The sequence below is a fragment of the Prionailurus viverrinus genome, chromosome C1, assembly GCF_022837055.1.
Source record: "Prionailurus viverrinus isolate Anna chromosome C1, UM_Priviv_1.0, whole genome shotgun sequence".
Classification (NCBI taxonomy): Eukaryota; Metazoa; Chordata; class Mammalia; order Carnivora; family Felidae; genus Prionailurus; species Prionailurus viverrinus.
This window is the reverse complement of record NC_062568.1, coordinates 37,801,456-38,089,813: the sequence shown is the minus strand read 5'-3', so window position 1 is coordinate 38,089,813 and position 288,358 is coordinate 37,801,456. Positions and strand designations below refer to the sequence as shown.

Below are 288,358 nucleotides of genomic sequence, written 5' to 3'. Positions count from 1 at the left end.
AGTGCCAGTACTTGGATCCTCTCTTCAGCAACTAAGTCACCGTTTTGAGGCAGTTTTTAGTCTCTTAGGATGACTTTGTCTGGGAAGTTCGTCATCCCTTGAAGGAAATAAATTTCTATCAGGTCCTCCTGGCCAGTTGCCCTGAGATGTCCAGACAGAATTTTCTAGAATGCGGTAGCACTGTAGGCTCACGTTGGGATCCCTGACACTGTTCACTCAACAACCACTTTTTGAGCATATTTTATGTGAGAAAGATTTTCTTTCTGCTTTTATTCCTCTCGTTTCTAAAGAAAATTTTTTCTTTGGAAGATTGGCTTGAATTGAAGAATTGACATTTAGGACTCCTCTCAACTGAGACCATGAAGCCATTTTTCAAATAAAACACAATTAGCAGAGAAGGGATGTACTTTGGAACGTGGGTCTTTCCAGCCAGCATCTTTATATAGAAGAGGGCTATTATTGAACAACTTAGACTTAACTGGTTGATCAGGCATCTTTGTAGAGAAACAGAAATAATTAGAAAAGTGCAGGAGTATTTAAACTTTTTAGAACAAGCCAGTGATGGATAATATATAATCTAACCTTCTCCTTAGCGTTTGGGTGGTTCTGTGTCTGTACAGGGAAAGCACATTTTGGTTGTTTTAGAATTAGCCAGCATTTTTATGGATGCTTACCTCAGAATCTGAACATTATTTCAGTGACTTATTTTTCATGTATATTCTGGTGCAAAATTATTTGACTGCATCGCATATATTCATGTTTGCACGAATGGAATGTGAGACAATATTTACTCCTGCCTGTATGTTGCTATTGAAGTGACCTACTTTTAAAAAGACCTTTGTACTCACAGCCTTTCATAAATTGCATATTCATATTAATGGACTACAATGTTGATTTACAAATGGCTAGGCACTGACATGTTTTATATAATTGTTCACATAACATTCTCAATTTCAATAGAGAATGCTTCTTGTCTAATTGTGCTTCCGCAATATATAGTAGTCCCTCATACTGATGGCTAAATATTGCTGTCCTTCATGTTTGGAAACGATAATACTGACAAAGATATGTAGGAATGTACCTACCAGATCAATACGTGATCAATAGTTCACTGTAGGAGGTACTGTAGTCACGAGTGGGGGAGTCCCACATTGTAATTTTATCTTGAAGTTGGGGTTCCACAAATAAGTCAATGTATGGACCCCGAGTTGTCAATCAAGAAATTGCCTAACTGATAAATGGGTACACTCAGCCCCTTGGTCTTTCATTTTAGCAAAACTTTGTTTAAAGGATGTGCTCCCTCCGATTACTTTCTACCTAAAGTGTACTTCTCTCTTGTTTCTTCCTCCCCTGCTATTTCTGTTTGGCTCTAAGCTGCTTGGGTTTATCTGTTGTCTTCTAATGCATCTGATTTTGTCAAGTTGTATGGGAGAGCACCGCCTCTCCACGTCCCCGGTCCGTGCTTTCGGCGGTATCCACTGTGGCAGAGGGTTAACATCCACTAGGCACATGCCATAACCAGGCACTGAGCCATGTTCTGGGGCTAGTGAGAGGAAGGGGCCTCCTGCAGTCCAGTGAGGGAGATGGGACAAGGCCTCTGCTGCTTTGCCTGCCCAGCCTGCACCCTCAAATCTCCTTTTTCGGTCCTGTTTTGCTTTGGGGAAATACTCCTCCTTACAGATACAGCCATACAAGGATGGTCCATCCGGACCAAGGCAGGGGCCCCAGCCCAAACTACAGCACGGAGACTTCTGGGGGAGAAAAAATCTTGAGCCTCAGAGGGATAAAAGCTTGGGGATCGTTCTAGGCCATTCACCCCCGAGGTGGTGCCCTGAGTCAGCATCCATTTGTTCCTGCCACCACGGTATCTGATGTTGCTCAGGTCTCTGCCTTTTGTCGGTGGCTTTTGTTGGCCTCTCCTTATACTGGAAGTTTCCCTGTGTCCTTCAAATCATTTCCTTTCTAGATTAAGTTGGTGACAGCGGGTTCCTGCTGCTGTGCCACCAAAGAACTGTAATCAATGTAGAGATAGGTGAAATGCCATCATTCAGAAAAGTAAATTGTCCAGAAAAGGTAACGCAAGGCATCTATTTGCCTTTGGGGACACGTCTTCACGTTTTCTGAGGAAACAACACCTGTGGTTGATTATAGTAGTTTCGGGTTCCCATCTCACTTAGTTTCTGGAACTTGCAGCCACAGTGCAACAAAGACTTGCTTGTTGTCTCTCTAATTTGAGAATTTATAATATCGATCTATAGTGAAAGATCGATCACAGTATTTTGGGGCAGCAGGAAACAATACAAAAAGTATAAGTAGTTAAGAATTACACTGCATGAGCAATTAACATTTTAAGGTCTCTCTAGTTCTCTCTAGTTGTGATTTTAATTGCAAACATTTTCCAACTTTGTGGATGGAAATTATCTTTTTCAGAACATGAGACCCACAGGGGCGCCTGGGTGGCTCAGTCGGTTGAGCGTCCGACTTCAGGCTCAGGTCATGATCTCACAGCTTGTGAGTTCGAGTCCCGCGTCGGGCTCTGTGCTGACAGCTCAGAGCCTGGAGCCTGCTTCGGGTTCTGTCTCCCTCTCTCTCTGCTCCTAACCCACTCGCATTCTGTCTCTGTCTCTCTCAAAAATAAATAGACATTAAAAAAATTTTTTTTAAATATTAAAAAAAAAACCTGAGACCCACGCCTAAGAAATCTTTCAGAATTTGGGAATGGAAAATAATTTTCATGACTGATCAATAAAAACAGTAAACAGAAAGTTATACATTTTGAGCTCAGTGAATTTAGGAGGCTATCTTTATAAATGTTGTGAAGCCATTACATTAAAATAAAAGTTTTTACTATGGAAACATTTAATGCACCGATAGAAAGATAGTAAACTCTTATGTACTTACGACTTTGCTTCAACAAGTATTAACTCATGGTCACTTTCATTTCTGTTTTCCCCATTGACAGAGATAAGTATTCCCTCTCTATTTATTTTGGAGCAAGTCCCAGATATCTTACTAATTCATCTGTAAGCATTTCAGAATGTATTCATGAGACAAGAATTTTCTTTTGTCTCTTAAACACACCGCCATATAATGATCCGATCTAAAAAAAGTTAATGATCATTCTTCTGCATTGTCAATATGCACAATATGCACTCTGGATCCTTCCTTCCTGCCTGCTCTTCCCATGGGAAAGGCCTTAGGGTCTTCTACCACACTGTCTGAGCCCTCTCTGATTTCAGCCTCAGAGTTTGATGGCAGCTGAAGCTCCGTCTCGCTGGCGGTCTTACTCTAAGTCTGAGTCCCATGTCCTTCTGCACCGAAGGAGTCACCACACCATTGGGTGCACACTGCGGCCCCACAGGGCAGGTCATAAAAACCCAGGGTGACATTACACTACCCGGGAGGACTCTGTGGAGGAGGATTCCACCTCCTGTCCTGCAAGAAGACAATTGTCGGCAGCCTGCCACATGCTTTCCAGAGGCCCTGGCAAAATCAGCCCCTGTGCGTAGCCACCTCCCAATGTACGTTCCTATCGGCTTTTCCTCCTTCCCAGTAATACTTCCCTGTTCCCACGATTCTGTTTCCTGGAGTAGCATCTCCAGCCCTTGCGGAATGCAAACTATGCTACGCTCTCCTTCTCTTTTCTTTCTTTTTTCTTTTTTTGTTTTCACGTGGTTTGAATCCAGATCCAAATAATAATGCAATTTGTTGCGTCCCACAGGTCTTTTTTTAAATGGTGGTAAAAAACATGTAACATAAAGTTTGCTATCTTAACCATTTTTAAGAGTACGGTTCAGTGGTATTAAGTACATTCACCATGTGCACCCATCGGCACCATTCTCCACAACTCATTTCACCTTGCATAACTGAGACTCTGTACTCATTAAACACCAATTCCCCCTTCCGCCTTCCTCTCGGGTCCTGGCAACCCCATTCTACTTCCTGTCCCTATGAATTTGAGTACCCTCGGTGCCTCATATAGGCAGAGCATAGAGTATTTGCTTTTCTTTTTCTTTTCTTTTTTTTTTTTTTTTTGTAATTTGCCTATTTCACTTAGCGCAATGTCCTCAAGTTTCATTCACATTGTGGCATGTGCCAGAACCTCCTTCGTCTTTAATGCTGAATACTATTCCATTGCATGTATATATCACATTTTGTTTATCCATCCATCCATTGATGGACGCTTGAATTGCTGCTTCGATTGGCCATTGTGGATCATGCTGCTATGAATATGGGTGTATGAATATCTCTTAGAGACCTTGCCTTCGGTTCTTTTAGTTATATGCCAAAAAGTGGAATTGCTGGATAATATGGTAATTCCATTTTACAGTCCTGTCAACAATGTACAAGTTTCTTTACATCCTCACCAATAGGTGATTTTTTTTAAGTTTATTTATTTATTTTGAGAGACGGAGATAGAAAGAGAGCACGAGTGGGGGAGAGGCAGAGAGACAGGGAGAAAGAGAATCCCAAGCAGGCTCCACACTGTCAGCACAGAGCCCGATGTGGGCTTGATCTCACAAACCATGAGATCGTGACCTGAGGCAAAATCAAAAGTCTGATGCTTACCCGACTGAGCCACCCAGGCTCCCCTTTTTTTCTGTTTGTTTTTTTTTAAAGATGATTGATAGAATTTTATTTTTAAAATCTGAAATGAAAAATTACATAAGATCAAGTTATCTAAAATACTGGGCTCCAAGGGGTAGGGGGAGAAGAGGGGTCAGGTCTGTTTGTGAATATCCATCTCTATGGATGGTATGTATGTGCATATGTGTGTGTGTGTGTGTGTGTGTGTGTGTGTGTTCTAATAGCCATCCTAATAGGTGTGTTTTCATTGTCTTTTATTCAATAAATCTCTTGTCCATTTCCCTGTCTCTATCTCTGTATTCCTCTTGTTCTTTTTTTTTAAGGGAATAAGATGGCTCTGTTTTTCCATAATCTTCTTTTTTCTGATTGCATGCCTATACTGCTGATTTACAATGCAAGGGTTGTTTTAAAAAGACTCAGGAACCAACTTGAGTGGGTTGTCACTGACTAAAGATGAACTAATTTGTGCATGAATAAAGATAACAGTTGTAATGAATTAAACCAATTTAAATGTATCAAATATATTTAAAGAAATGATTTCATAATGACACTAAAATAAAAAAGAAAGAAAAATTCATCAGTCACCTTCGGAGGATTGTATGGCTCCAATTTTATTATTTTGAAAGCTGGTAAGTAAATTAATAGAATCAAGCTTTTATCCTGCTTTTCCTATACTAATCGTAATGGAGATAACCAGATTATTAATGAGATGGTTTTCCTTTACAAAGCATTCCAGTTAATAAATAAAGACAAAAATAATATTACAGTCACATTTTGTAACTCCCACTGACCTGATGGAGCTGGACATTGGGAATCATTGTCTGCTACTGTGGTAAAATGGACAGTGACCAGACATTACGTGCCTCTCAATGGAAGTTCACAGCACCACCTTTGAAATATTCTTGCCCAAAAAATAAAACCTGACTCTCATTAAACCTGTAGATTTACTGACCAATTAACAAGAAGTACAGGTCAAAGGGAATGAGTGTGTATTTTTTTAACTTAATTTATACAATTAATTTTGGAAAGATGACAGACATTGAACCTGTGAATGAATGTATATTCATTGTGCAAAGTAAGCCCGGATTTTTTTTTTCCAGAAATTCCACACAAAGGCACAAAAGTGTTTGCCTAGTTCAAATTCTTGTCTTAGGAAGGGGTTAATCTTTGTGGCAAAGGAGGCTTTTTAAAAAGAGGTTGGCACTTAACATGATGCCTATTATTTCTCTCGACATCCTATCTTCTTATCTTGCTCTTGGTTTTGTGGAATAAGATGAAAGAAAATTGCTAGCACTCTGTAACACTGTGTGCTTGGTTTTAGTAATCTCAGCTTTGATTCAGATATTTTAAATGTTTGCCTCTCTGAAAAAGTGGAAAAAAAAGAGTGAGACTCAAATAAGGGGCCAGTGGGGTGAGGGGCAGTTAAATTGGATTCTGTACTGTTTAGTTCCCTGACTATAGGAATAATTCTATTAATAATCTTGTCTTCTGACCTTATGTAGTCTGGATCCTTTGTTCTCTAGCTGTTGAATACACATATCTTTCAGCGAACAGTGAAAATCTAAGGATTTTGAAATACCAACTTAAAAGTTATTTGCTTTACTTGGAAACCAAGAATGAATTCTAAGAGTTATCCCCTATGTCAAATCTAGGAATGTTTGGGTATTACTGGCTTTAATGATTGATACGGAATTCTTTTTTATATGGGAGCAAGATGCAAATGGCAAGATGACTTCCAATCCTCATTGGAAGGCGAGTTATTTACTACTTGTTTCAAATCTGTCGTGATTAATACTTATCGCTAAAGATTTATCGTGTGGTGCCATTTCAGTCCTTCAGACATTTAGCAGGTTTTCATTAGATACGTGTTGAGTGCCAGCTAGGTACCAGGTATTATACTGGGTCATGGGACTTTAGCAGTGAAGGAGATGTACACATTCTCTTCTCTCCAGAAGATTATAGTTTGGTGGATTTTCAGGAAAGCATATGCCAAGATGGAATTAGAAAGGAAAGAGACGGGAGAAAAGACCTGTAACGAACGGATCGCGGAGAAGGGAGTAGGGGTAGATGAGAACAGCCTCAAAACATGAGTGAATCTGACAATATCACAAGAAGAGAGGATAAGGTGGGAAGAACCTAAGTCCACAGGGTAGATTTGCGAAAGTCTCAGCTCACCTGATGGGGAGCCCGGAGCAAAACTTACTCATTATAGGAGTCATATTGGTCACGTTGGCCAGGAATGGCCCAGCTGTAATACCTCTATTGTGTTTGGTCATTGGCTCAGAGCAACCTTGGCAAAGTATGGCCTTGGTGTGAATGCCACGGTGGATCCAATAGGTATGGAGGCTGGAGTCTGTCAGCTAAATGGACAAGTTCTTTTCAGAAGGGTGATCTAAAAGGTTCATGGTCATGGCCATTGCCGTGAAGGCAAACACTGAACAAATGATTATAAGGATAAGGTGTGTTACCTTATCCCTTATTAGGGATTTTACGTGGGTATTTGGTGGTATAGAGGGTAAGTTTAACGGCAGTCGCTATTCTTGCCCTGCTCTGCCCTGTGTCACAGGGAGCAACGTTGCCCAGCTTTCCTTATCCTATGCCTTTCAGACAGGTTCAGCCAGTGGGAGGCACTGGGCAGGAGACTGGAAGGGAAAGGAGGAGAATCCAGCGTGTTTCTCCCCTTCTGTATCCGCCTCTTCTTGTCTCTCCAGCAATAGCTGCATCCTCTCTGGGTGTCCAGATCCCATCAGAAAGTCCCTCACCTAGTGGCCCTCGCTTCCTCTGAATAGCCATGGTCTCTGAGACACTGCTTGTTGACATTGCCCTTTTATTCCATGGAGACCATGGTAACTTCCCACTGCTATTCTGTTACTCGTCTCTTGCCTCACTCTTCCCTATTTAGCTTCACAGTTTTTTCACCACCTTTGTAACCAGTTCTTTGTATTAAATCCCTTTTGTTTGAAATACCTAGAGAGCTCTTATTTCCTAGTTATGCCCTGACTGGTAGCCCTGGTCTGAAGAGGTCATAGAGATTTCCCTAACAGACTTACATTTCAGGTAAAACCTAAGATCTGAGTGGGGGCCATCCAAAACGGACTGATTGTAGGACTATGACTGGTACGGTACTTGTATACTATCTTTTCTTTTCAGTGATTTTAGCATAAGGGCTAAATGTACCGATTTTGGAGCTGGAGGGCCTGAGTGCAAATCATAGCATCTGTTACTTTCCAGATAAGTGACCTCAGGCACTTTACCAAGTTCCCTGTGCTTCAGCGTCCTCTATTGTAAAACAATAATAACATCACCCTCATGGAGGCTATGAGAAGTCGGATAATATGTGTAAACAACTTAATGTTTGATCATTTTTCCCACATGCATAGCAGGACTCAGTGGAGCTTTCTCATGCCAATGTGCACTCTGAAACTTCAGGAGAAGAATATCGTATATAATAGGGTATAGACGCTGCTTCATTTTCGACTAGAATCTAATGTTTCAGGGGAGAAGTCTGAGGTCAGCCTGACGTTTTGTTACTCATTCTAGGTCACCTTCTTTTCCTGCCTGAATTCTTGTGAGTTTCTTTCTCATCCTAGAAATTCAATCATTTGGGGAGGGATATGTCAAAGTGTTGGTCATTTTCATTGTTTTGATTGACATAAGGGTATGTCCTATAATTCTGCAGGTTTATTTATTTTATTCTTTTCGGGGATTTTTTTCCTATTTTATATGTATACACACACACACATATATGTATATATACACCCACGGATATATACACATATATATTTTTAAAGTTCGTTTATGTTTGAAAGAGACAGAGAGACAAAGCATGAGTGGGGGAGAGGCAGAGAGAGACACACACACAGAATCTGAAGCAGGCTCCAAGCTCTGAGTTGTCAGCACAGAGCCCGACACGGGTTCAAACTCACGAACTGTGAAATCATGACTTGAGCTGACGTCAGACATTTATCTGACTGTGCCACCGAGACGCAGCCTCCCCTATTATATTATTGATACAATTTTCTACTCTATTCTATTGGTCTGGGAGAAGTCAACATTTTCCTTTCAATTTATAAATTGACTCAGTCAGTTCATGTGGCATTTTACATAAAAAGCAGCAGGCTCTTAGAACCAAGTTAGTGATTATGGGATATACCATCAGTAAGGCCAAATCTGGAGACAATTTTATTGTCCTCTGGTTATTTTTATTGTCCTCTGGATATTGTCCTCTGGATTTATGACCTCTTTGATGCAGATAGTGCTGTCCAAGCTGCTGGAAGTGTCAGATCCTTTGCAACCTGTGTGGTTAATGGGAAAGCTACTTTTACTCTCAGAGTCTATGTCTACCCTCTGTCTCCTCCTACCCCGTGTCTCTTTTGTTATGTCATTTGGAGCAGTCCAGGATTTCACTTACACCCAGTACCACCCTTTATTCAATGATGAATATAGCTCTGGGCTGTGGCCAATTAGGAGCTATAAATGTACATATTATAAAAATAATCACAACTTAACAGGCAAAGACCTTAGGGGGCTGATTTGCTCACACTAGAGGCTCAGTCTGTCCTGATTCTTCATTGGCTGCACCTGGAAATACAGGCTTTAGAGCCAGCAGAAAGGGAACATATTGGGAATGAACATCACAGTCTAGGATAACCTGGACTTTTGGAACCATTGTCACATGGCAATGACACGGTGGTAAAGAGGGTGGATTGCAAAGAAAGATAAACTAGGCTCAAATCTCTGCTCTTCCTTCTGACTGGGTGATCTTTGACCAATCAGTTAATTCCGCTAAGCTTTAGGTTGCTAATCAGTAAGACGGTGACGATTATAACACTTTCCAAATAGGACTGCAGTGATTATTAGATTAAATGATGTTTGCTTTGCCTCTGATAAATAGAAAATATTTAATATATCTAAGCTGTTATTATCATTTTGATTATTACTAGTCAATATCCAAATCAGTATATTTTAGCACTGTGTCTTTCTTATTTTTACCTAATAAATACAGTTATTCTTTTTTAAGATAAAAAATTGGGGTTGTTATCCTCATATTTGGCTCCTAAGGAAAACAACCCACAATCTAGGCAAGGAGGTCAATGCATGGCACATTCGAGCTAGCATTCTGTTTTTAGCAAGAATAACCTGGAGGAGAATGCTGGAAGCTTAAAGCCCTATTTCTTAAATGGCTGTGGACTGGGGTGTTCTATTTTCTCTTCCAGGAAGATCAATTATCTAGATGTCAGATTTCTGCTGCTTGCTCCTCTATTTTATCGTTTTTCTCTGACTTTTCATTTCTTTTTCCTTTACCTTTGTTTTCTGGAAAAACATGTCAAATCTTTCTCCATATCCCAGATATGTTTTCTTTTAGCTTTATTGAAATAGAGTTGACATTACAGCACTGTATAAGTTTAAGGTATACACTGTAATGTCTTGGCTTATGTATATTACATATATTGTGAAATAATTGCCACCCCATAAGTTTAGTTAATACCCATATCTTCATATAGTTATCATGAGATGAGATGAGAACTTTTAGGATCTACTCTGTTAGGAACTGTCAAATATACCATAGAGTAGGGTTAACTGTCGTCATCATGTTGTATATTACATCCCCCCTGCTTATGTATCTTGTAACTTACTTGAAGTTTCTACCTTTTGACCACCTTCCTCCAGTTCCCTCCCTCCCCCTGCCATAACCACAAATCTGATCTCTTTTTCTACGAGTGTTTTTTAGATTCACATATAAATGAGATCATATAGTATTTGTTTTCTTTCTCTGAAGTATTTGCTTTAACTGTCAATATTTGTTTTCTTTCTCGTCTCTTTCTTTTGCCTGACTGATTTCACTGAGCGTAATGCCCTCAAGATCCATCTATGTTGCTACACATGGATACACACATATATACACATATATCCATTATATACACATATACACATATATACATTATATATATAATATATATGTGTATATATATATATATATATATATATATATATATAATCCATTCACCTGTTGATGGATATTTAGGTTGTTTCATGCCCTGGCTGTTGTGAACAATACCATAGTGAACTTGGGAGTCCAGATATCTCTTTGACAGTGACTTTGTTTTCTTTGGATACCTACCCAGAAGATATAATGTTTTGTGAGGCAATTTAGTTCTTCATGGCTGTAAGTGATATTTTAAATACTGCCATGACATGATTAATTACCTTATATTCTTTACATTTTTTTCCCCAAGTGCAGTCACCTTCCCTTCAAATTTATCTTCCTCTATCTTATCTTCTTTTTTAAATATTATGAAAACAATGTTCTAAAATGTTTGTTCCTTGGAACAAATCTTTGTAAAAACACACTCTCCCAGCTTTATCATGTTATCTTTACTTTCTTGCCAAAATTTTTCAAGGGCTAAACACTTTATTTTTTTGTATACTTATCTTTGATAGAAGGCAGCTCTATTTTGACCTGTTACTTGAACAAAATTTAAGAGGCACATTCTCTTTGGGACTGCTCACTGTTTGGCTTGATATTTTTACTCCTACTTTTATATCCTTATATCTTAGGATAAAAAAAAGAGATAATATAGATTCATATTAATAGTTTGGTTATTAGGCAGACAGGAAGACATGGAATGAAGAAAATCATGGCATGGGCAGTCCCAGAAGGAGACAGCAATTTACATACTTGTTGAACCCAGCTTCCAGGGTTCCATATCTGATCTTCCTTTTAACCTAGTGGTAGCTTTTAGGCACATGACATCATATCCTGTTATCTTCCTGCCAATCTGGGCAAATGTCCTTCTGTTTTAGGGAAATGCCTCAGAGTCAGGATGAATTTGTCAGTTGGGGAGAAGCTGCCTGTCTGTGCTCCCTTTGGTGTGGTTTCACGTATTTCTTCAGCTCAGTGCTTCTGCCTTGGAGTGTTTTCATGCAGCCTGAAGCTGACTCTAGGGCGAGGAGTTCCTAATTTTTCTATAATCCCTTCCTTCCTTTTTCCTTCCCTCTCTTCCTTCCTCCTCTTTGCATCCATCTTTCTCTCCCTTTCCTTCTTTCCTTCCTTCCTTCCTCCCCCTCTCTCTCTCTTTTTGGGAAAAATTCTCCTTTAATTTATACAACTATTTCATCACTGGGAAAGGGGAATCCATAACAGGAAATTGGGGCCAGCAAAAATCCTGATTTATCTCTACTTGAGGTGGTCTGCTCCCATGATGCTGGTGTAGTGGTGCAAGAAGTCCAGGTCAAATCCCTTTCTGTTTCTTGCCTCATCTCTTACAATTCTTATTGGTTGGGTGAGGGCACTTGGCTAAGTGGGGGCTGCAGTCTATATTCTTGCTGGCTGAGCTGTGTAACCTTGAGCAGGACTATTTCCACTAAGAGTAAGAAGCATTATCTAAAAATTATCATAAATACCTTGTTACTTGCCCAGGCTGGGGGACCTGAGTCTTCCTGAAAGGTTGGGGGGGGGGTGCTTATTTCTAGTTTGCACAAAAATTTAGCATGGGCTATTAATAGCTCTTACAACATTAGGTGAATTTGTGGGCTGTGTGCTTTCTTGGAAAGAATACCAATTAGCTCTTGGTGATTTGCTTCAATCTCAGTCTATCTAGGCCACCTCTGGGAGAAATTCCTTGACATACTTTGCTTACTTTTCAATTGATATGGAAGGGGAATTTTGGCCTACTTTTCTGTTCTCAACCCCCTGACAATCACTGCTTTGTGTAAAAAAAAAAAAAATTAATTGGTTGTAAAACTTGAATGGATGAATGAATGTATGAATGAATGAATAAGTGAACGAAGAAAGAAAGAGAGAAAGAAAGAGAGAAAGAAAGAAAGAAAGAAAGAATGAATATATAACATGGAATACCTTTCTCCCATCCCTGCCCCCAATTTGTCGAGTTCTTACTCCACTGCCATTGTTCATAGTTTATTGTGCTCCCTTCTACAATTTGTTCACGTATACACAAGCAAATACAAATACAGATTCTTTATTATTTCCTCATTATTCTTTTAAAAAGAAACGGTATACTATAATACCTCCATTAATATTTTTGTTTTCATCTAACACATATCTTCAAAAACTTTCCAGATTTGGACACTGAAGTTCTTCATTCTTTTATCTAGCTGCATATTCCATTGCAGGATAAGCATTCAACCAGTCTGTTCTAGATAAACGTTAGGGATGTTTCCAATCATTTGTTCTCAAGAATGATTGCTCTTAAGAATCATTTGTCCTTATAATGTACTGTAATGAAGAATCTTTTTTAAAATTCCAGTGTACTTAACATACAGCATTATATTCATTTCAAGTGTGTAACATAGTGATTCAAGAGTTCCATATAATACACAGTGTTCATTACTACACATGTACTCTTAACCCTCTTCACCTATTTTCTCCATCCCCTGCCCCACCTCCCCTCTGGGAACCATCGACTTATTCTCTGTAGGTAACAGTCTGATTTTTAGTTTGTCTCTTTTTTTTCCTTTTGTTTGTTTTGTTTCTTAAATTCCACATATGAGTGCAATCATATGTTATTTGTCTTTCTGTGACTGACTAGTTTCATTTAGCAAAATCCTCTCTAGCTCCCTCCATGTTGTTGCAAATGGCAAGATATCATCCTTTCTTATGGCTGAGTAATATTCCATTGTGTGTGTTGTGTGTGTATGTGCACATATATATATACATATACTTTATATAATGAATAATCTTGTACATTATTCATTTTACACATGGGCAAATATGTCAGTAGGATAAATACCCAGAAGCAGAAGGTCCATAAGGTCCACTGAGTCCAGTGGTATTTGGATTTATGATGTTTATATATATTGTCAAATTACCATTCGTAAGATTTCAGCCATTTAGGGGCGCCTGGGTGGCTCAGTCAGTTGAGCCTCCGACTTCGGCTCAGGTCATGATCTTACAGTTCGTGAGTTTGAGCCCGCATGGGGTTCTGTGCTGACAGCTCAGAGCCTGGAGCCTGTTTCGGATTCTGTGTCTTCCTGTCTCTGACCCTCCCCCGTTTGTGCTCTGTCTCTCTCTGTCTCAAAAATAAACATTAAAATAAAATTTTTAAAAAAGATTTCAGCCATTTATATTTCTATGAATAAAGTCTGAAAATATTTTCTCTAGACTTGCTAAAATAGTGTGTTATCAAGCTTTTAGACTGTATTCATGATACATGATAGGTGAGACAGGGTATTAGTGTCATTTAATTTGCATTTCTCTTATTGTGAGATTGGGTCTGAGTATCTTTTCATAAGACTATATAAGACATTTGTATTTCACTTCTGTGAGCTCTGTTTATATCATTTTTTTTCCTCTTCGGTTATTGGTTTTTAATTATTTAAATTATTTTGAGGAGATTTTATACATTAATGTAGTTGTTTCTCTGTTATATGAATTGTAAAGATTTTTTTGTGGCCCATTTATTTTTTATCTTTTGCTTTTGTTTTTATTGTATTTTCCAGGTAGAAATCTTTTTTAATGTAAACAATTATCAGTATTTCCTTTTATGGCTCCTGGATTTTGAAGAATATTTTGAAAAAAAATCTTTGAAATGAGGTTTATGAAGAAATTCTCCCATATTTTATCCCATGATTTAATTGTGCACATGGATATTTTTGATGGATTTCGAGTTGTTCTCGAGTTTATGCATTGTATAATGTATTAAGTACAAGTTATGGATATATATATATATATATATATATATTTTTTTTTTTCTAGTTGGCTACCTCCTCTAAGCAGGAACAAGGTATCAATTCTCATTCTCATCACTTTTATTCACCCTGTCACTGGAGGTATTAATCTATGTAATTATACTATTAAAGAAAGCTAATACAGTCACAGAAATTTTAAGGAAGTTAACAAAAATCACTATTATTTGGTGATATTATTATATACCTGGAAAATACAAGAACTAACTGAAAAGAAAATACTAAAAAATAAGAGATTAAATAACTAGCATGGTAAACATTTTATACATATAAACCAATAGTTTCATTTATAAATAACAATCAGTTTTAAGAGCTAAAATAATTTGTAAAAATTCTATACGTAGTAGCAGCAAAAAAATAAAATACCTAGGAATACATTTAATAAAGTATATACATGATCTGCATAATGTTTAGAATACTGTTAAGAGGCACCAAAAATTTGCTGAACAAATTGAACACTATGTCTTACAGTAATAGTAACAAGATCATTCTTACCAAACTAACTTATAAATTGGCAGGTCAATAAAAGGATTACAAGCATATTTTTAAAATATGCATGTTGGTGCAAATGGATTTGTAGAAAAATAAACAGAAAGAGCTCATGAAATTCTGAGAAACAACACTGAAAAGAGACCAGATACTAAACCTATTACAGAGCCACAGAATGTAATGCAACACTCTTCCCGTGCATAGCTAGACAGACCAGAGGAATAAATAGGAAGTTCAGAAATAGACTCCAACAGATCATGGAGATTTTGTACATGATAAGGGCGCAGTCTTAACCTAGTGGGGAAAGGGGGATGTTGGAACAACTCATTTATTTTAAACTGCAAGTTGTGAATCATCGTATAAACGCAGGAAAAATTCTAAAATGCATCACAACAGCCCCGCATCCTAGAAAAGCTGATGAGATTGAAGATGCACTTTGGGTTCTGACTAAACCCACAACTTCAACAGAGAAATAACTTGTTCCTATGCCAGAGCAAAGCATGTTGCCAAATTCCATCTATTGAGATCGGGACAGGGTTTATATATATTCCTTTCCCATCCCCCGGCGTATAGGTATATGGGAGGGGAGGGGAGTTAGACTTTTATAGAAGCAAAGCAGAATACTTACAATATAACCGTAGGAATCATTTGTAAAAATTGCTTTTAAACGTTCGCCACTTACTGGGGAGACAAGGCGGTATTCTTGAACAATTTTTGAAATACCTGTGTCAGTCAGTGTAGAGGAAACTTTGTAGGACAACAGGATAGCTGCCTTTTGTTGTCTTACAAATAATTTTTGCTTTATTCTAAAGCTAGCATGGAGAAGACCTGCAGGTCACCGAGAGTCCACCAGCAGGCGGGATACGGGGAGACGCAAGCTGTGTGCGGTGTTAATTGCTCTCATTAGTGCTCAGGAATTCTTAGGGAAGTAGAGCGGCTTTAGAGCTGCAGCACTAGGGTTTTCATCTCCAGGTGTTCTTATTTTAGGTTCCTGCTTTATCGCCTTGCTTGCCTAATTTCACTTTCACCCATTTTCTAGGTGAAATTTGAACGAAATTTCTTCAGCTCTTTCTGAGATACTGGGCGAGATAGCAGTGTTGTATAGATGAACCAAGTCAGGGTCTTCAAGTCGTTGGATTCAGGGTGCAGTATAAATGCAAAGCAGGATGCACCATAAAGCAAAATGCTAATTATTGCAGGCAATGCAGATGCTAGTTTTAAAGGTACCAGATGTGAAGCGTCTCTCAATAGCACGGGCTGGCTCCTGGAAAAGAACACGAGGCATGCGAATGGTATACACCGAGTAAAACAAATCACTCGGAAGAATAAAAACCACCGAGTAAGCAGAGCTACAACTATCCTCAGAAAAATTAGGATGGCACTTTCTGGAAGACAGCCAGGTGGAATGGGCACGAAAATATCTGGTAAAACACTGGGTTCCCCCCACCCCCCAATTTTTTTGAATGTGGATGAATCATACTTCTGTTTGTTTTCTTCGTACGTTGCTGTGTGGTTTAATAAGAGGTTCGAATGCCACTTAGAGGATTTGGACACAATTCAATCTAAATTGTGAGAATTTTTCAAGACTGAGTAGTGAGTATATAACAGATTTATTATGTGCCATGAAGACCAGGTGAAACACATGCGTGTTCATGGAGAGGGTGAATTGTTCTCAACTATCCACAAGAATAAGTTGGTCTTTTAAGGAATTTATTTGTATCATGTATCCCAAAAGGTTTGTGTCCAGTGCTATGCATCAGTTCAGGCTAAACAAATGAGAAAAAATTCAAAGGCGGCATATGCTAACCACAAGGGTAAATATAGTTGCTCTGATGAGACGCAAGAATTTCCCTCTAGCCGTGTCAAAGAAAGAGACTTAGTAAGTTGCATAATCTTTGTTATCAGGAAGGAGAGAGGGAGGATATCAATTCTTCAAAAGAGATAGTTGTAGCATTTGATTCTGAATGACATTTAATACATAGGATCTGATAAAGGGATATCTAAGCAACATAATGCACTGTATTTTCGATGACAGTCATAAAAAATGAAGGAATGTGAAATAGAAATTTGACTCAATTCTGAAAATTGTACTATTCTGTTACAGTCTACAGACGATAAAAAGAATTTGCAACCTCACAAATATTTAGTGAAGAATTATTTCATAAATGGGCCATTTATGAAATAATGCTCCATATAGATATTGCAGAGACCCCAATGTCCAATATGAGAGAAATAGACAAAGCCAAGAGACAAAAACGAACATACTGGAAGGTTCTAAAATCCATTCTATGTAAAACATTTTCATCATTTCAACAGAAGAGGTTCTTTATGTTAGGATAATTTCTTTATTTTTTTTTTCCGTGACAGCCTCCATTATCTGCTTCTATAACTCCATCTGTCTAGCATAATTCCATCCATGATATTTAATTGAACTATCTCTTCTAAAATAATAAAGCAAGAGGGACATGAAGGGCTACTGTTCGTGAACTGGCAACTTCAGGCACGGAAATGAGCTACCCACCCAAATGGTCAAGGAAGAGGAATAATCTTCTCTAACCTCCTCTATGTCTTTTTCTCACTCTCGGCAGATAACCTTTACCCTGGCTCGTACGAAGTAGAAGCTGTTACTCAGACATGGCCTCTGCTTCTCGCTCGGCCTCTACCAAGTGAGGGCTGTCCGTCCTTGTTCCTTGCCTCTGTTAAAAGACAAACCGGGGCATATTAAGCATTTCAAGAGTTTATCTGAGCAAAACTCGATTCATATCAGGCAGGGCCAAACCAGAAGGAATTAGGAAAACTCCACAAGTAGGGAAAGACTTTTCTAGAGAAAAGGTGGACACAAAGCAAGGAAATGATTTGACTGGCTACAGCTTAGAGCCTAGGTGGTTGTGATGGGTTGTGCTGAGGGTTCAAGTTCATGACTGCGATGCATTCACAGGCTTAGATCATGTGGGCCTTGGGATGCTTTGGCATAGAAGCCACCTCAGCTTTGCGGCCTCCTTTGCTCATTAATTTAACACCTCCATTCTTGTGGACCCGGGGATTCCTCTCTACCTGGGAGCTCGATCCTGCCTTCTCCAAGGATCTGTCTTGGCAACTCGTGACTCCCTGCTCCTTTCCATCAGTTGTTGTGCTCACATCTTTGTGAAAAGCAACAGTTGTGAGGGTGATGACAAGGACGGTGACCACTGTACTCTTCTGCCCAATTTCTCCTTCCCTTTCCCAGCCAAACCTCTAGACATTGACAGCTCATTTCCATCCTTTCACCTCTTTGCAGCTGTCTGGCCTCTCCCTCCACTCTGCATGAAAACAGCTCTGTCCAAAGTCACTAATAACGTCCTTGTTGTTCCATCCTGTGGAGCCTCCAGAACCTTTTCATCTGGCCTCTCTGCAGCATTAGACCTCTGCTCCCTCTTGCTGCCTTTTTCCCTTTGCTCCAGGATGCATTGCTCTTCTAACTTTCTAGTGCTCTAATGGCTGTTCCGTCTCTACGGTGGACTTCTCTTCTGCCAATGTCTTAAATTTAGGGAATTCTCTCCCCGTCCTTGTTTTAATTTCATACTTGCCGTGGGGTTCCCCTCTACTCCCATACTTTTAATTGCTCTGTCTTTCTCCTGAACTTGAGATTTTCACCCCCACCTGTCTACTGGATATCACCTGCTGGGTAAACATCAGGCCCCCTAGACACAGCACGTCCTGGCCGGTCCTGTGGTTGGCTCCTACCATCCACCCCGAAATGTGGGCGTCTTCCCCAACTTCTCCTTCACCATCAACGCCATCTCCAGTCAATCCCTATGCTCTGTTATTTCCGCCTCCTCCAAACCCTCAAAGGTGCACAGCTGTCTCTGTCTTTCCTACCCTCATCCCCCCTCAAGCAAGTATGGTTTCTCACCTGGGTTACCGCTCCCTCCTCCCATCTCCCCGCCCAGAAGTCTTGTTCTCCCTCATTTGTTCTCTGCAGGCAGAGAGATCATGGTACAAAGCAAATCAGATTATGTCATTTCCATGCTTAAAAACCTTCAAAGACTTCCCAATCTCCTCATGAAGAAGTTAAAACTCTTTGATATGGCTTAGAAAACTCCATGATCTCATTTTCATTTTCCCTTTTAGCCTCATTTTTTTTAAGGCTAAAATTTATTAAGCCAAAGGGAAGTCCCTTTACTTCCAAAAGTAAATCTCCAAATACAGGCACAAAATCCATAGTTAGGAGCAGACTTTGGTACCAGACTGTTGAGGTCCAAATTCCAGTTTTGATACTGATGTTTGACCTCAGGCAAGTTCCTCAACTTCTCTGTGTCAGTTTTCCCAGCAGTCAAATGGGATGATAATTGAATTACTGGGAGGCTTAAGTAAATCGGCCTCGAGTAAAACACTCCGGGCTCTGCTGGGGCATAATTGGCATTCAATAAACACGAGCCTCTATCGTTACCACCGGCCCTAAACACTGCAAAGACTGTGTTGACTTCACATCTGGGATTCAAAGTAAAAACAACTTCAGACTGTAAAGTGCATTTAGACAATAAGCGAACCTCACAAAGCTGTGCTTCCCGCCCCCAATGCCACCACCCAATGGTTGCTACTTTGATTCCTTTTGAAAATAGATTGAAAAAAAAAAAGAGAGGTGTGGTTGTTTCTGCTTTGTTGGCAATTACCCCAGACTTAGTCTGGGTTTTTGATTTTGATCCAGTGCCTGCTTTTCCCTCTTTCTAGAATACTCTTCCCCTTCTCACTGCCTCTTTCTGAGCCAAAGGGGGTTTCCTCATTTAGGTCTCAAGTTACACGGTAGTTCTTCTCAAAGGCTGGGCCCCCGCATACGCCCTCTCGAGGCACACTGTATCCAGCTCGGCACCTGCCATTCTGTGTCACAATCTCCCTTTTCCTTTCTGTGTCTCCTGCTGTAATGCTATCGTCATAAAGGCCGAGACTACTAGCCAAGCCGTGGTATTATCCTCTGTGCCTGGCAGAGTATGTGCTCAGTAAATCAGAGAACGACTCAGTGTCAGGAACCTCAATTTTTCCCCCTGAGGCATCAGCTCACTCGGGCAGGAATAATTCCGTGGAAGAACACATTCACCTCTTTGAAGAACACCCACCATTTGTTTCTTCTCTTTTTTCTTCTGACTTGGTAGTGGCTCGACCTCAAACCCCACTCATGACCCAAAGAATTACTAGCTTGGTCCGTCCGCTTTCCAATTCAGGCAACAGGAATGAAGCAGGACATCTTCTAAGAGTGTGTGTCTGGAGACCTTTTCAGAATGTGATGAGGCTTCCTCTGGGTGGGGTGTGAGAACCAGGCGTGGAGGCATTGCTCTTGAATCTGTTGTCCCCTTTTTTAATTTTTTCATTGAGGCATACTTGGCACACAGCATTATGGAATCTGTTGTCGTAAGTCCATCCCAACATCCGGCGTGGTGGGAATCTCGCACTTGCGCTGACTGGGAAAGAAGACGTTTCCCGAGCAGGAGCCCCTGAAGTCAGGGCTTGGGGTAGTTACTTGTTCCCTTCCGTACAGAGCAGTTCCTGTGTTTCAGATATGAAGGCCCCCGGGGAACCCCTGATTCCCTGTTTGGCAGTTAGGTGTTGAGATTTCATCTCGCTGTTATAAATTATTCAACAAACGTTCACAAGTTCTTCCTGGGAGGTTTGTACTAGAGCCCGTAGAGGCGTGATGTGATACACAGACACAAAGCCATGGCCCTGCCCTGCAGAAGAACAATCCAGATGTCACCTGCTGCTCCTAAGAACCTCCGCCAGACACCCTACAGGAAATACCAATATCTGTCCCAGGGGGTTTGCCAATCCGGGGAGTTCGGCTTCATCTCGTCCTTTTAGGCTCTGGTTTCTTACTGATGCTGCGTTTTCGTTGTTTGTTTGGTGGTTCTCCCTTTATCTCTGCCCTGGCTGCAACCCGGAGGTAGAACACCTTTCTTCTCCATGATGCTTTCCCTCATGCTCCTGAAATATCATTCTGGGAAGCAGCTGGACGTGGCCGCATTTTACTGAAGAGATGGGGAGTGGCGAGAGACGTTCTATGGGATTCCACAGTCAGATTTTCTAAGAACTGAACGGTGAGCTCTTCAAAAACCCCTGGGCCGGTTCTCCGAACCGAAGTTCCAGATGCCCGCCATGCTTTTCGGCCCCCTCTCTCCTCTCTGCGCCTTTCAGCCACTCCCGAAGGAAAACTAATACTGTCTCATACTTGTCTAGGCTGGGCAATTCAGCTCTCTCCATTTCCTACCCGTAACCGGCTTGGGCTTCCTCAGCTTGGATGTAATTCACCACCGGGCTTTGCTAAACGATGCGCCTCCTGCTCCGGGTCCTGCCCATTCCCCTTTCTCCCTGATGACGTGACTTTCTCACTGCCACCATGGCCCCTGCTCCTCTGGAGGCCCACGCGGAGAGAGTCACATCTGGTTTAAGTGACACGTTCTCTTATTTCCCTCACAGAGGTTGGAGACCTGGGAAGAACTTGGAAGAAGAAGAAGAACGTATTTATTGAATGCATTCCTTCAACACTTAAAGGACAAGGGCCACATCTTGTTCGGTATTGTATTCCTATCTCCTGCACGCAGAGTAGGCATTCAACACATATTTATTACCTGCGTGAGTTTACAATTTCTGGGAGAGCTGCATGGGAGATAAATGTGTTCAATTTTTTTTTTTTAATAGCTCAGCACCACCAAGTCATTCTAGTTACCTGAGGTATACTGTATTCTAGCATATTCGGAGCACTATTAATCTGAAGACAGGCAGAGTCATCTGGCTGGCAGTCTTTTCACGGCATTCTCCCTGACATCTCCGGGAAAACAGCAAGGATCTGGCGAAACGTTTTGACTTTGCAGACTGTGGGGTTGTTCTCTTCGGGGGCCCTGGCTGCCAACATCCCCGAGATAGAGTGAACTTTTGACTCTGGGCACAGCACAAAGCCCCCCCGCTGCTCCCTGTAGGAGTGAAGAGCTTGGACGGGGTTAAGGACTTTGGTGGCTTTTGCAAATGCTTTAAGGCAGCTTCACCTGCATTTGCATCAGCAAGCCGGTCTGAGAAGTGCGCAGACCAGCCAAGAGCAGAGCCTGTTTTGAATATGCCATCCAGGATTCCTGGGAATCCAGCTATAGGGACCGATGTCTGACAATTGTGTTTTTCTTTAAATAAACCCCAGCAGCTCTGCCACCAGCAGCTGTCTCCCGTGTGTTCTTGAAGCATCGCGTCCTTGAAAGGAGTTTCATCTCCTGCATATCCTGTTTATTTTCTCAGGTGAAATGATCTCACGAAGCCATTTTCACTTAATGAAATTACCTGCCTGGGCCCAAAAGCTTTATGTTTGAAGAGGACATTTCTTTTACATCCAGAATGGCTTTTCGATGAAGAAACTGACGGTGATGGAGCTCTTGACCTTAAAGATGAAATATTTGCCTTTGCGTGTGGTGCGCTTTCTCCGGAGAAAGTTATGTTATTTTCCTGGTCCTTCGGTGAAATATTGTGGTCCCTCACCCAGGGAAGAGGCTTTGGATCTTAGATCAACAATGTCACAGGCTTCCCTACTTTTATCACCCGCTGCCTGCATTTTGTTTGGAAGCCAGAACAGCAGACCTGGCCGTTGCCGTCGGAGCAGATTTCTTTGTTGGGTTCTCTCCTCGTTTTGAATTGCTACTCCGTAAACAAAAAATAACAGTTGAGTTTCATTTTAGTATTGGTATTGTGGCTCCAGCAGCGAACACGCAGCACGCTCTGGAGGAAGCTTTTAGGAGACTCCGTAATTTCTTCCTGACCCCAGCTGGTGATCAGTTTATGTCCTGAAACTTGCCGAAGAATAGCCCTTCTAATTCCCGTCCTAGTGTGGGTGCAGTCTGGCCTGCCCCTCTCTGAAAAGACAGTCTGAACGGTGACAGCGTTTTGAAATGTTATTCCTCTGTAAGCAGGTAAAGAAACACCTTAGATTAATAGTCTTTTATGTGCTACAAAGAGAAAGGATTTTGCGGGTCGCATTAGAATGCCGTTCAACCACTCCAACCTATTAGGGTGTTCATGGTCCATTTATGGCTTTGTTGTCTCTTCTTTCTTTCTTTTTTTTTTATTTATTAATTTTTTTAAGACAGAAAGAGAGATAGAGCGTGAGCGGGGGAGGGACAGAGAGAGAGAGAGAGAGAGAGAGAGAGAGAGACAGAATCCAAAGCAGGCTCCAGGCTCTGAGCTGTCAGCACAGAGCCCAACGCAGGTCTCTAATCCACAAACCATGAGATCACGACCTGAGCCGAAGTCAGACACTCAACCAACTGAGCCATCCAGGCGCCCCTCCCCTTTCTTTTAACATATTATTCAATAACCTAATCATTCTGTGATTCTTGTATTCTTTATTCATGTGTTCTTTTATTCAACACACATCTATTATGCATCTCTTAACGTACAAGATGCAATGTAGGATCATTGATCCTGCCCTCCTCAAAAAAAACCCATAAAACAACAACAACAACAAAAAATAGGTTGCTGACATCCAGGGGTTTACAAGCTGATGAGGCAGATAATAGTTGAATGTACAAACCACGGTGGTTAAAAATACCTTTATGCTGCATGCTTTTTAACTTTTTTTTTTTTTAACAATTTGTCAATCACTTCCTCCCAGATTATCTGCTGTACTCGCCATTGTGTGTGCATGTACAGCTAGGATTAGAATTCAGATCTTCTGATTCTCTTTTCCTTTTATAATTTTGACTTCACCTTTCTTGGGCCCACTGTATTTTACTTAGCATTAAAGCTATACTTAAAGGATTCATTTGCTTTTCTGACGATTTTGTCAAGGAATGCATGAGGACATTTTCTTGCATCATCAGAATTTCCCCTGTGTCATCGAAGTTGTTCATTATGGCGTTTCTTTACGTGCCTGCTTCTTTCCCTCATCCCAAGACCATTTGGAAAAGGGGGCATATTGTAATTAGAATGTTCATCGAGAAGTTGGATGCCAGACTGCATTTCTGGTGGGGACAGCAGTAAGAGACAAAGAAAACATTCTAAAAGGTACCAGTTAACTGCCACTTAAAATATGCGCGAGGAGGAAAGAATTTCCTTGTTGAGAAGAGACAGTTAATTTACTTTGGAGAAGGGACACAGCAATCTGGAGCAGATTGTACTGGTCATGTAACTCACGAAGGGGACAAATCAAATCATAATTCCCAAATAAACTTTAGTCTCGGTTATGATCTCTGTGGTCTCTTCCAGCTAGAAAATTCTTCTATGATTCTAATTATGTTCTGTGTGATTGTGTATCTCCACTTCTCTCACAAAAATAGACCACCAAGCTTAGGGTGATGTGGAGATATGAAAACAACCAGTTAACATGACAGATACAGAAGCTGGAGCCAGACTTGATCGTCTCCTCCCCGACCCGGCTTACATGGCTCAGTCCAGCGTTGTGTTGGGTAAGTAAAATCTGGAGGAAGAGCCACTTCAATGAATCCACGCTGGCAGAGACAACCTGATGGGTCATCAATAACAAATTATTCCATACTGGGAAGATAGACATATTTAGGTTACCGAAAATGTCACATTTAGAGCTTGTTTTTTCTAGGAAAGCATTCTCATATTTGTTATCATTAACAACCCTGTGACATGGGGAATGTGATAATCAGCATGACCTAAACCAGAGGTTCTAAAACAAATTTTTGTCTTCCTCCAAATGCCTGAATGGTGTGATATAATAAAGTCAGGAACAGTGCTCGTGATGGTAGCATTTCTCACCAAGGGTGATTTTCCACCCTCTCCAGGATACAGATGAGAAATCTAAGGAGGGGCTCACTTCATAGTGAATTTGATTTACACCTCACTATCAATCAAAACAAAAACAAAAACAAAAACAAAAACAAAAACGAAAACAAAAACAAAACGTTCCTCCCAGCCTCTTCCGGTTGTAAATTATTATTTCTTACTGAATGATCGTCTTTGATTACCTGGGAGTCCTGTAAAATGTCAGCTGAGGGAAATCAAGGAAATCACCAGGATTTCTTCACAACCAGGGTAGAGGAGTCAGAAGAGAGGCACATGGGGAAAGCATCAGTTTTCCAACTAATCTCTAACTCAAGAGAGTTTGGATGGACATAAAGACCACGTGGTGGAACCCATGCAGGAGACCCCTTTGGAGAACGCTGGGGTTCATCAGCTGTGCAAGTTATGTCTCTCTAACAGACTAAGCTAATACTGAGCTTAGTATCTAAGCTAATCGTGAGATACTTACTTTTCATTTATCTCATAGGGAAGAATCGTAACTTCATGCCTATCTGCACGGGTTGTGTTTCACAAAATGATCTCAGACACAAACCCTGCAATCTTACTTTCAAAGGAAGGATACTGGCAAAAATTATGAATGTTAAGCTAACTAACATCCATTTACAGGGTAGCTGAGTTAGTAGTCAGTGGGGAAAGATATTGATAACAGCTCCTGAAGGATCTAGGATTTCAACAATCTAGAGGTTGTGTAGGATGTGACAGAAAAATGCGTAACTGGGATGTTAGTGCATTCTACCCCAAAGTAGTTGTTTTGAAAAGCACATACCTTTTGTTCGGCCAGAGAAAACCATATTGAGTGGTAGGGATATTAGAACAAGTATGGAAGGCGACAAGATCACAGTAATAGGCCCCAGCTATAGCACAAGGAGGCTTCAGTGCCAGGTTAACCATTCTTGAGACAGAAACACGACAAAAGTTTTTGAGTAGTGGTACGTCACGATTGGATTACTGTTTTCAAAAGCTAACTTCATAACAGCGTACGTAATGAAGACTGAATGGGAGGCTCTTACAAAGCCCTGGGTGACAAGTTCAAGGGCGGAAATTAGGATGCTAGCAGGACTCTATCCTCAGGTATCAAATATAGGAAAAATGGAGGCAGTGTCACCAGATTTGGAACTGACTGGATAGAAATTTGGAGTCAGGGCTGAGTTGCAGTTGGTCGGTTGGTAAGTCCATAGAATGCACTTTCTGGATGAAATAATATTCCAGTGGTCATGTTCCCAGTTGATGCACAAAGTACAGTATAATTTATAATTTCCTAAATTAGAAAAGCATGGTGGGGTCACCTTCAGAGATCAGTGCAAGAGATGTGACAGAGTTAATGACGTTCGCATCAAATTGGGTGGGGGAAACAGGATTCCCAGGTGTTAAACTGGAGAATAAAGAGATAATGATGTTTGCCGTGGAAACAGGAGCATAAGAGGAAGAGTTTTGGACAAGTGGAATTTGAACTGGTGGTAGAAAGCCAAAGTATACTGCTTTCCAGCGTTGTATACATTAGTATCGTCCAACAGGCCAGTGAAAATGTGGGCCTGGGGTTTATAGATGAGTTTTAGAGAGAGGTTGACAGTTGTTGCTATATACAGGTGATAGTTGAAATTGCAGGCATGGATGGGATGCTGTTCCTAAATAATAAGTATAAAAACAATAGAGAAAGGGCCCGGGGAGCTCTTTGGACAAAACATATAAGAGGAATGCCTGATAAACATACAGGTAGGTTTTGTTATACGCAGGAATCACAGATCAAAGGTGCAGCAATGAACTATGCAGCTTCTCTGGAGTCACAACCTGTCTGTGTGTGTGTGTGTGTGTGTGTGTGTGTGTGGTCAAATATCCTGGGTTCTACTCTTTAAACCAAGCAGGACAAAGGTGACACGATCTGTCCATGTTTCCAGTTGTCAGTCCTGGTGTGGTATTTATCCGCAGCTGGGGTTGTTTGCTCTTGTAAAGATGAAAACATGCTGAAGCTCCCGCTTGGTGCCCACAGAGACATTCTCCTGGTTTGTAACATGCATGCTTCCCAGTTTGTTTAGCCAGCGACCTCCAATTTGATTCAGAAGTAGTAGTCACTGCAGAATGAGAAATGATTCATTTCTGGTTCAACTTTAGCCTTGGGTCTGCTCCTACATAAAGAATTGCCTGGTGAGCCTGATTATATGCAGAGGCTTAGAGGCTTGAACTTCCAGAAAGTGCTCTCTTAATCATTTCACTCAGGTCCTCAACCTGACAGAGCCAAGAGCCCCAAAGGGGAAATGCCAAAGCCTTATCTGTTTTCGACCAACATCTTAAGGGATTTTCCTGCTCTTGGGGCTTCTGTGGCCGGAAGTGTCCTTTGCCTTGTCCCTTCCCTTCTCCCCTGAGTGTGCTGAACGTGAGGACTAATTGAGGAAAGCCACGGAAGTTATCACTGTTGCCGACAGAGATTCTGAACCCTCCCCCACTTAATTCTGGCTCCCTTGCAGGGCTCTGACAATCTCTCTATCTTGCCTCTCTCTTTCTCCAGCTTTTTTTCCTTTCCCGGGCCCTTTCCAGTCTCCCCTCCCTCTTGACAGCCTATTTAGTACCCCACTCTCTCGAGCAGAGAGAGTCGCTCCGCAGAGTGTCATGCGGTAATGGAAACTGGGTCCCACGGGTGCCCACTGCCTGTCCCTGAAAGCCTTTTCGTCGTGTCCCTTGTTACCCCAGAGAATAATTACTTCAAAGACCAGTCCTGGTGCCTGGTACTTCAGTTTATCTCATTACGTCCGTTTGTTGTTGTTGTTGTTGTTGTTGTTTTCCCAGGCCTGCTGGCAGTGCCAGAAATCAAATCAGGTTTGCTGGCCGTACTGCCTGCCTAGCATGTTCGGCCTCTCCGCTGCCCGACACTCTAATGTTCCCTGATTGCAGACCCTGTTATCATCTTCTTTGAATTAGCTGCGCCTCCTGAAACGGCATAATGGGCGTGCGGTGCTGGAGTGCTGATGTGCAGTCCTGCTTTAACTGTCTGTCAAAGCCCAGGCTAATGAATTCTATTAGCATCTGCGCTTGCCAGCTTTGGGAGCCCAGAAGGAGCTGGGCAGCCAAACGCGGTTGGCAGGGCTCAGCCACCGTGCTTCAGAGAGCTCTTTGGCAATCGCGGCACCGGAGCCCCCGACCATGTACACGCGCAGACGTGGGAGCGTAGGCAGAATGAGAAAGGTGATCTGTTCCCGTGTCCTCGAGCAGGAGAAAACGGCAGGAGAGAGGCGGGGCGGCGTTGTTTGACCGTGGGCCTCCCCCAGGCGTTGGAAAGAGTACGGTAGCCTTGAGAGTGCCCCAAGGCGCTGGTCCTCTGATCCTAGATTCTTTGCGGAAATTAGAATGTGTGGAAGCAAGGTGTGCTTTTCACAGGACTTAAGAGAAAATGGCTTGAGGGGTTCATCTGATGTTGATTTCACGTTGACCATGATGACCCAAAGTTGACTGGCGCCACTGCTTTAATAACGGGGGCATCAGTCTTAGGACAGTTTGTTGAGAGTGGATGAGAGCGTAGTGATAAGGACTCCCCTTCTCAACCCTTACGTTGAAATCCAACTCCCCAGGATAGCAAACTACAGAATCGTCAACCACAGAGAGAGTGCATTTTTCTAACAAACAGGTTTGAAGTGGATATATATTCATCGCTGATTTTCCATTAATGTTTGGGATAAACTTACTGTAAGAGCTGGGCCCGGGGTTGCTAGGCAACCAGCGGTGATTGTTATGCCCAATATTCACCTCTTAAAGGTACGCTTAATGGGTGTAATCTTCAATTTAGTTTGAGATTAATTTAAAAATGTATAGCTTGAAATGCTTTATGTTAATAAACTTTTAAATATTGCAACATGGTATTAACACTGAATGTGTGACAGGCACTGAATTCCAGAAAGGTTCCTTAAAACTGTATTGACTTGTGGTTAGAGCTAAATTATTCTACCCACCGAAATAACTTTTGAATACATTAACAAATTAATTAGCCTTATCCTCAAAGACTTGGTGAAAACCTGCACATTTCTGGGTAAAAGATGGCCAACATAGCATTGTAAGAGCTGTATCTGGAAGTTTGGTCTCTGACTGTTCTTAGTTTAGTTTATTGTCTCTTGTATTAAGTAAGATCACTTTCAATCTTTACTGTCAATAGTAGAAATACATGGAGGAACTTTGGCTTACTGTATTAGATGCAGCACTGAAATTTTAATATTTATTTTGGAGAGGCAGTCCACAATAATCGAACATATTTTTCCACTCAGAAGGATTATGGTGCTTAAAATTTTTTATGAACTTCTTATTTTCCTTTCCTTTCCTTTGCTTATTTTTCATTGTTGTTGAAGCATTATTTGTTTGTTTCTTCTGTATCAAAAGTAAATATAGCTGTGCCTCTTTTTGTGCAAAATATGGCTGACCTGTTGTTTATTTGAACATCTGGAAGGTGAATGAATGCAATAAAATGAAGCTGGATTGATCATCGGCTTTGTAGACAATATTGGTTGTTTATCTAACAACAAATCCTTCTTGTGTTTCCCAAGCCTAAGTTCTTGCTTCAGAACCCTGCTTTCTCTCATTGCCTGGAGGAAACTGGGACGCTCTCCCCAGCCTCTCAGCAAAGTGGATCTTGATTAGTCTTGTGGCTGAGCCAATCACAATAAATTCCAGTCCTGTTGACTGCCGTTGGCGTAGGGCATGTTGATGCGATTCTGGGCAAAAAGATAGGAGAAAAATACAAGAAAAAGATATGCTGTAATTTCCCAGTCTGGCCATTGGATAGCATGTGATCATGTGATGTTTGAAGCTACCGTACCAAATTAAAACCATGAAGGAGGCAAACCGGAAGACAGCCGATAAAAAAGATGTCATGTTGAACTACTGGTTGAACTTGGGGATTCTTCTGATGTGAGATAGTACATTTTCCTTATTGTCAGGCATTAAACTTTCCATTTCTCATAGCCAAGGCACCATGAGTGATATTACCTGGCATTATTTTATTTTTACGTAGGATTTAAGCAAAGACAAATGTGTATGATTTCTCATATGTCTTATTTTCTTAGATCATTAAAATCGCAGACGATGTACAATATTTTCCTTTGCTTCACTTGGCTGGCTCTACATGGCACACGCTTCCACACTTGTTGTCAATGCAGCAATCAGACGAACTGATTGATTGATTGTTCTGTTCATCAATCATTTGAAGGCAAGGTCCTCTGCCAGCTACCTAGGAACGGTTATAAATACAACACAATCCCTATAATCAAAGGGTATTCAAAAAGACAAAACTGAATTTTTTGGTGCATGCTAAGAATGCGTCTTTGACTGGAGAGTGGAGGAGGATGATGGATAGGGATAAGGGGAGGAGGAAAGAACTTAATTTGTATTTTCAGCAGTAAAGCCCTGTTAGTAATTATATTTCCATAAAAAGTCATTGGCTCCCTCGGTGTCAGTTTTCTTTTTAAGTGTTTGCAAGCAAGGTGAGCAGAGGTTATCACACAGCCCAACTAGAAGTTCAGTCGTGCAACGTGGCTGTTGATGACCAGGAACAACAAGACCACATGAATATGGAATGATAATCAAAACTTCCATTTGGACTAAAACTGTACAATTGTACAACCCAAACTGACTCATCTCAGTAAACAGACCCCAGGTAGAGGACGGATTGATTGATGGATGATATATACACGTGAAGGACAGAGGCTCTTATTATTGTCACTTTCGGTTGCAACCACCCCAGATGATTCACGGTTCCCCAAATACCGGGCTACTCCACACTCTCTACCTGTGCACACACTCTGACCTTTACACGGATTGCCCTCCATCCCTGGCTTGTTGTAATAGAAATCCCTAAATAAATGAATTTAATTTAATGCCCTCCATCCCTGGCTTGTTGGCCACATTTCATTTATTCCACATCTCAGCCACTAAAGCTCAGATTGTCACCTCCTGTGGGCACCCTCTGGGCCCCTACCCTTGAAAATAGTTAATAACTCTGTTCTGCTGCTTGTATCTGATACAGTATCATGCTTTTTATACTTACATGGCAACGATTGCTTTCTGTATCTTTCTTCCCCATCATCCTGGGGCTTCTTTGGGAAAGGACCCATCATTTGTCCCTGTTTGTGTTTTTAATGCCTAACAAGGTGCCAGGCATGCAGGAGGCAGCCTCCACCGTCCTGGGGGCGAGGCAGGAAACTGTTGCAACAGTATCGTTAAGAAAGAAAGAAAGGAATGAAGCTTTTTTGTTATATCTGTGTATGTGCGCTCTGGTTTCCCCCAGAACTAGACTGCATTCGCCAGTCTAGGCTTTGTACCAACAGACACGCTGAACCAACACACTGCAGGGCATGTTATCAAATTTATAATTATCTGTGCCTTTTGTTTCTCTCCTTTACTAGGTGATACCTGGGACTTTTAGGCATTGATAATGCTTTGTAATGGAACAAAGGAAAATAGGTGACTCAAAAAGTCACTGATATTCTTAGTAGCATGCTGGGAAGAGGGGAGTGAGGGTAAACTTAAGCTAATGTGAATGCGTTTTGTCATGGGGTTTCCTTTCTTCTCCCTTGGGCCCCACTAACTGAGAGAGTAGGCGAGAGGCAAGTGAGATCCGGGCCTACGATGGCAGGTGCAACCGGATGGGACCCAAGAGCCTTCACTTATTTTGTAATTAGGAGCTCACAGAATAGGTAACAACTTGACTGCTGCCTTCATTCCTGTTATTCCTGGGAGAACCCCAGTGGAAGTGTCTTCAGCAATCTCTTTGGGTCTTTGATAAACAGGGCAGTTAGGCCTGAAAGAACTGTGAAATGAATAAGAGAATATTGATGCCCCCCTATTTAATTGCCTTCTAAATCCATGGTAAATTTTTCAGTGATTTTAAACTCTGGAAGAATAGCAGACTCATTGATTTCTATAATTCATTTATTTAGGGATTTCTATTATCAACTGAATTTGATTGATGGCTTTATGACAAATAGCTGTGTGCTCAGCATATACCAGCACTCTGTAAGCTCACTCAGCCATAAACAATGTGTGATATAATTCTTGGGTCATTTTGCTGAGTCTGTACTTTGCTATTTGGGGAACAACTGATTGAGATTCCTTAAGTGAATGAGGTAAAGTGAAATTCCCACTTAGTTCCTTTGGCTAAGGGGGGGGGGGGAGATGTTTTTGTATGTTAGACAGTGAACATTCTCAAAGTCTTATGTTGAGAGTCTTTGGCATTTTACTCCAAAATTTCAAGCCCCCTCTCATGATCCAGAATACCGCAGAGTCCCTTGGATTAAGGAATAGTGGCATCTTCTGTATGCTGTCACAGGTGGGTCCATCTTTCAGGGTGTTTCTCTCAGACACAGGGATGATGGATAAGATGATACGTCTTCATCAAAAATTAAAATGGAGCCCCATAAATCATTTCAGTTTGTTTTCCTTATAAAGGACTTTGATTCACAACTTCTACATGGATGGAGATCAAGTGCCTTTTCTATTTTACAGGAAATGGGGAGTCATTAGGTAAGACTCCAGTTCCAAAAACTTGTTTGCCAGTGAGACATCATTGACACTAAATATTCCTGACAGATTACATAAATGGCAAATTGTGACATTTATTTTAAAATACTCTTAATGCTTTTCCTGATTATAAATCAATTAATTTGTATTAAAAGCAAGTAGAAAATTAAAAACACATAAACAAGGAAATTAAAATTGCCAATAAAACCACTAACCAAAGACCACCATTGTTCAACGTTTTTTATTTATTTTTGGGACAGAGAGAGACAGAGCATGAACGGGGGAGGGGCAGAGAGAGAGGGAGACACAGAATCAGAAACAGGCTCCAGGCTCTGAGCCATCAGCCCAGAGCCCGACGCGGGGCTCGAACTCACAGACCGCGAGATCGTGACCTGGCTGAAGTCGGACGCTTAACCGACTGCGCCACCCAGGCGCCCCAAGACCACCATTGTTAATAACGTAGCTAATCAGCTGTTGTAACTGAATAATTTTCTTCTCAGCACCCCAAGCAGGCAAAGGTTATCAGTCAAGGGTTAATATTGGTCATAATGATGAGGGTTTCACATTTTTTTGCTATTTACCTAACATCTACCAAATAATACAGAGTTGAGTCCGGAAGTTGGATCACGGACACCGTGATAAGTTGGACAAATGTGTTGTGCAATGTGATGATTAGCTGATTTTTTAGTACAGATTAGGACAAGATGGAAAAGTATTGCAATAGCTTTAGAGAAGGATCAAATTAGCAAATATCTTGATGGACAGCATTCCTATTGTCATTTTTGTCTCTATTTTACACTAGCTTCCCTGTCTGTAAAAAACCATTCTTGGGTATTTAATAAAATGAGTTCACCATTTCACAACCAGCTTCTTGGGATTTAAAAGATGCAATATGAGTAACATAGTGACACAATAATGTCTTATTCAGGGTGGGCCTTTTAGGGTGGGCAAAACATTTAACCGACTAGTGTTTATAAAATTAATAGAGCTTTTAAGGAAAAACTAAAGCAAATAATTTATTAATTTTCTAATCAGTGGTGAATTTAACTGTATAAAAATAATATAACAAATCGTAATATAAATATTGGGGACTTTTAGTGGGCCCTTTTTGTTGTGTGAGTTGTAGCAGACTGTGTCTTCGTAATTAGTAAAGGTATGCTTTATAATAACTGAATTATATAACTGAAATGTTTGTATCATTACAGTTGATTTTTTAATTATAATGAAGGCGAAAGTAACGCAAATAAATCAAGGATGAAGTTAGTGCAATAAGACTTGTATTATTGTCCGTGTAGTTTACCACTATTCCAACATCGAGAGGGGCTCCGAAAGATATTGTAGTAATTATTTTGCCCTTTTTAGTTCCTTCTTTTTTTGACAAAATGTAGATTATTTTCCCTAAATATCTGTGACTGCTGCTCAGTACATTGGACATGAATTAACAGTTTCCTTCAATCCCTTTGTGTTTTTTGTTTCCACCCATTCTTGGGCATTGCATATTTTTTCAGTTTGCTCTCAGTGTATACTATGTTCCAAGTTTTATTTGTTTAAGAACTAAAGCTTTCACATTTCAAGGAGTAGCTCTTAATTCTATCCATCAGTGAATGAAGCCCTAATCAGTCTATTTATATGCTTTTTATTCAATGAACATTGATTATACAATACCACTCAAGCCTTGTGATTCTAAGCCAAAAAAGTTCTAAAGTTTAAACCTATTACGATACAGTCTACTACTCAACTCCCCTTACTGATTTTCGAGGTTGTTCTCTAAACTTTAGTTTAGTTAATTGTCATTAACAGGAAAAGGCGGACACTTGGCTGCCTTAGACCTGGCTAGGCTTGAAAATGCTTTATTTCTGAAATTCCCAGGAGTCTCCAGCATTGTGTTTCTCTAGTCACAGAAATAAAATCTCCTGATTTTAGGAGGAATAGTTCCTAGTTCTACCTAAACAATTTTCTAGAATTTTAGTAACTGGTGGGATCTCATATCTTATACATTCACATATATATATATATATATATATATATATATATGTTCTATATTACTACTTTTTTTTTAAGTATCTTTTTAAAGTTTATTTATTATTTGGAGAAAGACAGAGACACTGTGAGTGGGGGAGGAGCAGACAGAGGGAGAGAGAGAATCCCAAGCAGGCTCTGCACTTGGGATTTGGAAATGCAGCTCAGGCTCAGGGTTTGAATTCATGAAACTGTGAGATCATGACCTGAGCCGAAACCAAGAGTCGGATGCTTAACCAACTGGCCCATCCAGGCACCCCGATATTTATACTATTTTCTAAATTTTATCTTTTAATATTGGTACACATTAAAGATCATCTACCATTTTTCTTTCTATTTAGGCAGCCTTGGATCGTGTTTGTTTGTTTGTTTATTTATCCATATAAGTTTAGATATCTCACTGCTGAGATCAGTTTCATATTCCCTACAAACTTGATTTTTTCATTTGATCCATTTTTTTTTTTTTAGATTCTATATAAAACTGGTTTATCAAGGATACCAGTATTATCACTTTATCATCCAGAGAAATTCCCATTAAATTTTCCCTTTTGCCCTTGTCTCTAGGGTGATTCTCTCTCTGTGTAAAACTTCAGTTACAATTGAAAAAAACTTACTTTGCGTGTGTGTGTATGATGTGTGTGTGTGCTCACGTGCACACGTGTGCATATAAAATGTTGGTATGGAAATTTGTCAAAGCGTATTCAAAAGTGCAAATGAATAGTACTCGTTGGTTTCCCTTTAGACTTGTGTTTATACATTTTTATGTTCTCCCCTTAGCTAAGTTTTAGTTTTATTTTGGAGATTTTCAAACTCACAAATGTAAAAAGAAAAGGGTAAGAAACCACTGTGTGCCCATCTATCAGTAGTCTGCTTTCTTTCTTGTGACATCTGTTCTTTTTCCTAATTTTTTTCTTTTGGGGTATTTTAAAGAAAATCCCAAATATTATGTAATTTTAGTCATAAATACTTACCTTGATTTCTACCAGGGAGGCAATCTGTAAGGAAAAACTCAACAAAACTGAGAATTTCTTAGTATCTGGTTCAAGTTTCGTAAATCATCTGAAACATGTCCTTCATAGTTGGCTAGGCAATTCCTCATAAAAACTGCAACTCCTCTAGTTCTTGGATTTTGAAGGTTTATGTAGAAGCTACCACCTTATCAAATATAGAAATCAGACTGAAAGGCTTTTGTTTCCTGGATCTCCCTGGGAGTCCCATCTAAGAGTTCGAACCATGCTGGCAAGCTGCCATTCTTCTCCTGTAGTGGTAGGTAATAACAACAGGTTACACATTTTGGCCAACAGTTGCTTATTTCACCCTTGAGTTCCTTTGAAAGTCTTGGGTGGATGCCGTCTGGTCCCGGTGATTTATTTACATTTAGATTTTAAGTTAAGTCTAGGAAAATCCCATTTCCCAAGGTTTGTTCTGATACCTCGCACTTGTCTGCTACAAAGTGTTAAAAACAAAATTCAGCTGAGTAAATCAGAAGATCTAATTGGGTTATTAAGTGATTCATGAAATGAGCATGTGGCGTCCCATGTGGCTGGTGGAGAGAGACTCTGAGAAGCTGTACAAAATGGAAGGTTTTTGTAGGAAAGCAGGTGGGGCAAGAAGTGATTGGCCAAAGGAAAGAAAGAATGGCTTTAGGGGAGGACACTATCTTTTTTGGGGGGAGGGTCCTGCAGGGGTTTTATCATGCAGATTATTTCACTAGTGCTGATCAGAAAATTTCAGACTATTAGAAGGTCACATCCCTGGGACAGGTTGAAATTGTAATTGAGACTTGTTTTGCTGTTAGGGGGGCAAACCTCCCTTTGAGGTTTGTTCTTTTCTTTTTTACCAAATACAAGAGGGAAGTGAGACGCTTTCTCACGTTTCCTTCATTAAAGACTGAGGCAAATAATTCATTGGTTCTCATTGCCATCACTTATTCACCCCTGCGTGACCTTCACCTCTTATAGCTGCTGTACTTAAAGGGGTTCCTTTGGAACTTCTTGTTTTGTGCTTTGGAATTTCTTGTGAGCTGCTCTACTGATTTCTCTGTGGACCAGTTGTTTTTAGTTTGCCTCTGACCTGCTCTACATTCCTTTTCTTCAAGAGTGGCAAGTTTTACACTTAAACATATTTGTCTGGCCTTTTTAGTTTACCAGCTCGGCTTGAGTGGCTTTTGTCTAAGTGCTATCTATTTTGATCGGTGCTCACATTTTTCCTGGCCTTCTAACAAGGTGTTTTAACACCATCTTGCTCAGTTTGAAAACTTTTCCTATCCAAACATGTGCCTTCTCTCTTTCCCTGTCCTGCAAGAATTGCAAAAACACAAGATGGAATTTGAAGCTTTCTTTGTTCCACTTGAATGTCTGGATCGTAAGTGTGATTGTTGTCAAAGACTGGTTCTCCCACAAGATACTTCTGGCTTCATTTTACAATCCACTCCTGAGATCAGGTGATCTGCATCTGGTTCTGGAAAGTGCTTTCCAACTTTCTTCTGCAGTCACTGACGTGCCTGCTAGCATTTCCCTCACACGGCTATAAAGACTAGCTTCTCCATTCATTCATTTAACTGGACAGTGGGGAAAGGTAATTGGAAATTTGCTCGGCATTTAGGTGGAGACAACTTGACGTCTATCTTTTTATCATTTACATTCATTATTTAACAAAATGGATAATATTCTGCAGATAATTAAGATTTAAACTTACATATTGTTTAGATGATATAGAGCCACAGTGTGCAATAGAAATGTAACACGAGTAACATATAAAGCTTGGAATTCTCTTGTCTTGACTTGTCTTTTTTCTTTGAGAGCAAGAGAGAGTGCGAGTGGGGAAGGGGCAGAGAGAGGGAGACACAGAATCTAAAGCAGCTCCAGGCTCTGAGCTGTCAGCACAGAGCCCAACGTGGGGCTCAAACCTACGAAACGTGGCAACGTGACCTGAGCCAAAGTCAGACGCCTAACTGACTGAGCCACCCAGGTAACTCCTAAAACTTCCAATCCTCTGGTAACCATATTTAAAAAGGTAAAAAGCAACAAATGAGATTAATTTTAACAGTATGGCTTATTTAGCCCAAATAGCCAAAATATAATTATTTCAGCAAGGGATCAGTATATACATTATTGATATATTTTATATACTGTGTGCTACAGTTTTTGAAATCCAATGTGTACTTCATACGTACAGCACATTTCAATCTGAGCTAGCCATTTTTCACGTACTCAATAGCCACTTGTGACAGTGGCCACCATATTGGACAGCACAGCCTTATATAGGGTCCATCTGAAAAAACACTCACATATTGCTCTACAGATCATTCAGAATTATATATATATATTATATATATATAATATATATATGTGTATATATGTATATATATGTGTATATATGTATATATATATATATCTAATATATATATATATATATACACATATATATATGGTTTTGTTTTGTTTTTGTTTTTGTCTTTTTTACTTACACGTGTGGCAGCACACCAGTATAACAAACTCTGAAGGAGCCATTTTACCTGACAAGAAGAAAGTTGATGAATGCATTTAACTGTATTACTCTAATATACTTGGTATATCTCTTCTAATTAAAATAAGATTATCTTACAACTTATGAAATGACGATCTGGCATAATAGACTCAGAATGTGATGAAAATGTTTTCATTAAGTGCTAAGATACCCTGCAAGGCATGGCATTTTATCTCAAGTCTCCAATAACGTTAATATACCCTTTTAATCTCTGAAGCATTTAAGACTTAATAGGAACTCCTTAAAGAATGGCAGAATTGGAAGACTTGCAAGGTTACTTTAACTTGAAGGGACTCACGGTCCTCCGTGAATCTGAGGAATTATAAAATTCTTCATTGGCAGCATGTACAAGTACAGTTTTGTTTACTGTGAGACAAGACTCAAAAGCCACACATGGGGTGGGGGTGCAAAAGGGAGGAAAGCAGGAGTTAATAGTGTGTTCCAGTAATTGTCCTTGGCTTCAGCGATAACGTGACTTGGCTGCCACTCCTACCAGGGGGTGATGGCTGTGCGTGCACAAGTTGGGAACTCAGCACAAGTGGTTTGGCAATTTTATTATCATTTTACGAAGCAGTGTGTGGGAAAACTACAGTCATTCATTCTTTCTCTTTTTCAGGTCATTGATTGCACGTGTGTATATTTATTCGTTGCTTTTCTCTAGTAGACGAGCTATGTATAGCCAGTAAGTATTATTTTGTTATCTGTATTGCTACTGTTCTCATTTTCCTTTCATATGACAGAAAGCGATCCTGGGGGAGGGGGACTCCACTGTTCTATCTAATTTTCCACCCTTGATATTAAATAGATATAGCAATAATTTGCTAAGGGTTAGGAGAACTGGATTCTATTCCTCCCTTTACTAATGGTTAATACCCACTTTGGAGGACTCTATTTGCTTTCTCTTGCCTTATTTTTACATACATCCTAATGGAACAGTTTAGAGCTCATTAGGGAAAAGTTGCTACATTAATCCAAGAGGCTAATGTGGTAAGGCCCTGATACTCTGTTAAGAAAACAATATCCTCTGGAAATGTGCATAAATGTTTTCTTTGTAGGCATTATGACATCACTGGCTTGTAATATTTTGTCTTGTAACTTTTGGTCTATGAGGATATTCAATAAACAATCTATATTCCCTTGAGAACCTCAACTCAGCTAGATTTAATTTTCAAAGGAAAGAGACGAGAGTCCTGTGATAAAGACACGGACATCTAATGGTATTAAATGAGATAGAAGTGGATGGGAGGGGAGAATGAAGCCCATTGCAGGAGCCACGTACACAGTGGGTCTCCAGCTATAGTAGGTATGCACAGAGCCAGCTGTGGGAGTTTAACCCCGCTCTTGGAGAGTCTCATTTAGTACCCCCTTGTAGAAGCAAAACGATTCTGTGGTTGTAGTCAATGCTCTGGATGAAGTCAGTAACACAGAGACCTCACTTTGGGAAACAATGCTAACTTTAGCAGAAAGACCACCAAGACTCTCAAGTCTTGACTCCTTGGCTTTTGCAGTGACTAGTGTGGAAGGTTTTATTTTTTGTCTCGCTACCTTTTCAACTACTCTGGTAATTGACCTTGACTCTCTTGACTATGATTACTTGTTCATTTTTTGTGTAAGTGGGACAAGAGTTCACACTTCTTCCAATGTGGAGCCCTTGGCCTCTGACCTTGCTCCGGACCATATCTCTGTCTTATCTTTCCATCTCCCCCTGCCCCCCGCCCTCACCCTTCCCTTAATCCTTGAGTTTCCTTGTCTGCTTGGCCAAGAACCCACCATCTGTCATTCAGTGCAGTCAACTCCCTTTTAGCATTTTTTGCCACTCGGTCATTCTCAAAACCTACACAGCCATCGCAAGCCATCACCCACAGGGTGGGCTTGGGTAAAACAGATAGGTTAGTTGTACTAACCACTGGCTTTTTAAAAAAAGCACCTGGTATTTGCTGCTGTGGAAGAACAAAAAGAGGAAGCAATGCATGGAGATCACAGTGTCTCATATATACACCTCTGCTGAGAACATAATGAAGGTTAAATTGTGCCTGACACACAGCAAAGGCGACAGGGCTGCGGGTTTTAAGGGAAGCTGTTTGATAACACCATTCTAAAAGCAACCAAATCTCCAGAGTTGATACCAATAAAAGGATGCTATTACGAGTGGCTTTTCTAAACGTTCTAAACAGAAAGTGTGTCTTAAAACTGTTTTCTCATTTCACGAGAATTTAGAACACTTTTCCTCAGCTCCCACTGAGCTTCACTGGCCTTATTATCAAGATGCTCAGAAACCTGGGCTAAAAGGAGCTCCTGCTCATTCTGACCTTTTCTCCTTCCTGGAGTTTTCTTTGCTAGTTTGACTCTATGGCTGACTCACCTTTTCACTCAGTGCAAGCCTGCAGGTCAGGTCAGAAGAAATTCCTTTGGGCTCTGGGATGGCCTGGTGACATCTTGTGAGAGATTCACAAGAATTCGGAGGGTGTTTTGGTGTTCATTCGGTGAAGAAGTGACTGGTTTAAATTCTGGGTTTACTTCAGTGTTTATTTCCAGGCGTGGACAGGCAGATGTCCTGTGCCAGAATTACCTGGGGGTGCTTATTAAATATTTAAATTCTCAGGTCCATTCTGGGTCAGCTGAATCCGAACTGATAGTCGTGGAGCTCAACAGCATTTCTTCAGGGCATTCTCATGAGCACAAAATATCGAGATCCAGTTCTAGTTTCCAGATATCATTTTTAGAATCTAAAATACCTATGAGGTATTTAGAAAATGTAAACACAATGCCACTTAATGAACATCCTTCTAGAACAACCCCACGAATGTGTCCTACATAGTCAAGCAAATGTACAGGGTTCCCCTTTGTGTCCCTAATGACTTGTGTTAACGAAGGCCATTCAGTGCCTGCAGATGTATGTTTAAGTCTTTGTCATCACTGTTGTGCTTGCCCTTATTTGGCAAAGGATATTATTAGGGTATGACAGCTCCTTCCTTATCATGCAGTCATTCGCTGAGGCAACAAACATTACCGATAGTGAAAGGGTAAGAATCTAATTTCAAAAAACCTCGTTAAATGTACGTAGAAATGTAAATGTAATGTCAGAAAGCATCCCCAGGTAGCCTTTCTACTTATGGTGCTGTGACCAAAGTGTGGTGACAGTGAGTATTACTGAATAAAAGTGAGACGGCCATGCAGCGCATTTAAAAGCTGAACTCAAATTTGAAGCCCACAAGTAATGATAACAAAAGACAAGGTGAGAACTGTCATGAATTTTGCACGAATATAGCTTTATAGGGTTTTAGAGTGGCTTGTGCACGTTAGGTGTAGATTACGGACCATACTGGTGAGTCAGCTGAACTTCAAACGGTAGTTTTAGACCATGTTGAGACAAGCCCTGAGTACTTGGTGGGAACGTGTGACCCCAGAGGGTAGGATAAATCAGAGGAGGCAGGGAGGCCTTTTGGGAAGATGTAGTGGACTATTGGGCTATTGGTCTTGCTCTCCTCTCTTGGAAAGTGTGTCTGTCTATATTTTTCACCATATTATACTACCAACTTCCAGCATATTGGTCATGGGGAGCATAGCTGATCCCAGCTGGATCAACTAGAATACCTCTCAAGAATATGGAATTTTTGAGCTGGAAGACCTGAGAAGAGCTGGTGGGCCACAGCTGGCTTCAGGGCAGAGCTGGAGAAGAAAGTTCAATAAACTCCAGGTGTTGAATACTCTGGCTCCTGACTTTCCTAGGCTTTTCGTTAAACCCTTTCTTAAATTTATGATGTTCAAGGCTTTTGACCCTCACAAACGAAGTGTCTGAGTAAGCAGTCTCTATAAGGCTACGGACTAAGCACACGCACTGGCCCAAGATTCAGGGAAGAACCAGGGGCAGGCACAGCAGCTGCAGGCTGGCTGGTGAGATAGCAGATCAGCAGTGACACGTGAGTGCTACAAAATGGCAGCTGCTTCCTTTCTGCCTCCAGCTTCCCTGCGTGATTCACAGTACCCAGAACCAATTCAGAGAACTCATCCTTAAGATTCTGTTCCACTAGAACCACTCCCAGAATCAAAATCTAAGTCATCTATCGTTACATAATGCATTACCCCAAAACTTGATAGCTGAGAATAAACAAATGTTGGTTGAGCTTGGTGGCTAAAAACAACAGACATTTATTAATTCATAATTTCTGTGGCTCCAAAACCTCAGAGCTGCTTAACTGGGAGATTCTGGTTCAGAATCTCTCACAAGGCTGCAAATATTGACTGGGGCTATAGTCATCTGAAGGGTCAACTAGGGAGGGATCCATTTCTGAGCTTGCTCTTATAGCTATTGGGAGGCCTTAGTTCCTTGCTACATGGGCCTTTCCACGGCGTATCTGGCTTTTCCCAGACAGAGTGATCCAAGTATCCAAGAGAGAAGCCATTTTTTTTTAAGACCCAATATTGGAAGTGACATCCTATCACATCTGCCACAGTCTGTTTATTAGAAGTTAATAAATTTGGTCAACACTCAAGGGGAAAGGATTCGACAAAAGCATAAATACCAGGAGGTAAGGATCATGGGGGCTATTTGAAGCTTCCCACCATAACCTTAGATTAACTTTCTTTTTTTTTTTTCTGTATGTTAATTTTAATTGTTTTCTGTTATATAAATAAGTAAATTTTGTTATATAAATAAGTATTCTGTTATATAAATAAGCAAGTAGGTTTTCCCTAATATTATAGGATTGCAATAATCTAAGCAAGAGTTTGGGGTTTTGCAATAATAAGGGCAAGAGACAGACTAATTCAAATAAGTACCATTTTTTCCACTAACAAAATATTATGAATTTAGAATTCATCATCTTGGCAACACTGGGCACTGGTTCAGAGTTAGAAAAATGGGTGTGCATTTTGGTCATTGTGTTTACTAGATACATGGACTGGGAAGGTTCTAAACGAATTGAAGTCATAGTTTCCTCACCTATAGAAGGGTACTTACCTCATGGGGCTGTTGAGGGGATTCTATGCATATGTATCATTCAGGGTCCCAGTAGGGAAAACATGGTCCACCCAAGTCAAGTGGCTGAGAAGAGTTTAATAAAGGGAATGGTTTTTTGTTTGTTAGGTTTTTTTGATGTTTATTTATTTTTGAGAGAGAATGAGAGAGAGAAAGAGAGTGCGAGCAAGGGAGGGACAGAGAGAGAGGGAATCACAGAATTCGAAGCAGGCTCCAGGCTCTGAGCTGTCAGCACAGAGCCCGATGCAGGGCTCGAACTCACAAACTGTGAGACCGTGACCTGAGCCGAAGTCAGACGCTTAACCGACTGAGCCATCCAGGCGCCCCAATAAAGGGAATGTATACAAAGATGTGGGCAGGGTTAGGGAAAGAACAGAGGATGGTGAAACAGAATAGTTACCACTTCTAGGCTTTAAGGGGCAACGGGAGGAATCTGTAGGCATCGGGGATGGCTGCTGGTTGGGGATCTTCAGAAAAGGACACAGATGACCTGCTGTGACAGTGCAGAAAAGAAATAATACCCTGACCTCATTTTTCTCCCTTCCACCCAGCTGCTGCCAGTTACTTGTACATGTAAGCAGAACGCATCCAGAAGCCAAAGGCAAGGGAGCCTAAAAAATGTGGTCCAGAAGGATCGGCCTTCCAGGGCACAGAAAGGGGCACGGAGCAGGGTGGGGACAGGTACAGAGTAGCTCTGAAGGGCACATGGAAATGATGCAGCATAGCATGGAAAGTGCTTAATTAACACCAGTTACTTCCGAGAGGAAGTGCCCAATTAATGCGAACTATTATTATTATAATTGTTGCCTGCTAATGGGAGATATAAATGGAGATACGCTGGATAGAATGTGTGTGCGGGAGAGGGCAGAGTGATTGCAAAGAAACCTAAGTTTTCTCCCCACGAAGAGGAGGTCTAGCTATCCCAGCATTAGGAAATGCAAGCACAGTGGAGTTTACTGAATTGCCCAGCATCATTTAGCTAGGTCAAGTTAGGAGACAGATCTCATTCGGTATGATAGTCTACCCACTGGGCCATGAAGAGGAGTTCTCCTCTTCGTTTTGGAATCATCTTGGAATATCAAGGAAGCTTCTTCCCACACGACATCTAACAGCAACTCCCGAGCTAAGCCTTCGGCTCCACCTCTGAGAGTCGGTCTTGCTCAGCAGGACATGTTGCTTCAGCAAAGCTCTTCCATCCAACTTTCCTCCCACCCAGCTGCCTGCTTCTCTCTCGGTTCAAATAGCTGTGAAAGGTGCCACTCCCACGTAATTCGGCGCAGAGTATTCTGGGGTTTCCTGAGCAGCAGGTTGGCAACCAGCAACAGATGGAGAAGCTGTGTAATACTGAGTAGAGGCTGCAAGGAGAGGTAGGCAGTGAGGCACGGAGCCAAGTGGGCAGTCTGGGAGACGGAGGGCCAAAAAGCAGAGAGAGCTCTTGTTGCCAAAATGGAAAGATTCCTGTGAACTTGCAGATTTCACACTCGCACGTTCCCCTTCTGCCCCTTCTTCTCCACAGCCCGTCTCCAAATCCAGCAAACCTCATTTACCCATTTTTCTTGGCTAGTGATGTGCCGTCTCTGCCCCTGAATCTGATTTTCCCTCTAAGGCTCCACTACGGCAACTCCATTGTGCCTTTAAGGACGAAATCAACACGGTGCAGATGGTATTTCAAACATATTTGTTTCTGTGTCATCTGCTCTGAACATAAATATCAATTCAGTAACTTCACTGTTGTAAGTGATAAGTTGAAACATCATCAGTTGTTTTTTAGTTAAATGACAGTAACAAAATGAAAATCACCATTAAAAAGGCTATATTTGCATATTTTTTTATGCTGTCAAAGAACCTGGCACTAATGTGGCATAAGGAGAATTCTTAAACAGAAACATTACAGTTTTCAAAATCTAAGGACGATCAAAAAATAAATTCTGAAATTTCGTTTATAAAAAGAAACCGGGAACAGTTACTCTACTGGCAGAATAATAAAAGCACTTTCTAGTGACATTTTTAATAGCATATTAAGTCAAAATCGTGATTTTGAGACGGACTGATTCCATCTCCATAAACACTAAATGCATTCTAAATGCTTGGTATTATCATAATGACTAGAAATTAAATTAATAATGCCAAGAGAGTTAAAATCTGAGGCAACCTTCTTGAGTCGTTTGTACCTACATGAATTATTTCTCATTCCTATTGAACTCTCATCCTGAACTTCACTTGTTGTTTTAATTTTTCAAAGATCTGAGCCATTCTTCAATCTTAAGAGTGTGTCACTTTCAGAAGTTACCTTCAAAAGGCCCTTACAGTCATTTTGAGCCCACCAGTCATTTTTACAGCTGGGGGGCCTAATTGGTCACATACACATGCACACACACACACACACACCCTCATAATGTTGCCAGTGACTGTCCTCCTACACTGCTGCCTTTTACCATAGCTTGTAACAAAGATGGTCCAACCAAATTGGTACTGTTTTAATCCTAAATGAGTGGAGGATGCCTTTTAATCTAAGTTATATCATCCGAGCAACAGTGCACAAAATTAAGAACCCCATATCAAGGGAAACATTTTCTAATCCCCTCCTGAAAACTTTAAAAACACTGCAAAGGTCTGGGGAAAGAGATTCCTGAGGGAGAGTTTCTTGGTTTCTTTTCTTCCCTTTCAAGTGTTCATCAGGATGGTCAGCAAGTCTAATCCCGCTGTTCGTCGTGCCTTTAATGAGACACAGGGCAGCAGGCAGCCTCGGTTTCAACAGGTTTGTACTATTTAGGGCTTCATAGACTCAGTCACGCTCCGAACTTGATTGTCTGATGTATGAGCATCTCGGGTAATTCACAAAGTGGACATTTCTCCTAGGAAATGTAAACACTATCCAGAACATTAGGCATCATGCTTTGGCCTCTTCTCACCACTTGGCAAGCTTCTATTATTATTTACTACGTCCTCAGTTCTCTTTGTTTCCTAACCCACAGCACCCCTGAAAAAGTGATTATGACATGCAACTGATTATGAAAAACCACATAAAGCCAGGCAGATTGTGCTTCACTAAGGATTTTCCTTCACTGCCAAGGCACCCTACTGCCAAAATGCCAGTGTGGCATAGTCCTTGGCTGCAATGGCTGCGGCCATCACAGAGCCCAGGCAAGGCTTTTCAAAGGACGTGCAAAACATCCACCTTTCCGAAGCCCGTATTTATGCTCTCAGACTTGGCCCTCCTGACCCCTTCCCCCCCCGGAACGCCCCACTTCTCAAAAATGATACCAAGAATGGAAAACACAAGAAAATGCTAAACTGTAAACGTATACAATCAGAGATTATTCGCTCCGAGAGTTTCATTGTTTTTCAACTGGAAAATTGTCGTGATGTTTGTTTTTGATTTTGTTTTTCTTTTTAAAAGGACCCAATGTGCATTATTCATAGGCCGTTTGGACTCACAGATCTCCTTGCGATTGGTTTTTAGGGAAAGTCTCTACACAGAGAGTGAAAGTGCATTGCTAACATTTTGCCTTGGTTCCCACATATTCCATATGGAGGTCCTTGCAGTAAATCCCTTTATAGTTATCTAAGGCTGTCCTTGGACTGAATTTGTTGCTCCTAATATAGTTCTGTCCCTATAGCCTCTTCTTGGAATAGTTCATTGGCCCCAGGACAGATTCGAGTAGACCCAATTCAGATAACAAATATAACACCATTAAATCTCACTGGACGTCCAGTTTACTTTTCTTATCCCAAGGAGGGAAGGAGTAATCAAATTTTAATAATAAATGTGCAAACACATAATAGCAATGTATGCAATTAAAAAAGTTTAATCTCCTATCGTATCTTATAGATTTTTCTCTCCAGTACATTTTGGGTCTGACAGATTCAGTGTCTTCTACCTACGTATCATTTCTATTAACCATTAACCAAGCAGGTTCTTTTTACTTCAATTTCTAAAACAGGCAGGGAGAGCAGGGTAGATCCTTGGGATTAGGTCACAAACAATAGCTTTCCCCCTCCTCACTCTCAGATCTTCCAGATGACAAGGTTTGGTGGGTAAGTTCCAAAGGTGCCCGCTCACCTCGCCAGAGAGTCTCTGTTTGCCTTTGCTGGTGGTAATTTATTCTGAATACATCTCTTTCATTTACAGCTGACCTCGTGGAAAGCAGGGTTCATTTTACAGTTTCTACCTCAGTAGCTTTGGAAGTACTGTTCTCCAGTGGCTCACATTTTTCTTTTTTACTTGGCATCCCTTCACTTGAACGGCTAATGAAAGAATCGAGACCCATGTCTTGAACAAATGAAATCAGACTCGGTGCCCCTTGCTCCTTTATTCCTGCCTAGATTTGTGTTTGAGTTTTATCCTACATATCGGTTCGCTTTTTGGCCATGCTGAACTCTGCCATGCGGAGCCATTAAAAACGTTCCCCTTCTTTGAAAACAGGTCAGAAATGACTGATGTTAATCAGAAATAAAAAAAAAAAAAAGCACGTTTCCATTTTGACTAGTTAAAGGGTGCGTGTATGCCATCTGCAGATTCCAATAATGACTCAGCGTTCACTCGTTTTCTTAGTGATCTTTTTTAATGCATCTCTATTTAGCGGTCACGGTGGCCACAGGGCATTATGCTGCTTTGTACCAGGTGCTGAAAGGACAGGATGAGAGACGAGGCAGAAAACAACCTTACAAGTGGCTCTGAGAGTTCCAATGCCCCTCAGAAGAATAGCTCATTTCTACTTTTTGGGTTTTTTTAAGTGTTTATTTATTTATTTTGAGAGAGAAAGAGCGTGCATGTGCGTGCACATGGATGAGCGGGAGACGGCAGAGAGAGAGAGGGAGAGAATCCCAAACAGGCTCCGTGCTATCATCGCACAGCCCAATACGGAGCTCGATCTCACAAACCGTGAGATCATGACCTGAACTGAAATCAAGAATCAGATGCTTAACTGACTGAGCCACAGCTCATTTTTAAACTGACAGCTTCTAATTAAATTGATTGTGAGATAAAATGCACCCAATACGTGTCAGATTCACATGAGTTAAAACAACCCCGGTGGGTTGCAAAAGGCATTTAATACTCCTAAACCTTCTTGAAAGTGTATGCCCTTGAAAGCTCTCCTAGCAACGCGTTAAGGGTCTCAGCTTGGGGGCTGCTGACATGTTGTAATGACTGTAATTTATAGCATACCAGCTCCATACTACCCTCTGCCCCACCAGGAGGCTGCCTGAAAGCTACTAGGCTTTTGGAGGGTTGGAAGGAAGAAAGGGGAAAACACCCCAAGACCCTTTTAGCAGCCCCTGTGTGGTTAGCTGAGACTTCGAGGCCTCTTTCAGGGACGAGTAACTTTTAAATCAAATGTATCTTATTCGACTTCTGCCGATTTATGCCATAAATAACACAGTTATGCTCGTGATTTACATAGTCAGTCATTCCAGGTAGCTTGGCAGAAGCTCAGAGATGACTTTAATTCCATTTGTTCCTTCCTTCGTTCATTCATTCATTCAACAAGTATTAATTGAGTAGCTACGTTGTTCCAAGAAGTGTTCTAAGCACTGAGATCATATAAACAAGACAGGCTTCCTGATCTCATTTAGCTTAACATGCTTTGGGGTAGAGAGGCCAGAGATGGAAAAAAGACAGGAAAACAAGTAAACATGTACATGAACCAGATGATGTCTGATATGATATCACTTATAGAAAGCTGAAATAACCTTGTTCAACTGTTTCCCCTGGCACTCGTGCTTTAAGTAGAAAGCTATGTGGACAGTGGAGTTCATCAAAATGGAGATAACGAGGAGGAAGGGGTGAAAGGAGAGAGCTCCAAAGACAGCATCCTTTTAATATGTTGAAACAGGTGTTCTGGTGTGGCTCATACGTCGTGTCTGAGGATAATTTCCATAGCAAAATTTCAGAATAATCAGAGCAATGGCACCATTATTGGAACAAGCATCTGGCCGGCCAATAGGTAACCCTGAAAGCTATACAATCTCTGACCTGCTCGTGTAAAATGAAAAGTAATAGAAACCACATGATATAGCGGAACAGACTGAATCCTGCTTTGATCTGGATTCAAATTTTGATGGTGGTTTATCCTGGCTCTGTGACCTTGGCCAAATTATCTACAACTCTACGAGTTACTTTACAGCTACTTCATTGTGAAACGGCTATAATCGTGAATTGTCTCAGAGGCCCATGATAAGAAATAAGTGAAATGCTACTCATAAAGTGCCCCAAACAATACCTCTCCTATAAAAGATGAGTAGGAATTTAATACATGAGGCTCCTGCTTTTATCCTTAGTCAGAAAAGATAATTTTATAGACATCATACATTATCACAATCAATAAGCCATAGTATCAATTCTTAAAATCCCCAACATAGAAAGAAAAAGTTAGTTCTTTAAGGAGTTTCCTTCCTTCCGATCAGGTCAAACACGGGGTTATGTCTGAAATGGAAAAAGTTTGGTTCTGTGTCTTCAGGATCAATTCCGGCATAGTGTTCCTTTGAGTACGGCCACTATTCAAGTTAGCTTTTGAGGTGTTTTTGATATTGCGAAACAACAACTCAATGAAGGATCAAAGGATGGAAAATTCAAGGTTGATTCATGAATTTTAAAGTAAGGATGTCTTAGAACACGGGGCGTAATGTGAAGCAGTGAGTGCCAGGGCGATGGAAACTCAAGAGAACAGAAAGACCTTAATTTCAAAGAAAGAAAGAAAAGAAAAGAATCAACAACTTAATCTCTCTAATGCCTCGGATCCTGACAGAAAAATTTGCAATGATGAAAAGAAGGGAGCAAAATACAGATGACTAGACCAATTTTCCCCACACAGACCGGAGACTGCTCACTATTTCCAGCCTTTCCAGAGACGTCTTTGAAAATCTCCCACACAGGAGCCCTCCTGATACGAGGACCTGGGGAAGGCCTCTTCACTTAAGTGTTGCTGCCAGAGAAATAGGCAGGGATTATGAAGTAAAATAATTTTGTATAGTATACCAGGTGCTTCTACGTATTAAATGCAGGGTTAATGGCCTTTTTATCGAAGTCCTTGGTACGATGCAGGTAGCTGGTTTATTAGGCAAAGCGTTCACAAGGATTGCTCAAGAAACGAACTCAGGAGTGTGTTTCTCTATTTTTCAATTTTCCGAAAATGAAATCCAATCTGCCTAATTTCAATGTACAGTCTTTTTCTTGCAAATGCAATCTGTTCTGAGCATAAGATCTTGCTCTCCCATGAATTTTTCTAGGAGCTCACGGGTTATCTGGTGTCTCTTTTGCCCCTTCGAAACCTTTTCTTAGGCTATCCGGCTTTTCTGTGTACCGGGCGAAAAGAGGGTTGACGATGTGGCAAAATGAAATTGCCGTCTTTTGTGGTGAGCCGGTGCGGTGAGCGTTCGGTCTCCTTGAGGGGTTTTTGTGCGGCTTTTCAGAGAAGCATTTCCACGTCCCCACTGAACTGATAGCGGTGACACTCCGTCCCTGTTACCTTCATTCATCTTCTTACTGTGCCAGCTCGGTGATCTGCCTTCAACCCCACTGTTCTGGCACCAGGTCTGGCACCGGCTAGGAAAAAAAAAAAAAAAATTCTTTCGGTGTGAGTGGCAGTGAACTTCACTTCCAATTCCCCGTTAATGTGCAATCTGAAGTCTTATTCAGAGAAAAACCGTGTTCGCGTTTGTGGCCAAAAGGAAGGCAGAAAAGCGACAGATGTACGACGAGGGCAGAGGCAGCCTTTAATCATGTTGTTGTCAAAGCAGCTTTGGATGGCCCTTTGAAGACAGCATTTTCCTTGCTGCTTCTGGAAAACTAGAGACCCATTCTCCTGCCCTTTGCGGATTCCTCGCCCAGAATGTTAAGCTCCTCACTGCATGCAACACTTCCGGAACTCGAGATCCTTGCTACAAAGTACTCCGGTTCATACATTCGCATTTCGGAAAAATTAGATTCCTTTGCTCTGGTTAGATAAGGACTCCGGTGACTCCACTGATACATCATCCTGAGAGAAGAGCACGGAGGGTGAAACCCAGTGACTGCAGAACTCATTTTCCTTTGCGCCTGGGCCAGAAATATGTCGTACAGAGGCTAAGTGTTGAAGCGTATAATGTTTACAAAGTAAAAGCCCTTTCTCCCTTAATCCCTGCGTGGCTGCAATTAAGCAGGAAGAGTTAATTGTATGTAAATCATGCATTACTGTAATTGGGCGCAAGTGAACATTCATGTACATCTTGTTGAAAAGGGAAATGTAATGTCACTACGTGGATGCTGGTGCGAAGTCTCAACCCTCTGGGGGGACGTTGGCGACGTCACCGGCTGTTAACAAGGCTCCGGTGTGTGAGCTTAATCGCGGATCCCTGCAACTAACTCCTCTGCCCTTCGAAGAACAGAGCTCCGTGCCTTTGGAAGGGCTGAGAGGTAGAACGCTGGGGCCCGCCTCGTCCCCAGTCTTTTCTTGGCCTCCGCTTAGAGAGATGTCGTTTTTCTCGGGCTCCTCGTCTTTTCAAACCTGAACAATACTTCCCCATGGTTTGCTCTGCGCGGCAGTTCTGACCCGTGTTTCCCCAGGCGGGCCACAGATGGATTTGTCTTCGCTCAGCCGGGGCGAGTGGGCTTCCTTTTGTTTTAGCAGGTCTTTTCTGAACGCTGCTCGGGGCTGCTTTCAGGCCCCAGGATTTTGTTTTCCAAGCGTAGCCAGATCCGACTGCTACCCCGCCGGCCGCGGTTGTGACCGCCGCGCGGCCTCCCCAGCCCGAGAGGGAGGGCTAGCCTCTGGGTGGAGGATGAGCTGTTCCTTACTCTCCATCTAGAAAGATCCAGGGCTTTGGGACCAGGTGGTTCTGCAGAATATAAAGGATCTAATCTTCATATCTTGAGGTCAAGAGTGGTGAGGAAGAAAATGGGCACGTGACAAAACTTTGTATTTTAGACACATTCGCTTCCTCACCCAGAGGCCTGAAAAGTCATTTTTAGAGCTGGGCCCTGGCCTCGTTCTGCCCAGCTTGCAGGCTAGCTCCTCGCCCACCAACCCGTGCATGCAGCACATTGGCCTTCCGAGACTTCAGGGCCAGAGGCCGGCTGGGGTGTCCCCTGCCTGCTTCCTGTTTTCTCGAGGCCCTTCTGTACTCTTGCAATCCCGCTTATAGGCTTCGGCCACACTTCTTCTCGAAGGGCCATTTGAAGGAACCATCTTTAAATTCCTCTTCCGGGGCGCCTGGGTGGCGCAGTCGGTTAAGCGTCCAACTTCAGCCAGGTCACGATCTCGCAGCCCGGGAGTTCGAGTCCCGCGTCAGGCTCTAGGCTGATGGCTCAGAGCCTGGAGCCTGTTTCTGATTCTGTGTCTCCCTCTCTCTCTGCCCCTCCCCCGTTCATGCTCTGTCTCTCTCTGTCCCAAAAATAAATAAATGTTGAAAAAAAAAATTAAAAAAAAAAATTCCTCTTCCCATACCCATCCCCTTCTCCCCCAGTCCAATTATTTGTTGTCTCAGTTCCTCTCACCCTCCGGGGCCCTGGATTCAGCTCTCTCTCACTCGCTTTTTTCTCCCCCATCCCTCATTTTGTCAGTTGGCCTTCTGAGGGTACTTTCTGGAAACGCCATTGGTCCAGAGGTTATGGATATGAACAGGTGAAATCACTTCTAGTTATCATTGTTTCTTTCAAGTAAGTAGTAAAGAGGTAAGTGTGTCCCTTGGAGACCACAGTGTTTTCCTCTTTGTTTTGTAAAGAGACTCCTTGAAGCAACGTGTAACAAAGCCCGTTAGAAGAATAGACTGTCTTTACTGGACGAGTTCAATGAGGAAAATTCTCTGTCCTTTTATAGCAGCTAACTTCAGCTCAGGTGATGGGGTGATGGGTGGCAGCTGTTTGTGCATTACTCTAAGTAAGATACATTCTTTTTGTTTTTTAATGTTTATTTATTTATTTTTGAGAGAGAGAGAGCAGGAGAGGGGTAGAGAGAGAGGGAGACAGGGAATCCCAAGCTGGCCCCTTGCTGTCAGCACAGAGCCAGACACGAGGCTTGATCTCACAAACTGTGAGTGAGATCATGACGTGAGCCAAAATCAAGAGTTGGACGCTCAACTGACTGAGCCACCCGGGCGCCCCTAAGTAATATAACATTCTTATGGTACTTTTAATTATTCAACTTTATATTGTGTTCAAGTTTGAAATTGGCTCAAGTATTTTTGAAAAGAGTCACATAAGGGCACCTGGGTGGCTCAGTCAGTTGAGCGTCCGACTTTGGCTCAGGTCATGATCGCTCAGCTCGTGAGTTCGAGCCCCACGTCGGGCTCTGGGATGACAGCTTGGAGCCTGGAGCCTGCTTCGGATTCTGTGTCTCCCTCTCTCTCTGCCCCTCCCCTGCTCACACTCTGTCTCTTTCTGTCTCTCAAAAATAAATAAACATTAAAAAAAAAGAAGGAATCACATAATACATTTTTGGGTAAATAAAAGTAAAAATACGCACATTTCTTAACATCATCATTATTGTTATTTAACGTTACACTACTTATACTAACTCCTGGTTCTGAATCAAATCAAATGCCTCAATTAATGCCAACATATGGCCTTTTACTCACAGCAATCAAGGCAGGGAAGGGAAACACCTCAAGTCAGAGGTAGGCCCCATGATGGGCTAAGTTTGACTTCAGCACAAACCCTTGGCGGAATGACGGCATTGGTACAGGCACATCGTGGGCGCGAGATGGTTACGTGGCCCGGGGCTCAGAGAGAGGCCTCTCCAGAGTGAAAAGAGACACAGAACGGCCTCATGGTGAGTGGAGGGTACAGCTGGCGAGGCAGCCCTGGATCTAGGCAGATGCAAGTTAGGCACACGGACAATTAAGGAGAACTTGTCGATCTGGCCCCCATCCTCTGTGGGCAAAGTCTGGGCAGCTGGAGACCACGAGACTGGGAACTCCTGGCCAGTGCTGTAAGTGGGCTGACAGCAGAAGGCCCCTTGCAAGGAGTATGGGAGACGGTGGAAATTAGTGCTAAGGGGAGACAAAGAGAAAGATACAAGGGGGCGCTTGGAGACCCTAGCCTGAACTCTGAGGGCCTCACTGAGTCATGACAGAGGGGTTAAACAAGAACCGCACCGTGTACACGGATAGGTTAATACTGGCTGTGATTCTCTGTAGCTTACCCTTTGGTGAGGATTCGGTTTAATAAAAATTGTTTTATTGTCTTCTAAAATCCTCAGCATGCATTCACAGACATTATCTGAAAGGATATACACAAACACCACGGTGTTTATCTCTTGGTGGATTGTTTTATGTTTCTGGCTTATCGGCGTTTTCTAATTTTGGTTACATGTGATTTAGGTAACACGTTTACTTGTCATTTGGGGCACTGTGGCGACAACTTGGGACATTATTCTGTGCTTCGTTTTCAGAGCTGGACTCCTAAAGAGGCCTGCGTCTTCAACACTTAACTCCCCGGAGGAGAATTAGGCTGGATTGCGGCAAAGAGGGGCTGTCGCGGAGGATGAAGTCTTCATGAGGAGAAGGAAAAAGGTGGTGAGGACATTAAGATGGGGAGAAAGCCCCGCAAGAGGAGACCCTCACAGAGAGGGAGGGCAAACAGCCCTCTCAAAATGCCCGGCGGAATGGGTTGACTGCGTGGGTCTGGAGAATGGCTGCCTCAGGAGATCACTCTGACTAAACGCCTTGTGGATCCAAGCTTACCAGTGGCAATGGAATCACTAGGAACAGAGGACTGGTTCTTGTTCCTGTCCTCTCTCCCCCGTAACACCTGCTTTGGGGCTTCTCATTAACTCTGAGTTGAGGTTCTTGGGCTGAATTGAATTTGGTTTGGGAAATAATGGAAAGCATTATTTCCTTCTTTTCTGATCTGATGCAAGGTAAATAACGAAAAATAATTGGAAAGTTAAGAGCAAATGCAAAACCTAAGTTAAAACAGCTCATTTAGTGTTACCGGAGATAGGTATCGATGAAGGTCACCTTCCTAGAGTAGGTGGACCAATAAAGCAGATTTTTGTCCAGGACGAGGGTGGACGGAGGTGTGAATGTGATCAGGTGGGCTGCACATCAGCCATACCTTCCTGACGCTGATTTCAAAGGGTCATATTCATTTGTATATTTACGCATCAGTTATAAAGCCGATGCCATTACTCTGTGTAATCCTTCATCCTTCATATAATGGGAATGCTCGTATAAAGATAGCAGTTAATTAAGGGAAAAGGTTTTTGTTATTGATATCCAGATGATTAATTATATAACCGAGGTGGCTACTGTAATTGAGGAACGGTAACAGCTGGCACAGGTGTGCATGACTTTGGAGACGGGAGGCAGTATCTGAGGATAAACATTAGCTGAGAGACTAATATGACTCTGAGATAATCTCCGTCATATTTTGATAGTCTGCACTGACTTCTCCTCAAGGATTCATGAAAGTAAAGAATTCAGCCCTGCAAAGTCCCTGCAATATTGACTCACTCATCCTGTGCCTGGGAACGCACACAAGAGGTTTAACAGTATGGGCTTTATCAGGATAGACCTCTTTTAACATGAAAGAATGATCCCTCCTTTTGTTCAGACATGATGCCTGTGAACCCATTTGGAAAAAAAAAAAATAGAGGAGCTGTATTGTTTCTTAACTCTATATTGCCTCATTTTTCCAGAACCAGCTCTCTTGTCTCCACAGAGACAATCCTTTGAGTTAAGTGTGATAGCTTGATGCTTCCCAGCTTTAACCATCTGATTCCTTTCACGTTTCACTTAACTGATGAACTATGTTTTTTTCGTCTTGAGGACTCTTACAGCAAATATGTATTATATCCCTGAAAAAAAGTTCCATGTGTCCGAAGTTTATTCTGTACACGTCATTGTTCCAAGCATAGCATGGATTGTCTTAGTTACTTGTCATAGCAGTATTATTGAGGATGGGAAGACATTTTTCTCTCCGTTTTAAATACAAGGCATATGGAACTGAGGCAACTTGCTCAAGGTTGAGTAGTTAGTAAAGTGGAACTTCGCCTAGGACCCATTTCTGTCTTGAGTCAGAGGCCAAGTTTTAAAGACCATACTCTCCTTGGAGGGACCCAATCCCCACTCACCATCCAGTCACCCCGAGTCACCTCATTCTAACTTTCATTCTTTGAATAGAACTTAAACTTTATGGTTGTGTTGTTGTTTTTGTTTACTGTTTAATTAATCCTCGCCTCTATCTCCTTTGCTAGAAGGTCAGCCTGGGTGCAGAGACCTGTTATCTACTTCATCACTACGTAATAGCACCTAGAATAGTCTCTGGCATGGTAAAGGCGCCCAATAAATGTTCGTTGAAGAAATGGGAACAATTGGCAAGGTGCTAATTTTCTGCTTTCTGATTGCTCCCAGGCTAAGGGAAAGACAGATTTGCAGGGACGAGTAAGGAATAACGTGGAAAATGCTACAACAGAATTAGGAACACTGCCAAAGGAAACATGGAAGCTTCACTGATGAGCTGCTCTTTGCTCTGGGTACTGTGGATAGAAGAAGGGTATAAAGAGAGCAGTGAGAAGTGGATAAAATCTCAGAAGCAAGAAGTGAGAGTTTGTATGGAGAATGAGGAAGTCATCCTGTGTATCTCACTGCAAAGAGGCACATCTACCTGGCCTTGAGAGTCTTCCTGCAGGGGCCCCAAGCTCTCTGAACTGACCATTATCATAGCCTTTGTTGCATGCTTTATAAATTTTTATTTAGCTCTCAGTCTCCCAGCAGGGCTGTGGGATCTTTGATGCAAGGAACCAGGACAATCGGACAGTGAGCTCCTTTCAGGCAGGGATTCTGCCTTACTTATCTTTGTAGTCTCAGTGCTTCGTGTGGTGCTGGTAATTGGTGGCCCTCAGTACCTGTATAATGTAAAATAAATGTATAATGAATGAATGGGAGAATGACATGGCTTAATAGCAGTTTATTTAAAGAGTTTTAGATTTAAGTTGAGAACAAACAGCAAAAATAGTGTGGTCTTGGGTAGCAATAACAAAAGTATAGTATCGGATTTCTGGATATCTAGAAGCTTAGAGCTACAGAGATCGAAATAATGAGGAAAATAAGGCCGGTGATTTGAAATGACTTGCTTAAGATTCTACAACAAACTTGTGATCAAAGTAGGAACTTGAATTTAGAGATCGTGGCTCTCAGTTAAATTTGCTTTTTACAAGTTCAACTGTATTCTCTTCTGGCCAGACCACAACCGTGTAATTCTGAACTCTACGCTTAAAGAAACGAATAAAGTAGAATTTGTCCAAGGACGGATGATGCAGATGTCAGGGGGTAGGGGAAACTATATCACATGAAGATCAGATGAGAACATGAAGGATATTTCGCCAGGAGAAGAAAGCACTTGCAAAGGGGCCATGCAGTGAGTGGAGAAAACATGGTATCTGTTTTTAAAATCTTAAATTCATAAGTCATTATTCTTTTGCTCCAGTAAGGAAAAATAAGAGCCATGGGCAGAAACCACAGAGAAGTAAAATTCAGCTCAATATGAGGAAAAACAGGTCTCAAAATTAGAATTGTCTAAGAATGAAATTCCAAGTTATAAGAAATGTACAAGCAGAGGCTGGATGATTTTCTGTCAGGACTAGATTGTGAGTTGCTTTAGAGTAAAGATCGTGTTTTACTTGTATTTTCCTAAGATTTTGCATAGCGCTTGGCACATGGTATATGGTCACTTATGATTCACTATGTTTCTTTTAAAAGGATTTCCTTCATCGGATAGGTGATCATGGAGGTGAAGAGGAATGCATTGTGTTATTAACTCCAAGGACTTTTCCAACACTCAGGTTTATGATTCTTTGATAAACATTCCTGCAAAGTAGCATACTGATACTTAGCAAAGCAAGTCATTTCATACTCTTAACAGGGAAAGGTCAGTGGAACTGTTTCGTTTAAACTCTAAGTTCTGTAGTATTGTATCGTTGCTCTTCCCTTGGGAGGAAGGGTTTGTCTGCCATTACCTACTGTCTTACAAAGGAGATCACTGCTAGTACATCTCTGTGCTTTTTAATCAAACTAAAGCTCTGTGTACAAGTTTAAATGGAGTTTGTTTTGTACAAGCAGCACAAGACCAATTTTTGCAAACACTTGTGTGATGGTTATGCCAAGTTTCACACTTTTCAGAGGGCCGATTAACCTAGAAAACCAGGTTTTTCACAGAGACCTAAATCCTATTTAGATTGTCCCCCCTTTAAATGTTTTAACAAATATCTTAAGTATCACTTCAAGAAACTTATTTTTCACCGAATATTTTATATCCAGAATGTATTAATTTGATATTTATCTTTTTTTTTGGGACACAGAAGTGGCGTTCCTCTTACTCCGTGCAGAGGTCATTTAAAGGAGACAGAGAAAGCTCTATTTAGATGTACTACATTAGCCACAGAAAGCTGAGGAGAATGGAGTCATAATAAGGCAATTATTTGATTCCTTATTTACTTCTTACTCTCAGAGAATACTCACATCTTATTTCTTTCCAGTCATACCTATTTACATACGGAAAAATCCCTATCAACTTCCCACTAAATTCTTTCAGATGCTATGGGATTGATTTTTTTTAAGTTTATTTACTTATTTTGAGAGAGTCAGAGACAGCACGAGTGGGGGAGGGGCAGAGAGAGAGGGAGACAGAGGATCCTAAGCAGGCTCCACACTGTCAGCATGGAGCCCTGTGTAAGTTTCGAACTCACTAAGCACGAGATCATGACCTGACCCAAAAATCAAGAGTCGGACACTCGCCTGACGGAGCCACCCAGGCGCCCCAGGATTAATTTGCTTTCTTATATCAGCATATAAATATACTTAAAACATGTTTCTGTGTTTTCATGAAATAATCATCATCAATCTGGTTTCACTTCAAATAATGGCGTTGCATTAGCCATAAGGCCATTCGTAAGAAATTTGGTGGGGATTCTAACTTCTTTTTAAAGAACTCTATAATATAAATGCAACAAGGTGCTTCTGAGAATCCATGACTCTGGTGTTTCCCTTTTAACGGTGTTATCAAATTTTTCTCCAAGTTGTTAATTCCGCTCGCCTAAATGGAATAGATTTTGTGCTGTGTGTATTCCTGATATGTATCTTGTTCCAGATCCTTCAGGTATATGCACTTAACAGGGGGAGTCTAAGATGTCTTCCAAATAAAAACCAATATCTTCTTTCCCCCTTTTTTATGAGTTATAAAACACTTTCCCTCCCTTTTTTCTTTGATTTAGTTTATATGCCAGAGATTTTTCAGCTCTGGGGATGAAAATGGAAGACCGGGGAAGTTGATGAAATAGAGATGATTCGGAGATCTGAAATATTTTATCCTCACTCGATACAAAGAAAATTATTTTTTCTCTTTTCCAATAACCATCATTTCCCTTGATCTTGGAATCACTCAAAACCTAGCCACTGAGTCCTGTATAAACTAATGCTCTGTCTCAAGATGTGGGGAAAGATGAACTACTGTACCTGTACAGATTGTACTAGCTTGATTATATTTACAGTTATGAGATACCGCACATTTAAGAATGCCAATTTTTTCTCATCACTGAGTATTTATTATATATAACAAATACATGGGAAAGAAAAAACTATATTGTGTGATATAAATAGTTTATTTACATTACAGAAAAAACATCAAGACAATGTATACTATTTCAAATATATCCATACATAATCAAATATAGCTGTAGTACATGTTTTCATTGGTGTAGATTACCACAAATGCAAGGCAACATGTGTAGATCTCTTGTCTTATTCTTTTGTCTATAATACTGTATTGTGTAGTCCCAGCTCTCGGTAGTCCGGCCACTGTGCAACATGCTCCCTTTAGATTAACCTCGTGGATGCTCTTGTTGTGTTGTCTGAACTGTAGTGCCCTGTATTTTGCTTCTGTCTGTGAATTCTGTTGCTTCTGGGGCATTTCCTAGAAGGTTGGAAAGTTCACAGATCTTAGTCCAGTGCTATACCTAAAATTTGGTCCTACAATTACAGAGTGAAGTCACGGATTAAGCAAACTGTCGAAATATTTCAGACCAAAGAATTTATTAGCAGCAGAAGCTGGGATTATGTTGGAAGATTTTTCCTGTTTGCTTCTCCTTGCCACTGCGTTTAAGCATTTGTTGAGGAGAACTGAGGAACAGAGGCAGAAGTCGGGGAGGAACGCGGTTACCTAGTCTTGCGCTGCTCACTCAGTAAGGCAGAAGAATGACTCAGCACAATGCGATCAAGCAAGTTGTGAGCTCATCTCCTCTCACTTTAAAGGTCTTCAACAATTTTGTATTTTAAATGTCCTAAGGATGAATGTTATATTGACATTTCAGTGCTACAAGTTTAAATTCTATCCCACCAGAGAATGAGCCAACTGTTAATATCTGATATGTACTGAAAAGAGATATTGTTCCGGTCCAGCCTAATATCACTTTTACATATTAATACTCTCAACTAGAGACATAAATTGGGACCCGTTATTTAGCTTCTATAAAAAGCTAAATTTAGTCAAATTATCTGAAAAAGCTCTGATCTGTCTGGTGTCTTTTCTCTTGTAACAAAAGAATGCTTTGACGATGCAAATAAGAACAACGATGTAAAGTTCATATCAAATCCTATTATAGTAAGATGGGCATCGGGGATTAGATATTCATATGTATGTTCATACGTGAATAAGTATTTCAGAATATAGATTTATATTTTTTCCAGGGGTGTGGCAGATCTGTCAAAATGAACGTGGAGCCGAAAGTCGCATTCCCAGCAAGTCGGAGCTAGAGATAAAAAGATTAAAAATCCATCTTCCTAACAGGGCAACTCTTTTCATTCCAGAACATGTCTCTGGATGTCTGTAATTTTAAGACACATGTTGTATTTAGAAGGAGGACAGATGTTTGACTAACATAATAAAAACAAGGGGAAGCAATTAGAAAAAAAGAAAGCGGGAGGAGGAGAAGAGAGAAAAAACAGGAGAGACCAGGTGATGGAGAAATTAAAAAAAAAAATTGAAGAGAATGAGCAGACCTCTGCTTGGTGCAATTTTATAAATATTTTAGCAACTGGGTATGTTGGAATGGGTCTTGACAGGCAAGCATGGTCAAGGTGGCCAGAAAAAGGGAGGGTTTGGGTGACGGGCAGATGGCCTCGTTGGAAAATCTGGTTTTGGAGCAGAATGTTCCCATGAGAATGAAATGAATCCACACTGGGAAAAGTGCGGCTTGTTGACTAGTATGACTCCTGGAAAGACTCTGGAAGACTAGGACATCCCAGGACAGATTTATAAAACGTGTTACAATAACGGTAACTTAGCTCACGTACTCCTCAGAAGTAAACAGAGAATAGGTTTTGTTTTGTTTTAACGTGGAAAATGAAAACGGTCATTTGCCTGGAAAAAATGGCTTCCTCTAATTTGGAGCTCAGTTTAGGCTGTCGTGAGCATCAGAACACACAACGTCATGACCAGCCGAGGGGCAGGATGAGCAGTGGTTAAGGGCGCAGGCTCTTGCGCCAGGCAGCCTGGACTCCAGAGCTGTCTTTATTGCTCATGTGTAAACTTAGCAATTTGTTAGCTTCTCACACCTCAGAGCCTCTGTTTTGAAAACGGGGATACCTGTTCCTTTCTCACGTTATTAAATATGTGTGTGTGTGTGTGTGTGTGTGTGTGTGCATATGTGCACACCCTGGGCATTCCAGCTGTTCTTATTAGGTATGGGAACAGGACTGTGGCTAATAACAAACTTGAGGACATATGCTAAAATATTGAAAGCTTTGCATTTTTGTCAGTACAGGAAGTAGCAAATCCAACAGTTATGAGATCAGACCTATTAATATGAATTTGGTTGCTCGTGTACATTGTGTAGATATCAGAAGGCTCAAGCCCCTTTGAGTAACATGGCACCATTTCTTGTGTTTTAGATTCTTTTCTATCTTTCCTTTATACTCAGTATTTTTGGTTTCCTGAGTTATCTTTATGTTCCCTAGAATCTATTTTAACATAATCCATTGACTCACTTGGCATCTAAACGTGAGAGTCTAGTTGATGAGCTCAACTTGGCTTCGAGCAGCACAAAGCTCCAGTCGATGATCTTCCCTTAAGCTTTTAGGCCCAGAAAGGATTTATGAACCATATTTTGTCTTTTTCAAGAGCAAATGCCACACTTGTCCTCAAAGAAGATAGTGCAATACAGCTACAGAGATGTATTATGGCCTTTATTTTCTAAAGATATGATGCTTTATTTTATTTTCCTGTCTGTAGAAAAATAATTTTGGAGGAAACTTTCTGATTTACTATAGAGCTGTATAAATGAATGAAAGTTTAAATGTCTTGTGAATTTGGCAAAAACCTTGAAAAACTTTCTTGGAACTTTTATCTCAAGGAGGATGAAATCGGGTCAGAAGGAAGTATCTTCAATCATATGGCTGGTTAGACAGGGTGTAAATAATACGAGTTTGGTTGCCATGAATTGACACACTGATAAAATTAAGCAAGTAAATACCTGGCCTTACTTCCTTTACCTCAAGCACAATGTCAAACATCACTAATTAACCATGATTTTTCTCTCCTGTTGAAACTGGATCCAGAGGGATCTCTCTCAGTCTAACTCTCCAGGAAACAATTACCATTTGATTGTCCTGGAGTTTGATATAAATGCTTATCGTCATATTTGCTGCCTGTTCCCTATACCAAAGGTTTTCATGTACTGCAACATAATCTTTTTAAATTATAGCAGCTGTCTTTGAATTTTGTGATTAAAAGCTATTTCATTAACTTAAGACAAAAATGTACTTGTTTACATCAAATATGTTAAAAATGATTATATCTGTGAGTTACACTTGGAAATATAAGTACCACAAATGAGAGCTATACATTACCACGTTTCTAGGCCTTGTAACCAATCTATTCTGACCTCTTTTGGCATACTGATCTGAGTAAAGAAGGAAACACTGGTCATTTCATTAGTCTGTTTGTAGTTTGAATGAGGACTGACTTTTTATAGCTAAAAGAGAAGAGCAGGTTTAAACAAAGATTGGCATTATGCTTTAAAGAAAAAAGTATCTTTGCTTCAGAAATAAATAATCCTCATCAACATGAAAAAATGAGGAAAATAATTTGTACTACTCCAGCATGAAAATCGATGCTATTCATATGCTGTTATGATGAGGAAGTTGGACTCCAGAGAATGGATGACCACAGAGGCCACGAAGGGATTCACATCTAGAGTGAACTGTTTCAGGCAAGGAGAAACAACATATTCCTTTATCTGGGTGGCCATTGAGCGCAGGTACTGACCTGGTGATGCAGAGGACCACCACGCAGATGACAGCAATCTGAATGGTTCCAATCACAGCGGCGATTAAGACATACTGAAATCGTACAGGGCCGGGGACAACATACAGTACACTGTAGTCCTTTTTTTCACAGTGTTGACCAGTATAACCAGCATCGCACCTGGAAGAAATGAAGTGTCCGGTTACCTGTAGCTGGGAGACTCATTTTTATAGTTGGCCCATACCCATTTATCTTCTTGTTTCCCTAAAAAAAAAATGCTACTTTGTAGATATGGTTTTCTACTACTTATTTTCCACAAGATCTCCGTGTGTTTTCGGTTTCAAAAACATGAGGTTTTTCTTTTATACTCATAATAAGATTTTGAAGATACGAGGGTTGGTAGGTAGTTTGTGATGATCATGCGAGAAATAAGAGATGTCCAGAGGTAATTGTTCTTCCTATATATTTTTGTTCAAGTGAGCCTCACATTTTCTGTAACTTGCTCTTCAGTCAACCTAAGCCAACATGATTATCTTGAGAAAAGGTTTGTTTTGGAGGATGGGGGTAACAAACAAGGGCTATTTATTTATTTATTTATTTTTGGATAAAGCATTCTCTATGCTACTGTGAGACTGATTGTTGAAAAATGTTTAGACCAGAAGTACAACAAGCAATGTCTTTAATCTGTTGATCATAAAGTTGTCTACTTATGTTAAATTTCAGTAGGAAGAAAAGTATGGTGTAGGCAATATAGTTCTGTAAGATAAACCCATGTGCTATTCATCTGAGAATGAATGCTGCTTCTCACTCACTCAGCCCTCATCAGAAAGCTCCAGTAGACCATCTTTGGGTTGCAACTAGCAGTTGACAATGGAATGAAGAAACAGTTCACATAACAATACCAACTTGTCATTGGCTTTGTGCAATTATTTTAGTACGTCACGTGGAATTTCTACATCCTGAGGTCTTTCCTTCTGCCTCAGAAGGGTTCAGTAATGGGGACCCTGGTAAGGATAAGAGAGCAGCAGGAACAAATCTCAGTTTTGTTCACTCTACCTGGCTTCACTGGAAGGTAGGTGTTAGTGTGTTCAGTCAAGGAAAACGTAAAAGGAAGACAGTTCTTGGAAGGGGGCGGGGAGAAAGAGACACAGAAAAAGAGGAGGAGGAGAAGAAGGAGGAGAGGGAAGAGGAAGAGAGAAGAGAGAGAAAGTCCTCTCACTGTATAGCCATACACAACCTATTTCATCATATGCCACTTGTATCTTCCTTTATAAAAATGCATTTGTTTTTTAAGTTTGGCTTTACCATCTCTGAAATAATTATGTTCTATTCATGAATATTCAGCAGAAATTTATATTTATTAAGTAAATTCAGACAAGGAATTTCTTTGGGTATCAACCTACTTAGAATCTGGGGAGGTACAGCTAATAATCTCACTATACAAGGCTTCTGGACAGCAGACCCGCAGAAAAGAGTATGTGTCTAGCAAAACCAAGATTGATAATATTTATTAAAACACCTGAAGGACTCTGGAAAAGACCTCCCAGAAGCGATCATGTTCTCTTAATGCATAGTCAGTCCTCATCCATTCATTTCAGAAATACTTACTGAGCACCTATTATGTGTCAAGAGCTATTCTATGTCCATGGGAAAGAGTGGTGAATAAACCAGAGGAGGAGGTTGAGTTTTTAAGAAGCTTGTAATGTCAAAAGTACAATTTAAAATTCTACTAGAAGAGTGTACATAATAATATGTTACATCGTACTCCCGTGTGTAAGGCACACCCATTTCAGGGTTTTCTAGTGGGTCTGTGTGGGGGGTGAGGGGGAGAGGCAGCGAAAAGTTTTGCTGAGCATCACTCAGTCAGACAGAATGCCATCCAATTCTCTGCAAACATCCAGAATTTAGTTTTATATTTTTACTTTCCACATTTTAATAGCTAAAGAGTGAAAACATTACCTGCAAGATGGCTCCTGCATATTGATAGAATGTTCACACTTTCCATGCATGCAGAAACCATTGTAATGTTCTGGGCAAGGTATGTGGTGCTCTCTTGCACTTTCTTCTAACTTGTTAGCATTCTCTGTGAATACAGATAAAAGCAGGCACCCCTTGTAAATACTTTCTTAGCCCAGTAAGACCAACCAGGACATTAAGAAGCAAAGCTATAGTAGGCAAAAATATTTAAAAGGGCAAGAACTAAAAGGCTAAGCTTCAGAAGAACGAGGGAGAAAGAACTGAAAGACAGACATCTTTACAATTGTGTTTAGAGATGAAACTGCAAAATTACCCAATGCTTTTCATGCTTTTATGCAATTTCTTCCATCTTTAATAGCCAGTGATGTTTCTATGAGTCGTCAGACAGCTTTAATTTTCCTTGTGTAGAGACTGTACATTGATCATAAAATAATTCAAGAAAAACTATGCTATTTTTTGAATTTCAAAGCCCAGCATAATGTCCCTAAGAGTAAATTGCTGCCGTACCTGGATACTTTCTCAGTGTGGGAGCTTAAAAGTCAAAATATGGCTGTGTTCAGTTGTTAAACAGACCTTTCCCAAAACCAATGCAAATTGCAACAAATGTATTCTTTCCGGCTTTTTCCATTTACCGTGAATGTGCATTTTACTAGCATCCATACATTTTCTTATTGCCAAAATAAGGCTATCGAAAGAACAAACGTTATTTCAGAATCACTTATGTAGATACTAACACAGTACATATTGAATGCTGTGAGTGTATTCCAATGCATGGTAGCTGGCCTGTGTTAACACCGTTATGTGAAAGTTAAAATTACAACAAAGAAAAAGTTTGTGTTCTAAAATGAACCCTTTCCTCTATCATTAACGAGTTTTGTTTTCTTACATTTCTACGAAGACATTAAAATACTTTGTCTGACCGTTAGCCCCAATACATTTGCTTGCTATTTGTAATACCATCTCTAAATAGTCTTTGGAATATGTTCATTTTCTAATACAAAGTTTTGTCTTTTTTGAGTCTCTTCTGTAATCTGTGGCCTGACCTGACAGACTTTAAAATTGTTGCCTAAGCACATGAAAACCAGAACTTTTTGACTCAGTCTAAGACGCTCTTCCATCCCACTGGCATAGAAGTAATGGAAGCAGCGGTAATGGAAGATTAAGAATGAATTACTATTTTCATGAAATAGATTATTTCCTATTATTTCACGTAGAGGTATAGCTTTTATTACAGTGCATCCTTATAGTTTTGTATTGACGATCACAGATGATGCGTATATTCATCAGGAGAAAAAATACCTTCAATATTGGTGAATCAGACAAATGCATTATTTATGTTTAAGCAGAGCTGTAAAATATCTACTATACCTTTTAAGGTCTAGGTGTCCTCTGCATAACTTTAAAGTTTGAATTATATCGTCAAATATGTTAAGTGTTTTCTTGCGTGGGAATATTTGTGTACATTTGAATGATGGGTAGTATTTCAAATCACATACTCAAATTAATAAAGGATTTGTCATAAGCTGCTAGAGAGACTGGAGATTACATTTAAATCATTCATTTGTTCTATATTTGTGTCTCTTTACCTACTTAGGTGATATTTTGTTTGCACTGTATCTCTAATATTTCTACTTTGGTGAATATAGTTAAAATTAATGAACCGCTTCCATGGAAAAGACGAAGAATATACAAAACTTTCTCTTTTGTCTTCTCCCATTTTTCCAAGCTACTTTGGAATTGTGTCATGGTGTTTTGGGCACACAAATTAGAGCCTCAGTGAGCAAACACACAAAAAAGTGAAATAAGTAATGTTGGGTGCAATTTCCAACATGGGAATATGTGATTAAACTGGAAGCAGGCCAATCATGGTATTTCGATGTACCTTGGGAATGGCTTGTGGTCATTCATAAATCCATAGAGAAGATTAGGCTCATTTGCTGATGCTGCCAGGAGGCTACAAGCTGCAGTGGTCAAACCATGCACCTGCTGTTTAAAGGCGACTTTCACAGTGGGCTTTGCCAGCCAGCCCCACTGCTTATGTAACGAACCAGCACTGATTCTCATTCTTAGTTCTGGATCTTCTCCCCATGACAAACTATTCAACACTTGTATTCAGTGTTTGTTAGTAACTCTTCAGTGCTTCTGCACACCTGCACGGAGGGGAATTTTCTGTAACGTCCCTAAATTTCAGTTATACATCGTGATTTCCAGCCTATTTTTTGAACACATCTTATTAGGACTATTTTTCTTTTTGTCAGTTGCTGAAGAAGATCAAGAATTTTCTTAACTCCAAATCCGTTTTTAGGCTATTTTATTTTCAACTCCGTCCCTCACCCCATTCTGCTTTTGTTTCTGGATTGATACCATATCCACCGTTATGAACCAAAGTCCAAGGGCAAAGTAAGAGCTTGTTTGAGTTAGACTGTTGCCTTCGTGTAGTAAGAACCAGATACTTTCACAAAGTTTATTACCCAGATAGGATGATCACGTGTGAGGGGAATAGTTTCTACCATAAAATCTGCTAATTAGTTCACACCATTCCTTATGAGCTTGGAGTGCTCTGTTATGCTACTCATAGGATACTGTCAAATGAGAAAGTTAGAGAGATTGAAAATAAATGAGTAGAAGAAATGATCCCTGAGCAAGAAAATGAGGAATCATCAATATATGTCAACAAATTTATAGTCAATCCAACCAAGTAAACCAGTTGATTGAAAACCTGAATGTATAACCACTTCTAGTAATGCAATAGACATATTTTAGAAATGAGATTTAAGTATATTAAGAAGAATAGAGACACAGAAATCTAATATTCCGAACAAATATGTGTATGGATGATAATATTGGTGATCCTGATGTTTAAGCACACAGAAGCATTTCAAGATTCAAAAAATATAAAAATTACGCTTTGGCAGTCCATATGTTTCCTACAGTGGCTGACAATTTAGACATCAATTTCTCTGTCCTCCACTGAAAAAGAGGTTTAATATAAGGGTTGTGTTCTTTCTGCTAAAAGAGATAGTGACAACGGTAGAAACTCTTCGTGTTTTTGTTTAAAATCCTTAATTGATTTCCCACCCAATTGTTTACAAATGATTTATGCTGAAAGAGATCCGGACCCTTTTAAGAAACAATTTCTGGTATAATCTGAGTTACCTGTAGCAGTTAACAGGGCTTCATATCTATTGCTAGTCAACGCTCCAGTCAAGAGCTATAGAGGTGGGTTGCTCTAAAGCACAGCTACATGTATCATTTCTGTCCTTGTGCTTTCAGAGAAAGAGATGGGTGAGGGGGGGAAAGAGACAGGGAAAGTTTCTACCTTACCACAAGGCAAGTAAGAGAAGCAGTTAGAAAAGGCGCAGAGCCAGGCCAAGCAGTTCCGAGACTTAAATCTATATAACCTGGAGTGTGTGTATGTGTGTGTGTGTTCAGCGTTATTCCTGCCTTCCTCTTCCCCAAAAGCTGGGAATAATTTGTTTAGAGAATTCATCTGGCAAAGAAACACATTATGGACTGAGGCAGAAATATGAGAGCGCAAAACTGGACTAAAACTATCCACATCTCCGAAGAAACCATGTTTCCTTGGACAAAGGTTAGAGCGTGGCAAAAGGAGCTTCATGGTCTCTATTCAAGTACTCTCCAGGGTGGGGTGCCCTGAGAAGCCAACCTGAACTTGCAAACCTATAGTCCCAGTTGCAGAAATGGATGCACAAAACTATTAGTGTCTGATGCTATTAAGTATTCACTCAGTCAACCCATTTCTCTTGTTCTGATGCTCTGTTCTCTGAACAGTCTCAAAACAATTTGACTTCCGTGCAGCCTACAAATTGGGAATGGCTTTAACTGTACCACCTTGGGTTTCTCATCCATTTGACAATTATATTTCATATGAATTGAACTGACTGGTTCTGACTTTTCTGTGTATTTTGGGGGGAGCTGGGGGGGGGAGGGTGAGTCAGCTTTCTCCAGCCCACTCACTTTGGGTATTTTGTAAGATCAAAGTTCTGTAGCTACAAGCCCTACCCATAGTGCACTGCAATCAGGGAGGCCTTTTGGGGGCTGATCAGATGATATTTCTCTGGAGATAGCCCTGTTTTGCTTTAATCAGGCCTTTTTTTTTTTTTTTTTTTTTTGGAATCTATACAAATCCCTTATGTCACTGATTCTCTAGGAGTGGTCTGCTTCTGTGTAAGCATTTCCGAGTAAGTTGGAAAGATCCTAAACCAGAGGTAACATCGAGGATTCAGTGGATGTTTTCGGGAACCAGATTTCCACTGCACATTTTTAAGCAACTAGAACTTGTTCAGTAAGTGAATGAGGAGTAGTGGGTTTCTGGTGGTGTTAAAAAAAAAGTCTTCTTACTATTGTGCAGCTTTTGTAGTGTTATTGTTTTGTAGTAACAAAAGTGTAGTGTTACTTGATTGTTTCAGACTTCTAGGTTCTTTGAATTCTAAGAGAAATATTTGTTTCTATTGCTAATAGTTACTTAAAATAAATTACCAATAAATATTTACTAATATTTAATGTGAAATATTATTACTTTTGATACGCTGGGAAAAAGAATTAGACAAATAGGGACATTATTTAGGTATAGTAAATAAAGGAAATCACTTTGCCTGAATTATGGGAACATTTTACTTTATCAAAGGGTATAAAATATCTTAAATATTTACAATGCCCATAATTCAGACGTTCTAGCCTAAAGTGAACTCCCCTATGCATTATCTTCCTTTTGGAAAAAAGTATGCTTGTGGATTTAAATTTAATTAATTTTTTTAGATGTTTATTTATTTTTGGCAGGGAGGGCAAGAGCACAAGCAGGGGAGGAGCAGAGAGAGAGAGAGAGAGAGAGAGAGAGACAGCCAGTAGGAAGCAGGCTCTGCACTGACAGCTGAGAGCTTGATGTGGGGCTCAAACTCATGAACCGTGAGATCATAACCTGAGCCGAAGTTGGACGCTTAACCGACTGAGCCACCCAGGCGCTCCTTAAATTCAGTATTTAACAGCATGCTTTCACATCATAAATTATCTTTGACAAGTGCAGACACACGTGTAACATCATTTCATTTACTACCTTTTTAACATGCTTTTCCTATGGGCACACACAATGTGCCACACCTTTCCAACAAACGAAGTCTTCCATTGTGAAGATATTTATATAATATTTTTGTTTTTTACATTTCATAATGGCACAAGGAAAGCCCAGCACCGAAGTAGTCATATACTTGCACACCTGTTGTGATTACTAGATTTTACCTGTCCCCTACTTCCTGCCAGAGCTCTAAAGCAGTTTGAAAATAGTTTTACTTAACGAACATGAAAAAGAAAAATTGTCTTTATTTCTATTATATTTATATCGTGTCTGGGACAGAACCAAATTATGAATTTAGAAGTAAAGTCATGATTGTCCCTGTTGTTGATTAGAGTTGGTTTCAGAGAAAATATGTAATTCTTAGGATTTCGTGTCCTTATCTTTATCACGTATAAACATATGAGGTGGCAGTAAAGCCTCATATCTTGAATATGAGCTTGAATTATAGTCGAGGGTTTTTAAAGACCAGAAAAGTGTTCCTATTGAACAGGTTCTGAACGTAATGCAATAGGAGGTCTTGCAACTTGTATTTGTTCTTCTTAACAAATTCTATAATAGCTTCACCTGCTGTCATGGTTTCTTCAAGGCGTAGATGAATAGATGAGAAGAGTCTCTCCTTTTTTAAAGCCTCTAAGACAGAGCCTCAAATGAGAATCCTAGCTAAAAGCGACAGCTAGGGCAAGGGACATGAAGGCATTTAAAGACACAATCGATTCTCAAGTTTTGTAAAGAGCAGTCCCAATCTTCCTAGTTATTTAATGTCTGTTAAAGATTTGGAAAAATAACTTCAAAACAGAAACCAAGTCCTTTGCTACCAATTCAACATTTCTTCTACCAGTGGAACCTATTTTTTTCAGAAGAATAATGGAAACTATTTGGATCCACAATTTTGCCAGTTAGGCAGTGGTCTGCGTTGGGAATAGGATGGGTAGAGACAGAGAGAAATTCTTTTCTTTTTTTATTTTAGAGAAGGAGAGGGATAGAGAGGGCCAGAGTGGGGGAGAGAGAGAGAGGGAGAGAGAGAGAGAGAGAGAGAGAGAGAGAGAGAGAATATCTTAGGCAGGCTCCACGCTTAGTGGGGAGCCCCACCTGGGGCTCAATCCCATGATCCTGGGATCATGACCTGAGCTGAAATCAAAAGTTAGATGCTCAACTGACTGAGCCACCCAGGCACCCCAGAGAAATTCTTTCTTACCCTACCATTGATCAGGCACTAATATAAAATGTGAAATGTGGTTATCCATATTACCACTTGCATATATAAATATTCTTATTGGACATTAAAAAACTAAAATAAAGTGGAAGAAAACAAATTTTCATGTTATTACATTCTCAGGCATGGCCTTAATGACGTTATTCAAGAATTGCTTGAATTTAAATTGGAAAAAGTACCAGCATCTGAAATAGACATAGTAATTTGGGGACTGGAGTGATTGAAATGCAACAATGTCGCATGATTATTTGCATGGGGTTTATTATCTCAGTGTCTACTGGTAATATATTTCCATAGGTAAAAGTGGGGAAATCTGTGAAATCTCTGGAAAGAAACTTGTACGTAAACATTTTAACTTATGACATCCAAATACAGTTATTACAATTCCAGGATTTGGCATCCCAAGGCTAAATCACAGATTTAGCTATAAATTCAGGACCTCCAGCACACACACACACACACACACACACACACACACGCACGTTTATTATTAAAAGAAAAGTAAGCAGATTTTGAGCCATTTGCTCTGTCTTCTGCCTCAGAAATGCCTTGCCTGGCTTCGGTGGCACAGCCCTCCAAAGCATGAAGGGAGCAGGCTACTGGGAGAAAGCGTACCCTGCCTCTAATGGTCCTTTTTCAAACTTCACCATTCAGTCAAGAGCCTATTAACTCTCAGCAAGTGGGTAACTCCTATAGGTTTAGAGGATTTAGCTTGAAGACCTTTTCAAAATACAGTATTTCATGGAACTTTAGATGTCTTTGACAACACTTCATAAATATCAGGCCTTGAGAAGAGGTAGGGATCATTAACCTCTCAGGAGTCCAGAGTTGCCTTAAGCTTATCTGGGGCAATTTGCTATACAGCTCTCCCCACTGAGCTTTTGCTGCAGCAACCCTTCTTGCTTCCAAGCTGCTCTTGGAAGACAAAGTTTACTACAAACTTCAGAGAAAGAAAAAAAAAGTACGGGAAGCCATTTTATGCCAAGAATACCCCCCTCCCCTTCTTTCTTTTGTCTTAAACTAAACCTATGCACATCTGGCCGAATTTATTTGCTCAGTGGCCAACTGGACATCCTTTCTTAGCGAGCCTGTTTGGCGACAATGCTGAAAATGACGGTGTAAGTGACAGAGGGCTCAGGTCCTGTCTACTTCTGCCTTCTGGGCTATGCGAGTCAAGCTGTTTTTCCCTGCAGATACAGAAATGGTTAAGGGGTTCTGATAGACCTTCCCAGGTGACACGTTTGTTTTCCTCTGTGACACTGAAGTTGCTAACCAATAGAGAGCGAGGAGGATTTAGGTTGGAGCGTGCACTGAAATGCAGCAGAAAAAAGGGTTTTAATAATGTAAACAGGACAAAAAAAATGGCTTGTGTTAATCTGTTACATGAATATTTCTCGAGCACTTGCTATGTGTCTGTGCTATGTACCGTAGGTAACATACTGTATCCATTGGTCGTCTCCCCATGATTTTGTTTGTCGTCTTCTAAACACAGCTAAGAAAACCGATCCGCAGACAAGGTGATGATAGTACATCTACATTTACTGGAGAATCTACCACATGCCCAACATTGTGTTAACACTTAATGTGATAAAAATGTATTCTCTATCACCGCTCTTTAACGTAGATTTATAAAAATCCCATTTTGCATAAATGAGGAAATGCAAGCTCAAATAGGTTTAATTGCTTATCTTAGAAATTTGCACAATTGATGGGCAGACCTGGGGTCAAAGCCAGGGCTCTCACCAGTGTAACATGCAGAGCAGGTAGTCAAGAACTATGAAGACAGAAGACAGTATCTGGCCTCCATATCTTACTTATTGTTTGCCCTTTATGATTCCAGACTATTTATCCCACGTGGATCCTGCTGCTGCTCTGAAAACTGGTTCTTTTCTTTTCTTCTTCCTTCTATCCTGGGAAAGATATCTTGTCCAAGGCCAAACCATCATGAGTCCCAACCTCTCCATCCTTGTCAAGGGCTCTCTCCATCACTGATATTTCTCTCCTCCGTTCTTCAACCCTCCTCCGTTCTTTGCTCCTTGCCACTAGCATTTAAACATTTTTGAATGTCTTCCTTCTTACAAATTTACAAAATGCTGGGTGCCTGGGTGGCTCAGTTGGTTAAGGATCTGACTCTTGATTTTGGTTCAGGTCATGATCCTATGGTTGTGAGATCGAGACCTGAGTGGGGCTCTGCACTGCTCTCTCCCTCAAAATAAATAAACATTTAAAAATTTTTTTACAGACTTCTCTTAATGCATGTCCCCTCATAGGTCTCTTGTCTCCTTTCTCCTCTTCTTAAGAAGCTAAACTTCATGAAAGTGTTGTCTCCACTCCTATTCTTTACTTCCTGCACTAAACCCCATTCACTACCCACTGCTCTCTGGTCACCCCTGCAGAGAAACTGCTGGCACCACAGTCGACCCACAATATCCTTTTTTTCATTTTAAGACAAAAATTTAAGTCTATTTATTTTGAGAGAGAGCAAGTACAAGTGGGGGAGAGCAAAGAGAGAGAGAATCAGAAGCAGGCTCTGTGCACTGTCAGTGTGGAGCCCAATGTGGGGCTTGACCTCACGAACTGCAAGATCATGACCTGAGCTGAAATCAAGAGTCTGCCACTTAACCAACTGAGCCACGCAAGCACCCGGAACCACAACGCCTTTCTTGATAAAACTAATAGTCTCTTCTCAGATGTCAGCTGTCCCGATCTGTCAGTAATTTGATACAGCTGACCACTTCTTCCACTTCCTCCTTTGTTTTCTCTTCCCAAGGCTAATACACTATGTACCTCTTGGGTTTTTTGTTTTTGTTTTGTTTTGGTTATTCTTTCTATATTTAGGTATTCTTTTTTTCTGTACCTATTTTGTAGGTGTCTCTTTTCCAACTGATTCCTTAAGTATTGATGCTTTCCTAAAGTTCTTCTCTTTTTATACTTTAACCAATCTCCCCCGGGAGCCCATCCTAACTCAGGGCTTCTGTTGTCACCTAAATGCCTCTGACCTCCAAATTCTGATCACTCAGCCCAGATCACCTTTTCTGAGTCCTTACAAGGCTAACCTGTATTGTGAGGTGACAAGAAAGGACACGCATTATTCATCTTAAAATTTATTTGCGTCGGGACCCTCTCTCTTCTTTATAGTAACATTTTGTGGGACTCTTTCACCATCCTCCGTTCTGGGAAACATTGCATTGGACCGTGGCACCTGTAGATTTTTCACATAGCCGCAAACATAGAAAATGGGAAACGTTTTAGGTTTTAGCTAAAAGAAGGAGACCACTCGCCGGGGGGCTTTAGCCACCCAAGGCTCCTGAAGGCTAAGGTGGATTGATGAGTTAATACACCTGTTACTCATTCAGGGCACATAAGAAAACTTTGCACTGGACTATACTTTCTCTTAGGTCAAAGGCTGTGTACTGTTTCCTGTAACATCTCCAGGGTGTAGTGTAAGGACTGGCACAAAATGGGTGTGCAGTAAGTAGTATGAATGAATGAATAAATAGTATAGGAATAGGCAACGTAAGTGGAAGCCACAGATACCTCGGTGTGGCAACTTTCAGAAGACTAGTGCCTCTTAGCTGTTTGCATCAAAGAGTCGGCCACATTTGGATAACGTGTCCTCAAAGCCACACATAATCCCTACTTTAAGCGGCAAGATAAGGTGCAGTGTGGTGGAGAACTGTAATACACTCAATAGAATGTATATATTCAGTGTGACAGGAGTAGACACACAGGTAAAAGCATATCTGCTATCCCCCTCCGTCTTTGTCAGTGAAAGGCCAAAGGCTGGAGAGCAAAAATGTGTTGCTAACCATAAAGAACAAAAAAGACACCTATAAACGACTTGAAAGTGCAAGTATAGGCAATTGATGGGTTGATGAGTTTGCACTTTTCTCCCGTATGATGTCATGGCCCAAAAAGGGCAATTAGAGAAATTACAGTGTAGATTTGGATTCATTTGCAAAGTTGGAGTACTGCCATTTGTTAGTACCTGACCAAATTAATGTAAGTGATTCTCATCGAAAGGGTTAGAAGGCACACCATCTTTTCCAATGTTCGGTGATGAGACATAATTTTAAGAAACAAATGGAGCTGATTGTGCTGTGGGTGTTTCTGAAAGTTGGTTTAACATTTCAAATTAGCTTTCTAAATAAAACTGATAATAAAAAAGTCATGGAGTCAATTCTAAGCAGAATTTTATAGTTTTTCTACGAAGTAATTTCGGAACATAGCATAGCCCCTGAACAGTTTAATGGCATTGAAAAGTTATTCTGTTTTGATGGTATTTGTCAATGATATCTTCGTCTATGTCTACAAATCAAGTATTTTTGTGTTTAAGCAGAATAAGACAGCTAGCAAAGGTGGTATTGTTTCCTAAAATAAAACTGTTAGTGATGTGATAATTCATCACAGATTTATTTCCATGTAGTTTCTCCATTTATCCTGTTCCGGAGACATGATAATACAAATGCACAGCCTTTTATCATGGCTCATATACACTGTGTTGTTTTTTTTTTTTTTACCCTCACTAAAACTTAATGTCTAATGATTATTTGGTAATATAATAGCCATATATGTTATCATTAGGTACTGTATTGGGCTGAATAATGTGTTCCCCCCAAACTCATGCCCACCTGGAGCTTCAGAATGTGACATTATTTGGTAATAAGTTATCAGTTCAGATGAGTTCATACTGAGTTAGGCTGAACTCTAAATCCAATGACCACTCTTAGAAGAAGGTTATATGAAGACACACATGTAGAGGGCCATGTGGAGATGGACGCAGATTGGAGCTATTTTGCTATAAGCCAAGAAATGCGGGAGCCACCAGAAGCTGGAAGAGGCAAGGAAGGATTCCCTCTTTGAGACTTCGGAGGGAGTGTAGCACTGCCACCACCTTGATTTCACACTTTTGGTCTCCAGAGCCAGGAGACTATAAACTTCTGTTGTTTTAAGTCACCCAGTTTGTGGTAATTTATTATGAAAGCCCTAGCAATCTAATACAGTCACAGTTTACCAACCAAACGGTTACACTAATAATTTCTTTTTATTTTGCATCTTTTATTTCTTAAAAAATATTTTTTTTAATGTTTGTTTATTTTTGAGAGAGACAGAGACAGAGTGTGAGTGGGGGAGGGGCAGAGAGAGAGAAGGAGACACAGAATCCGAAGGAGGCTCTGGGCTCTGAGCGGTCAGCACAGAGCCTGACGTGGGGCTCGAACTCACCAACCACAAGAACATGACCTGAGCTGATGTTGAACTCAGCTGAAGTCAGCTTAACCAACTGAGCCACCCAGGTACGCTTTTTATTTATTTTATGAAATATATTTTTTAATAATCCACATGGAATCAGTGAAAATAAAGATTGGTTTAAGCTAGTATGTGACCTGGATGGTTTTGGTTTATGTTTATTTTGCCAGCATGCTTTTACTCTCAAAAGTCTCCTACTTTGGGTGGTAAATTATATGATTACCTTAGTTTAAATTTAGGTTGAAATATCTGTGGTTCATTACATTCCCAACACACACACACACACACAAACTATGTTTTAAGGTGCTGAAATGTCAAAAGATGCTAATAATCCCAGTTACGAAGAATTTTTGAGATGATAGAAAACTTCATGGAAAAGGCTACATTTGTTTTTGATTTATTAATTCATTTTGTAAGAAAGACAGTTATCTTACATGATCATTTTGTCATACAACAAATGATGCTGCATTTTACCTTTATTTTTTTTTTGCTTTCACTTCTTTTATTTTTTTTTTATTTTTTTAAATTTTTTCAATATATGAAGTTTATTGTCAAATTGGTTTCCATACAACACCCAGTGCTCATCCCAAAAGGTGCCCTCCTCAATACCCATCACCCACCCTCCCCTGCATTTCACCTTTAGTAGAAAGAAGCAAATGACCAAGAATCAAACTAACACCAATGACCTTTCAACAATAAGATTCATAGGTCATATGTGGCATGTGATCTCCCACATGATCTCTATCTGCATTTTCAGAATGCCTGAATAGCTAATGCTTTATGGGATTCTGACTCATTAAGAAAATGATAGTTTATTTAGCATTTTTTGTTTAAGAAGGATAGGAGTTTATAGTACTCTATTAAGAAAATTTGAACATTAAATTTTCTTTCAAGTGGTATCCTTCAGTTAAATGCAAATATTTTTAATCTAGGACAATTCATTCCCCAAATATTCTAAATAGCTATGGGTTCTCTCTCTCTCTCTCTCTCTCTCTCTGTCTCTCTTCCCAATTTTGAACAACTGATTTGCTTCTCATACTACCTTAATTTCTACTTAGCGATAACTCTGAGTACAAAAATCTGCTCTAGAAATAGTTAAGGCTGAGGTGTGGATCTTAGTTTCTTTCCAGTTGGACAGCATTTAGGGCTTGATATTGGTTATTAACTAAATGGTACTTATGGTCTCAAGTATTAGTTTACCTTTTAACAGGTCTAACACACTCCCAGTGTATAATTTACAGTCTCCAAGTACATGGTTAACTACTCAAGAAATCAATAGGGATTATAAAACATGTACAAATTTGAATTTGAAGAAAGTCAAACACCTATTTTATCCATTAGAAATAAAGCAGCTGACATTTAGAATTAGAGCTTCTAAGGAAATAGAATGTATTTTGAAATAGAACGAGCACAAAATGTCTATTCCAGAGACAGTAGTGGACATAGTCAATTCAAACAAAGCACCTCACTGTTTCTGTAATGAATGCTATCCATATCAACCCACAACTTTGGGGGATTCTTGGTATGTGGCTGTGTAGACCTTTGGATCCACAGAAGATAAGAAGCATGTTTTATCTTATGAGGTTTTGAAATTTACTAGATCTTGGTCCTACTTTTGCTTAATTAATTCATCAACCTATTTATTCACTTAAAAATATTGACTGATTCCCTCCTATGTGCCAAGTACTACAAGTACAGGCTATACAGTGGTGAAGCAAACAGGCCAACTTTCTCTCCTGAAGGGCACACATATTAGAGTGAGACGAGCAGTCTACAAAATAAAAACAAACAAAAATCTAACATCTCAATTAGAAATGTTCCAGGGGAAAAATAGAGTATTCAGATATAGCAGAATAGGGTGGGAGGCCTCTTTAGAGAGTAAGGGAAGGCATATAGAGGAAGGAAGGATGAGAAAGAGCTGGTCAGGAGAAGAGTCTTGGGAAGACCCTTAGCTTTAGTAAATGGCACAAATGGAAAAAGACTGAAATATAGGAAAGAGACGTTCCAGGAACCAGCAAAATGGCTACAGCAGAGGATGCCAAGTAGAGTAGAGAGAGGCCCAAGATGAGTTAGAGAATCAGTGAGTTCCTTTTTATGTAGAACTTCGTAAGCCGTGTTAAGGAGTACCAGTTTAAAGGGCAATGGGAAACCTACCATTTGGATAGTGTCAAGTAGATCTGACTAATATGAAAAACGAATCATTGAGGCAAAAGAGAAAAGAGAGAGAACAGATAGGAGACCATTGTAGTAGTGTGACTGCAAGACAATGTCCAAGTCTTGGACCTGGGTAGCGGCAATGGAGGGAGAAAACAAAACAAAGCAAAAAAAGTAAACTGAATATGACTTGTTTATGTGTTGTAACATGGGAGGAACAAATCAGATGACTTGGTTTTTGCCTTGAACATCTGGGTAGTGTCTTTTTGTATAATGGAGAAGACTTGAGGAGAATCCATTAAGCTCTGAGGTATACACATGACAGATGTCTGGTTATGATTTTTGAGACTGCATCGAAACTTCTATGTTTATGTTTGGGTATGCAACAACATAATTGATGTTAAAGGTAGTAAATCCATAGTTTAGTAAGAAAATTATTAAGGGGTGAGATGTCTGTTAATAACATTAAGCAAATTTATGATTATTAAGTGGAAATCTTTAGTAGGAGGAAGGACATTTAAAGTAGGAGGAAGGACATTTATAATGGTCTACAAGGGATTTGAAGATGCAAATTTAAAAGCAAGATAAAAAATATCATGAAATGAAAGGGAAAAATTAGACTGTGCAAAAACATCACTGAGGAATGTTTTTAAGCAAAGCACTTTTCTCTCTTTTTGAAAAAAATATTACAAGAAAATATAAATTATTTAAGGATAAGTTTGTAGATTCGCTGTCCTCAGTTGCCATTTTATAAAATAGGTTCTATTTTGGCCAAAAGATTATTAAATTATGTTATTTCACTTTGTTTAGTTATTTACATAAAATTTTTTTGTAGCTATTATTTTATATGAGACTGCAATACCCCTAAATATTGGGTAAATATAAGGACATGAATGTGTGTGTGTGTGTGTGTGTGTGTGTGCATTTTTATCCTTGATATACTAGGAGGTAGAGGCCAGAAATATTCAATTATTCTCTAATGTGATACAGCAGCTCAAAGGCGGAAAGCTAGCTCCAGAGGTCATGTGTTCTCATTTATTTTAATGAACTTTTTTTTTTAAAGAATAGTTCACATTTATAGAAAACTTTCAAAGATGCTACAAAGAATTCTCATATACCCACAACCCAATTTTTCTGTATCTTTTCCTTTTTAATATGGTGTTTTCCTCACACTTTTTCAATGGTAAAGGATTGTCTTAGAGTTGTACATGTAGAGATAGGGGAAAAAATGAAAGAGGCAGTCACCTGGATAATTCCAAGCCAGAAAACAATTTTGTCTGAAAGATATAGATAATTGAGACAGAAATGTTTTTTTGCCTGGAGAGATCCCTATGATTGCCTTCCTTCTCCACTTGAATTTGCAGGTATATCTATGACTATAGGTGTTTCACTTACTAATAGGAAACTGTGTATCATTCAATGTGAAGAATGTGGGGTTTTAAAAAGGCTAAATTGCTTAGTTTCTATATTTCTTTTCTTAAAAATAAAGCATATTGGGTATTTTTCATTCTAAAGGCAATTCACATTGATTTAAGGATAGTAGGAAATATAGAAAGTAAAAGGATAGAAAGTCTTCATTGTTTACAACCTACAGAACACCATTATCCACATTTAATTTATTTACTTCTAGTCTTTTTACTACATGTATTGTTTGTGTCTGTTTACTTAGATTAGATAATACACGGGATATTCTGTTTTGGTTTTTTTTTTTGTTTGTTTTTTTTTAAGCTTTGTATCAGGTTGTGTCTAAAAGCTGATAGCAAATAGCAGGACAGTTCAATTGTTGAGCATGGTGTCTGATAAGTAGGGCAGTTAGTCTATCTGGACAAGAACCGTTCTAATTGGAAATCCACAGCTTATGTTAGCTGGGCAGTAGTAGATAGTGCAGAGACTAGAATTTAAGAGATCATTGGTGGAAAAGAAAATGGTACCAACTTTAAAAACTAATACAGTATTATATACCAAGAGACTCAAAAGCCAAGACTCATGCTGTAAATAAGTCAATTACAGCATCTTTTATAAAAAAGGAAACTGAGAAACTACCCACATTTTCAGCAAGAGTATAATATAGTTAAGTAAGTTGTAGTGTAACTACATGGTAAAATATAATTCAACAAGAAACATTATGCCATAGAAAAAAATTATGAAGAATTTTGATGGCATAGAAAAATGAGTAGGATACTAAAATATGTAATGCGTAGAAAAAATAAAAATTTGGGAAAGAAATTACCAACATTTTGAGTTATTTTATCAGTGATTATCTCTGGGTAGTAGAGATAATTTCCTATAATAAATGTATTTTATTTTGATAAAAATACACCAATTAAAAAATAAAAGTATCAAGTGATTCTTCCTTTTTCTTTTTTGTGGGGAGACTAAAAAGGAATGATTTGGTCTTTGAACTTAAGAATTTTCTCTTACTTGATTAGTTTAGATTTAAATGAACAATATTAACAATCTCTCACAGTAGAAATGTGAAATCATAGTTCCCTTAGCTTATGAAAGCTTTAATATTCCTTGTCTTCATGTCCTCATACTGTTTGCAGAAAACAGATTCTCTAGTTCCCAAACCTGACTGAGTGTATTCCCACACCCTTGGAGCTCCACAATCTTTTCTTTCATAGTCAGGACTGCCAGGGATGAAATAACTATTTTCAAGTGTCCGAACTTCCTTCATATCTCTATTTTTTTTTTTTATTGGTCTCAGGTCACTGGAAGAACTGCTACCGTGTCCTGACTGTGGTTAGACATGACAAGACTGTCCTTTCAGAGCCCTGCCAGACTTAAACACATACAGTGTGGGAATCCTGGTCTGAGAGTCAGAACAATGAATCTTTCACACCAATTAAGGAAGATCAGTTTATACAGAGAAGAGGAAGTATGCCCAGCGGAGGAACAGCTTTGCAGAGTCTCAGGATCCCATCTGTCTTTGTGCTAAACAAAGTTGGACGCACACAGACCCTTTATCATCTTTTCAAGCTAGGTCATTCCAAAGAAATTAGGCGCAAAATATGAGCAGGAAGGGCTTTAGGTACACTCATTTCATTCTTATTCTCTAAGTATTTCTCAGTATTCTCTGAGGGGTATTGAACATAAGGCACATTTGCTGTTAGTCTCCTAATATACAATTGATATGTTATAGGAGTCAAATAGTTTTGGTAATTGACAGTGGATTTTTGTTAACACTGAAAATAATCTCATTTCTCCTACAAATGAGAAGTTGTGTCAAGTTAAGTTCAAGATCTAATTTCTGTACCTACAAGTTGTGGATTCAAAGCGAGTCACATACCCCTCTACGGATCAGTTTTCTCATCTGTAAAAATAGGGATGATAACAGTGTTTGCATCACAGGGTTATTGTGAAGAATAAATGAGAATATCCACATGAAACTCTCCGAACGAAAGCCAACAAATAGTGAGCACTTAATAATGCTTTAGTTATTATTATTGTCATCACATGTCCTCACAGTCATGTTTTAAAACATATCTAAAGGAACCAGTCAGAAAGGAAGCAATAGACCTAGAAATATTCTCTGTATCCCTTTAAGTTACTCTGCTTTGTTTTTACGGGAATGCACATCTGTGGAGAGATTCCCTGGCTCACATTTACAGGAGATTGTTTGTTGTATCCGCCACAAAAGACTCCGAATAGCCAAAGCAATCTTGAAAAAGAAAAGTACAGCTGGAAGCATCATAATTCTGAACCTCAAGCTACGTTACAAAGTTGTAGTCATCAAGACAGTATGGTACTGGCATAAAAACAGACACACAGATCAATGGAACAGAATAGAAAACTCAGAAATGGATCCACAACTGTATGGTCAATTAATCTTCAACAAAGCAGGAAATAATATCCAATAGAGAAAATACAGTCTCTTCAACAAACAGTGTTGAGAAAACTGGATAGCAACATGAAGAAGAATGAAACTGGACCACTTCCTTACACCATACACAAAAACAAATTTTAAATGGATGAAAGACTTAAATGTGAGACAGGAAAGCATCAAAATCCTAGAGAACACAGGCAGCAACCTCTTTGACCTCAGTCAGAGCAACTTCTTACTAGACGCATCACTGGAGGCAAGGAAAACAAGCAAACATGAACTATTGAGATTTTATCAAGGTAAAAAGCTTCTGCACAGTGAAGGAAACAACGCAACTAAAAGGCAGCCTATAGAATAGGAGAAGATATTTGCAAATGCCATATCTGATAAAGGGTTAGTATCCAAAATCTATAAAGAACTCATCAAACTCAATAACAAAAAAACAAAGAACCCAGTTAAGAAATGGGCAGAAGGCATGAATAGATATTTTTCCAAAGAAGACATCCAGGTGGCCAACAGACACATGAAAAGACGCTCAACATCACCTATCGTCAAAGACCTAAAAATCAAAATCATGATGAGATACCACCTCACATCTATCAGAATGACTAAAATTAACACAGCAAATGACAAACGTTGATGAAGATGCAGAAAAGAGGAACCCTCTTACCTTATTGGTGGGAATGCAAACGGGTGCAGCCACTCTGGAAAACAGTATGAAGCTTCCTCAAAAAGGTTAAAACAGAACCACCTGATGATCTAGCAATTGCTCTACTAGGTATTTACCCAAAGGATACAAAAATACAGATTCGAAGGGGTACATACACCAAGATGTTTACAGCAGCACTATCAACACTAGCCAAATTACGGAAAGAGCCTAAATGTCCATCAACTGATGAATGGATAAAGAATGGATATATATAGAAATTGATATATATATATATATATATGTATATATATACATATACATACACACACACACACACATAATGATCAAAAAGAATGAACTCTTGCCATTTGCAAGGACTTGTATGGAGCTAGAGTGTATTAGGCTAAGCGAAATAAGTCAGTCAGAGAAGACAACATATGATTTCACTCATAGTGGAATTTAAGAAACAAAACAGATGAACATAGGGAAAGGTGGGAAAAAAAAGGGAGAGGCAAACCATAAGAGACTCTTAAATACAGAGAACAAAGTGAAGGTTGCTGGAGGGGAGGTAGGTGGGGGATGAGTTAAAGGGGCGATGAGTATTAAGAAGGGCATTTGTTGGGATGAGCGCTGGGTGTTATGTGTAAGTGATGATTCACTAAATTCTACTCAAACCAATACTACACTATATGTTAACTAACTAGAATTTAAATAAAAACTTAAAAACAAAACAAAACAAACAAAAACCCCTAAGAGCTTGTTCAGCAGAGGAAAAAATGCGGACTTTGGATCGGAGAGTGCAAAATCTCAGCATGGACATTTGATTTGGTTAATGGTCTTTTGGCAAGTTGCTTCACTTTCCTCATCGAGAAAGAAGGGAACAGGAAAGCAAATTGGCAAATACAACGTGACGTGATGCCTGGGTGAGGATAGAGGCCAAAGAGCATGTGGAAGAACCTTTGTCCAGACTTGAGGGTAAGGGCGGGGAGCAATCGGCCTCTGCTTCTTCATTTTTAAAATGGTTGAAATAATGGTCCTACCTGTTAACACTTGTGAGGCAAGAAGATCGCAGGCTTGGGAGCCTAACTGTCGAGGTCCAGTTTGGGCCCGCCCCACACCACCCTCCCCAACTGCGACCGCAGCCAACTTATTTAACCTGTATGCATGTGTTTAAAACATTTATAACAATATCTGGCACACGGTAAGCGCTCACTAAATTATAGTTATTTTTCCCTAATATGTGCATGCATAAATGAGCTTTTAAAAGTAAAGAAGTGTTTATTAAACAGAGTGCCTGGCCCATAGTAAGTGCTCAATAAATGAAAGCGGCTGCGGGGCGCCTGGGTGGCACAGTCGGTTAAGCGTCCGACTTCAGCCAGGTCACGATCTCGCGGTCCGTGAGTTCGAGCCCCACATCAGGCTCTGGGCTGATGGCTCAGAGCCTGGAGCCTATTTCCGATTCTGTGTCTCCCTCTCTCTCTGCCCCTCCCCCGTTCATGCTCTGTCTCTCTCTGTCTCAATAAACGCTGAAAAAAAAAATTAAAAAAAAAAAAAAGAAAAGAAAGCGGCTGCTATAATCGTCATCATTCCCAGAGGAAGGTTATCTAAGCGGAAACATGAAGAATAAATAAGAGTTAAACAAATGAAAGAGACATGCGAGTATTCCAAGTTGGAACAATATATACAAAAACCCAGATGGGAGACACAGCATGGTTTGTAGGGACACTGGCAGTTTCTAGAGCATAAAGGTAAGGAGATGAGAGTAGAGGGAATGGATTAAGGAGTGCAATACGTGCCATAAAAGCTATTCTATATACCACCCTGCTGTACAGTAGGCACCCATGAACTGGCACAAGCAAGTATGTGCAGGACTCCGCTCCTGGGGAGACAGTCTCTCCATCAGGAACTGCAGTTCCCACTGCGATGCTGGTCTTAGCCAGCCCTTGAGGATACGGTGTTGCTGGTGTTCCACGGAAGAGATTCAGTTATACTCAGTAGTTGAGTCTTGAGAGAGCCCCGAGGAGATGAAGGAGCCCTTGATAAAAGCCAGGGGGTAGGATTCTAGAGTCAGTAAAGGCAGACTTCATTTTGACAACCTACAAAGGAGACAAAGCCATGGTGTCTCTATCTCCAATAAAGTAATCTCTCTTTCCATGAGGTCTTATAAAAGACGTGGAGTTATCTCGTGGCAAAACCAGACCAAAAAATATAACGCTTTTAGGTCATTTTTCAAACTAAAGGCAATATTAATAGTGTAATTTGAATCACTTAAAATGACAAATCTTAAGACTTGCAATGTATTCTTATCTCTCAGATACAAGAGTTGCTGACTCAATATGATCTATTCTGATGGGAACAAGTTTGTTACAAAAGATAACATCCATATTCCTCATTTTAAAAATAACTTCATGTTTTTATATTTGATGGAGTGAGATTCTGTAATACATTGGAAAAAACATGCATAATGTTCATTCATTGTGGCAGTATATCATAATTACTCAGCTTCCTTTTATCATTAATAATGGAAGATTGTGAATAAAAACATACTAATATCCACCAGATGTTCGGAAAAACATAAATATCTCCAAATGTCAGCACATTTTAGCAAAAAGTCAACAAAATTTTGTCTACTTCTTTTTCCTTTTTTAGTTTTCTGAACATGTTCTTTGATAACGATATTTTTAATCCTCATAAAGGATTTGCTTTTGGTTTCCTTAATGTCTGCCACAAGAGACTGACTGCCTAGTTCAAATGCAGCGAACATGCATCTAGCTACCCTTTTCACTATTACTCTATATACCAACAGGCCGGCTGATGTAATGGAAAGAGATCAGCCAGCTTTGTGGTCAAAGAGGTATCAGTTTATACATTTTCTCGGCCTCTCAGCTAGGTGACCTTGGGAAAATTGCTTAAACTTTCTGGGCCTAAATTTCTTTATCTTTACAAGGGTGATAGTAATTCTTTCATTGCAGGATCATTTCAAAGAGAAGCACTAATAAAATGCCAAGCGTCCAGCCATATTCAATAAAAGGTAGCAATTATATTATTCATCTGAAGACCATTCTGATTTCTTAGGTTCCTTTGACTATCACATTTTCCCTTTTCTTCCCCATTGATACCTTAAGCCTGTTAATTTACTTTTTCTAGAATTCAAGTGTTTCCCTTCAGCAATCATTTTAGAAGCTTATTCTGTTAGCCCCAGCGCCCTCATAAATATGCTGTGCAAGGATGAGGGCAGGCTTTGTCATGCTTTTTAACACCCAAGATGAAATTGTGGTGCAGACACTACCTGACAGATTGCACGTAGCTCTTCCTGGTAAGGAAACAGTTCCCCCAATGGACTCCCTAAAATGGCTAGTCAAAGTTGCATAAAATAATTTATTAATTTTTTTTTTCCTGTGATGAATTCTATCATCTTAACCTGGAGAGGAAAAATGACCTACTGTAAAAATAATACCTGGGTACCGGGTCCCCACGAATGGGGCACATCATTGGATGATGTACTTTTCCAGAAGCAAAGAGCATCCTAAGAGTGCAGAAAAAAAAAATGTGCTTTATAGAGTGGTACCCTGGTGTCCTGGAAGGATAATTCATTTAACATAATGGAGTTATTTGTCCCCATCTGGTAGTTTACATACTGTGGTTTACCAGAGGGATTTTTTTCCAAAGTGACCATTTTGTACCGAGTCAGGGGAACAAATACCGAAATAGGAAAGAGGTAATAATTGAAGTCTTGGTGGGTTTTTTTTAGTACAGCCTTTAAAATTTCACGTGGAAAACAATCCCTGGCATAGAGGTTAAGTGTAGAAGACATCATGAGGCCCTTGACTTCTGTGTCAACGTTTAGAAGAAAGCAAATACTTGATGGGAAGTTGTCTTCTTTTTATGTCTTTTTTTTTTTTTTTTTTTTTTTTTTTTTAATCTGTGAGTCCCTTTTCTTCTAGCTGGTTCATTTCTGTTACTAGTCAAGTACTGTGGGTTTTAATTTCCTTTTGGTCTCAATTTGGCCAGGTGGTCTGTGACCTGAAGTACCACAAATGTATTCAGAGGTAGTAAAAATGTGTTCTTCCATATCTTGACTCATTGCTACTCTATCAGTTTATTTTATTTTGATATGGAAACTGGCGGATACTATACAAAGTCTCCCTTCCCGGAATGCAGAGAGCAGCTTATTTATATGTAGATGTAGCTATATGACATTTTCAAATGCCATACATTTGCATATGAAGGTCTCTTTCTTCCCCTTTTAGTAAACAGTCATTGCTATTACTTCCAAAGCAATGTTGAGAATTATATTTTCTATACAGGTCCTTCCTTAAAATGTTTTTTAAATGCCCAGTAGAGATAAAAAATTGAACCCTCAAACTGGAATACGCTTTTTGGGGGTGACAATTTATAGACATCTTTTGGCAGCTTCTGTTTCTGTCGTTTTGCACTAAAAGTCCTCGAAAATGAAACAATACGAATACGGTCAAAACGTCTTAAGAACAAAGCAAACGTGACATTAGTTTGATATGGAGCTTCCTTTAAAAATTCACGTGGTTTTGTTTCTAGAAAGATGACTGTCAGTCTGATTTATTTATTCAACAAGTAATTATTTAATGTCTACTATACGCCAGGCATTTTTTGCCAGACAAGGCATTTACAGCGGGGGGGGGGGGGGGGGGGGGGGGGGGGGAACTAGAGAAACTCCCTGCCCTCAGGAAGTTTATATTGTACCAAACGAAGACAGAAAGCTTAAAGGTAAAAGCGTAGATACAAGTCTGTTCTCACTTAACACCGTGAAGAAAATGAAACATAATACTGCCACAGAGAATGCACAGGGTGCAGATGGGCCTCAAATAGGGTGGGCAAGGAGGCTTTCTTCTGAATGGTGCCAAGGGTCCTGCTGGGGGAAGAGGAGGGGCAAGGGCATCCCCGAGAGCACAGAAAAGCCTGGGGTAGACATGACAGTCCAGAAACACAAGTTCTGCAACAAGAAGGACATTTTTAAATGCATCTCTCAAAGTGAAATGGTTCTGTGACTTTAAAGTTTGAAGAAACCTGAAGGAGGAAGGCAGAAAGAAAAAAAAGGAGAAGCTATTGAGCGTTTCCACATTGCCATTTGCTTCCAGAGCTCCCTGTTACGGGAGCAGGTCCCACTGCTCGGCAGGGTTTCATTCTTGGTCAGCTTTGCTTTTCCTTCTACCTGAGATCCCGGCACCCCCCAGACGCAGCTTCTACTTGAGGATTACGACACGATTCTTTTTATTTCTACTTCCCTCCAGATTTTTCAGCCTCATCTGCTCATTTCGATGTCGATGCCCTCATGCAAAGCGGAGGAAAAACGGACTGAAGATTCTCCTCTTCCCCATACTGAGCCAACTTCACATTGACTCTCCCCTTCCCTTGGCATTCATATCTGGTCACTTAGCAAAGCGGCTGATTTTATCTTCTGAATCCACAGAGTCTGTTTCTTCTTCTCTGCTGCCATCACTACCTACAACATTCAAACTTCATTGTCGTCTGTTTGATTAGTACCGTATCCTGCTACCTCATCTTGCCTAGGGTCCTTCCTGTCTAACCTATTCGCTTCATTGCCAGTGTTCGTTTGTTTGTCCTGTTTTGTTTTATTATTTTTAAATTTTTTTAATTTTTTAAAATTTTTTTTTTGAGACAGAGAGAGAGAGAGCAAGTGGGATAGGGGCAGAGAGAGAAGGAGACACAGAATCTGAAGCAGGTTCCAGGCTCTGAGCTGTGAAGCACAGAGCCCGATGGGGGGCTCCTACTCATGGACCGTGAGATCATGGCCTGAGCCCATGTCAGACACTGAACCAACTGAGCCACTCAGGCGCCCCTGTTTTGTTTTATTTTTTAAATAAAATATGACATCATTTAAGATACCTCAGTGTATCCCTATTGAGCAGAGGGTAAATTTCTACTTTCCTTGAAAATGAGAAAAGAGCCTCGTTTGATGCTCCAAACCATATTTCTATTTTAATCTGTATGTTCCCCTTCCTCAGTCCATGCTTCAGCCACTCCAAACTATTCGCATTCTCTAAAAATGCCTGCTCATCAAAGCCTCTTTGCCTTTACCAATGCTGTTCCCTATGTTTATAAAGATCCTTTCTCTTCTCTGCCAGGTAAATCCAATGGAAGTCCCAGCTTCTCTGTGACACCCTGACCTCTTGTATTTCTAGTCATAGTTACTCCATCAGCTTGAAGCTCTGTTCTATTACACAGGCATCTCTGAGCTATACTTAGTTCTAGAAAGGACTCATTATACCTCCTCCCCAGGCAGGTTGTAAGGAGACAACTAGTGTGTTCTATATACAATAGATGACACAAAGTAAATAAAAATAAACATGGTTTTTTTATTATTTTGTTTCTACTTCAACACTCTGAACACCTTATCTCCTATTTGCTGTGAAAAAGCTATTTGAGGGGCACCTGTGTGGCTCAGTTGGTTGAGCGGCTGACTTCAGCTCAGGTCATGATCTCGCGGTCTGTGAGTTCGAGCCCCATGTTGGGCTCTGTGCTGACAGCTCAGAGCCTGGAGCCTGTTTTGGATTCTGTGTCTCCCTCTCTCTGACCCTCCCCCATTCATGCTGTGTCTCTCTCTGTCTCAAAAATAAATAAATGTTAAAAAAAATTAAAAAAAAAGCTATTTGAATAATTATCATTTAGGATAAGAGTGCTTGTTAGAGTAACATGCCTCTCTGAACTTAAAGTTAGGGAGAGGCTTGGGTGTAGTTTGCCTCTGAATTCCTTATTTCCTAAACAAACAAACAAACAAATAAATAAAAAGAAAAAAATACATTATCAGCATTAGTGAGGAACTGATCAACCCTCATAAGATGTTCACTAATTAAAATTCTGCATCCAATTCACTAATCACAGTCTCTCTAAGGCATTGCATCTTCCACATGAGCAAACTTTGTGGGTCTCAGGTTGTTTTGTTGAAGTCTTGGGTACCACCAACCTGAGGACCAGGACACTTTGCTTCAAGGGTGTCACAGTTGAACTTATGCCACTTGATAGTGTCTGAAAATGGCACTCTTCTAGGCTTAGGATTTATTTTGATGAACTTGGGGCAGCGGTGTTAACTATAGCAAGAATAATCGTGAAGAGACAATGGGCGAATTTGCTAATCATTTTCGGGATTTCAACAGATTTATGCAAATTCAGGGGAAAGTCACTGTTTAGCAAGGGCTGACCACTTCAGTCTGTGGCTTTGTATGTCATCATTTTTAGGTTAACAGATGACACTGCTACCTGAGGACATCGAGATCACGTATTCAAGGCCTGTGATTTACACATAAGGACACCAAGGCTCAGAAGGTTATGACCACATGCAGGAGCTAACACAGGTCTCCCTGGGGACCACTGTGCAGCAATGATGAGATCCAAGGGCATTACATCTCAATCCTGAGATTTCCCCACCTGGGGGGAAATGCCTCTGTTATTCAAAGATACTGTAACCCATTTCACAGGAGATAATGGAAACAGGTAAAAGGGGGGGAAAGGGTGAAGAGGGTGGAGACAGAGTTAACACTAGTTTTAAAAGTATGTTACATATAAAACAAGAAGGCTAAAATGATTTAAGATCAGTGAAAAACTGGACTCACCCATTTTAGGGATTATGACTTTTATATTAAGAATAACAGATGCGGTATACCATTATATTGTTTAAGTTTCTGATGCTGAATCATATTTTCCCACTAAAATTTTAATGTGATTTTGAATTTTTCATAGAACATGATATTTTGAGGCACGTGAATGTGGACGGTTTTCTCAGAAGAACTTTTCTTCAGCCATTTAATTTTAAAAGGTTTGTTTCATTTGTAAGGGGTGTTTTTAAGCCATTGGAATCATTTTCCAAGACAGAAATATAAACGAGAGCCATTAGAAACCAGAATTCATTTACCAGAAACTAGATGCTAGTAGAACTTGAAGTAGTCACAGCAATCCCAAATATCTGCATTTACCACTGAGCGTGGGGAGGGGGGACACTGAGCACAGTAATTTCTTGTTAAGAACTCTGGCCTGCAGCAAGATATCACTGCCTCTTATATATTTGACCGTTTCGAAAACATCCTATCCCTTAATGCTCTAAAAACACAATGCACATGGCCAGTAATAGACATCGGCAGATCAGGATAATATGACAAATTGGATGAACTGACAGGTAGGTGATGAATAATTTTAACATGACCCTAAAAATAGTGAAGGGATGTTTGCACATTGACACTTCTTTAAAGGCAGATGGATATGCATGACCCGTGTTTTTAGACAGGTGTCAGGAATATTGATGGTTGGTATGGGAATGATCATTTTCTTGGCACTGTTGCAGTAGACAGTTTGCATGATTAATGACGCGTCTTAGTCTTTTTTTTTTTTTTTCCTCCTAGGGGCAGAAAGGGATACACACTTTTGTCACCCCAAGGAATGTAAGAATTCTGCCTGAAGGGGAAGGCAGGAGAGTTTTGTTCACCTAAAAGCACCAATTTCTTTTTTGGGGGGGTGAAGGAACAGTAGTAAAATACACAAGCGGGTCTTGGCGTGTGAGATGATAGTCCCTGGTAGGATAATTATAACGAGCTTCTTATTAACAGGGTTCCATCCCAGGGCAGAGAAGGCTCGCGCAGATGTGAAGCATGGAGCCCAGTAAGCCTAGGCTCAGACAAAAACGAAAGCGAACTGTGGCTCTGGGATGGATCTGATCACATACGTGTTTGAACGAATATTAAGAACCACTCAAAAGAAACGGCGCAGGGCCAAGGCAGGAAGTAAGAGGTGAGATCATCTTCCTAACGTTTGTATTCACTTCAGGTTTCCAGAGACAATTTTCTGATTCAAATCAATTCAATATTGTTTCTAAATCCTGAACCTAGTGAGAAAGAGCTTTTCTTTCCCAAGAATAATACTGTTTGCTCAGGTTTTTAAAATGTCACATAGAGCAGTGAATGAACTATGCTATTTCAAGGCTCAAAATTAAATACAAAGTCTAATAATAGTTTGTAGGTATATACGGCTAAACCTTGGGTAGCCCATCTACTAAAAATATCATGGTAAGGTAACGGCAAATATAAATTAAAGAGGTAAACTACAGATTTTTTTTTCTTTTTCTTTTCAAGGAATAAAGGGCAACCATGGAACTCGAGTCCCAATGAAGGGGAAAACTTGTTTATTCAAAGAAAGAATTTTCTTTTTTATACTGAGACTTATTAGCTAATACATTTAGGTGATTATGAAAGCAGACCATCTATATCTTCAAAGAAATTTAAATACAGAATACAGACTTATTTATATGAGGGGAAGGGGTGAAAATTTAATCTTCATGAACACAAGGACTAGATTGTTTATTTTCTGTTTACCCAGGAAGAGAGAGGACAAGAGTTACAACTTAAAATCCCTCCTTTGCCTTACTGGAAATATTTATGGATTTACTGATGAAATTCTCAGTAGGTAAACTCATAATAAAATGTGGGAATGATGGAGTGTGTCTTATCTGGAATAGGCTCTTCACATTTCTAACTCATAATTTTAATTGGTATACTGCTACAGTCAAGTTCTGTAATAGAGTTCTCTTAACAGGGCTAAATAACATTACCTTAGAATAATACAATTTTTACTCGAGTTCTGAAGCATTCTACACATGTTGCGGAAATGAACTCTTCCATTCCTTGGGAACACATTGAGGGGAAAAAACATTGTGACAATATGAATGGCTGCTCCAAATGGCTTTGGAGCTTTTGGAAAAGGGAGTCTGAACAAGGCATAAGCCAACCAGCAGGGAACAGAACTACCTGGGGCATACATTCAAAGCTTTAGATATAGGCAAAAGAAGACTGAGTCAAACAGCCTTGTCGTTTATTTTTTGATATCACCCAATTAATATATTCATATGCAGGAATAGAAAAAATGGAAACTTAGAACCTAAAACTCTTCAGTTTGATTTTTTTAAAAATTAGATCAAATTATGCTATCCACATTAAATAATTATTTCAACCTGAAAAATAATCACAACTTTGATGACAATATGGAAATCATGTTAGAATAGGTTTTCCTATCCTAAATTTGTGCCAACAATAATTCCCAGTAACTGCATAGTGAGTCACATCTCACAAAGGGCTTTCATTTCTAAAACATGTGAAAAATGTAGAAAACATATCATTTTCATTTTAAAGATTCTCAGAGAAGACAGGAGACTTCCCCAGATTATGTAACATTTGTAAATTGAGCAGCCGGGTTTAGAATTTCGGTCTTTTGATAACCTGTCCAGTGTGTTTTCCACAAAATCAAAACATCTCAGTAGGGAATTAACAAGCTATATAGAGAATAACTTTCAATAAATGGATTTCAATAAATGGCTACTTGTATGTTATTTCATTTATCTATGCCAGAAAGATTTACTTCATTTTTTTCTTTCAATGATTCACTTTTGTCATGAAGCGAGTGTAGATGGAAAAAAAAAAATTGTCCCACCTTTCAGAGATAGTCTGTTTCCAAAAAGAATATCATAAATTTTTCAAAACATTAACACAGATCTCTCAGACAATTTATTTACCAACACCTCTTTCTTAGGTACTTTTTTGTTCCAGTATAAAGGTCAACGGTACACATACTATACGAATTGGTAGTAGTATAATCTGAGACAGAAAATAGCATTGCTGCGAAAGTTATTCATTTGTTTCAATACTAAAGTAATTACTGTAGCAAAGACTTGCTCATTTATCATTTCCCGTTGTCTCTGCTATTTTTTAAGTTGTCTTTTTAAACAAATATCCTCATTGTCCTTGTTACAAAACCAATAACTTTATTTTACGACAGCAAACCGAGGCAGCAAGGTTTATTCCCTGTTCCAAGGAGGGTCTACGCCTGGGAGCTTCTGAACAGTATTGTCCGTTAGCATCCTTCCCTGAGGAGTGTGGCACAGTCTAGTTGACGGCTAAGTTGCATTTAAGAGACATCTTCAGCTTCCCCTTCTGTTTCACTTATGAAGGTTTTTCATGAATCCCTGAGATCTAATGTTATACATATCAAGCATTTTGTTCCATGAACAACACAATTTTAGTCTTAAGCATTGCTGTTGGACGCTTCAAATGAATTTAGCCAGTTGATTTTAAATAGATTCTTACGAAGCAAGGTTTACAAAGATTTATACTGTAAAAGTGCCTGATAATATAAAGAAATGGTTGCTTTTGACTTCTCAAAGAATATCATTAAAGATCTTTCAAACAGGTCTGCAATTTGGTCAAAATTTGTAAGGAGCAGCTAATGTGAACTAAAAGATGACAGCTTTGAACAGAAGCAAGGCAGGGACCCAGGTTATTAAAATACTACTTCAGGATAGTGAGTAAGATAAGGAGTCCAATTATGACTGGGACTTTCTTCAATTACTTACAATAGCTAAGAATATAACTTCTTTTTTAGACAGATGAATTTTTATTATTCTGATAAGCCTTTTCAGAAACAGATCTTCTCTCTTATTTGTGAAACCTTAAAACACATTTCCGTTAATGGGACAACCATCATTTTAGAAAAAGAACACGTGTGTGTGAAGCAGTGAGATAAAAAGTTTGGACCAAGCCAATGATCCTCGTTTCTGGGATTGTATCTCCTTTTGTGGCACAGGAGAATTGAAAATGCTCAGGAAACCCAGCTCTGGATTTCATAGGTCACTTAATTTGTAGAACCAATGCCATACATACATGCTTTACCATAATTTCTAACACCATAAAGCAGGATTTACAAACCTTGGCATTATCGGCATTTTGGTTAGATAATTCTTTGTTGTGGAGCCCTGTCCTGTACATCACAGGATGTTTAACAGCATCCCTGACCTCCAACCATTAGATGCAAGTAGTATCCACTCTCCTCCAGACAATCAAAAATGTCCCTAGACATTGTCATATGTCACCCTATTTGTAAACCTCGGTCATAAGGTCATGGTCAACAACTTTCCCTCAAATTCATGATTTCTGCACTAAAGCTATGTACTTGGTTACATCATAAATCTCGGAAAAAAATATAATCTAATATTATTACCAAATTTTACTCATGGGAAAACTTAGGTTCTGAGAAGTTAAATACCTATTTAAGTTTCAAGTTAGCTTAGACTAGAGACAAAACGAAGTAAAAGTTTCTGCAGTCTTATTCCCGCCTCTTTCTTCTACAAAATGCTATTTGTAAGTCATGGGCTCTGAAATTCAAATGGAATTAAGAAATAAATATGACTACACATATCATTGGAGAATAGTTTTGCAGAAAATTCAAAACAATAGATAACATAACATACTTTCTAACTGATTTTGGAATAAACTAAGTTATCTTATTACAGTGGTATTATTTTCCTGATGATGATGATAATGATAACGATGACAATGAAGATGGCAACAGTTTTCTTAGGGTAACATTATAATTAGCTCTATTTCCTAAGCATATACGGATTCATGGCCAAAGTAAACAGCTAAGAAACATGCTAAGCTGCAGAATGCAGCCAGCTTGAAAGCTAGAATACAGGCCTGATAATCTACTGAGAAGACTGAGAGTTAATGGTTGCTTATCGTTGCTGATGGGATATTATGCTTCCTATTGATTGTTCGAATTGTAGAAGACAATGTGAATACTCTACTAAAACTACCACAGAGATAAGCTTCCCTGGCCTACCTGTTAAGTTCTTCCTCACGCTCCCACAGCTACATTTCATTAAAAACCAGAATCTGAGAACAGAGATATATGTGCCAACTGTGAGGAGGGGTGAGTAGCCAGGGATGTGGGGACAGGAGGGGGATTCGCTCAGAGATTATTTCAAGCAACTGGAAACCCCCAACTTCCTTGGGGTTCTTTAAATAAGAGAAAAATAAAGAGGAAAAAAGCCAGTGGTGCAAGATTTGTAAAATAATTGTGACTGTACATGAACAGTCAATCTGCAGAAGTGAATTTGGATGTGTACTGCCTGACAAAGCACTAATTGCTTGTTGGTTTAAACTCTGTAGACTAATAACATGCCCTTTCTGGAATACTTAATTTCTGGAGGACAAATGGCGCTTGTTTTTAAGCTTCATTTTCTGAGTGATTTTAAAAAATTTATTAACGTTTTTTTTGTTAGACCTTTATTTCCAGTATTAAATGAAATTTTTTAATGAAATACTCTCGAGTGGGAGTTTTCTGGATAGCACACACAGCTTTGAACCTCAGAAAATGTAAGAGAAAGTGGAAACATAGTGGGTTTTTTAATGGCCTGGTATATATTTTTTAGGCATTATTATGTAACACTATCAAACATTGGTAATGCGTTCACAACTCTTTGGAGAACTCTCCATCTCATTCTGTGTGGGATAATTAATAAATTCATTGTTTTATGAAACTAAACATTAACATTATCACCATAAAGGGTATTTGTTAGCATACATGCTAAGAATAAAAATCTTAGTGAATACCAAAAAAATTAAACTTGCTTTCTAAGATTTATTCATTCTCCTTTGTTATTGGTCGGATGTCTTTGGATTACGTGTTAAAGAATGGCCATGGAAATTAATGTTGTGTAAAAACTCTTACAGGTTTCACAGTGAAGGAGGACCTACCAATCCAATATGGCTAATACTGACATTCTGTACTAATATTGTCATTTCTAGGGTTATTGAGTGAGATCCCAGAGGGATTCAAAAGTAAGGATAACAAGATTGCTCTGTACTTTACCAGAGCACCAGAATGCCTTAAAGTCATGAAATGCTTCAGGGAGAACAGGCCTCAATGTCACCCTGACTAAATGTATTATATCTAGGAAAAGAGGTAGATTGGACAAGAATTAGTCAGAAATGGCAACTCAGACAAAGGAGAATAACACAGGTCAACAGTGTTAGGTAACCTCTGACCATGGGAGAGGATGTCCTGGCCAAAGGCACTTCCCTATCTCGATCTGAGGGTAGTGGTAGGTATCTTTAGAGTGTAGGCATTTGTATCTTAGCTTGTTACCTTAAATATCTGAAGAATATATCCTCTATTCAAGCTCACTAAGTGACCTCATCCTGCTGGGCTTCTCAGAGAATTCAAGTCTAAGAAGAGAACGCATTGGTCAGGGGACCCGAGTCCTCCAGGTAATGCTTTCTCATTGCAAATCAACACACAGACATTGAATCTGATTAACTTGAGTTCCCTGCTGAACAACAGCTTACTCCTGGTGTGTTGAAAATTTAGATTTCTAAGTCTACAGGTCCAAGAGCTTTTATACCGAATTTAGTCAATATCCGATTCCTGCCCTGTCCTTTCCCAGTTGCCCACCTCCACTGAATCACCATGTCCACCATGTGCTGCTGGTTTTGGTTCTCCATCTTTGACTAAGCCTATCTTTTTGTCCCCAGTTTCCATCCACTTCCCAAAGCTCACCAGAAACTGTGCTCCATAATCAGCAAATTCCTCACCCCACATCTTCAGAAGTTTCACTGAAATTCTCATCTCCCTTCTTGCATCCTGAAGTACTAGGTTTCTCCTAGAATACCATACGCCTTTAGTCTTCTCACAAGGTAGCCATTTTCTCTACCCTCTTTTCCTGTGTTTCAGGACTCAGAGGTGGGTGTGGGTGCTAACCTCCCTGGTCCTCATTAGTATTTTCATGTTATTGGACCACCCCACTTCCCTCAAGCCTTATCACTGATTTTCATACATTGTTATGCCTGGAGTTTGGCTCACAAGTTAGATTTCTCTTAATTACATTTGAGTTCAAACCAAAAGTCTGAGCAATTTCCAAATGAACAGCTTAAAGGGAGCAAGCTATGACCCATGAAACAAGGAACAGTGTTTAGAAACACAATATTTCCGAGGGATTTTAGCTTCAAAGATATTTAAAAACATTTTTAGTTGATTATATGTGTACACAATCTCAAATCATCAAGATGTGAGAACTGAATTTTCAATGTGCTTGATAATGTGGGTTCATATATGTGAAGCATATCAGACTCATTAACAAAAGCAGCAATCAAAGTGGTCTGGATATTTTGGGGTTTTTTTTGAAACTGCTTGAATTCTATTTATTAGTTTTATGGAAAACAGCGTGTCTTGAAATTATGCAGAGCGTTTGGGCATATCCTGGTCTTCTTTCAGTTTCTCACATTCTACCCCTATTTATGCCACTTTTCCTAGGAATGGAAATAACAGGCTTGAGGTAAAAGGGTAAATTCAGGTGGAGAACTGCGTCACTTTCACTCGTGGTATCTAGATGTTCATGTTCAACCAGCCTTTCCTCTTTGCCTCCTGTGTTAAACAAAGCAACAAAAGCTAATCAGCAAGGAAAGGCAACTCTTTTCCTTGATGCTTAGCTTTTGTTGCATGCCATTTGTTCTGACCTTGATGCTCTGACTCTTTAAGGTGTGTGTGTATCTGTGTGTCTGCTGGTTGATGATGTACAAACACTAACTTTTCTCAGTAGAAAGAATGTTTTGCATAACGGGCATAACTTCTTATATATGACATTCCTGTTATTTCTGCTTGATACTTTCCCATCACTATGGTCACCCATTACACAGGCTTCTTTTAAAGAATGAATGTGCAGTTCTTTCATACAAACACCCTGGGATACAAACGACTAACTTTAAAGGTCAGGAAGAAAAGAAATGTAAGCGCTATCACGATCTTGCAATTCTGTCAAGCCTTACGTCCTTTTACTGAATTTTTATTTGAACCTCATGTTTTAATAATCGGGTGATCATATTATTTTTTTTTTTTTTTTTTTTTTTTTTTTGGGTGATCATATTATTTTAAAGCGATCAAACTATATTGTACATAGAATTGTGCCTGGAGGCAAACTGAAAAGTTAGCCATAACTGATGTCTATTGGCCTAGACATATCAATGTGCTGGAGACTTACAAATGGTAGGTGCTCAATAAATACTTCTTTACAGATGAATTAAAAAGTCTGCCAAAATCTCTTGCGACAAATTATTGTACGACTTGAGTAGGAAAAAAAGAAACCCCTTGTAATTGTATGAGTCCAGAAATGAAAGTATTTGTACAAAAACTCTGAATATATATCATATGGCTGGACCACAGCCCATACAATATGTTATACTGTCCATTAATAAATTTTCAACTGTCAGACAAAAAGGAAAATAATAACAAATAGCTGGCTTGCTAGTTTCTTGCTAATATGTTACATAATGTCTTTTTAATTTCAAACTTTAATTTTCTTTTAGTTTATTTTTTGAGAGAGAGAGCAAGTAGGGGAGAGGTAAAGAGAGAGAGAGAGAGAGAGAGAGAGAGAGAGAGAGAGAGAGAGAGAGAGAATCCCAAGCAGGCCCCACACTGTTTGCACAAAGCCCACTGTGGGGCTTGAACTCACACACTGAGCCAACATCAAGAGTCCCAGTGGGATGCTTAACTGACTGAGCCACTCAGGTGCCCCTTATATTCAAACTTTAACCCTAAGGAAGGGGGCTTATTATCTCCATTGAACAAATGAGGAAACTGAGGCTCAGAAAGGTCAATTAATTGGCTCCAGGTTAAATAATCAAAAGCATGGCCAATGTTTAAACTCGGCCCTGATTTTTAGTGGCCTTAACCACTAATCTCCCTGCCACACCTTTATGGAAGAGAAAGGTACATGAGTAACACCTCAAAGTGAACAATTTGTTTCAGAAAGGAGCATTTCAAATCGGAAAAAGAGCACATAAATGATGCAGGATGCATTTATGAACTGGGGCATAAACACAAAGTTTTCCAGAGTCTACCAGGGCCCAAGGCAACTCTTCAGTAGGAAACGTTCATCTGTATTGCAAATACCATTTCTGTGTTTATCTATAACCATGAACATAACATAATATTACAGATGACTGGCTACATGATTTTATGGAGAAAACAATGAAAGCACAGAAGTTCAAGAGAGCAGGAAAAATTGTGAGCTAGAGTTCATAGAAAGCTTTATGAATTTTGCAGCAGTCTAATGTAAATCCCAGAGGGGAAAATACTTGAATTGAGATACTTTCCCTCAGAAATCTTGAGAAAATCTTGACATCTTAATTCATTTCCTGAGCTTAAATATTCTAGGCTAGTCTGGTGGCACTGTAATAGCCTGGGCAAACGTTTTTATTTATTTCACTGTTGATACCAATATTTGTGCTACAAGCTGCTGCCTGCATTTGCTGCTATTTATTTATTTCCTACAGATCAAATTATTGGCCTAGACATAACATGCTTTCCGGTGAAGTGCTCTTTGTGTTCATGAGCAAACGGAAAAAGCTTCCATTTTAAATGCAGATTTTTTTCCACATGACTGAATTAATTCATGTTATAAATATGATATGTAACCACTTGATATTCATGTCGATATACATATAGTGGAAGAGGAATCGAGGCAAATAGTAGATTAATCAAGCAAGTGCTGTATTCGCATGGGTGGCTGGTCAATGTGTCAAAATACTGTGTCCAGTTCTGGGTCAACCACTTAGGTTTTCTGAGCCACAGTTTTATTCCCCCTAGTATTTGTAACTGTGTTTTATTGAATTGACATGAGAGCGAATAAGGTAATGGGAATGGATCTCTGTAAACCTAGAAAGTATCACACACACTTTTTCTATTAATGTAGGATTACTGGGTAGCAAAAACTGTTCTCTTTGGTTTCTCTTGTCTATGTGAGGAAATAGAAAACAGAAGAGTAAAATTTAAAAATCAAAGAAGACAGAGCTTATAGAATGTTTATGAGATAGAGACAGATTCAAAGAGAGGAGGAACTCTTTGGAGCATTTCACAGCAATGTAGGTATCATGGCGAAACATTTTTGAGTCTGGAACTCTCAAGGAGTTAACCTCTAAGGTGCAGAGGGGGATCCCAAAGTCTCTAAGTATGTTAGGTAGTGACACGTCTCCTCTGGTCCCATACCATTCACGCTTTGCTGGATTCTGGAATTAGTGATGATGGTTTGAACCTTAGCTCTATCGCATACCCTTTTTAGTTAATCTCCCTGAACCTCCATTTCTCACCTGTCAAATGCATATCATATCTCCCTCACATTTCTGTCATCGAGACTGAAGGAGACAATATACGTGAAAAGCCTTTGTAAATTGCCAAGGCTTCTACAGAGAACAAGTTATTATGACAATTCACTTAGACTAGATACCCTTTCAAGATGTCAGTTTCCTCTCAGGGTGAACAAATGAGTCAATGGAATAATAGTAGGATGTATGGAATTTGGTTTAAATGTATACTTCTGGCTTCTTCCTTTCATCTTTTAGACCCGAGCTTAGTATCTAAATTAGACCCAAACTTCATATCTAAAGCATTGCTTAAAGATAAAGGAGAGGTTTCTAAAGAGAAACTTGCCTAAAAAGAATTAATCTTCTCTAAATGTTACAAGAAACGGTGAAAGGCCACAGTGTAATGCACGATAAGAAGACGAATAGACTCCATGCATACCTGTACCTAAACTCAGAGCTGGGAAGACCCTGGCTTCCTCCCAAGACTGGAGATGACTCAGGGTTAACTTTTTTCATTAACTGCTAATACAAGCAGGGGAAATTTCTTTTCCCCATATACACATTATAATTTACCATATTCTTTATCTTTACTTGGGCCTTCTGACTCTTCTGTTAATCCAGTTCCCGTCAAATCTGTAGACACACAAGGAAGATAAGCCGAACACATTCTCTCAACAGCCATTTCCCTTAGTATACTGGGATTTATTTTTTTTCCAATTTGGAAATATACATAAACATAACTGATTTTTTAATCTGCCCCAGAGAGACTATCATTGAGTTACACGTATTCTAATTCTGTGGTCTAGAATTTATAGGACATTATTACAAAAAAAAAAAAAAATCTCCCCAGCCATATGAAAAGCCTACAGGCAAATTTCATAAAAATCATTGTTAAAGATATCATCCATTCTATGTTTTCCAGTGATGCCTCGTAAGATCTATGCCAAATATTCTTTTAGAACTTAGCATTAGAGAAATTAGTTGTTTGGTTCCTGACCTGATTATTTATTTATTTTTTATCAGACACTGAAAGCCTAGGCTGCATTTTAGCAGAGACTTAGAATGATGTGTTCACCCTTGTAAAGCCCCGTGGAGTGCAGAGAGCAGGGCCTCTAAATATTTGCTGAATGAACGAATTCATCACATTTCCTCTTTATACACTGGTTGCAAGGAAGCTTAGGGCTAAATGCAGTAACTGTAATAGTCCATGTTGCTGATATATTTATTTTCCTCTACAGTTATGCTTTGTGTTTTCACTTTCTCTTTTAACGATCTCATTGAATATGCTTTAATTGTAAGCCACCACAGATTATTTTGGAAACTGGTAAAAAATGTCATGAAACAAAATTCATTTTATTTTCTAGATGGTAAAAGACAAAACAGTTTAAATTCATGGTTTGTTTTGCTTTTTGCGCATCTTTATGTACATGTGTATATTTTACAAACATAAAACCGAGTAAATTTTCCCTGGAAGATCATGTAGCTAGTTCTTCTGAGGCATGATCAGACTTTCAGACAGAAAAGCAATATAATCAGAAAATATATATGCCAGATGAAGAAAAACACAATAGTTGGGCTTCCTTTTTTTCGTCAAGACATGAGGGAAGTTTTTTTAAAAAGAAAATGTTGCAGATTTCAAGAGGCGTAAAACATTAGCTATTTATAAAATATGCTATTTATAAAAACTCCCAGAAGGAAAGTTTAATATTAACATTTTCAAACAATGGAAACCCTCAAAAGCTCCAGCTCTGTGGAGCTTTTTGTTCTCGGAGACTTTCTGCAAGTAAATAGAAAGACCCAAATCGAAGCCCGAGTCTTAGACTGGTGAAGAAGAATAACACTAAGTGGCCCATTTAGTTTATCAGACGGGGTCTTGTCACTCTGCCTTGAAACACAGAGCCAAAGCTCTTGATTCAGGACTCACTAACGTCTTGAGTCTCATTAAAAGAGAGAGGGCAGAAGAGAGACCCAAGTCAAGCACAACCAGAAAGCAGTGGTGGCTGGGATGATCTGGCAAATTCTTTGTTTTCCTCATCTCTATTTCAGGTATACGCCTGTGAGGATCTCAGAATTCACAGCTCTGCACAAGTCCAGTCACACTGTAGTCTACCTCTGCTTAGTGTTGTTGGAGGCATGGCTCTCTTAGTTTGCATTTATTTGTTTGCAAATCGGCTCTTGCTGGTCCTTACTGCAGTCTCTTTCTTTTAAATGATATTACATATGAGACACAAGATATTTATTTTTAGGTTTAGGCTCTCTTTAAATTATATGTTCATTTTTTTAATCAGAAATGTGTGTTCTTGTATTTAAGGTAGGCTCAAAGGGGAAACTACGGTGTGTTGTTAAAGGTTTTTCACATATAGTATTGAGGACATGTAAGAAGAAAATGAGAGTGTGTTAAGACTGGTATTTCCCTTCAGTGGGAGCATCCATGGATGTTTGTCTAACAGGGGAAGTGACTGTGACATTGAATGAGCTTGTGAACACACAGCAAACTTCTAGGAATGTGAGTCACACAGTGCCCATCTTCCCTCCTTGGGGAGTTTTGAAAATATGAAACAGAAATTAAGAGGACAATGACATACTGAGTCTCTGTTTGGTTCCTTTTATTTTCCCAATGTTTTATCCCCAAATTTATAAAAATGCAAACACTGTTGGGAACCTGGAAATGTTGAGGGACATGGCTATTATTTAAATAATGTCTAACGAGGGGTATACATTGTATTTTAATAAGATTGCCAATGAAAATAAAGACATCTAAATTAAATTCCATGGGAGTTTTAAAGTATGCAATCAATGGTTAATTAGAAACTGCAAGCTTCAATTGACATTATCTTTGTTCCTGTCTTAAATGTGGATTTCAACAAACATGTATTTTTAAACATTACTTTTATCTTAAAAATTTTTCGTCGGAAATTATTAAATAAATCTCATGTCAAACTAGAAGACCTTGGACAACATGGAGGGTCTGAATAGTTTCCATTTGCATGGATTTAAAAACACATTCTCTTTCCTTCTCATGTTCAATAAAGTGATAAGATAGGAAATAATGCCAACTGAAAGCATTGACATTGAAGGTCAGAAATTATTTGTTTGAAGCCAAATTCAAATATGAATTTTTTTGGAACAATATTTCAACTCCCAAACTCTTTGAAAATGGGCAAACTGTAAATACGTAATATGAATGACAATGAGAGAGCGGTAAACTCCATTGTGATATTTAATGTACAATTTCGGAAACTCACATATATATATGCATATTGATGCTAATCAACTTGAAAAGTTCTTTGTTTCAGGGAGAGGCTTGATTTTCCTATGAGTTCAATGATGGATGGTTCAATAGAGAACATTTTCATATAATATTAAATTTTTGAAGATTTTTTTTCCCAAGCGAATTAGTTTGCAAAACAGGTATAAAGGTATTTTAAGCACAGTTAGTTACTCTTTATGTGAAAGTGAAATCTTTATGAAATCTTCAAATACTTTAGGCTACAGTAAAATTAAATATGCCAGGTAGCAGCTTATAATACCTTCAAGATATAGCAATTGTTTAGAACAAAATATAGAATTTAAATTTGATTTCATTTAATATTTAAAATGTATATTATTAGCTTCAGACCTCGATTTTTCATTATCTTCTATTACTTTTAATATTTTCCTGTGGATCAGCATATTTCAAAGTGCATTCTTGGGAACATTAGTGCTGTAAAAGTGCCCCCAAAACATGTGTTATTTATCAAATAAGTTTGATAAAAGCTATATATTATAAGGGATTATTCATAATCATTTTAGGTGTGATAATGATGAAATTTTATTTAAAAAGTGTTGATCTTTTAGGGTTGCAGGCTAAAGTATTTATGAATAAAATGATGTAATTTCTGGGATTTCTTTCCACATATTTTGAAAATGCTGAAACGGGATGGAGTTTGGGATGGGACCAGGTTACTACATTTGAGTGATGAATACATATCGGTTCATTATACTATCCAGCCTACATTTGTGTGCATTGTGTATGTATTGGAACAAAAATTAAATAAATTAAACTAATTAATAAAAGATTCATATCTCTTAAAAATTTTACAGTGTACATAAAGAGCTCTGAAGTGCTCTGGGTAAGAAAGTCATTTGTTTACCTAGGCTCTTCCCAAACTTATTGACCACAGACAACTTTTTTTAAGGAATACCTGCTAATATCTTAGTTGGACATTTGGGAACACCTATACAATAGTAGAACTAATGTTTTCCATGTATTATTGTTCATGATGATTCTGGGCTTCTAGCACATAAAAGGTTTTACATGTTGAAAATCATTAAAATAAAAATTAAAAATTAAAAAAAAATATTTTGTTACTTCCAAATCCGGAGAGGTATGAGGTATCCATAGTACAATATCTGATTACCTTTCTTCAGTTTCATTGAGATTAATTTTGTATATGAATATAACTTCATAAGTACTGTTAAAGAAAATGCAATAACTGAAAAAAATGAATGATAATACAGATAGAAGCACTTTCGATTGACTAAATTTAGTCACTACTGTTTGATAGTTAAATGAAAAACTCTTTAAAAAATTTAAAAAAAACCTCTACATATCGTCATCATCAATAATTTATTTTTATATTTCAATCCAAAATTTTATAAAATTTTATGATCTGCTATTTGTGTGCCCGTCAACTATCTCTCACTCTAGAAACATTACATTAGATAGAAATAGTTCTCAAAATAGCATTCTATAATTGCTAATAAAATGTATGTTTTTATATAAATGCTTGATAATTCTGCAGACGTCAGAAGCTACATTGTAGTTTTAAAGAACTTTATTATTTTGAAAATAGTTTACACCTACCTTTTTAACTTTGCATGAAAGAGAGATCAGCTGTATTATTATCTATAGCTGTCCTTTCTAGTGTTTTTAGAGACTAGCAAAGCTTTTTCTTGTTGACTTTAATGAAAATTCAAGCAAGAACGTTTGCATTCATCACGATATGCTGCCAAAAACTGCATTAATTTCCATCAACGCCCATTAATTTGATAAATGTTTTGTCATTTGTACCGTTTGCACTGTCAAAACAAGTTAGTTATATCTTGCTGACATTTTGACAATTGCTTTAACTCTGGCAAAAAAAAAGTATTTTATTTGCTTCAACAAAAATTCACTATTGCCTATTGAAGGTTTGAACTGAGCGAGAGAAGATCAGCACATGTCAGAGTCTTGGAAGATTCAACTAAGGTTCAAGAGTAAAAATTATTCTTTCAGAACTCTCTTAAAGAAGCGCTCATATCTGTAGTAGAAAACATTATAAGTACCTGCATAATCTGTTCTTGCATAATGCCCATCTTCAGATTTAGTAGTTGTAGTTGTGTTATCTGCGTTAAAAAAAAATTAACAATTAAAAGATTGATCAAATGCGTCCTAAACATCTAATGTCAAATTTACATTACTCCTCCGATAGTACCTTCATGACAATTAAGGAAATTTTACCACTATAGTTCTAAGCAACCTGTACACAAAGACAGATTTATGTCAATTTGCTTGAGAGTGAATAGTAGAATGATATCAGTTTTCTGAAGTTTGGGGCAGAGTAGGTTCACAATTACAATTGAGATAAGGTGGATAAAAGAATAACAAGTCAAAAATCCAGGAAACGTTTGTTTCTGAATAAGAAACAAAATGGAACTTTCTAGTACATTGTGCTTTAAAAAAATGTACTTGAAACACTTCTATTGAAATCAACACATAAAAATGGTGCCATTTGTTTTTAATTTCAAGGCTTGCTAATAAATCCTCAGCCTCTTTGCTAAAAATGACTTTGGCTCTTTTTTCCCTCTGCAACGAGAATGTCTGCTGAATACAGGCTTCTGTGTTTACGGCATTATGAAGACACAGTCCCATTATATAGAAAAAAGATACGGGCTGTTGCTGACAGACCCTGAGACTCCTATAATCACCAAAATGCTACAGTAGACTCTGCTATCCATTATAAATCAGAACTGTTTTCCGGAAATGAAATAGCTTGCCTAATAAGGAGTTATCTTCACTCTTCACTTCTACACGAAGACTAAAAACATGCTTTGAAATGAATTTTGGTACGAACATTACCTTGACATCGACCCAACGACATGACTTCAATTTTCTCCTGTTTCTGACATGATGCTTCTTTGATTTGACATGCATTATCATAAGATTTCCCATCAGAAGCACAGAGGGGATTGAAGTTGGTTTGAGAGCAGTCGATGTTGCACACACACCTGTAGGAGAAGAGAAATAAAAATGGGTGAAGGGGCTTAACTGTATGCTGATGGATAGTAACTAGGCTTAGGATGGTGATTGCTTTGAAGTGCATACAAATATCAAATTATAATGTTGCACACCGGAACCTTATATAATGTTATACACCAATTTACCTCAATCAAAAACCTGTAACATCAATAATGTTAAGTGCTGGGTTGGCAACATACAAGTTGGCAAAAGTGAATTGTATCCTTCCAGGGAAGTTCCTTCACTTTTCTATCTGAGATGAAAAGAAGCACAGGACTAATTGAAAATAATTCAAAAGATTGAGAAATGGATAAAAAATAATAATAAAAAGGGAATATAATCATCAGTAATCTTGGCCGCTGGAACTTTTAAAACAGGTACATAAACTTCCATGCTGATGCCTGTAGGATTTGAATAGGTTGAGGTAGCCATGAAAGTCTGCTTTACAATTTCCTCAAATGAGATCTTACCGTGTGACTTCTATTCTCAGGATATTTGAATGGTGAGAGCGTGAAGAAAATGATTCAAAGGACATGTACACGAAAGTAAGCAAGGAGATTATTTGGAATGCAGTCAGGAGTTATATTTTTTCAGCACACATAAGGATGCACATGATGAGAACTAAAACAGGACTCTTTGATGGTCCTTAACGTTTCGGGAGGGAGCAGAAAACCCTTTGAGAATCAAATGAAAGGTACTGCTCTCTCCTCAGAAATATTCATACTCACATAAAACAACGTTTTGCATGAAATTTCAGAGTTTTCGTGGGCTCCTTGATGCCTACTCCATGGACTCCTTTCCCAGATATATACGTTTTCTAATTCTCGTTTTAAGTAATAAGTAGAAGTTGATTAGCACTCATGATTTTAATATTTTTCTACAATATGCATTAAAAATGGTGAATTGGTGAGAATTAGGTTGCCTGAATTAGCAGAATTATACATTTTGTTATTTTTTTAAAAGATTATTTATTTACTTTTGAGAGACAGAGAGAAAGCACGTGTGTGTGAGCTAGGGAAGGACAGAGAGGGAGGGAGAGAGACAGTCCCAAGCAGGTTCCATGCTATCAATGCAGTGTCCCAATAGCAGCTTGATCCCAAGAATCATGAGATCATGACCTGAGCCGAAATCAAGAGTTGGACGCTCAACCAGCTGAGCCACCCAGGCACCCCAGTATTGGACATTTTATTTATTTATTTATTTATTTATTTATTTATTTATTTAAGCAAACTTCATATGACTTTTCCTATGTTCTTATATTATAATCCTCTGTATTTTACAATCTACTTTGTTACTCAGACTACGTTTTACATGTGTGTAAATATGTCATTGCTTTAGAATATAAACTCGCATTTTAAATTCCTATTAATATTTACATCATTTTTCTAAATAAGTTATATGCTTCTTGAAGTGGTGAAGCACACATTTTACTTCTGTATATCTTACTTAGAGCTGGGCATATAATGATAACAATACTAATCAGCTTACTACATGCTGGCTTCTTAACATGCATTGCTTTATTTAATCTTTGCAACAGCTATTTTATAGATCAATGATGGAGGAATTATAAGGTCAGAGAGCTAGTAAATTGTGGAACAAGGACCACCCACGGATGTGTTGAAGTAAAATATAGCCCCTTTCCTCTCACCATTGGCTGTATGTTAGACTTTCCCAGAAAACTTGTAAATATACGAATTATCAGCAGGTTTCTGGGCCCCAGTAACTCTGGGGGTGGAGACTACGATTCTGCCTTTTCAGGCAGTCCGCCTGGCACTGGATCCACTTCCTGGGAATCACTGCTTGATCCATGTGTTGATTAAGTGAGAGAGGGTTTGTCTACACACCAGGGCTGCTCAGAGTGTAGTCCTTAGACCATCTGTATCAGAACTACCTAGATCTCTGTTAAAAGTGCCGGCAGAAATTGTGCTAATGCACTTAACTTTTTTTTTTCTTTTTCTTTTTTCTTTCTTTCTTCTTCTTCTTCTTCTTCTTTTTTTTTTTTTTTATAAGAGAATTGGTTTAGGAACACTTGGTTATTTTTACTTTCACCTGTTTAGGAACAAATAGCTAGGACAGATGGTAACCATCTCCAAATGCTTAAGTCACTGAGGAGTGGAGTCCCTACCTCGGCCGTGATGTTGCTGCTGAGATCACAACATGGGGACCTGGGCTGATTCTTGGCATCTGAAAAATCTGAGATTGGGAGCTGCCTACATGTTCAAAGAACTTTTGATCCTTTTCACAGTGGATTTGGGAAAGTGATTTTGTAGATCACCCTTGGTCTCCTTAACCGTTTGTGGTAAACAAAGAGGGGAGGATACTGACATTTATTTTTTAAAAGTTGGTTCCATTTACCTTCAAACCGGTTTACTGTTGTTGTGTTAGATTCTGGGGATTATCTCCTTGAAAGACACCAAAATAATTATCTGTTACTGGCAACATAACAGAGAGAAATCATGTTTTGTCATCTATCGAAAGAGCAAATTATATAACAAGGGCTTTGCAGGTATCTTCAAGTTATTTTTTGTGTCTGAGTTTATTAAACTTAGTTAAAATAATGCAGGATTCCAGGACGATAGTCTGAAACTCTATTGGTAGTAGTTAAATTACCCTTGTGTTCCCTACCCCACCCAATACACTCATCATTCAATAACTGCAAGTTTATAGATAAATAAATGAAATGAATAAATACAGTGACATGACTCTATAGTCTTATAGAATTAATACAAATTGTCATTACTATATTGCCATAAACACAAACATAGGGTAGCAAAATAATTTCTTGACAGATATTAAATGTTCTGAGATCAAATAATGACAAAAATAATACTATCTTACTTAATGATAGTCCCTGTCCCATGGGGCGCCTGGGTGGCTCAGTCTGTTAAGGGTCCGACTTCCGCTCAGGTCATGATCTTGTGGTCAGTGAGTTCGAGCCCTGCATCGGGCTCTGTGCTGACCGCTCAGAGCCTGGAGCCTGCTTCAGATTCTGTGTCTCCCTCTCTCTCTGCCCCTCCCCTGCTCATGCTCTGTCTCTCTCTCTCTCTATCTCAAAAAATAAACAAACATTAAAAAAAATGATAGGGCTTGTCCCAGTGCTATATGCTTTATTTTTATTTTATTTATTTATTTTTATTTGTGAGAGAGAGCAAGCATGAGCGGGGAGAGAAGCAGAGGGACAGAGAGAGAGAGAGAGAGAGAGATTCTTAAGCAGGTTATCCATGTTCAGCATGAGCCCATGACCCTGGGATCATGCCCTGAGCCAAAATCAAGAGTTAGATGCTCGGGGCGCCTGGGTGGCGCAGTCGGTTAAGCGTCCGACTTCAGCCAGGTCACGATCTCGCGGTCCGTGAGTTCGAGCCCCGCGTCAGGCTCTGGGCTGATGGCTCAGAGCCTGGAGCCTGTTTCAGATTCTGTGTCTCCCTCTCTCTCTGCCCCTCCCCCATTCATGCTCTGTCTCTCTCTGTCCCAAAAATAAATAAACGTTAAAAAAAAAAAAAAAAAAAAAAAAAAAAAAGAGTTAGATGCTCAAACGACTGAGCCCCCCAGGCGTCCCAGTGCTATGTGCTTTATATGCAGCTACCTCTTTCATCTGTCTGTCTCTATGAGGTAGCTACTATTATCTCCATCTTACGGATGAGACAATTGAAGCTTGGAGACGTTGCATGGCTTGTACAGGGAAGAACCTAGTTTCCAGTATCGACAGTTTGATATCAGAACCTGCACTGTTCTACGTATTGTTCAGTACAATGAAAAACAAAGCAGATCCAAATTCCTACTATTTACTCATTAACAGAATGCCTTGGATGTACAGGATGTGAAAAAAATAAGATTAGGTCTGCTCTTAGAATATTTATCATGATTTTATGAATTTAAATCACAGTGACTTTTAGTATCTGACTTCCCAAACAAGTGATCCAGACTTTTTAGTATCGTAAGGATGTATCAGTAAACATTCATTTGAAGATACTCTGAACTATTATCTGGTTATTACAACAAGTAACAAGTTGATATACACTGAATCAGTCTGGCTACAGAAGGCATCAATTGTTTAGACTATTGTACCCTTGGCAAAATTCTACCTAAAGGTGTTTCTACTTTTTATAAAAATACACACGTAGACAGACACACACACACATCTACACAAACATACACTCTAAATGACACTACCGAAATTGTACATTTTAGAACCACATCTTCTCCAAGGCACTGCTTCAAAACTTTTAAGAGCTTGGAGTTTTTGGAAGTTCAGATTCACAGGGTAGAAAGATTTTGTGTGTTGATATGAATAAATGAATTTGTGTATGTGTACGGAGAGTGGACTCTGTGGTGGCATTTACTGCATTGTTGATGTCCCAATTTATTAGTTTATGCCTTCACTTTCTACAACTTTCTTAAGGGCAATGTGTATTTTTTACCTTCAGATTTCTGGAACCTGGTGGAGGGCATCATAGCAAGGTCATCGGTAACGATTGTTGAATGACTTACTGAAAGAATGGCAGGATGGACTTGGATGAAGTTAAAGAGAACAGTCATGGGGCGCCTGGGTGGCTCAGTCGGTTAAGCGTCTGACTTCAGCTCAGGTCGTGATCTCGCGGTCTGTGGGTTCGAGCCCCGCGTCGGGCTCTGTGCGGACAGCCCAGAGCCTGAAGCCTGTTTCAGATTCTGTGTCTCCCTCTCTCTGACCCTCCCCCGTTCATGTTCTGTCTCTCTCTGTCTCAAAAATAAAGGTTAAAAAAAAATTAAAAAAAAGAAAGAGAACAGTCATTGTGGAGACATTAACATGTAGGAGAAAGAACCAGTGATAGGTTCATATAAACTCTCACCCAACTCTGGGCTATCTGGCTTTTGAAACAGGTTACCTACCTCCTTCCTTTACTTTGTGCCCCACAAAGGAGACAGAGCACTAGCCCTTAGGGGCCTCAAAAGGCATCAAAGTGCAGTTGAGAAAAGGACGCGTTTCACCAGGCAGGTTACTACTTATATTTTACGGCATTTGGGTGCAAGTTTTTCAGAACCAGGATAATTTAACCATGGTGGTGACTTGTCAGTTTATTGCTGTTTCAAACCATTGAAAAATACAAGGCTCCAATAAACGGGTGACAGAGTTATCATACAGTGTAATGGTGAGATTGTAGGCCACTCTGTGCAGTGGCAGCTTATGTAAATTAATCCAGGGTTTTTCTTTCTACGGAAATGTAAGGCAGATATTTTTAAAAACAGAAACTCTCCTTTCTTCACTGCTTTTGGCAAATAATTGCATTATTATTCATTCTGAGAGGAGTAACTAGTTAATTACAGCGTGTCACAAGTACTTTATGTGAGCCAAGGATTTATAAGGCTGAGGACTGTATGGATGCCTTTAAGTTTTGTGGGTTTTTTTTTTTTGTATTTTCTTTCCTTTTTTTCTTTTTTCCAACCTATCTCAGTCTTTTGACATTTTGACACTGCGATTACATAGATCTCTTTTCCTCTAGGTTGCAAAGAAAAAGCATCAGCCCTACTTGAAAATAATAATTTTAAGGGTCTCTATGTGGAAATACCACCCTCTGAAATCCTTCAAAGAAAATTAACATTGACTGAAAACCCTAGCTCTCCGAATGGTAAGAAAGAAGAGAAACATCCAATAATTTAAAAAGGCCACTGGAAGGAGTGAAGAACCGAAACTATAGGAAGTAAAAAGTGGCGTCTATGGTGACTCACATGCATTTATAATTATCTCATGAATATTTGGGGGGGGGGGCTCAAGCCCCCAACATTAATTTAGTTCCTTGTCTCTCTCGAAATGGCTCTTCCAGGGTGTTCTGCAATGAGTTAAATAAACCCTTCCCTTATGTTTCGAAATGCCTCACTGTTGGCCAGAGCATGAGGCTGCAAAACCTGTCAGGTAGTAGATCCCTTATTCATGTGTCTGCTTGGGGACTGCCCTCTAATATCACTAGATTTGGGTTCATCTATTAAACATGCCCGTCACTTGTTCCTCTCCCCAGGTCCTTGACTCGTCCATTCCAAATTTGGTCCATACAACATCCCTAATCAGTTTTAAAGTACCCAATTGTACTGCAGTGAGGATGGCTTTCTGGGTTGTTCTGAACCTTGACTGGTTTGTTTCCCTTGTGCCTGTCTGGCTCTGGGGCTATTATGCAGACCCTTCCTGGCCTGGCCAGAAAATGAGGTCAGAGCCACTGTCCATGCTCTCCGTCAGAACTGTAATGGATGAGTTGCATTATATTAATGATAGTGAAAACAGTGTGTACTTTTCATTCAAGACTCTTGTGATACTTTAAGCCCATTTACTCATTAACTCTCCTGTCACTCCTCGATTATAATTATTTTATCTGTAAAGAAACTACAATTCAGGAAGGACTGGGTTGTGAGGGAAAAAATGAAATAAGAGATATGAAAATGCGCTGAAAACAAAAACCCTCTATACAGAGCGTGGAAAAGCAGTGACTGCAAGGTAGTGTTGTAAGTCTACTATATTGTTACTCAGGCGATACACGTGAGCTTGGGCCGATAATTTTTGTTTCGTTGCTGTTGTCTGTTTCGTTTGTTTTTATTTTTAAATTTGAGAAGGGCAGTCTTTCTAGTTTGGAAATCTAGGAGGAAGGAATAAGGCCCTTCTCCAGACAAATTACCAAGGACTACAGTCAGGTTTTCCAAGGGGGACCAGGGTTATCTTGTTTATGGAAAAGCTTAGTTACCATTGATATATACCTCTTTATAAGGAGGTAAACTATAGGAGTTGGTCTATTAGATGGAAGGTCTTGGGAATACTGAGAAAAAGCCTAGGGCAACAAATAGTCAACGGGTATCTGAATGAAGAAAACCTGAGCTGAGAGCCCCTTCCTTGGGATGGTGTCAGAACTTTCAAAAACAGAATCACATATTGAACAGATGGCACAATTTCTGTATAAAAGACTGATGGCCATGTATTTAAATAATATCAAATACAATAAAGGTAGATGGGGAACGTGACTAGAACCTGGAGTTTCGTATCAGACAGACTTGTGTTTCACTGAGGCTTGATCATGTGCTAGCTGTATGGCATTGAACTAGTTACTTCACCTCCCCGAGCTTGTGACAATGGAGAGACTGATTCAGGATCCTGGGGATTAAATGGAATATGCATGTGCATTGCTTAATAAAGTTTCTGAGAAGTTGTACTTACCCAGTAAATATTGGTCCTCATTAACTTTTGGCTTAGTGGTTTCTTTCTACTCTTGGATGCAAAGAAAAATCTTCTGTGGAATATTTCAACCTTGGGCTCCCACCCAGAGACTTACACTTAGGAGACCTGATGTGAGGCTGCAGTAACCGAGGGGAGTTGTCAAAAACTCTGCAGGCGATTCCGATGTGCAGATGTGGTGAGCTGCACTTACAGAAAATACTCTTTCTCACCCTCTAAGACTACGAGATTTTCTAATTTGGCATCTGTATGATTCACGTGAGAAATTCTGATGCACTGGGTCTGGGGAAGGACTCAGAAAATCCCTTCGCTCTTTCTAGAGCAGATAGCTGGCGTCGCCTATTGAGCAACCTCAACTATTTTGGCTTCGGTCCCACCCTTGTCTCTCTTCCCTTCATTCCATTAGAAGGAATTTAATATTCTTGTTTCATGTAAATGATTCAAGGACAGGCACTAAAAGGCTTTTCTCCACGCCGTACAGGGAAAACGTTTGTGGTGTCAGGTGACAGGGACAGGTGATTAAATGCACTGACACAAAAACATCATTGGTGGCGCAATCAACAGAAGTGATTCGCCGAGCAAAACCACGAGAGAGCAATGGGAGAGGATGTGAACCCATGGAGGGCCTCCGTGTGCCAGGCACTTAACTCCAACTTCCACCATGCTCCCAGCTTTAATGTTCCCAAGACTGGGAGGAAAACGTGGAAACCGAACTATCTCCAAAGGTGAGTCAGATTCAACAGAGCTGTGATAGAGCAAATGTGATAGGGAAACGTGCAGGGGCAGACCCTACCAGAGAGCTGGGCAGCTGTAAACAGATCAATCTGATTGGAATGAACTCTTCTCATCCCAAGTAGCAGGATTCAAGACTCTAGACAGATTGTGAAGGGGCCCAATTCCATCTAAGGGGTGGCCTTTATCTTCTACTGATAGCTTTCTGAGCACAGGGTGATGAGAAGGTCACCATGATGGAAGGGGTGTTTTAGGAAGATTACACTTGCAGGGGAGTACAGGCAGGGGGACTAATCACCAGGCTATTGCTGTAAACTGGGGGGCTAGCAAGGAAAACCTAGGGCAGGGGTGTTGGCTCCAATGAAGAAAAGGAAGAACCAATGGGGCTTAGTGGCTCCATACTTGAAGCATATTACAGTGAGGTTCTAAGGCACAAATGTCACCAATATGCCCTTCCTGCTCTACCCTTTCCTGCCTTTTTCCTGACCTGCGTTGTGTTCCAAAGAGGAAACTGACCAGAGGAGCAGCCTGGCAGCTGTGTGTGGGACTCAGGAAGGCATGCTTTCCTGGTAGGGAGAGTTTTCTTTCTTTGCTGTCGGGGCAGGGCAAACAGTTCCATCACGATAGCGACATCAGGTAAGCATCCTTACCAGCAGTTGAAGGAGAATGATTCTTTGTAGTCATGTGTACCCTGCCTGGTTCCAGGACTGACTGAAGATGACTGCAACAAAACAGGCAGCAGGTATCTATTAATGCTTGCTGCCTTAGAGAGCAGACAAGGCGCCCTCCAAGCAGCGGGTGGCCGCACGCCCCTCTTCCATATAGACGATATAGGCGAAACGGGGTTTAACTTGAGATCCGTGTTCACGTATCATGTTTGCGTTTTTCCCATGATTATTTTTTCCCTTTTGAAGCAGCTGCATTTACATCTTAAAATAATCAAAGTAAACAATTCTTCTTACTCATATACATTTTTAAAAGTATCTTGAAGCAAAAATCCTTCATTAGCATTATGTGTACGCTCTTGCTCATAAAGCTGGAAAACATATTCCATAACCGAGAGTGACTCTGTGATTGCTAAGAAGTGTGGCTGCTTTGACTAGATGGGCCTTACTACAGAACAGAATCAAAAGGCGTGAAAACCCCAGAATGAGAAGTTGGAAGTTAAAACAATACAATGCAATCGGCATTTGAATCCCGAGATGTACTAAAAATTCCCTCTTGCTCCTTCCTGTCAGGATCATGTTGCACGTTTTGACACTTCCCTTCCTCGATTCCTACACTCACTTCAGCCAGCTCCACGTTTATATTTTGCAAGCTGGCCCTCTGGTATGCCTTCATCTGACCAAGGACTTTCAGGAGTAAATATGTATGAACATCATTACAGTCTAGATTTTCCACGAAACTGCAATTGAAGATCATATCTTTGGATTTCATCCATAAGATATAAAAAAGCAGTAGATGAATAATAGCTCTGCATTGTGATAAAGCTGCTAGTTGGAAAATATTGTCCATTACATTGTTCAGGTGGTTTTCATGATGGTGGTTTCGGGTCCTGGCGGGAATTAATTCCATTCATGATTAAAATTTGTATCAAATGATCTCTCTTATTGCTGTATGTCATCCTGTATTTTTTCCTTTATTACTCGTAGGGTCAACGTAATTTAAATTTGCTTTTAGAATGACATTAAATATGATAACATGATCAAAAACTTCATTATTTGAAGTTATAATGAAAAAAAATATAATAAAAATATTCATAGGGAATAGGACCCTAAGAAGGGAAAGTGGGAAATAGGAACGAGGATGTTCTAACTTTATCTATAATGTTATGGTTCTTAAGAAATGATCAAAGGCAAATATGGTTAAATGTTTGTTTTGTTAAAAGTAGGTGGTGGATGTCCATATGTTACATTATTTTTTATAGTCAAAATATAACTAAAAATAAGAATATTAGATCAGACATTTTGCTGAAAATGATGAAATTACCAAACTTGGTACGTACTTTTTGCATTGGTTCGATCCAGTTAATTTATTTCTAAATTGTTTAAACAAAATTAAATATATATTCATATGTGTGTGTGTATGTGTCTGTGTGTGTGTGTATGTGTGTGTGGAGACATCCCAGTGGAATGAAATAACATTTCTTTGTGAATAACTAAGATTGATCTTATGTGTGTATAAAAATGAGTCTCAAGCAGAGTTTATTATACGAAGGGACTCATCTCTGTGTTTCTTCCTCCCTCCTCATCTTACTTGTTCGCCCACTGAAATGTTAAACTCGTGAACACATGGTGGCATTTTAGTTAACAGGCCCAAGCCAGCATTCTTCATTGACTTCCTGCCGGTGAGTTTTGATTGCTCTGAAACAGGGCTGTATGGCAGTGCTGTCGGCCAGGAATAGTCACGAGCTATTCTGAAACCCTTGGGATGAAGGACTTTAAGTAGAAATGTTTTAGCATTTTGCCTTGAAATAAGAATACTTTAGGGCGCCTGGGTGGCTCAGTTAGTTAAGCATCTGACTCTTTATTTCAGCTCAGGTTCCCATCTCGTGGTTTGTGAGATCGAGCCTTGCATCGGGCTCGGTGTTGACATCGCGGAGCTTGCTTGGGATTCTCTGTCTCCCTCTCTCTCTGCCCCTCCCCTGCTCAAAAATAGATAAATAAGCATTTTAAAGAAGGAATACTTTAATTTATCAAAAATATTAAGCTTAAAAGGTAAGAAGGGAAAGGTTGTGTGACTGCCACCCTGCTGCAAACTCTCGAGGAAGGTCCTGTTGTTGAAGGTGTAGGGAAGGTTGCCACTATTACTGCTGTCCTTTTATTTTTTCTATTTTGTCCTCTCTTAGGCACATTCATTTTCATTTATCACAGATCTCATTTAGTTCATTCTAATCCCATCAGTGTAGTTGAGCACGTACTTGGTGCTAGGTACTGGGCTAAACATCAGAGACATCAAGATGGCTCGTGGGATGCCGACTGGAGGCAGAGATCACAACTAAATGAGAAAAACAAGTATCTGTAAAATGGTGTCCTCAGAGTTGGACTTTGTCGGAGTGAACAACATGTTTGAGAGCACTGAGGAGGAAAAATGACTTCTACTTAGAGAGTCTAGGAAGGTTTCGTAGAGAATGTGACTCTTAACTAGAAGCTTAAGTGGGAGTAGAATTTCCACAGGTGGTTTCCATGGTGACTTGTAGCAAGAGGACTCAGAAATCCGATTCCGCCCTAACAGTTCATTTCTCATTTTCTTTCCTCTGTTTGATGCTTCTCCTGTGTGTTCGTTTATACAGTAAGTGATACATCAAAACATTTTTCTCCTTCCCTAAAACTCTTATCTCACATTCTATATTACAAATGATAGCACATGTGTCCTGTGTGGGGCCCAGGGCCATAGAGACTTCTGGAAGTCAGACCAGGCCATTGAAAGAAGTCAAGCCTCTGCTGTCTGGTATGGGCATTCTCATTCTCAAGATGCTGGATCTCTGGCTGCAGGATACAGAAGGATAAGCTGGCCCGGGACGATGATGTCTGGGGCGACCAGTTCTAAAATTCTGACACTTTGTTTCCTTATACTCATATTACCGATTATTTCTATTTATCCAGCACATCCTTGCCTGTCAATCTTCCTCACAGTCTTTGCTGCTTCATCTCTGCTAAAGCCTCTACTAAATGAGTTTGACACTCATCAGAATGTTTCCTTCCTAGAGTTGATGCTCCTGCTACTGAGTCTTTCTGAGTCTACTGCGCTTTCATCATCGACAGCCTTACTCACTTGCTCTCCAACCTGTCCTGCGTTACACGTCTCTGCAGTTGAGTGGGAAGAACATGGACTCGTGAATCTTGTAATAAGGGCCTGAGCCCATTGTTTATAGCTAAGAAATGCCTGATGAGTAAATGATAGACTTGAATTAATATCTTAATTCTGCAAATGGCTTGACACATCTGTAAAGAGTAGAAAATAACTCCTGGCTCGTAATAACACCTGCCTCCAAAGGTTTTTCTGAGGGTATACATGGAGAACAAATGGAAACGTCTTCACGGGATATTTGGTGCATCGCAGGTTTTGCTGTTTTGCTGCTTCCCTTGCTCATGGATAGTTCATTCTTCATCTTGTACTAAACTGGTCTAGTCCATTCCAGACGGGCACCAAATACAATATTTTTCCACATACACTTAATTGATTAACTGCAGATAAGCTTTGACCCAATGTGCATGAAAGAATTACTTGTGCACATTTCTCTAAAATCTATAAATTGAGGGTTTTTTTTTCTCTCATATTTGGAAGTACAAAAAGATTAATGTCTTTTTTTTGGTTCAAAAAGAATTCTTATAACATTTTAGACTACCACTATATTGAGTAATGCTAAAAATAAGTTTGTTTCACTCCTATTTTTTTCTAGCCCTTGTTATCTCTGTCCTCTTCTTCCTTACCTTTCTGTCTTTATTACTTGTGCTCTCTCCAAAGTACACAGTCTAAGTACTTCGAAAAAAATTTCCTGCCATTGATGGAGCTTACCATCTAGCAGAGAAGCTTACTGTTAACAACGTGGAAAGGTTTAAAGTTCTTGCTAATAATATAGGAAAACATTTTCTTAATATGTTGTCTATAAAGATGATATAAATGTATTTATTTGCAGAGACGATATAAATGAAATGAGAGACGAATCTACTTGTTTTCAAACGTGGTAGAAACAAACTCAATTTGTAGATTTTAGATAACATACAGAGCAACATGAAAAAAGTCACATTGAATTCTTTTGCTTTCATTCATTTTTTTCATGCTAGAGTTATTTGCTAATAGTGCTATTCTTTTTATTCTAATTAAAATGTCTGCATTCCTATTCTTAAGTGTGGCTGTGCAAAATGGTCCTGTTCTTGGTTTCATCTCAGAAGGCTTTTTAAGCTGAATAATCAAATGGGACCTTCTTTTAGTAATAGCAAATGGCCACTGCAGGAACACAACATGTTTTTTTTAAGACAGTGTTTTGAATTACTTATAAGAGGAGAAATCCTTTTAATGAAACCAATAATCTATTGACTATACAAATGCTAGAGTTATTACCTGAAACCAGAAAATTGATTATTTTAACTTTGTTGTACTATAAGGGATTTGATTTATTTTTACCCATGCTATATATTCATTTCACGAATTGTCAATCTTCTATCTCAAGCAAACTATATTATAAACTTTTTCAATTCAAAACAATACTTCTTTTTTACCACATATTATCTTTTATATTTTTGAAACTAAGTACCTCTAAGTGCCACACCGTAAATGGACATAGGATAAAACATAGATAAATTCTACTTAAGTAAATCAGCCTATAGTTGATTCTAATTTAAAATCATTGAGCAATAACTTTTGTTTGTATTGTGAATAGCATGTATTCTATACTTTTTTCACTTACAAATAATCTACCGAGATTTGACAGTTGTCAGGCAGTCAGACTTGGGGCTTGCTGAGATCATTATCAGATACGTATCAAGGCACGAATAGGACCAATGCCAACAATGCATGCAGGATGCTCTCGTTACTCATCCGGATGTTGTATCGGTCAGTGGCTCCTTTGACATGAGCTGGAGTTTAAGCTTAATGTTAGCCCTAAATAAATGACCTGTTCTGTTCTCTAGTTTGGGATTTTTCTAAAGTGAAAAAAGTACTTTTTAAATGTGAAGTTCTAATCAAGGTAATATAATTAAAAATACATAAAACATCTAGGGGCATGTGGGTGGCTCAGTTGGTTAAGCATCCGACTCTTGATTTCGGCTCAGGTCATGATCTCATGCTTGTGAGATGGAGCCCCGTATATGGCTCCATGCTGAGAGTGGAGTGTGCTTAAGTCTCTTAAGTCTCTCTCTCTCTCTCTCTCTCTCTCTCTCTCTCTGCCACTGCATCTTCCCCACTAGCACACTCTTTAAAAAAATGCATAAAACATCTAGAAAGAAATGGGGATGATGTTAGCTTTATATTCATACCCACATAGATCAGAGAGTAACTTGGATCACAAGAGATTCAAAATATTGTGCTGGGAAAATTGCCAGTATATAAATTGGAATACCAAAGTACAGAGAAATTAGTAAAAGTGTATACAAATTAAAAATTCTCCTTTCTGAACATAGATAAAAAATCAGAGGCTAATCCAGAATTGAGACAGTAAAATGTTCAGAATCAAAAAACAGCTAAAGGTATGTATACACATACTGTAAGCTATAAGTCATCAGGGGAATGAAAGGGCCTCTGAATTGCTGTCTCTCCTCTGCCTCTGTTGAGTCAGTTCAAGGCACAGCCCAGGTGACGCTTTTAAAATGTAAATGAGATCAAATCATTTCCTTGCTTAAAACCCAGCAAAGCCATCCCATCAACCTTAGAATAAAATCTATGGTTCTTACCATGGTTGATGAGGCCCTGCATAATCTGGCCCTTGACTAGCTCTCCAATTTCATTTCTCCACCCTTTTCATGCTCCAACCACACTTGAGTGTTACTGCTTTCTGGACACACCATATATGCTTCTGTCACCAGGATATTTCATTTTCTGTCCCCTCTGCCTGGCACGTTCCTACATCAGATATTTGCATGGCTCAAATCTGACCTTTTCCGAGAAGCCTTCCCTGACTACCCTATCAAAGTCAGAACACTTCCATCTCTGACTCCTAACATTATTGCATATATGATTTTTAAAATTGTCTGTTTTCTTTAAAAAAAAAAAAAAGTTAAAAAAAAAAAAAAGGGCGGGCGGGGGCGCTGTGTGGCTCAGTGGGTTGAGTGTCCGACTTCAGCTCAGGTCAGGATCTCGCAGTTTGTGAGTTCAAGCCCCGCGTTGGGCTCTGTGCTCACAGATAGGAGCCTGGAGCCTGCTTCCGATTCTGTGTCTCCCTCTCTCTGCCCCTCCCCCGCTCATGCTGTCTCTCTCTCTCTCTCTCTCTCTCTCTCTCTCTCTCTGTCAAAAATAAATAAACATTAAAAAAAAAAAAGGAAAACTGTCTGTTTTCTTCATTTCAGTGTATGCTTTGTGTAAAAAGTGACTTTGTCTGCCTTGTTTTCTTCTGCAGACTTCAGCAGCAGAAAACTGCTGTTTTCTTTAGGCCTAGAACAATATCTGGCACATAATAGGCACTCAATAAATATTTGTTGAATAAATGAATAAATAAATATACTTCTGACTTTAAAATAAAATATACTGGGGCACCTGGGTGGCGTAGTCGGTTAAGCGTCCGACTTCAGCCAGGTCACGATCTCACGGTCCGTGGGTTCAAGCCCCGCATCGGGTTCTGGGCTGATGGCCCAGAGCCTGGAGCCTGTTTCCGATTCTGTGTCTCCCTCTCTCTCTGCCCCTCCCCCGTTCATGCTCTGTCTCGCTCTGTCCCAAAAATAAATAAAAAACGTTGAAAAAAAAATTTTTTTAAAAATAAATAAAAATAAAATAAAATATACTTATATTTTAGTGATCTGGGCAAAGTTTTGATTTGAAGTCTATGGTTAATTAGGTTGATGCATATTATTTTGCTTGAATCATCAAGAACAGTATTCATCATTCTTATATACAATAAACATTAATATTTGTTAAAGATTTAGCTCATAGTGGGTGTGCAATAAATATTTGCTAAATAAATGGAGTGCCACCATGTATAAGTTATTAGACATTGGTATTTAATTATATAAAAAAAAAGGACAAATGTCCCTCTTAGGTGGATTAAGTTATTTTAAACATGTTGATGGATTTCACGTCCCAAGGGTAAGTCTTCAGTAATCAGTGGGGGTAAAAGTCCACACAGTTTGACAGCCTTAGGCTTCATGCAGTGCATACAATTAGCCTTTTCATTATCTATGTACATTTTTGGCAATCCTTATTATATAACTTCAACCTTTTCTATTCAGTATTTAAAACGGTTTGGACTCCCCATCTGTCAGAATCTTCTTATTCTAAACAAAAACTCAAATCAACCTTTTTCCTTTTAATGATAATTTAGTTTGTGCCAACCTTTGTTATTACTATCCTTAACATCACCTATCCTTTAAAGTATGAGTCAGTGTTTACTGCAGCAGGAGAGGATGATTAAAGGCTACTGTCTGCTATAAGCCTTTGCCAATCAAGCAGTTTCTTCATCTTTAGGCGATTCAATTTATTTGTCTAATGTAAGTAATTTGATCATTCTGATCTGAATTCCAATTATACTCCTATCAACAGATCTATTTCATTTCAAAGACTTCAGCAGCAACTACTGAAAACTAAGTAAACTTAGGTTTGTACTGGTTGAAAGTGCTTTCCGTAGGTTCAAAAATTTGATGGAACAAGGAGAAAAATGCATATCAATGTATTGCCGGTATTATATGCAGCTATTACTAAATCACAAATTGGAATCAGGAAGCGTGTTCCATACTGCATAAATATTTTGGAGTGGAAGACTTTGCCTTTTCACAGACATTGTGACATTATTTTGACCATGGCTTCTGGAGACTGCTAGTCAGAGGGCACACTCTGCAGCAAATGTGGGTAATAAGCAAGCAAACGCAAAGCAAACAATACTCCCTTTGCTTTGCAAGATTTCTTAGGCAACAGCGATGTTCTACTTTCCTGATACATATGCTGTGCCTCAGCAGACAGTATGTTGTCAGGGCGGTCTTTAGTGAGTATTAGGGACTGGACTATATGTTGCTATATAAAGTTTTATCTACAGAAATGATTTACAAAAGTTAAATCTAAAAATTATAACTCTGACTTGTCACTGGAATTTTTTTGTTGACGGATATTAAAATGTTTGAATGGCATTCTAGAGGCTATCATCAATTTTTTTTTTTTTTTTTTTTTTTGCCACGCTGGTAAGGACTAAAATGGGTTACAGAGTTTTAGGTGTTTTTTTTTTTTTAATTTTTTTTTCTTAATGTTTTTATTTATTCTTGAGACAGAAAGAGACAGCATGAACAGGGGAGGCGCAGAGAGAGAGGGAGACAGAATCGGAAGCAGGCTCTAGGCTCTGAGCCATCAGCCCAGAGCCCGACACAGGGCTCAAACCCACAGACCGCGAGATCGTGACCTGAGCTGAAGTCAGGACACTCAACCGACTGAGCCACCCAGGCGCCCCCAGAGTTTTAGATGTTAATTCTGAATGTGGTCCATTTGGCTATGTATTCTGCAACATACGTGCCCTTTGGAAACACTATGATTAAAGGCTGAAACTGAGGCAAAACTGTACAATTTATAGTCTATTTCTTTAAAGACTAAAGAATGATCATCTTTTTGGTAATGTTTCGAAATAGTAGGAAACACGGGTCCTGTTAAATACACTTTATAGGAATCTTCTTTAAACAATCTATACAAAGTAAAATATTTATTAGGTTTTTAAAAGAATAATCTATATGCAGGAAACAATGGTGATCGTTTAATAAGCAGAACAAAACATATGAATAATAAGTGTGACATTTAGGAGACAGCTCCTTTCGATGAACGGTACACAGCATTTTTCTTGGTATCATTTTCAGGAAAGTTGTACGAGAGCTGTCAGGTAGCTTGAGAGACTAGGGTTCGTCCTCTTTTACTTGAAGCATAATGCCGGTGTCACAAAATGTTGGTGTTGTCTCACTAGATCATAGCACGGTGTCATAGTTCAGGCAATCACTGTGTCAGCCTAACCTAACTGCATTGTACGCTTGCAGTCATAGATAATGAAAAGTTTCACAGGATGAGACATTTACAATGAATGTTGGCTAAATATAAGGTCTATACAGAGATGAGTCAATATACCATGCCTTGAGTCACAAAGGAGAATACTTACTAAATTCTACTAAATACTTACTAAATTCTAAAAGACTGCTTTCAATGGACAATGATAATGGTACCAATTTTTGGAGTGGTGCCACATCATAAAAAAGAATATGCATATGGACCAAAGATGATAGAATCCCATGAATTGAGAGGTATGATTACCTTAATTCTGTTAAAAAAATTATTGGAAATATGCAAAGAGGTATTAGGTTACAGGGAACTAAATAGGATGATTCTCATTTCCATTCAACATAAACTAATTAGTGAATATACATCTACCTTTGTTTATTAACAATTCATAATTAGATTAGATTAGTCAAGGGCCATTTACTCTTTCAATCTTTTATACCACTGTTCGACCACAGTAACCCAAAACTCTTTGACAACTATCTGCATAAAGCACTCAATCAAATAACTAATATAATTTTAATCCCATGCCTCATCAGCTAAAACATGAACTGTGAAACACTAATACTCCCGGTCTGAGACCCTGCTCTCAATTGACGAGATGTACCTAGGACCCTGTGAGTTCACCTCATGGCCTTTCACACTTTCACACATGCTCTTTTAGGAGCTGGTCATTACAGGTTCAGTGAAATTGGACATTTCTCTATTTCAGCCAGTGAATGAGATGCAGAACCCAAAAGGTGTTTTCCTTAACTGGAGGAAGGAAAAGAAAACTAGGTTACATTTTCTTTAACATTACCAAACATTACATCTTCACTAGGTAATAATAAGGCAGTACGGCAGAAAGCTGTAGAAGGAAAATTACAAAAGGCAGAATCTTGCTGTACTCATTCGTGCAGGTATTTACTCAACAGATTTGTGCTGAACATCTAACTGGTAGAAGCACTCGCTTTTGTTTTGTTTTGTTTTCATTTTGAAATTTCAGGGGTTTTTTTGGGGGGGGGAGGATACAAAGGCAAACAAGTAAGCACCTACAGTTACAAGCAAGGGACAAAAAATTAGAGAGTGCTTCTCTAGAGGCACAGGCAAGGCTGAGAGGTTAACTGAGTCTAGATGTGGAAGAGGATCGAGGCTTCTTTGAGGAGGAACAGAAGTTGAGTAGCATTTGGTTGGGCACAGAAGTGGAGATGAACGTGCAAGCCGGAGGGAAGAGATTGCCCCCAAGTACAGAGGCACGAAGCTTCTGCTCAAGGAGCTGTAAGGTGGTGTGGTAGACCTGACAGTCTTGTGTGCCAAGGAAGGAGTAGACTGAGGCTGAGGAGGTAGGCGGGACCAGATCATGGGTAGATCTACGACAGGTGAGGGACTTCAAACGTCACTGGGAAGTTCCCAGATCTTTGAAGAATGGAAGCAGAAGAGTGACGAGGGTAATGGGAATGGGTTGGAGAGGCAGAGACTGGAAGAGGAGGAATGATGAGGCCCGAATGATTGGATTACCCCTGTTAGCTACTGACCCTTCTTTTCCTCTTCTCACTTTCTATGTTAGTACTCTTTCCTGGTTTGCTTATACTTCTCTGGCTCCCTCTTCTCAGCCTGTTTAACTTCTTTTTTTCTCCCTCACACTCTACAGGTTGATCGTTCATCAAAACTCAGTCCTAGTTTCCCCTTTCTTCTCTTTTTATAATCTTTCTCTAGGAAATCTCTTCTATTCACAGTCTACAGGTTCAAATTTATTTTTCCAGCCCAGAATCCGCTAGAATCCACCCCTGGCATCCAGCTGCCTACTTGACATTCCTACTTGGGTGTCTCACAGGCACCATAAACTAATACTAAAAGGTAAACTCTTGTTCTTTTTCCAGAAATTTACTTCTTCCGTTTTCCCACCGACATCAGCCGCACGGGCGAGCCAGAGCCTAGAGGCAGAGTTGGTGCTTCCTCCCTGTCTTACCTCTCCCCAGATCTACTCCTCACTGTCCCCACTACCACCTAAGATGGCATGAGTTGACGAAACCTCTGCTTGCTGGCAGAGTGAGAGCAAGGGACTCAGGGGGCCGTGGGGTTGGGGGAATTCACTATTTGATTCTATGAGGATGAGAAGTACCTTCGAAGTCTGAAGAAATGCAAACCCTATTAGGGGCAATTTTAGTTCCTCTGAGCCTCAGATCACTACTCTGTCAATAAATAGATATTCTTTCTGATTGGTAAAGTCATTAAAGATAGCCAGAAAAAAATTCTACATAAATATTTTAGAGTTTTTACTCAGAAAAAAAATGAAAGTGGGTCAGTATTTTCCTTTTGCTTATAAGCCTTTAGCTTATCCTCATTACAGTTTTTTTTTTTTTTAACCCTTACACATTCAGATACCAAAAATAACCACTTCCTGATCCTCATTACTTCTCAGTGTTGCAAACATTTTTTGCTTATTCACACTCTGGGCATTTAATCTAGTGTATTTGTCTTTCTCTCATTTTATTTTATTCAACCATTATTTAAAAGGGGATTTGATTGGGGCACCTGGGTGGCTCAGTCAGTTAAGCGTCTGACTTCGGCTCAGGTCATGATCTCACAGTTGGTGGGTTCGAGCCCCACATCAGGCTCTGTGCTGACAGCTCAGAGCCTGGAGCCTGTTTCGGATTCTGTGTCTTCCTCTCTCTCTGCACCTCCCCTGCTCACACTCTGTCTCTCTCTCTCTCTCTCAAAAATAAATAAACATTAAAAGGGGACTTGATTGGCTTTGTCCAAGTGAACTGGCATCCTGTAATTGACAGTATCAGATGGGGACTGGCTGGGAATGACATTAGGTCTTCTTGTTCCTTTTTCCCTCTCTTGCCCTTACCCACTCAAGTCCTGTCATGATTTCTTTGTGAAACTGATCCACTTAGTAGTATAGTCCTTCCATGAAATTTGACAAATTATGTTTTTGGTTTATTTGCAGTATTTTTTCAAGGTAGCAAAATTAACTTTGCTGCATTTATGAAGTAGCCAGGATATGCTAAAATCCTAATCTTAATTCACTATACTTGTGGAATCAAATTCCTTCTAACCACAACAACATTATTACATAATATTGTTACTCTATTACACACCACAACACAATATCTGTTGTAATTCTTAGTATTTATTTTAAGGCAAAATATTCTTGGAAATAACTCTCCTGGAAGGAAAAATTCTGCTGAAATTGTTATGCTATTATTTGCTTTGTTTATTTATAACAAAGTTTATTGGTATAAATTTAAAAAGTAAATAGATATCTAGAAGTTTGACATTTTACTACTTGTCACTATTTGGATGGTTACTAATACTATCCCAAAATATTATGTTGAACGAGGTTTTTTATGTGAGTGATTACCTGCCAATTATTTGATTTCTTTTTTTTTTTAAATTTTTTAATGTTTATTTTTGAGATGGAGACAGAGTGCAAGTGGGGGAGGGGCAGAAAGAGAGGGAGACACAGAATCTGAAACAGGCTCCAGGCTCTGAGCTGTCAGCACAGAGCCCGACGCGGGGCTCGAACTCACAAACTGCGAGATCACGACCTGAGCCAAAGTCGGTCGCCTAACCAACTGAGCCCCGTGGGGGCCCCATTTAAAAAAACTTTTAAATGTTTATTTACTTCTTTTTTTTTTTTTATGTTTATTTATTATTGAGACACAGAGAGACACAGAGCATGAGCAGGGGAGGGGTAGAGAGAGAGGGGAGACACAGAATCAAAAGCAGGCTCCAGGCTCTGAGCTGTCAGCACAGAGCCCGATGCGGGGCTCGAACCCACCAACTGTGAGATCCTGACCTGAGCCGAAGTTGGACGCTTAACTGACTGAGCCACCCGGGTGCCCCTGATTTCAATAAAAGAGAGTCATCAAAGTAAATGACACCATATATAGTTTTTTACTCTTATTATTGCAACTCTTTTTATTTTATTTTATTTTTTTACATTTATTTATTTTTGAGAGAGAGAGACAGAGCACAAGTGGGGGAGGGGCAGAGAGAGAGACACACACAGAATTCGAAACAGGATCCAGACTTCAAGCTGTCAGCACAGAGCCCGACGTGGGGCTTGATCTCACAAACTGGGAGATCATGACCTGAGCGGAAGTCGGATGCTTGACCGACTGAGCCACCCAGGCTCCATTATTGGAACTCTTTTATGTTTAAAAAGGTGTTAATCGATTACTGAACACAGAATCATTGAGAAGTATTAGGAATATCTTCATCTAGATATGCTATGTAGAATTTGTCTTTTCAGTTCACAGTGCCCTCAAATGTTTAAATAATGGGCACTCTGATCTAACTTTGGCTAAACAACTTAAATAACAAAAAATAAATGCACACTGCATACCAGGAAATTAACTGACAATTCTGAGCTGAAGGAAGGAAAAGATAACTTTACCATAATGGGTGCACATTTAGAAAAAAAATAATGGTAGTATAAAAATAGCTTTGAAAATTTGTTTTCAGAATTGCTTCCTTCCTCTGAAATGATGATTATAACATGCACAAGATATTGCATTTATAAATATTGTCTGTTTTTTATCTTTAGGGTCCTTGTATTTTATATTGATTTTTCCTGATGGTTTATCTATATTAAAGTTTGCACATTCCTCTTTACTGAGAATAAAAGGCATTTAGAAGTTGCTAGATGGCAATTCAAGAGGACAGAAAAGGTTAGTCAAATAATTAGAATAATACATATATAAACTATATCAAAATGATCAGAGCATTACATGGAGAATTGGTTTTGCATGATGAGAATTATTTTAAAGGCTTTCAGGTTTCATAATATGAAGAAACTACCATAATACTATTTTTGTTTGCTCATATAGAGAAAGTTTTCCGTTTTGGAAATGTGTCTAAGCAGATACACACTAAAATAGTAGGTTTCATACTATGCTTCTAGGAAACGATTCTGTTGGGAGCTCAACCAAGATTCAAGATGTTCTGCCGCTAAAATAAAATAATAACAGTTTTTTTTCCAATTCTCTCAGAGAAACAGCATTTTTTTCTGATTTGTAAGCTTTTCTCACCCACGTTTTTTTTTCAGTTTCATTGGTTCTTTAATCTGTAATTGGCATGTGCAGCTATATGATGAGGAAACGAATGAACCAAGGGTACAGAAGAAAAGAAACACATCTTTTATGTATTAATTCTCAAATATATGTCATGAATCATTATTCTTTATGTGTAGAGATTTGCATTCATATGAAAACAGTCATGTTTCTGCAGGTGACTTTCCTCCTGGTTCTCTCAATCAATTAAAATACCATTATTTCATGGAAATCTGCAGAGAATGTCATAATGTTCAGGTGCTCAAGTGCTTAAGCACAACTGAGAACCTAGAGCCACTGAATTAAAAAGCTAAATTTATTTATTAGTTGTTTTTTTTTTTTTACTTTTTGAGTATAAATTATAATCCAGAGGTGTCCAGCTATATTTAAGAATCAGGCTAAGTGAAATAAGCCATACAGAGAAAGACAGATACCATATGTTTTCACTCTTATGTGGATCCTGAGGAACTTACCAGAAGACCATGGGGGAGGGGAAGGAAAAAAAAAAGTTAGAGAGGGAGGGAGCCAAACCATAAGAGACTCTTCAAAACTGAGAATAAACTGAGGGTTGATGGGGGGGGGGGGGTGGTGGGAGGGAGGGTGGGTGGGTGATGGGTACTGAGGAGGGCACCTGTTGGGATGAGCACTGGGTGTTGTATGGAAACCAATTTGACAATACATTTCATAATAAGAAAAAAGAATCATGCTTAAGTATGATGATAGTACTTCATATTGTTTGAGCTGAACATCTTCTCTGAAGTAGCAAAGAAAATACAAACAAGTTAGAAAACACATTAACTCATGTCTGTGTTGGGAAGTTATTTTCAAAAAGATTTATGTTAAGTGACACTATTACTGGCTGCATATCTAATCTAACTCAAGACCTTGAAGATGGTCTCTGGTTTGCATTCCATTAAAAGTTTTTAATAAGATTTCAACAAAAATAATAATAAAAAGCATTCCATTTCACCTTTGCTTCCCCTTAACAATTCAGAGTATCAATTATAACATAACCTTCATTTGACTTGCAACATCCCTGTGCTCTCAACAGCATATTAAATTGTGTGTGAACACTTTAAGGGCAAAGTAAATGTCTTGTTTTACTTTTTAACTTTTGTTCCATTTTAAAGTAACCTCTCCGATGTGTAACACCCAACTGTATCTATTAAATAGTACTTAGAAGCATTTGTCTTCTTACTTTACAAGTATTTTGAATAGTTGGAAAGGCATTAAGGTGAAAAATTTAAGAGTACATATTCCTTATTCACATCTTAGACACTGTATCTCTCCAAATACAGGTGTTGTCTTTCATTATAATTATCGCACTAATACCATTCTGGAATTGGAACAGTTGCTTAGTGAACTTCCTTTTATTTTACCACTCACTTGCCTAGGACGGCTGGCTGATCACAGGATTCTTAGAAGAAATAGGCTGAAGCAGGATGTCAAAGAAAGAAAAAGGAATTTTGATTATTAAAAGTTCTAGAGTTCTCCACCCCTTTAAAGGAGTGTAGAAATTAACAAAGGAAACAGAATAAAATTTGAAAAGAAAGGAAAATGAAAATTTATAGGAAAGGTTGAAAGATAAAAGAGAAGAAACACTTTTGGCACCCAGAGAACTATCATTTTTAAAAGCAAACTCAGCAGTTCCTACCGTGTGTTGATCAGTGAGCAAATATGCTATTAATCTGCTTTCCCAGTAGTGTTTTTCAAAGTCTGGTCTGCAAAGAGGATGACACGAGGGCCTCTGAGAGCCTGCCGCAAGTGGACAGGGGTCAGCCCCAGTGGAAGCAACGGTATAAGGCATGGGAATTCCAGACTTAATAGCCAGAATCGTTTGCCAGGAGGATACCACCATTTCAGGAATATTTTTGTTAGGTGAACTTACGCTGTAGAAAATGAGGCTGGATTTCTCATTTATCATCAGTGGACAGTCTGAACCATCTGAATCTTGGAGAAAAAGAGCTTCAACATAGCTCGCAAGTGACACCCAAGGAAAGAGCTAAGCCTTCATATTATACAAACAAAAGTTCACGTTACAAACAAGGACGGTACCAAATTGATGTATGCGCTACAGTCCTTTTGTTGTTGTTTAGAAAGGGAAGATTTCTAATTTTTTTTAAATGTTTATTTATTTTTGGCAGAGATAATTTAGATAATAATCTTAGGAGATAGGCATCTCCCAATGAGCATGTTAAGTATTATGTTTGATTTCCCCATATTATGAGTATGAAAAAGAGACATGATGTTGGGATTTTTTTTTTTTTTGGTTGGTATTTGGCTTGCTTATTCATTTATGAATAGGTCCTGATTTACCTAAATATAGTTTGTCAATATATAAGGTGTGTGGATCATGATTTGTCCTATTTTTCCCTTCTTCATCTGAGTGGAAACTTAATGATCTTTTTCCCTTCTTTATCTGAGTGGTAAATTAATGACCACATTTCCTAGTCCAATGGCCAATGCTTTGGCTTTTCTCTAAAATGGCCAGCCTTCCACTTTTCCTCTCAGACACATTGAATAGATTGAATACACAAAAATCAACAATCATGGATATGCCCAGCATCTCTCTATACCCCCTACCCCCACCTATAGCATTTGTGTGTATGAAGGGGTGGGGGACTACACCAACACCAGGGATGCCCTCCTTCTTGTCTAACTACATTCTAGGAACTTTCTGCCTGCCATTCTAGACAGTTTCTGCCTGCACTTTGAGAGAGAGAGGGGTGATAATGGGAAAGAGGAGGGGGACAGAAGCATTTTTGACTTTCTCCAAAAGTAGCATTATCTATATAGAAAAGTCTGCCCAATCTTCTGACTCGTTTTATTTTATGTTTTTCAAAATAGGCTGGTGATAGAGATGGGCAGTCTTTGTTTCTGCAGGAAAATAATTAGTGGGTATTTACTGCATTTTTAAATACAGGTTTTGTGGGGCGCCTGGGTGGCGCAGTCGGTTAAGCGTCCGACTTCAGCCAGGTCACGATCTCGCAGTCCGTGGGTTCAAGCCCCGCGTCGGGCTCTGGGCTGATGGCTCAGAGCTTGGAGGCTGTTTCTGATTCTGTGTCTCCCTCTCTCTCTGCCCCTCCCCCACTCATGCTCTGTCTCTCTCTGTCCCAAAAATAAATAAAAAACATTGAAAAAAAAAATTAAAAATAAATAAATAAATACAGGTTTTGTTTGTTTGTTTTGTTTTTGTTTTTGTTTTTTGCCTTTTACTTTGTGAAATACCTGCAGGTTTGGGTAGTTTTTTTCTTTGTTTAATTATCTATCTATCTATTTATCTATCTATCAATCATTTCTATCTCTTACATTTTTAGTTGTTTTATTACTAGGAAAAAGTTTCATTAGGTTTGTTAGCCAGACCCAAGATTAAACTGGGAGATTTTTCTCCTCACCACACCTATAATACCCCTTTCTAGGGATGTTTCCATTCCATTATCCTTACTTGATTCCTTACTTCAATATTACTTGAATTTGGGACAGACTATACTTGTTGAAGGAAGGCTTAGCAATTCACATTGATTAAAGATAATCATATGTTTCAAAGTGATTAAAAGTCATGTTAAAGCAAGATTAACACCAAACAGGTCTTCCCTCTGAAATTCTTTGAAAAAACACTGTAGAGGGAAGGGCTTTGGGAGCAAAGCAGGACCAGCTCAAGGGTGTATATGCAACAAATCTCCCTTATGCACATATTTATTATTGCTTAAGCACAATAGTCCCATATTTCTTCATTCATGAAATATTTTTGAATATATTCCCCATACATGAGGTGTTTCATAGTTGATTTATCATAAATACTGAAATGGAATTATATTTAATGGCTACTTGCTGTTCTTCATTTAGTTACATGTTGCATTAAGTCAACACAAGCTGCAATAAGCCAACACATTATTTCAATTTAAATATAGCATAAGATTGTAGTCTGTAAAAAATTCATGAGTGCCCTGCAGTATATTGTTATTTTTGTTTTGTTTTTTAAATTCGGTGGGTTCTTGTCTTTTCATGAGTAAAATAAAAAAGAAGCTGTGAAATTTATCAAATTAAGTGGAATGCTTCCTTATGTTAGTGTCAAACACCACAGAGCTGTGTCAGACATTGATAGTTCGTTAACGGAATTCTAGAAGTTATTCTGCAATACACTTTTAAAATTTAAGTTAGAATTTACCTGTTGTAAATCGTGTACAGCAGACATATCTTCTAATATGAAAGACACACGTTTTAAAACATACACTCTGAGTATAGGATCAGTGTTTCCTCTGAGGAGACTTCGGTTTTTTTGCTTTTACCTTAAGGATAAGGGAGATGGATGCCAGAGTTTTATTTTTCCAAGCCCTTAATTTACAGTCTATCCTCAGCTTTATTTACCAGTTGCCCAGTGGTTTCTCCAAACGCATTTTAAATTCAGTATCTATTTCTATGTCAGTGACCACTGAAAGGCTGTAGCATGAAAAATAAACATATATTGGACTCTGAGAAGAATAATGTTGCCAGCTTTTTATGCACAGTTTTCTAAATTAAGCTCATTGCATGGATAATTTCCTGTAACCACAGGGGGCCAGAGCTGGCTGGCCGACTGGGAGAAAAGAAATGAGGAACAGAGAGGCCTGCACAAAGCGAGAAGGAATGAGGTATACTATTGCCTAATGTAAAGGAGAAAGACTAATATCCCCAAGCAGGGAGGTGCTAGGAAGTTTACTCAGTCAGCACTAAATAGCAGATCTGGAGAAAATGCATTGGCAGTCAGTGAGAAATCCAGACTTCATGTTATGTGTGTTGTGTTGGTGACTGAGAGTGTCTATGGTTGTTTTGTTTGAATGATGCCCACTTTTCTAGGACTGTTAATGGTGGCTCAATTTCAATTTAAAGCTTTTCTATTGAGCTTTTGAATTATTGAGCAGGGGATAATGATGGGCCTGCGATCAAGTTGTAAAGTTACTGGTTAAGTTGGTGCTGGGAAAGGTCTTATCTGAGGAAGAAATTCAACACACAAAAAAGCCTTTCACTGTGATATAGCACTTTTGTTGGGGAGGGGGGGAAGCATGCTGGATGAGGAAGACATAGAAAACAGCACAGTTCAATTCCAAGAAGTTGGTGAAACTCTCAGCCATCAAGTTATAAAGGGTAGAAATGTTTTTCTGTGTAATGAAAAGCAAAATTTCTGCTTCAGCATGTTATCATGGTATAAAATTCGGTACCTGCACTTTCTATAGGAAGAGATCTGAAAATGTACCACAGTAATAGAAAATCTGTCTGGAAGCAATACTTTGATTTCTGGCATATGTCTTTTTAAATTGGGAGATTTAGAAATGCATAAACAGATTTCCCAGTGCTTCCTTCCTCTCTAGGTGTGGTACTAGTCTAAAATGAAGCAGGATACGGGATGGGTGCTGGCTTGAGGGGGCGTGATAAACAGTGTGCGTGTGTGTGTGTGTGTGTGTGTGTGTGTGTGTGTGCAGTGGCTGAGTGCAGCGCACCGAGGCAGCTCAAATGCGTCTGTAGCTTTGTACAAAGAGAAAAATACATACTCGACTGAACTATTTAACCAACACATTTATTTCTAAACTGCAGACTTGAATTGTTGCTCGGTTATTCATATATTCTTATATGAAACATGATAAAAATACAATGCATTTATCGCTAAGATGCTGGTAAGAAACTAGTAAAGAAATAAACACACATTGTTTGTAACCTTCTGCCTTCCATCCCATCTCTTCCCTGCAATCCCTACCCCCCTCCCCCCCACACACACACACACAAGCCCCTGCCTGGCTCTCACTTTGGCTCATTTCACATTATCATAAATCTGAAACAATATATATCATTCCTTTCTTGGTCACATATTTGCCACTAGGTATTCTATTGCAAGGACACAGACCACAGTGAGGATACCAGTCACTCTGCTGCCAGAATTTGCCTGGAATTGTTGGTTAGGGTACCGTGTGCCTTGTTTTGTTTGGGCACGGGAGGAGGAGGGAAAGCCGAAGTGTGAAGACAAAGGTAAAGAAAGGCATAACCCTATTGCGGGTCAGTGTGGGTACTTTGCTGCTGTAACAGATGACAGTGTGTCGATGGGCATTAATATTTGATGTGCATCATCATATTATACTTTATGTGCACCTTCACAATATTGTGAGGGAGTAAGGTTGCTCTAGACAAGGATTTATATGGCCAAGTGCAGTGGCTTCTACTTGGTGAAATTAGCACACATCCTGTCCTTACAACGTCAAAAGGGATGCTTCTGTTTATACTGAATAAACAGGCAGAGGCTGGGTCCAGCCTTTTTTTAAAAACACTGTATTATCTTGAGTGCATAAACAAGACGGACAAAATAGTTTTTCCTAAATGGCACACTGATGCATTTTGTATTCTGCTCTGTGGAAACAAAGACTTAGCTTCTGTCATACAAAAGACCCTTGAAACGGATCTGGAAGTGAAAGCTTATGCTTTATGGGATAGACCAATGAAGAAAACTGAAGAAAATGCTTAGATCTACAAAGGCTTCTGCTCATTTTTATTTTCTTTTTCTGAAAATTGAATACAAGTTCTTGGAAGCATTATTTGCTCACACAATGCCTGACCACATGTGCAAACCATTAAAAGGGCGTAGTTTCCCTGCCATTTTGATGTCCAAAATAAAAATGTAAATGCTAATGGAATGGTTTCTCCAGTTATGCTCCAGCTGTCCTTTATATCATTAACTCTTTTCTCAAGTACAATGATTCATTCATGACAATAACCTAAATAAGACTTTTTAGAGGTCAGAAAGAACCCATGCGTGAAGGGAAGACAGTCCAATGATAAGGGGGTCAAAAAAGAAACCAGTATATGCAGTTTGTGGAAAGAAAAGAATCTGAAATCACAAAGGCAGTCAGTCATGAGATCTTGCAACATTTGAGGAATATATTAAGGTCAATTTATCTTATTGATTGTTTTTCACAAAGACCACTCACCAGAATATAAATGAAGCTTCCACATCATTTATTCATTCACCCATTCACCACTCATTCCATTGAGCATGTTATCAGCGCTTCCTCAGTGTTGCATTTTACATATGACAAAGGGGTGCTGGAATATATATCAGAGAGGAACCCTGTCCTTGAGGAGGTTACCATCGAGTACAGTACTGAAGACAACAGGCATATAACCAACTAGAGAGTAAAAGGGAAAAAGGAGCAAATCAAAAGAGAAGAATGATAGGAATGTGGCAGGCAGCATCTCACATGGCCCTTAATGACCCAGCCTCCTGGTATTCTTGTCCTTATGTAATTCCCACCCCTGCCTTGAAGGTGGGGCTGGTCCCGGTAGCTCTTCTCAGTAATGGATGTCATGGCTGATGTCATGGATATATGACCTATCCACACGGCCCTGTACTCAGTTTAGTGTTCTATTGTCATCGACTGGAAATTTTATCTTTGAATTTCATAAGTGAAATTCAGTGACACAATGGAGCTTGCACATGAGCAGAAGAGTGAGATTCAGTATGTGTGTCTGCCTCCTTTCTTGGCTACCCTATTCCCGTATAAGTGTTCGCAATGCCCCATGAGCACAGAATTCCAGTGGAGCCTTGATTTATGGGCGTTCGGTGAGACTCAAAGCAAGGGCAAAGTAAGCTGTCTACCTCTACAATTGAGTAAATGGGGCACTGGCAGCCTCATAAGATGTCCCTTCTGTCCAAATAACTTGCTCAGAGACAGGAAGAAGGAAATAGCATCTTAAGAAACACAAATGACCAAGGAACTCCATCACATATGTATTTTTATTCATGCTACTTCCCTTGATTAACTGACTACTTGTACTAAAAATTATGACTTAGAAGGAAAGAGAAAGGACAAGCCATAGTTCGTTGTGTTTTGTTTGTTTGTTTGTTTGTTTGTTTGTTTGTTTGTTTGTTTTTTGGTCCTTCCTTCCTTATCAGTAGACCCAAGGTGGAGAGTGTTGCTAGAATGTGTGAGCATCAAGAAATAAAATAAAATAAAAACAGGTGAGTTAGTTTTGTGCAGCAGTTTCCACTGTTCTAGTAAGAATGAAATATATATGCATGTATACGCTACAAAGTATGATTGTGCCATTTTAATGACTGTATATAAATTAAATGGTCTTATATTTGCACTTAAACTTGGCTTTGTACAATACAAAAATTAACAGTAAAAAACATACTAATAATTTTAAATTTTAATCTTTTTCTAGTCAGAATGACATAGCAAATAAAAATCACCATGACAACTCAAGAAAGAGAGACTAACAAAAGGAAGAAAACCTTTAATAGAACTTTTCTCTGCTTTTTGAACCAGGGGCATCACTTTTCCTTTTGTGTTGGGCCCCGCAAAGGTCAGGCCATGATGACGGGATGTCACTTCCAAAATTAGGTTATGGAAATATTCTGGCTTCAGTGATGGAGGAAATGGCATTGCAGGTAGAGGAGACTATGTAATCTAGGCTCGGGCAACACTTCTTAAATCTTTTGATCACAAGGCCCCTTTATAGTCTTAAAAAATGTTGAGGGTCTTAAAGAACTTTTATTATGTAAATTATACCTATTGATATTTACCATAATAGAAACTAAAGCTGAGGTATTTAAAAATTTTTATTTATTAATTCATTTAAAAACAATAATGTACTTATTACATGTTGATATAAATAACATTTTAATAAAATGCTATATTTTCTAAGAATAGCTTCAGCGAGAAGAATGGCGATGTGTACATTGTGCCATTAATGTTTCACTTAATAGAAGAAAGCTGGATTCTAATTGAACCTGTTGACTAACACATTATTAAGTAGCCCAGAGAAAGCTCACTGTGCATTTGTGTGAGGATGAGAATGAAAAAGGCTGATAGTACCTTAGTCCCTGGACCAGACACTGGGAACTACTGATCTCAGGTGTGAAGATGGGAGAGTTCAGAGAACATATGGATGCTACAGAAGGGGAAAAAAAAGTCTCAGGAAGATAGATCTCAGAAGGCTTGAGTATCATGCCCAATATTTTATTCAGTAGAGGGTTTCGCAGAAATTCTTTGTTGTTAATCCAAAAGCCACTCTTGCTCTCCTTCCTTGTTAAAGAATTCTTGGTTCTATTCAGGTATTGAAAGCTCATGTTTTTTTTTTTTTTTTGGGGGGGGGGTGTATTGATTGGCCTTCTCCCTTTTCCATGATTGTTATAAGCCCAAATATGCAACACAAAGTAGCATTGAAAAGAAGTCTGCCATTGCCGGTGGTGATGGCAACGTGTAAGTTTTCTTCAAGACAGAGGTTTGCTCCTTTCTGCCCTTGGATGCTGTGCTGTAAGAATATGATGCGTGAGCTTGCTGTAGCCATCCTACGTAATGATGAGAAGGCCAAGGGAACCTTAGAGAGCTGACCCAGAGCCTGGATATTGTTAAGCCATTGGATTGTTGGAGATTTTGAAACTATGAACTGACAGCCCATTGATGTCTATGAAGACTGAACTGATCCCATAGACTGAGAGGTACCAAGCAGGTAGCTATTAACACAGTCCAGGTGAGGGTCATATGGGTCTGAAATATACTGGCATCAACAGGAACAAACAAGAATATAATAGAGGTGGAAGAATTGTGGCAGTAAAATCTGTAGGACCTGGCAGCTGTGCAGATGGGCATTGTATGTATGGACGGGGGGATGGAAAGGAAGGATCCACAATGACACAGTTAGTTGCTTACCTAAGTGATTGGAACAGTGGTTCCAGAAACACTGCAGATATAACAGGTTTGGGGGGAAGATGATGGATTAAATTTGGACATATGGAGTGAAGGAGAGAACCTAAAATACACAGGACATGGTTGGTGCTCAAAGAATGTTCGTTGTGCTATGGGAGAGAATAGATCTGATCATCTATAAAGTTTGTTTCCTCATATCCTCCATACTTTTACTAAAATGTTGCCTTCTTAGGAGAGCCTTCCTGAACACTCTGTCTAAAATTTTAATATTCACTCCCCACTTCTTTAACACGTGTCCAACATGTCCTATCAAGTGCCATGTTACTTTCATGCTCTTTTTTAAACCTGTGCACTTATCACTAGTAAAATTCACCTATTTTTACTTATTTATCATATTTTCCTAATATAAAGTAAGCTTAGTAATGAAACTTTTTATTTGTTTTGTTCACTTCTGTAACTCCAGCACCCAGACCAATGCCTGACACAGAGCAGATAACCAATAGGTGTTAAACAGATAAATGAATGCTCAGACCATGAGAGTCAGAGCTGCAGAATATCTGTCTATCATACGCCTAAAGTTGGCAATTGAAGCCTCAGGACTAGATAAATGTAACATAATTGGATACTGAGCCCACAAAGGTAATAACAGATACTTGCTGAGGTCTAAGGATTGTCCTAAACATTTTATCTACATCTCAGCACTTAACCCTTACAAAAATCCTGTGGGTGGACAGGTATCTCTCCCACTTTAAAGATAGAGAAGCTGAGGTTAGACAGGTTTAGGTAACTCAACTAACATCACAAAACTAGTGAGGTTGCTGGGCCTTTATGTAAGAGACCAGAATAAGCTCTTGTGTAGATCTTTAATAGAAATTTCACCTCTAATGGATGCAGTTTTAAATTGTGTTCAGCCATGGTATACAGTTTAAAAAAAAATGATCTGGAGTTGCTCCTGCTTCCTGGTTTTATAAAAAGTAGAAGTAACCCCTTTGTAAACTTTCAGGAAAAAAAATTCCTAACTGAAATCAGAAGATCATTCAGATAACTAGACACATTCGTACACCTCTCTTCTAAAATCTGAATAAGGCAACGGTAAAGATTGATCAAATAAAAACATTAACATTTAGAGTTAAAATTAATTGGTCTAAAGAGGCAGAGCACTTGTGACCCCATTGGTTTTCTACCCAGAACTGTAGTGAAGTGACCTGGAGGACCTTAGAAAATGTGTGACAACTAGCATTACAGGGAAGATTACACTTCTCTTAAAGTCACATGTCAGTTGCAAGTTAAAGTTATGTGACTTAGAAGGTCAGTCATGACATCCTTTCCCTTAATGCCTCAGAGATGGGCTTCACAAAGAAAATGACTACATGCTTATTTCATCCCAAACAGACTCAGCTTAAGGATGGTTCTCCCCCTTCCATGAAAAAAAGCAGGCTATTAGTGGAGATAAAGCCTCTTGGCTTTGCAACATGTTTTTACATTTTGTTCATGGACATGAGATGGAAAAACAAGATGAAAATGATTCTTTTATTGAGTATTCAATTAAAAAACGTCACGGCTTTGCCATTAGTTTGTATAAATCCTAGAGATGAGTTTTAAACGAGTGTGTGTTATTATGTTGAGGAAAGCTGGAAGTGTATAACCTTGGGCAGATCATTTAACATCTCTCTGCTTTACATTTACAGGCAGTAATACAAAGAGACAGGATTATATGATCTCCAAGGTCCCATCCAGCCGATTGAACGCACTCTGATTATTTGAAAGGCCATTTGGTGTAGTAGTGAGGATCCTGGGCTCTAGAACCAGACAGCCTACATTTAAATCCTGCTTCACTCCACTTAGTAGCCACAATATATGACATAGGGTTTATTGTAACCCTACAAGCCTCAGTTTCCTCACTGGTGAAATGAACATAAAACACTCATAGGATCCTTTTGTGTATTAAACATACTCAGCTTTGTAAACTGTTAGCGTTGGATTTAATACAAAATCAATAAACAGTAGTGCGAACAATTGCCATTTATTTTATATTGTAAATTAAATTTCTTTTCCTTTAACAACAAAAAATAACTTTCCTAAGAATTTGGGATGGTATGATTTTTCATGGTTTAAACTCTTTAATCTACTTAACACCTACGCTATGTTTTGAAGCATAAAAAAATAATTCAAAGCATTAATTTCATTTATTTAATCCCAAATAATTGGTTTGATTGTTTTCACTCTCTCTCATCCCCCACCTTAGTAGGATAAGTGCTAGATTCAAGACCTATCTAAAAAGCTGCTTTGGAGACTTAGAAATTTCTGATATGCTAGGGTGCCATCACACGGGTAACCAATAATGAGAGAATGAATAATATTTCTCCAAATCACAGTCTGAACAATAACTTATTATAATATAGGCAAACAGAAATATTTTTGAGATCTATGTTTTTGAATAAAAAGTTTGAAGAAAACTCGTTAATGAAATATGCTCTGATGCATCTTTCTAATACCCTTATAAGTGTTCAAATTCTCTTTACATGTATGAAGGCACTGAGACTCAGGAAGGTTAAGGAGTTTGCCTAAGGCCACACAGAAGTAAGTGACAACACCAAAATTTAAGCTCAGTCTGACTTTAGCATCTGAGCTCTTAATTAGACTGATTTTAGCACAAAGGTCCTCTGTTCGTTCAGCCTTTTGCCTTCTGTTTTACACAAAGTCTATGGTCTCTCCAGATACTGAGCTGCCTCATTATATCTATCTATCTATCTATCTACCCATACAATCACCTGTCTATCCACCCACCCATCCATCCACCAAAGCATGTTTTTGTCTATTAAAATAAGACCGCTAGGATTTGAACTCTTGATTCATGGCCAATGAATAAAGTTTCTCAGATATAGTTTTAAGTATAATACACCAAATTTACGCCACTACAAGTAGTCAAAGATTAAGCTAAAAAAGATATTCATTTCCTTCCCCTTCCACCTTCCTCCTCATCCCTCCATGGGAAAAAAAAAAATCACTAATATGTTGCACATTGTAGGAAGAAAAATGACTTTACCTATTTTTTTTTGTTCTCTTTTCTTTTTACTAGTCCCTATATTTGTAGGCCTCACATGGAAAATTAATTTCTGCCTTATTCTTGTAAGCTTAGTTTTATCTTCTAAATATATCCTTCTTATCAGAAGCCAATCAAACATTTTGCTCTCCCCTGTTTATAAGTTGTCCTACTTTATGTTTCTGATTCTGTTTATCTTTGATGCTTTTTTCTTCGTTTTCATAGGCATTGTGGTGCTGGAGATTTGGAGGCACCCCTAGGCAGCCTCTTAACTTTCTGAACCTCAGGCCAGTCAACCTAATTCATGTGAGCCCTGAAGAGGAGACAGGGAAGGTGGCACAGCCAGCCAGCCGCAGGACTTCACTAGTCCATTTCTCACTGGGTAGAGCATGGATGGCCAGGTAGACACATCTGCAGTTAAGTTTTCAGGGCCACCCCACTTCAAGGCCTTTGGGGATAAGCACATTGGAAGCTTGGCCAATGTTTTGATCCATTTGTGCTGCTATGCCAAAAATACCATAAACTGGGTGGCTTATAAAACAGTTAATTTATTTCTCACCGTTCTGGAGAACTCCAAGATCATGGCACAGGTGTCTGGAGGTGCCCACTTCCTCACAGATAGCGGTCTCTGACATCACAAGGAGAAGGGGTGAGCTGGCATTCTGGGTTCTTTTTTACATGGACACTGATCATGCAGTCTCCACTCTCATGACCTAGCCACCTCCCAAAGGCCCTACGTCCTACTACCATCACCTTGGAGGTTAGGTTTCAACATATGATTTAGGGAGGAAACAAATATTCAGACCATGGCGGTATCATTTGCCAACTTTGAGTCTCTGTCTTCTCTAATGACCCCTAATTTCTCCATTGTTTTCTATTTCAAGAGTCAATCTCACTCCACATCTACGTTTTCTCACCAGTGTCAAGTTTATGAGTTTGGACAAGATATTATGCTGTAGTAATAAACAACTTCAACATTTCAGTGGCTTAAAATGACAAAGATCTATTTATTACTCATGTTTCGTTTCACCCAAAGACCCAGGAAGCAGTCACCTACTTGAACGTTGCCGGTTACTATTCCAGAAAAAGGAAAGAACTTGGCAGAATTTTGTATCGGCAATCAAATACTCAGCCACTGGTCAAGGCACTGAACTAGACATGAGTTTCCCCAACCTCAAGTACAGTCCAATAACACAGCAGGATTTGTGTTCCCTACCTACTTTGGAGGCAGGAAGTCAGAAATATTTAGTGACTACCTGGGCAGTAATTTTATATTCTAATTAAACAAATGGAGGACAGCAGCTCCTCCATATTTTTCTTATTTGGTCTACTTCTAACTTCTGTCAGTAATATATACTGATGTCTTTCTATTTTCATTACTTAGTTTATCCTTTCCTTCCAATATCATATTATTTTCTGTAACTATTTTGGGTCCTTTTTACCCAACAGTCTAACTTTTTGCTATTCCCAGTGTCTATTTTCATTGCTCAGCCCCAAATTCACTTTCTTTATTAGATTTCTCTGAACTCCTGCAGCTCTTCCTGTCTGCACCACACAACTTAACCTTTAATTATTTGCCTACTGGGCATTCCTTGCATTTCTGCCTTTTGTCAGCTGAATCAGAAAGTAACTTTTTCTCATCACCTCCCTCTCATGCTCCAAATTGACTCTACCTCCTGATCCCTATTCCCACTATTCTTCCCTGGTGTTCATCCTCAAAATTTTACCTTCTCTTTGACTCTTGCTCTAAACTCTTGTTTCTTATAATTGTGCCATTTACGCATTCTTCCGCGTGTACCCATTGTGCTCATGTGGGTCATATGACAGTGAAGGTGAAAAAGCACATTACAGACTCCAAATACAAAAGGATACTGCTCTTTATCCCTTTAACTATTGTTCTTTCCTTCATTTATTTATTTATCATTCATGCATTCATGTACTTACTCAGGCCCTAAGTGCTTTCTTGGAGCTGTGCTTGGTACTGGCGAAGGCACAAATTATATACCAGTCTCTGCTTTCCAGGAGGTTACATTTCAGTTGGGGAAATCACATACATACACTTCCAGGTCACTAGGTACTGACAAAATTGAAATGGGAGAAAGTGCCATGGGATAAGGGAGAAGGGGGCAATGGCTATGTTCTGGAATGGTCTAGTAAAGCTCAGGAGGACGGACATTGCAGATGACTAAATCAAATCACTTCCAGATGAACACATCTGAAGGCTTCTCAGTATACCCAGAATGCAATCAACACTTGTCACTGAGGCCTTCTAGAAACTTCATGATTAGGCCCCTTTTCAACTTCATCTAAGACCTTAGCCACACTAAGCTTCAATCAGTTCCTTCAGCACACCAAGCTCCCCTGCACTCTTGTGCCTTTAGACTACAGGTTCTCTCTGCTCAGATTTCTAGGTCTACAGATTTTTATGAGGCTGGCTCTTGCCTTGCCTCCTATTTGGATCCACGACAATCTTCAGAGAGACATTCCCTACATAGCCAGTCTTGAGTGGTGTCTCCTTCCCCCAGGACCCTGTTTTCAGAACTTGTATTATCTGAAAGTATCTTGCTTGCTTACTATTTTATTTCTTTATCACTTAACCCCCTCCTCCTCTAGCATCTATGTCACCTCCTCAGATGAGAACTTCCCCAAAATGTAAGCTCGTTACAGGCTCGAACTTGTTCTATGTCAAATACTGTATCGCCGGGGCTCATAGAGAAGATGACCCATCAGACATACTAAGTAAACATCTACTGCTCCTGTACAGCTTTCCCGATTCTAGTATCTCTCTTTCAGGGCCATTATCAAACTTTCACTCCTGGGCTCTTTCTCCTTAATGCTACTTTTACTATGTAGCACATGTTCTGGCGGGAGGGATATACGTGGAAGTGAGAAATGCCACTTCCGAGACTGGCTGACAATAAAAATTCCCATGTATGATCTTTTCTTCTTTTTTTGCTTTTTATTAAATGAGTGAATAGAATCTCAATGATTTGGGGAAGCACAGGCCCATGGTATGGAAAGAGATATAGTTCCTAAAAGACGTTGTGAAGACTGATTAGGAACACTTGCCTTGAAATGTGATAAGAGCAAGAAATAAGTGTGTGTGTGTGTGTGTGTGTGTGTGTGTGTGTGTGTGTGTGTGATATCTCTGAGAATTTGACACTTATCTGTTATTACATTTAGTGTTGTTAGGTAGAAGCTAGACATGAGCAGTGGAAGGAACGCCCCTAGGCAGAGCCCTTAGTCCTTGAAGGGGAATGGTGGAGGCATGAGATGGAGCCAAGGACGGTGATAAATAAGCTACATATTAAAGCCCAGGGACACAACATCCTGACCTTGTGGCTTCCAAGACCTTGGGGCTGACAGATAGAGAGCCATAGGTGCAAAGCACGTGCTTTCCTCTTTCACCTCCGTCTGGAGGTAACCTCAGCCTCATTATCATGCATTTGCATTGTGGGAACAGCCCCCTCCCCCCATCCCCCCAAAGAGAAAGGCTGCCAGGACCACTCCAGTACAAACCTTGTATGGTCAAAAACTCCCCCTCGCAACCTGTGGGAGGAGTTACCCAAATGACTGGAAGCAGCCTCCATTAGAGACCACCCCACTGTAGTCACTGCTCCTCCCAGCTCAGAGACACTCAACAAATACCCAATGTCAAAACTACTTAAGGGCTGATTCCGCTTCATGGAATGCGCTGGCTCTCACACCTTGAGAGTGTACTTCTGCTTTAATAAACTGCTTTGTGCTTGCTACTTTCCTTCTGGCTGTCTTTATTTGAGCATGGATCCCCACATAAATCTTCTTGTGGGCATTCCAAGGACTGAGACCTCCATTTACACGATGCAGGCTCTCCCACCAGTAATGGTGTTGTGGGAAGTAATATATTTGACAACTGAGTCTTCCATCATTTGGCTATGGGTACTTTTCCAGCCCTTCAGTACTACACACAATCTCATAAGCTATTCTTCCTTCTGAAAAGACAGTTTCTATAACTACCTTAATTCTACCCTGACATCTGTTCTTTAGCATTATGCACTAAAATGGGAGGGCATGCACCTTGGACTTAGAAAAATCTGAGGTTGAACTCAAGAACTGCTCCTATATAGCAACATATATTTGGCATGTTATTGATCTCTCAACACTTGGTTTCCTTCTTTCTCTAAGTGGAGGAAAATAAGACCTAACTTACTGCAACTTTGTAAAGGATTAGATGAGATGGCTCACTTGACTTCTATGGAGGGTACACTTGACTTCCATGCTAATTAAATATACATTCCTCTCTCTGTTTTCCCAGGGAAATGTCACCCCCTTCTCTACACCTGTAAAACTCCTCTGAGTCTTGCAAGTTCTCCATTGTGTCCCCAATTTTCTGGAGCACAATGTTTACAAAATAGGTCACAGGGTGGACTCTGACTTTGAATCTTGACTTTGAACTTTAATAGCTAAGTAAATTTAGACATGTTATTTAACACCTTTGTGCTTCAGTTTCATCATATTTAAAACTGCAATAGTAATAACACCCTTTAGTCAATGAGGATTACATGAATTAATAAATACAAAGCCCGTAGAGGAGTGCAGGGCACAAAGTAAGTGCTTCCTCATGTCTGGTTGGTTTTTTTTTTTTCTTTCAGCAAAAATAAATTCAATTAAAATTAAACTGCATACTTCAATCAAATATATTCTTTCATTTCTTTGTCATAATTAATAATTTGATGTTATATTTGAATGTTTTAAAGTGCTGCGTTCATGTCGATATCTATGTTTATTACAGAAATACATCACTAATGTTTGCTAATGTGAAGACAGTATTTTATTCCACTTATTATTTTTGCATTTGTGCCACTTGTTGTGTATATCTTTTAATATCTGCTCATTATAGTCACTATGGCTACTTGTAGTCTAGCATTACTTTTATTACCCTGGATAGTACAATTTTGATTGTAGAAAGCTCATTTTAGAATGAGCTCAGAGAATAAAGAAAACTACTATGTCAAAGACTTTAAAAAGACTGTAATGAATAAAAAAGAGCTGTGGTAAACAATCTTTAGAAGATCATCCGTCCCAAGTGCATCATCCTGATTTCTTATGTTTCATTCATAGCTTAGTGGTGAGGGGAAGAATGGATCCACTCCTGAATGATTCTACTTGGCACTGGGTGGGGGATTAGAAAAATCAGACCTCCCTTTCCTTCATTTATTTTTGTCTTTACTACAATAAGCATTTAGAGCTTCAGGAATATTGATTGTCCGATGGGGTGTTGCATGTAATTTTACAATTTGTTCAATCACTTAGTAGAAAATACACATCCTGCTTGTAGGGGGATGTGTCTGGAACGGACTGACGTTGGCTGTGGAGGATGGCTTGCTGATTTGTTGTTTAGATGAACTAACACACACGATATATTACTGTTTGGAAGTAAACCACTGAAGACTAGCAATAGTTTCTACCCAATTTAAAACACCTTTGGGAGGACAGTTTCTCTGTAAATAATGCTTATACCTCAGAAAGCTATTTATTATGAATGCTCTGGAAACAGACAACGAAATGTTTACAGTTCACGAACCATCCAGTCTCTTGGAGTTAACCAAGAAAAATGTCTAGGGTGGACTCAGAAGGGAATTAGGTTTTGGTAAGTTTTTTAGATCTCAAAAGTTGGGACAGTGCTCTCAATCCATTCGTCTTGAGAAGTTCACAAATTTTGAAAGGAAAATGATATAATAGAACACAGAAATTATGTTCAAATCTGAATATGGTCTTCATAAGTTTAGTTAACATTCCTAACAATCTCCAAGCTCATCCTTAACCTTAAGTAAAAATTTTGGGGAGGGGGTCTATGGATGTGTAAACAATGACTTCATTTTCATTAAAAATATATACAGGCACGTGTATGCACACATACATAAACACTGATGTGGGGGAGTATATTCCTCCAAATTTTGCAGGAATGGAGGGATGATGGAGATGCCATTTTAATAGAGTTTTTATGCTTCTAGTTTTTTCAAATTCTTTGCGATAAACATGTGCCACTTTTATAATCAGAAAAAAACCTATTTTAATGTAACCTTCAAGAAGATCTACGAGATTGGGAAATAAAAGGCTTGACATGATATGTTGAAGAGCCAAACGGCAAGACACAGCAGCACACTGCCACTACCACAGGGATTAAAACCCACTGGCATAGGGGCCATATTTAGCTGCCATTGAATGTAGCGATTTTCCCCTTTTTCTCTGACATGCCATAACTTCTATTCTTATGGTCAGAATACGCATTTGTAATCAATTCTCTTTTGCTACTTGGAAAGGGGCACACAGCCCATCAGCTACTCCTAGAGACAGTAAGGACAACGTTACTTAGCAAATGGCTTACTGAACAGCGCCCTTGTTCGTCTGGGTTCCTCAGTGTTCTCTGCTTCTTGCACACCCTGTGACACGTGGCTGATAGTGGCACACCAGCATTAAAGGAAGGAGGAATGTTGAATGGCTCATCTCTCACATGCCTCCTTTCTGGATAAAAAGATCTAAAACCTACCTAGTTAATATATAAATTATGTCCCCCCCCCCCCCCCCGGTCCATTAAGAAGGTTGCTACTGTCACTTCAAAAGCAGCAAACTGAAGTTGAAACAGCTCAAAATAATCAGGTTTTGGTGAAGATACGTCTGTTCTTTGCAACGTTATACCTAATAACCTCCTCTAATTGGGCATATATAGTCATGACATCCTCCACAGATAATTCAATGCTTCCATGAAGAACAAACAAAACAAAACGAAGGAAAGCCATCCAGTCTCTAAGGAAATGTATGTACATAGTGAGAAAGAAAATACTTCAAGGTCATCATAGACAATGTGTACCTGCTCATGGTGGATTTCCTCACTTAAGTCTTTGTTTTCATATTCTATTTCAAGACAAAAGATATGAAATTCAGTATATGTGTGTGTATATACATAATGTATACTACACATGCACCCACTCAATTTATCCCATTAAATATATGAGAAGACAGTGAGTGGTGGCCTCTTGAGTCAGTCTGTTGGGGTTCAAATCCTAGCTCTTCCGCTTACTGTCTGGCTTTGGGCAGTTTGTGTTGCCACTCTGTGCCTCAGTTTCCTTTCTTGAAAATGGAAAATATTAATGCATCTAACTTCATGAGATTATGAGAAGGATTAAATAGCTCCATAATATTTTGGAAATATTAATACTGGATTAATAATTTTGGAAATATTAATAATTAATAATGGAAAAATGTTAATGCATCTAACTTCATGAGATTATGAGGATTAAATAGCTCCATAAGCGTAAACGTTATGATGGCGGCTGCCATATGGGAAACAAACTTTTGGAAGTTCTGTCATATTTTGATAACTATGCGAGTCATACTTTCATGTCTGAGACTGGGGCGTTACAGTGGGACGTGAGAAGATGGAATAGGTGTTCTCTAATTCTAGCGGGGAGCAATCTTTGACTCAGTGTATACTAGAAACTGAGACTCAGACAAGTCTAGAGGAAATTGAGTATGAGAGCTTGATGAACGAACACCAAAAGTAAGGCAAACCCCATTAGCAGGGTAGAGTCCAAAAACAAGATTCAAACAGCAAGTAAAAAGAGACACAAGTAACAAAAACAGTTAAATTAGTGGTAGAAATACACGTACTTAGGAATTTTGTTCCTTTGTTCTGCTTTCGTGCAGTATTTCATTATTTTTATATAAAACGTAAGTTACATGATTTATATTGCACAAACTAAATAAAAATGATTAAAAGCATATAAAACATATGTGAAAGTTTAGAATACTTTATTCCTATTTTTTCTGGTAGTCCACACCAGATTTATGTTTGTATCTGTTACACCATAATTAAGTTTCATCAATCATTATGTGATAGCATAGTTGTGGCATAGTTACTGAGAAAAATTCAAAAGAACTTAGGTGAAAAATTTCAAAAGAACTTAGGTGAAAATCTAATTCCTTTTGAAGGAGCCCAGTATCACAGAAGACCTGAGGTAAGCCATTGTTTTAAAGACCATGGCTTATTTGCAAATTTCAATTTTATTTATTTAAAAAAAAATTTTTTTTAACGTTTATTCATTTTTGAGAGAGAGAGAGACAGAGCATGAATGGGGGAAGGTCAGACAGAGAGGGAGACACAGAATCTGAAACAAGCTCCAGGCTCTGAGCTGTCAGCACAGAGCCCGACGCGGGGCTCGAACCGCGAGATCATGACCTGAGCCGAAGTCGGACGCCCAACCGACTGAGCCACCCAGGCGCCCCTCAATTTTATTTTTTAAGTTTCACTTTTCACAAAGTATAATGTTCCATTTTTGTTGGGTGGGTTAGGTGTTCATTTGTTGTTTGTTTTCTGAGATTGCCTGTTGTTCATTTGAAGTGGCATTGTTATTCATTTATCTCTCAAAGTGACAAAATGTTAGACTCAGTTTGCAGATTTATTACTGGCAGCTACTACAGAAGGAAGTTTGGGTCACAGATCAGGTGTTTGTTGGCACAGATCATTGTATAGACCATGTAACAAATAACAGTCCCTTTTAACTCCAATTGCATTCTAAATTTTATTTCTTTGTGTGGAATTAAAAAAACACAAGTTATTTTTTTCTTGATTAAGATAACTGGAGGAATGCATAATAAGAAAGAAATAAAATCAAACGAACTTTTACATTTGTCTATGGATTTGCTAAAAATGTCTGCATTTCCCCTTGAAATTGTGGGAATGGAAATAGGTGTGTTACCCCAAATCAAGAGCTGCATATTTCAGTCTCTGGAAAAATTTTCTGGGCAAATGGAGGCATTGAAGGAAAGAGATTTGTCTTTACTCTTCAGTCTCCACCCATCTACACAAACAGAAAATACGATGGCAGTTTTCAGAGGTGACCGCACTGCCTTCATGGTGGAGGAGAAGAGACCATTTGAGGGAGGCAATATCCCAAGTCCACGAATCTTGAGATTGGAAAGGTTTTCTCATAAAGTCATATTTATATCCAACAAAAACCTTGGATTTTTCAAGAGCAGACCTATTTTTATTTTTTTTATGTGTGTTTTTATTCTCTCCATGAGTAAATTCATTAGAAGTCAGTCCTAATTATGGTAAGCACATTTACAGTTCTGAGGCAAGAGAGCAAAGGAAATCAATAAAAGGGAAACACCCTGAGAGGAGCCTGAATGAACTCTTGAATCACTAAGATTTTGTGACTAATCAGCATCCTCTTCTTGAAATATCCTGTATGCAATCCTAACTGATCTTTTTACTTCGTAGAAAACAACTGGAAACTTTCCAAATGTAACACAATCTTTTTGTTCATTTGTTGACCGGTAGTAGTTTTAAAAGAAATCATTTTCTGTATTCTCCTCAGAGGTGTCTTAATTTTCCCTTTCAAACTCGTAATCCAAAAGCACTAACGTCAGCAGGACCTAATACCTAATTTGCTACTATGTATGGTGAAATCTAGTGCCAACGATCATCCACGGCCATTGTCCTGCTTCAAATATTCATGATTCTCCACAGTCCAAAATGCATTAAAGGTGGGAATGATGCCAACAACACACAGTCATCCTAGTGACAAGGAGCCTTCTCAGATCAAAGAAGCAAGATGTTAAGGGCTTCAAACTAAACTGTCTTTGTGAGAGACACTCACAAAAGCAACGTCAAAGCCCACACCCTGTCTCAGTTATGGAACGCCAATGACATAAGAAAAACAGAGGTGCTCATTCAGTTTCTCTGAGCTCATTTTACTGCAACTACTTTGCTTTTTCCCTTTCTTCCCATTGCAGCCAAACTCAAGGATGTTATACAGTAAAACTGGAACACATTATCAATGCTTTCAAAGACAAAATGAATGACTACTGAGGAATTAATAGCATTTTAGTCAATAAGATTTTGCCAGTGGAGCCTGAGTAGCATGTAGAGTGGGATACAAAAGCAAAGTTAAAATGGAAATAGGAGCTAGAAAGCATACACACGAAGCAAATACACATAATTTAAGTTGCCCCTTTATATCATTTGTCACGAGCCACATCTGCTTTTACACCTGTGCTCCCTTCCTTGATCTATGCTGACACCCTGAAAATGTTAGGCAGGCAGCCAATTTCTTACCCAGTCATTCCTATGATCAGACTCAGCTATCAACTTGCTTTTTTCTTATATTAAATCAAGTATCAACCCCGGGGCTCTGAACTACTTCTGACTGACAGGACCAACAGAAAGTTCTAGGCTAATTACTTCTTAGGAATAGTTCCCAGTGCAAAGAGAGTTACCATTGACCTACTTTGGACTTACAGAAATAATTTATCAGGTAAGATAATTAAGGGAATATAAACCTGTTTCTAAAACGAACCAAGTATCAGAAGTATTTGTTGAAATTATAAGTTGGTATTCCCAGTGCTATCAGATTGGCTTTATTACTCTGCAATGAGTCAATTTTCTTATGTTTGACTTATTTATAAGCTATTCTTTTTCTTTATAAATTATATTTGGCAGGAGGCATTTGAGAGTCTCTTTGATGTATAAACATATTAGTTTTGACTTTTTTCAGTCTGGATATTAAGAGAAACAATCTTTTAAGCCCTTCTTTCCTTCCCCTCTTAACCCCTTCCCTATAAGCAAATTTACACATCCCTTTGCACAGGTGTTCCATTTGTTTGAAGTCCATCCTAAATAAAGGGATGCCCCGATATGAGAGTGGGTAGATCTGTGGTGTGGACCACTTCCCATGTGGACTTTTAATTCTCTCTTTTGGAAGCTTAATTGTTTCCTACACTATAGGAAAATTACTGTAACTGAAGAATCTTCTGTAGCAATGGTGGTTCTCTGCTATTGAGAAAATCTTCGGGTCTCTAGAGTCTTGATGTTGTCCATAAGAAGAAGGAAAAGGCAAGAGAAAAACCTTGAAATGAAATCATAGAATGTACGTGAGGGGTTTATATGAGCTTATAAACCATCTGTTTTTCTCAAAGGCATTAAAATGTAATGTCTTTAGTATCATGGTTTATCAGTGCCATTCTCTAATTATTATTAGTTCTCTTCCTCTATTTTCCTTACCCCTCTACCATTCATTCATTCGTTCGTTTATTTATCTTCTCCATGTCCAGCGTGACTTGTTTTAGTTTTTTTTAATTTTTTAACGTTTATTTATTTTTGGAAGACAGAGAGACAGAGTGTAAGCAGGGGAGGGGCAGAGAGAGAGAGAGAGAAAGAGACACAGAATCTGAAGCAGGCTCCAGGCTCTGAGCTGTTAGCACAGAGCCCGATGCGGGGCTTGAACCCACAAAGTGGGGGATCACGAGCTGGGCTGAAGTTGGACACTTAACAGACTGAGCCACCCAGGCGCCCCCAGCGTGACTTGTTTAACTCCAAAACTCATCTGTGAAAAGATCAAGTGATTGTGATTGATTGTAACTGACCAACCGGCTTTTTAATTCTAACAAAGATATGTCCTCATTTGGCAAGTACCTAAGCATTTTTGGATAACTAGACTTAGTTTCTGTGATGAAATATAAAATATTAATTTCTTAGGCCAGGGTTAAAGAAAGACCAGGAATTAATTTCTCATCTTTGTTCCCATATCACAAATACAGTAATAATTATTCACATCTTGTTAATTACTTCATAATGCAGGATTGAGGGAATTTGCATGTATAAAACGGTGGGTTTAGTTAGTATCAAAGGCAAAAATAAAATTGAACACTGAGTTGTACTCCTTGTTGCCACACAGCATATGCAATACGTTATGTTTGCGAGAGGACCTGGCCGTGGTTTCATCTAAAATCAACAGCACATCAAAACTCCCCTGCTTCAGTTGACCAGTACGAGTCAGATCACTCCCCAACTGCCTTCTGTTGTACTTTATAGCCTCTTTCCTTCCATGCCTATTTAACTTCATTTATCGCTTTATTCTTGCGTCCTTCAGCTGTTCCCAATCTGCCCTTCATGGTCATAACTAAATACAAAATGTTAACATACAAAGGTATTTATGTAAATGAAAATCAATACGCTTATCACTTTCAGCACCATTCCTTCTTGCTTACATTGGACATTTTAAGTACATTTTATTTAAATGCTAACAACTTTTCATTCTTGCCTGGGAAGTATAATGATCTTCTTGGCTCCCTGCCCCCTGCATCCCTCTAATCTTCACAGCTATAGCCACTTAGCCCCATCTGGAGGTTCAGCTTTATTCCGCATTTTGGAACTAATCTTGTCTCTAGGCTGGGGGCGTACAAGATGTCCTAGCCAAAAGCTAACTGATTCAGCATCCAGTCAGCCTTGCTGCTGATTTCATTCTGACCTTGTAATTTATTTCTGAGATCTAGACGCTCGTCTCAGCCCCTTGTAACCAAGGCTTGGCTTTCGACACCAGTTCCGGCAAGTGGGTATCTATCCAGTCTTGCCCGGATCTGTCTCTCTTTTCCTGATTGATAACCAATTCCTTGATCACGGAAGTTCTGCTTTGTCCTTCTTGTTCCCTTTGTATAACTGGGTTTCTTTTTCTTAGCTCCAGTTGCATGGCTGGGACCTATGACCTCCTGTTGAATTTTTCGGATGCCACCAGCCCTGTGTGTATCTGCTCATTCCACCTGCCCTCATACCATAGATTGGAACTTTTGCTAGAATACCAGGAATGACACTGCTTGCCTGGACATTTTCCCACTGCCTGCTGCAGGCATCTCCCTTGTCACCAGCTTGAATCCTGCAGGTCTTGAGTCACTACATCTAAGCTGCCTGCAATCTGGCTATTTTATTATTGCAGACGTGGCAGGAAAGAAATATTATTTTAATTGCATCTTTGGCTGAATTGTTAGGCTAACACCCTCTAGTTACTTTCACCTCACCTCTTCATTGTGGACGGCCACTGAAACGCTTCAAAACTCAGTTTCCTCTTTGTAAAGTGAAAGGATGGTGGAATTTACCCCTAGGGTTAAAGATAAGCGACAAGAAAAAGTATACAGATGGATCAAACCCATAGTGAGCAACCAGTAGCTTTTAGCTGCTATTCATATCGTTTCTTAAATCTTTGCATCTGCAAAGGAAACTATGTTACTTAAAGATGACCACTGAAGAGACGAGAAACCAGGGGAATGGAAATTCTAAGAAAAAATTAGGAACCCGTGTGAATTTATTTTAAGTAAAATAATTGACAACAAGATAATTAACAGCTTTAAAAATGATGTTGAACTACAGATGCAGTCACCAGGAAACATTAAAAATGTAATGTTTAAAGGATGTCTTTCCTATCAGTGTGTCTCAATATATATAATGGCTATGACTATATAGAGTCCAAAAGCATTGAGAGAGAAAAATGATTCTTTGAGTCAGTCATTTATTTTAAAGCAGTGTTTCATAGTTATTTGGGGGAGTTTTAGATAAGTAAAAATTTAAGCCCTACTTCTCTGAAATTCTGATTTATTAGTTTTGGGGTGGAACAAAAGAATTAGTGTGTCTAAAAAGTTTCCAGAGTAATTGTGATGATCAGCCAGGTTTGGGAACGATAAATTCATTAGCCATTAAGATGCCCAAAATGCTCTTAAGAAATTACACATTTATTTCCCTCAAGGCGGTCAAACCGGTACATAAGCTCTCACCTGGCTGCTAGCTGCCCATTGGTGAGAAATATTTGGCAGATGTGGAAAACTCTACTGCTGTCTGCATTTATTAGTGGGTGGCTAATTCACCTGGCTACAGTGTCTACCTGTAAGTACCTGATTAGTTTACCCTAAGAACTCCAGTTTGCTCTGTTGCAATCCACCACTTAATCCTCATTCAAAAAAACTGCAAATATTTTAAGTGCAGGCTGTTTCACTCTTGCCAAAATTATCTTGCCTTCAGTTTTTTTCTTCTTGTTCTTTGGATGAGTGGCTCCTTCCACCCACAAAAGTTTGATCCAAAGTATTGTTGTTTGCCTCCAGCTCTACTGAGATATAATTGCCATATAACATTGTATAAATTTAAGATGCGCATGTGTTTGATATGCTTATATATTGCAATATGATTACCACCATACTGTTAGCTAACGCCTCCATCACGTGACACAACCACCATTTCTTTTTTTTGCGATAAGAACATTTAAGATTTACTCTCTTTGCCACCTTGATCGAAATGATTAACTCCTCTAGACAAACACAGTCTGCACAATGAAGACAACAAAGGGCACTTGGCTGTTTTCCTGAAAGGTATGTGCATAAGTGAGGGGGGAACCCTGTCTCTTTCCACTATCACACCACAAAGACCTCATGCTGAACTTTGGGTTGCTCCCTTTGGGGATGATTTAGGCAGGACTAATACATGTGATGCCCCGGAGGACTAACATTTTGGGACTCATTCAAAATAATGAATATTATTCATTATTTGTTCAACATGTTTCCAGAAGGAGTCGAGTATTGTTTGGATGAAGGGAGAAGTTGATCCTAGAGAGAAGCCCAGAAATCATTCTTTGCTTTACTGCCTTCTTAATTTGGCTATGGGTGCGCATATGCAGAACACTTCACTTCTCTGCAATTACTCAGATCCACCATCTTAGAAAGCAGATTAGCAACCATCCATTGTTTATTGACCATGGTTCCTAAGAAACGTCCTGATAAGTATGATTTTCCTATCCATCTTTTACCATTGACAGTATCTGGGGGTCTAAAAGGTATCTTAGCGTATCGTATCAAGTAACGAACGTTCTTAACAGCTGCCTGGCTAGTCCAGCTCTTAATTCAGCCTCAGAAATTCCTTGCTGTTATTATAGCCCTTAATTTCCCCCTTAGGAACTGGATTGGAAAACGTGCTGAAAATGTCTTTTAGGAAATGGCCGAGGGAACACAAAGAAATTATTGTCATGATTTGTTTAAAGAATAGAAAGAATGCGTTACCAGACATCCTCAGCGTCTTCATCGCATTCTGCACCAAACTGGCAGATATCACAGGTGGAAGTCTCCTTTTGACTGGTTTCTCCTGAGCCTTCATGAACTGGAGAGCAGAAAAAAGGAAACAAAAAGAATTCCCATAAGTATGCTTACTACCCACACTCGAAGACTATTTTATCAAGGCTACTTTTCCAAAAGACCAGTTTGCTTTTTGGGCCTTCAAAGAATGTCTTATTCACCTCTTTTCTTCCCTAAATTTAGGGGAAACTCTAGCAATAATATGCAGCCATTGCTATGTAATAAACACTTGAGGTTCTTACAAACAAAATGAAACAACAAACAAGAGGTTTACTGGATTTGTCAAAAAGACTTGGTTAATAAGTAGACCATATGAGTTATTAATTAAAAGGGATTTAGATTGTTACTTGCCTAGAGGAAATATCTCGTGTTTACTTTACAAACAATACTTTGCATTTTCTCTTTCCTAAATTATAAATCTTTTTCATTCAAAGACTTTTATACATAATTAAAAACATTTAAAAGGGCAGTTTTGACTTATTAGATATGTCTTCTCTCTTTTTTTTTTTTTTGCAAAATGTTTAGTACTTATAAGGAAAATATGTTGATTATAAGTTTGTAGAAAAAAGCTTTGCGCTGGCTTATACAGTAATTTCTTGAATCTTATATAAATATTGCACAGAGCCCATCATAGTGATTTCCTCCAGGAGGATCATGAACATATATTTCATTTAAAAAATACATATTCTCATTGATGAAAATTATTCATATTGGTCTTTTTTTCTCCCATAAATTACAAGTATAAAATATGCAATATATAACTTAATTACAAAGTTAACTTTTCAAAATCAGGACACAGTCGTGTAAGTTGGACTCAAATATTTTGACTCCAAAGAATGAAAATCTGAGCAACACTTCTGAGATGATGGATTACTATTTATCCAATTAAAAAAATATACAGTTTAAAGTAAAAATAGTTTTGGTTATAGATGACAAATTGCAATAACCTAACTACTTTATTCTGTGGACAGATCATATACTTAAAAAAAAAAAAAACAGACGTAAATCAAGAGGATCTTTCTGTTTTAAACATTTTTGTTTTTATTTTATTTTTGAGAGAGATGGAGACAATGCAAGTGGGCAGAGGCAGAGAGAGGAGAGAGAGAATCCCAAGCAGGCCCCGCACTGGCAGCACAGAGCCAGACGTGGGACTCCAACCCACGAAGGTGTGAGATCATGACCTGAGCTGAAACCAAGAGTTGGGCGCTTAACTGACCGAACCACCCAGGCGCCCCATAAATCAAGAGGATCTTTAAAAGTGCACTTCTGGGGCGCCTGGGTGGCTCAGTCGGTTAAGCGGCTGACTTCAGCTCAGGTCACGATCTCGCGGTCCCTGAGTTCGAGCCCCGCCTCAGGCTCTGGGCTGATGGCTCAGAGCCTGGAGCCTGCTTCCGATTCTGTGTCTCCCTCTCTCTCTGCCCCTCCCCCGTTCATGCTCTGTCTCTCTCTGTCTCAAAAATAAATAAACGTTAAAAAAAATAAATAAAATAAATAAAAGTGCACTTCTGCAAAACGTTAACTATTTTCAATAGAAAAAGAAACTAAGCAATTAAGTATGGAAATTTCTCCAATCTTTATGGACTCTAATAAGATCACATTGTCTTTAACAAAGACAGAATGTATTAAGAAGCACACGGAAACTAACAAATCCAATCCTACTTATTTTGTTTTAATATGATATTTTCCTCATTTATTCTCTAATAGCAAGAGAGTTTTTAACATTTACAAAAGCAGAGGACTTTATTCCTTGCTTTTCTTTAATTTACTGCTGTGCACGTAAGTGATTTGATTTACCAAAAAAAAAAAAAAAAAGACAGGAAGATATCTGAAAAAGTTCACTGTTTTATAGTTTTTTTCAGGAAAGGTAGAAATATTTAGTTTTTCCAAAGCAACTTTTCTTCCCCCTCTGTTTTTGATGGTTTGCACTCACATTTCAAAAGAATTATGAATTAAAGAGACAAGTTCAATTACAAAAGTATGGAGGGTATAGTTTTAAATTTGGAAGACGTGAGAAAAGGTATTCCTCCCCAGAAAGAAGAAGGAATTTTAGACTTTGATAGAATAGACAGCAGTTATTATCCACTCTATTACTTTAATACAGTGGACCATGGGGATAAGAAGGAAGCTGTGGTCTCTCCTCAGGAGAGAACGAACAGCTGCGGCCTCTTTATTACTTTCTTATTATTAATGCAACACAGAAGCTGCTAATGGGAGAGAGCCTTTTAGTGTTAGCAAGATTAGCAGCTTCCAGACTAAAACTTCCCACCACTCAGGAAACATACGAACGCAACGGGAAGGTCCTTAATGAGCAGTTACGGCCACTTAGGGGCAGCTCCGTTTTCTTTGGCAGTAGAGATCCGAGGTTACGGATCTACTGGAAGTAATCTAGGGGATGAGTTGTGCTAACTCAGCAGAACCACTACTAATATTTCTACTCGAAGTCATGTTTCATTTCTATAAACGGACGGTTATTGGTAGAATGAAGATGTCTGCAAATTCTCCCACACGGATGAAGCGGCCAATTCAGAAGTAGCAGTGGCAATACCTCCATCAATAAATATTCAGGGAATAAAGTGATTGTATATGAAGTCATCCACAATGAAAACTAAAGTAACATCGCTCCATATTACCTGAAGCATAGGCTTGCACCTTTGTAATAAATTGGTACGTGGTTTTCATTGAAGCAAGCAGACCAGTGGTTCTTAACTAGGGTGGGGCTCAGAAGCTCTGGTAGATTTTGTTCATTTATTTTTAGTTTTTGGCATAACTGCCTAGGATATCCTTGTAGACACTGGAGTTGTAGCCTTGATGCCTGGATACGTATATTCTAAAAAACGGACCATCCCTGCTTAAGAATCTCTGCCCTAAGCAAGAAGACTTTGTCCCGAGCATTCTCTCTTTGCGTTGTTGAGCACAGGACTTGTGACGCATTAAAGTCCACAGGGAGCATCCGGAGGTTTGATTAAAATGCAGGTTCTGATTCAGTAGGTGCGAGGTTATGCTTTTCTTACAAGCCCCCACAGGCCGATGCTCTGGGTCCACAGACCACATTCTGGGTAGCAAGGGTAGCAGTGTGTTTTTCAACCCACAATCCATAATTTATTAGCGGGTAGTGAAAAGGTAGTGGGTCTCTTACCAGAGTTTTTGTAAACATGAGAGAGAATATACCAGAATAGAAAACACTGAGTGCATCTCGTTTAGCAAGTATAGGTTTTATTTTACAACACTGTTTTAGTTATCCGTATGTACTATCTACACAGAGCTGCAATATAAATTTCATTTCTTACTAAAGGTCACAGTCATAAAAGCCTGAAAACCACTGATTTAGCACACGGTAGATGCTCAGTAAATGTGTATCGAATTGGGCTATTTCTTCTTCCCGTTCTTTCTACGTTGTCAGAAATGAGACGGGTCAGTGCTTCATCATTTGCATTCGTCCACTGATTACATGGGAGTAAAAGTCATTTATTCTAAAGTATTAGTTCAACTATGCATTTGCATTTTAATCCTTTTATTTTGTGAGGTAAAATCATTATTTCCCTGTATTCTGTAGAAACTTAGATTTCAGCAACTGACTGAGGGAAATGTGAGGGGTGAAGGAGGCAGTGCTCCTACAAGCATATTTTATCAATTGTGGAGCCCTGTAGTTAGCCCTGTTTTCATCCCTGGAGATTCTGAATTGGGGGATTATAAGAGATAATCAAATCACTTCTCTCTCAACTCTCCTTGCCCCTGGTGGTTTCATCTGGAGGTTACCAAAGTTCGTTTATCACCACCTTGTTCTGGCCCAACACAGGTCTTCACATTGGATGCGCCTGCTGGGCCATATTCTCTTCCTGATTCACTGTAGTGTCTCCTGGGTCTCTTGCTAGCCTAACCTGTGTTATGCCATGTCTGAAAACATCACGAAATAATAATGTTCAAACAGTTATTCAATGTCACTTATTTTGTCAAAAATTGCACTAACATTTATATTCATTGAAATGCTCAGATCTTAAGTGTATCTTTCAATCAGTTTTGGGGAATGCCCATCAAGACAAGGAACAACTCTATCATCCCAGAAGGTTCCTTTGTGCCCCCTTCCCAGCCATCATCCTACCTCCACTCTGTCTCTATATAAGGCAGATCAGTGATCTGATTTCTGTCACCGCAGAAATCTGTTTTAACTATTCTAGAAAATCACATCCAGGGAATCACACAGTACTTAATTATTGTGCTCACCTTTGTCACTCAGCATCATAGTTTTTGCGGTTAATTCAGGTAGCGATGTGTATCAGCAGTTTATTTCTCTTTAATGCTTGGTATTCAGTTAAATGAATATATCACAATGTACCATTTTCTTGTTGCAAAACATGGTTGTTTTCAGTCACTAGCTGGAAACAATAACTGAGTATTTATTAATCAAGTTGGTAAAAGACTTTTTGCGCATGTTAGTTTTTACATCTCTTGGACAACTGGGTGTCAAGTACAAATTATTCTTGTTTCTCCTTTTTATTCTCAAGTTGCAGGAATCTTGAATATATTTAGGTTTCAATTTTTGTCAGATGTGAACGCTGTCAGAAGTCGTGAGGTAGAGGCTGAGGTTCTTTGTTTTTCCCCTATGGACAGGGTTTTTTCCTCTTGACCTGTGGATGTAGTGAAATATGCTGATTGATCTTCATGTTAAGCCAACCTCCCATTGTTGGGATAAGTCCAGCTTAATCCTTTTATATAATGCTGGATTTCATTTAACGATATTTTGTTCAATTTTTAAAAATCTGTGTTCATAGGATATACTGGCAGTGATTTTCTTCCCTTATATTGTTCTTGTTTGGTCTTAGTATCAGGAATAAAACTGTCTCATGATATGAATTGAAAGTGTTCCCACTGTCTCTATTTTAAGAAAGTTTGTGTATGACGATACTATCATTTGACTTCGCTATACAAGGCTATTTACATTTTCTATTTATTGATTTCTGCCCTTATGCTTATTATTTCCTTTCTGCCATATAGTCAGGGTTTACTTTATTATTTTTCTTTTCTTTTTAAAAATATTTATTTATTTTGAGGGGGGGGGGGAGAGAGAGAGAGAGAGAGAGAGAGAGAGAGAGAGAGAATCCCAAGCAAGCTCTACACTGTCAGTGCAGAGCCCAATGCAGGGCTCAATCCCATGAATCCTGAGATCATGACCTGGGCAGAAACCAAGAGCCAAACATTCAACTGACTGAGCCACTCAGACGCCCCTATTGTATTTCTAGTTTCTCAAAATGGAAGCTTGATTTTCTACCTTTCATATTTCCTAAGATAGTCATTGAAATCTATAAATTTCCTTCTAAAGACTGTTTTAGCTGCATCCCATGAATATGGATATATTGTGTTTTCATGTATTTATGTTCAAAATATATATTGTAATATCCTTTGGGTTTTTTCCCCTCTGGTCCATGGATTATTTTAGTAAGTGTGTTTTTAACCTCAAACTATTTGAGGCTTTTCCAGGCTATCTTATTTTTATTCATCTTTAATAATTCTATCATGGATGAAGAACATATTCTGTTTAATTTAAATTCTCTGAAATTACTGAAACTTGTTTTATGGCTCAGAACATGATCTATCTTTTTGAATATTCCATATGCATCTTAGAAGGTGTAACTTCTTTTGAGGAGTAGTTTTCTATAAATGTTAATGAGCTTAAGTTGATGGTTCATATTATTCGAAGCATCCATAACTATACTAAGCTTTTGTTTAATTGTTCTATCTTTTCCTGAGAAAGGTATTTAAAATCTCTATCAGTGACAGTAAAATTATTTTTAGCACTCTTTGGCTGTGTTATTTTCTTTTGTCCTGTATTTGGAAGCTTTGATATTGGGTGTGTAAACATTTAACAGTCTTATGTCTTTTTAAATAAGTGACCCTTCTACTGTTTTGAAGTGCCCCCTTTTAATCTCTGGTAACACTATTCATCTTGAAATCAACTTTGTTCTGAAATGTATATATTCATAGCAGCTTTTGTTTGCTTACTGTTTCTATTTACTTACACCCAACATGTCTGTTACATGTTTAAAGGGTGTTTCTTGAAAACAACATACAGTTGGATCTTTCTTTTTTACCCAGGCCGAATATGTCTGCATTTAATCAGGGCATTTCATGAATTTACTTTAATGCAATAATCGAGATGTTTGGTTTTAAGTCCATCAACTTGGCACTTGATTCATAGTTGGCCTATCTTTTTGGGTTCCTCTGTTGTCTTTTCTATCTTATTGTTTTCTTTCATTTAGGTGAATCAAATATTCCATCTTGTTCATTTTATCTTATCTCTTCTAATTTTTTTGGTTATACTTTTTATGTTATTATTTTGGCGGTTGCTTTAAGAATTATAAAGTGCGTTAAATAAAAAAAACAAGCAAACTCGATTTCTGTATCATCAAGTATACTAGAGTTTGGGAAGAGTACTTAAAGATCTACAGGAATAGTATATTTCTAATAAAATTGGATCTGCCTTCCCCAAAAAAACAACAAAAGAATTACAGTATGCCTCTTTATTACTTCACGAACAATTTAAGAACTTTATGGCAATATATTTTTAATTACCGTAGTTTACATTTTGCATATTTATTGTCATGTATCACACTTCTGCCTTTTTAAAATTAGTTTTACTTTACACAGCTGCCCTACTTGTTTTTGTTAATTTCAAAGACAAAGGCCAGAGATTTCTGTACTAACAAAGACTCCTGCCTGTGACTCCGACTTGTGACACATTTGCTCTAACTTTTCAAACTTATCTATAGTCTCACATTCACCATGAAAAACATTATTGACATATGACATTTATAGTAGATTGTTTTGTTTTTCCCATTATGTTTCTACACTTTCCAATAAAAGGACTGTATAATTCCTTTCCACATCCATATTTCCATTGAGTTCCATGGTGCCACTATTGTTCTTGTGACTTGCTTTTGCCACTGAAATGTGGATGGAAATGAGAAGCTATATAAAAGCCATTATGTGGCTTTCTACTTTCCTGCTCTTTCCCTTTGCATAAAAAAGGCATATTCCAGAATAGGAGTGCTTACTTTATTTTTAAATTTTTTTTAATGTTTGCTTATTTTTGTGAGAGAGAGGGAGACACAGAGTGTGAGCAGAGGAGGAGCAGAGAGGGAGGGAGACCCAGAATCCAAAGCAGGCTCTAGGCTCTGAGCTGTCAGCACAGATCCCGACGTGGGGCTCGAACTCACGAACCGTGAGATCATGACCTGAGCCGATGTCAGATGCCCAACCGACTGAGCCACCCAGGCGCCCCAGGAGTGGTTCCTTTAACCAATCCCAGAATGAGATGATATTCAGAGCACAGCCACAGTTAGCTGCAGCCATGAGAGCAAGAATTATACCACTGATGTTATAAGCCTGTGAGATTTTTTTTTTAATTTACTTTGAGAGAAAGAGAGAGGGAGCACATGCATGTGAGTGGGGAGGGACAGAGAGAGAGAGAGAGAGAGAGAGAGAGGGAGGGAGAGAATCCCAAGTAGGCTCCACACTGTCAGCACAGAGCCCCACACAGGGCCCAAACTCACAAACCACGATGTCATGACCTGAGCCGAAATCAAGAGTCAGACGCTTAACCAACTGAGCCGCCCAGGTGCCCCAAGCCTCAGATTTTGAAGTCATTTGCAACTCGACATTTACCCAGTGACAGATGACTAATAAGATATCAATGAATGTTACCAGTTAATGCTAAGGAAATGTATTTTCACACTTGTTTTCCACACCTCAGATTTCGGTCACATTACTTACCTACACAACCCTAGATCTACTTTTCATTTTCTGCAACTCTGCCTTCTAACTTTTTGCTATCTATTTTCTACAGCAACACATATTCTCCAATAGTTAAGGTGTGTTTCTTTTTAACATTTTTATTTTTTCACAGCCTAGCAGAACCTATCCCAGTCTGTGGATGGTTCCCATCGCCTTCATCATGTAGCTCACTAGTAGATCTCCTTGACATATATACGGTGTCCCATTTAAATCAAGCATAGCATAAACGTTAAACGTCGTACAAGCATGTATGAATAGAAGCCTCCACATGCGCCAAGCCTGAAATGAAACAGGCAGTCCCTAGCACATCACTGTGTCCACAAAAAGAATGAGACTTCTGAGCTTAAACGTGACCCACATGTATTGGTTCTAAACTCGTTTACATTACTCTACAGTTGAAAAAAAATTCCATACATTTTATGTAGGCCTTAATCTGAATGTTTGCTAAATCTAGAATGCCTTCTTCTTTTTCCGTTTTATGGTTGCTATCAATCAGGTATTCAATGTTGCTGCTGTTGTGTCTTTCCTAGGTAGGTCGACTGACAAAGTAATTCTTGGCAGACTTAACTTCTTCCGCTTTGTTTACATAGAAAAAAGATTGAAATCAGTGACAACATTCAATATAACTGTTGTTACTAAAATTACTTTGATTACTAAATTATGAACAGCAATGTTTCATTTTGAATTACTTCCAGAAGTTATTATTTCATTATCACTGAAAAGCTGACCTTTGAGTTTACCTTCCAATGAAGGTAAATTCCACTTAAACAATGGGAAGTTTTTATTTTATTTTTTATTTAAAAAAAATTTTTTTTAATGTTTATTTATTTTTGAGACAGAGAGAGACAGAGCATGAACAGGGGAGGGTCAGAGAGAGAGGGAGACACAGAATCCAAAACAGGCTCCAGGCTCTGAGCTGTCAGCACAGAGTCCGACGTGGGGCTCGAACTCACGGACCATGAGATCATGACCTGAGCCAAAGTCAGACGCTTAACCGACTGAGCCACCCAGGCACCCCCCGACAATGGGAAGTTTTTAAATCAGAACTCTTCTTTAATCGGAACGACTTGTCTATTTTGCCTTTTGTATGCCAGTTTTACCTCTCACATGCCTTTCCCCTGTAAGTGGAATTTAAACGATGGCAGCTGCTGACAGTTCTTAGAGGCTCAGATAATTCTAAGCCTTGGTCATGTTCTGTTGCATTTCCCAACATTTCCCTAGAAACCCCAATATGACTTTAAAGAAAAATAAGAATAAGAAATATTTTCCTTTTATTCATATTATAATGCAAGGATATTTGTTATATGAAAAATAATTATACCATGACATCATATTACTGAAATTCTGAAGCAAGAGAAGTAGCATTTTGCCGTGCTGTTTACAAAACTAACCCAGATTCATCGTGTGTATGTATTGGCTCCACCAGGCAATAAGATGTTTCAGATTTTAGGGAGGAAATCCATTATCTTTGCTTCAGTTTAATTAAAAGAGGTACAGTTCCACCGACAATTTTTAATTTTTAAGTGATTTAAGTGCCAAAAACTAGAGGAAGGCTACAATTACACTTACGCATAATGATCTAAAATTCTAAAAACCACTTGAAAGTCTAAGACCTAAGTTCACGACTGAGCAAATGTAATTTTGTATTAAACGCTCAAAAGAAGAGATCATTACAGAAAATTTAATTTTTCATAATTAAACTAGTTTGCTAGAGCTTGACAAAGTTCCTTTAGAAATCACACGTAATTTATCTTCTGCACAACTAAAAATAATTTAAGAGATGAATACGATGCTACTATGTTGATGCACAATTCAACTGCCATCACTGAAGTCTGACTGATTTCATTCAGTCCTATCGAGCTAGAACCAAAGGTACTCAGTCGATTAAAAAAAAAGAAGCGACAGAGAAATGAAATGAGGAAAGAAGAAATGAGAGAAGGAAGGAAGGATGGAAAAAATAAAATAAGAAAGGAAAAATGCTTACTTTGTTTGACATCATGCATACCAGAATTCATGAAAGCGAGTTACTATGTCAGACTTCAGGCAACTCTATCATATCAATCATGTGATAATTACAAACAAAAATACTCTTCTTATCCTCAGTATCATGAATTTGAATCATTTTACACAAATTCATATAAATAATTTAAATGTTTTTCTTATTAAATGCCTGAACGATGAGACATTTATTTTTTTATTGGTGAATTCTGAACATTGGCTTGGGTTAAATGAGTTGCTGTAGAGCACGGTGAATACCAAATCCTCACGAGAGGAGACAGAAAAGATTAGGAGGTGGAAACAGTAAATGTGAGGGACAGCTGAGTATAGAGTTGCTGATGAGGATGACACGGAATGAGGCATTCGTTGGATAAGGATGTATAGTCAGGAAAAGGGTTTTTATGGAAGGATGGCATTGAAGCATCACCGTATTCTGACAAGCATAAAGGGAGTGGAGAGGAACAAGTGTATGCAGAGAGAAAGAGGACGATCAGGGAAGCAGTGTCCTTGAGAAGGGATGGGTTTAGATGCAGGTGTAGTGGTTGGTCTCAGAGGTAGGGACACGTCTTCCACTCCAGGAGGGATGGCAGATTGTGCGGGTGCAGACGTATGGAGGCGGTGACACTGGAAAGGGAAAGATGAAACAGGTCTCCTCTGGGTGTCTTTATTACTTCTATCGTATCTCTACTTAAGAGAAAGGCCATCGGTTGGCAGGACGTGGTAAGAAAGGAAAAGAGGTGAAATACTGTAGGAGAGTGAATGTGAATGAAGACAGAAGGCTTTCTAAGTCTTTCTGCTACTAATTTGTTGCTTCCCAACTTGGTGCTTAATTATCCTAATTAGCAAATCTCTGATGAATAAAGATATATCTTTATTAGCTTGCACTTCTGTATGTATTTAGTACATGACATTTGGTGTTGAGAACTTAAAGGCATTTTGTGATGTTGAAAGTTTCCTTTGAATCATCAGATAACGACTAAATTGGCAACGGAGTTAACTCGAACCTACTTAATGTTTGTTTTGCTAAAGGGGCTTCACAATCTGGTAACAATTTACATACCATGTTTATCTCCTAAATATTTTCCCATTCCGTCTTGTCACCACTGAACTAGTTCCGATCTGCATCATGCTTTGCCTAAACTTCTAGCTACTTGACCTCTGTACTTGCAAACTTGCCTCTCTTAAATATATCTCCCATGTATCTCATTGAAATGCAAATCTGATCACGCCATTTAAAATAGAAAATGACATGAAGTAATCTAAAGGCAACTGGATGACATACAAAATTCAGGCCTTGGGCCGGGAGGGTTGGATTTGGGTTGCCTAGATTCTCTCTTGATCCCCCCGATTTCTCATGTGAAAAATGAGAAGCCTGCCTCGCTTAGTTTCCAGGCGGTGGTGAAGATTAAACGGAAGGATGTGTGAAAGTGTTTTGCACCCTCTTATGTGCTCTGCCACCCTAAGGTGTGAGCATTAAGAAAGTATTAAAGGTGAAATAAAGTCATTATCTTATTCCAGGCGACAAGGTTCTTTGAAGGATGTCTAAGGCTGAGTGTCACAAACGTGAATTTTTGGCCCTTGTAAGTGGCCTTGGACTGATACTGAAGTAGGAGTCTTTGTGGGAGCAGGGAAATAAGAATCCCAAACAACATAACAAAATGGAGAAAGAAAAATACTGAGCAGCTTACAGAGGACGTCTTGCACCACAATATCCCATTTAGTGTCTTATGTGAAGGAGGGAAACGGACTGAGGAAGGTGCAGGTGAGAAGTGGATGGGAAGTCCCTGATAGATACTCTCAGAAATTGTCCAAAGCTCCAAGCCTTTTTGTTCTAGTGTACGGGATCTCAGAACAAAGAAAGCACCAAAGTGACATTTTCTTTCTCTTTTTTATTGATGGAGGTAAGAATTCATTCAATAAGGCTTTATCTCCACCCCCCACCCCCACTTGCCTGCTATGGGCTTTGGCTTTCACGAAAAGCCCAAAAACCATATTCTGTCTGGTTTTGACTCCCAGCTCCAAGTGAGACTTAAAACTGAAATTTATAAAGATCAAGGCTTGTTTGAATATATAACATATTGATATAAATAGGCCAATGAAATAAAAGAGCAGCAGTAATAATGAAGCCAATTTTAAGAGGTCACAGCATTTCATAAAACTGGTAGTTAAAGCAATAATTTTTCTGAAGTGCCTGTGATATTTTCCAGCCTAGTTTTGCTATCTCAAGTCCAGTCTTTAATTCTGGGAATCACAAACACTAAAATAATAGGAAAATGTCAGGGCTGGAATTCGGTGTTTGTGGTAAGTTTGTGATCAGATCGGTCTGGTGCTCGAGCTAGGAACGTATCTTCCTCCACCCCAACTTGTTCCATACTGAGAGTACCTGTTTCATTTCTATAATTTCCCTACTGCCTACTGGCTCTAGTTGGTGGAGTTCGGTTACTATTGTGTTTTCCTTTTCTAGTTTACAGCTGTCTCTCAAGCTCGGGGTTCAAATCGGTAACATATTGCCTACTCCCTAGTACTCTTGAAGACCTCTCTTGTGAAATACATTTTGGAATCAGCCCTACTTGCAACCAAGTAAGGCAGGCCCTGCTGTCTTCTGTTTCACTCCCTCCCAGAAGAAGTGCTTGCACATATACTATTTCAAGTCAACATAAACAAAAGAAGACAAGAAAAAAATGTACTCTCAAAAGTGTAAGGATAGAAAGGGCAGGATTACCCAATTTGAGGTGTGAAAGAAGACAGGAACGTCTTCCACAAAATGGAAACAAAGAAAACACAAAACAAAACAAAACCCACAAAATTGTCTAAGAAAGCTAGAATGCTGGAGTAGCTTGGAAATTGACTTCTGGCTAATCAATATGTCTACTTACAGAACCATTAGCTCAGTCTGAATCTGCCAAGTGGAAAGAATGAATAATTGTGGGAAAGACGTCTAGATTTTTTAAAAATTGCATGGATTTTAGAGAAAATTTTATTGCCATTAGATTGCCAAAGATATCCAGAGAGGAATGGAAAGTGGTAAAAAAATTTTAATATTAACAATGATCTATTGGGAATTCATAATGACACCAATTTTCTAAACTTTAGATTTTTAAACTCAGACCACTTTCATTTATAGTTTCATCAAAATAAATGGTCCTTTTATTTTGAACACCTTATACCTGCATTGTAAGATAATTGGAAATAAATTAATTTCTGTTTTTATAGATTTAGGGAAAAAAATCTTCAGGTTTTAGGGAAAGTTGTCCTTTGTCTAAACCATGAAGATTTAGGTTTAATAGGGACTGTAGCTTATTGCTTCTGTTTAATGTTTGTCTTAATAATTACAGTATTGAAATACATCTATGCTAAAATTATCAGGCATAAAAATATGATTTAACTTTTTGAATAAATAAAAACACATTGATAAATACAATAGATGCAAGAAGAAAACATTTTAAAAGGTCAACACATTTGTATTATAACATTGAGTGTTATACTGATGGAATTAGTAGCATTTTTTTTTTTTTTACTCTTCTATTTTTGTAGAGCTTTACTGTTGTTCATCTAATTTAAGATTGTAGTTCAGTTTAGGGGTGCCTGGGTGGCTCAGTCGGTTAAATGTCCTACTCTTGATTTCGGCTCAGGCATGATCTCATGTGGTTCATGGGGTCAAGCCCTACCTTACTGGCTCTGCACTGACAGTGAGGAGTCTGCTTGGGATTCCTTCTTTCCCTCTCTCTGTGCTCCTCCCCCACTCATAATCTCTCTCTCTCTCTCTCTCTCTCTCTCTCAAAATAAATAAATAAACTTCAAAAAAGATTGTAATTTCAGTTTAGAAGTTAATGAGTTTTTTTTTAAAGTCAGTTTAGAAATCAAGGAAGTATTTCTAATGAGTATGAAATATTGGTCAATAAGCAAACTTGAATGATACATATTATATTTAAAAATATAAATATTAAGTATAAATACAACTCTTTTTAAAGTTTCCCTATTTATTACCATTAGGATAAAAACCCACAGTCCTTACCATTGTATACCAAGGGATACAGGAGTGCTGATGCATACGGGCACATGTACCCCAATGTCTACAGCAGCACTTTCAACAATAGCCAAATTATGGAAAGAGCCTAAATGTCCATCAACTGATGAATGGATAAAGAAGATGTAGTTTATATATACAATGGAATACTACTTGGCAATGAGAAAGAATGAAATCTGGTCGTTTGCAGCACCGTGGATGGAACTGGCGGGTATTATGCTAAGTGAAAGAAGTCAGGCAGAGAAAGACAAATACCATATGTTTTCACTCATAGGTGGATCTTGGGAAACTTAACAGAAGACCATGGGGAGAGGAAGGGGGAAAAAGAATTACAGAGAGGGAGGGAGGCAAACTATAAGAGACTCTTAAATACTGAGAACTGTGGGCTGATGGGGGGTGAGGGAGAGGGGAAGTGGGTGATGGGCACTGGAGGAGGGCTCCTGTTGGGATGAGCACTGGGTGTTGCATGGAAACCAATTTGACAATAAATTATAGTTAAGAAAATAAAAAAAAAAGTCATTTATGAATTACCACCAACCTATCACTCTGTCTTCATCTCTAGGCACCCAGCATGCTCCTAATGGTATAGCTCCTCATGGTTGCCTGGGTGGGATTCACATGTGCAGTTTCTACTGTTTAATGGCCAATTCTGACTCTAACTTGAAGACTCTGGTGTAGCCCCACACTGTTCAGGAAAGATGCCCTCACTTTCCGCCCTTGTCCTTTATTCCCAGGATGTGTAGAGCTCTTGGTGTGTGTCCCCAACACATTCTTTGTATGTAGCACTTTGAAGAAGTAGGGTTGATTCGCCGATTCTCCCAATGTCTTGTGAGTTCTTCAAGGTCAAGTCATATGCTTTATTTGCTCTTATATCTATTCTCAGCTCAGGGCTTGGGAGGTGATGGGAAGTAGTAGTCAGAGAGGGGAATTCCAGAATTTGAGGTCTTTTGTGTTGTAGCAGTTAGCAGGTAATGAGAAGATAGGACCACATTTCCAGGCAGCTGAAATGAGGTCGAGGAGTCTGAGGAATTATGGGGGCCAGTATTGAGAAGAAATAGAAGAGAGACTCTGTGGTAGTTACATGTTGTGCATAAAATGTCTGGGCACAGGGCGAGATTACCTTTCCCTGGATATTAAATAGGCCCTGGAACTAGTTCTGGCCAGTGAGTTGTTGAATGGAAGTGATAGCTGGTTGAAGATCTTCCCTTTTATTGAAGAATGCCCGAGAGGGGCAGGAATGGAGGCCAAATTAGAAGGCTATGGCACGGTGATAGTAAACAATAGAAGATGGACACATAATTTGGAGAGAGAATGGACCAGATCTGCTGATTGATTAGGTGAAGGTATAAAGTCAACATTCAAGAGACCTATTGCATCTGCCCAGGTCCCTGAGTGATTGCAATGCTGCCCTCACCTAGCATCTTACCCAGTCACTCTGTAGTAAATGTGTGGTGAGAATAAAAAATAAATAAATAAATAAATAAACAAACAAACAAACAAAAAACAAACAAACCTGGGTTCTTTTAAGAGATGTTTGTTTCTACTGAATACCCTTGCATAACCTAGCATAACTTGATTATGTCGGAACATGCGGCTGAGAAGCATGAATGCAATCTGTTCCATTGCGCTGATTTCACCAACTCCCAGGTACCTAACTGATGGTTACCCTGGAACAGAGCATACAAAAGTGAGCATGCACTGATTCATTGAGGAAAAAGACAGTGATGTGGGGTTCAGCAGCTTATACCTAAAGTATGGGAAAGAGTAGTATCAGCAAATAGCATGGGTTTTGAATAAGACGCAGTTTAATGAGTGACGATATCAGCTTTCCTTGATGACGGTTTGAAGATGATGATACGAAGCCAGAAATATATGGCTTCTTCCTAGCCTTACATGGAAAGGTAGAGAAGGAAATAAGATTTGGAGGAAGATTATGCTATCACTGGGGAGAATATACAAGGGAATCATCAAAACATTTAGGATAATTTAACCTTACTTTTTTCACTAGAGCTAATATTGATAATAGCTACCAAGAAACCAAAAAACAAAAAACCACACACCCAGAACATACTAAGTTCTTGTATCCTTAAATAGGCCCAATTTTACTTTCACAGAGCATAAAGGAAAGATTTCCTAACAATTATTGGTGTTTTGAAAGCTATGTTCACATGCATGCTTTTAATGCCTTAACTCCCTTTGACACGAAGGTCAGATTGTGGCTGATCTGGGGTATCCCCCAATGGAAAACATTTTTTTCCTATCTCAAAACACTTTCTGCTTCCTGCTCAAATTCGTACCCACAAAACATTCTGTACTGTTGCTTTCATTTTCCCCCAATGCTGCTTAGATTTCTTCATGCATATTCGTATTTTTAGATCAGATAAAATGAATAGAAGTTTCTTTCCCTGAAAAAATATGTAGTGTGATTCAAAGAAAATGTTAATTAAATGAAATGCTTACAGTCTTGTGAAATATTGATATGTAGCAACTAATTTTGTCTCTGTACTCAATTGCTTTTTCTTTGTATATCTGAAGCACCGTTCTTCTGGAGTTTTATAGCTGTACAAGCACGGTTATTGACAGCATTTTTAAATGGAGGAGAAGGGGGATGGAGAAGGGATTTCAATGCACTAAACACCATCTCTTTCAAGATATGCCTAAATATGAGGCAGTACTCGGGGACTAATCAGGTCTTTACTGCGTTATATTCATTTTCTAAGAAAAACCACTTCCATATATAAATACTTTCCACCAACACAAATCAAATGCAAATATCAAAATGAAGGGGACAATTCCTGTGTTGTAAAATCCATGTCAGAAACATGGGCTGTCTTTCATGACAACAGTTTCATACCTCCTCTGCTCCCACGCTGCCTGACAAGCAGGTCACAGAGAAAGGTGACAAAACACACAAAGGATTGCCTAAAAAGGGATTTCAGAAAAACATGTACTTGAGCTTTACGCCTAAGAGGGTCAGATGGCTGAGGCAGTGATTTGTTTATGTACAGATGAGCTAGTGCATAGGGATGGAAAAATATTCAGGTGAAGAATTTCTAAATAGGGAAGGTATCTTTTAAAGACAGACTCTATTACATAGCAGCGATACCTGGCAGAGTCACAGGGCAAGGTGACTGCACTATAAACAATGAAGTCTTCTTAGTGAAAACTGATGCACATTGAGAGAGATCTGTGTGTGGGATACAACAGCCAAGAGTGTCACTTTTACAGTATACGTTTTTAAAAGCAGGTTTCACATCAGCTTCAATGCAACTGGGAAGGATTTCAACTTTTTTTTTTTTTTTAAGACAAATTACTTAGATTTGACTACTATTAAAAAGCCCAAGAGGGGCGCCTGGGTGGCGCAGTCGGTTAAGCGTCCAACTTCAGCCAGGTCACGATCTCGCGGTCCGTGAGTTCGAGCCCCGCGTCGGGCTCTGGGCTGATGGCTCAGAGCCTGGAGCCTGTTTCCGATTCTGTGTCTCCCTCTCTCTCTGCCCCTCCCCCGTTCATGCTCTGTCTTTCTCTGTCCCAAAAATAAAAAATAAATAAATAAATTTAAAAAAAGCACAAGACTCTATACGACAAACAGCCATGTTAGATTAGAAACACAATTTCAGTAAAATTAAGAAGCCAGTTGTTGCATTCTTGGTGCATAGAAATGTACATTAAAAAAAATGACTAGTTTGTTTAGTGCATCTGTTAAATGATACAATATCCATATCTATGATTACTCCAGAGATCAAATTAAGAACATTCCTCATTTCTTGGTTTGTCTCTAAGGAAAACACAGGAAAACAAATGCTGATCAAAAGATTAATGGACTTCTCAATGTATAATACATTAACCACTCCATCAACCTTTGGAAAACAAAAAAATAAAATAAAATAAAAACGAAGTGTTGTCTAGCAGATTCTTGGTAATTATTGTACTGTTTTAAGGTCCTTGTCAGGATGGATTTGATTAAGTCTGTGAATCTTTTCTGAATATTCCTATAGCAATCTAGACAGAAACACCATACATAAAAATGTTCTTTATTCCAGAACAGATGAAACTCCCAGGGTAAAAGATTTAGGTATCTCTGAAGGTTTCTTATCACCCGGCAGCATAACTCTCTGATGGTTCAGTGCCTGAAAGGGTTGTCTGAGATCACTCATCAAATAAATCAAATAGTTGGCTGGCTAAAAGAGTGGGCGCCCATAGTACTCTCATGTCTTTGCTTTCAGACATCAAATCTTTCTTCTATGGAGCCAGCAGAGAAGTTAACATGTAACTTGGCACATCCAACCCTAAATATCAACCTGCTTTAAGTTGCAGCTAGTAGTTCTAAGAAGGTGTGACTGACCTAGGCAACGACTAGATTTTACTGTTAACATTTTAAACCACGAATTCCAAAACCTTGATATGTTGCAGAAAAGGTGGTGGTGAGAAGGCTGGAAACGTACTGAGTTTTGTCTCCAACTATCTTGAAGGAATCTTACTGAAACATAGAAAATCCACTTCAGTGGGGTGATCTTAAAATATTCTATAAACATTTATTGAATGATGATAAAATTATATTTGGCGTAACCTTTTGGATAACAGTTGACTAAAAGCAGCATCTTGAATTACTACTGTAAAAATGAGTCTTTTAAAAACTAGAAATCAGATGCTATAGGATCATATTGTTCAGTATGGTAGCCAGTGGCCCCTTGTAGCTGTTTAAATGGATGTTAATTGAAACTAAATAAACATCCAGTTTTCTCAGTTGCACTAGCAACATTTCAAGAAATTAACAGCAATATGTAACTAGTGATTACCTCCATTGGCCAAGACAGATGCAGAACATTTCCCTCAACACAAAACGTTCTATTGGACAACACTGCTCTAGAAAGATGTAACTCTGAAACATCATAAAACTGTATTCGTGAATCAGTTTTCCCAATTCAGTGATTTTGTTTTAGAGCCTTTCAACCTATATAAGATAGGAGACAGTGTGACTGACATTTTTATCTTCCTATGAGGTGGAGATAATATCTTACCATGATGCATACATGTATGGTATGACTGTGTATGCCACGTTAGATATATATCCGTTTGATTAATAAACATAATAGAAATTCTTAATTCATAAACCCTTGTTTTCTGGGGATCCTGGGCGGCTTGGTCAGTTAAGGATCTGACTCCTAATTTTTGCTCGAGTCCTGATGTCACAGTTTGTGAGATCGAGCCCTGCATCGGGCTCTGTGCTGCCAGAGCAGAGCTCTGCTTGGGATTTTCTCCTTTTCTCTCTCTCTCTGCCCTTCCCCTGCTCGCATGCTCGCTCTCTCTCAAAATAAATAAGCTTAGAAAAACAAACAAACTTTGTTCTCTTACTCTTCCTCAAGTGCTTAAAACATGGCTATCGTCTAATTCAGTCTCTAAACATCGTGGTGATGAGTATGACCATGACTGTGACATCAAGCTCAGAAGATTAGAACTGGCATGACAGAGTGAATGTGGTCTTAATAAATACATTTTGTTCTTCTGTCCAAGGCTTTGGCTACCACACTTGCAATTATATTTATAGATTGGGTTAGCATGCCTACCTCTTACACCAAGATTAATTATTGTGCCTGGACTACAGTGTCTATATATACACATTGCTTAGCACAGATCCTTGAAAAAACGTTTCCTTCTCATGGGGGCCGAATTCTTCCATATATAAACTTAGCCGTGTGAGTTTAAGCCAAGACAACATGGGAGCCTTGAGCAGTATATTACTTGTAATAGGGCAGGCTTGATTTTTGGTGGCTAAAAACTTCCTACAGAAGAATTATCTTCCCAACTGGCATCAACAGGCTTTTCATTACTAGCAGTTTGAAGAGGGAGATTAAAGCAGAATGAAGGCATATAGAGATTTAATTCTGTGTGCACATCTAGAAGCAGTGATAAGCTGGGGATCTGGCATTACCTTGATATCTTAGAGATAAATGGGTAGCTGAATAAATAGAAGTCTTTGGTTTCTGCAGCTGTCACTAACATATTTCACCCTAATTGCAAAATACTTATTTTAAACACTAGAAAACACACCGAGGAAGCTAACCTCAGCCGGGGAAAGGGAGATTTTCAATTGCTAACTTTTCTAAATTAATTCAGTGTGAGAGATGCTAAGGATGTCATTTTATTCTTTATACTTTTAACTTTGTACTCTGTACCTGGGGGAGGAAAGAACTACCTCTCTGATTTCTTTGTGGGTAAGAAACACTTTATTTTGCTCTGTGCCCTACTATTCACACATTACTTGGCCCATGATAAGGCACTTAGGAAATACTTGCTGAATAAAAGAAAGAATAGGTTTTGGCTGAGACAAGAAAAAGAGTCATTTTTAAACTGAATAATTACAGGTATATATTTATAGCTATAATGTTTCCTTACTCAAATATGTGTGTGTGTATATGTGTGTGTGTGTGTGTATGTGTGTGTGTGTGTGTGTGTGTATATATATATAAATACATATATTGCTTTCTTACAGTTGAAAAACTAGTGTGTACCACTCTTCCTCCCACCCTCCCTTCTTTCTACTTTTCCTCAATCCTTTTCCTCCTTCTTCGATTATCAATGAGAGTTTTAGATAATGAATCACGTCCTGGATCTTGGAAGTCTGCACCACAAAAATACCTTCTTCAAACGTTCATTTATTTACAAATATGATGACACTAAGATATTAAGATAAAACTGGATAGTGAATTCTTAATTCACTGATATCACCCATATTATTTCATTCTGCCAACTCTCACTGAACACCTTCTATCTGGTAGCACTGGGGACAAAGTAGCGAGCTAACTAACGTTCCTGTCATCACGGCAATTAGAGGGTTGTGAGGAAATATTTTTAAACAGCTCTGAAGAATTCAGGACCGTACACAGTTTGTTTTCAAAAGTCATCGAGTTCGGGGCGCCTGGGTGGCGCAGTCAGTTAAGCGTCCGACTTCAGCCAGGTCACCATCTCGCGGTCCGTGAGTTCGAGCCCCGCGTCGGGCTCTGGGCTGATGGCTCAGAGCCTGGAGCCTGTTTCCGATTCTGTGTCTCCCTCTCTCTCTGCCCCTCTCCCGTTCATGCTCTGTCTCTCTCTGTCCCAAAAATAAATAAACGTTGAAAAAAAAATTAAAAAAAAAAAGTCACCGAGTTCACGTACTTCTTGAGTCCAGTTCGCTCCCCCTACCTCACCACTACCATCTCATTAGGAAGCAATGGGAGAGTGAAACTGAAGGAGCCAGTTTTGAAGAACTATACTTTGATATTGTGGACTCTGGGCTCTGGAGGGGCCCGCCACAGACGGTGAAGTGTCATGTGGGTGAGCAGGGAGCAGCCGGTGGGCCAAAAAACCTGCACAGAAAGGGCCTCAGCGTGTAGTCAGGGTAGGAGTAAGGATCAAACTCAAGGCTCAGGCTTCCGACCACATACCACCCCTTACAGTCCTCCAAAAAGGGCAATACAAGCTTCGGTTTGCCCATTTCCCTACCCTTTTGTTCTCAGAGAAATCTGGGTTCAGAAAACGGTATCTAAATGATAATGTGTCATTGTACTGACGAGTAGGGTTACAGTGCTTGAGACTATCTGTCATAAGCAAGAAAGGCAGCTAGATGGCACATCAAAGACATTTCTTGACCAGAAAGTGGAAAATAGCAGTTGGGAGTTGTAGCAAATGTACTTAAGAATCTAGAGGAGCTTCTCGGGCATTTATTAGAAGCTAATTCAAACCCTTAGGGTTATGGAAGACTTTGTGAAAAGCACCTCTTCACTGACCAACTGTCAATTAGCAAAGGAGAGAATGCCTCAAGTACTCCATTATGATGATGATCAAATAGACGAGCTTTGATTACTATAATAATGGTAGAATAATTTATAAAAAATCTTTGGTTTTCTATATGAAAAGAATTCATAACTGGTGATCATCTGTAAAACCTACTGTGGAAAACTATAAGTATAATTGCCCAGTGATGCCGATTTGTTTTTTCTCTTTCAAACTTTTCAGGTGATCTAATATAATGAGAAATAATAATCATTAAGGTTTGATCATGCTAATCTAATTTTCTGGATGGCTTATTAACCTTCCAAGGATGTCTTTATTCTACTTCTTGATCATTAGATCAGGCAATAATTAGGGCAAGAATGAGGAATGCCAATTATATAATGATATGTGAGAAGACAGAGAATGGTATCCTGGATATTTAGGCTTATCTTTCAAGTCTGGCTACATTCACGCACACACACACACACCCACACATGCACACAAGCACAACTTGCTGATTTCTTATAAGAAAGAGATTTAACAAAACATATATTTTAAAATATAATTCAAATATTTTTTCCTAAACTGAATCAGAAAAATTCGCAATTTATCCTTGCTGGTTCTCTATACGTATATTACAAATTATGTGTGGTGACTTCAGGCATACGGCCCTCATTAGCTCTTTCTCAGTGTTTCAGCTGAATCTCACTTCATGCAAACTGACAATTATATTTTATGTAGTGTCAGCTTATAAATAAAAAATTAATCGCAAACTTGACAACAAAGTTGCACCCTATAATCTCCTATATAAATTCTGGTCTAAAAGAGGAACAATATAAACACTGCTCAGAGTAGGTATGGTGCTACACTGCTCTCTCCTTGGTAGGTTTAACAGGGTTCATCCAGTGATTGAATCCATACTTCTTCATATTCTATTTCTACTAAGTGTGTGTGTGTGTGTGTGTGTTCGTGTGTGTACTGTGTCAACTAGTGGTGTTCCTTAAATACATTCTCCTTTTATTTTATAATATAGCAGCTATGGAGGTCCTCATCTCAGATCTCATTTTAAGAAAGAATTTGCCATTTAGCTGGAAGATACGTCGTCAGCTGGGAATCTCAGGTTGCTAGCAATTTTATGATTCAGCTTTAAATTTTTTTTTCTTAACGTTTATTTATTTTTGAGAGACAGAAAGAGACAGAGAATAAACAGGGGAGGAACAGAGGAGAGGGAGACACAGAATCTGAAGCAGGCTCCAGGCTCTGAGCTGTTAGTACAGAGCCTGACAGTGGGCTCGAACATACGAACCGTGAGATCATGACCTAAGCCCAAGTCAGTTGCTTAACCAACTGAGCCACCCAGATGCCCCAATGACTCAGCTTTTAAAAAGCCCAGGCCACTTTATTCTTGTGCAGCCACAGCCAATGACCAAGAACAATGGGGGAATTAGGCTATGGCAATTGCGGCCCAACGTAAGACTCCCCCTAATAGGCAGTATTTGCTCTGAATACTAACATAGGGTTGAGCTAATTTTTGCTAGATTTGCATCTTGGTCTGAGGTTTACTTAGCCCAATCTTGCTTCCCTTCTTCTTCCCTTTTACAGGTATTAGACCAAAATCAGTCTGAGGAATTTCCCAACCCAATTTTGCTTCCTCTACATTTTCTCATTCACTCCTCCAGTAAACTTTTTACACTCCTAAATTTGTCTTGGTGTCTACTTCCCAGAGGACCAAATGGACACATATGGTACTAGAGTTTTAGAAGGGTATGTGGAAATCTACATAGAGACTTCATTTGCCAGCCCGTCTTATGCCTAGATATGGCCATATGGCTAAGTTCTTGGCAATGGAATATGGCTGAAAGTGATGTGTGTAAGTACTGCTTCAATTCCTTAAGAGGAAATTCCTCGCCTTCCACTTCTGTTGTTTTCCTCTTCCTGAAAGTTGGCACATTGATGTGGCACTGATCAAGCTTCTAATATGTAGGGAATTTCTTTAAAGAAGGGGTCAACAAATCGCTGCCCACAGGCAACAGCTAACCTGTGGACTGTTTCATACAATCTGTTAGCTAAAAATGGTTTTCACATTTTTTAAGCATTGTTAAAAGAATAAAAAGAAGCAAAACATGTAACAGAAACCATATATGGTCCACCGACCCTAAAACACTATTTGACCTTTTATGGAAAAGACTGCTGACCTCTGGCTTAGTACAGATCAGTAAGTTAGATGAAGCCTGGGTCTCTGAATGATCATGGGGAGCAACACTGTTCACCTGTCCTGCAGGCCTGGTCTGTAATGTGAGAGAGACACTTCTTTCTCTTCTGAGCCACAGTATTATTGTGCCTAGCTGTTACGGCTATTAACACATGTGTAAATAAATAAAAGATTAAACATTAAAACAAGTTTACCTTCTTCCCCAAATTTTATATAACACAGTCATTTCTTCATCTAACCTGTGAACAGGTTTCTGTTCTTTTTTTTGGGTAAATTCTTATTTTGTTTATTAGTTTTTAAAAACCTAAAGCATTTTTCATGCTTGTTACTTGTATATCATGTCTAGGAAGATAGAAAAATATGTAAACTTGAGATATCATAAGAAGTATAAAGTCTATTAACTTCCCTTAATCCAAAATACCTTACCATTATTTCTAGAACTGGCCTCTACCTTACACAAAAACATGATGATGGTAGTGATGTAATTGAGGTTGGGGGAGCAAAGATAATTTTACAAATGGCTAAACAATGACTGCATATGCTAGAGGGTAATTTATTATAAACATAGGGTCTACTAACTCTTATCAATTACACTATATTATGACAAAATAATTTACTATCATATGGGCTTTGTACAGTCAGCCATTTAGGAACTTACACAGCATGCATTTTTTATACACTTTTGTGAGCCTTGTATTGAGGTAGAGAAAGCAAGTCATTTTGGTATTTCCAGATACACAGCAACTGAACATATTTTACATGTATCAATTCAAATGGCCAGTTTTACTGCTCCCAGATTTTCTTTTTTTGACAGCAATTAAGAATTGAATTATATAAATAATCCCTTTGCCAAATCCTAAACATGTGCTCATTCAGGCTACTGTTTTATATACCCCAAATCTCACTTGCTTGCCAAATTCTTATCTGCTTCTCATTCCACAAAATTCTCTGAAGAATATTTGATCAAGTAAGTGTGATATTTAAAAGCAAATCTTTAAAACAAACAAACAAACAAGAAAACCCTGTCTTTTTTCCAAATGTTTATTTATCTATTTTGAGAAGGAGAGATAGCGCATGCATACATGTCTGCACATGTGAGCAGGGAAGGAGCAGAGAAGGAAAGAGAGAATCCCAAGCAAGTTCCACACCGACAGCTCAGAGCCGGACACGGGGCTCAATCTCACCATCTCATGAACGGTGAGATCATGACCTGAGCTGAAATCAAGAGTCGGACATGGACTGAGCCACCCAGGTGCCCCCAAGTCCCCCTATCTTTTATAATTTTATTTGTGCCACCAAAATAAAATAGGTTTTAAAAAACCAGCATTCGTTGCAATGATATTTAGAAAGATGGTATAGGAATGTGTAAGAGTAAGCAAATTTTGTTATGACAGACGGTGAAGAATGCAAAAAAGAGCTTCTTGTAATAGGTATTTTCAGACACAATACTAGGACCTATTTCAAAACATTTAAATTACTGGAAAAGTAAAGTGGAACTCTGTTCTTCTAACAGCTTCTTGGTGCATAGCTTATTGGTTTACCACAAATCTGCAGAAAATGCAGTATACTTCCTAATTTAGCCTTGCAGCTTTCTCTGAAAAATGTCTTTGCAAAGAACCTGGTCTACTCTAATACTAAGCCTATAAACGCAGGGCATAAAAATGTGTTTTTCTCCTAAGTAGTCTGAGGTTTTGTTTAATTTAGCAAATTTCACCATAAAGAGGTACAAGATGGAAGTCATTTCTTTCAAGTGTTATTAATTTTAACTTAATAAAGATAGAGCAATCAGCTTGATGATGTGCCAATTTATTAAATTCATATACCTGAAATTTAATTTCTACAGAATTAACTGTGATAAAATATCAAGCTTTCTTTTCTAAAGAATCAGGGAATCATAACTATTACCAAAAAATACCAAGGGGGAGGGCGATGATATAAAACTGCTATCAGAGGCAAAAAAAAGTCTCAGTGCTTTTGAATTAACTCAGTGATTATTTTGTTTGCTTACCATGGGCATGTTATATAGAGAAAATATCATGGAGAAAGTATTAGAGTGTTCTTTGTGGTCTGTAAAACTATATTCTTTAATGCATGAAACTCAATAATGAGAATCACAGTTTATTAACCTATTTACTTGTTTTTGAAGTTGACCCCCGGACCTGTTTTTGGTCCTTATAGTTAGTTCTGTGATGAACACCTTCATAAATACATCATTGTTTTGTCTTGTGTTAAAACATATGTGTAGGAGTGGAGTTTTTTTAATCAAAAAATTTGAAAATCTTCTGTCTTTATTTCCTGTTATGTCCTTACCCACAGCAGACACTTCTATTCAAGTCTAGTGTTCTTTCTAAGACCCTGTGTGGCTCGGAATTCTTAGAGCATTGTGATCCAAACAGCCGGTATAATTATATAGAAAGTCAGAGTTAGCATGCCAAATATGATCTATCTATCTTCTTTCTCCTATGATTTTCTGAAACAGTCATCCAAATTTCAATGCTTCTAAAAATAAATGAATTTAGCAACATCACTGAAACTTTGCTAACATTTTATCACTTTTTAATCATTAAATTTTTTTAATGTTTTATTTATTTTTGAAAAACAGAGAGAGACAGAGTGTGAACAGGGGAGGAGCAGAGAGGGAGGGAGACACAGAATCCGAAGCAGGCTCCAGGCTCTGAGCTGTCAGCACAGAGCCCCACGCGGGGCTCGAACTCAAAGACTGTGAGATCATGACCTGAGCTGAAGTCGATGCTTAACGGACTAAGCCACCCAGGTGCCCCACTTTTTATCATTTTTAAACTTTCTCTCACTTTTATCATAGCTATTGCATTTGTATTCCTTGTCTCACATGTGATGATGAACTTTCTCACATATGTATGTTTGCTAGTTACCTTTACTCTGAATTTTTTTTTGAGAGAGAGAGAAAGAGAGGGGGGGCAAGCTGGGGAGAGGGGGGAATGGGAGGGAAAGAGATAATATCTTAAGCTTAAGCAGGCTCCACACTAAGTTCAGAGCCCAAGGCAGGGCTCGATCCCACAACCCTGGGATCATGACCTAAGCCAAAATCAAGAGTTGATGTTCAACCAACTGAGCCACCCAAGTGTCCCCTGAAATGAATTTTCATTAAAATTGTTTCACCTATTTACTGGGATTCTATAGATAAATGACCTTCCTTGATAGTTAAGATTTGTATAACCTTTTCTCCATCTGGTATTTATTTTGGTGCCTTTCCCCAAACTATTATCCCTAAAAACTAATTTTTATCACTTTGAATAACATGGTTTATTTTTAGCCATAAAATATATTTTCAAGCAAATAAAAATGGAAGGCAGTAAAAGATGTCAAAATGCTAAACAGAACATTGTGTTGTATCAGTTATGTTTCTTGCATTTTGGAACATGTCTACACTAGCAAGATTTGTAGAGTTATAGGAGAAGAGTTGTTTTGAAGTCAAAAAGTAAGAGGAAAAAACTCTTTACACAGCAGTTACTACCTGTAGTATTTAGACAACTCATCGTCTCTCAAAATGGATATTATAGTGCTTCTCTACATAATCAATACTTACCACCTCCTTCCCCTGCAATAAAAAAAAAATCCAATATTGTTTCTTGAATGCCCTAATTATATTTTCACCTTGCAGACTATGTTCACTCTTTCTTCACATCTGAGATGTCTATCTCCATTTCTAAACTTCTAAGATTTATTTTGCCTTTAGGTTCAACTCAAGCAATTAGAGAGCTAAGTTGTATTGTAGGTAAAAGGAGGGCTTAGGGAAGGTAATTACATTTTATTTGGGGCCTTTTCTATGCCAGATCCCGGTCCCAAGCATTTTAAAAACACTCTTCATATCACCCTCACTAGAATCATTGTATCACTGAATTGCACCTACCTAGAGATAAATGCTGGGGTAGGTAATTATGAATTCCTAATTTAGTACTCAAAACAGCTCTATGGGGTGGGCATAATCAAGCCTACTTATACATGCATGTAGAATCAGAGACGTTAAAAGTCCTGCGTAAAGGCACACAGCTAGCAGTGGTAGAGAAGGGATTAGCAGATAGCTCCACTGAAATCCTGAAGTCAGGCTCTTACTGCCATTCATTTGCTTTGACGCCTCTGATCTGAAAGGTTCAAGTTTTGCTCTGACATTATTTATTTCTCGTCTAAACACCTGTATTATTTACTGTGGGAGCCACTGATTTGGCATTCCTTTCCTTGCATCATAGCTGTATGCTTGCACCATTAAGTGAATGCTCTGTTCCACAACCAGATCCTAACTGCCTTGAGCGGGGAGGTGATATCTATTATCCGAATAGTGCCAATTCTGATGCCTTGCACATAGTGGGTGCTTATTAAGTGAATCTTACTTAAAATCCTCTTACTGAGGATAACCATTAATCTAAGTATTGGTGTGAAAGACAATGAAATTTCCTTATACTTACAAAATACAATGCAAGAAGAACGGATCCAGGGGAGAAGAATTCTTTTATTGAAAGAGAAAAAAAGACAAAAGTCCCATTTTATAATTTCTCCACTTTTATTTTCACCTTTCTACCCCTTCACTGTAATCTTAAACACACTTAGTGAGTTTTTATTTCTTATGATATTATTTTATATAGAGCTCTATACACGTGGTTACTCTATCATCATTTTGATTCTTTATTTAGCCAGAAAATGAGATTCCACCAAAAAAGGGAATTGATGCTGTGTACTTTTTGATAGCAGCAAGCATTTAAAAATGTGTGAGTGGGTGTCTAGCACAGGTTGATTTTTTTTTTTTTTTTTAGTTTTACATTAATGTTTAATCTGGAGGCGATTCATTAGATCTTTGTCACTGAATTACAGGCACTTTTTAGTTTCCTTGCCTCACCTACTGCTAAAAAATGCAGTTGTAGCTATTCTAAGCCTAATAGTGCTTGGTTTTCCTTTAAATATTTTAAACTGAAAACTGGAATAAAAGTCCTTCTCAGATGAACCAGCCTCCAATACCAGTAAAGGTTTAACTTCTTTTCTTGTCTCCTTCTCAGAAATGAAATCTGTATTCAGGATGTAACGCTTCTTCTGAAGTGCTTGGAGAATCAGAGAAAATGGCCCATTTTCATTTTAATGAATCATGCTGGAGAATAAATTTACATGATGTTAATACTGAGACCTGGAAGATGGTATGGTATAATGCTCATAATAAAGGATTTAGGAACCATGACAGTTCTGGGGTATGAATTCTGGTAAGCCACTCATGTGTGACTTTGGATAAGTTACTGGAGCTCACAGTTGCTCAGTAAATTGAGATGGAGTGCTAGAGAGAGGCAGCACATCGCTGAGAACCAATTCTGCGAGGCCAAAATGAGATAAACAAGGCATCAGGGCCATACCTTCCTTATGCACCCCAGGATTTTGTGCACGTAACACAGCACTATGCAGTCGGGCATCACTCATTGTGGGTTCTTTCGCTGAAACTGACAGCAGCTGAAAGGCTTTTCTCCTACAGGTTGAGGGACTAATCCCATCTCAGGCAGTCTATGGAGAGGGAGATTGGGAGGATGCAGACCTCGACACAGTATGTTTGGCTCCAGCTCTCTCTCTCTCTCTCTGCTATGGAATCCTCAGTAGTTTATATCTAATCATTATTTTTAAAAGCATTATGAAGGGGAAATCCGTATCTACGGAGATAGGGAAGTGAATTCATAGAAGCAGGAAAAATAAAAAAACAAAGACCCACCAAGGAAGTACTTTCAGAATTCAGTAAACTAGCTGGATTGGGAAAGTCAAATGTGCAAACGTGCAAATCTGGCACAAAGCTATTAAGAGAGACTTTGACCATTATCTCCCAGCATTGCCTCATCATGCAATTAGCACTCCAGACAGCCCTGCATTTCAAAGGACTTGCTCATACGGGCAGGATCCATTTCCCAAGTGTGAAGAGAGCCACTTTAAAATGGCTACTGTGGGCTTTGGTAGATTGTTTTTCTCTCTTTTGTGTGTCAGTTCCCTCACCAGGAAAAGGGACCCTACCAAATTCCACAAAAAAGATTGGGAAGGTTAAAGGCCTTCACACAGAACAAATGAAATGTTTGCATCTTTGGCCAGTATAAATCCTCAGCACTACCAGAAAAGGAAATACTTAATAAGTAATCGGTTGTTGAATTCATTGACATCTCTCCACAAGTAAGAAAGAGCCTTTAAGTTTTGTGCATTCAGTTATTTGTTCGTTTGTCTTGCCTTCATAATCATTATGCAATATCAGTGAGCTGCCATGAAAACTAAAGTACATTTAGAGTGCTTTTTTTTTTTTTGGTCCTTCAAAGATCATACATGACTAAAGGCAATTTCAATTATCTTGTAATTTATCTTTTTTTTTCTTTTGGTAAAAACCATCTTCTGACAAGCGTTTGCTTGAGTAAAAGTTTATGCAGACTATTTCAAATCACTGATTATGGAAACTGCTTGCAATCTGGTTGCCCATGAAATATTCCTACTACAATTCTTTTTTTAGTAGTGCATGCTCTATAGTATGTACCACCCTGGTAACACTCCAGAAAAGGAAAAGGGCTGTTCGCTGAGGAGATAAAATGTTCATAGTAACGATCAAAATTTATGATCCATCTCTATCATGGTAGGTGCCAAACTAATAGAGAATTAGACACATTTCCTACCAAGGGACAAGCAACCTTAAGATCACACATCTCATTCCTTGTGGAATACACTTCCCATTGTGTTTGGCCCATATGCAATCTCTGAAGACACATGCCTTGAAATATTTGTATTTTGTTAACACACAGTGCTGCAATTTATTACCTAGCTGCTATACACGGCAGAAAAAATATATTAGAAGCCAGTTTTCTCTTTTAATATGACATGTGTAATAAAAATTAGGCCTCATTTGCTAGATTGGACTTGAGAAGGAAAGAATTGGTATATATATATATATCTTTTTGACATTAAAAAAAAATCACACTATACATAAAACTCAATCTGGAAGCTCATAGGTAGATATTTTTACCCCACTCTGGGCAAGAAATCTAGGGGAAAAATCCAGCTATTTAATCAATGAGGAGGACTTTGCCTGTTCATTGGGAAAAACCAAAAAGTAATTCATTCATTTATTTCCTAACCACAACGTATTTAATCCCCAGGGTGCCTGGGTGGCTTGGTCAGTTGAGCATCTGACTCTTGATTTTGGCTCAGGTCATGATCCCAGGGTCTAGGATCTGGAATTGAGCCCTGTGTCAGGCTCCATGCTGGGTGTGAAGCCTGCTTTGGATTTTGTCTCTCTCTCTCTCTCCCTCTGCCCTTGCCCCTACTCTGTTTCTGTCTCTGTCTCTCTCTCCCTTTGTCTCTCTAAAGAAAAAAAAATTAAAAATTTAATCTTCAACCATGACGACTCTAAGGACATATATGAAATACCTTGAGAGAAAACAACCTATAATTCTATTCAGCAAAGTGTCAGGGTTGTGGGAGTTGTTAGGTAGATAGAAGACAATACCCAGGTAAGAAAAAGGAGAAAAATCTAAAATATAAACATTGACCCCAAAGTGTGTGGGTTCCACTTTCACAGTGTCCGGAGTCCCACCCAGCACCAGCAGAGTGAAAAGTCACTTGAGGGGTAATATTACAGCTGCAGGAATGACCTGAGGGGCTAGGGTTGAGAGACAGCCCATCAAATCTTTGTTTGTTTAATAAACCTAAGGCATAGTGCCAAATTGGTTAAATGTACCATGTCTGCGTTCACTCAAGCATGTTACCACAGTGAAATTAAAAAAGAAATGAAAAGGGAACTGATCCATTATAACTAGATGCAATGGAAGAGACTAAAGACGATATTACAAACTTTTCTGTTTAATGTACAGGAGTGAGTTGCTGACAAATAATATTTCCGCGGAAGTTCTTTATATCATCCCTGACAGACTCAAATCTCTGTATGGTATCTGTTGAATCCCTCGGTGAACATCTTTCTTAATAAAACTATATTTTCAAACACTCATGATCTTTCGACATTACATATTTTAGTTGTACGTTTGAACACAAAAGAAGAAACAGCTTCCATATACACCAAAAATAAATTTATTTATGAAGAAGCAAATGCTGGGGTGCCTGGGTGGCTCAGTCGGTTGAGCGTCGGACTTCGGCTCAGGTCGTGATCTCACAGCTCATGAGTTCAAGCCCCACGTCGGGCTCTGTGCTGACAGCTCAGAGCCTGGAGCCTCCTTCGGATTCTGTGCCTCCCTCTCTCTCTGCCCTCCCCTGCTCATGCTCTCTCTCTCTCTCTCAAAACTAAATAAACATTAAAAATTTTTTTTAAAAATAAAGAAGCAAATGCTGGGAGGCAACATTTAGTACAATCCATTCCCATTCTTCACCTTGAGCCAAACATTGATTTAGAAAGGACAAACTCCTTCCAGCATGGTTCCAATCCCTATAGCTACCTGATTCACTAGGGAACTGTAGTGCTTCAGTGCTGGATTTTTCTGTCTGTAGCTCAACAATGAGAAACAGGTTCTTTAGAGAGGCTCTGCAAAACAATATAGGTGTCGGGACTTCAATCCCTTCCACCGTATCCAGAAACTTTCTATTAGTTCAAAGCAAATAAGATTTTTTTTCCCCTACCACATCCAAAGGGGCTAAATTGTGCCCATACTGAAGGAGGGACTGAGTCCATGAAGAACCATGGAAGATTGAAGAGGTAGTGGAAAAGGAGAGGCTCATAAGTATTTACAGGGTCTATTTGCCCACCAGTCAGAGGAATATAAAGTTAATGTATTTTTAGCTAATGGAGTCCTTGCGTTTTTCCCAGACCACCACTGGCTGCAGAATTTATAAAAAGAGTGGGATCTCGTCCCACCTGATGGCAGAAGCAGTGAGCGACATTTGGGTCAGGGCAGGTTGACCCTGATAACGTTACTCATGGTATCAGCATCAGCTGCTTTGAATGAAACAACAGATATGCAGAATGTAGCACAGAATTGAATCAATTACCCTGATAGTTTCTGAAATATTCATGCACCCTTTGCTGTCCAGGCGAACTCAAGTACTCAGTTTGTATCTTATTCATATTTCATGCTTCCTATCTTGCAATCTTTTGACTTATGCTATTCCTTTTGCCAAAAACTGTTTTTCTCTCTTCTCCCATCTCTGAATGCCCCAAATCTATTACACGCATCTCAAATACTACCGTCAAAATAGCTTTTGTGCTTAACCTTCCACCCACCCTTGCCCTCTTTTTCCTGAAGTAGGTCTTTCTCTTCAGAAATCTGGAGACTTAGGCCCTAACGTGGGCTGTCAATCATGCTCACCTGGGCTGTAGGGTTAATTCTGGGTATGTGGTCTCATAATTCTCAGTGAGGGTAGGATCTGTGTCAAAATTATATTTGTATCCCTTTAATCCACTTACCACACTAGGCGCTCAGTAGATCTTTGTTTAACAAACACATTGAGACAAAAATGGCATTTGGGGATTGAATCAACCAATTGCTGCAATTTGCCACTGAGTTTAGGGTATCTGGACAAAACCTCAGCTCCCTGGACTCCAGCACGGTCTTTCCTAACCTCCTTTCCTTTTCTTTTTAAAATCTTTAGGCCCAGGTAAGGCCTTTCTCCCCACCCCCACTCATCCCTTCTTTTTCCTGCTTGACCTAGTTACTCTGATAGGAGAACTAGGTCAGCAGTCTAGGGACAAATCACCTCAGCCTTTTTTTCTCCCAGAGGTGAAGGCGACTGAATATTGGTCTCCAAGTGGCAAAGAATCCTGCCTTGAAGTTCTTCGACAACTCGGAAGAGCATAGGCTCTAAGAGACTCTCGCCTCTCTTTCTGAGTGAGTCTCAAGGTCCACATTCAACTTGTAGGTTCCAATCCGTACAGTCCTCATTGACAATCCCTTTGCCTTTTCCCATATCCAGATAGCCCTGAACACTTGCCGGAGAAAGCCTCTGTGATCCAGTTCCCCTTCTGTGTTCTCATAGCCACCACCCTAGACTGAGCCTGCAGGCACAACTATGTGCCCTGTGCTCCTCTCAGGCTGTCTGCATAGACTGGGTTTGAGCTCACCTTATTCTGCTTCCCAGCGGTGTGACTTTATAGAACACTCCTAATTTTTTGTTTCCTTAGCTAGACAATGGGGATGATAATGTCTACTTTACTGAGAGGATTAAACAAGAAAAAGGCATGTAAATCGGGTGACACAATGCCTAGAACAAGGTAAACTTTAAGCTTAAGAAAGGGTTTTACCTGTTCTCCGCAAAACTACATTCTTTTCTTCTTCCATGCAGAGATCTCCTTAAGTTGCCTTTTCTCCTTTTGCGTAACAAAATTCAACCATCCACCACTTAACTGTCAGACTGTCCTATATAAGTCTATCCTTACCGATCTGTTTCTCTTTTTCCCTAAGCATCGCTCATTTTCTTCAGCATGTAAATTAGAAATAGTATGTATTATCTTGTATCCTTTTATGTTGCCTTCTATAAACTTGACTACCAGATTTTTAAAGGACAGGGCCATGTTTATGGTCAAGTGTTCTACATGGGCTAAGCCCAGCGCTAGCACGTAGAGAGTAATAAACGTATTTATCAACAATTGAAAGAAAATGCCAAAAGACAAAAATTGTGAATTCTTCAGTGGAATGACTCTGAAGTTTCCCAGAACTGTTTATTACTGTTCTGGCTTGCTAATTTTAAGCGTGACAAAAATGCACTAGCCCATTCATAAAATTCTCTGGCATCATGACATGTCTTTAATCTTCTGTAGTTAAATATCATCACAGCCAAATGTAGTGATATAATAAAAAGCAATCTATTATCATAATAAGTTGCCAGGAGTACAATCAGTCACAATGGCAGTTCTCTGACACCTTGCCATCCCCAGGCTCTCCCTCCACAGTGTGTGACATAAAACAATTTACATGTTTTCTATATAAAGGAGGATCAAGGAAATCCGATAATTGACGTAGAAACAGCAGGGATAGCTGAAAAATGGTAACATCAAATTCGCCCATTACATCCAGGAGGCAACGTAAGTATGGGTGTTTGTCTACTCACTTATTATAGTGTTACTCAACTCTGAAAATGTCTACCTCTGTAGGCCAGGTGCCACAGGTAGTTGAACAGCCAAAGTAGTGTAAGAAATTGAATCGAACAGGTATGATGGCCCGGGAGTCTCATTAGTTATACATGGATTTTTTATAGGATAAGAAAGACTTCATTGCTCTGACAAGAAGTTATTCATCTACATTTTTAAAACTGGCAAGACATTACCAATTTCATGGTTCTATTCCTGTCACTAAGCATGCCACGAACTCTAATGCTCCGTTAATGTGTTGGAATATCACACGTGGGAGATGGTGATCGCAGCAAGGAAGCAGCATCTGTCTTCTACACTCAAGCTGCATGCTCTCCCGTCTCCAGTCTTTTGGACGTGTTGTCAACACCCAGCTCCCCAGACTCCTACTCTAAGTAGTATCACACCTGCTGCAAGGCTTAGGGAGTCTCTGCAGCCAGTTCACGGCAGTGCTTGTGGTAGGTTCCCGTGTGGGTAGCTGTTTGAGGCTTTGAGAGTTGTTTAATGGCTCCTTTCAAACACCTATTCCTGAATGACGGAATTACAAATCCCAGCCAAAGCAAAAGTCACACAGTAGCGGCAACTTCCGGAAAACCACAGAGACTGTTAGGACAGTGGAGTAGTTACTGAGCAGTTACACTCAACACCCTTGTCCTCTGCCCTACCCGCACCTCCACACCCCTAGCGCACCCACTAAGTTTATAAATCCATAAAAGAAAGAAAAGATAGAGTATTAGCTCCCTAAAAGAGAGAGGAAAACAACTTCCTTTGCTTATTTGCACTTGAGTAAGTTTATGTATGCATTTTAGATTAAACTCTTAACAGCTCAACACAAAGAGCAGACATTTGGAAAGTGGACTATCTCTGTAACATTTGCTGGCAGAATCTTCCATTGCTAAACCTGGCATTCTGGTTTTATTATGTGACTTTATGGGCAATAAGATTAGATTCTTTTTTCAAATGCAATTTTTCTGAAAGAAAATATTAATTTGGAGGTTATTATCACAGTACTGAATTTCAATGTAAAACTCCAACTCATTAAAAACCATGAAATGAAATGTGTATTTCATGTTCAAATATTCAAAAACTGGGATAAAAAGAAGAAGATGGGGATAAATTTCTAAAGTCCAGTGATATCTATGTCCTACAACTCTGCTCTCTTTGCAATAGGCATGTGTTACTCCTTCAGAATGATTTCTTGTTTAAGATATTGTGACTACTTACTCTTAAAAGTTTGTTTTAAAAACAGGTGGATTGCTTTCTTTACCAGAAACTTAAACATCTGAAGTCCAGATACTTACCGAGGCTTTGAGCCTACAATTCCATTTCTTCTGGTCTTATTAAAGCTCAGTTATAAGAAATAATATTCCCAGATTGTGGTCTAGTTATTTACTGGTAATGACAATTCCTGTTGTATTCTGCGTGATGCTATCTTTTATTTCTTGAGTCAGTATAAACAAATGGAATCATGATAAAGTTTGACTTTACTAAGTACTAGTGAAGAAATTCTCTTCAGTGTTCTTCATTTTATTTTCAAATATGTGGGGTTCTGTGTATTTATTTTCAAATATATAATATTCTTTTATATTACCATATGGTAATTGACATTTATCAAATGTGTGGTATTTAAAGATAATTGATATTCATCTGGTTAAAAAGAATTTGGGGATTTGAGCACCTGGGTGGCTCAGCTGGTGAAGCATCAGACTCTTGATTTCAGCTCAGGTCATGATCTCACGGTTTGTGGGTTTGATTCCTGCATCGGGCTTTGCGCAGACAGTGTGGAGACTGCTTGAAATTCTCTTTCCCTCCCCCTCTCTACCTCTCCTCCTTCTCAAAATGAATAAAAACTTACAAAAAAGAATTGGGGGACTTTATAAATGGCCAAGAAGAGAATGTTCCATGTTTTAGAAAAGTCTTCAGTGTTCCCAAGGACATTTTTGTCAGCGACTGGGGATTCACTGGGAAAGAAGTTTGTATAGAATCCTGTGACAGAATAGACAAAATAAACAAAGCAAAATAAAATAAAATAAAATAAAATAAAATAAAATAAAATAAAATAAAATAAAAGCCTCCCTCCCCCAAGATGTTCATATCCTATTCTCCTGAACTGGTGAATGTGTTATCTTACACAGTAAAAGGGTCTTTGCAGATGTGATTAAGGAGATGGCAAGATCCTCGATCATCCAGGTGGGGCCAATGTAATCACAAAGATGCTTATAAGAGAGAGGCAGCAGACCAAATGAGCAGAAGGCAATGTGACAATGGGAACTGTGAAAGGCCAATGTGATGCAGGGCCATGAATCAGAAAAGGTGGATGGCCTCTGAAGCTGGAAAAGGCAAGAAAACAGATTCTCTTCTAGAGCATCAATAAGGCACATAACCCTTCTCAGACAATGCACCCAATGTTTATAGCAGCGCTATCAAGAATAGCCAAAACAGGGGTGCCTGGGTGGCGCAGTCGGTTAAGCGTCCGACTTCAGCCAGGTCACGATCTCGCGGTCTGTGAGTTCGAGCCCCGCGTCAGGCTCTGGGCTGATGGCTCAGAGCCTGGAGCCTGTTTCCGATTCTGTGTCTCCCTCTCTCTCTGCCCCTCCCCCGTTCATGCTCTGTCTCTCTCTGTCCCCAAAATAAATAAACGTTGCAGAATAGCCAAAACATGGAAAAAACCCAAATGTCCAACAACTGATGAATGGATAAAGAAGATCATATATATATATATATATATATATATATATATATATATATAAAATGGAATATTACTCAGAGATGAAAAAGAATGAAATCTTGCCATCTGCAACAATGTGGATGGAACTGGAAAGTATTATGCTAAGCAAAATAAGTCAGTCAGAGAAAGACAAATATCATATGATTTCATTCATACATGGAATTTATTCCGTCCCTGCTTTGTTCATGGACTAGGGATCATTTGATAGCAGGTGCCTTTCCTGTGTGTCCCTGTTCTAATGGAGCTCACATTTTACTGGGAAGAAATAGATGCTACATAAATGGATGAATAGGTACAGTATACAGTAGGTGGTAAAAAAAAAAATCAAAACAAGGACACGGAGGGCAAAGTTTAAGTCCTAGCTATTTATTTTGGAGGGAGTATTATTTGATCTGGTTTAGCAACTTCTTTTCTAGAATACATGTCAAATTCTGCTCCTTTGTTATTACCAATTATCTGTCCATAGAGAAGTATTCATTTGATCCTTCCCAACAGACGTTTGCTTTTTTTAAAATAACATCTCCCCACTCTTCAGGTAGTGGAAGGCTAAGTGTACCTCACATGTAAGAGCTAGTCATAACTGGACATGTAGAAAATAGTACAAGAAATCATTTGGATGCAAGTCCCACATCTGAATTCCAAGGTCTCAATCGCAACAGCATGTAAACATTTGATTCTCTTACTTAGCAGTGGCCCGATGGGAACCAGACAAGAGCCTGTGCCAGAAATTTCCAGGTAAAATCTGACATTTCATGACATGTAGACATAGGCCCAATCAGATCTTATTGGTCATTTACTGATCCACTGCAGTGATTTTAGAGTTGAAACCCAAGGTGAAAGCTTTGAGATTGTATTTAAGCCCCAATAACTCTAAAGTTAGAAGGAATAGACAAAACAAACAAACAGTCAAAAAAGTAAAGAAGAAAAGAAAAAGATAAGGAAGGGAAGGGAAGTCCTGGGTTTTCATATACGTAGGGGCTGGTCTTATAGACACAAGGATTATGCCCACAACCAGGTTTTTGTTTTGTTTTGTTTTCTTGGGCTCTGGATTGTCATTTAACTCGTGGTATTAGCAGTAGGTCATGGTAATTCTCTACACAGAACATTCTCTACATAGAACATTCATATGTCTTGAACTTTGATATTCCAGGCAGTTGCTTTTGAATGTACTTACTAGAATTAGGCTTGAATCAAGATTGTCTGCAGTATTTATTTATTTTTTATTTGTATTTTAAAGACAGAGAGAGAGCATGTGAGCAGGGGAGAGGGACAGAGGGAAAGAGAGACAGAATCTCAAGCAAGCTCCACGCTCAGCGTGGAGCCCAACATGAAGCTCCATCCCACAACTCTGGGATCATGACCTGAGCCGAAATCAAGAGTTGGATGCTCAGTAAATTGAGCTATCCAGCAGGCCCTCTTTATCTTCATTATTTAAATTACTGTTGAAAAGGAGGAATGTTGATAGACTATATTCAAGTTGATGTTTATGAGGTCTGCTGAGACTGAGAGGGTCAAGTAAATTTGGGTTTCAGGACACAGATAAAAGTTGCATATCATATGAATACTATTATATTGCTTTCCATGTCACTTTGTTTTCATTCTCATTTAAAAAAAATTTTTTTTCAACGTTTATTTATTTTTGGGACAGAGAGAGACAGAGCATGAACGGGGGAGGGGCAGAGAGAGAGGGAGACACAGAATCGGAAACAGGCTCCAGGCTCTGAGCCGTCAGCCCAGAGCCCGACGCGGGGCTCGAACTCCCGGACTGCAAGATGGTGACCTGGCTGAAGTCGGACGCTTAACCGACTGCGCCACCCAGGCGCCCCAGTTTTCATTCTCATTTTAATGTGCAATGAAGCCTCTCAGTCCACCTGTATTCCATTTAATGTAACAAAAGGCTAAGTTCCATAGACACTCACCAAACATATTTCAAATGGTATTTGAACATAACCATTTGAAATAAAATTCTACCACATACCCATCCAGGGGGAAAACATTCTTAGTAATTGTGGGGGGAGGGATTGATATGTCCACCTCAATTTTTTATGTTGCCTTTAAGCTCTTTGTGGCTAAAAAGGATGTTACTCTGATACAAAGAAAAAACAGTGTTCAGACTTAAAAAGAAAAGTCTATTCTCAATATATATTTGATTAGACACCATGTTCTAACATTTAGTCTGATATTACTTATAGTCAGCTGAAGCCCTTTAAATGTATCCTATAATTTTAATATGTAATTAAGAATATATTTTGAAACATCCTTCCTCCCCTCTACTAACTGTTAAATTTATCCTTAAGAATTATTACACTTTCTATTTCTGTCTTGAGTTGCAAAGGGCATGGTAATCAATAATAACTGTAAAATAATGTGGAACAATTAGTTTTTCTTGCACGCTCATAATCTGTGTTGACATCAGTTGGCATTAGTTAATGCATCTATTGGAGAGGGGGAAATTAAGTTGCCAATAATAAAGTTTCATATTCACTATTATTAATAACATTTTTTTGTTTCAAATAATTTTTGAAAACGTGTGTTCTAGCATCCCACTAGCAGCAAGAATGGATATACAGTCTTTTCCATTAGAACCCAATGACTTTCCAAGCACGATTCTTAAAAAATGAGTCACCACATTCCTTTGAGTTTTACCAACACATTCGTTTGAGTTTTAATTGGGTATACCTGTTTCAAAACTGAATCTATACTGCCTTTCATATCTTGAAAGCTCATGATAAATTTACTCGAGTAAGGCAGTTTGCACATTTATAATAAGCATAACATTTGATCACAAAAGTTGAATTTAAACATTGGAGTTGAATTTGCCTCCAATACACATTGTTCCCTATAATGCCTAATGGGTCTACCAACTTAAATTAACATCCTCATCATTTCTTTCTTGCCTTTGTCATGTCCTGGGTAGGTCTGCTATTGTTTTCTTAGTCTTCCTTCACTGTGTGTATGTATTTACACACACACACACACACACACACACACACACGCACACACATATATTTTTTTCTTTTTTCTTTTTTTTTTTTTTTTTGCCATATGATTCTGATTCTTCCATAGCCAGCTTTCATTTCTCTGTAGATGGGAAAGTCCTCAAGCCTCTCTCTTCAGATTTTACAAAGATGGGAGCTTGGAAGGTAACTTGAATGAGGGGACACAGCTGAAGCCATAAAGAGGTCTATGTTTTTAGCCTGACAATATTTTACAAATAAAACCCTAAGAGCAGAATTGATTATGCACAGTTTACTATCTATTCTCAGAACTTTCTGCTTATATTGCTGATGAGCCAAAACCCTAAATGATCAACAGTAACTTTTAAATAACAAACAGCTTAGAGGAATGTAACTCAATTCCTTTCAGCTCCATATTTATTGGAGATAGTGAAAAATTGTATAAATATAAATAGATGAAGTAAAAATTGATCCCAATGAAGGACAGAAATGAATAGAAATATACCTTTCCAACTAGATAGATGTTTTTTCCAGGGTGCTCCCATGTATTATCTTATATATATATGGCATGGTGGTGAATCCTTAAGGAAGTCTTTGAGGAAGTTTTGAAATAACAGCATCATAGAATTCAATAAGGAAAAAATTCAGTTATCCTTCTTGCCTTGAAAATAAATTCTAACACTCAATAAACCTAACACTTTTTTTTGGAGAAAAAGAAATATAGAAAACAATTTTTCAAGATAAAAATAAGGACAAGAACCAATAATAACAACACAAATCCTTACAACATAGAAAATAGCATCGATATAGAGACTCTTGTCACTAATTCACTTTAGAGGCAAAGAACAAAAGACTTTCCATAATGATCCTGGGAGAAGCTAATGGCAAAGCCAGATACTATCAGAGTATTCAATTTAGGACTTCTAATTCAAGCCGAGTGCTTCCTGCACGCTGGTAATAAAAGTCTTCTGTAACTTACTTTAAACACAAAATAAATAAATAAATTGTCAAAACATTTAGAAGCCACAACCAACAAATGAAATGTATATAAGATAAATACGTTTCATCGTCTTTGACATAATCCATACTTTGAGGTTAACTTATATCCACAGGTCATATGACTAACTTAAATGCTGCTTTGGACACTTGGTCATGGCTTAGTCTTCAGTTCTCACCCTGTAAACTATGAAGAGATTTTCATAATGAGGAGAAGAGTTATTACAGTATGTGGAGACATTGTTCCGCAGAACACAGAAAACAGAATTTGAATGGATGTTCTACTGCTTTGAAAGAGGAAGCAGTTGATATTCCTTAACTTTCTCTTCTGTTTGGGATGTGACCTGGCTGTTCATCTATTAACAATGAAATCAATGGAATATTAATTGGGCCTAATTCATTCCAATGGACAGCTGACATTTCTTACATGAAGATATTTTTAACTAGAGTTGAAAAGTTTATATACATTAATAAGCATTAATTATACATTATATATTATATACATTATATTATATATATTATATATAATATATATTATATACATTATATTATATATAATATATATTATATACATTATATTATATATATTATATATAATATATATTATATGTATATATTATATACATTAATAAGCATTAATATAAAACAACAGAAATGTGACTGTATTTATTAGACAGGTGAATTTTTTAACGGTTTAAGGAGTATTATTCCAAGAGCTTATTCTTTGCCATTTAAAAATTCTGCATATAAGAAAATGTTTCTTGCATGACTGATTCCTTTCAAATTAGTCTTCTATGTTTAATTTCAGGCTACAAATGTCCTCATTATTTTCAAAATTGTCAAAAGAAAAATATGTTTTAAGACTTGGATGTATCTTTGAGTATTCTAAAAACACAAATATGTTTTTTGCATCATTTTTACTCTTATTTTTTATTATTTGCATACACAAATATAATATTTAATAAGGAATTGAATAATAAGATTTGTGTGTACACTAAATTTTGCAGACAGAATAGTTATAAGCCCACACAGTTTTAAACAACTTAAGAAAATCATGTTGACTTCACCCTAGGTATTTATTGAGATGATTTTTTTAAAAATTGCTTGTACATTTCTTCATGTAAGAAGCTGCCTTAATTGTTTATTACAAGCACACCTAACACAGTGTGCACAGCATGCTTTGCAAAGAATTGCAAGTTAAGGACATTTCACAATAGAATTATGTGGATTTAGCTGTAATTCCAGCTTATTCGTTTCCTAATTCATATATCATAACATCTTCTCTCCGGCCAAAGCTTATAAAGAATATATGTATTTTTAACATAGTCCCTTTTCATTTTCATTGCAATTCTAAGTACTGCCTTTTGTTCTTGTGGTGTAACAGAAGAAGACGATTATAGGTCATCATGTCTCAATGGTACTTCACTGTGCTCTTTGACCTCCATTATTAGTATTTCTTATGATCTATATTTAATTAGCTTATGGAAATGTATCATTGACAAAATGTATTCCCATTCAGAGCTCCTGTTAGCCCAAAAATCTTTTAAATGCAATGAAGAAGGTGCCAGGCTACGATTCCATGTATGTTACACGTTACCACATGTAGACTTTGCCAAAGTGGTAATAACACTCTCTGTTTAAACAACAGCTTAGAGGAAGAGAAAAATGAAGAAAAGGAAGGTCACAAGCATCTGGTCAATGACAATTACATTTTCCTCAATTAACCAAAATACGCCCTTGTATTTTGTATATTATACACCCTTGCACACCCTTGTATATAATTCTGCGCTTGCCATTTAATAGCCCATACTATCATTTAACAATGCTTTAGGGTAGGAAGTAACCCCCCCAAATAATAATACCTAACTTGAATTTAACCATAATAGTGGAATAAAATAAAACACTAACATATATCCTTTAAAAACAAAGTGTCATTTTACCCAATGAATAGTATGAAATGTAATGTCATATTCTGCTGAGCAAAACACTCTGAATCCAAATCTTATTTGAATGGAACCTGACCCTTGGTGAAACAAGTTATTTTTTAAAATTTATTTATTTGTAATATTAAAACTTTTTGGTCAATATAATATCAATGTTTTCAAATTACTTCTTGCCATTCAGAATTAAAATAATTTGCTCCAGAAGTGCTGAAGTCACAGTAGGCAAAGTGCTAAGAAATGAAGTCTTAAAGAAACACTAAGTTTCCTTATAGATGCTTCCTGATGAGACTGGAGATTTTTAGAAACAAGGGTGAACCAAAGTTCCACCATGTTTTCCAATTTCATGTACAGCAGGGCAGCCGAGCTAGAGGCAGAAATAGTCTGCTGCTTCTCTCAACTGGATGAGAAAAGTACAGTTTGAAATATAAGGACAAATTAGCTATATTGACAGCTCAGTAAAACTGTAATTCCTGAAGATTTTTTCTTTGGGTAAATGGCAATCCTATGAAGGGCAGCAGAATACGATCTCTAAAAGCATATTTTCTGCCAGCTGATCATCATAATTCATTATGTGTATCTGAGTAAGTATTGCAAAAACAATTTTTTTAGAATAAGCAGTGAACAAGACTGGTAAAATAGTAGTCCATTTAGTTATTCAATAAGAATTGATTTGAATTTTTCAGAGTATTTCAGTGATAGAAACCCTGCATGAAATTGTGTTTAGAGTTGGTTTTTAAAGCCAAGGGTATTATATTTTTGAAATTCTCAACAATGTCAACATTCCAAAACTACATTAGCACTTGGTTAACATTCTCAAAAGTCAGCCAGGTAGTAGCCACAGGGCACATACATTGTGAATTGAGGAAAAATCAATATAGACTTCCTTCCTTCTTTTCCCTTGCCTTATTCCATCTTTTCCAGTTGTTTGTATTTCAATCTTTAGAGCAAACAAATGGTATTTTTTTTCTTCACACTAGAAATAGGAACCAAAAGAACTTGAGTAATATTCATAGTTAAATTATGTACTTGAGTAGTCAACGTGCCTGTTGATTTTGATTATTGGTTTGTTTGGTATTTGAGTAATATCTGATTAGATTTTACTCCTTGAACAGAGGTCCATGAACTAATTCTTTGGGAAGCTTGGAACATTAGGGGTTCTGAGGGCTTTCAGATCTATGGTTTTTTTCAAACCAAGCATTTTTGCATATACATCTCTTGTTACTATTGTGTTTCACTTGGATGGCTAATGCCCTGTGTTCTGAAACCTTTCAACTAAGACCAGGATGAGTGTCCTCATTCACAGTTTTGTAAGCATGACTCCAATTGTCCCCATTATCTGATAGTTCCAGATGGCTCATGTACAGATCCCTACAACTTAAGAGAGATTGGCTTCAGTTTTTTAACAACTATGTCAAATTAATTACTGGCAGCTTCAAAGGCTGTTTAAAGGAAAAAAGGTTTTCTACTCAATTTTCTCATTTTGGCACGCAGAATTGCATCATATGCCTCAGACTATGCTGCTACCCAACAGATTCAGGCACTAAAAGCACATAGACATGTATGTTCATTTCAAGATTTATTTTTCCAAATTCTTAGGTAGACCTAATTCCATTGGCCCCTTTTACATCTAAGGAATCTATGTCCTAAAACATTAGTGAATTGTTCAAAATCGTATCAGCAAGTACAAATCAAGCTTGGATAAGAGGTCAGAGTCTTGTTACCATGCCTCGGTCTTCCCATACCACATGGTAACAACTGAATCACTTTCTTTCTTTCTTTTTCTTTTTTTTTTTTTTACAGCTTAGGAGTAACAGTATATTTAGTTCCGCAATGCTTCTGAATAAAAATAGATTAATTAATGGAAAAAATGTAGACAACTTTTAGTTTTTCAAACTGTTTTAATAAACATTACTCCTATTCAAGTGTATTATAAATTTATATACCACTCTAACTCATAGACAGAAGTTTCTGAAAAACGTTCAAAGAACAAATGTTAATGGGTTATGGTTCTGCTCACATTTTTATTTTCGAAGTTAGTAAATTCTTTAAAATGGAAAAAAAAGTTTTAAATTCAATAAGCCTTTTCATAGTATACCAAGGAACCTGCCTTACCCAATTTAATTCAAGTTTAATTCAATGAAACCAACATATAGAGAATGCCTATGGCAGACTGGTTTTACTTAAAATGTATGCCATGCAGACTTTAGGGTAATTTCTTGATTGGCTTCGAGACTGAGAAACTGACTTTGTTCTTGATGTTTTGTTGGACTAGTGGCCTACTGGAAACCTTTGTCCAGAAAGACCCGCCTCATCCCTGGGCTTCTAGGAGAGTCTGACTCCAGCTATTTTCCAACAATTTATAGTTGTCATTTTGACTATTAAGGCATAAAACAAAACTACTGCTATTTTTTTCTGGTTTATTATATTTGTGGTATTTTAAATTTGCATTCTGTTATGTTTTCTTTTTTCCATCTAAATAAACATTCACTTTTATACCTAATTTTTCTTTCTCTTAAAATGTGAACTCAACATCTTACAGGCTTGAAAGGGATTACATTGAATCTGTAAATTACTTTGAATTGTATGGAAATTTTAGCAATATTAATTCTTCCAACCCATAAGCACAGTATATCTTTCCATTTCAATTTCTTTTATCAATGTCTTATAGTTTTCAGAATACAAGTCTTTCACCTTCTTAGTTAAATTTATTTCTAGGTATTTTATTCTTTTTGATGTTATTGCAAATAGGATTGTTTTCTTAATCTCTTTTTTTGATAGTTCCTTACTAGTTTATAGAAGTACAACAGAAATCTGTATACGAATTTTATATCCTGCAACTTTATTGAATATATTTATTAGTTTTAATATTTTTTGTAGAGATTTTAGAGTTTCTATGTATAGTATCATGTCATCTGCAAATAGTGACCATTTTGCTTCTTCCTTTCCGATGTGGATACCTTTTATTTTATTCTTCTAACTAATTGCTCTGGCTAGAACTTCCAATACTATGTTGAATAAAAGTGGCAAGAGTGGGTGTCCTTGTCTTGTTCTTGATCTTAGAGAGAAGATTTCAGCTTTTCACTGTTGAATAGGAGGTTAGCTGTGGGCTTGTCATATATAGCCCTTATTATGTTGAGGTATGTTCCCTCTATATCCATTTTTTTCAGTTTAATCATAAATGCATATTGAATTTTGTTAAATGCTTTTTCTGCATCTATCAAGATGGTCATAAGATCTTCATCCTTCATTTTGTTACCGTGGTTTATCACATTGATTGATTTGCAAATATTAAACTATCCTTGCATCCCTGGAATGAACCCCACTTGGTCATGGTGCATGATCCTTTTATTTGTCTATCTATGAATTAATTAATTAACTTATATTTTATTTAATATTTTTAATTTTAAAATTTATTTTATTTTTATTTTATTATTTTTAATTTTTTATTTTGGTGTATGAGCCTTTTAATGTTTTAAGTTGAATTTGAATTTGGTTTGCTAATATTTCGCCAAGGGCAATTTCATAATGTATAAAAATATTGAATCGCTATCACATACACCTGTAACTAATACAATATTGCATGTAAATTATAATTCAATAAAAGAATTATAGGCTTGGGTTGTTTTTTAGCTACTATTAATTTACAGAAGAAGAAAAAGACACACTGGGGAAGTCATGAAGAGCTGGTAAATGAACAATCTGGAGTAGGAACTCCCGTGTTCTGATTCAAATACACATGTGCCATATCACTAGACTATACTGTATGCCAGGCAATACCTCAGGCTGTAACAAGCAACAAGCAGACTCTGTCTTCTTGCTTAGCGATCTAATACAACATGGCAAATATACTTTCTCCTAACTAAATATTGGTGAATCTAAATAACACATCTGAAGAGGAACTCAGATCCCCAAAAGCAAGTTATGCTAACCTTAGGCAAAACACATACTGTGAAATTCCAAAGTTCTCCACATTACAGTTTCCTTATCAACATAATGAAGAAATGATTATTCTAAAGTTGTTAGAGGAATAAATGAGATTCTGCATGTCAATCATATAGCACAGTATCTGGTACATACAAAGACTCAATGGATGTAATTTAATTTAGCATTAGAGCAACTGATATAAAAAAAATAGAAGGAATTGAAATGTTAAGCAATAAGAGCATGTCAGGGAGATGTGTATAAAACAGAACACACAAATTACTGAAGCTTATATAGTAAGACACTATTATCACATAAAAGAGAAGAACAAACAAAATTAAAGTCATTTGCTTCTCTTTTAGCTTTTAGTTCGCCATTTTGCAATGGCTAGCCCAGGAATGAAGGTCATGCTTATGAGCCTATCACCACTACACAGACCATGTATTCTCTGTTAAAAGTCACTTAATGGAATTCTATTTCCCTCACAATAAGTGGCAAAGCCCACACTATGGTGGTATATAAGGCCCCCAGGATGTGCCCCAACCGCAACCTCATTTTCCATGTTTCTCTCCTTCTTCACTCTGCTCCAGCTACACTAGCCTTATATTTCTTCAAACAGGACCTAGAACGCTCTGTCCCCCGGATATCTCCATGGCTCATTCTCCTTCACCTCTTTAAGTTTTTATTTTATTTTTTAGGTTTATTTACTTATTTTGACAGAGAGGGAGAGAGAGTGTGTGTGTATGTGTGAGCAGGGAAGGGACAGAGACAGAGGGAGAGAGAGAATCCCAACCAGGCTCTGTGTTATCAGCACAGAACCCAGTACGAGGGACTCAGTCTCAAGAATCGTGACATCATAACCTGAGCCAAAATCAAGAGTCAGCTGCATAAGCGACTGAGCCACCCAGGCGTCCCAAGTTTTTATTTTAATGTCACTTTTTTTTTTTTTCAACGTTTATTTATTTTTGGGACAGAGAGAGACAGAGCATGAACGGGGGAGGGGCAGAGAGAGAGGGAGACACAGAATCGGAAACAGGCTCCAGGCTCTGAGCCATCAGCCCAGAGCCTGACGCGGGGCTCGAACTCACGGACCGCGAGATCGTGACCTGGCTGAATTCGGACGCTTAACCGACTGCGCCACCCAGGCGCCCCTAATGTCGCTTTTTCAGTAAGTCTTTTCTTAACTATACTATGGGAAACTGCAACCTTTAGTGTGTTCCTAAAATGAAACTCATTTTTTTTTCTCTATGAGCATTCTGTGGTGTGAAAATTAAAGCTGAGTCTCCTTTGAGTTTTCTCCTAAACCCTAGGATCACTTCAGAACCTATGTAATGGGAATAGTGTTATCCAATTCATTTAGAATTAGTTGCCCAGAAACTCAGAAATGCAATTTTATTATTCTATTAACTATGTTTATTGCCCTATAACTCAATTTCTTATTGAATATGGTCTTTCTGGATATTAGTTTTTCCTTAAACTCTGTTTTCTGATGGTTATTCCTGATTCCAAGGGATATCCCTTTCCTGAACATCAGTATGCCAAAATGAATACAGTTGCCATCTGTATTTCCTTTCCTTATACCCATTTGCCTGCATCAACCGACCAATAAGTACCTTCACCAACCTATGCTTGGATCTTGGATGATATATGGACCCACTGGTTTTGGGTTCACCTTCACACATGTGTCCTCATGTGTTTGTCTTTAGAACAACTGGTCTCTATCTTGCTTCCATTTCAGAACTGTAGCAATCTTGTAGTTCCATGAGGGGTCAGCTCTAACCTTTCTTTCTTGTCTAATTCCTTTGCCAATTATATATTCTCAAAACCCTAATTGTGACTCAGTATGCAATTCTTAATAGAAGCTTTTAAGAACGTAGCCTTGCTTTCAATTCTGCAAGTAAAACACCTGGTAGAGTGCTATAGAAATCATGAATTATTATGTATATTGAATCAGGCAGTCAGTCTGTGAGCATTTAGAGTTGGATTCCAGGATTCTCTTGGTGCAAATCAAATCAATGGTGAGGTCATCAGTAGAAGGGGAATAAAAATAGATTGTATGCCTTTGTTGTATATGCAGAGCTGCTGTAACTTTGAGATCAGAGCATGCTTGGTATGCTTAAATAAGAGCTGAGGAAAAAGGAAAGAGAGTGGTAGGAGATAAAATCAGAGATGTAGCAGGGGTTAGATCATTATATTGTTGTGAAGTTCATTATATGACTTGGATTTCACCCTGAATGAGATGGAAAGCCATTTGGACGTTTTGAGTTGAGGAGTGACACATTCTGACTTCTATTTCTAAAAGTCTGGCTGCTCTATTGGAAAGAGGCTGTAAGAAAGCAACGTCAAAGAAGGGAGAAACATCAAGAAGCTACTTTAAGAGACAAAGACAGAATCAGAGAAGAGAGTGAGAGACACACAGAGGCCGAGGGAGGGAGGGAATTATGGTGGCTTAGGAAAGGGGGGGTAGCTGTAGGTATTTGGGAGAATACTATGTATATTTCGTATGTAGCTTCTGGCAGGATTTACTAATAGGTAAGATACAGAGTTTGAGAGAAAGAAAGAAGTGAAAGGTTTCGGGCAAGACTCCAAAATTTTTGGCATGGACAACTGGAGAATGCCCTTAGACGTAGAAATTTGGAGAATAAGGTGGGTCAAATTTGGAGGTTGATTATCAGAATAATTTCCAGCTAGGTTAGTTTTCTTTGAGAGAACATAAACCTACTTATATGAGATTTTATTTTAATGTCTGAAGATATAGGTCAAATATTTATAACCCTGCAAACTCATTATATTCTGTACTTTACCTTAGTCTTCTAATTCATATTGCAATATATAAAACCACTAAAATAGTGACAAAAAAACAGACAGTGGTTATTGGCAAACATTTTAATGCAAAATTCTGACAATTTTAAACCTCTTCTATTCATATTGTATTCATCTTGGATAATTTAACTGGATGAATTAAAGATAACATAAATTATTCAACTGTAACTGATTTAAAAGCAAACAGCACATTCATTTTATCATTTTTCTCTTAGAGCCTTTCATTAAAATTCAGCCATTCTGCAATTGATTGTCACAATTTTCTGGCCAATACATTCATTTCCTATCATGTTCAAAGAAAATTATTTGAATTTTAAAAATCTTATTCTACATGTAGTTTATTGAACATTCAAGTCTTGACAGTTTAATTCTATATTTGTGGTATGAAAGGCAGTTCTTTTCTTTATACCTGTCTTATTTCTTTAAGTTAGTTATATGTGAAATTGTAACCCTGACTGTTACCTCATGTTAACTCAAGACAAGAAAATATGTGTGAATATCGTGAAGAGATTTGACCTGGAAAGTTTCATTTATTGAAAAGGCTGTTGTTGGATTTTACCACATGAATTATTACCAGAATATTTTAAATATTCATAAGAAGTCTAATTGATGTTGTAACGTCGAGCAACACACTTTTTTCATTTGACCTATTCCAAAATGACACATTTTTTTAACCAAAATACTTCAGTGTTCGCAAGATAGAAGTTGACCATTTATGTATTCCATGAATTGTTACAGAAGTGAACCTAAAGTGTAATATTGCTTTTTGCATGGCCCTCTCTCCCTTAAGTAGCATAATCCATTTTACAATAAATATAACCATTTACTGAAAGTATCTATCAAGTAATGAACCTGTGTTTTAGGCAGCTATTTTCCAAATATTGTAGGTAAAAATAATAGCAGCTACTATTTTGCAGAGATCTTCTAGATAGCAGGCACTGGGCAATACACTTTCTATCACTATCCCACCCAGCTTTCACAATACCCTTCAAAGAAGGTGCCCTTGTTGTTTCTATTTTGTGAATACAGAAATGAGAGCAAAGAGCTATTAGCAGACAATGGTATGCTTCTTTAATTCAGTTGTCATTTCTGAAATTGCAATACTGAGTCACCATATACTATCTGCCATTACCGTGTCATGATGCAACTACAAAACATGTATTTTCAGATATGTAGAAACTATAAGATTAAAGAGAATCTGAGTTATTACATCCTTAACCCCATTGCTTTTTCTTCAGGAAGGACTTCATCTAATGTCTTCCAAGCAGATAAGAATTATACCCCAATATTGAGGAATACTTTAGAAAATGCAGCTTGAGTTAGAAAAGGGATGCTTAAGAAAGTCATACTGGGCACTCTAAAATACTCTTGCTACCGACAGAAATTGGCAAATGAATAAAAAAAGCTTGAAGGGCAAGTTATTAATGCATATGAACAGATTTTATATATATATGCATATATATGTATATATATACATGTACAGATATATACATATCTCATGTATATGTACATGTACATATATACACATGTACAGGTATATATATATATATATATATACATATATATATACACATATACATATACAGATATATATATATATCTCCTGAGTGGGACAATTCTGTTTCTAGGAATTTATCCCAAGTACCTAAAATGAGCATAAAGATTAAATCCCCTAGATGAAGGTTAAAGTGATTTAGACATAGTGAAAAACCAGGATCTGAAATCTCTAAGAACAGGGGTTGTATAAACAATAAAGGAATGCTAGGCATTTATTAAACTCAATGTTTGAGAAGCCTATTCATTGATATAGAAATAAGGTCATGACAAACCATTATTAGGAAAACACAAACTATGGAAAAATATATAAATTGTGCTCCTCTTTGGAGGTTTAAAAATGTATCTTGGTATATTTAAGGGTTGTCTTTCGTAATGCAGGTAAAAGTAATTTTGTTTTGGGAGATTTTTTTCTTATTATTTTATACAATAAACAAGTAATGACAATATAACCAAAAGAATATTATAAGAAAGCTACCATTTCATGTGTTTTCCTTTCCAGAAACACTGCCTCTGGTTAGAGTACATCATTTTCAAAAGAGGTCCATCATTTACTAATTTCTTTAATTATCTTAATGAAGAATAGACTATACTCTTTTTATGAAGACTTTTTAAAAACAATCAACAATTGAGAATGTTAAATCTATTCATTCAAAATAATAAACCTTATTTTAGGCACTCCCTGTCTGCACGACAAATTTTTTAGTGTTTGGGAGAGTCTAAGATGAAGCATATATGGTCCGAGTCCCTATGAAACTTACAAGTAGAAGAACTAAAACACATAAAACCTAACTATAATTCCAGACAAAATGTAAGAAGTATGTCAATAGTGATAAAAAGTCTTACAGTAGCAAGGAGATGAAAAATATTTCCAAATCATTGAATCAAGAGAAGTTTAATGGAGATGATGGCATTTGATCTCGATGTTTGACTTGAATGGGTTGGACTTTTACAGAAGAAGTCAAGAAGTTTAGCATTTCCAGTAAGTAAGAGTTATGTGAGAAATACTTTGGAGGGAATCAAACAGAGTAAATAGTATGGTTTGTATTATAGAGCTAGTATTTGATAAGTAATAGTGAAATATAAGAGTGTAAAGGGAGTTAAAACAAGGTCTAAGCATTCTGGAAAAAAAAGGCTAAGGTGTTTAAGGCTAAGGTTATTATGTATTGATTGGAGAGCTATTAAAAGCTTTTGAATAAAGAAACATTACCTATGTTAAGTACAAATAATATTAAGGCTACATATACTTAGGATCAAGGGACTAGTAGGTTATATACAGATCAACTGAGTCATAGATTCTGAGTGCTTCAGCATTACATGAAATAAAAATCTTGGTATCTTGATGGACCAGTACAAAAGTAAAAGGAAAATCTTCAGAATTTCTTTCTTTATTTCAATTGAGTTACGGAGGAAATTATTCTCTTACTAGAGTTTTTTTTTTTTTTTAAGATTCTTAAACTGACTTAACACAATATTCTAAATCTTACCATGAATATCAATGCAAATACTTACACTAGCTACAATAATTTGTGAAAAATTAAGAACCATAATTGGAAAAAAATAGCTTTTTAAAAGCAGAACTGCCCAAAGGATACAGTATTACGTGCTGATAAAATAGTCTATGAAAACAAGGGTCAAAGTTTTTTGTAAACCTGGAAAATGTGCATGTATCCACAAGACAATTATTCTATGTTTGTAAGACACTGAGATCTCCGTTAATTTCCCAAATATAATAATTCAAATGACTTCTGCACATGTGTCAGCCTGAGTGCATATGCTGCAGTAAAACACCATTTCTGTATCTCAAGGGGAACTGCCTCAATATATGAGTAGTGTTGGATAGTCAAAGAATCACAAGGCAGCAAGAATCACAAATTAACAAACATCTTGTTTATCTTCTGTTTGCCTTATAAAACCCTGTCTCTGATTCTCTACCAAAAAAACCATCTTTTTTTTAGAAAATAATTAAAAGACATAATTTCTGTTTAATAATGTCATAATGACCATGTGTTATAACGTAAGCTCACTTGTGTTGTTGTTGTTGTTCTGGAATTAAATGGGAAAAAAAAGGCAAATAGTTAGCCAGTCCTCTATTGACAGTGATCAATTATCTGTTAGTTCAAGCAGGTCAACATTTTAAATTGATTGTCTTGGCAGGTGATTAACTGCTCATTTCAACAAACAGGTTACTAACCTAGCCAACAAGCTCAAAATGGGCACATTTGGTTAAAAAGGTCTTGGATACAACAAATAAAATAAGTGGCTAAAAACAAAAATTGATAACCTTAGCAACAATTTGAGTTGCATATAGTACTCATAAAGATTGTTAATAGAATCTATTTCTAGGAAGGACAGGACTTTATTTAAATATAAACCTTTTTGTAATAAAAATGAATGCTAGATAATTCCACAGCCTTCTCTAGACAAAAAGATTTCTCCAGGTCATTGTGCTATGCCTCATAACTTTCATTTTTAAATTCTTTAATAATCTTTGCTAATCCATGGCAACAAATTCTCTATGGTAATCCTAAATTGTTAAGCATTAAACTAACACTATTCTTGAAAAAGCATCAGTGAGAAGGACACTGTACATTACAGATGCAAATGTAAAATGGTGCGGCTGCTGTAGAAAATAGTTTGTAGAAATTCCTCAAAAAGTTAAACCTAATTATCATACACCCCAGTATTTTGACTCTTTGGTATACAACTGGAATAATGGAAAGTAAAAACTCAAAAAAAACACTAGTATACCATGTTCATTGCAACATTATTCTCAAAGGTCAAAAGGTGTAAACAATCCAATTGCTCATCAACTGATGAGTAAATAAACACAATGTGACATATAGGTACAGACAGAATGTTATTTAGCTATACAAAAGCGGTGAGGCTCTGATAAATGTTACAACATGGATGGACCTTTGAAAACATGCCAAGTGAAATGAGCCAGGCACAAAAGGCCAAATATTACCATTCCACTTACATGAAATATCCAGAATATCTAGGTAAATTCACAGAACACAAAGAAGATTAGAATTCACCTGTGGGGGGGGGGGGGTTATTGTTAATGGATAGATGTCCTGTTTAGGATGATGGGAATGTTTTGGAAATAGAAAGTGGTAATGGCTGCATGATTTTGTAAATGTAATTAATGCCACTGATTGTATACTTAAAAATGATTAAAATGGCAAATTTTATGTTATACATAGTTTACATTTATATACGAATGCATCAATGAAAGCCATGTGTAGTAAATAATTAGTATGAGTCCATGTACTATATTTTTATTTATGGATCCTAGAGTGTGCTTTTAAAAAAATCAATAGAGCCATATAGTTGGTTCATATGCAATCTACTGCGGGCTAAATCTCTGCAAATCCCTTTCTGTTATATTGACGCATTGCTGGTTGCCACTTCTTACCAATTTTCCACCTCCTCAAGGTATTTTTTTTCTGTAGTGCATTGATCCTCATTGCATTTACTTCTAACCACTTCTACTTGAACAGGACATATTAAATTGTTAACCAATAATAAATGCTTAATTATTGAAGATGCCTGTAGACTTAATGAACACTCTTCTTATATTATTATCTCTATTATATACAACGAAGAAGGGAAGAAGTAGACAGCTTCAAGATAGACTTTGAGTGCTAGGTCCATATTATGCAATGTTACAATATACATGGTAGGGAAGTATGAGGGAAGGACAGATATCATAATGCCTTCTAGGTTTCTGGCTTACAGAATTCGATAGAAATAGGAAATTCTGGAAAACCAGATTCTGATATACGCAATACATTTGCACGTACGTGTGGGGGAAGAGGATTAATTTGGATTTGGAAATCTTAAGTTGTAGGTGTTTTTAAAGAAATTTTGAGATTTAATGTAATGGCCTTACTGTGTAGGCACTTACATTTCCAAGTTTGAAACTCAAAGAAGTCTGTGCTAGAGACATAAATTAAGAAGCCATTAATGACAATTATAGATCATAATAAAAGTCATAGGTATAGGTGATATGGCTTGGGGAAATTCTAGAATAAGTCATGGAGATGAAACAAAAAAGAGAGTAAGAACAGTAGACAATCTTCAACCTTCCACTGAGGAACTTTAATATTTAATGCCTGGGTGATGAGGATGAGCCAGCAAAAGAGGCAGAGAAGTTACTATTGGAGCTGTATGAGGAAACCTGGCCAGGCAAGTCATGGAAACTGAAGAAACAAGGTTTCTGAAGACTAAGAAGTCAATGGAGTCACCTCCTTCTAAGCACTCAAGTTTGAGGACTAGAAAATGTCCTTTGCATTTCATAACCCGTAAGTCACTGGTAACTTTATAGAAAGCTGTTTATGTGGCAAGTTCAGGTAGAAAACCAAACTGAAGTGGGCTGAATGGTGAGTAGGAAGTGAAGTAATTGAGTTTGAGAGTATAGACAATTCTAAACAAGGAGAGAAAAGGGAGTTGTTACCTAGAGGTGGAAGGCGATTTTGGTGGTTGTTTTTAGCTGGTATCTTACATCTTTAGAATAAAAATCTAACTGTACTTTTTCTTCTTTTCTGTCTAAACAGCATCTCTCCTCCCGTCCAAGACTAAACCCTTGCCCAACCTGTCTACTTCCTTCAGGATATATCCTTCAGGATATACAGCATTTATTAAGTATTTACTATATACTGATTTATTATAAACATACAATTTTATGATTTGTTGGGATTCTTGCACGTCCCTTTGTATTAATTTCTCGATTATTGAAAACCCACTTGTTTTCTTTCTAGCATAGCTGAATCAGTTTTTTTAAAGATGCTTTGGCTATTATTCTGCATACATATGGCTTTTCTTGGATAATAACTGTAAATACATATTCCACAATTTCACGTGCTTTAACTTGCTTTCACTAATGCCGAAAGTTGTATAAAAGCACTTAAAATTAATATTGGCATTTATTAAAGGTATTTGTTGATTTCAAAATGCTTAGGCTTATGTACTATTGAAAAAATATCAGCACTGTAGCAAATGTTAGAAAGATTATTTCAGTTGTATTCTTATTTCTACCAGTGATTGTTAATAATGAAAAGATTAACAATTGGGTAGTGTGAATAGACAAGAAATACTCCTCTTGATATTTTTCAGGTAAATTACAGTGTTCTATAGGAAAGACAAATCTTTTTCACATAGTTTTGAATGTCTTAGTTATCATAGATCATATGTTACCATGAAACAAGAAAACCAATTTACATGAATTAATACTAGTCTTACAATTACGCAAAGTAAATGGATGTACAGGTTATACAACATATTTTTGTTTTAGATATTTCTTCATTAAGAAATTTCTTTTCTCTTAATAGAAATGATATAAATGATATGAAATAAATGTCATTTAACCACATGAAATTAATTCTAATAAGTTGTTTAGATTGTTTTGAATACATATGATAGCAAATATAATTAGCATCTCTAAGAATAGTAGAATAAAATGAGAGATTTTTCAATAATGAACTTATACAGTGAACATAATACAAGTTCTGAAATAGTGATTTTAATATGAGCAGTTACTCAAAAGTAAGTGACATTAATAGTAGCTAACAGTTGCTAAGTACTTAGTATTCACTAGGCACTTTATCTCATTGTTTATCTACAACTTCCTGATGAGGTAAGTCGTATTATTATCCCTATACACTGACAGCAACTGAAGCTCGGAGAGGGTACATCACTGATAAGCAGTAGAGCAGGCATTTGGATTTACATCTGACTTCAAAGCTTGGCTCTTAACCTCCATGGTTTAGTAACATTCACAACCAAAACTGATATGAGGCTTCTTAGCATTACTTTTTTCCTTAAGAACAATATTGAATCAAGGTTTGAAAGTGTGTGTGTGTGTGTGTGTGTGTGTGTGTGTGTGTATTATAGCCCTTAACCAATGCTAAGTTTGGGGGTATTTTTCATTAAAAAAACAAAAAACACAAAAGCAAATATCAAATTAACAATTCAGATTATGGAAAACATGAATATAGTCCTAAGTCCAAAAGAGTTATATTAAGTTACATGAAAATAAAATTTACATGTAATGATCTATTTTTGTAGGAGACAATTTTACATCATCAGTGTAATGTTTAGTCTTGAATTCTGAAAGTATACTTGGAGTAAATAAAATGAAAATTAAAAATATAAGAAAATGTATAAGTTCAATTTAATAAATATGTTTAATAAGGCAAATCATAAGACTTGCCTGATAGAAGTCTGAGTGTTATTCAGTAAGCAAAATGAAGATATACAAATGAATCAATTCAATGAATATACAGATAAGTTACTGTACGTTACCAAAAGAATATTATGTGTTGATGTTATTAGTCATTGGGTATTACCATAAAGGACATAATTTTGTAATTTCTGCTGATGTTGATAACAATCTGAACAGACTGGCAAAAGAGCATGATTCTATTCCAAATGTAACAACTTATATCTAAGAAAGTATTACCTGAGAACTGATCTGAATCTGTGGGAGACTTATCTTTTAGAAATATTTTGATATAAGTTAAAATTACTGCCAGTACTCTGACGTAAGAAATAAAGGAATCGATTCTCACCTGAAGATGAGAATTCTTAAAAATGTTAAATCTCAGTGCTTCATGTTATTTATGATTACTTACACAAATTGGTAAACCTTTTAAACAAGAGATCAAATATTTCTAGCTCAATAACAATTCAAAACAAAGACATTTTATATCTGTAGTTATGTTTATTGAAAGAATAAGTATTTTTCTCACTTCATTCACTAACAGTTCCATTTTAATAAGTGCTACTATGTACATACCCAATGGATGGTTTGTGGTTTAAAAAAATCATTATTTTTCTTAGCTTTTATATTTGTGATCTTAGAAAAAATTTTTTTTTAATGTTTACTTATTTCTGAGAGAGACAGAGACAGAATGAGAGTGGGTTAGGGGCAGAGACAGAGGGAGACGCAGAATCCAAAGCAGGCTCCAGGTTCTGAGCTGTCAGCACAGAGCCTGATGCGGGGCTCCAACCCACGAGCTGTGAGATCATGGCCTGAGCCAAAGTCAGACGCTCAACTGACTGAGCTACCCAGGTGCCAATATTTGTGATTTTTTTTTAATTAACTATTTTTTATAACGAGACCTTAAGATATAATTACCAATAGATGGGGGCTATCAGAAAATAGCTGCAATCCAAGGTGATAAAAATATTATTTGTTTGAGAAAACTTATATAAATACAGTGCTTTCTCAAGGTTATGAAAACTACATTTAAGAGATTTTTCATAAACTCTAGATGATATAGAATTTATTTCTGAGAACTATAATCAACTCAATGTAAGCAGACTTAAAATTACCTAACATCAAATTGTTACATACTCAAATAAACTTGTCATAAGAAAAATGAAAACATTGATAATAGGTTAACTACTAAGTAGAAGTGATAGATTCTTAAAGTGGGGAGGAATGACATTTTTTTGAAAAGGAAGCCAAGGATCCAACGAGAATATTAGGAAAGGAAGACTGAGTTAACGGTATTTAAGTGGAAAGCTCTTGGTTTCGATTGATAAAATTAACAGAATTGGAATAAATCTAATCTACTAGAGAATAGTTTGCTTTTATTCCTTTATGATTTCCATCCAAAAGACTCTGAACATTTTCAGACTCCACTCTCCAAACTCAACGATGCTCTAATCAAAATGGAGGGTTTGTACCACGAATTTTAGATTAGAGCTCATTTCATAATGGAAGTCTGTGCCATCAGATGCCTTGGTGGCTCTTCAGTTGACTACCTAGAATGATGGTTAGTTTCTGAACAACTTCTCTGGGAATCCTATTTCTAGCAGGCATCCACTCTGTGGTAAAGATTTCGGGAATGACATAACTCCTCCACTATGATAGCTCTAAGAGAATCAAAGTTTCAGCACAGAAAATTGCTTTGTGTTTAAGGGATATATGCAAGTTACAGTGGAACAAAATGCCTTTCCTCTCTCTCCAGCTCGAAGAGCCCTCAGCGTGTGTTCCGTAATGCCTCTGTATGATGAGATGCACAGTAAACAGTGCAGAGATAACTTGCTGGGTTTAATTATATAAGTTGTACAGGAACTGAGAGCTTCTTCAGGACACCTAAATATGAAGGCTGTTTTCTAGTTTTAAAAATTACAACAATTTATGCCTGAAAAAGATAAATTCTCTGAAGACCAGGTTTCTTTATGTAATAGATTTAAAGTGTTTATAAAGTAAGTCTGATCTAGACCTGAGTTGTTCAGATATGGAAATTCTTTATGTTTATTTCCATGTTTGCTTTCCATACAGTTTTTACAACCCTTTATCATGATGACTCTTCTCAGAAAAGAATTCAAATACATTCTGAAAAACATACCATTTTTATTATTATATATTTTACCAGGATTACTTAGGGAATATGTTATAATATAACTTCTAACTTGGCAAGAATGTCTGCATACTAGTCCCAGACTTATTAACTATGTTACCCTCTTTTAAATGTTTAATTTCTCTGTCTTTGGTTCTAGAGCAGAGGTCAGAAATTTTTTTCTGTAAGATGCCAGACAGTAAATATATTAGAAACATGGACCATGGGGCAAAATCAAGGACATTATGTAGGTACTTATATGACAAGACAGAAACTAAGCTTCCATATTTTTTTTATTGATGAAATATAATAAGAATTGAGTACAGTTTTGTGTAATACAGATCTACTAGTGAGAAAATGTAATTACTCTTTGGAAGGAAGATAACATTTTGCTTAATTGTGGTCTACAGTTAGTGTTCCCCATCATCATAAATAACTGTAAATGGGTTTTTTTTTTGTACTGTGATTTCATATATTAATTCTTTGAATATATTTTTTCACCAACGCAGGTAGTGCCACATGCTGACAGAAACACAGGCACACGTGGTTTTAATGAAGTATATTTATCTCTTGGAAGGAATTTACAGAATTCTATTGGATCATCTTGATATTTGCCTTTTAGCTGGTTCTTAAAATTGTAGATTAATGACTTCCAATTGAACATGACGTGGAAGCTCCTCAATTGCACAGCAAAACGCATTTTGAAAAATGCAAATTTCCCTTGCACTTGCATCTAGGCTTGCAAAGTGCCTGGGTGGTTCAGTCGGTTGAGATTCTGACTTGGGCTCAGGTCATGATCTCATGGTTCGCAGGTTCGAAACCTACATCAGGCTCTGGGCTGACAGTTCAGAGCCTGGAGCCTGCTTTGGATCTTCTGTCTCCCTCTCTGTCTCTGCCCCTCCCCTGATTGTGCTCATTCGCTCTCTCCCTCTCAAAAATAAATAAACTTCAAAAAGATAGAGAGAGAGAGAGAGAGAGAGAGAGAGAGAGAGAGAGAGAAGTGCTTTGGGACTCTAGTTGGGGCCCAGAAAATAAATTTGCTATGATTTGTGTGAGAATGGAGATCTCATTTCTTGATTTAATTTTGACTGTAGCCAAGAGTGTCTAAAACAGCTTGACATTACTTGTGATTCATACATCAGTTTTCTCAAAATTACTTTACAGCAGTGTAAGTGTCATATATAGATGCTGTTTGCTTTGGAATTTTAACTTGAATTTATTAAGAAACATTATCAAATTTGCAGCAAACATTAATTTCTAAACTTGCCATAAATCACAGTGGCTGAGGGCTGGACTTGGCCTTGGGTTGTAGGCTTCAGACCCCAGTTCTAAAGGGTACCAAAGGCAATGGTTTACATTATTCCACAGTATCTATTGTTTTTTTATGTGCCTTGAGCAAGATGTAAAAAACCTTATAGTGGCTATTCTCTCATGAATTTCTTAAATAATCATTTGTTAAGATCTACAATGTTATTTTGAAGTCTACTAGATGTCAGAGAACTAGAAGTTGGAAAGAGACATGTCAGCAGACATTCCAACGTAATATAGTAAGTGTTAAAGAGAAATATGTAAATGTACTATAGGAGCAAAGAAGAGAAAGCCAATTATTTATGATTTATCAGATTTATCAGGCTGTACTTCGAATCAGATGCCAGATGAGAAGGTATTTGATCTTAGTCATAAAGCATTTGTAGTAATTTCTTAAGTAGAGAAGTCAGGAAAGGGAACTCTTGAACAAAGAGACTACTTTGTATCCAGAGGGCTGGGGGCAAGAAAAGATTATTCTGTGTCCCCAGAGAAATGACAGCCAGTGGGAGCAAAGTGGAAGGAGAGGAAGGGGTTGGGGGAAAGATGTGGCTGGAGAGGCAAGGCAGGTCACTGAGGTGGCCTGTGGAACCAGGGATTCACAAGCTTTGACAGTCCAAACAAATCATCTGGACAATGTGGATAAAATGTAACTGCCGATTCAGTTGGTGGGGCCTCCACTCTGTATTTCTAACAAGATCCCAGGGGTGGTGATGCTGCTGGCTGGAGGACCCCCCCAAACGTGAATAGCAAAACTACCTGACACTAAGGTTTGAGCTCTCTTCCCTCTTCTGCTAGTGAATCCAGTGCTGTGGAGATTTTAAGCAGGGAAGTAACACAGTCAAACTCTGGAATTTCAGAAAGGCACTGTAAGCTATAAGGAGTATGGAACACATATAGAAGAGAATGAGGATATGGGGAGAGTGGCTGAGAGAAACTTGTGTTCAGGAGAGGAACGCTGAAAGCCCGTGGTAAAATGTGATAATGATGATACAAATTGTAAAAACATTCAACAGGTAAATATGGAAATTAGGTGGAATGACTTGATAAAAATAGCGAAGTAGCAATAGCCGAGTTTCCCTGAAAAATATTCATCAGGCAGCCATAATAAAATCTGGCCTCACTCCATCCCAACCCCTCTATTCTCCAGCGAAAAAGCAAAAACAGGATTTGATTTCCTTAGCGCTAAAAAAAAGTACTTAGTAACAGGACTCATTCCAACAGGATATATACAAGAAAAATATTTTGGCATATAATAGCTAACCTCCACTCTGCTAAAACTGATGTCAGAGGAACTTAGACTCTGCCAAAATAGGAGCTTTATTTTAAGGCTTCAGAAAAAAATCAGATGGTAAATTATGCGGATTTTCTTAAGAATGGGACAAGCATTTCTCCTTTTGAAGTGGCTTAGTTCTGCCAAAGAACCGTGTGATTTTTACTGTCCTTTAAAACCCAGTGCATGGTACTTCCTTATATGGCTTCTGCGGTGATCAACAGGCAATGAAATCAAGCAAGTGTATGAAATTAACTGTATACATCTACTTGGTCCAAGACTAATTTAGTGCAGAATAATGAGATCAGAGTACCCTTAGAAAATGAACATACATACAAACATTACCTATAAATAAAATATCCTTTATTTTTATACCTTTTAAGAGAATACTATCAGGTATTAATAAATTGATGGAATTATATGCTTGCCTTATTCAATGTGGTTGCATCTTTACAAATACAGAAAACCATAACAGAATGGAAAAAATTTAAAGTGAAGGTGTAAGAATCAGCCTGGAATCCAGAAACGAAATTAAGGCACACATATTAAGATGTATACGTACAACAAGGCACACAAATTGGGCTCTGAGCCTTATAGCATCCGTGCAATAGGTAAAGCTATTTCTCTCTTTTTCCATGTGAACTTTAAAACAACTTCTCCTTTATACCAAATGGTAGAAAAACGAATAAGCTACCATATAGCTGCACTGTAAAATTATATTAAAGGAGAAAATTACTTCTCAACCTTTGGCAAGTTACTTGTAGCTCATTCTTGATGGGCTAATGGCTGCTGTTTTGTAGTTCTTCTGAACTAAAGATTTGTTCTTTAGTGTATTTACTGAGGCAATATTCGTGATGTTTTGCAGTATCTTTATTTCACATTTAGTTTTTCTGTGCTGAACTTCTGTTATGATGTGCTAATTTGATTTTCCCTTGCTTGGTTTGATAAATGAACTTACATATTTGTTTTTTCTAGAGTCAAAAACTGAGATAATTTCTCTGGGTTACAAACACCTTCAAAATCAAGTGAATCGTGGGAAGTCAACAACACTTATTAAATCTTTGAAGTTTAAAAATATGACCTACAACATGCATACAGAATTGGCTTTCCTAGTGCCGTCTGTAGTGACAGGCAAATATTTAGTAAATTCACATGATCATTATTAGGATGCCAACGAGGGGGCATATTATATTGCTGCTAGAAAGTAATAGTTTAAAATTGACCTTTCTCCCGTGGCACTGATTTTCTACTACACCACTACAAGGGAATCATTATTGTAAGACTTCAAAATCTGTATCAATTGCTATTCCCAAGTAAATCTTATTCTCTTAAAATCAATATGCTTGTTGATAAACTAGTTCTCAGAGTTATTACAAATCATGATGATGTTTTGAACAAGCTAATGGTCACAAGAACGTTAATCGATTTTCCTACTTGGGAAAAAAAAACTGTGCAGATAGCTGCCTTTTATTCAATATTGAGCTGGTTCATTTGTAGACTGATTTAATTTTGATTCAGTAGGATTATGAGAAATAAGAAAATGTTTGAATTTTCAAGTCACTCCTTTTTGTTGTGACATTTTGTTCTTTCATTCCGTCATCTCCATTAGTTTGCCAACTGGCACTGACAGGAGTGTAAAACTACTTCAAATTGTTACTTCAGCAGTACCCTGCCTGCCAAGATCTGATCAGCTGCTCCTCTAAATGCACCTTTCACTCTTTCCTAACTGAAGCCGACTGAGCCTGCCGTGCTGCTGGGTAATAAATCTCATCCCGCAGCTTTTAATGGGATCACCTGACTTCCACCACTTTAAGATAAACATGCATGAATGCAATCATTATGAAAATGAATGTCTAGTCTGCAAATTGGAGGGGTTGTGGGGTACAGTACCACAGGGGCAAGCGCTCACGCTCTTTTCTATTTATGGCTTCATTTGAGCTGATTTATCCATCTCTTTCTCATCTCCCCTGTCTCAGCAGTTATAAACTGCATCACCTTTCCTTAACCTGAGAATGCAGTCAAGCTTTTCCCTACTGAAGACATTCTAACGGGGCTTTGTGGGTCACCTGACAAACACCGGCAGAAGTGATGGATGCTGCCTTCTTCCTTCTGTGGATCCCGATGCTTTGTGCCTTCTCTGGGTCAAATTAGGACTCCTGAGAATAATATCAGGATCCCCTACATAGTTGTGAAATGTCACGATCTTCTGAATGGATAAGATCAGCAAGTATTTCAAATTTATGCAGTCAACCTCAGAGAACCAGACTGAACACATAAAACTTTTCAGATGACAGAAAACATGAATAAGCAAGTAGAAAATGGGCTTCTTGGCTGACATCTTGCAAATGAAGTTTAAACATGCAAGGACAGAAGAGTAATTCATATTGATTGTAAAACTAAGAGGAAACAAATATATTCTTCCAGTATTTCAAACTTTGTCACACGTCACGGATGCCCCCTTATTTCCCATAATCCATCCGCATTGCCCAACAAGCACATCCCTTCTGAGGACCAGATCTTAGTCACTCTACAACTGTTTTGCTTCTTGCATAGTAGTGCCTTTTAAATTTTTTATCCATAATATTCACAGAATTAAATCCTTCCCATTAGCTAGTAGGGTCTTATATTCTCTCAAAAGCTATTATGACGAAACTTCTCACAGAAGAGGCATTAATTAATTGGGAGAGCGTACCATGAAAGAGCCATTCCCATTACTGTCCCAAACAACAGCACTTGTATGAGAGTATATACTATAGAAACATTTTCTTAAAGTTTTCTCATTGGGAAGCGAATACATTTGGAAACCACTATGTCTTTAAGGTTTGAGAAATTACCTTCTTTGTCTTAGCTCTAACTGAATTTTTTTTTTTTTTAAGACAGAGAGAGACAGGGCATGAGTGGGGATGGGGCAGAGAGAGAGGGAAACACAGAACTGAAGCAGACTCCAGGCTCTGAGCTGTCAGCACAGAGCCTGATGTGGGGCTCGAACTCATGGACTGCGAGATCATGACCTGAGCCGAAGTCGGACGCTCAACCGACTGAACCACCAGGATGCCCTAGCTCTAGCTGAATATTATCTTAAACTAGAAGTCAGGTCTTAAAAGATATGCAGCAGGGCGAGATAAGCAAATAAGTAAAACATGAAATTATTCTTCAGTTATTACATAAGGAAAGCCCATTTATGCAGTAAAAAGAAAAGTCATTCACCACACCTTCAATTTAAAAAGTATACTTTGTAATTTTTTAAAATAAATGCTACAGAAATATAAATGTTCTTGTATTCAAATCAATGTTGCATTGTATTGAGTGCTGCATTTAGTCATCCCTTCAAAGGATTAACTTTTAAATTCACCAAGAATATCCTTAAAGTATGCTAACTATTAATTTCACTTAAATTTAGACAAAAGTAAAATATTTTAGAGAATGTTTAATGAAGTTTTCTTTTAAAAAATACCAATAAACATCGACATATCTACCAAAAATCCAGGTGGAAATGGAAAAATTCAGTCTATCATTCAGATATTTGAGAAAGAAACAACCAAAAAAGGTGAGGCATTTGTAAAGCACTTTCTGAAACATTTTTTATCTTCATTCATTACATCCAGTTGGATACTGCTTTATGCATAAAATAAGTTCTTAATAAGCTGTGCTAATTAATTAGGTGATGGGGGAAAAGTACAATCTGAATAATTTACCATTTCTTTTCTATGGAAATGTTGTCAATTGTGAATACAATTTGCCAAGTCTATATGACAGGTTGGGTAACAGAAAGTCCTATAAATTATTCAAGTATCTCAAATACATTCAATTATTTGTATAATGATACTCCACGATATATCTCAGAAAAAAAAAAATCACCAGGATTTGTATGAGAACAGAAGGCGAAAACTAAAACTGCCAGTCCCTAACTGAAGATACTGACTGCATTTTTCAGGTCTCATGTCACAGCTTGGTGCACCCTGGATACAGTTCTCAGATACAGAGATGTGGGCCACTTGGTAGTATTTCTTTGTGCATTTCAGTGTATTTTGCTGTGCCAAATACATTTGAGAGAGACAAGACACCCTTGCAACTAGAAGGAAGGGAAAACGACTCACACTTCTTACATCATTTGGTGTTTTATACTTAGCACCGTGGTGTCTTCTCCTCACAGTCACATTAGGGAAACCGAGGCTCAGACAGGCTGGGTACACCCCACCCTGGTTACACCTAATACCTGTCCTCTTACACTGTGTGGGGCTATCTCTCAACCACAAAGAAACACTTTGTGTGTGTAACGCAGCTTTGGCTGCTTTAAAAGAATGCCTCCTATTTTTAAACTCAGGCAACTCATTCATTCATTTTTCCTGTTGTAGTTATCAATTTCTTTGTACGAGGACAGAAGTAATTCTTGGTTTGGGTTTCTAAATTTTGTTGTTTTGCCAAACATTTTCGGACTACTGTATTTAGTTAGACGTTATGTCAGCGAGGCATTCTTGCTCTGACAGCTATAACGCTAAGTACAGGAATGAGATTATTATCGCCAAGCAACTCTAGCCTCCACCAAGCTTTCTGACAGATGACAGTGTGAGCTTCTTCCTCAGTCTGGGGAGAATCTCCTGTACTAATGGCATCTCGATTGCCTCGGACCATTTCCAAATGACCCTCCATCAGCAAGGAGAAAGAAAAATTTACCGGACCCTTATTGTTCATCAAGGTATAATCTTGTAAATGCTTACAGAAAGCCACGTATTGACTAACAATAGAGCAAATTATACAGGGTTCATTAAATACCACAAGCCACCTAATTCGCAGCTGTTATCTCTGTGAATTCTTAATGGTGTTAGAAGAGTTTCCCTTCTGCCTTTAAGCGCTGCCCCTCCTGCCTTCTCTCCTCCCTCCTTCCTTCCTCAAATCCAAAACGTAAGAAGTATTCATTCGGGGAGCATCTGAGAGATCAATAAGGCCGTTTCGTTCATTTAAGCTGCATTAGAAGTCCTCCTGTTTATTTTGGAGAAGTCTGTGACTTGCTGGCACGGGACCGTTATCTAGGGGAAACGGTGAAGCATGTGCTAAGTCATGACAAGAACAGAACTGACTAGGTTTAAAGGAAAACAAAAAATGGGCAGCTGTCCAAATTTATAATTTCAACTTTGTGTTACATTAACTGAAATGCCCAATCCTTTTAAGTCCAAATACGCTAGTTTGAGGAGTCTGGGGCATTTTCAGTAATACTTCCTTTACATTTTTATGTTATTCTTTCCCCTCAAGGTAAGTCTGAACTTCGTAAAAACCCTTAAAACTAGAAGAACAGTTACCCAGCACAACTTAAACTTCCACCTCCGTTGAAACTTAATTTTAATGATGATGTATGTACATACTCTTTGACAACCCGTTAAAGTTCTCAGATACAGAGATGTGGGCCACTTGGTAGTATTTCTCAGTGCAAAGCTGCAAACAAAATTCTACCGTGCAGAATAGCGATCTGATTCATATTTCCAACACTGATTTGCGACCTCAACCTTAGATTTTGATCCCTGCAACTTTCAGTCTTTTACATAAGGTTAGCCTTTCGCTGATTAAACTTAAGTCCAAATAAATTGCATCTGTCACATTATTTTTTCAGTTTCCATTTCAGATAAAAACCAATTTTGAAAAAGCTAAAAAAAATGTTATTTTACACCGTGCCTATATATATATTTTTCATTTTTCTCCAAATCTCTCTTTTTTAATTTTTTTAATGTTTACTTATTTTTCAGAGAGAGAGAGAGAGAGAGAGAGAGAGAGCATGCATGGAGGAGGGGCAGAGAGAGAGGGAGACAGAACCCGAAGCAGGCTCCTGGCTCTGAGCTGTCAGCACAGAGCCCGACGTGGGGCTCAAACTCAGACTGCTAGATCATGACCTGACCCGAAGTCGGACACTCAACCGACTGAGCCACCCAGGAGCCCCGCAAATCTCTCAATTTTAAAAATATTTCAGAACTGACATATCAAGAAGCAATCCAGCATTAGCATAGCATAATAGTATTCTTAGTTTTTACCGAGACTACTGACAGATATTCTAATAAATCACCTTAACCTTCAAATTTACTTTTAATATCACCTACTATGAATATGCCACATTAGTTTTCCTTCTTAAATTCTTGCACAATCAGATATAATATTTTGACAAAAGAAAGGATATGCTAAAAATGCATACTTGAATTTACAAGTAGAAAATTAACTTCAGAACAAGTTAACTGTTGCTGCCTTATCTCAAGAAAAATATAGACAAACAGCATATATTTTCATTCTTGTACAATTCACTTTTAATAAGAATGAAAGTGCTGGGGTAGTCAGCATTAGTAAGGCTACAATATTTTGAATATGCCAGGAGCTTATCAGGTACAATATGTTAATTTTTTTCTAATAGTGTAATGAAGTCTGAAGCTTTCAGGGAGATGTAGCTCTGATAATGGGCCTGTTTAAAACAACATTAAGAAAACCCTGATTATGGATTTCTCAGCAGCTTCCAAATGCTAAAGGAGAAAGCAATTTCTTCATAGGAGGTTGTTGCTCTCAGAAAATGTGTTTCCATTCTAAGTGCTGCAGCAGAACATTCTGGCATCCCTCAAGAGGTAGTGGGACTCTCGAGTGTGTGCATTCCGGGTAATTTGTGTATCTGATATATATTGCCATTGTATATCTTTCAATAGCCACATATTTCCTCTGGGACATTCCTGGGTGCCCCTTGTGCGTGAGTGTTGTGCACAGAGCAATCTTAACCTGTTCTGGCCTGGGGCTCTTAAATTAGGTATTTTAGCTCTGGTGCCAGTTTATATTTCTGTGTACCTAGGTGGGCAAGGCTGAATAAACTACTAGGACTCCTGCAATAATCCTGCAGGCCTGAGAATCTGCTTCTTGAGTTCCCCAATTGTATATTCTGGATCTTTTGTTGTTGTTGTTGTTTAGTCTACCAATTCTCCCATTTGTGCATCTCTAGTCATCTTGAAAATATAACCCAGTGGTAGATTTATAAGGGGAAAACGTGAAACATCCTGACACTTTTTACCAGCCAGCTATTTTATGTAAATAGTATCATCTTCAGAGCAATGCTTTCTGGCCATGAAGTAGGGAGTCCTTGTGCGATCGAAGGAAAAAGAACACTTTCAGAGGGAAACATTTTAATAGTTTAGCTCATGTCACTCTGAAAAATCCCCCATGTGGTGGGATAAAAGTTTGAAGACCTCATATTTGTTCTTACATTTCAATTTTAAGATGTATCCTGATTTTTAAAATGTTAAAATATATAAATACTGCAGCATAGAATTAAGGAAATATGATTTTGTGATTTGGGATTTGTCTGTTTTGCTCCAGAACCACCTAGTCTAAGGATCGGACCCTAATGTGTACATCTGTGAGAGAGTAGTCCTTTTCAATATGCATGTAGAAGTAGCTGGAAAGACGGAGGCACACCACACTGTATAATCTACGTTATGTACATAATAGAATAGTTATTTCATTTTATTTGTGTAATTATTTGCCATACCAAGAGTCACCAATTTTCTTAAAAAATCTTTTATTCATGTTTCCATAGCTCTAAAAAAATGCACATCTGATACTAATATAGGTCACTTGTCCTAATTTAACTGAAACTGCATGATTTTTGGTAAGTATGCAACAAACAGATACAGAATGTCTACACTTGATTTAAATTGTGTTGCACTGCGATTTGTAATCTTAAAAGTAAAATTGTCATTCAATAGTGATATTATTACTATTTTCAATTATTTTTTTATTATATAGTAATAATCTTAATTTGTCCAGAGAAACAAGAAATTAAAAATATTTACTATTTTTTTCTTTCATGATTGAGGGTACAGAATAATAATTAAATTCACTAAATATAAAATTAGGAACTTAGATTTTTTTTCCCAAATTTCATGCTATGCCATTATTTCATGGGCTTCTTCCTTTTTTTTTTTTTAATAATACAAGCTCCACAATTTTAAGTTTATAGTAAAATTTTAAAGTTTTCACATATTTCAAAGAGTAGTTTTTCATTCTTCCAAAATACATAGGAATCTACTAATTAAACTCAGTATTTCATGACCTATTAATTCAGCAGTTATTATAATCCATCTTTAATTGGATTAGCTATAATTACAATTAAATGGCTCTCTGAATCATAAAAGGTTAAATACAAGTCATTTTCCATTTAAAGACTTAAATGTGAGTTGATCATGGTAAGAAAGGAAAGATACTTCATTCTAAGGTTAATTGCTAAGCCTTTTCCTCTATTTTCATGAAGTCAACTTCCTTATCTTGTGCTTTTTTTTTTTATGGTTCATAAAACCTTTCAACTCCACAACATACTGTCCAAATACATGGTATCTTCAATAAATAGTTTTTTATAATCTGTAATCCTTACAATATAGCCACCACTTACCTGTATACAAATGTGGATAAAATAATTCTTTTCCTACATCCAATAGGTTATGTTTCTACTTAAGTTCAGTTTGTGACAATGATATCACTGACAGGAGGAGAAAGAAAGACTGAAGACCTTTGTAATCAATTCAGTGTTGGTGAATTGTTCCTTTTTTCTTCTCTCTCTCCTTCTCTCTCTCCCTGTTTTCTTCCTTTACTTATTCCCTGCTCCCCCCACACACATATACGTTTATTGTGTTTTTTTTAACACCAAGTTTTTAAAATTAATATTTTAAACCTATTTCCATTCAAAACAAGTCATTCAATGGTGAACTGTTAATTTTACACTTATCAAAAGAACATTATGCTCATTATACTTTCTTCATAAAGATAATATATTAGTATTTTGAATCACTAGGTTTATATAATTTGGAAGCAAAGCCCTGGATTTCCTATTAGGCACTTTGAAATTAACTATATCATTTGAGAAAATTTTAGGAGAAGAATAAAAAGGGAAGAAAAAGATGCATAGAAGAAATGATAGCATGTTTGCTACAGCATATTTACTTCAATTCCATAAATACTGTTAAGGATAAAGCACATGTCAGGAGTCCCTTGTTCTTTTTTAAGCATATTTCTTTATTTTAAGAGAAAGAGAGAGTGAGAGAGCATAAGGGAGGGGCAGAGAGAGAAGGAGAGAGAGAAAATCCCAAGCAGGCTCCACAGCCCGATGCAGAGCTCGAACCCACAAACTGTGAGATCATGACCTGAACTGAAACAAAGACTGTGATGCTTAACTGACTGAGCCACCCAGGTGCCCAGAAGTCCCTTCTTTTTTTTTTTTTTTAATTTTTTTTTTAATGTTTATTTTTGAGACAGAGAGAGACAGAGCATGAATGGGGGAGGGTCAGAGAGAGAGGGAGACACAGAATCTGAAGCAGGGTCCAGGCTCTGAGCTGTCAGCACAGAGCCCGACGCGGGGCTCGAACTCACAGACCATAAGATCATGACCTGAGCTGAAGTCAGACGCTTAACCGACTGAGCCACCCAGGTGCCCCCAGAAGTCCCTTCTTAATAGAAGTATGTGATAAGTACCCAATCATGCATTGTACAAGGTAGTATTTCTTTCTTTCTTTTTTTTTTTTTTTAATTTTAGAGAGAGCTGGGGAGAGGGGCAGAGGGGTAGGAGAGAGAGAAAATTAAGCAGGCTCCACGCTTAGCATAGAGCCCATCGAGGGGTTCAATCCCATGCTCCTGGGATCATGACCTCAGCGGAAATCAAGAGGCAGATGTGCAATCAGCTGAGCCACCCAGGTGCCTGGTAGTATTTCATCAGGTTTTATGGTGTTCATCAGAGAAGAGGAGAGATGCCATCTGATCAAGTTACATAGCAAAGGATTCATGACGGTGCTGTACCCCAGGGAATATGAAATAAGAGAATGAAGGTAAATGGCATGCCAAGAGTTAGGACAAGCATGAACAAAGGCCTGTGAGCAGGAAAGTCCCAGAAACAATACTTAGTCCCATTGAATTGGAGTGTTGGCTATAAAGAAGGGGGTCGTGAAATAAAATTCTGGAGAAAATGGATGAAGTTTTATTATAGAGAGCCTCAAATGCCAGTTTGAGGAGTCCAAGACCAATAAAGAATTTCCAACAAGGAAATGACAGGATTTGGGCTGTGCTTTAGATCAATTCACAGAAGAACAGATCAGAGTATCAGAATGAAGGGAGACTGGGAGTAGAGAGAGTAGAAATAGATTGGCTGTTATAGTCTGAGCAAGAACAATAAGGGAGAGGGTGCCAAGAAGTTCTCAGGAGGAAATAATCCTGAATGAGTCAGACTAAATGAAAGGCCTCAGTTACATACTTATACGGAGTCTGATGAGTAACATATTTTGAAAACACTGGAAATTTAACATTAGAACTTGAATTATCTTACACGCATCACACTATTTTGGGTGATGCAATTATATCTGTGATATAGAGGACTCCTTGTTCAAAAGAAATAAGTCAATAGGAAAGGCAGGGACATTCTACTATGTGGTAATAAGAAGTATCCGTCCTTAAAACCTGTGAGATTAATAGTCAATATCTGAGCCAGAATAAGTAGCTAAGGGATACTTTGCATTGATTCTCAGCCAGAAGATATAGATGATGTTTAACAACAGTAGTTCTCAAACTTCAGTGGGCAGAAGAATTACCCTAAGGGCTTGTGGGAATGCAGATTGTTGAGATACCCCTCCCCAGAGTTTCTGATACAGGCTGAGGATCAGAATCCACATTTCTAGTAAGTGCATATACGACGCTGATATTTCATTCCACAGGTTACGGAATGTTAAAAGTGACAGCTTATGGGAAATTAAAACACCTAGATATTTACTAGAATGCCCTTTGTCCTAATCAAGAATATCAAAAAATTGCGTTGCCTTGCTGAAACAGCATTCCTCAGGTTGAAAACAAAGCAATGAAGATAGTTTCTATTCCTGATTTAATTTTTACCAGCAAAGAAGAGCTTAGTCCTGAATCTGATATAATGGAAACTTTTGGAGGAAGCATACATGTTATTTTAATAGTTGAGAAAAGGCTACTAAAGCACATCCTAATTTTTAGGAAATCATATTAAAAAACAACTTAAGAAGAAATAGCTATCATATTCCCCTTGGGGTTCCATGGCCAGAAAATTTAAAGGAAATAGAGAATAAAATTTGAAAATCTGATAATACAATCACAAATGATACTGATGAGGAAAATAAAGAATCAGTATCCAAGGAAACCAGTGTCGTTGCTTAGGGCTCTCTTTCTGATGAGCTCTAATTTAAATGAGACGTGTGTAAAATATGAAGGGAAGAACATATAACCAAAGATGAATACAAAAAAGAAGAAACAATCTTTAAGAATAGGACCAAGAGGCTAAAATATTTTTTACTTATGCCAAGTGCACTAAAGAGTTTTCTCTTTAATATGCATAAAATATGTGTGTATATGTTATAAATTCACTATCAGACTAAAAATATTTTTTAAATGATGGATACAGTCACTGCTTAGGAAAATGATATACTGTTAAATGTGATAAAATGGTGGTTTACTTCTATTTCTCTCCACTGGGAGAATTATCTTCACATTAGGAATGATAGCATCATAAAGAGGTAATTGAAGCACAAAATAAAAGCAAAGATTATGAGAGCATTTAGCCTCTTTAAATGAATGTTCAAGTCCAGACACAGATGAATCACATTTGAAAGGTTGTGAAACAAATCATTCTGCATAATCACTAGGAAATGATGGTGAATAGAGGAAACCCCGGAAGATTAGAGATGGGAAAATAACTCAATTTTCAAAAATGGATAGAAGTAAAGTATGGGATTTATAGAGTTGTCAAATAATTGTTAAAACTAAAAAACTTTGGGGGTTGTCTGGGTGGCTCAGTGGCTTAAATGTCCGATTCTTGATTTCAATTCAGGTCATGATCTAACAGTGGTGAGATCGAGACCTGCGTCAGCAGATTCTCTCTCCTTCTTCTGTCCCACCCTTGGGTGCTTGTGCACAAACACATGCTCTCTCTCTCTCTCAAAAATAAATAAATAAATAAATAAATAAATAAATAAATAAAGCCTAAAAATGTTTGTAAAATGCTGTCATAGTATTAGTTTGGAACCTCTAGTGAGTGGTGAATATGAAAATTGAATAAACGAATGAATACATAAGTATAAACAATACCAAGAATACACTCTGACCAAGGCACACCAAAAGCCGATTTCATATTTCATGAGATTTCTATCAGATTCTAATTAAACCACAGGAATTTCAAGATGCCTTTGTAGCTATGACAGAGCATGTGCAACAAATGTTAGACATTTAGGTGAATTAGTTCTATAGAAGAGCTCTCCTTAGGGGCTGTAATTACGAATCAGAAGAATGGACTCTTAGGAGGTAGCTTCCCTCCTTGGCTCTGCTCCATTCAGCTCAACTTTTTTTTCTATAAATATCTTAACTGAAAACTAAATGGTGTTCCTATCAAATATGTAGTCGACTCAAAGCTAGAGAAACTATTATCTTTGACACCAGAAACAGGATATAAATTGATCTCGACGGACTAAAGAGATGAGGCAAATCCAATATAATGAAACTGAACTAGGATAAATGAACAATCCTAGATTTGTGTGCAGGTAGCAATCGTACGTGTTGAAAGCAGAAGATCTTTCTCTTAACAATTGGTGTGACAATGACCTCAGAGCTTTAATCAACTACAAATTTACCGAGACAACATATGTGGAAGGGCCTTATGATGCCTGGCAAATAGTTGGGTTTTGTTGAATTTCGCTACAAAGCAACCACAGAATTTGGTTGCTAAAGTTGTAGGCTGACTTGCAAGAGTAAGGCGCACATAAAAGAAGTACACTGGTAAAGTAAGTAACATTTTAGAAGGGGTGACTGAAATGATGTCATGTTAGGAAAACAGATGGTGGGGCTAAGGGGTGGGTGAGGTTTAGCAGGAGAAGAGAATGACTACAGTAAGCACAATATTAATATTTAAAAGGTTGCCATGTGGAAAAGGAAAATTTTTAATATTTAAATTGCACCGGAAGAGCGGAGGAAAGATGAAGAGAAAAATATTTCCACCTGAAACGAGAAAGAACTTTCTAATAAGTTCAGTTTTCCAACAAGGAAAGATACCATGTAATGAAGTGAGATTCCACATGTTTCTTCCAGAGGCAGGACTGTGGGGAAGGTGGAGAGGGGATTTCTAAGTTGGTTTAAGAAGCTGGTCTTAATGACTCCTATAGTTCCTACCAAATCAATTCAGTAAATATTTATTGAACATTTACCATGTGGAAGACAACCTTCCCCTTTTGGGAGTATATAAAAGCAAATGGGATAAAGACTCTCCTAAACATACCTATGATCTTGTCAGTGGAGCTGAGGTGTGTACTTCATTAATTTTAAGACTGTAATACTTAGAGATAAGTGATTTAAAAACCACACAGTGCTCTGGAAGAAGAGGAGAGAAAGTAGTGTAGAAATATCCCACTGCACAGGGCCCCAAGGATGTGTAAGATTTTTATAGGTATAATTGGTGAGGAAAAGAGGTAGTAAAATAATTTCAAGTAAACAGGAAATTATAGTAAAGATAACACCCTGAGAGAAAGGCTAAAAAGAAAGTTGGTTAGTTGGGGTAAAGTTTGATGGTAACAGTGGTAACAGGGAAGGAAGGAAAGATAATGCTCAGAGAGGGCTTTGAAAGCTATGCCCCATCTTCTAGAGGCAGGAAGAATCCAAAAGAGTGTGGAATCACCATAATTGGAATTTTACTTTAGGAATTGGCATATGTGTATAAGTTGGATGCCATAGCGGCATTTGGAAAACAGGTAGCCAAAATAGAGGCAAATAAAGATATTTGTGTTTATTGAATACCATCTATAATTCAGAGCACTAAGTGAGATCCTTTACATAAAAACATCTCTCTTAATCCTCAAAAATTTATACGAATAAATATAACTACAAAAACGGTACAGACTCAAGTGAGTGTTATCACACTGTGATAATATAAACTAGAAACATAGCCATAATTTTCAGGCAATGGTGGCATCTTCTCAGGAAACATAAGAAAGCAATTCATTAGAATACTTTTGAAAGACCCTCTTTGGGGAGTCAGAAAGGAAAAGTAAGAATTTCATGTGAGTTTTCATTATATTTAGAATCAAATTATTATATCTAGGATCTTATATGAGAATGTAGTTTGCAAATTTAAAATTTAAGCATAATATAAATGTTGGGTACCACGAGTTTGTTACATGTAGATTGAAAACTTGAGCTCTCCTATTAGCAGTGAACTTAATCTGTCATATAGAGATAATTCTGATGAATGAGTTACTTCTCAGGGGGCCAAATGTGGTATCTTTTCACTTAAACCATATATACTTTACAACATTGAACACCTTTATTTTTTTATTCTAATGCCATGAATGAATGAGGAGAGTACATTAATTTGTATCACAAAGACAGTGGTTCCCTGTCGCAACTGAGGCAAAAATTCTGTCTGAAGATCGACAAATGACGAGAGTAGCAATTAGTAAACTTTTGGATTGGAACCTATTTAAACTTCTGTTGTGGATCACAACTGATTGGTAATTAATAAAAAAAAATTATGATCGGAAAGCAAGAATTAATAGACAGGATTTATTTGGTGTGCACCTGAGATCCACTGGCCTCATGAAATGCATACTTATACCTACATACTGAGAGAATTATCATTTATTAAAAGCCCCCACTGATAAAACACAGTGGGCTATTTTATATTCATAAAGCTGTGGCTGAGAAAATGCAACAAGATTCCAACCAGATTCCAATCAGCAAATTCCCTAATTGATTGAATTAGCCTACTTACTTAGGACAACTCTACTTGAAGACCTCTGGGAAGGGCACACACTAGTTACTGAACAGCTATTCTTTTGTGATCCATTAAATGATGTCAAGGTTTTATATTACTTGCCCATATTTAAAAGTTAAATTTTGCATTAAAATCTAGATCTCCTGCTTCCCATGAAAAATCAGATCTAGCATGTATGAGTACATATTCATACAGAACAACCATTAGAGAAATTAACTTGCTCATTTAGACAAGGTGTGAACTCTTTAGTTTACTGTGGGCTCTACCAATCCTTTCTTTGCTTTTTTTTTTTTAAGCACCCATAATATTCACTTATGTGTCTGATCTATTTCTCTTATGTAGTCCGGATCTGTTGTTTTTCTTACAGTTAGCAGCAAAATTGGGCATTTGAAAGCTACTTGAATTCCATCTGAAGGTGTGGTCCACTGATCAGCATTACAGCAATTTTTATACATCAGATGACTTCTGGTGTGTATAGCTATTACATTTACTTTTTGATTTATTTTGTTCCTATTAAAAAGTGCAAAAAGTAACAAAAATTCAGGCCTTTATTTTTATAAGTGTATTTATGTATTTATGCAAACTCATATGAGAAAATTAAAGTCATCGGTGAGTAACTATACTGTATTTGCTATGGACTAAAATTTGCCTAATTTACATACATTGCAAATTGCAAAAGAATAAATACTTTTTTTAATATCACAGGTGGCTAGACATTCACATAATAAATATGCTTTTACCTTGAATTAGTTGAACTTCAAGAAAAATTAATTACATTAACCATTTGATTTATTTCCTTTTATAATTTAAGAATCCCCACGACAATGACAATTTTTTGCTAATTTCTGAGTAGTAGATGCATCTTCCTGTATTATTCTCTACATTTATCAAGTGAGTTTCTTTGAAGGACATAAGACCTATCTACAGTCTCTTCTTAGTGATATTTCTGTAATAGTCACCCTTAATTTAGAAAGATCATACGTGCATTACAACTGTTGATTTCTCTTGAGTTTTAACTTCATAATTTCCTGTTCTTAGGCAGTCTGAATTCTACATAAACATTTATTAGCTATGTGTTTATACAAGCAGTTACATTAAAAAATGCCATTGCATGTGTTACTAAGTTATTTTGAAAACTCAGTTGATATTGAAACACTTACAAAATAATAAATCTTGAGTTATCTAGTATGAAAAACATATAATTCCTGTTTGTTTGTCTGTTTTAAATTTCTGTTCAAGTGTATTGAGGAGAACAAAGAAAACACATTCATAAGGGTTTGCATTCCTTCCTAAATTGTCACCATCAACATCACTCTCCTCATTTTCTGATTTCATTTGTTAAGTATCACTTGGGAAAAATTTGCCTCCTTTTTCTATATTTGAAGAAAGATTAGTATGAAAAATTAATTTTTCCTAATTCTCGAGGGCATGAGATTGGGGAACAGGTAAGTAGGTTTATTTTAAAAAACTGACTCTACACATTTCCATCTTTCTGTTCCCACTCCATTTTCTGTTTTCTCTGAGTATCCCACTCTCTTTGTCCAATAGCAGTGGAACAGAGACAGAAGCTGTTGTCAGTTCTTCAGTTTACCCATCTTTCCCTCAGCAATGTTTTTACTGAATTGCCTTCCACACTTCTTTTAATTTGATTCTGTCCTCTGTTTTGTAAACAGCCTTACGATTGGCTAAATAAATTGTGTGTGTGTGTGTGTGTGTGTGTGTGTGTGTGTGCGCGTGCGCGTGCGTGCATGTGTGCACGCGTATCAAGGTTGATTTGATGCTTGTAATCTCATTCCAGAGTGAAAGTGAATGACCAGAGGGTAAACGGCTTATTTAAATAAAATAAGGTCAAACACAGAATTGTTTTGCTTTCATTCATTTTTATGTTATCTTATCCAAAGAGAAAATTGCGCTCTTATACAGTTTGATAATAGGTGGTTTAACATTTATAGTTTCTCTATTAAATATCATATTCACTTGTGGGATTATTTCCAACTTGACTTTGTGAATGATAACTCTTTTGGTATTAAGATTAAAGTAATTAAGGGCCAAATAATGGCTAATTTAAGATTTGAGAGTTTTCTGGAATTTTTAAAAAATACAAATTTTAATTAATTAAAACAATAATACACATGAGTAATCATTATGAGCTGACATACTTGAAACAAATGGGAATTATGTTTTGGAATATTTTCTCTTTCCCTAAGGACAACTGGAGACACATTTTTAACAGAACAAAACTCATTTTCTAAGGATGTAAAAGTAGATGTTATATAGCGCTAGCCACCGTATATAAAACATTAAATTATTTAACAATATTTAATATTATTATTTAACATTAACATTTATTTATTTTAAAGTTCATTTATTTTGAGAGAAAGAAAGTGTGTGAGCATCTGCGCTCATGCACAAGCTGGGAAAGGGCAGCAAGAGAGAATCCCAAGCAGGCTCAGCACTGTCAGCGTGGAGCCTGATGTGGGTCTTGAATTCATGAACCCTGAGATCATGACCTGCACCGAAACCCCGAGCTGGATGCTTAACCAACTGAGCCACCTAACAGTAACATTATTTAATACAGGAATTTGATTTTGACCTTTTTTGCAAGGTACCAATGCATTTTAATTTAACGAACAATTTCATTAGAAAAATGTATATTTATGCATCTATAATTCTGTTTGTGCATTCTATAAAATGCCTAGTGAATAGCATCTTATCACTGCACACATGAACCTTTAAATATGCATACATACATTTTGTACTGTAAAATTTTTAGCTGAAAAGGGAAGCAATAAGGAAGAATGTGATAACCCTTGGCAGCAACTTTTAAGATACAATTTTTATTTAAAATAAGATCCTTATTTATGGAACGCCTGGGTGGCTCAGTCAGTTAAGCATCTGACTCTTGATTTCAGCTCAGGTCACGATTTCAGTTTTTGAGTTCGAGCCCCACATCGGGCTCTGTGCCAATGGTGCTTGGGATTCTCCCTCTCTCTGTCTCTGCCTGCTTTCCCTCTTTCTCAAAAACAAAATAAAATAAATAAAACAATAAAATTAAAAGATCCTTATTTTTAGATAAAGTAGATAGTGGCATTTTTAAAGTCTATATTATGCTAGGAATCAGAATGATTTCAATTAATAATAATTTAATATTTTTTAAATATTTTGTAATGTTTTTATTTATTTTTGAGAGAGAGAGAGAGAGAGAGAGAGAGAGAGAGAGAGCAAGCAGGGGAGGGGCAGAAAGAGAGGGAGACACAGAACCCAAAGCAGGCTCCAAGCTCTGAGTTGTCAGCACAGAGCCTGATTGGGGCTCGAACCTATGAACCGTGAGATCATGACCTGAGCTGAAGTCAGACACTTAACTGACTGAGCCACCCAGGTGCCCCAATAATAATTTAATAGTTTTAAAGTAATATATCCATTCATCTTATGTAACCTTTTTGGGGGATGTAGCTCATATATAATAAAAAAGAAAAAACGTAAGTGAATTTCTCTATGAGAGAGAACAGAATAGTGACTAAGGTCAGATTCTAGACACAATTTGCTCAAGTTCATACCCTGACTCGGCCATTTACCAGCTATGTAATCTCAGAAAACTTCTCTGTTCCTCAGTTTTCATCTAAATGTTTTAAGGTTGCTGCAATGATTAAATGTTTTAGTTTAACTATAGAACTTAAAATAGGATATAGCAAATACTACATAAATTTATTCTATTATGTCAATGCGGCACTTCTAAAAATTGGAATTCTTTTGAAGAAAAAAGCTGAAAAGTACTTCAGTTACTTAAGTGAACTGATTAAATGAAAAGCCCTCACATCTAGTGGTAGCAGGTGAGTGAAACAACGTTTGTTTACTTATGTGTTTACTGTCCCAAGACAGACAAAAGAATGAGCTCATGAGGGCAAGATATATAAATAGCCATAAAGAATCTTTGAAAAAATGTAAATGTCACACGAGGCAAAATAACTGAAACCTTTTCAAGGTGCCATCCTTATAGCAACTATGGAAAATTTTTAACATCTTTATTGTCAGGAAAAACTAGATTATTCTTAGAAGACAGGCTACTGGCCAAAAAAAAAAAAAAAATAATAATGTGGAGAAAAAAATAACAGAGACTCCATGTTTGGTTTTTAAAGAGTCGGACATTTAATGTATTTTTTTATATTGGGTTAGATTATGACACTACAGGGTTAGGTATGGAAAGCAGAATGAGTATGAGAACTGGAAAAATTAATGGCCTAAAATATTTTAATTAATTTTCCACATTGACTTTCCTTAAGTGATAATTATGTCAGATTTTTAGAGTCTGATGACAGCATTCTCCCTGCAGCCTGATTTGCAAGCTCTTCTCTGAGTGTCTGCTTAGTCATGTGGACTGTTACATTTCTGATTCATTGAGAGAATGTGAATATCCTATTTTCTGAATTTGTAAGCTTTATAGAGCCCCATAGCGACAGCCTGTAATTTTTGTGTATGTCTGTATGTGTAAATTATTTTCCAATTGCACATTTTCTAGCAACTCTTTCAAATAAAAAAAGATCTTCCAACAAAGTGTTGGAAAATATTGGCTAGAGAATCTTGCATAAGAGCATCCAATGATGTATTAATGGTATGGTGATTACCCTTGAACAACTTTCCCCACTTACAGGCTAGTGAAAGCTAAGCAGGGTTGATGCTCTATGAGGCTGCATGGGAATTTTTTATGTGGAAAGTTCAAAGGAAGAACTTTAATCACACTAAAGGAAATATAAGCATTTCAGTTTTAATCTTCATGACCTAACGTGTAGGCTTTATTTTTAACCACGGTAACATATTAAGGGACATCATTAAGCTATGATGGGTATATAAAGATCACAGTCTGATTCTATTTTCAGCTGCTGCTTTTAGGGGGCACCCTTCACCTTTAAAATAGCTCGTTTCAGCATTCTAAGGTTTCTCTTTCTAGTAGTACTGGTATCACAGAAACGAGCAGGAACTTTTGTGTATATATTGAAAACATGCACTGATATCTAACAGCAGAGTAAAGGCTAACTCACAGTGGGTACACAAATATTCAGGTATGCACTGTGGGCTGGACTAATGTTAAAGATAATTAACATCCAACTGTGTTCACATCTCGACTGATTTCCAAACTAACCCTTCCATCTCATTATAACCAATTCCAAACACTTGATTGAGGTCCAATGGAAGCATTTTCTGGGACTTCCAGCCCCACAGCCATTAGTTATCGGATGGCTGTATTTTTTCACGTAGTAAGCAGTTTGCTTTTTTTTTTCCTTGCATCCCCACGATGCAAATAAATACAGTACTGTATTAATGCCTATTTTACAAAACTGCTTCAGTTGTGATATACATTTTTAATATAATAAACTGACTGCATTACGGAAAAAAAATTCCAAAACAAATAAACTCATAAAAATTCGTTGGTAATGTCTGTTCCTCAATTAAGGAAAGTCTGTCTATCGAGCTTAGGAGAATTGCTTGTAATGAGTGGAAAGTTCCATCATGTTCCCCACAAATCACTACAGCTAATGCTTATATGGAGGTTGCATGGAGTTATTAATTTGGGCTGTATTTCAAGGACAAGTTCCACTGACCTTTTTGTTCCTTTCGTCAGCAGTGATACTTTGGTTCAGTCAAAAAGAAAAGAAGCCTGGTTTTTAAGATCCTGTTACTATTCCATTTGGAAAAGCAGCTATGTTATTTGTCCAAATATAACATGTATTCTGAGGAGAAGGTGCTAGATCTGAAAGGTTTCAGTTTCCACTATAAAATGAATGTCATAGTAGGGGAAGACGAGGTTATCAGAAATTATAATCATAGACTTGATCGACAGTCCATGGAGAAACTTGAGATTTCTGTTCCCCTAGGTTTCTGTTTCCTTGCCTTGTCCTTCTTCCCACACTTGACATGTTACAGAATTTTGACAATTGAAGAACATCTCTGGAGTACTGATTACTCTGCCTGTGATCTCCTCGCCTATGTGGAGCTGTGTAGTAAGTCATTGACTATCAGAGGAGCCTTTAAAAAGACAGTTTACTCTTCATTATTATTGAAGAATGCTGCAGTGAGTGATCTGAGGAAGTCCAAATGGCCAAAGGACACATTTTAAATTTGTTTTGTTCCCAGGCATTACAGAGTAAAGCATGGTGCAAAATTAATCTCTTCGGCAAGAGAGTGTGGGGTATACAAAGCATCTGCTGGCTGCCTCTGGAATAAAAACACTGCATTTGTCTAGACTTTATTTATGATCCGTTTTTGGCATAACTAGTCGTTACTGCTGAAAGCCAAATTATAGCAGCCTTGTGTAACAGATTACCTCAAAAGAAGACAAATTCAAGAGCTGACTTTTTTTTTAAATTTTAAACAAATGTATTTTTAGTCTATCTTCTATGTCCAGGAGTCCCTAAGTCCCACAGCATTTCCAGCTTTTTGAGAATGACAAGAAAACCACAAAGAGAAAAAAACAGGAGAATGGCTTATTTTTTTTTCCCTCCCACTTCCCCACAGACTGCAATCTACCAATCACTTTGTGATTACAATTTTCAGGCCTTAATTTTGCCTTCAAATCCTGTTTATTGTCTTACAGGCTCTTGGGGATTGGGAAGTCACGTGGTTTATGTGGAGGGCCTCTAGAGGAAGGGAACTGCGTTCTTCAGGATGGCATTCAGCGAAAGCTTTTCCAGAAGCACTTGTAAGTCTGATGAGTGAATTTCAGCTTCACATCAACTTTTTTTTTCTTTTTGCAATTTAATTTGCACCAAAAGCAAGCAGTGCTCTTCTGCCTCCAAAAATATGTACGAGTGGGTGTGTATACAAGAGTGAGAGAGACGAGCGAGTGAAGGGAGAGAAAGAAGGAATTGAAGAGAAAGCTCAAATTATGCGTGTTCCATCTTTCAAGCTTCATTTGGGCTTTTCCTTTATTAGAAAGTAGTGCTTATTAAAGACTCTTCTGGGAGTTTTTAATATTTGAAGAAATGGAGCTTTGAACTGAGAAGATGGGAAAAAAATATTTAGAGGTACGTGGAATCTACAAACTGCCCAGATACGAAGCTCAGAGTAAGAGCTTAGTTGGTAGAGTTCTTTCTACACTTGCACCATATAACTGGACTCAAAATTAGCACTTACAGTAATGATAGTAATGATTATACTACTGTACCCTGAAGAACAGTAAGTAACCTGCAGTGAAATGTATTATGATCATACATTCCAATCAGAGAAGAAGTGTATCTTATCCTTCTCATCATATGCTTTTATACAATTTATTGGTGAAGAAAGTGACTAAACACAAAATCCAATGAAAACAAGATATCACATAACCTCATGGGGAGCATTCAATGGCAATATATTAGTATTCTGGTACCTTTATTAAGTACAACCTCTGCCTGGTATTGACTTGCTCCAGAAAACCCATTATAGAACAACCCCATTTAAAGCTCTGAAAACCAAATGGTTGAATCACTGTATCATACATCTGAAACTAATATAAAACTGAATGTTAACTAACTGGAACTAAAATAAAAACTTAAAAAGCCAAAAAAATAAATAAAGCTCCGAAAACCAGTGTTTTGTTGCCACACAGTATTTATAGTTGATATTAATAAGTTCCATGTAGGGGCACCTGGGTGGCCCAGTCAGTTAAGCATCCGACTTTGGCTCAGGTCATGATCTCAAGGCTTGTGAGTTCAAGCCCCGTGTCAGGCTCTGTGCTGACAGCTCAGAGCCCAGAGTCTGCTTCAGATTCTGTGTCTTCCTCTCTCTCTCTGCCCCTCCCCTGTTCATGCTCTATCTCTCAAAAATAAACAAACACAAAAAATATAAGTACCATGTGTGATTTTTGAGACGTATCTTGTTCATTTTACATGGCTACAAAATTAATTTAAAAATTAATTAGCGAGCATATGAATAAGCTAAACTATCTTTTTTATTTTTATAAATTTGTGGGTTTTTTGTTTTTCTCAATGGAAACTCGGCTACCAAACTGTACCTTTAAAAAGTATACAAACAAGTACAATGAGGGGTAGGAATTGTTGTTATTGACAATACAACGTAGACCTACACTAACCAAAGGATAAAAGGAGCAGCCAGGTGTCAGCCATGCCACCGAGAATAAGGGCCACTGTAGGAAATTTCATTTGTCTTAATTAAGCTTTGATTCAGCATCTTGGAAAAACCCTTACTTGCTCAGCCCTACACTGTTCAGGTGAAAGCGCTTTGCGAAGTTTAAGAACCAAATCTAAATAACAGAAACTAAACTCATCATTTTCAGGGTGATTTTGGTGTATCCTACAATACATAATTATTCCCCAGATATCTGCCCAACAAGTATATCCTGCCTTTATATTGCATCCTAAATTCTTTGCGCCATTCTCATTATCTTCTGATTTGGGTGACTTTCCCTAAAGTGTATCACATCCAAGGCGTTGCAAAGTAATCCCTGAGCACATGCTCTATGGTCTACACAGTAGGTACCTCACGATTCCTTTTACATTCAGTGATATTATAACTTCCTAGGGAACAAGTGGAGCTGGGGGAAAGAACTGCCTACTCAGCATACTTCCCCTCATCAGCCTCTCTTTTGTCTTCAGGTTCAAGTCCTTGTTACTATTCCATAGCCTTGGAGAAAAATGCTGAATTTAGCACATGGGGTTTACATTTTTTTCTTCCAAGTTTTTATTTAAATTCCAGTTAGTTAACATACAGTATAATATTAGTTTCACGGGTAGGATTTGGTGATTCATCACTTACATACAACACCCAGTGCTCACCACTTGAATTTATATTTTAATTCTCTTTAGAAAGTTCTACATGGGGTAGGTCATTCATTATATCCTTTGAGAGGTTTTTCTCCCCTAGAAATGTCTTATTACGTAGGTTAAGAATGCAGGCACCAGGTTTTTTTAAAAAGCTCTCCAGGCAATTCTAATGTCCAGCAAAATTTAAGAAACACTGACCCAAGTATCATTTTAAGGTGATCACCATGGCTGTAGAGAGAACTGTTTAGAGAAACCAAGCATTCTATTTTTACATGCTAATTGTGAGATATCTGAAACCCAAGTCTAGAAGCAAATACACTGATTAAGGAACTACAGGGAAAAATTGGGAAATGGATTTTGCTTTTGTGACAATCAAGGGAGAGGTGATTGGAGTTTGCAGGTTCATTTCATTTCTTTTCTTTCTTTTTATTTTGAGAGAGAGAGAGAGAGAAGGGGAGGGGCAGAAGGAGAGGGAGAGAGACAGGGAGAGAGAGAGACAACAAGGAGCCAGACATGGGGCTTGAAACCACAAACCATGAGCCCAAATCAAGAGCCAGATGCTGAACTGACTGAGCCACCCAGGTGCCCTTGCAGGCTAATTTCAAAGATTAGTCCTCTAGGCCAGAAGTATAAGCAGAAACAAAAGACTGTTATTTTCACACAAACTTTGACACTTGGAAGTGCTACTTGTTAGGAACCACAATGTCGTGGCCTCCTTCTTCTCCCCACTCCTGCAGAGGGGCTTTAGTGATGTGCGTCTATGAAATCTGACCTTGGGGTAGCATGAACAAGTGACACCGCCAGTGGATTGAAGCTGTACTCCTGGCAGGCCTGCACCCAGTGTCCTGAGCAATAGGACCAATCAGAATCGGGCCCGGGAGGATGAAAATTGGTACATGTTCCACACTGGCTGAGGGTAACTGCTCGGGAATCTTGTGAGTCATGTCCTTAGGGGACACTAGAGTGGTTGGGAAAGATCTGTTTAGGGAGGAAGAGGGCTGGAGGTCCCATAATAGCAATTAGGGGGTGGTAATCCAAAGAAACATGTGTTACCCGCAAAAGAATAATGAATGCATTCATGCATAATCAAGAACTGAGTGCACGAAGATGTCTGCCAATTTTTATCTCATACATAACTCAGTAATCCATACTGTCCAGCTCAGGACAACACTGAGGTGCCTGTGAGGGACTGAAGAGCTGTCATTTATACTATTAAACACTAAATGTGAAGCTTGCAACAATAAGATAAGGTAATTGGCCATAGGGTCTCTTCCCTTCCACATCTATACCATTTTCAAAGGACTAAAGTAGGCCCTAGAATCAGAGATCTCCTTCCATTTTGTTGTACAGGCACCAAAGTATTTGCCACCATTGATGTTATAATTATTTCCAACCTCATGGAAGGTAATTAAGCAAGAGAGAGACCAAGACATCATATAATAATACAGGAGTCATGCAAACAAGATTTGGTGCTGCTGTAAAAGTAATGAATGGCCTCACGAACAGCGTCATACTCATCAATTGCAAAATTTCTTATTTGAGGGTTGTTGTAAAAATTGCAAAATATAACAGCTATGAGGGTAGCTAGTACAGTGCTTGCACATAGTTGATAGTTACTAAATATTTATTTTATTAGAAGTGAGCATAAACTAGTAAAAAGAAAAATTCTCTAATAGAATCATTTGATTCACTAATGATTTCCAATTTATTTAACAATTGCATTTGTCTGATACGTACGAAAGAACTGTATCAGAATAACCTATGAGCCATTAATATAAAAAGCTGAGAGGGGTGCCTGGGTGGCTCAGTTGGTTGAGCGTCTGACTTAGGCTGTGGTCATGATCTCACAGTCTGTGAGTTCAAGTGTGCGTCAGGCTCTGTGCTGACAGTTCAGAGGCTGGAGCCTGCTTCAGATTCTGTGTCTCCCTCTCTCTCTGCCTCTCCCCTGCTCATGCTCTGTCTCTATCTCTCTCTCTCAAAAAAAAAAAAAAAAAGGTTGAGAAATGAAGAAAACTGCTGTCTAATTATTATTATAAGCAGAGACAACTATCCTAAGAATATAGTTAATCAAAATCTTATTTCAGTGAATTAATTTGCATGCATAGTAAGAATGAACCAGTCATATGTCAGTCTCCATTAGAACCCTACAATTTAGAATCTTAGGCATAAAAATATTAATTTAGTATTTCATTTAAACTTATAATAGTGTTAATTTTAAGAAAGTTCTTCAACACTCCGTGGAGAGTCTACCTTCAAATATTTAAATTATTACTCTTGATAATATTATAAGTCCACGAATTAGTTTATTTGCTCGAGATGCTTTAGACCTTTGTAAAAGAAATAGATTTTAGATAGAACGAAAAGGTAGAGACTAAACCAAATTATGTGTTCATATAACTTTTAATGCTAACACTTACAAATAATTTGCAGGAATTTTATACAGCATGCTCTACTTGGATAATGGTAAGTTTGGGAAAAATTCTGAATTTTCACAGATGGTTCTACATCCAGCTTTCCACGGCACTTCCTCCCGGTATATACTCACTTCGTATCTGCCAACGTATGGATGCATTGTCAGTTTTGCAATGCATGATGTGCTGATGCCCGGCCACTTGTGTGCAGACTCACCGATGTGGGCCAATGACCAGGTTGCTGGCGTCAGCTCTACCCTGCCCGTGATGAACTAACGACTATGGGGCAGGCTGACCATCATGTATTTTGCCAACCATTTGACATTCTAATTAGACTATTTAAAATCGACACTCAGAAGGCAGATCATAACTCTTGAGGGCTAATATCTGTTGATTTACCATTCTTGTATTTCCTAGGGGAGAAACCAACACCTGTGGTATGAAAAATGCAGACTATCGACTGTCTACAGTGTTTGTTTTCTGTTTTGAAAGATGCTGATCTGCCACAGATGCGTGTACCTTGTAATACTTGAAATACTGTACACTCGACTGGAGGTAAAAGTGCTGATGCTGCTCAAATATGCATGAGGTGGCTGGTGCGTACTTGGGAATGCACCAGAACTGCTGGCACGGGTTCAATCAGTAAATAAACATAAAACAGCTTTTTCATTTTTAGATACAATTTTATCCAAACCAGCTTATGTTCTTTCATGGTGGCGGAAGGAGGGGGTGAATACAAAACAGTGCCTGCATCTTAAATGTGAAGGCAGAGGAAATTAAATGCAATGCTAATTCCATTAGCTGGTTTTTGATTAGAGACATGGTTGCTTTTGAAAACAGGGAAGGTTCTCTGGGTGTTCCCAGTGGCTCTCCTGGGTTCCTTTAATTTAGAGAAGTCGAAGACCATAAGGGAAAGGGATGTGACATGGAGTGGTTCACTTCAGTGACTTGTCCCACAGAGAAGTGGAAGGTGTGCACAGGCAGAGATGGGGGGATACCAAACAATATAGGACACTATCAACGATCTCTAATGGATAGGGCAGGGTTGGTTAGAGCTTTATGTAAAAGAGATGGTTCTGATCGAGGGTATGGCTTGAGGACACAATGGCGACGTGAAAACTCTACACATTAGCACGATGAGCATGCCAAGTCAAATTTCTGACATAGACCTCACTAATATTCACTCCTCAGATTCCACAGATCAAGAATGGTGGAGAGTTTCTATTTAGAAATTACTTTGATGCCTATGTCTCCTCTGAGGACGACAGACAGAGCTTTGTATCAACTTTAATAAGTACTATCGTTTTACTTTCATCATGTATTTCATTGTTTGGGGGCAACGGGTAGAGTAGCATCTCTTCCGAATAATCTAACTAAATTATTTGTGCTTCCATACTGCTGATAGTGGTCAGGTTCTCTTCTCTATTTTGGCTGCAGGGTATTCAGGCAGTCTCTGGAGGGGTGGTTCTACTTGAATTCCACCTCCACAGTCCGTAGGAATACCTTCGCGAGGTTAGGCACAGTGCAGCCACCGTATATCTGCACGCAGCTGATTTGAAAGGCTCCCTTGCTCTTCCCACTATGCTCTTTGGAAAGCATCTTCCTCCACTCTAATAGATTTCTCTAATATTGCATCTTAGAAGAATGGCTTTACAGGTTGGTTTTTTGTTCGTTTGTTTGTTTGGTTGGTTTGTTTTTTTGTCTTTTTCCTCCCAGAAAGCCCATGAGATCTTAACGCAAAATCTTCCATACCCTTCCCAGAAACATTAAATTGGGTACCTATTACTCTTCCTGTAACAAAAAGTACACTTTCTTTCATTGGCCGATGTACCTCACTGGAAGACAACCATGAGATTTTGGTAGGATACATAACTCTGTTTTCAAAGCTTCTGCTTCCAATAAAATCAGACAACTAAAATATTAAAATAGTAGAAAGCTGGGAGGCACCTTAAATATCAGCATGTTTTTGACTTTGAGCCTGTTGGGACGAGTAATTTAGTTTCATTAGCTAAAGTGACTGTCCTTGTCACTCTGGCAGGTCAGCGCTGACTTGGGGACAATGTCTGTGTAGGAAAGAATAAAGAGGAGAAAGCACGGGTTTTTAATAAAATAATATAGATTGTGAAGACCCTATAAACACTTGGATACATAACTGTAATTCTGAAATACTGCTATTGGATCTGAGACTGTGCATAGGATTTTTATCAAACGTAGACTGTTCAAGACAGGCAAGGGTTTGTATCCAGATGGGCAGGATTCTTAAATTTGGAATCTATGGCTCTAGGTCACAGCTTCCAATTGAATAAGGAAGGGGAGGCCTGTCAGGATTTCTGGAGTTCCTGGGTGGGCTTTCTCTCTGAAATCACTTTAAAACCCTCGGAAACAGTTGGCAGTGCTGCGGGCAGCTGCCCAAGTAGCAACTGCAACAGTTGTATCAATACAGCTACTGTTATAAGGAAGAGGACGGCCAAGACCCACGAAATATCCCAATAAGAAGAGGTCTGAGTTTTTTGGGTTTTTTGTTTTTGTTTTTTTTGAAAAGATGAAGCCTAACAATTGTTTCTATAATACCTAAGATTTTTAGATATCTCTGCTTGCAATATCGTAAGAAACTGGAACAGGCATCGGGCTAGTGCTCATTATATGATTTATAGCATACGGGATAATGCATTTGAATATAAGATACATTGAAATACAAGGGAAAGCTTAGAATAAACAGGAAAACAGAACCTTCAATACTACTCTTTTTTTTTTTTTTCAATACCATTTACTCCTGATCGATTCTTTCATTCCACAGATATCTACAGAAACCTAACCTGAGCCAAGCACTTAGGTTGGTACTGAGGATACAGCTATGAAAGAAAAAAATAAAACCCCTGTCCTCTTGGAGCTTACCTTCACCATATTTTGCTTCATCGACTAATTCTATAGTTTCTTTAAAAAAATTTTTTTTAATGTTTATTTATTGAGAGCCAGAGAGACTGAGCATGAGTGGGGGAGGGGCAGAGAGAGAGGGAGACACAGAATCCCAAGCAGGCTCCAGGCTCTGAGCTGTCAGCACAGAGCCCTACGCGGGGCTCAAACTCACAAACCTCGAGATCACGACCTGAGCCGAAGCCGGACACTTAACCGACTGAGCCACCCAGGCGCCCCATAGTTTCTTTAACTTGAATAAACGATGCCTCGTCCAAGATGCGATCAACAGATAACATCTGATGAATGTTCATATGGGTCAGGCACTGTTGCAGTAAATGTGCCACCTACATTGGCACGTTTAATCCTCCCAGCAACCCTTCAAGGCAGAAGCTGTCTTACAGATGGGAAAAGGAAGACACAGCGTGGAATGCACTTGCTTAAAGTTCCATCGTTAGGAAGTAGCAGCACCAGGGCTGAACCCACAGTCGGGTCACAGAATAAGCCTGCATCCTTAACCCCTCCACCTTACTGCCTCTCATGATAACAAACACTCGCCGATGTCTTTAGTAGGTATTCCTGATTATTTTGTTTCTATTGACTTAAATGTGAAACGCATTGCTACTTTGTGTTTTTAAAGAACAATTTTCTGTTTATAAACCGGGTATATCACCAGTAACAAATCCTACATACGCCAGAAATATGCAGGCCATGAGAGTACTTAAAAATAAACACAAAAAATCACAGTTCTGAAGTCTGATTCTGAATTTGGCATTTATAAATAATTACACTTGAAGTTGTTCTCTCACCTCGACGCCAGCTTTTACTGTATCTATAGAAGTAAATGCCATTTATTTTGGAGGGTGTGCAGAATCCTGAGACCAAGAAAAGGGACCTTTCGGATTGTTGGTCAAACCCTTCATTTCAGAGATGAGAAACTGAGGTCAAGAGAGGTTGTTTTTTTTTTTTTTTTTTTTCAGGTCACACTTTAAAGTTTCAGCTCACTTAGAGACTTCTCACTTGTTCTTTAAACGAATTCGAGAATTAACGGATCGAGATGCACTTCCTATAGAAAGCTGAAGATAAGATAGCTATAAAATTCTCTCTCTGGCAACTTCCAGAATGTTTAATATGAACGCTGTGATTTAAAGAAATCAGCATCAACGTTTCCTATCTGACTCTTGGGACAATTTAATGAAGGATTTAAGTGTTCTCCAGCACCGACAGCGTTCGCATTCAGACATGAAATAGATGAGGCCTGCGTAAGGGATAGCGGCAGCACAGTATAAACCATTTACACACGGTGTCAAACAGAACTGAGCTCGAATTTTGATTTTGTCTCTTAGTAACTAGGAAATCTTGGGCAATTTTTTTTTTTTCTGAGCCTTGGTTTTCCCTTCTGTAAAATGGAGAGATGGATGTCTATTACTTAGGTTGTTGTATAAATTAAATAGGACAATGCATTTTAAGCACTAAAATAATAAAAACGCACAAAACTTGAGTTTCGGTACATTCTGTGGTTCAAAAGGAGAAATAATCAGCTCACAAAAAGTAGACGTCGCTTTGACGCCACACGTACTCCTAGGCTTGGCTACGCCATTTGTTCTTCCTGTCCTGAATCCCTTAAATTTTAGTAAAAGTATCCTTGAGCAACTAGAACCGTCTTCTAGACTATGGTAAAAAAAAATACAGATGAAACCTTTGATAATACAAAGTCTTTTTAAGCTTAAAAAGATCTTTCGTTGTCTGGCTTACAATAACACTTTTAGCATCATGTGCACCCTTCCTCCTTCCTCTCCTTGAATTTTACATTCCAGTCATGCGAAGCCATCTGTTGTTCCCTGAATATGCCATGCTGTTCCACACTTCCATGTATCTACATGCCATTTCCTTTGTCTCAAATGGCCCTTTTCTTCTTGTTCTTTTGCCAACCTCTTGCCTGGCCTCTTGTACTAACAAAGCTCCTCAGAGGCAGGATCCATGCCTCTCTGGCACAGAGCCTGGAACATATATGAGGGCCATGCAAATATGTGTCACATGAATGAATGAGGAAGATGATCAAGCTGAGCCATTTTTGTTTTAATTAGATCTCATAATAATGTAAGGAAATGTATTTGTGCAGTTATATAATGGCTGTCTAAGAAGGTATGAAACAGACTCAGAAAATCCATTGACTAATGGTATTACTATTGTTCAAATGTGATAATATGTTCACAAAGGATCAAATTTGAAGGACAACCCTTATTTGGATATATGCTTTGAAAATTATACCTCTAATATATTGTGTGTCAGGAAGTTTGACACCTAAAGTTATTATTTTTAACGTGAAAACAAGACAGATATGATACTAGCCAAGCATTTTAACTATCAGTCAAGTACATTACATGGCACATATTGGCGCTATTAACATCGTTTCAATAATACCGTGTGATACTCAGTGGAAGGCAATCTATTCAAAATCTGCCTAAAATATTTGTATCAGAATATCACAAGTCATAAACATTGCCTATGGTTACAATGATGAGACTGGAAATTGCTAGTCTTTCCTATCTTTTTGTCTCCACTAAGTTTCTCTGACATTGGCATGTATTACTCAGCACGTTAGTATCTCTAGTATGAATTTCTCCTAGAGCTAGGTAAATAACTAAAAGTACTCACGAAATGAACAGCGGAAACCAGGACTAAAAATAAGTGTTCACTATCCATTGGTCAATAGGAAATGGTTAGTTTGTGAATTAAAAAAAAAAATCAAATTGGGAAATGATTAAAAAATGTCAAATTTTTCAAACCCCAAACTACTTTTCAAAGTTTGACTCATGTCTTATCTCCTTTCCGAGGTTCTCTCTACCGCTTGATCAATCATTCCTTTCTGAATGACTGAACATCATGGTTTTGGGTCTGATTCTTTCCAATCTGCATGCTTTCACTCTCCTCAAGGACTACAGGCTCCTCCTCAAGGAGAAGAGATTATTTTATAAAGATTCCTACTTAACCCCACTGTGCTGTAAACACAGTAAATACATAATAAATATTTGGTGGTTCCTGTTTGTTAACAAATGCCAAATGGGGAATTGCAACCACAACAATTGGGATTGTTTTGCCCTACTATTATTTGTCGTTAAGGAAAACCCCCAAGGCAAGAGTGTGTTCAAGGAGGAACAGAGCAGATAGTCTTGAGAGCGGAGTCAAGAAAGAATAGCATCGGGGACTAATTCATCATTTGAAAAATAGATTGTCTCCTGTTCCCTAGGCAGTCTGCTGCTGAGCATAGATGGGCTACAGTAACCAGATTGGTTCATTAAAATATAGTCCCTTTAGTTCACCATGACTCATCTTTATGATGAAGCTGTGATTCTGGGAACTGAATGTGCTAATTTTGCTACTCTCATGACACGCAAAAGAATAACATAAAACTTAATTTTTAATGACTTCATGTTCAGTTTACTGCCATTGTATAGCTCCACCTCTGTATGGACCCCACACATAATAAAATTTGGTAATACAAAGAACTGTCATAGCAGTTCCTTTGAGCAATGGCCCACTCTAACTGCTTGGGATTGAAAGTTTGTGGATCTGCCTTAAGGAAATGCTCTAGATAATTAAAAAGGCTTTCTCTGTCCTTCAATATCTCCCACCTCATTGCCCTACTCCATTAAACGTCACTGCCATGTTAACATGATTATTGTTTGTTTTTCACATCTATATCCCCAGAACAAGTGCCTCAGACATAAAATGTTTAACTAATGAATAAAATCATTTGCCGTATCAGTTCTAGACAGGAAAGTCTAAATCAAGGACATGAACTTAAGTTTTCTCTGAGACCACAGCTAATGGTGAAAAGTAACAAGGGCAGTAAGAATCACTGGGTCACCATTTGCTTTAGTGAGTTACACGAACTTTATGACTGCCAGAAGCTTAGTATTCTCAGGAAATTTTCCATTGTGATGTTACTGCCTAGGAAGGACAGTTGTTGGAACTGCCTTCTAAAATTTTGGTAGCCTTAGATCTTTGGAGCAAGAGTGTGCGTGTGTGTGTGTGTGTGGTGGGGGGAAGTCGAGGTGCATGGAATTTAAATATCCAGTAGATTTCACGAGGGGCCTCGTTTCAAAGTCACTGTTGATCTTGAAATTTGAGTCTCTGGGTGAATCATATAAATGGTGTATATCACCATTTGGCTCAAATGTTGTATCCTTTGTTGAATCATAGGATATCTATATTACATGTTATATTATATGTTACATATTAACATATATTATATGTTACATTATATTAAATGTTGTATACTTTGTCGAGTCATAGGATATCTATATTATAAGATCTAGTGTTAGAGATTTAAATACCATGTTTTATAAAAAGAGTTGAAAGATCCATGAAATTTTCTTAGAAAACCTGGCTTCTGACACAACTCTGGACTAAGCCGCTTGGGAGAAAAATAAACAAGTTAAAAACATTCATTAAGAAAAGAACCGGCATAGCAACAACCTACCTACAGAACCACAAAACAACAACATAACAACACAACAATTGAAAAGTGAACCAAAGATCTAAATACTAAAAACTCATAGAGACAGATCCACGTTTCTGTAGAGCCTGAATATATATCATTTAATGGAACTCCTTTAAGAAAAAACCCAATATTATAAATGCTCAATTACATATGGAGGCCGAGAAGGGGCCCGGAAGTTGGACCTACAAGCATTTCCCAAGGAGCGGCCTCTGCGCATCGCCATAGTCAGTCTGCTCAGGCAGGACGGACAATACTTATAGAACAGCTTTTTCAGGGAAACCCAAGTCAGGAAACATAAAATAGATGGAAAAACAAATGGGGGAAGACCAGGGAAAGGCATTGTAGCAGCAACGATGCCATGGCAATTAGGCACTGAAGTGGGAATACTGCACAGTAGTAACACTGACAGCAGAAAGAAGAAAGTCTATTTTGAAGGGAGATAGGAGAAAAGAGCTTTTGCTTTGTGGGAATCAAGGAAGTATTAAAATCTGAGAATCTAGTCTAGGGTCATCACTCTGTCATGCTAAAGGCTTATCGACCATAGGACAGCTATTTTATTGCTAGAAAACTGCTAGATAATTGTGGGGCTCACCCTGAGGAAACAAGAGCCAATGCCCGGGAACATTTTTCCACCTTCCAGTCTCCTCTTCCCATTTCACCTCACATTCCTCTCTGCTCTGTCTCCCATCCTGCCACTTGCACACCAGTGTTTCCACACAGATTCTACCAATGAAATAGCACATTCCTCTGGGTGAAAATTATACGACAGAAGTGATTACATAAGTGAGGTCCATCCAAACGTAGGCATTGTGCACTTTCACACGCAAAAACTTTCAAATTTATTATACATAATGTAAGCAATTAGACAAGTGGCTTGAGTGAGAAATGATTTGAAAGTCAAACATTCAGACTAGGTTGAAGATGACTGTGTCCTTTTCTTCTGATGAAGAAAACTTGGCTTTGGAACCACTCTTTTCCCAGCACGCTAGTGCTGGATTGCCCAGATCATCAGTTCGTTGTGGGGAGAAGTCAGTATTGTTCATTTTTATTTTTTAACCTTGGGTCTCTCCTTCAGTGCCTGGTATTAAATGGATGCTCAATAAAGTGTAAGAAATGAGCATCTCCTGTGAACACATTAAATACTGGGGGAGAAGAAAAAAACTACATTCACAACAAAGTGCTCAACGTCCACCATATTAGAGAGTCTAAAATTGCAGAGAGTATTTTGAAAGGTGCTGACAACTCAAAGGCCATAACAACCTTGAGGAAGAAAAAAGAATGGGAGGAGGATGCTTCAAGCCCTGAGTCCTCAGTGATTTGGGTGAAAGTTAGCTAATAATGATCCCGGTGACTGTCAGACAATATTTGACGCCAACTTAGTAAACTTATTTAAGACACATTTATGAGGAAAAACAAGTCTAAAAGTAAAAGCAGTATCCATTCAACCCTATATCCACTGTCACTTTCATCTGGGACCTGCCATGTTTACATTGACCCACAGTCATTAACAAACAAAAACCCTTCACATTAGGTGTTGAGTCTATTACTTATGGAGGAAAGTACACATATGACAGGGAAGAAATCTTTTAACATGTCTTAAAGCCCCACATTTTAGCTATCTGAAAAAATTCAACCATGGCATGCAGATTCATCCACCAAAGTCACCTAAACTTTTACCGTAGTTGAGATTGACAATTTTAGCAAATTACAACTTTTCAACTGGGGTAAATAACTTTTATTCCAATCCATGATCTTTGTTGGCTTTAGAGTTTAAATAGCTCCACCCTAACTGTACAAACCTACAGAAGAAACTTTGCTACAACCCACAGTATAGGCATGGTATGAGCTCCCCCTACTGGTACAACACTATTCCCACTTCATGAATCCAGTAAGGGTGACCCCTGTGAGTTCCAGAGTATAACAGAATCACAATTTAAGGTTAAAGAGGAGGAGAAGCTAAACAAGTTTTAAAAAAATCAAATAACCACCCTAGACAAAACAAAACAGAAAAACAACCATACTCATTCAAAAATAATCTCTGCCAAAGACATCTTGACAAATATTTAACAGCACCTTTTAAATCCCCACCCAAGACTGGACAGGAGAGAGAGAGTGAATTAAATGATGCCACTCTCAGGATGTTCTGGTGTCTGCATTTGCATTTCAACATACCGACAAGCAGAGTTTAAATGTAGTGGTGTTCATATATCTCTCTAGCAGCACATGTATCATTTTGCCCTATAACAGCAGATGTGAGAGGCTACAGGCTTTAGAGAAATAAAATAGGGTAGCAGCATGGAGGTCAAACAAAGTCTATCTGAGGGCCTTGGGATTTTTTTTGTTTTTTGGGTTTTTGTTTTTTTTTTTTTTTTTTTTTTTGCGTTTGAAAGTGACTTCTAATATATACCTATGTGAACTGGGAAACTACAAGTGGAAGCCGTAAGTTTTATGTTTCAAGACACTCAAATTAGTTGTCTCCAGAGGAAAAAAAATTCAATGTGAGAATCATGGTAAATATAGGTAAAAGTGCTACTGTGGGGACATTCGCATTGACAGAGCGGAACTGCCACAAAGGTGTTGCTAGTGATAAGCTGTTACAGAAAAAATATAATGAAAGAAATGGAACTCCCACTCTTTGAGTCAGCAGAAGGGAGCTGTTTCATGATATTTGCTATATTCGTAAGGCTGCAATTTGATTATATTGGATTCTGTTATCACAATCTGTTACATATCCTACATAGAATATAAATACATAAAGCCATTTAAAGGCCAAATTATAGAGCTGCGTAGTTTTATATTTTACCTTTTACTGCCACACCAGTGGTGACGCTTAAGTGGTATACGTTAAAAATGGTAAATGAAAAACAAAAACACTATTATCATATGAAGGCTTTATTGAAAAGCCACTGGTTGAAAATCCCAAAAGTACATCAATCTGCTTTCCTCTTGAAGTCTGAGAAAATTGCCTTAGATAAGTATAATAGGCTCAATGCATGGGCTTAGTCTTTTTGTTGTTGTTGTTTTAGTGATACTTTTTATGAAACATTTTCATGTCCTAAAGTAAAGCTCTCTTTTCATTCATGTGGAATGTGAATGGAGAATTTGAGGACTACAAAATGAGGTGACGGGATTATCTTTTTTCCTTTCCCTTTCCAGATCCTTCTTTACATTGGCATATAACACTTTTGCTCATACCAGCATCATTATGGAAAGGGATGGAAAGTGATTTGAGTAAATACGGGGCACCAGTACATCTGTCACGTTCTCTTTATCTTTGTTGCCACTACCCTGGCCAGGTCAAGGTCATCTTTACCTGTCCTGCCACAATAATCCTTTGTACTGGTTTCTTTGCTTCCTCTCTTATTTCATCTACAATTCATTGTCCACACAGCAGAGAGAGTAGTCTTTCAAAAATATAAGCCAGATTATATTACTCCCTTTCTAAGGCTTCCCCTGACATTATGAGTACAATCCAATTCCTTATCACTTCTCCACTCTCTGCTTCCCATCTTCCTGCTCATAGTTTTGCTCAAGCTATACTTAGTTTCTTCCTGTTTCTGGATTTCACTAAGATCTCCCTTAGAGCATTCACATTTGCTCTTTCTTTGCTTCAAATGCCTTGCCTCTGGATCTTGGAGCACCTTTCTTTTCTATAATTCAGGAGTTCAGTGCAAATCTCTCTCTTCCCACAAAACGCAGTCACTTTGTATTACATCACTTTGCTTTACTGTATTAAAAGAAACGATCACTCGACGAAATGTTCTTATCTCTTTATTTACTTATTTTATGTCTGTTTCTTCCCTTGAGAATTAGGCTTCATGTTACAGGGACTTCTTCTGTATCCCAAACATCTAAATCACAGCTGGCACAAAGTATAATAGCATGATGCTATATTATCCATACTAGGAGAATATACAGTATAATATATGGATAAGTACTATGTTATCAAAAACCACATGGAATACATTCTTTGAATAAAAAATCTGTGTGTGTGTGTGTGTGTGTGTGTGTGTGTGTGTGCTTATGCATGCACATGTGCACACACCAAGAAGTTCAAGCCCAGGTCACATCACACAAAATAAATAGCATAGATGTTTCCCCAATTAGTGCAAATTTCCTACTTCACAGCTACTTCCCTTTCAAATTCATAGATGTTTAATATATTTTCACATAAAAGATTATAGATTTTAAATTTAAATCCCTGACTTTAAAATATATGGCAGACTTCACATGAAACAGCAGAGAAAGGGGACAAGTAGGACCTTCAGGGGCTTGAGTTTAAGCCCCTGGCTGTGCCACTAACTACACGGTCCTGGACAAGTAACTCAGACTTTGTGTCTTTTATTTTCTTCATTGGAAAATGGTGCTGATATGCTTTTCTTGAACAGTTATAGTAAGTATTTACTGCCTGGCTATAAAAACCTGACACATAGCAGGCATTCATTAAGTTTGTTAATAAAAATATTAGTCTATTAGTCTTTAGAGTGTTACACTGGGCTTAATTATTAGAGAAGAGAAGCTATATGAATGTTAGTGGCTTATGTAACTATACATACACACATCTTTGTAAATCAGCACCGATGTGTCTTTATCAGTTCCTATTACTCAGTTGGAAAGCAGCATACCTAAAAATCACACCCTATTTGAAGCACTTTTCCATCTATTCCTTATCATTCCAGGAAGCTCCGGGAGTAGTATGCAGCTATTGAATTTTTCGTCTGCTTGGCCTTGTCCCAGAGGTACAAAAATTAGGAACTTTGTCAAAAGAAATGCTCCCTCAGCATTACCAGTAAATACCGTGTGCTAGAAATGTCAGAAATAGTACTTTTTAATTCTCGGATATTCAGAGCTAAAAACTACTTAGAAAAAGTGAGAAAAATATCTCTGAATTCAGAAAAAATTCTTTGTTGAACCCAATACTTCCTTGAGTATAACAGAAGTCCCTTTCATAAATTCATCCAGCCAATCATTTGGAGTTCAAGGTGTACCACAGATGACCAAGTCCTTTGATTTTTAATATCTTTGTTTAAGAAAAATGTTTCATGCTCAGGAGTTCTTGAAAAACATGGTTTAAACAGAATTTAACCTGCTTCTCACTGGAATATATTTCAGTCTTTTGCATGTGACTAAGGTGATCAATGGTCCCACTTTTAACAGGGCTGAGGAATTTGCTGAATTTTCTGTGCTAAAGCTGGAAAAGTCTCGGGGCACCTGGCTGGCTGCGTTGCTGGAGTGTGCAACTCTTGATCTCGGGGTTGTGAGTTCGAGCCCAAGCTGTGTGTGGAGATTACTTAAAAATAAAATCTTTAAAAAAAAAAACTAGAAAAGTCTCGGGCAAACGGAAACAAGGTCGTCATCCAATATGTGACTCTTCAAAAGGAACGAAAATATACTGCATTTCCCAATCTCACTTACCTGGAGACTCTGGTATAATAGCATCTTGAAGCATTCAAGTTCCACAGAACACATTTTCAGAAGTTCCAGCGGAGGGGAAGGTTTCAGCTCTCCTACTCAGCAGTATTAAACATTGATTTCCACCTTTGTCTTGTCTGGCCAGAATGAAACTGATTTTTTCCTAATGAAATATGTGCCGGCAGCATTAAGTGCTATTTTAGATGGAAAGGAAAATGTATATGTGGTAGAGTTAGGAAGAAAATCTATGCCTGCGACACATTTTTCTCGGTTTCTTCTCAAAACAAATGTGTACAGGGAGTACAGAAACAATCGAGGAGGGAAGTGCATTAAATGAGTAAATATCATTTGGGTTAATAATGCAAAGAGATGTGAAAAGTCGGAACCTATAAGCAACAATAGTCTCCCCAGTCTATTTAAAATTCCACCTGTTTTGTTTCCTACTTGGACACTAAAACTCTATTTCTACAAAATATTAAACCTCGCTGCTTTCTCCTCTCTTCTGAAATTTTGCATTGGAACATCCTTTTCTCTCTCATCAGACTGCCCTCCTGCCTTGTTCCTCCAAACTCTCCTTTTTATCCCTCACAAATCTGTTCTTTTATATCTGAGCACAGCATTAGCACATTGTTCCTATTTCATGGATGGGGGGGGGGGAATAGATGGGGTGGAAAGGGTGGGGTGAGGGGTGTGGCTTGGAGTTGATAAAATAAATATAATCACTCTCTTCTCATGTCTTAAGGAATGATGTCTCTATTCACAAGCACATCAGTCCGTATTCACATACACATCAATTAATTGCTATTGTAGGAGTGGATATCATTGCCCAGTCAGCTCATTTACCCACCCATTATTTTATCCAATATTTATTAAGTGCTTAACTACATGCCAGGCACAGTTCTGGGGAATTCTGCTGGGAGTATCTTCACTTTCAGTCTCGAACAGTGAGGTGACATACTCTAAAATCATTGCTCTAGAATCTTCGTGGCATCACGTGGAGGCTCCTTTTTCCTCTTCCCTATATTGCTGCATATCTCATAACAGCTGAAGCTCACAGAGTCCCGCTCTTATTTCATTAGGTTAAGAAGCTTTCTAGATGGAAGGAACAAATACCCAGTGTTCTATTTTGCACGTAATATTCTTTGATGCTAAAGTACATTTTATGTGGGGTAATCATTGTAATTCTTTGAAAACTCAGAAAAGACAGGCTTTTTTCACTAGTTCAATGTCACATAAATGAAAGCATCAAGTGGATTTCCAAATGATTCTGTTCTCTGGCCAAAGTCATTTGGTATTTTAATAAGTAATTTGGATGTGAAATAAAGTACTCACATAGGGTAAAATTACCTCAATTACCTACAAACTAACTAACTAGAATCCTAAAATAACTTCAATTTTTTTTTCTCACACACGTCTTTTAGGAGAATGAGGTAAATCACAAGTGAACACGTTGATATACTAGTATCAGTTGATGCTCTTCAAAAACAAAGAAAAGGCAATGGAAAAAAGCCTTTCAGATTAAGCTTGCAGCCTATTTTCGCCAGAATTCTCTTTGGTTACCTTTATTTTCTTTGAGTTTTTTATACATAAGGATATATAAGTGGGTGCTTAATTTTGAAGCTGGTTTAGGTTTATGAATATCATCCTCTCGCCTGTTCTTGGTGGGATGGGGCATGCTCTAATTTTGGGGTTTGTTGTTTTTCAGTCCTCTTCTATGAAATTAAGATAATTCTACAGGTTTTTTCAGTACACAAAGCCCTTCACATTCAACTTTTATTTTGGATTTCAAATAATTTAAGCTGTACTTTGCAAATGCGAAGGAAACATTTTGAAATTCAAGCACACTTGTTTTCTGTTAGTGTCAGAGCCTTAGTTCAGCCAAGCAAATATATAATGAGATCCTACTAAGCACCAGGTCTTGTGGCCTGAGTATATAAGAGTGTTAATAACAATTACCTCCAGACAAATATACAAACAGATTATTTCAACGAATTAGTTTGATGATACAAAGGAGAATCGGTGAGAGGTATTTAGACCAATCAGGAGATCGAAGGAAATCTTCCTATAGAGTCTGATCCCTGATTTAGTCTTGGAAGGTGACTAATATTTAGGCAAAAGCATGGGGAAGAATGAAGAGCATGAGCAAAGCAAAAAGGCACGAAATCAATTGTGTTGTATCCCAATGAACTACTGTCAATGAAAAGGTATGCTGGAGTGGCAAGTCTGAGGTGAAGAAGACTAGTGATGAGTATAGAGAGGCAGGTACTGGACTAATTCTGGAGGTCTTTGTTTCTCCTACTAGAAGACTGACTTTAATTCTAAGGAAGATGGACAGCCATTGTTGGGTTGTAAGCAGGGCAATGATATGCTCAGATAAGTGTTTAATATAAATCATTCTGACTGTGTGAGTAAGAAAAAAATTAGGATGACAAGACTGAAAGCAGGGAGACCTGTTAGGAGGCTTTTTTTCAACGTTATAGACGAGGAATGCCTAGGGATTGAAATAGGGGATTGGTGGATGGTCTGGAGATATAGATTTGAGAACAGTCCACAATGGAAAATCCACAGAGCATGCTGATTTATAGGACTGGACTGGCTTTATAACTCTGCCACATTCCATTTCAAAGCACAGCTCGGCATACAGGAGCTCTCTCTTAGTGAAAGGCCAAGGGAGTTTTCTAATCAATGTCTGAACATTGGACAGCATGGACCTCAAAAGCAGTGAGAGTGTGAGCTTCCAGAATATAACCATTTCATACCATCCCACCATTTAAGATGCAGTATAATAACTTTACTACTAATTCCCTTCTTTTTCTAAACTGCCAGCTGTGTTTCTCTTTAATTATATTTAAAAATAACACCTACTTTCAAAGACAACCACATCCAAGCTGCTATTATGGTTGTCTTTTGAGCAACTGAATAAGTCCTCAACATTGTAAACTCTCCAACCCTTAAAATCTCAAAAGGCATCACAAAGCTCGAAGGGTTGAGAAAAGATGACGCTCTCTAGCTCAACATGTTTTTTCACCAAGTTTCCACCAATACCACTAATATCGATGTGTCAGAAATTCTACTTTGCCAAAGGTCATGTTTTTCTGTTAGTGCTATGGTCTCCGGAGAGGACAGTCAGTGTATCTGGAATGACTCTTGTCCTAATTTAGTGCTTACAAGATCATGAGAAATTTCTCAATTTTGCCAAGAACAAATATGTGCAGAGCACATCAATTTTACATAGAAGCCATCATAAAAATGGGTTTCCTCTTTAACGGATTTCATAATAATGAGTTTTCTGTTTGTGGCCTTTACCCAAAGAAGGTAATGACAAAACAGCCACCGATTCAGCCAAACTATGGGATTAAGGAGTGAGAAAAGCAGCTGGAAAATGAGAAAATTGGAGGAAAGATTAAGGTTATAAGAAATATTTAATTAGGACTGGATTCAGCTTAAATGATCCATCTGTAGAACAGGTTTTTGGAAGCATCAGACCTTATTTAAAATCCGGTTAGTTCCCCTTTTATTCTTCTCAAAGAGATCAGCAAGGAATACAAAACTAAAAGATTTTTCAGAACCCGTTTACTAACTGACAAGCTCTGGAATAATTCTTTCGGTTTGACTCATTGAGCCAGGATGCTAACATTATTTAAACATTGTTTTCTATTTATTCCTGGATTTTTCTCTATTCCAGAGTTATAACAACTGTGTAATTTACCAGAGAAAATGAAATTGCTCTTTGTTAAGTACACATGGAAAATCATATGCTACAATATGTATTGAACATTTAGTATGGTGAAAAAAAAAAAGCTATATTTTCAAATCCAAGTTTGAAACCAATTCTGTGCAATTTGGCATGCACTGTGGCATACAGAGGGATTCCTATGTGTTGGTAACAAGTGAAATTTTCTGCTTGCTTAAAAATATCAAAACAGAAGAAGGACATCTTAAATAAAACCCCAAATAAGAAGTATCTTAAGAGAAAAAAATGGATTAGACTATAGCAAAACCTAGAGTATCTGTTCAATAAAGGACCACAGAAAACGTCCCTCAGATAGGTAGCAAACTGATAGATCAAAGACAAACAAGAGATAGTTTAGAAAATATACCACAGATTCCTGCAAATCAACAGCCACCAGACAAAAGAACGTTATCTCTTTTCTTCCCCACTTCCTCCCTTACTTTAACACAGTCCATTCTCAACACAGATCTTACAAAATCACCAGTCAGATCACGGCTTCCAGTTCACTCACAGAAAGAGCCAAACCTTGTAGGAAGGTCTACAGGCTCACCCCCACCTCCTTTCCTCAACTCCAAGCACCCTCTCCCCTGCTTTAGTTCAACTAGCATCCTTGATCTTCTTGGATCACCCAAGTACCCTTTGCACTTATCCTGGAATGCCCTCCCTTTGCTTATCTGCAAGGTTTGCTCCTTCATTTCCTCCTTATCTTTGTCCAGCCCTTCTGGATCATCCCGTGCTAACTAGCAGCACCCCTCCCCCAACCTTTCCTTATCCCATTTTTCCCCCTCCATAGAAGTCATTACCATGTGACAATCTATATTTTCCCTTGTTTATTTGTTTACTGTTTGGGTCTCTTCACAAGAAATAAGCTCTACAAGATCAGAAATTTTGCCTGTTTTTTCCCTTTGTTTTAAATTTTAAAGATCATAAAGGAGGCCAGGGTGCAATATTCACATTTTCCCCTTCTCAGCTATTGGGGAGTGTTGCATGCAGACAGCTCATTGCCGAGTCTCTTTCCTGGTCTATTGTGCAGAAGAAGAGAGCCACCTGGCCCAAGGCAACACTCCCTCTTTGGGGTTGCCCACATCAGTGGGTATCAGTGGAGGGATGTGAAGGTCAGCCCCATTTGTTCTGATTCAGTACAATTAATAGGGGCCCTCCCATCTTAAGAGCTCTGTAGGAACATTGCTGTGGCTTTTTTTAAACTGCACCAGTTCAGCTTCTCCCTCTGCCCAGTCCTACTTTCCTCCCTTGCACAGATGTTGATCCTGAGACTACTACTCAGTAAACTTTGAATGCACAGATCTCAACCTCAAGGTCTACTTCTTCGGAAACCCTGCCAGGATCACAGATGAAGAAACTAAAAACAGAGTCTAAGTAACCTGCCCATGGTCAAATTGCTAGAAAGTGGTGGAGATGGGATCAAACCTACAGGCTCTAAATCCAGAACCTGTGTGTGTATGTATGTATGTATGTATGTATTCTTTTTAATGTTTATTTATTTATTTTGAGAGAGAGAAAGAGGGAGAGAGCATAAGCGCTGGAGGGGCAGAGAGAAAGAGAGAGAGAGAATCCCAAGCAGGCTCCATGCTGTCAGTGTAGAGCCTGACACGGGGCTTGAACTCATGAACCATGAGATCATGACCTGAGCTGAAATCAAGGATTGAACAACGCTTAACCAACTGAGCCATGCAGGCAACCCCAGAACCTGTGTTTTTAATCATTACTTCCTGCTGCTACACAAATATCCATACTGCCCCCTACCACCAACAATAATTTAAAGTATACTGAATACCTTACAGTGAATACTTAGGGGACAAAAAGGAATGGGATTAGGGATGGGGGATGAAGGAGAAAATGAATAGAGGAGAATAAGTGGCAATCATAATGTGCCATGGACTTGGAGTATGATTAACTTAGATAACAGACAACAAAAACCCATAGTCGTTTGGGTACTAGGTTGAATAGAACAGATGAATTCAGAAATAAAAATGGGAGTGAGAAGGGAGTAAGAAGATGGGATAATGAAATCATATATGAGTGTTGATAGCATTTATGATTTACATAAACCACAGAATATGGGGTCTGGTGTAGTTGTTATAAACAGCTACTGCAAGAGGTATAGTTGTGCCACTACAGTTGCCTTCATTCTTGGAGTTCAAGGACTGACTTGGTTATCATATGCACCATTTTTGGGTTTGAGGATAAGCTGTTTATCCTTCATGGTCATCATTCACACATCCAAAGGCTATTATTGTGGATAAATAAATTAATGTTATTTTAGTGCTTTTTATAAACCATGGAATGTTTTACAAATAATTGTAAGGGCACCTGGGTGGCTCAGTCAGTTAAGCCTCAGACTCCTCATTTTGACTCAGGTCATGATCTCCCAGTCCGTGAGACTGAGCCCTACATCGGGCTCTGTGCTGACACCATGGAGCCTGACTGGGATTCTCTCTCCCTCTCTCCCTCCCCTGCTCAGACATCCTCTCTCTCAAAATAAATAAAAAATAAATTTAAAAAACCCAAATAACTACGTATTAAGTATCAGCATCCTTACAGATTTATCTAAGTATGCTCTGACATCAAGTGGAACTATAATCAAATCTTTCCACCTATTTTAAAAGAATTTCTTTCTAAGAAGCTCAAGTCCTGGAAAAACTTCTCAATGCTTGGAACCCTAATGTACATTCTTCCTTGTAAGTGTACTGAATTCTCTATATTGTGAATCCATGTCATTTCTTCTTTTTTGGTTTTCTGTGGAGGCAATATGCCTGCCATTTTAGTTTCAAGAGCAATTATTTATTGTTCTGAAATTTTAAACATTATTCCTCATTTCTTGTCTATCTTGCGTAAGTCCAGTTCTTCTGACATCAACCCTGATTTTACTTCCCCTGAAGGTATGGAGCAAGCTGCCTCTTCCAAATACTGAAAACTGTGATGGGATTCGTGGGGTTCTTCTCATTATCTCAGCATCAATACTTTAAACCGTGGATTTAAAAATAACTGATTAAAAGATTCAAACTTCTAATTAAACTCTTCAGAGAAATTGTATTCTTAGAATAAATGGGAATAAAGAGCAAAGGTAATATATATTCTTTTAATTTCATTTTTAATTTTTTGGAGTTCAAAGTTCCTTGCATTAGTTTGTTATAATCATCTTTCCTATAAGTAGATATTATTCTCTTTTACTGATAAGATAAATGATTCTCCAAGGAGACGAGGGTAAAAATCAAATAGGCAGCCTTCAAGCCAATTAAAAATTTAGAATACGTATCTTCTGATTTGTAATCCAAAGCATTTCTATCACCCTACACACAATGACTGCATTTCTTTTCCTAGGTTTTTGTTTTTTTTTTTAAACCCATACAGATGATTCAGACAAAAGCTGGTAGCATCCATTTCACATTCTCAAGCAATCTTCTCTAGAAATTCAGACAACTCTTACTATTCTACTGGGGTGAAAAGTTATTTTTATGTTTAAGATGGTAATCAGGTTGAAAACAAAGTATAGCCAAGTTGATAACAAAGGTTCCTTTCTCCTCCTTTTTCATTTTCCATCATTCTCACTTTGTTCCCTTCTTCTGTTTGCTTTTCGTATTTTTTCCAATTTTATTATCCATTACGTGTTCCTCATTCATTCTACCTCTGTTTCATTACTCCATTGCAATACTGCTTTTCTTTGAGATGAAGAGAAAGCACAATGGATTGCAGCCCAGGAAAAGCTGGGATAAGATTTCAGTTGCAGTTCAGATGGCCATATGCCCATCTCCAGGCAAAAGAGCAGCTCTCAGGCATAGGACAACAAAAGTGAGGAAAGTTTCCACTTTCTCCCCCTGTGTATTGCCCTGAAAGAATCTCAGCCCTTGCATACATGGTAGAATTTCTTTATTGAATCAGTATTTAAGCTGAAGCTGCTTACAAGTGATGCCCGTCAGATTTTGGCTGTCATGGAGAAAATGCATGGTGAGACATATTGTGTTTGCTGGAACTTGACCATGACAGTGAAGTAGAGAAGACACAAGTCGAGGTCAGGAAAGGGAATGTGTACAGGAACACGGAAGAGAAAAATTTCTTCGCCTTATACAAGAACATTTTATGGAATGAATATTCAATTCCTTGTTATTTACAGTATATTTAACATTTTATTTCTGCAGGGAATTATTTTTCTTTTGATAATTAGAATCATAATTTTTCCCATTGTGTGCTAAGAAGAGAATTTACATGTAATCTCCTTTTGAGTAAAAAAAAAAAAAAAAAAAAAAAAACCTGTGTCATATTCATTGTTACAGCTGCAGAAACCTTGCCACAATACCTAGGTTCTGTCAGGCTTGTTCAATTCAACCACATTCCTGAGTATCCTCAAATTCATATTAGAAACATAACGATTTTTAAAAAACAATTTTTAAGTTCTCAAACTTCTTACAATACTGTTTCCCCATTTTTGGCAATCCACGTTAATCAGAAATAGCAGCTTAGGGTCTAAAATTTGTTGCACTGTAAACATCTCTTGCTCAACCCAAAATGTATATACAGTAAACATCCTAATTTTAGACATCTGAATAATACCGTACAAAGTTAATTTTCACAGGGCAACTTTGCATTAAATAAAAATATATCATAACTGGTTTCATACAGTAAAGTTATCTCAACAATTGCCTGGATATTAAAAATCAGTCTTGATACTAGTCATGGATGTAAACTTGATTTGTTACTATACATATCTGATATTCATCCATTAACTGATTTTTTTGAATCTATGTAATTATATAAGTTGTATAAATAGGCCCAGTGCTTCATTTTACTTCACAAAATGAAAATACACCCAATTGTATCTAACCTTAGAAACATTTGATTTCTACAGATATTATCATACAACTTCCCATAAGATGTTATTAAAATTTACTTGTGGAGTTTTCAAGACCTATAGCGGGATAATACATTTATAATTCTTTTAATAGTTAAAATATTTTTAACCAGTTAAAAAATAATTTTACCAGAATTATTTTTTATTTCTAGAAATCTATCAAAAATCCAGTAAATCCAGAAATATTTTTAAGAGAATAAAGGAAAATATTCATGGCTTTGTCTTTATAATATGACTAAAAGGCTTTGAGAGAAAAGCAGGGGTTAAAAATTATTCTTTAACCACCCACACACCCCTGGATTTTAAGAGGAGGTTTCTTTAATACTTTTTTTTCTTACTGCAGTATTTGTTGCTTAAGGAAGTCTGTGGGAGGATAAGATGTTATTATCCCTCCTACACACACCCGTTTTCTTATTTACAACATTAAATCTCCATATATATAAGTACTTGAAACGCCAACCCTTTTCTTTCAGCTATGTTCTTAAATTCTTTGGACTTTGGTCCACACGTTACCACACATTACCTTCCTATAGAACACATTTATAGTTAATTGTAGTTTATCCTGATTTTTTTTTTCAAGTGTGAGACTATCCAAAAAGGGTATTTGAGGTAGATGCATTTCCAACTTTTTGTCTGAAAACAGAATTCCATAAGCAGCAAGTCTTATGTTCAAAACAAATAATACAAAATTATTCTTTGCATTAGTGACTTTTCTTGAACACTAAAAGGACACAGTCACTGGCATGGGAAAACCCAACCTTTAAGATTTGTATGCAGTGTTTCCTATTACACTGTAAGTTACTTTTATAAATGAACGCATATTTGCAGATCATGTTGGAGATTAGTAAACATGTTTCACCTAAGTAAAGTTAGCCCTTTGAACTGTTTCATCTGAATAAATAGATCAATAGTTAAAATTTTTAAAATTCCCTATAAAATATATACTAATGTCATGAAACCTTTATATCGTTTTCATATTGTGGTAAAAATGTTCCCTCAAATGTAGTAAATGACAGATATGCCCTTGTGCAAATGGGTTAAACTTAAATTATTTTAAGGTAATTAGTTCTAACCTTCATTGCTAATATAAAATTCATTAATTTAAAAAATACAGGAAAATCTTAAAAAAATAAAAATTTATGTATTTTGAAGTGATTTTGGATTTGGAGGTTTCATGATATCATTTATAATAGCTACACATACAACGTGTTTTTGCAAATAAATCTGTTCACTTCTCTATTCAGATCAATGCATTCCAGTTGGGAATTATATTAACTTTTGTTAAAAGAAATTAGAAAAATAATCATTAACCACACAAAGTGCTTGCAAATATGCCCCAATTATTAACTAAATACACATTATTGAGAATATATCCTATGGAGACCTGTTAGAACAATCACTAGCTAGGATTGATGGATTAACCAAACAATCACAGGTCATTTAATCACTTCCGGTTAATTCAAAGGAAACGGACTCTGGCTCCTCTGATGCTTGGTAACAGGAACTCTGACAGAATACAGAGGCAAGACTATCTTCTTTAATAGCAAGGGTAGTGAATCAAATATATTTTATGTACAATCCAATGGATATGTGGATTGGAATTGTTCAGGTTACCCTAAACTAGGTCTTTAGGTTTAATTAACTCAGCTTTTTTGGTACCTTGTAGTAGAGTGAAAAAATTAAAGAAAATTAAAACTATTAGTATTTCAGAGCAAAGTAAGACAAAGACTAGAAAAAAAAAAGTAATTTAGTTTAAAAAAAATGTTTGGTCTTTGATTTAAAAAAATAGTTTTCACAGAGTAAATACTCAATACCACAACTTTCAGAACAACAACTATTGAAAAAAAGAGTACAACTCACAATTAAATGGGTTATATGTCCTTTCCTTTTTATAAAACAATTACCTTTTAAGAAGTTGCTTTGTTTTTTTTGTCCTCAAAGTTACTATAAAGCACAAATAATTGAAAGGAAGAATAAAAAGCAAAAAGGAGATGAAAATAAGAAAAGGAGAGTGGTTTCTAAATAATGTACAAAATTCAAGTTATAAACATCATATTGACGGCATCGAAATTATTTCCTAAAACATACTACCTTTATTTAGATCACTGGATAACACACTGAACCAAAGATCTCAATATGGACTGAAACAGGGAAGAGTGATGTTGACCTCACTTCCACATGCATGAGCTAATTACAATGAATGAAAGCTGGAATCCACCATCAGAAACATAAACCATGTCTTAAGAAATAAATTAAAATGAAGAAATGATGTGTGATATGATAGGGGACTCAAATGGAAAAAAGTATATTGTGGCATTTTAACAGAAAGAGCAATGAAGATTTTCTGTGGTCCAGTTTGTTTTGTTTTTAAATTTTTTCTTAACATTTATTCATTTTTGAGAGACAGAGTGTGAGTGGGGGAGGGGCAGAGACGTGGGAGTCACAGAGTCTGAAGCAGGCTCCAGGCTCTGAGCTGTCAACACAGAGCCCAACGCGGGCTAGAACTCATGGACCCCGCAAGATCATGACCTGAACTGCAGTCAGCCACTTAACCGACTGAGCCAACCAGGCGCCCCGAGTTTGTTGTTTTTAAAGATGTAAAAAATTAACAAGACTTGTTGCATGAACAGTGGAACAGTCGAAACTCAATCAACGTAATTATCTGCAAAAGTAGGTAATCTATATATAAAGACTAACTATAGCTGGGAAATAAACAGAATTTTGCATACGAACTACTTCCTTCCAAAAGCAACACTTTTAAAACTGATTAATTCCTTAATATTCTAATGGTGAAATATCTACTCAAGCAACTTTTTCCTTTCTTTTTCTCTTTACCATTTAATTTGTCCTAAGCTCTTCTTTCCAAATAATTAGAGAAGCTTTCTTAGGAACACTATATTAATCAGCCAGAGGGGCTGGCAGGAAAACAATTTCTTAGAAGTAGTGAGAGACTGTCCTAACATCCAATGACTGTTCAATGTCATGTGACATTAAATACATCTTAACGCTCTCATGGTACTAAATCTTGACTTCTGTTCAGTTTTAGCCTTTATGGGAAAAATTGCTCTCCAATATTTTGCTGTAATTGTGTTCTCTGGGTAGTACTTAAACTAATAAGACTTTCATTACATAAAGCAACTTGATAAATCTTTGAAGTATTACCCAAACTAGACACTGTGATAAGTTAGATCTTTCTTGAACCCAAGGCCTTCTTTTATCTTTCATCAAATTCTGCATTTAAACACTAAAATTGACATGGAATCATACATTTGATCATTTTATACAGCTTAAGCAAGGCCTCAAGAATGTATGTTTTTATACATTCTCTTTTTATTATTCTTATTGAAATTATACCTAACTTTTTTTTTCTTGTTGTGCATAAAGGTGGAATTTTGTTTGGATTTCATTTGAAAAAAACATTTTGGGATATTTACAATGAATATTCAATTCATAAATAAAGGCTTATCTGACATCAGATCAAATTTAAAAGTTTCCACCTCTCTTTTGCATACTTCCTTAAACACATAATTTAATAATGAAAACACGTCTTACATTAGTAAAAATAATAGAGATTAATTTAGCCAAAGAAGTAAACCTAATATCTTATTTTCATGGGCTTATATTTTGTTTATCTTCTTTACCTTTTTTTATGAACTAAAGCTCCTTCAGTTTCAAATTATTGATGTGATAAATAAGATCTTGTTTACATGATAGTTATGTATGTGTTAATCCCAATACCTGGTATTTTAGGGCAATATTACATATTTTAAAATCTCAATATTTAAGTAATTTTCTCATGAGTTCTTTCTGCCCTGCTAAATGTTCTTAGAGGCTTCCTTTAGGAATTTTTGAAATGCCTATCTCTCTTAAAGATAACTCAGGCACAAACAAATGAATGAACAAGATTAGATGAGATGGTCTTAAGTATGATTCATAAATATATCAAAATATTTGCATGTATACACATTTATGTAATAAGTAGAATGATACTTTGTTTTCCCTTTTCCTAAAATGAAAAAGGTGAATTTGTATCAGACATCTGTAATGGCAAATACATAAGTTAATACCCATAAATAATATCTACAGGTAAGTCTTCAAATATATAAAAAGGTAACTCTTACCTCCATCTCCAGATCCTGATCCTGCATCTGGGGGAAAAAGAAATACTTTGTTTTTGTTTGAAAACATATTCAAAAACTACTTATGACTTTATTTAGTTCACGTTTACTTTCTTCATTAAAACAATCATATAATGGAGAAAATTACTAATATTTAACCTGAAAATATATATTCATATCAACTTAATTTAATTTGTATAATATAACTTATAAAATAAATTCTCTATTATTTTCATTCTTAAACTTTGTAAGAAAAACTATTATCTACCTTTGATGCAATTCCTAAAATGGACTATGTAAAATCTCTCATATTTTTATTTTAACCACGATGAATTTGGTGCCATTAACTGAAAAAAAAAAAAAAAAAAAAGGAAAACAAAATGCTTATAAGAGTGAGATTCAGAAATTAAACAGGCTAAGACATGTGGCAAATAAACTCATAATTAAGGCATATTATTATACATCACATATACACGAAAAGAAAAAAAACAGTTTATAGATGATTATCTTTTCATGTAATTGCTAATATGTTTCCAAATACCACAATTGTGGATGAGTTTATCTGCCACCAACTTCATCCTTTGTTTTTAAAATCAATAGAGGAGTGACTTTTGTCTTTGTGCTTAAAACTGTATACACCCTAAGTGATGCTGGCTGGAAAAAAAAGATACCCTGCCTTCGACATTCCTCTTTCTCCATTTCTTCTCTCCCCTCCCTCCTACATAATTACAGTTGATCAAAGGTGTCGATTTCTGACAACTCAGTTCCAAGGGACAGTCAGTTTTCTAGGTGGGAGTCAAGACCATTGAGTTTCCATCTGGTTCTACCTCTTAAATGTGGACATCATCTTCCTTTTGCCTCTCCACTTCTTTTCATTCTAAAAAAAATTTTTTTAATGTTTACTTATTTTTGAGAGTGAGAGACACAGAGTACAAGCAGGGGAAGGGCAGAGAGAAAGGGAGACATAGAACCCAAAGCAGGCTCCAGGCTCTGAGCTGAGCTGTCAGCACAGAGCCCAACGCGCACTTGAACTCAAATACGGGAAGATCGTGACCTGAGACAAAGTCGGACGCCTAACCGACTGAGCCACCAAGGCGCTCCACTTCTTTTCATTCTAAATACATTTGGTTATGCATTTTTAATGTTAGTACTGGGGATTAAGACTAATACTGGTATCCTTTGTCTGAAATGCCCTCATCTCACACGGAAATCTCAATGATTCAAGAACGATATCAAATGGCACTTCTGAAGGAGTAGTAGTTTAAATAATCAGCTTTGGTGGAGACTCATATTCACTAAATTCATAGAGTCTAACACTGTATTAAGTCAGAAAGCCAAGTCATTTATTAACTTGTGTCTTTAGCCCAGCAGAGTCTTTCCTTAAGGCAAGCTAACTGGTAAAACAATTTATAAGAAAAACCCTTCTTACTAAATGTATGACCAAGTAAGGATTTTAATCATATGCCTTCTCTGTTTAATGGTAACAGATCAACAAAGGCTGATGCATTCATCTCCATAGTAGAATAGTGCTGTCGACTGAACTGACCATCAGAACTCATGGCACCATCACTTTTGGATAGGACAGTGCTTGAATGGTCAATGTTTACATACTTTCACAGCTAAAATTTGAACTAAATTTATTTGAATTAATTTTAAAGCTTAATTCAGTATTACTTATAACTATCAGAGCCTAACAGGTTGTTATATTATAACACGAATATATTCTATATGTTTTAGTTAAATGTGTACAGTTTCTTGTTTCTTCTGAAGACTGTAAACTTTTTAAAATCAAGAACCATGTCTTATTCAGCTTTTTATCCTTATAGTCACATAAGAGGAAATATGTAAAAGCTTACAGATTCAAATCTCCAAACATTACTCATTTGCTAGCATAAGGAATGTTATGTAACCTTAAGCTTATTTGTCCTCTATTCAATGAGTGTAGTAATGTCTATGTCGTTGGGTTGTTTTGAGGCTTACTGCACAACAGCATGTTTTAAATGCTTATCACTGTGCCTGGAATATAAAAATTAAGGTTTTGAGTAAATATCTTGCCTATTCATTTACAGGTTTTCTAATAAATACACATGGTTTGGGAAAAGAAAAAAATGGCAGCAGTATATTGGCTTGTATTTCCCATGTAGCTTCCTAAAAAGTCAAGGGACATGATCTTTAAGACAATTTTTGTTTTATTAGACCCAAATCAAGTAAGTAGGGAAGAAAGGAGGAGTAGATGGAAAAAATAACCACAGGTCCATGGCATCATTATGAAATAGTGATGGAAAGTTTTGAGGCTTCTCTAATATAAAATAAGCCATCTTGGCAAACCAGAGACAAGTAGTCTACTAAATCCTTATTGATGAGACAAAAACACCTAAGAATTCATGCTGTTGAACTTGAAAATTTGAACTCCTAGCCAATGCACTTCTTATAACACAAAAAATTGAGAGTGAGACTATTGAGCAGACTGCCTAATAGGAAAACATTTTTTGGACAAAAAAAAAAAAAAGATTTGTAGGTTCAATGAAATATAATAAAGTTATATCTTCTACTGGCTTTTATTCCTAGAGATCACAACTTGCCATCTGTATTCAGTGTCAAATAGCATTTTAAAAATAAATGGAAAATCTACAAAGAAGGAAAATTTCTTCTAGATCAAAAGTCAGAACTCTAATTTATTTACAGTCAGACCTGGTTAATCAAAATTACTTTGGTCCCTCCATCATTATTCAGATCAAAAACCTTTTAGATTTTTAAGTCAATGGGAAACATTCAGCAAGATTGGCTTACTAATTAAATCCTACAGAAATCTAAGTATGCGAATCAGGTAGGTATGGATTACTCAACTGCGATTAAATTTTCTACTTGGCTCACTCTTTATTTTCATAGTATAAACAATACATTAGGAACTAGAATGTAAACATTTGTGTGAATCAGGAGAATGTGCTTGCCTGAACCTACAAGAAGTTGGAGGTTGGGAAGTAAGAAAGAAAGATTATGGCACCAAATGTTCCTAGCCATACCATAACTTAATGATTCTTTATTATAACTGCCCAATGACTCTCATTTGGCTACTGTCAGAGACAGACTGATAAGCTAAATGATCTTGAACAGATAAATCCTTTTCTCAGTACTCTCTGGTATTTGCCTCCAACATTCTTGGCTTCTAAGAGTCAGAGGTTCCATTTTTTCCCCCATATGATTCGTCTTGACATATCACTTTAAATTTTCTCCATAGGTATGGCAGATTGATTTTTCATATTTAGTTTGCTCCCTGTCTTTCTTTCTGTTTCCCCCATCTCTACTATGATAGTACCATGCTGGCCCTCCTTCCTCCCTACTGGGGAAGCAAGTCCAATGCCTCTCACATGTTGCTGTCATTTTCATTCGTTACTTCTTAGATGAAGTGGCAATGATCTATTTGCTCTAGCAAATAAGAGTAAGTGGGGCACCAGGAAGGACGTTCACATAATGAGGGAAAGAATCATGTAACAGAAATGATTACTTTAAAACCAAAACCAAAACAAAAAAGCCTACATCATCATCTGTGAGTAATAATATCATTCTCTTCTGCTAGTTTTTAGGAACTTTACTAGTCACTGGTACAATTTGGAACACAATCAATTACTAGCCATCAACAGACTTAAGATAATCTTTTAAAGAATACAAGACTTTCTCCTTGCTTGTTTACCATCCTGACCCAACCATCATACATATGACTTTGTACAAAGTTCCCTAGAATAGAAAAACACCTGTTATCTACAAAATACGTGTGATCTATCTAATAGTTGTTATCTTTCCATTAAAATAGACTTTTCCTGGCATGATTCTGTGTTTTCACTTTTGAAGGAAGTTCATATTTTCTAGTGCTGCTGAGGTCACCCAAACTTTCACTTTCAAACCCAGATCTGCAAAACTGCCCTCTGGCAGATGATGCTATTGTTCAAAACAAACAAACCAACTTTATCCATGCTTAGATAAGTTTCTCTATATTTGGCACATAGGCAGTAAATCTAGAGCTCTAATTATATTATTCAACTGTCTGCACTTCATTAAATAACATATGTATTAAAATCAACATCCTTATGGTAGATTTTCTCTTTCTTCCATAAGTGATTCGAAATGTAAACGAGGCAAAAATAATGCATGCCTTGTGCGAAAGAATAAGAGGCTTATCCAGCCAATATAGAGTCTGAATGATTTATCTGGAGATAACATAACAGGAAAAGCAAAGGTTCCCAAAGGTCTCGGGAGTCTTTAGGATCATATACATACCTGTGGCACATGATCCTTCAGACACCACAAGTATCTCACTCTGCTGTTTGCATGCAGCCTGTCGCAGGTAGCACTCATTCTGGTAACTCTCCCCATTGGAGCCACACACAGGCACATAGTCACTGTTGCACTGGGGAACACACAGATATAAGCATATGGTTACTACTGGAGTCTGCATACCTTTGAGACCTTGAACAAAAATAATCATTTGCAAAAGAAAGTACCTGTTTTCATTTTCAGTAATCCCCATCATTTCCATTAAGTCTTTGACCTTACAAGAGTATCATTCAAAGATACAGAAAAGTAATGTCAAGTCGGGCCAATCAGTCATTTGATTCAGATGGGGGGGGCGGGGGGAGAAAAAAAGCTTCTGAATTGATCAGGTAATTCCAACAAAGTGATTGGACAAGCAATTGTAAAAAGATATTGCAAAAAATGTATCAACATTATTTAATACTGCTTTTCAGATATATGTCCATCTGGCTTGGTGGGAAGAATCAAAACACGCTACAACATTCACGTTATTAAAAATAAGTAATGCCTATCCGTGTTTGGAGCAGAAGTATATAGCTGCAATACCAATGAAGTCAGTTACGCCTTACTATGTTTTTTTCTCTGTTGAATTTTAATCTTTACACATTTCTAAATATTTGGGTAAGACATTTGGATTACTAATTCATTTGTCATGTATCTTTAGATCATCAGATATGGACAGATATAGTGCAAGAAAAAAAACAGCAAATGGAATACAAGGGAAAAATCGATAACTATTGAAGAAAAGTTTACTGATAAGTATGTAAAACATATATATGTAAACTTGATTGATTATTGAAAAGTATGAATATTAATATATATTTCATAAAAAGAAAAGTTCATTTTTAAAACAACCTCATTACAAAAAAGTACACATTTTACAATGTAAATGAGGCAACCTACAGGGTATACTCATTGTAATATAATCACACTCTAAGGCATTAGAGATATTTGGCTGTGTCCTATACCTGCTAATTACACTAGAGATGTGATTATCTCATGATTACTACTACTGATGCTTCACTGTTTAATTGTAACAAACATAATAACCACGATGATTACTTATAAATATCCACCTATGCTGGAAACTAAGTAAAGCAAATCATACATATATATGCATGTGAAAACACTCTTCTGTTTCTAGTTCTTACTAAAAGATTTGGATTTCTCATGGCTGTAAGTACATACATAATTTTGTACATACAAAATTAACCAATGATCTGGTGAGGTGGCTAGGAAAGTTTTAATGTATATGATAATAAACCTGAAACGCTATCATAAGTTAAATTCAACTCAAAGATTTATGCCAAAAAAAAAAAAGAACAGATTTTCAGTAAGGTTACGATCTTATAATAAAAAAAAAACTGAAATTTATTTTTTTACTCTATTTTCTTAGAATATCTGTACTTTCTCCCTCTCAATCAACCATTTAACTCTTGCTCTTTTTGTTTATGTAAAATGGCTTAATCACCCTAGTAATTTATAAATAAAATGGGATAAATCAATGTTCTCTGAAATGAGAAGTATTATTTTATGAGTCTTGCTTTGTATCTGTTACTGAAAAACTAAAATAGAACTTATTAATAGTGATACACTTTCCTCCCAATAGTAAGTCCAAATTGTATGACACTCATATTATGATCTCCATAATTGCTAACATGATGATTTAGGTATTAACTCACATCTATTTAGAAATTACTTACATGTGATTAAAATCATTTAAATATTTTAAATATGACATATTTTAGAAATCTGCACTTCTACAATTTCTTTTTTTTTTTTTTTTTTTTTTAATTTTTTTTTCAACGTTTATTTATTTTTGGGACAGAGAGAGACAGAGCATGAACGGGCAAGGGGCAGAGAGAGAGGGAGACACAGAATCGGAAACAGGCTCCAGGCTCTGAGCCATCAGCCCAGAGCCTGACGCGGGGCTCGAACTCACAGACCTGCGAGATCGTGACCTGGCTGAAGTCGGACGCTTAACCGACTGCGCCACCCAGGCGCCCCTACAATTTCTAATCTACATATTCTGGAAGCTCTCTATGCAGTAATTCCTTTTCACAGTTATACTGTTGGCTCCCAGACTCAGTCTATCTATGTGATTATATTTTTTAATGATTTTTTTTTAATGTTTATTTATTTTTGAGAGAAAGAGAGAGAAAGGGACAGAGAGAGAGGGTGACATAGAATCCAAAGCAGGCTCCAGGCTCTAGGCTGTCAGCACAGAGCCCGACTCGGGGCTCGAACTCACAGACCACAAGATCATGACCTGAGCCAAAGTCGGATACTTAAGCAACTGAGCCACCCGGGCACCCCTATCCTATGTGATTATATTTAAACTTCATTAGAACCTTTTACTAATGAGGATATTTAAATAGGTATTCACTTCTGATCAGGCGATAACCTATATAAGGGCTGCCTTCCACAAGCTTTCTAAAATATATACGCATTTTTCAAAATGTTTTCATATTTTTGAGAGAGAGAGAGAGAGAGAGCAGGGGAGGGGCAGAGAGAGAGGGAGAGTCAGAATTCCAAACAGGTTCCGCACTGTCAATGCAGACCTTAATGTAGGCCTCCAACCCACAAACAGTGAGATCATGACCTGAGCGGAAGTCAGATGCTTAACTGACTGAGTCATCCAGGTGCCCCAACATATGTGGATTTAACTTACATCTCAGAATTGACCTACCATAGGTCAATCTTCCAGTGAGCAGAACTGACGTAATACCACATAAATGGTGCTCATGTCAGAAACATGGCCTGGGAGGATTTATGAGGAACCATTGACATTAAAATGGTATCTGAGCACATGGAGGAGAGATCTAAGAGAAGTGAACAACTGGTGACATAGTCTTGCTGACACTTTCAGTAGGCAGAAGGTAGTCAAAATTAGTGTGATGGCTGGACTAGTTGGCTTCTCATGCTCAGGTTCTGGCATTCTTGTCCTTGGCTACCTGTTAATCTCCACCTTCAAACCTGCTTACGTTACTCTGGGTCCACATTTTCTTCTTTCCGACCCCTGGAACCTCTCTATTTATCTTTCTCATCTACTTCTGCGGAATACTCAGATGTAGTCAGTGGACAGGGGGTGAGGGGTGGGAAGTATTTATTATCTCTGACAAGTGCTAGTACACAATGCCGATACGCATCTTAAAATATGGAATAAACTGATAAAGTGTTCTTATGCCACTTCTGAAGGACGCAGTAAGCCAAATGTGAACAGTGCTAAAAACAGAGCTGCCAAGTTCCATGCACAAGCCAAAAGGGAGATTTGTATGGAGCTGAAGAGAGCTCAACTGTAGATTACCAGCACGATGTTTTTGGCCTTTAGTACCACGACTTGCACTCATTAATATGAATAATGCAAGGAGGAAGCATACTCTAAATCCTTAAGCCTCAGGAGTGCAAGTCTGATCCTCATTTCTCCAATTTCTCTCACTGCCTCAGTGTAGGACCTTGTGGACATCACTCAACAGTTAAATATTTAACAAGCTGATAGCTCAGTTTCCCCATCTGAAGTGGTTAACTAGGGCATTTAGGAGGATTAACAGAGTCATGTTTCTAAAATACTTGGGAATATCCATGTAGGAAACGAAACGTTAACTATTTGTCTCTCATGGTATGTATTGTTTTGAGTACAGCTGACACCCCGTCTAACGCTGATACTAAACACACGTGTCTAAAATTAAAGAAATAAAGGAAAACAGGATACCCTGGTACATAAAAATAGGCTAAGTACTATGTTAAAATATGCCAAATTATTGGAAATACTTTTTAGTGGTAATCATAATACTGCTCAGTTTCAGATGAAGGGACAGATTCAGATGTTAAGTGATTTGCTAAAGGCCACAGAGTTGGCTGGTAAGAGAAAAAAAACAAGACTCAGGCCCAGATGGTTAGACCCATAAATGTATGTGTTGTACAAACCTCCTCTCAGGGGAACAGTGATCCTATTTTTCTTAAGATGTTGTAAAAATCTTAAGTTTGTTTTCCAAATATGTGTTTTCCAGTGGAATGGTTTTGCTCCAAAGTGTCCACATTGCTTAAGAAAGTAGCTACATATCACACTGGTGGGTTCAATGACTTGACACTCTAGAATATATGGAATTCATTTTACTACAAATGAACAAAAAATGTTTGCGAGAAGTTTTTTCATATGATTTATTGCTTGTTTGGTTAATGAAGATTTCTTTTAGCTGAGATTTCAGCATCTAGAAGCTAGGTATAACTTACATTTTCTAGATTGTTGGCACTTTCCATGGAATCTGGCATGTAGAAGGCACTCCACAGATGTTAAGTGAATTCTTGTTATATTCCCAGTTGTCAAAGGCTTAAGAATAATGGCTTAGGATATGGTATGTTTCTCTTCCAAAAAAGAAAAAGATAAAAAACCTGCACATGTCCCATTCCTTTGATCATTCAATAAGCAACTTTCTCTTCTCTGTAACCACATTTCTTTAAATGAAAGAAAATACGACTTTAAGGGTGGGCAAGCCTGTGGCTATGGTGAAAGTGACTCTGTGTGACTTCTCAGGCTAGGTCATTAAAGGATACAGCTTCTGTCTGGCTCTCTCTCTCTTTCTGGACACTTGCCCTTAATACCCAGCCATTGTGGTATGGGGTAGGCCAAACTAACACACACACAGAGATCCACATTGAGGACCCAGGTCTCCAGTTGATAGTCAGACTTATGAGTGAGAGCCCTGAGGAGAGTACAGAACCAAGCCTATGAGTTCTCTCCCTTCCTCGGCTAATGCCAAGGGAAGCAGAGATGAGATATTTCCATCAAGCCCTGTCCAATTGTAGATTCATGAGCAAAAAAAAAAAAAAAAAAAAAAAAAAAAGTTCATTATTTAATTTTATTTTATTTTTTATTTATTTTATTTTATTTTTTATTTTAAAAAATGTACATCCAAATTAGTTAGCATATAGTGCAACAATGACTTCAGGAGTAGATTTCCTAGTGCCCCTTACCCATTTAGCCCATCCCCCCTCCCATAACCCCTCCCGTAACCCTCAGTTTGTTCTCCATATTTATGAGTCTCTTCTGTTTTATCCCCCTCCCTGTTTTTATATTATTTTTGTTTCCCTTCCCTTATGTTCACCTGTTTTGTTCATTATTTTTAAGTCACTAAGTTCTGGGCAATTTGTTATGCAGTCCTAGTAAGTGGAAGAACTGCGGATCTAAAACGTGCTTATTAAATGAAAACATTTAATATCTGAATTAAATAATATCTGAAAAGCATAAATTCATCATATTTTTGAATTACAAACTGATAATTGGTCATTGTATGACCAGTGCTATCTATGAAAAACTGCATATGGTCCTTCCTCCCTCCTTCCCTCCTTTCCTTTTTCCTTCCACCTCTTCTTACTTTATCCTTCCTTCCTTCCATCCACCTATCCATCCATCCAACTGTCTCTAAATTTTCCTCTCCACAACTGATTTATCAGAAGATTTATCAGCATGTCATCTGGTATTTAGATAGCAATGAGGCTGCAGGCCATTTCTGGAACTCATATCATCACCAAAAACTCAGGTGTACTACCTGTGATATTGACTTGTCTACAATAATTTGGTATTGTTGTTGCTGTTACTGATATTTTCATGTATTTTTGCATGTATAACGTCCTGGGAAAAAATCAGATTTGGTGTCAAAGGACCTAGGTTCTTACTTTAAGATCACCACTTAATAATGGTAATGGGCCTGAATTACCTCATCGGTAAAAGGAGGATAAAACAATTAACTCACTCAGTTGTGACAAGTAAAGGGTAGAATGTGTTTGTTTAATTTAAATTAAATTTAATTTAATTTAATTTTTTAAATGTTTATCTATTTATTTTGAGAGAGAGGGGGAGAGAAAAGAGAGAGCATGCCCAGGAGCAGGGGAGAGGCACACAGGGAGGGAGGCAGAGGGAGAATCCCAAGCAGGCTCCACGCTGTCAGCACAAAGCCCAATGTGGGGGGTCCATCTCACAAACAGTGAGATCATGACCTGAGCAGAGATCAAGAGTTGGATGCTTGACCAACAGAGCCACCCAGATGCCCCTATGTTTATTTTAGATCATCTAAGAGAGGTGAAGGCAAATATATGTTCTCTTTAGTGCTTCAATAATAATCCAAGTTGGCAAACTGCAGATCACACCCACGCTTCCCTTTGAAATTTATCTCTCAGACAGAATGACCATCGTTCACATTCTAATTTGAATGAAAGAATTTGTGACTGTATCCATAAACACAGGAGACTAGGAGTAGATAACCTCAGCTAGTTTAGACTAGGATATAGGAAAATAGATTATCAAGACATCTCCCTTATATGGAGGGAAAACACACACACACACACACACACACACACACACCAAAACCTCAAATTCATTGGAATGTACTAGAAAGGAATGAATCAAGATACTCTTAGCCTAAAATATCTTATTATTCTTTGCACAACTTGTGCATTTTCTTTGATCTTGAACCTAAATCAGCCACTCTACAGTCTTAGTATGTATAGAGTCTAAATTTTCCATGAAGGGAATGTTTATTTTCTCTTGACAGAATGACATTTATCACAAAGCATAAGCTAATAGCAGTACAATCTAGTAGTAAATTTAAATACTATAGGCATTAAAAAAACACATTTATTTTCTTATTCAAACTTGTTTTCATTGCCCTCTCCCCAATCAATTCCACTGAAAAATTATTTAAATTAATGGCAAATGTAACTGGCTGACCAAAACATGAAAAGCACAAATATTTTTGTTGATTAAAAGTTTTACCAAAACCCTTTGTGGAACCTGAAAACTGAATACAGTTTCTTTAATAAGAAAACTATACATTTCCTTGTAGTAGCATGCACCCATTTAGAATTTTGTGAACTCCATTATTTTTCTCTTGTCGAAATCTTGTTAGAATTATGGTTTTTCCTTTGAGGAACGTTCTTTTTGGTTCATTTTATACTGTTCATGAATTCACTTCTTATGCCTACCCTGGGTCATGAAAGTAAGACCGATTTATAGGAATCACAAACTGCAAGGGGGAAAATCCACAAAATCCTTTCGGCCTTTAATTACTGATTTGTCCAAATGTACTTTTCCCTGAGTTAACATTTGGGGAAAGTATGAATTGGAGAGCTTTCATGCTCTACCTCTCCCATGTAGTTCATTGAAAAAACATAATTACATTGTTCAGTGCGGCTGGAGACCTTAGAGGTTCGTGTCACGTGCATATTAAGTATGCACAAATATGTTTCTAACACTATAATACGGTCTGAAAGACTGTAGTGTGGTCACAGCAATATTCACCCACCAGGAGGTGGTGCACTTTGCAAATATTAGTTGTTTTATTGCTTTTCTTAGAAAGAAGAAAATAATTTGCAAGAAGCTTTTAACTTATCTACAAACCATTCAAACTATATTTAAATCTGAATTCCCTTATCTCTTTCACTGGGAGGTCAAGTTCAATTCAAAATATTTAATTTCATCAACAATTCTAAATATTGCATACTATAACAAGTTTTTAGACCTGAATTTCACTTTAATGTTTTCATTTGTTCTGTAACATTTTTTTTCTTATTTTTTTAGTTTTGCTTACCCAGTCTTGGAAAAGTTTTACCTGATCTCACTTATATAGTTTTGTTTATGCACGTATTTCTTGGTTGAACCTTATGTTAGATTTCATATGTATTTACAAAAGTAATTCAGCAACACTCAAAGGTGAGTATAAGACATTAATACAATAACTGTGGTAGTTGAGGGTACATATGCTTATGTAAACATTCTGTGAGAAAAGAGGGCTTATAATTTACGTGGTATAAAGCATTTGTTAGATGATGGCTGTAATAATGACATGAGTTCTATCTTCAATAGATACGCATAATGTAGTTTTGATGATACAAGTGCTACAGTCTCCCATTCTATTTACAAAAAAATTATTTTATTTATTCTTTTAACATGAGGCAAACTCCATCTTCCTAACATTCATAAAATGACCTGCAGCTATTTGCACTCTTTCGGGTTCTTGGGAGATCCAGCTGTAATTCAACGTGATACCCATGAAAAGTTGATATATATTAATAAGTTCCAAGATTTCCAAAACTAGCACAGTAGTTCTGAAGTCACGCTAATAAGGAGTTCATTTAAAAACTTAACTGGATTGCCAGGATCATAAGACCCAAGGCCATTAAAACAGAGCAGTATGATAAAAAAAAAAAAAAATGACAGCCCCAATCAAAAAGAACAAAAGTACAAATCCACACTTCTTATCCATTGATTGTTGTAGCTACTATCCCCAGCAGTTGTTGAATTATAAAATTCTTGCTAGATGGGACACATAAACCTAATTTGCTTCTGATACATCAAAGGAACAACCTGAAGCTTTCTACCTCCAGTGGCATTTATAACTCTGGCATACACATTTCTCCAAAAAGCTATGTCTTTTTGACATCCGTTGGCTCTCTTGGCAGGACAACACTTTTGCTTGGTGCCAGCTTTCCTCTTAGCTTGCACAGCTATAAATTGCCAAGTGATGGTTTGTAAAGGGAGATCCCTTCTTTGTAGTCTCATCAATGAAGAAGAAGACGCAAATATCAGACTTCTTACCTTGAACTGACAGACGCAAGTCACAGTGTCTCCAATTCTTAAACATTCCCCATCAAATTTACAGGTGTTGGTGTCACAGAGGAAGAGATCGTTTTCTCTGTCATCATAACCTCAAATTTAAAGAAAATATTCCAGTCATTTAAAGATGTTACAGATTTTAAAAACAACCACAACAAAAGCACTATCTTGCAGCTTTAAAAGAATTGCTCTAAATTTTTATTCCATTAACCACAGCTGTACTGCAAGGTCATTCTCTACTGATAACCTCCAAAATCTAGTTAAGTGATCAATATTCATTTCTTTTTTTTCACAATTCTTTTTTAATGAATTAGCTTTTAATATTCTCTTTTGATTGTGCTATTTTATTTTAGCCAGAGTTAATACTGGCAGCAGTGAATGAAGGTTTATAACTTGATCCCCAGCTTCTTTATTTTTTTTTCTCATTAAGTAGAGTACAGTTTATGACCCCCCCCCCCCCAAGCCTACATTTTAGAAAAAAGCTGTTGATGGTCTCTGAATGTCATTTTACCATTTTTCCATCCTTAATCATTCTTTTGCCTTAAGGTCTGAAGCAACCCCTTATTTGGAATTTCTCCAGACAAAGAGGAAACAAAGCCCCAATAATAAAGATAAACAGGCACAGTGTTTTCTGTGATGGTCTGTCTGGCTCAAATGAAGATTGATCACCTCTAAGTTAACAGGGTGGAGGGGGGTGCCAGGTTCTTGAAAACCTGCCTTGAAAACAAGTTTATTCTCTTTAGTCTCTGCAAATCTCCTTAAGATATCCGGCTCATAGTACATCTCTTGATTGCCAACCTCAATTTCCCATTTAAGTTAGTTATTTCCTAAAGCGATACTGTACTTGGGATGAAGCAAACCAGGCATGTTGGTCTACAAAGCTGTGACCATTCATTTCAAGCACAGGTTGTTTCATAGCCCTATGATAAAGCACCTAAAAAAGTGACCAGACACCTGAAAACTGGAACTTAGCTTTTCAAAAATAACATACATGCGGCCATGAACCAGGAATAAGTTAAAGAAGACATGCTAAATTTTATAAAAATACCAAAGTTAAAAATTGCCAAAAACAGAACAAAGGCAATCTATTGACCCAAATCTAACAGGGTGCAAATCTCAACCTGTCTTTAAAAAAGCACAAACTATCATGATGCATAATAATGTTCCTCATGGCAGTGACAACCTAGGACTACATGTTCTTTCATCCTATGAGTTACAGTTGGCCATTCCCACCTCTCCAAAGTTACACACACTTCAGCTTACATACATCCCTGGAAGCCACTTTGTTCAGAGCCAGATTTAACTACAGCAGAATTATATTTACAGAAGATGAAAAATTACATGCACGCTTGCTAAAACTAGAACAGACCAGACCTAGGGGACAATACCCAGGCATGTGAATGCAATTTAAAATGCCAATGAAATCACACCACAGTCCCGCCCGGGTATACTCTGGGCTGTCACACTGAAATGCAAAGCCAGCCCGGAGTACAGCAACTCCCATCCTCGGGCCCTATGTACTTAGGAGGCTTCGGCTGAGCAAAGCCTGCCAAGCTCTCGCGTTCAGACTCTGAAGGGACCCCGGCAAGCAAGAAGAGCGTCGGACCCACTCGGAGGAAGCTTGCCCAGAAATGGAGTCAGCCCGGGGTCGGTTCCGCCCGCCCGCAGGAGCCTGCCTGCCTCGGCTATGCCCACCCAGGCCTGGGAGACCGACGACGGATTCTTTTCTCAACTTCCCTTCCCCATCAGGAGCTTGGGGAGGCAAGAGAGAAGCATCTCTGGGCTGCAAAAACACGTCTTTGAAGGAGGATGTGGGAGAGAGGAAGAGACGGAGAGAGGGAAAGGGAGAGAGAAAGGGGAAGACAGAGAGAGATATTGATTCTCTTAAACCCCAAGCTCCTTTAGAATCCGTGTGACCTGGTCTTGAAAGCAAGACCAGGGCACCCCATGGCACTTTTGCCAGAAATCAGTGTTTCCCCTGCAGTCACTCTTGGATTTATCGCTTTCTCGCTTGTTCCTTCCCATAAAGTTATTTCTCGCTCGTTTTAGCTAGACTTTTTCCTTTCATGATGGAAAGGTTCTGTTTTAGTCCCCACCCCCCACCCCACCCCACCCCCCACCCCCCCAGCCCCCAAGGACTGGTGCTCATTTCGGTGGATCCACAAAACCATCCCGTCCAGTATTTCTTAAAATATCCGCCGCTCTAAGGGCAAGGATGCAAAAGGTTCCTACACGTGTACTTTTTGCCCACCTCAGACCCCGTCACCACCCCCCCCCCGCCCCAGCTTCCGCAGAGGCCTGGAAGGTTCCCAGTGCTCCTCGGGGTGGAGGTCGGTCGTCCGAGAGGTTTGGGGCAGTAAGAGGCACGGGGCTGAGGAGACGCACTAAGGTGGGCTTGGTCTGCGCTGGAAACGCGTCCCCTCTGCGGGTCCGAAGGGGGTCGGGCGCTGGGGTGGTGGACTTACCAGAGCAGTTCCAACCGGTGGGCGTTTGGCAGTCACTTAAGGAGGTAGGGAAAGCCGCGAGCTTCACCGGGCGGGCTACGATGAGTAGCATCACCGGCAGCAGCAGCAGCCAGCAGAAGCCCTCGCAGAGTGTCCAGCTGCTGCACTGCCGCGGGGACTCCCACAGCACCATGACTAGTTCGCGCAACTCTGCAGTAGCAAACGGCTTCCGAAGAACACGCGATCGCGGGGGCCGGGCAGCGGGCTACTGGGCATCCCGCGGACGGCGGCAGCAGAGGCGGCGGCGGCGGCAGTGGCACCCGACGGGGAAGCAGCAGCCAAACCCGCGCATGGTCTCCGGAGTTTCAGCAACATCCAGTGACCCGGCCCAGCCCCGGGAGCGAGAGGGTCGTCCGCCGAGAAGCTGCGCCGGAGACTCGGGGGGCTGCTGCCATAAGGAGGGGGATCTGGGAAGCCAGGGGACCACGAGGAGACCGGAGTCCGGAGGGCGGAGGAGAGGAGTCCAAGGAGGCTGCGTGGAAGGAGAGTCAAAGCGCCCCACAGCCCCGCAGCCGCCTCTCGCGCTCTGCCGCCCGCATCCCTCTGGCGTTTGGGAAGCAGCAGGTCCTTAGCCCGCCCGAGATCACGTGGGAAGAGGCAGGCGGGCGCTGATTGGCGGAGCGGGATGCAGGTCCCGCGAGGGAGGGGTCGGCGAGGAGGTGCAAGGAGGAGGCGACGGCGGATGCCACAGATGGGCCAGCTCGCCAGGCGCTGGCCCGAGTGCGGCTAGGCGGGGATGGCTCGGGGGAGAAGCGCGGGCTCCAGAGGGGGCGACTCTCACAGCTTTATATACCACCTGCCCTTTCACTTTCCGCCCCACGACCCCCCCCACCCCCACCCCGAGCTCTGGGTCCGGTCTAGGGCTCCCCGATCTAGCTCCCCTCGTCAGTGCGTGACCCCGGGCTGCGAGTGCCAGCCGCGGCTGGGTGGCGTCTCTCCGAGCTGCGGCCGGCGAGGGCTGAGGTGGCGGAGGAGCGGGAGCAGCAGGGCAGAGAGGGGAGAGCGGGCCCAGAGGAGAGGGTGTCCTGCTGGCGCCCCGCGCTCCTGCGTGCGGGAGCGCGCCGCCTGTATCCGGATTCAAGCTGGGGAAATCGCCGCGCGAGCCCAGGAACCTTTCTCTGGGGAGGTGGCAGAGACCAGGAGAGGGTGAGAGGCGGTGGTGTGAGAACAGCTTTGGCCGGGCTGGAAGCAGCAGCAGTTTCCCCCGGAGCCTGCGACCCGGAGGCTGCTCGCCAAGCTGACTCAGCCAGCCTTGCAGGCTCGCTCTCCTCTTCCTTCTCTCTCCCTCTCTCCCTCCCCTCCCTGGCCCCCTGCAGCTCCGACGCAG

General features: G+C 38.2%; 1 protein-coding gene across 3 annotated transcripts; it reads right to left on the bottom strand.

The window, feature by feature from the left end:
* Positions 1-59,122: 59,122 nt before the first annotated feature.
* Positions 59,123-287,164, bottom strand: TMEFF2 (transmembrane protein with EGF like and two follistatin like domains 2). 3 transcript variants are annotated; one of them, XM_047872931.1, is made up of 11 exons: positions 286,993-287,164; positions 284,510-284,619; positions 275,884-276,013; positions 271,612-271,638; positions 157,369-157,465; positions 106,999-107,147; positions 106,206-106,265; positions 101,472-101,531; positions 64,755-64,878; positions 62,817-62,975; positions 59,123-59,465 (listed from the first exon to the last, which is right to left on the bottom strand). In XM_047872931.1, the coding sequence occupies exons 1-11, from the start codon at positions 287,162-287,164 to the stop codon at positions 59,369-59,371; spliced, it is 1,185 nt and encodes a 394-aa protein (XP_047728887.1). In that variant the 3' UTR covers positions 59,123-59,368. The 3 variants fall into 3 exon arrangements, with proteins under 3 accessions (XP_047728887.1, XP_047728888.1, XP_047728889.1); XM_047872933.1 differs by lacking the exon at positions 59,123-59,465 and adding an exon at positions 59,480-59,832; XM_047872932.1 differs by lacking the exon at positions 101,472-101,531.
* Between the last annotated feature and the right edge of the window lie 1,194 nt (positions 287,165-288,358).

Excerpts from the sequence above, each read along its gene's own strand:
- TMEFF2 (XM_047872931.1), bottom strand. The coding sequence starts at position 287,164 with ATGGTGCTGTGGGAGTCCCCGCGGCAGTGCAGCAGCTGGACACTCTGC. Across the intron at positions 271,639-275,883 it reads TGAAGGATCATGTGCCACAG|ATGCAGGATCAGGATCTGGA; the intron begins GTATGTATATGA and ends TTTTTCCCCCAG. Across the intron at positions 157,466-271,611 it reads ATCAGGATCTGGAGATGGAG|TTCATGAAGGCTCAGGAGAA; the intron begins GTAAGAGTTACC and ends TCTGCTCTCCAG.